The sequence below is a fragment of the Oncorhynchus mykiss genome, chromosome 25 (genome assembly GCF_057628025.1).
Source record: "Oncorhynchus mykiss isolate SJ-2025 chromosome 25, ASM5762802v1, whole genome shotgun sequence".
Lineage (NCBI taxonomy): Eukaryota > Metazoa > Chordata > Actinopteri > Salmoniformes > Salmonidae > Oncorhynchus > Oncorhynchus mykiss.
In genome coordinates this window covers 18,307,961-18,551,720 of record NC_143046.1, presented here as the reverse complement: position 1 = coordinate 18,551,720, position 243,760 = coordinate 18,307,961, and the positions used below count along the sequence as shown (strand labels likewise).

At 41.8% G+C, this 243,760-nt stretch overlaps 7 protein-coding genes across 27 annotated transcripts; 3 read left to right on the top strand and 4 right to left on the bottom strand.

Annotated features, from left to right (window-relative positions):
* Window positions 1-429: 429 nt before the first annotated feature.
* Window positions 430-9,109, bottom strand: pdgfrl (platelet-derived growth factor receptor-like). Its single transcript, XM_021583492.3, has 6 exons — window positions 8,810-9,109; window positions 7,127-7,406; window positions 6,741-6,892; window positions 6,281-6,574; window positions 5,204-5,340; window positions 430-1,313 (listed from the first exon to the last, which is right to left on the bottom strand). Exons 1-6 carry the CDS (start codon window positions 8,865-8,867, stop codon window positions 1,125-1,127), a joined length of 1,110 nt encoding a protein of 369 aa, XP_021439167.1. The 5' UTR covers window positions 8,868-9,109; the 3' UTR covers window positions 430-1,124.
* A 109-nt stretch (window positions 9,110-9,218) lies between these two features.
* Window positions 9,219-65,694, bottom strand: slc7a2 (solute carrier family 7 member 2). 4 transcript variants are annotated; one of them, XM_090220304.1, is made up of 12 exons: window positions 65,605-65,694; window positions 36,929-37,312; window positions 36,623-36,778; window positions 35,086-35,251; window positions 32,604-32,740; window positions 32,202-32,424; window positions 27,841-27,977; window positions 26,232-26,334; window positions 12,843-13,054; window positions 12,527-12,693; window positions 12,219-12,327; window positions 9,219-12,070 (listed from the first exon to the last, which is right to left on the bottom strand). In XM_090220304.1, exons 2-12 carry the CDS (start codon window positions 37,296-37,298, stop codon window positions 11,940-11,942), a joined length of 1,911 nt encoding a protein of 636 aa, XP_090076430.1. In that variant the 5' UTR covers window positions 37,299-37,312; window positions 65,605-65,694; the 3' UTR covers window positions 9,219-11,939. The 4 variants fall into 4 exon arrangements, with proteins under 4 accessions (XP_090076430.1, XP_090076429.1, XP_036825757.1 ...); XM_090220303.1 differs by lacking the exon at window positions 27,841-27,977 and adding an exon at window positions 28,300-28,439 and having other exon boundaries at window positions 65,605-65,682; XM_036969862.2 differs by lacking the exon at window positions 65,605-65,694 and adding an exon at window positions 43,079-43,442.
* A 689-nt stretch (window positions 65,695-66,383) lies between these two features.
* Window positions 66,384-110,434, top strand: mtmr7a (myotubularin related protein 7a). 3 transcript variants are annotated; one of them, XM_021583487.3, is made up of 14 exons: window positions 66,384-66,588; window positions 67,099-67,221; window positions 70,328-70,490; window positions 70,897-71,054; window positions 71,697-71,825; window positions 100,596-100,730; window positions 101,058-101,190; window positions 104,138-104,247; window positions 105,344-105,469; window positions 106,226-106,275; window positions 106,404-106,604; window positions 108,615-108,749; window positions 108,942-109,068; window positions 109,224-110,434. In XM_021583487.3, the coding sequence occupies exons 1-14, from the start codon at window positions 66,565-66,567 to the stop codon at window positions 109,575-109,577; spliced, it is 1,968 nt and encodes a 655-aa protein (XP_021439162.3). In that variant the 5' UTR covers window positions 66,384-66,564; the 3' UTR covers window positions 109,578-110,434. The 3 variants fall into 3 exon arrangements, with proteins under 3 accessions (XP_021439162.3, XP_021439164.3, XP_090076428.1); XM_021583489.3 differs by having other exon boundaries at window positions 109,209-110,434; XM_090220302.1 differs by lacking the exon at window positions 71,697-71,825 and having other exon boundaries at window positions 66,390-66,588.
* Window positions 110,435-111,077: 643 nt separating this feature from the next.
* cnot7 (CCR4-NOT transcription complex, subunit 7) lies at window positions 111,078-122,654 on the top strand. 12 transcript variants are annotated; one of them, XM_021583482.3, is made up of 7 exons: window positions 111,078-111,257; window positions 111,899-112,111; window positions 112,228-112,421; window positions 113,741-113,902; window positions 117,300-117,444; window positions 117,623-117,733; window positions 120,134-120,946. In XM_021583482.3, exons 2-7 carry the CDS (start codon window positions 111,995-111,997, stop codon window positions 120,263-120,265), a joined length of 861 nt encoding a protein of 286 aa, XP_021439157.1. In that variant the 5' UTR covers window positions 111,078-111,257; window positions 111,899-111,994; the 3' UTR covers window positions 120,266-120,946. The 12 variants fall into 12 exon arrangements, with proteins under 12 accessions (XP_021439157.1, XP_021439159.1, XP_090076420.1 ...); XM_021583484.3 differs by lacking the exon at window positions 120,134-120,946 and adding an exon at window positions 122,257-122,654 and having other exon boundaries at window positions 111,115-111,257; XM_090220294.1 differs by having other exon boundaries at window positions 111,115-111,257; window positions 118,022-120,946.
* On the bottom strand, window positions 121,061-147,394 carry zdhhc2 (zDHHC palmitoyltransferase 2). 2 transcript variants are annotated; one of them, XM_036970402.2, is made up of 14 exons: window positions 147,024-147,360; window positions 138,068-138,094; window positions 134,871-134,965; window positions 133,501-133,621; window positions 131,133-131,202; window positions 130,995-131,027; window positions 130,570-130,690; window positions 130,295-130,333; window positions 128,545-128,677; window positions 125,196-125,322; window positions 124,394-124,486; window positions 123,740-123,858; window positions 122,703-122,781; window positions 121,061-122,592 (listed from the first exon to the last, which is right to left on the bottom strand). In XM_036970402.2, exons 1-13 carry the CDS (start codon window positions 147,148-147,150, stop codon window positions 122,741-122,743), a joined length of 1,146 nt encoding a protein of 381 aa, XP_036826297.1. In that variant the 5' UTR covers window positions 147,151-147,360; the 3' UTR covers window positions 121,061-122,592; window positions 122,703-122,740. The 2 variants fall into 2 exon arrangements, with proteins under 2 accessions (XP_036826297.1, XP_036826298.1); XM_036970403.2 differs by lacking the exon at window positions 130,295-130,333 and having other exon boundaries at window positions 147,024-147,394.
* A 448-nt stretch (window positions 147,395-147,842) lies between these two features.
* On the bottom strand, window positions 147,843-189,761 carry micu3b (mitochondrial calcium uptake 3b). 4 transcript variants are annotated; one of them, XM_036969585.2, is made up of 15 exons: window positions 188,540-189,267; window positions 186,822-186,969; window positions 181,120-181,151; window positions 180,416-180,494; window positions 178,402-178,449; window positions 178,215-178,297; window positions 178,047-178,118; window positions 173,939-173,980; window positions 169,871-169,963; window positions 169,202-169,293; window positions 168,404-168,575; window positions 162,921-163,029; window positions 161,335-161,489; window positions 157,373-157,450; window positions 147,843-149,638 (listed from the first exon to the last, which is right to left on the bottom strand). In XM_036969585.2, exons 1-14 carry the CDS (start codon window positions 188,774-188,776, stop codon window positions 157,373-157,375), a joined length of 1,440 nt encoding a protein of 479 aa, XP_036825480.1. In that variant the 5' UTR covers window positions 188,777-189,267; the 3' UTR covers window positions 147,843-149,638. The 4 variants fall into 4 exon arrangements, with proteins under 4 accessions (XP_036825480.1, XP_036825482.1, XP_036825481.1 ...); XM_036969587.2 differs by lacking the exon at window positions 169,871-169,963; XM_036969586.2 differs by lacking the exon at window positions 173,939-173,980.
* Window positions 189,275-192,615, top strand: LOC110504706 (fibroblast growth factor 20). The gene is made up of 3 exons (XM_021583480.3): window positions 189,275-190,103; window positions 190,475-190,578; window positions 191,157-192,615. The coding sequence occupies exons 1-3, from the start codon at window positions 189,812-189,814 to the stop codon at window positions 191,400-191,402; spliced, it is 642 nt and encodes a 213-aa protein (XP_021439155.1). The 5' UTR covers window positions 189,275-189,811; the 3' UTR covers window positions 191,403-192,615.
* Window positions 192,616-243,760: the final 51,145 nt, after the last annotated feature.

Below are 243,760 nucleotides of genomic sequence, written 5' to 3'. Positions count from 1 at the left end.
GGGCAGCCAATCAGAATGAGTTTTTCCCACAAAAAAAGGCTTTATTGCAGACATACTCCTCAGTTTCATCAGCTGTCTGGGTGGCTGGTCTCAGACGATCCCGCAGGTGAAGAAGCTGGATGTGGAGGTCCAGGGCTGGTTGGACATGCTACCAAATTAAAACGCTGTTGTAAGTGGCTTAAGGTAGAGAAATTAACATGAAATTCTCTGGCAACAGCTCGGGTGGCGGTTCCTGCACACTCAAAACTTGAGACATCTGTGGTATTGTGTGACAAGTGGCCTTTTGTCCCCAGCACAAGGTGCACCTGTGTAATGAACATGCTCTTTAATCAGTTTCTTGATAAACCACACCTGTCGGGTGGATGGATTATCTTGACAAAGGAGAAATGCAAACATTTGTGCACATAATTTGAGCAAAATAAGATTGTGTGTATGGAACATTTCTGGGATCTTTTATTTCAGCTCATGAAACCAACACTTTAAATGTTCAGTATAGCTCATTCTAAGAGACTGCAACAGCCTAGTACGTTTCTGTTGAGAGAGAGGTGGAAATGCAGTACGTGTGTTATACTGGACTAAAATAAGATCTGGGCCTGCAATTCACATTCCACATACGGAGTCCATTAGGAGTGAGGCAGGGCACACGGTTTCTATTCCTTCCCCTTCACACCAGAGAGAGGGAGCAGAGGCTTCTCTCACATGACGGTTTTCCTTTTAGACTTATCAAATCCCCCAACAAAGCATCCAATATTGTTTCATTGTAAAATGTCTTTCCCCACAGAAGGGAAAGATGTGTGCCCAGGAAGAGCTTCACCATACATACATCATAGAGGAGGTAAATGTATGAAGATATCTTTAATGTCCTCCAAGACATTGAGTAAATGTGCATCTACATAAGCTGGATACATTAATATTTCTAAATGGATATTTACACAGATTTTTACTGGATAACAGCTAGTCAAACTGACACTGGTTGAGTATACTAGCTCAACTAGTATACTTCCTGTGCTAGCCTTATTGGTCAATACACCTCAGCAAAGTGGCAAACATATAGTTGAAATCTACACAAGCTGCAAGAGGCCTAATGTGGAATGTTGCCTATACAGGTTAAGTGTTATTTGTGGCTAGTTAGAGTGGACACTGGTGGCCACAGCGGTCTCCCCAAGCTTGTTCTTGGCTCTGCATATGTATCTTCCAAAGTCGATGGTCTCCAGGTCATCAACGGCTATGACGCTCTGAGAGATGCGGGTGGTGTGTCCCATTCCTCTGTTGATCAGCCTCCACGAATCACGCACACTAACAGGACGGAGGTTCTGAACAGAGCACAGAAAGAGAGGACTAGCTCATACTATAGCTCCCAAAGGAGCTTGATTTGAGCCATTTTCCAGGAGAACGGTAACAAGGGAGGGTGAAATGGAGTGTGGAATGATTTGTATGATTTTTTTAAATGTTCCTTTAACTAGAAAGTCACAATTAAAGCAGCTATCTGCCGTTGAAACAAAGTGGACCCCCACCCGTCTCTAAAAAGCTTAGGGATGAGACTGTAGAAATGTAACCACTCAAATGTATAGACTGAGCTATGACCATCCATGACATCAAAATGATATTTTTAACCAGGGGCGCAACTTTGCTTATAGAAGTGGTGTGGGACGACATAAATACCAAGTGCATTCGGAAAGTATTCAGACCCCTGGACTTTTTCCACATTTTGTTACTTTACAGCCTTATTCTAGAATGGATTAAATAAATAAAAATGTCAATCTACACACAATACCCCGTAATGACAAAGTGGAAACAGGTTTTTACAAATAAATAAAAACAGCGATCCCTTATTTACACAACTATTCATGTCCTTTATCATGAGACTCAAAATTAATCTTAGGTGCATCATGTTTCCATTGATCATTCTTGAGATCTGTGGTAAATTCAATTGATTGGTCATGATTTAGAAAGGCACACACCTGTCTATATAAGGTCCCACAGTTGACAGTGCATGTCAGAGCAAAAACCAAACCATAAGGTCGAAGGAATTGGCTGTAGAGCTCCGAGACAGGATTGAGTCGAGGCACAGATTTGGGAAAGGGTATCAAAAAATGTCTACAGCATTGAAGGTCCCCAAGAACACAGTGGCCGCCCAACATTCTTGAATGGAAGAAGTTTGGAACCACCAAGACTCTTCCTAGAGCTGGCCGCGCGGCCAAACTGAGCAATCGGGGGAGAAGGGCCTTGGTCAGGGAGGTGACCAAGAACCTGATGGTCACTCTGACAGAGCTCCAGAGTTCCTCTGTGGGTGGGAGAACTTCCTGAAGGACAACCATCTCTGCAGCACTCCAACAATCAGGCCTTTATAGTAGAGTGGCCACACGGAAGCCACTCCTCAGTAAAAGGCACATGACAGCCCGCTTGGAGTTTGCCAAAAGTCACCTAAAGGACTCAGACAATGAGATTCTTTGGTCTGATGAAACCAAGATTGAACTCTTTGGCCTGAATGCCAAGCGTCACATCTGGAGGAAACCTGACACCATCACTATGGTGAAGCATGGTGGTGGAAGCATCATGCTATGGGGATGTTTTTCAGCAGCGGGGACTGGGAGGCTAGTCAGGATCAAGGAAAAGATGAATGGAGCAAAGTACAGAGAGCTCTTAATGAAAGCCTGCTCCAGAGTGCTCAGGACCTCAGACTGAGGCGATGGCTGACCTTCCAACAGGACAATGACCCTAAGCACACAGCCAAGACAACGTAGTAGTGGCTTCGGGACAAGTCCCTGAATGCCCTTGTGGCCCAGCCAGAGCCCGGCCTTGAACCCAATCAAACATCTCTGGAGAGACCTGAAAATAGCTGTGCAGCGACGCTCCCCATCCAACCTGACAGAGCTTGAGAGGATCTGCAGAGAGGAATGAGAGAAACTTCCCAAAAACAGGTGTGCCAAACTTGCAGCATCACACCCAAGAAGACTCGAGGCTGTAATTGCTGCGAAAGGTGCTTCAACAAAGTATTGAGTAAAGGGTCTGAATACTTTTAAAAAACTATCACATTTACTTATTTTTTATACACTTGCAAACATTTCTAAAAAACACTTTTCACTTTGTCATAAGGTATTGTGTGTAGATTGATGAGGGAAATAAAGTATTTAATCAATTATATAATATGGTTGAAATGTAACAAAAGGTGGAAAAAGTCAAGGGTTCTGAATATTTTCTGTATGCACATATACACTGTGTGCATATATACACTGCTCAAAAAAATAAAGGGAACACTAAAATAACACATCCTAGATCTGAATGAATGAAATATTCTTATTAAATACTTTTTTCTTTACATAGTTGAATGTGCTGACAACAATCACACATTATCGATGGAAATCAAATTTATCAACCCATGGAGGTCTGGATTTGGAGTCGCACTCAAAATTAAAGTGGAAAACCACACTACAGGCTGATCCAACTTTGATGTAATGTCCTTAAAACAAGTCAAAATGAGGCTCAGTAGTGTGTGGCCTCCACGTGCCTGTATGACCTCCCTACAATGCCTGGGCATGCTCCTGATGAGGTGGCGGATGGTCTCCTGAGGGATCTCCTCCCAGACCTGGACTAAAGCATCCGCCAACTCCTGGACAGTCTGTGGTGCAACGTGGTGTTGGTGGATGGAGCGAGACATGATGTCCCAGATGTGCTCAATTGGATTCAAGTCTGGGGAATGGGCGGGCCAGTCCATAGCATCAATGCCTTCCTCTTGCAGGAACTGCTGACACACTCCAGCCATATGAGGTCTAGCATTGTCTTGCATTGGGAGGAACCCAGGGCCAACCGCACCAGCATATGGTCTCACAAGGGGTCTGAGGATCTCATCTCGGTACCTAATGGCAGTCAGGCTACCTCTGGCGAGCACATAGAGGTCTGTGCGGCCCCCCAAAGAAATACCACCCCACACCATGACTGACCCACCGCCAAACCGGTCATGCTGGAGGATGTTGCAGGCAGCAGAACGTTCTCCACGGCGTCTCCAGACTCTGTCACGTCTGTCACGTGCTCAGTGTGAACCTGCTTTCATCTGTGAAGAGCACAGGGCGCCAGTGGCGAATTTGCCAATCTTGGTGTTCTCTGGCAAATGTCAAACGTCCTGCACGGTGTTGGGCTGTAAGCACAACCCCCACCTGTGGACGTCGGGCCCTCATACCACCCTCATGGAGTCTGTTTCTGACCGTTTGAGCAGACATGCACATTTGTGGCCGGCTGGAGGTCATTTTGCAGGGCTCTGGCAGTGCTCCTTACAAAAAGGCGGAGGTAGCGGTCCTGCTGCTGGGTTGTTGCCCTCCTACGGCCTCCTCCACGTCTCCTGATGTACTGGCCTGTCTCCTGGTAGCGCCTCCATGCTCTGGACACTACGCTGACAGACACAGCAAACCTTCTTGCCACAGCTCGCATTGATGTGCCATCCTGGATGAGCTGCACTACCTGAGCCACTTGTGTGGGTTGTAGACTCCGTCTCATGCTACCACTAGAGTGAAAGCACCGCCAGCATTCAAAAGTGACCAAAACATCAGCCAGGAAGCATAGGAACTGAGAAGTGATCTGTGGTCACCACCTGCAGAACCACTGCTTTATTGGGGGTGTCTTGCTAATTGCCTATAATTTCCACCTGTTGTCTATTCCATTTGCACAACAGCATGTGAAATGTATTGTCAATCAGTGTTGCTTCCTAAGTGGACAGTTTGATTTCACAGCAGTGTGAAGTTGTTTAAGTGTTCCCTTAATTTTTTTGAGCAGTGTATATATCCAGTCGAATAAACACTCCAAACAGCCTACCCGACCATGGTCCTAAGCACACCGTTTCCTTGTTTTGTATCACATTCCAATTATAAAACTGGGGGGGACAAAAATGCAATTTCAGAATGTGGGGGCACATGTCCCCCCGTCCCCATTAAAAGTTGCATCCCTGGTTTTAACAATATTTTGAGGCTATATAGTATTTGTTTACATTTACTTTGTTTGCAAACATTGGAATAAAACAACCTTATACTTTGGGTTCTGAAGGGGTACGACAGTTGAACTAAGCATATGAGTCATAATGGATACATAGCAATTTAAGTCCAAAAATGGATGTAGCAACTGCAGATTTCCCTTTGTCAGGCTACGTCTCACAAGCTGAAGAGATGAAACATCTAGATCAAGCATCTCTGAGAAACAGTGACATCCAGTTTACCTGTCCAGGATAGGTCCATGTGAAGGTGACGTCCATCTCTGGCTCTCCCAGGACAGTACAGGTGATGTTGATGTTGTCTCCTCCCCTCGCAGAGGAAAGGGACGCTTCAATGGTAACGTATGGTGGGCCACTGGGCACTGCCAACAGAGTTAAGGAAGGACAAACCACAGAATTAAATAGGACATTTGTTATAGGATCTGTATGGGACAAACAATTTTATTGACCAGGTGCTGTCACTGACTGTTTTAAGATGGAATACATTTCTAGTGGACAGCAGGGATTGGATTGGAAACATACTTTCTTGGTCGACCTCCACCTAAACCTTAATACTGTTCTCTCCGCCTTCCTGTCAAAACTGAAGTGAGAGATTGAGATCACCAGTTTTTAAGCAATCGGATAGGATTAAATACATAGAAATATAATGAATAGAACTGCTGTATCATTGTCTTGAATGTGGTTCTATTCTTTCTATTTCTATATATTTAATCCTATCAGATAACTTTTTAAAAACTCGGCCCTGAACCACACAGTTTCCATTTCATAAATTCACCACTGATCCATCCCACTTAAAGCAGCCAAAGTGGGTTAATGTTTCCACTGCAGTAGGCACAGGTCCACTTAAACATCGAGCCCTACAGTGGAACAGCCTTTTGATATCACACTCTAAATACACTCTATTCCTGGAAGCTGATGACACACATCAGATCAAGTATGCGTCCCAAATGGCACCCCTTTTCCCTTTAGTGCACTACTTTTGACCAGGGCCCCTAGTAGACAGCAGCAGAGCTGATTCATAACTGTGTAAAATTGTCTCAGATAGAGGTAGACTTCTAATCAACTATTGTGTTAAAAGTTAATTGCCTTTGCCTGTCAGTTATTGCTTTAAGTCATTCAAATTTGATACAGAGATGGGGACTCTGATGCTATAATATAGATTTGCATTTTTTTTTACTTTACTTTTACTAATGTTAACGTGATCACTAGTATTGTGATTTGACAACAAATGTTCCATATTGTGATATATTGAAAACCAATGTTTTTGTTATGTGTGATGGTGCACGGTTGCTAGGTTCCTACCCTCCACGTAAAGCAGCTGGTACTTTGTGGAGATCTGTGGGATGGCTTTGGTCACAGCCTTACAGTAAAACACTCCCTGGTGCTCTGGACTGGGCTTCTGGAGGATGAAGCCCTTGGTTGGGTCGTAGGAGACCAGTGTCCCATCCACTTCCATCTCTTCTGGGGGGACCTCTCTGTGCAGGGACACCTTGGCCAGCGGACTGGTCACACGACATGGGATAACAGCAGTCCTGTCCGGACGCAGGTAGACAATCTCAAAGTGGATGGTGGAGGGGACGAAGAGATCATCCTTGTCTGATTGGAGGGGAAGGGGGGACGAGGGTAGAGATGATTTGAAGTAAAGAATTTGAATATACAATACGAGGGGATTAGTCTGAATGGAGGCGATTTAAATAACATGTTTTGTGTTAGGTTGATGAAGTATAAATAGGTTTTACAGTAGTAAAGGCACCCTGCTCACCTGGGAAGTAGATATAAGTCCTGGAGGTGCGGTCGGGGTCTTTGAGACACTCCGATCCGTCACACAGTGTGACCCAGCAGCTGTACATCCCTGTGTCGGCAGCAGAGGGAGACGTCAGGATAAACTGGCTGTATTTGTCACTCTTCTTGATGCTGCATGGTGGGAGTGAATCAGATGGGGGACATTAACATTATTAATCATTGTTAGGTTACTATCAGCTGGAGGCATGGTGATGAGACAGAACAAGTCATCTGTTAATCAATGGATTCATCCCAAATAGCACCCTATGTCTTATATAGTGCACTACAAAGCCCTATGGGCCCTGGTCAAAATTAGTGCACTAAATATGGAATCAGGTTCCATTTGGGACGCAACCTTCAGGTCACCTGAGTCGGGAGTCATTGAAGGTGTCCAGGTAGATAGGGTAGGACCAGCCGATGTTACTGCCTTTACAACGCAGCTCTATGTTGTTACCAGGGCTGAGGCTCACGCTCTCTCCCAGCCTCAGGAAACGGCCCTTATCCAGGACCTGGGTCAGGATGGACTGCCCTCTTCCTCCTGCCTCCTTCTCCTTCAGTTTGGGGTAGCGAACCTTGGCCCGCTTGCCTCCAGGCCTGATGCGGTTCTCTCCCGCCTCCTTCCTACGATTGACCTGCTGGCAGGCACCTAAACCAACAGAGGGAGGGAGGTTAGAACAGTATTAACAGTGACCCACCCCAGCAGTCCCACTGTGGAATGACACACCTCCACAGAGACAGACACAGATGCTACAAGTTAGCAAGTCTGACATGTTTGAGTTTCCTATTTTCGACTAGCATCTGAACACAGCAAAAGAGACAGTCAGAGTAGTAAGGAACAGTGCAGTGTTCCCATCTAGAAAGCTACTCAATAATATAACTCACGGCTGTAACAACCGCAGAACAGGAAACATGGGACTTTTCCTTGCTGCCACATGTCCAAACCTCAACAACTCCCATCTGTCTGCAGTATATTCTATTTGGTGTGATAAATAGTTTTGTATAAATTATGGATATGTGATTCTGTTATTTGAGTTAGTTTAATTAATGGGATATCGGGTATGTTCCAGACAAAACATATTACAGGTATATTTAGGGGAACAGATTTGTCAACAGCATAATAGTTCTGACTTTTGATGATATTTCAGCTCATTGTTTGTTTAATTTGTTCTGTATTGGACATTTGGAAAGCAGAGATCTCTAAAATGAAAAGCAGTTACGCTGAATAAACACTCATGCTCCGGAGTGGCGCAGCCTCAGTGTTTGAGGTGTCAAATCCAGATTGTATCACAATTATTCATGATTCATTCAGGATTATCTGTGGTAGCATCCACATTATTGTAGAAGTGTTTAGAAACATATTCTTATTTACAATAAAAGTAACTCCAAAATGACACAACTCATTATTTACCATTCATTTCTATTGGGCACAAAATAATCTGAAACACAACGAAAACAAACGGCAAATACATACAACAAATTTCTAGTTACAAGCTTGATATGAAGCCATAGCGTGCGCTGTAAAGCCATAGCGTGCGCAAAAAGTACTGTAATTTCTAAACTGTTCACCCGATATTGATGAAAAAACCCTCAAATTAAAATGGATAGTCTGCACTTTAACATCATAGTTGTATAATTTCAAAGTCCTGGAGTACACAGCCAAAACAAACGAAAGTGTCTCTGTCCCAATACTTTTGGAGCTCACTGTACTTCATAAAATTTACAAAATATGTATTGTTTGTGCAGGCCTTTTGCAGAGTGACCAAACACCACAGAAACTATTCTGTAAAAATTATGTTGCTATTGTGTCCAATCCTAAAATCACTGCTATCACCTTTCAGACTATGCCTTTCCCCCTCACTCCCGTCGCTGTTTAACTAAACGGCAACATCAACTCAGAAGTATGAGATTTTCTAATCCCAAAGGCTGCTCTCCGATTACAGCAAAACAGTGATGGCGGAATCAACGGAAACCGCAGTGTATTCAGACTCAGGAAAACACACAAAGAAGAAGACATGGAGGAGAGACACAGAGGATCAGAAAGTTACTCACCATTTTGGAGCTCCTGCCAGAGTATGGCCAGAGTTAAAAGGACCCAGCAGGGCTTCATGGTGAGCAGACGCGAATGAGACTAGAGGAGCAGTGAGAGGGACCCAGCAGGAGAGATGTCAGACCTGGGTGCTACACTGCCTGGATCTCTGCAGGCTCCAGCAGACCTGTTTAGATTAGATTAATATATCCATCCTCCTCAGTGGAATGAAGGAGAAGAGAAGAAAGGGGAATCTCTCTCTCTCGACCTCTTGCTCTTTCTCTCTCTGTTAAGATACATGCTCTGATGCCCTCTGGTGGGCTGGTCCGAACCCATATTTACAGTTTATAAAGGCGATTTAATGAAGAACACACAACCCTATTTGGGTTTTATTGAGAGAACCACAGATAAATCTGGATGTCCAGACCCAAATTCTAAACCAAGAAGGTTTTTATTACCAATTATTAATACCAACCATTTACAACAGACAGACAAGCAGTTATATATCCTCCCCTCACTGAGTTACTGCAATGTCTGACAATGTGCAGAACACTCTCAGAATAGACTCTTGCATAAACTGATCTTATTAAAAAATACATTTATTGACAATAGTACAGTTAGTATAAACAATGGAAAACCATGTCACTACATAATGGGTACATTTACAGAGGATCATTCTGTTGATATATTTATAAGCTACAACACTAGCTACATATGCCTGAACCCTGATCTAGGTCCCCTGGGACATAATGTGCTCTGCTCTTTTGTTCCACGTTTAATTAACCTAACTCAACTTAAATCGATCAAGTGAAATCAAATGTAAAAAATAATAATAATAATAATAATAATAATGCTTTTGCAGTAAATTATCATGACATGATATAGCATAACCTCAGCCACTTATCTTTCAAGAAGATCAAATGAAAATGTACATCAAAATCATCTAAACTAAGATTGTTCAGGAATTCTCAATACCGGAGGTTGAGGTTGAACTCTGAGATCATCATCATACCACAGGTCTAAGAGCTCTATCAGTGGATTAACTGCAACTGAACACCCTAAAATACTTCCCTAATTAGGGTTGTACAAATCTGGTAACTTCCCCAAAACTCCTAGGTATTTCAGAAATCCTAATTGGAGGATTTCCTGCTTATTCCCCCTTGATTCCAGGAATCTTCCAACAGGCATTTCTGGAAAACCTGGGAATTTGGGAAAAATTACATGATTTTTGTCTCTGCTACTCCAAGAGAAGAATGTTAAAATATCTCTCTCACTGCTCATCCATATCAAACCCCATAAATTGGTTGTGAAACCAAGATAGAGTTACAAAGTAGACGACATAAACTTTTTGGACACAAAACGAGAGGAGGAGAGGGGAGGGGCACCTTTAAATACTGATCAAGCTCCGACTTGGAGTAGAATGTTAATGCAAAAAAGCATGGACCATTTAAACACTGAAAGACCAGTGTAACTTAAATCTGTTGAATAATGTCATTAACTGTCACTTTCCCTGGGACATTATCCTGCAAAACATGTATGGTACATCTTATATGTGATGCTAAGAAACTATTCAGAAAACAGTGAAGGGACTAGCATCAAATGAGAAGGGCGACTCTAGGTGGCCTGTAGAGCATATTTTGTCAAGAAATGGCAAATTTCAAGACAGTCCAGTCCACCGTCTAGCAATAACAGACAAAACATCTCCCAAAGGACTTAAGAAGATATGTAACACTTGCACACAAAAAAATACAGCAATGCAGAAACGGTCTTTTGTACGGAATGTGATATCAAACACCGAACAAGCAATTCTCTTATTCACTCCACTTCCATTTCATACAATCTTCACGACACGATTGTAAAAACGATTATGACGGCAACACATCCAAGTAATCAGAATAGAACATTTATAAAGACTAGTTAAACTTGTGTTCGATTAGATCACCAACAACACCTGTCGCAAGAACATTAAGACAAGAAGTCAAATAGAGCACAAACTTAATCATTAGTACCATTATGGAAAACACACATCAGATGAACATTTCAGAAATACCATTCAACAGATAAACATTTCAGAAATACCATTCACCAACAGTTATATCATATTTGTGATTGTAATAAATTGATATGCACACATAAAATGATGCATGTGCATATATATATGCCAAGAATGAAATGAATATTCTGTGTGTGCATGTTAGTATGTCTGTTTACGTTTGTACAGAATGTACATTCAGAATGTGGCCACTATTTAGAAGCAAATGAATGGTTTAGTGTACATGTCATTAATCCTGGATAGAGTTAGTTTTAGAGTTAGTTTTTTCAGCAAGATTAGAAAATTGTCTGTGCTTCACTAACAGGGTATTAATATTAGCATAGTGTGACCTACTGACCTTTCTACACGAAGACAATAGATTCCAACAGCAAACTTCCTGAATAAGCTGACTTACAGAAAAAGACATAGAAAGTTAGGCCAAAACCAAATACCAAGCCTTTCCACAGTTAGTCCATGACTGTAATTGTAATAGGAAATGCAAAACCTGTAATTTCCTGTCTTCTGTCTCTTCTTGTTGACTGTTGGAGATGCTTCCACACCTTTCTGACCAATCAGCCTTTCCTACTTGGTCACATCGTCATGGAGACGGACATCGATTTGATTTGATAATGAGCCCACCTCACTGCTCCAAGGCACATGACCATTAATACAGTATACTGCAGCTCCACTGGGAGAATGGCATGTGACTGAGGCACAGATGGCATGTAGCTGTATAAACAGATGTAGGATCTTAATTTGACCAGTATTGCCACAGCAAAATAATCCTGCAGTAACAGGATTTAAACATTTAGTCCATAATATTGCTTGATCGGTGGTTAGTTTATTAGCTGGCCAAAATTAGACTACATGAAAAGTGCAATACTGTTAATATAACCATGTGTTAGTGTGGGATTTCAGGGAATTTATGTAAATCAAGAAGCTCATCTGCATTTCCTGCGGTTCAGGAAAATCGTCAGCAATAAAAGAGTGATCATATTAAGATCCTACATCTGTAGTGTATTTAGGGATAGCTGCTGTGTGCTTGTAGTGTGTCTGTGTCTTGGCTGGGGCAGGGGCCACCAGGTGACCTTCTAGAGTCTGTGTGGATCCCTGATCTTTCTTTAACACTGGCTGGTCTTCTCTGGACCCTTGTTCTTCTTCTCCTGCTTGGCACGGCTGCTGAGGGAGTCCTGGAGCCTGCGCTGGCGCTCCACACTGTGCCACATTCCGTAGCCAAAGTAGATTAGGAAACCTGGAGGGAGGAAGACAGGGAGACCGAGAAGGCCTGGTTACAAAAGGGTTCCCCCTCTGCAGGCCTGGGACGAGCCAGCAGGTGGACATCTAGATAGATTCACCGCAATGTGTTTGAGGCTTCAGATATGTTGGAGGGCGGCACCTACCCACAGCCATCCATATGGAGAAGCGTATCCAGGTGTCTCCACTCAGCTGGACCATGAGGTAAACATTGACAAATATACTCAGGATGGGAAGAAATGGGATGAGTGGAACCTGTATGAATAGACAACAGAGAGTCTAACCATCAGTAACACAGCTTATTGTATCCTCCAACTGCAACCTGAGAGTCTGAAACTGACATGGTATAAAATCATTGTACATCATTTTTTGAAAACTGAGGGGTCATGGTAGTAGTAGGCAGTAGACAGTAGGCTGATTCTGCCTAAAAAAATATAGTAATCTGTATAGGTACCATGAAGGAGACCTTCCTGCTGGTTTGAGGCTGTTGACAGATGAGAACCACACAGCCAATGAAGACCACCAGGGATAGGGCCAGACAACACAGGATCCAGGTCTCCATGCGAATGATGGCATATCCATGGTAGGTGGTCAGAGCACTGATCACACACACCACCAACACTGTGGACAGACAATACACAGACTTAAATAATTATCTAAGGCAATGAGTTGTCCACCACTGGTGAGACAACATCAGATACAAACAACATTGTGAACATTTCAAATGGCCATCATGGAGTTTAAGAATAGATCAGGGATGCAATGCAAACCTAAGAGGCAGACCGCCATGTTGACCACAGAGGAGGACTGTTCTGTGGGTACGAGGGGAGGTTTGAGCACCGTCTGCAGGGTGGAACCTCCTTCCTTCAGCATGTTGATGTGGGACTCAGACTCCGTCAGCTCCGACTCCCCTTCTGGTGATGTCAGGCAATCCTTCTCCCTGTTACAGCCCGGCTTTCCATAGAGCAGGTCCGGCTGGTACCTGAAAGACACGACAGACACTTATTTTGTCTTATTTAGTTTCACAACCAAAAGACAGGAACATTAGTGGTTTGGCATCGTATTTGGTAGGTTTGCTATTAAATCTCTTAGATGTAAAGGCCCTTGTTTAAGGGACCTGCGTAGTTCTGGTATCGGTTCCGACTGACATTTTCACTTAGAAATTGATCTATGGACACCATAGATCGAAATGGCTTGCATTGAGTGGTAGCCCTGATTCTCACTGACACAGGAGTATGTCCACAGACAGAAGGGGAAACCCAGACACGTCACCGGGGCTATAAAGCTGAAGCATTCATTTAGAATGTTTTCTCACCACCATTTATGATAATGAGAGGAAGTCCGGTTGCAGGTAGTGGATTAGGATGGAACCAAGTGAAACTGGCCCAATATTCTGGTAATTTTCTCATCGATGAAACAGCTGATCTCAATAAATGTTTCTGTTCCCAAAACTACAATCTGTTACAACCACAGTGCACTAAGTTTTATAGACTTGACACTTTACCAAAGTAAAAAAAAATGGCATTGTTTAGAAGGAGGAAAGGGTGATACCTAGTCAGTTGTACACCTGAATGCATTCCACTGAAATGTGCCTTCCGCATTTAACCTGAATTAGAGAGGAGCCAAGGGCTGCTTTAATCAACATCCACAGAACAGTGCCTTGCTCAGGGGCAGAACAGCTGTTTTTTATCTTGTCGGCTTGGAAATTCGATCCAGCAATCTTTCGGTTACTGGCCCAAAACTCCTACCCACCAGGCTACCTGCCACCGAGCACAAGGCCAAATTGAGTTTGTGCACATGCACAGTTCACAGTGGAGGCGTTCTCTAATGGAAATATGCAAATACATGCTATAATGCGCTAATAGGATCTCGCTAGCTCGTTGCTTGGCTCTGCCCACCTCCTTGCTTGTTCTGCACACCTCCTTGCTTGTTCTGCCCACTATGACTAATTTGCTCCCACTGTAAACGTCAAAGATGAACTATCTTGGGTTAGTTATGAATACACTATATCCCGAAAAGTATTTGGACACCTGTTTGTCGAACACATAATTCCAAAATCATGGGCATTAATATGGAGTTGGTCCCCCCTTTGCTGCTATAACAGCCTCCACTCTTCTGGGATGGCTTTCCGCTACATGTTGGAACATTGCTGCAGGGACTTGCTTCCATTCAGTAATGAGCATTAGTGAGGTTGGGCACTGATGTTGGGCAATTAGGCCTGGCTCGCAGTCGGCATTCCAGTTCATCCCAAAGGTGTTCGATGGAGTTGAGGTCAGGGCTCTGTGCAGGCCAGTCAAGGTCTTCCACACCAATCTCGATAAACCATTTCTGTATGGACCTCGCTTTGTGCACAGAGGAATTGTTATGCTGAAACAGGAAAGGGCCTTTCCCAAACTGTTGCCACAAAGTTGGAAGTACAGAATCATCTAGAATGTCTTTGTATGCTGTAGCGTTAAGATTCCCGGAACTAAAGGGCCTAGCCAGAACCATGAAAAACAGCCCCAGACCATTATTCCTCCTCCACCAAACATTACAGTTGGCACTATGCATTCGGCAGGTAGCGTTCTCCTGGCATCCGCTAAAACCAGATTAGTCTATCGGACTGCCAGATGGTGAAGCGTGATTCAATTTCAATAGGTGAACAACAAGTGGATACCTAGCTAATAATTACTCACAATGATTCCTAAATCATTGCTAAGAATAATGAAAATCACTGCAGTTTCAGGCTTGTTGTATTGGTGATAGCTAGGTACCAAGCTAAAGCTAGCTAGCTACCCCAGAAGTTGAGGTCCAACAAATTATGCTTTATTATCAACACGGTAATGTAAACACATTGTTCATGGCCAGTGTTTGCTTGTTTGCAGACTTTTTTGTACAGCTTTGACAGTACTACTGACAGTAGTGGTGTCGCTTGGCTTGCACCTGCAAATTCAGAACACATACATTTTATAATAGATCTATGTTATTTGACGTGTCAAAATAAAACGTACTCAATGCGTCAAATAGTGTTATTTGACGTGTATCTTTTTTGATATGCAAAGACCCAAACGGCGCTCCATAGTGAAACACATTACGTTCCTACAGGTGGGCATTGTTTTGTCCTCTCCTCCTTGTGTCGCATGGTGGGCCCCTAGAGTCAACATGTGACACTGATACTTGAGTGCATTGCTTCCTGAGTACATGCTGATATTTACTCAAACGTTCTAAACATACTTGATTCATCTGGCTTTGTCATAATTTGGATGTTGTTCAGAAGTACTTCCTGAAAGGAATTTAGGCTATGTTGACCAAGAAACACGCTGTTCTGTTTCTGTTTGGAGTCAAAGGGTTATTTCCCTGGAAGATATTCATCTGAACTTCATAGCCTACAACTCTAAACAGGATGGTGTGTTTCTTGAATCTGGATTTGAATGCAACGAAAGGTTGAGTAAACATCAGCTTGAACTGAAGAAGTCATTTCACTACTTCCACACAAAGGAAGCATTCAGAACGATTACAACATAGCTCTGATTCAATAACACAAGCTGCATATTACTCTAACAGGGTAATGATATTTGCTTTATTTTCCCCACAAGCACGGCTACCTACACTGCGGCTGTGTCAATTGTATCAAGTTCATATTCAAGTCGTTCTTGAATTGCAATGGGATTTGGGCATGGCATTTCGAGAGAAAAAAAGATGTTCATTATTCTAGATGTTGATTTAAATGTATTTGGGTACATCTTCCCATTCTAAATCCACTAATATTGCAGCGTAGTGACTTTAAATCATTTTTACCATTATGATAACATTGTGCCACCAGTAGGAGTATTAACACCAATTACACATTTTAGGAAATTGAGGATTTTCTTAAATGGAGACCACATATGCTAAAATCTTAGGACCCTTTAAATTAATTTACTAAAGTGATTTGGTTAATCATGTTGCTCACAATGTGATTGTCCTTCATTTAAATTGAGTAACACAAATTACACTGTTTATTTAGACACCAAAATATCAGTGGAATCCTAAAATGTATGACATACTAAAAGGGTTTGATTAGCTAATCATTTTCTTTAATATAGACCCTTCCACAGATAGCAATGTGCCACTGGAGAGAATGCTCAATGTCTGTTTATATCTTTGTAATGAGTGATATTCAAGGTGGTAACGACAATAACATTAAATTAAGAGACATATTTGTAAATATATATATATATATATATATATATATATATATTTATATATATATTTGAATAGCCTTTGTTCTTGTTTAAAAAATAAAATAATTGTGTCACCTTTATTTAACCAGGTAGGCTTGTTGAGAACAAGTTCTCATTTGCAACTGCGACCTGGCTAAGATAAAGCAAAGCAGTTCGACACATACAACAACACAGAGTTACACATGGAATAAACAAATGTACAATCAATAATACAGTAGAAAAACATATATACAGCGTGTGCAAATGAGGTAGGATAAGAGAGGTAAGGCAATAAATAGGCCATGGTGGTAAAGTAATTACAATATAGCAATTAAACACTGGAATGGCAGTATGTGCAGAAGATGAATGTGCAAGTTGAGATACTGGGGTGCAAAGGAGCAAGATAAATAAATAAATACAGTATGGGATGAGGTAGATTGGATGGGCTATTTACAGATGAGCTATGTACAGGTGCAGTGATCTCTGAGCTGCTCTGACAGCTGGTGCTTAAAGCTAGTGAGGGAGGTAAGAATCTCCAGCTTCAGAGATTTTTGCAGTTCGTTCCAGTCATTGGCAGCAGAGAACTGGAAGGAGAGGCGGCCAAAGGAAGAATTGGCTTTGGGGGTGACCAGTGAGATATACCTGCTGGAGCGTGTGCTACGGGTGGGTGCTGCTATGGTGACCAGTGAGCTGAGATAAGGCGGGGCTTTACCTAGCTTCTTGTAACTAGGGGGCAGTATTTTCATTTTTGGAAAAATAACGTTCCCAAAGTAAACGGGCTATTTTGTCAGGACAAGATGCTAGAATATGCATATAATTGACAGCTTAGGATAGAAAACACTCTAAAGTTTCCAAAACAGTAAAAATATTGTCTGTGAGTACAACAAAACTGATATTGCAGGCGAAAGCCTGAGAAAAATCCAATCCGGAAGTGACTCATGTTTTGAAAGCTCTGCGTTCCGATGCATCCCTATTGAGCAGTGAATGGGCTATCAACCAGATTCCTTTTTCTACGTATTCCCCAAGGTATCGACAGCATTTTGACGTAGTTTCACGCATTTATGTTGAATAATGAGCGTAAGCGACTATATTGCGTAAGTGGTCACCTGATGGCTCTCAGAGTGATTCTTGCGTAAAATATAGGGGTAGCCATTTTTCCTCTCGGTCCTACTGAAAAGCTAATTGTCCCGATGGATATATTATCGAATAGATATTTGAAAAACACCTTGAGGATTGATTATAAACAACTTTTGCCATGTTTCTGTCGATAGGAGCTAATTTTGAATATTTTTCGGCGTTTTCGTGACAGCAATTTCCGGTCGATTTCTCAGCCAAACGTGAAGAACAAACTGAGCTATTTCGCCTACAAAAATAATCTGCTATCTAACTAAAATAATCTAACAAATTAAAAATAATTTGCTATCTAACTGGGAGTCTCGTGAGTGAAAACATCCGAAGCTCATCAAAGGTAAACTATTTAATTTGATTGCTTTTCTGGTTTTCGTGACCAAATTGCCTACTGCTAGCTGGACATAATGCTATGCTAGGCTATTGATAAACTTACACAAATGCTTGTCTTGCTTTGGCTGTTTTTCAAAATCTGAGATGACAGGGTGATTAACAAAAGGCTAAACTGTGTTTCAATATATTTCACTTCTGATTTCATGAATAGGAATATTTTCTAGTAATATTTATGTCCGTTGCGTTATGCTAATTAGTGTCAGATGATGACAACGATCCCAGACCCGGGAAGGGTAGTTACAATAGGCCAGCAGAGACTTGTAGATGACCTGGAGCCAGTGGGTTTAGCGACGAGTATGAAGCAAGGGCCAGTCAACGAGATCATACAGATCGCAGTGGTGGGTAGTATATGGGGCTTTGGTGACAAAACGGATGGCACTGTGATAGACTGCATCCAATTTGTTGAGTAGAGTGTTGGAGGCTATTTTGTAAATGGCATCGCCGAAGTCGAGGATCGGTAGCATGGTTAGTTTTACGAGGGTATGTTTGGCAGCATGAGTGAAGAATGCTTTGTTGCAAAATAGGAAGCTGATTCTAGATTTTTGGATAGGCGATGTTTAATGTGAGTCTGGAAGGAGAGTTTACAGTCTAACCAGACACCTAGATATTTGTAGTTGTCCACATAATCTAAGTCAGAACCGTCCAGAGTAGTGATGCTGGACGGGCGGGCAGGTGCGGGCAGCGATCGGTTGAAAGCATGCATTTAGTTTTACTAGCATTTAAGAGCAGTTGGAGGCCACGGAAGGAGAGTTGTATGGCATTGAAGCTCATTTGGGGGTTAGTTAACACAGTGTCCAACGAAGGGCCAGAGGTATACAGAATGGTGTCGTCTGCGTAGAGGTGGATCAAAGAATCACCAGCAGCGAGAGCGACATCATTGATGTATACAGAGAAGAGAGTCGGCCTGAGAATTGAACCCTGTGGCACCCCCATAGAGACTGCCAGAGGTCCGGACAACAGGCCCTCCGATTTGACATACTGAACTCTATCGGAGAAGTAGTTGGTGAACCAAGCGAGGCAATCATTTGAGAAACCAAGGCTGTTGAGTCTGTCAATAAGAATGTTGTGATTGACAGAGTCGAAAGCCTTAGCCAGGTCGATGAATAGGCTGCACAGTAATGTCTCTTATCGATGGTGGTTATGATATCGTTTAGGACCTTGAGCGTGGCTGAGGTGCACCCATGACCAGCCCTGAAACCAGATTGCATAGCGGAGAAGGTACGGTGAGATTCAAAATGGTCAGTAATCTGTTTGTTAACTTTGCTTTCAAAGACCTTAGAAAGGCAGGGTAGAATAGATACTGTATACTGCAGGTCTGTAGCAGTTTGGGTCTAGTGTGTCTCCCCCTTTGAAAAGGGGGATGACCGCGGCAGCTTTCCAATCTTTTGGAATCTCGGACGATACGAAAGAGAGGTTAACAGGCTAGTAATAGGGGTTGAAATAATTTTGGCAGATAATTTTAGAAAGAGAGCGTTCAAATTGTCTAGCCCGGCTGATTTGTAGGGGTCCAGATTTTGCAGCTCTTTCAGAATATCAGCTATCTGGATTTGGGTGAAGGAGAAGTCGGGGAGGTTTAGGCGAGTTGCTGTGGGGAACGCAGGGCTGTTGACCGGGTTAGGGGTTGTTATGTTTGTTCCTTATATAATGACAAACCGGGGCGTAGGTTTAACTACTTTTAATGAACACATACTTCAGCTAGAAAACTCCATGTTTAGCCATGCAAGGCATTCCTTAACCATCTGCCTAGCCTGCTGGGTAACGTAGTCTAAATGTTATTAACACATAACAACACATCTTCTTTCCTTTAAAATAAAACTACTTGTCTATGTAACTACACATGTCACATCACATTTGTTTACTCAACCTGCATAACATGCCATTTTCAATAACACACATTTCTTTCCCCCAAAAAAATTTCTTAAAAAGATAAATATATTTTTTCAACTAAATATAGTCTGTCCAACAATACTCTATTGTGGTTCTATTTCTTTTCACATAAACCAAACATTCAGTGCCCCTTTTTTACATTTTTAGCAATTCTCAATAAGCCTTTCAGGGGCTCGGACAGTCCTTTTTGGTCGTTCTGCTGAAGTGCTTCCTGAAACAGTTGGACAGCATTCATTGTCAGTCAGGGTGTTCTGACTGAATTGTCCATTTGTAAAGGTATTTGACGCTTCAGCAGTATCCTCCTGATGATCCTCAGTCCCTTGAGTGAATGGCTGCAGCCTTAGATCCACTCTGTTTCATCTCAGTTGTGATCCATGCTCTGTTTGGATCTCATAGGATCTCGGTGCAACTTCTCTCTGCACACACCCTTGCTGCATCCAGGTTCCTGTAGTGATGTCTCTGAGTCGTACATGATCTCCTGGTTTCAGTTCAGGTAAGTGTCTTGCACTTTTGTCATGTCGCTGTTTTTGTTTGTCTTTCTGTTTTTCCTTTGCGAGTTTGACTTTGTGAGCACCTCTGGGTGTTAGCAAGTCCTCATGGATGGGTAGGTTGGTTCTGATGCGACGTCCCATCAACATTTGTGCAGGTGAAAGTCCGTTCTGCAGCGGTGCGCTGCGGGAGATCATCAGATTTTTTAGGAAATGCTTCTTTCCATCATGTGCCTTTTTCATCAGACCTTTGACAATTTTGACTGAACTCTCTGCTAAGCCGTTGGACCTTGGGTAGTTGGGGTGTTGTGTCGGAATCCCCAGTCGTTAGCGAACGATCGGAATTCGGAACTTGAGAACTGCGGGCCATTGTCCGAGTACAGTTCAGACGCAACCCCATGTCTTGCAAACACTGATTTCAGGTAGGTGATTACAGCTTTGCTGGAGGCAGTTGGCAGTGTTGCTACTTCAGGGTAGTTTGAGTGGTAGTCGGTAACAACAATGTGACTTTTGCCATTGCAGTCAAAAAGGTCAACTCCAACTTTGTAGTAGGGTCTGTTGGGTACTGGATGAGGCATTAGCGGCTCAGCTTGCTGCTTTGGTCTGTAGGTCAAACACAGTTCACATGAATCAGTGGTCTGGCTGATTTCCTGGTTCATCCTTGGCCAGTACATTACTTCTCGTGCTCGTCGTTTGCATTTTTCCTCAACCAAGTGGCCCTCATGTATTTTCTGTAGCATTTCTTTGCGTAGTGTCATGGGAATGACAATCTTGTTGCCTTTGAACACTATGTCATCCACAATGGTGAGTTCTGCTCTGCACACCCAGTAATCCTGTATTCTCCTTGGACAGTTGTTTTTCTGTGCGGGCCATCCTATCAGTGTTGTTTCTTTCAACTGTGTAACTGTTTGGTCAACTGCTGTCTCTCTTTTGATCTGCTCCATTCTCTCAGAAGACACAGGAAGGGACGCTACGATCATGTCGATGTAGGCCTGAATCTCAGTGTTTTTCTGTGTGACGAAGCTCTCCTTCTTGTCGACTGCTCGAGAAAGAGTGTCGGCGGCAAACATGAACTTTCCCGGGGTACATATCATCTTCACATCATACTTTTGCAGTCTGATCAACATTCTCTGTATTCTCATTGGACAATCATTCAGGCATACAGAATGTGTTTGCCAGTGGTTCTTTCTCTATTTGTGCATACCTTGTCTCTGCGCCTGTCAAGGCTCTGGACGCATAAGCGACGGGTTGTGATGTGTCATCATACTGTTGCAGAAGAACTGCTCCCAGGCCAAACTGTGACGCGTCTGCAGAAATCCTTGTGCTTTGCTCTGGATCATAGAACCTGAGCACTGGTTCTTCTGTGATTGTCTTCTACCCTGGGGCGGAAGGGTAGCCTAGTGGTTAGAGCGTTGGACTAGTAACCGGAAGGTTGCAAGTTCAAACCCCCAAGCTGACGAGGTACAAATCTGTCGTTCTGCCCCTGAACAGGCAGTTAACCCACTGTTCCTAGGCTGTCATTGAAAATAAGAATTTGTTCTTAACTGACTTACATAGTTAAATAAAGGTAAAATAAATACGAAGGTTTTTGAAGCAGTTTTCCAGTTCATGGGACCATTCCAGTTCATTTTTCTGTTCCAGTAGACATCTGAGTGGAGCGGACTGTGTTGACAGTTGAGGTATGAACTTTGCAAGGTAGGTGATCATGCCCATGAAGCGTCTCACATCGTCCTTGTTCTTCCTCGGGTCTGGTTTGATTCCGTCCTCAGAAAGTACATCTCCCACGAAGGTAAGTGTTTTCACACCAAACTCGCATTTGTCCTTGTTTAGTTTTAGGTTGACTTTCCGTGTCAGGTCCAGCACTTGTCTCACTCTCGCATCGTGTTCTTCTTTTGTGGACCCCCAGACGATGATGTCATCCATCATAGTCTCTACTCCTGGAATGTGCTCGAAGATCATGTGGATTGTCTTGTGGTAAACCTCTGGCGCTAAGAGAATCCCATATGGTTGACGAAGAAATCTGTACCTGCCCTCAGGTGTGTTGAATGTGCATAGCCTTGAGCTTGCATCATCTAGCTTCATTTGCCAGAATCCTGATGAGGCATCAAGCTTACTGAACCACTTTACTCCAGCAAACTGCGACATTATTTCTTCTCTGGTTGGCAACTTGAAATGCTCTCTCTTGATTGCTTTGTTGAGATCTCTCGGGTCTAGACATAACCTGAGATCGCCGTTCTTTTTCACCACAATAACCAGTGAGCTTACCCAGTCTGTAGGCTCATCCATTTTTGTGATGACGTCCATCTTTTCCATGTGTCCGAGTTCCTCTTTGAGCTTTTTCCTCAGTGCAAATGGAACTTTCCTGCATGCATGCACAACTGGAGTCATCAGTACATATTTTGTGTTCTCCTGGTAAACATCCAAGACCCTCAAACACATCCTCATACTCAGCCAGTATTGATGCTTGGTCATTTACAGTCTGTGATGTCTCTACATACACTCTTTTCAACAAATTAAGCTTTTCACATGCATAGAATAGGATGTACACTCTTTTCCACAATCAGCAGCTGTGCTCTGAACAGTTTTCCTTTGTGCTGTAAAGATACTATGCAGCTACCTTTGACTGGTACGTTCTCCCCAGTATAACCAGTAACCTTCATTTTCACCGGGTGTATTTTGCTCTTCACCTTCAGTGTTTTGTAGTCATCCAGAGACAACAGGTTTACCTGTGCTCCAGTATCAAGCTTCAATGTTATTATAGTTTCATTCACAGTCAATGACACAATCCATTCAGCTTTTACTGCATTGAATATTTCCACAGAATCAACAAAGAATTCTTCAATCTCCCCCTTGACTGTTATTATTATTATTTTTCCCACAGTTGTTACATGATTTGCCATATGCAGGGCATTTTTTTGGCTTGTGGATAAATCCACATTTTCCACATGTAGAGTTTTGATTTATCTCTTTTGCTTGTTTTTGTTTTGAAAGGTGTTGTGTGTGGTGCTCCTCTCTTTTTATTGCATACACTGACGTCTCTCTCCTGCACAGCTCTTTAGCTTGTGTTCCGGTGGTTTCAGCTGCTCGACACATATTCACTGCTTTATCCAAAGTTAAATCTTGCTCACGCAGCAATCTTTCCTCGAGTCCATTATCAAGTATGCCACAGACTATCCTGTCTTTCACTAGTGAGTCTTACAGATTCTCAAATTCACAAGTTTTGCTCAGTGTGTTCAGCTCAGCCAAATACTGGTCAAAACTGACTCCCTGTTTCTGATCATGAGAGAAAAACTTGTATCTCTCAAACGTGATGTTCTGGCTTGGTACACAGTACTCCTCAAATGTATCCATTAGCACAGTCAATGTCAAGTTTGCCTCGTCTTGCTGAAAGCTATTGTAAATGTCCAATGCATCCTCTCCAATAACATGCAGAAAAATGGAAGCTTTCAATTTGTCATAATTTCCCCCTGCACCACTGGCTGCTAGGTAGATATTGAATCTCTGCTTGAAACGTTTCCAATTGTCAGCTAAATTGCTTGTTAACTGCATAGGAGTAGGAGGACTAAGCCTATCCATGACGGAGAACAGGAACAGTGTCAATTTCTCTTACTTCATTCAGTATGTTGCTCATCAACTTGCTTGTCAACAGATTCCAATACAGTCTTGCTCTCGCTGCTGTCACTCTCACTGCTGCAGCTCGTTGTCCTCGCTCTCGCTGCTGTCACTCTCACTGCTGCAGCTCGTTGTCCTCGCTCTCGCTGCTGTCAATCTCACTGCTGCAGCTCGTTGTCCTCGCTCTCGCTGCTGTCACTCTCGCTGCTGTCACTCTCACTGCTGCAGCTCGTTGTCCTCGCTCTCGCTTCTGTCACTCTCGCTGCTGCAGCTCGTTGTCCTCGCTCTCGCTGCTGTCACTCTCGCTGCTGCAGCTCGTTGTCCTCGCTCTCGCTGCTGTCACTCTCGCTGCTGCAGCTCGTTGTCCTCGCTCTCACTGCTGTCACTCTCACTGCTGCAGCTCGTTGTCCTCGCTCTCGCTGCTGTCACTCTCGCTGCTGTGGCTTGTTGTCCTCGCTCTTGCAAGCTAGCATCTTCGACTACTCACGTCACTTGACTTGTGGTAGAATGTTTCATTTTCGTCGCGGAAATTTGCAGAGTTACTCCTTTCTTTTCTCTGTCTTGTCATAGCGACTACCAATCTGACACCATGTTATGTTTGTTCCTTATATAAGGATAAACCGGGGCGTAGGTTTAACTACTTTTAATGAATATATACTTCAGCTAGAAAACTCCCTGTTTAGCCATGCAAGGCATTCCTTAACCATCTGCCTAGCCTGCTGGGTAACGTAGTCTAAATGTTATTAACACATAACAACACAGGGGTAGCCAGGTGGAAAGCATGGCCAGCCGTAGAAAAATGCTTATTGAAATTCTCAATTATTGTGTATTTCTTCGGTAGTGACAGTGTTTCCTAGCCTCAGTGCAGTGGGCAGTTGGGAGGAGGTGCTCTTATTCTCCATGGACTTTACAATGTTCCAGAACTTTTTTGAGTTTGTACTACAGGATGCAAATTTCTGTTTGAAAAAGCTAGCCTTAGCTTTCCTAACTGCCTGTGTATATTGGTTCCTAACTTCCCTAAAAAGTTGCATATCACGGGGGCTATTCGATGCTAATGCAGAACCCCACAGGATGTTTTTGTGCTGGTCAAGGGCAGACAGGTCTGGAGTGAACCAAGGGCCATATTTATTCCTAGTTCTACATTTTTTTTGAATGGAGCATGCTTATTTAAGATGGTGAGGAAGGCACTTTTAAAGAATAACCAGGCATCCTCTACTGATGGGATGAAGTCAATGTCATCCCAGGATACCCCGGCCAGGTCAATTATAAAGGCCTGTTCACAGAAGTGTTTTAGGGAGCGTTTGACAGTGATGAGCGGTGGTCGTTTGACCGTAGACCCATTACAGATGCAGGCAATGAGACAGTGATCACTGAGATCTTGGTTGACAACAGCAGAGGTGTATCTGGAGGGTGAGTTAGTTAGGATGATATCTATGAGGGTGCCCGTGTTTACGGATTTGGGGTTGTACCTGGTAGGTTCATTGATAATTTGTGTGAGATTGAGGGCATCAAGCTTAGATTGTAGGATGGCCGGGGTGTTAAGCATGTCCCAGTTTAGGTCACCTAGCAGCACGAGCTCAGAAGATAGATGGGGGACAATCAATTCACATATGGTGTCCAGGGCACAGCTGGGGGCAGAGGGTGGTCAAGCGGCAACGGTGAGAGGCTTGTTTCTGGAAAGGTGCATTTTTAGAAGTAGAAGCTCGAATTGTTTTGGTACAGACCTGGATAGTAAGATAGCACTCTGCAGGCTATCTTTGCAGTAGACTGCAACGGCGCCCCCTTTGGCAGTTCTATCTTGGCGGAAAATGTTCTATTTAGGGATGGAAATGTGAAATTTTTGGTGGTTTTCCTAAGCCAGGATTCAGACACAGCTAAGACATCCGGGTTGGCAGAATGTGATAAAGCAGTGAATAAAGCAAACTTATGGGGGAGGCTTCTAATGTTAACATGCATGAAACCAAGGTTTGTACGGTTACAGTATTATTATCATTGGTTATTGATCGATGCAATATAATACATACTTTTGTTTATTTTCTAGCATTCAAAATTTTAGTTAGAAATCTTTAAATCCCCAAAACTCTCATTACTACTGGGACAAGCCAATTTGCTTGCCCTTAGTACTTTAAACAATGCATTAAGGTAAAGTTTGGAATTACTTGCATTGTGTTTCATAACTAATAAACAGTTCAGTATAGACAAAAACATGTATAATGTGCAACTATTTGTAAAACTATGTGCAACTATGGTTGCAAAGTCAAAAGACGCTAATGCCAACGCAATTCAAGAATGACCTATTTAGTATATTTGGCCTTTGTAGGAATCACACCCACAAAGTTGGTGTTTCCAGCACCATGCTCCCACCAACTAACCCACTGGAGAACATATGTTTTTAATTAGATAGAAATGAAGCATAATAGTTCGGTTAATAGCTGCAACAACCCTGGGGATGTGTCCAACCATCACTCACCTGAGAATGAGAACACAAGCAGCAACAAGGGAGTAGGCCAGGAGTGTTCCAATAGACATCATGTCTACTAAGGCTTTTAGGTCAAACAGGAAAGCCATGATTGCTGAGGAATGGGGATGAGACAGACACAAGTCAGATACAAACGTTCATTGTTCATACTTATTCATGACTAATAATGATTACATTAAGAGTTAAATGAACCAAAATACAACACAACCACAACCCCACTCATTACATCTTTATACAGCATATTACAGAGAATTACACAGTCATTAATAAAGCAGGTTTCTAATCTATTGTCCCAATGGACAGTAGAAAGTGTTTTGGTGATGCACCGCACAGTCAATGATTGCTATTACAGACAGTCACAGACACAGGTGTTTAGGGTATATGATGCAGGTGCCTTCAACCAAAAACTCTCTCAGGGTTCAAATGAAAACTAAGACTGGATCGCAAACGGCAACCTAGTCTGGGGAGTTGGTGTGAGATAGTCTGGGGAGTTGGCTCAGCTCCCTCTCTTGTATCTTAGCACCTGACCACAGTAAGGGACTGATCACCCCTGCATGGTTCAAACATAGACCAGCGGTATGTCAGGAGGCGCTGCTCACAACAAACCCCAACCCCTACTATTCCTCTACCAGGCACTGTGTACTCTACTGGGTCTACACGCTGGTACCAGCTGCTCTCTGTGCCCGTCCCAAGACCCACCCCCACCTTAACATGTACTTAGCACCCTTTGTAAAATAGTTATTCTGACCTCTATGGGACTTCCTGGATGAATAAATATTACATAATAAATATAGAAAAAACACCTGCTGGCATCAAAGTCCCTCAACCCTGCACCCTGCAGTCAGCCATCTCACTGGGAGAAACCCTGCAGACAGCACTATATGTCTTAACCTTATAGCCTGATAACCTTATAGCCTGATAACATGATACACTTAAAGCCCGATAACCTTATAGCCTGATAACATGATACACTTAAAGCCCGATAACCTTATAGCCCGATAACATTATAGACTGATAACCTTATAGCCTGATAACCTTTAACCTTATAGCCTGATAACCTTATAGCCTTAGCCCTAGTCTCAGTGAGCAGAGTAGAGACACACACCTATGGACTATACTGAACCTGGAGAAGCTTTCATCTATTAAATGATTCTGCTGACTGTAGGGCTACAGCACTAATCTGGTCCTCTATAGGTCTGCTGACTGCAGAGCTACAGCACGACTCTGGTCCTCTAGGGTTGGATTTTGTCTTCTGATCAGAGAATAATAGGTCTGGTTGGGTAACCAGCTGTGTAGCTTCTCTGATAAATTAATTGATCAGTTAGGAGCAACAGAGGGCTTCAAAAGCCTAGAGGACTGGAGCTGCGTACCCCTGCTCTACTGATAATTAGGCCTACTACTATGCCTAACTGAATGGATGGGACAAGTCCATCAAGAGAGTTTGATTGATGTGAGAGGGATTTTCCATCATGCTTCCACCACCAGCAGCACATCATTGGCATGCATTAATCACCAGCAGAATTAGATGCAATTAACCCAACGATGACACAACGTAACCACAGCAGACGAGATGCCACACAAGGCCTCCTCAGGAGCTTACCCGCGGTAGTGCCCGCCGCCATGGTGGCAGCCACAGGCGACTGGCGCTTACTCACTTGGGAAAGAAATTTGAACAGTAAGCCATCTCGTGCCATGGCAAAGAGAATGCGGGGCAGAGGGAACATGGAGCCCAACAGGCTAAGGAGAGAGAGGGGTCAGGGTTCAAACACAAGACACTTTGAGAAGGAATGGACACCTGCACAACTGTGAAAGTGTTCGTCTGTACCAAGCCCACAAAACTCTGACCAAATAGAATAGAAACTTCAACAGATGTTTTGATTAATTATGATTGGTCAAAACATGGGTTCGGGGGACATTTTGGTGAATTTTGACAAAGTCACCGGACTTGTTACTCTCCTTTTGGGAAAGGATAATTTTATCTGCATAATATCCTTTCACAGTTGATTGGTGGATACAGTTTCAGCAGCAGTGATGTCAAAGCACTTTCCCCAGCTCTCACCTGCAACTACACCGGAGCTCATTGTGGCAATAAGCGGGGTCTTCGTCTTAGGATTGATTCGGGCTAAGGCTTTGAAAAGCACCCCATCCTCTGCCATAGCATAGATTACACGTGGCATAGGGAAAATGGAACCCAGCAGACTGCATGGAACAGCAGAGACATGCACAAGGACAAACACGTTATGCACAAGGACAAACAGGAAAGTAATTTCACCAAAGCTAAAGAGCATAATCACAGAGACAGTGTATTTCTTGTCTTATGGCCCCATTCTTCCAACTTTTGCTGACAGAATCCCCACTATCACCTTTCCTGAAGCTCTCTGAAGGTTATTGCAAATAGGACATTGCTCAGGTGTTATTTTGCAGCCTTTAAAAGGCCTGAAGGAAGACCCAGAGGACCCAGAAGACCCAGAGGAGAGGAGAGTTATTGATGTATTAATGGGCAATACTCTTAATGCCAACATGTACAGTGCCTTGCGAAAGTATTCGGCCCCCTTGAACTTTGCGACCTTTTGCCACATTTCAGGCTTCAAACATAAAGATCAAAACTGTATTTTTTTGTGAAGAATCAACAACAAGTGGGACACAATCATGAAGTGGAACGACATTTATTGGATATTTCAAACTTTTTTAACAAATCAAAAACTGAAAAATTGGGCGTGCAAAATTATTCAGCCCCCTTAAGTTAATACTTTGTAGCTCCACCTTTTGCTGCGATTACAGCTGTAAGTCACTTGGGGTATGTCTCTATCAGTTTTGCACATCGAGAGACTGACATTTTTTCCCATTCCTCCTTGCAAAACAGCTCGAGCTCAGTGAGGTTGGATGGAGAGCATTTGTGAACAGCAGTTTTCAGTTCTTTCCACAGATTCTCGATTGGATTCAGGTCTGGACTTTGACTTGGCCATTCTAACACCTGGATATGTTTATTTTTGAACCATTCCATTGTAGATTTTGCTTTATGTTTTGGATCATTGTCTTGTTGGAAGACAAATCTCCGTCCCAGTCTCAGGTCTTTTGCAGACTCCATCAGGTTTTCTTCCAGAATGGTCCTGTATTTGGCTCCATCCATCTTCCCATCAATTTTAACCATCTTCCCTGTCCCTGCTGAAGAAAAGCAGGCCCAAACCATGATGCTGCCACCACCATGTTTGACAGTGGGGATGGTGTGTTCAGGGTGATGAGCCGTGTTGCTTTTACGCCAAACATAACGTTTTGCATTGTTGCCAAAAAGTTCAATTTTGTTTTTATCTGACCAGAGCACCTTCTTCCACATGTTTGGTGTGTCTCCCAGGTGGCTTGTGGCAAACTTTAAACAACACTTTTTATGGATATCTTTAAGAAATGGCTTTCTTCTTGCCACTCTTCCATAAAGGCCAGATTTGTGCAATATACGACTGATTGTTGTCCTATGGACAGTCTCCCACCTCAGCTGTAGATCTCTGCAGTTCATCCAGAGTGATCATGGGCCTCTTGGCTGCATCTCTGATCAGTCTTCTCCTTGTATGAGCTGAAAGTTTAGAGGGACGGCCAGGTCTTGGTAGATTTGCAGTGGTCTGATACTCCTTCCATTTCAATATTATCGCTTGCACAGTGCTCCTTGGGATGTTTAAGGCTTGGGAAGTCTTTTTGTATCCAAATCCGGCTTTAAACTTCTTCACAACAGTATCTCGGACCTACCTGGTGTGTTCCTTGTTCTTCATGATGCTCTCTGCGCTTTTAACGGACCTCTGAGACTATCACAGTGCAGGTGCATTTATACAGAGACTTGATTACACACAGGTGGATTGTATTTATCATCATTAGTCATTTAGGTCAACATTGGATCATTCAGAGATCCTCACTGAACTTCTGGAGAGAGTTTGCTGCACTGAAAGTAAAGGGTCTGAATAATTTTGCACGGCCACTTTTTCAGTTTTTGATTTGTTAAAAAAGTTTGAAAAATCCAATAAATGTCGTTCCACTTCATGATTGTGTCCCACTTGTTGTTGATTCTTCACAAAAAAATACAGTTTTAAATCTTTATGTTTGAAGCCTGAAATGTGGCAAAAGGTTGCAAAGTTCAAAGGGGCCGAATACTTCATATCAAGGTTCCCAACAGGATGGCCGGCAGGTTATTTTATTTGTCCCCCCCCAAGTTTTCAGAGCAAAAAAAATACAAATAATTGTTGGACATAAGACTATAAAATCACCAGGAAATTAGAAAACAATAGAAATCTGTTCCCATATATTCCCACGCATAAATAGAGAGGCATCTGTGATCGTATCCCAATGTAATCAAGGTTTGAAATTATTCTGTTTTGGTCAAGTACTATACAGTGCATTCGGAAAGTATTCAGACCCCTTGACTTTTTCCACGTGTTGTTATATTACAGCCTTATTCTAAAATGGATCAAATATGGATGAAATTTCCCTCATCCATCTACACACAATACCCCATAATGACAAAATGAAAACAGGTTTGTAGATATTTTTGCAAATGTATTAAAAATAAAAATCAGAGATACCTTATTTACATAAGTGTTCAGACCCTTTGCTATGAGACTCAACATTGATCTCAGGTGCATCCTGTTTCCATTGATCATCCTTGAGATGTTCCTACAACTTGATTGGAGAACACCTGTGGTAAATTCAATTGATTGGACATGATTTAGAAAGGCACACACCCGTCTATATAGTCCCACAGTTGACAGTGGATTTCAGAGCCAAAACCAAGCAGGTCAAAGGTCAAAGGTCAAAGGAATTGTCCGTTGAGCTCCAAGACAGGATTGTGTTGAGGCACACATCTGGGGAAGGGTACTAAAACATGTTTGCAGCATTGAAGGTCCCCAAGAACACAGTGGCCTCCAGCATTCTTAAATGGAAGAACTTTAGAACCACCAAGACTCTTCTTAGAGCTGGCCACCTGGACCAAACTGACCAATCGGGGGAGAAGGGTCTTGGTCAGGCAGGTGACCAAGAACCCGATGGTCACTCTGGCAGAGCTCCATAAATCCTCTGTGAAGATGGGAGAACCTTCCAGAAGGACAACCATCTCTGCAGTACTCCACCAATCAGGCCTTTACGGGAGAGTGGCCAGACGGAAGCCACTCCTCAGTAAAAGGCAAATGATAGCCCGCTAGGAGTGTGCCAAAAGGCACCTAAAGACTCTCAGACCATGAGAAACAAGATTCTCTGGTCAGATAAAACCAAGATTAAACTCTTTGGCCTGAATGCCAAGCATCTCATCAGGAGGAAACCTGTGGTATTGTGTGTAGATTGATGAGAACATGTAAAATAAAAAAATAAAAAAGTAGAATATGGCTGTAACGTAACAAAATGTGGAAAAAGGGAAGCGGTCTGAATACTTTCCGAATACACTATATTGCACAATAATTACTTAAGTAGAGTTGTCAGAGATTGATGTATTGATTGATGTGTGTTACAGTATGAGGCTCTATAGTGGGAAGCCCAGGACCCAGGAAGGAACTCAGTGAACCAAAGGATAAGAAAGACAGAAACATGTCAAACAGCCAATATCATCAACCCAGAGATATAGCACATCAAGCCAGGCAGTTCTCTCAAAACAATGACCGCAGCTTGGCAAGTAGGACAATTAGCCATGAGAATCAATCCAACACATAGACAGTCATTGTAGATTTCACATTATTTTGAGCTGGATAGGCTAATTGCCTTGATAATAATACTCAATGTTATAGATTTGTTTGAACTCTTTTAAAAATAATTTTCCCCAAATGAAACCCAGAGAAATCTAGTTAAAACACCAAAACAATTAAAAACCTGTTATTCCATGTATTACTTTGTCTTTATTGAGTCTCATCACATTTGACCTAACGGAAAGCTACACGGTAAGCATCCTGTGAATAGCATCACATTCAAGCATGCACAGGACATGTCCATTACCTGGTTGACAGGGCACACAGTGACCCCACAGCCACCAGATATTTAGCTGGGCCCCAGCCCACATATTCAAAGGCCATGGGCAAGGGGCTCTTCTCATCCAGTAGGTAGTAGGGCATCATGAGGGTGAGGGCAGCAGACACACCGAAGTAGGCCAGAAAGCACACCGTCAGAGACACCACGATGCCGATGGGAATGGCTTTTTGAGGGTTCCTTACCTCCTCACCTGGTGTACACACGCATACACAGAGACAGGTCAAATTTAGATTTAGATCCCCCAGTGGTTTAGGTTGACCTCTGGGATTATTTGACTCTGCAAACCAGGTACCTTGTTGATCCATGATAGTGCATGTTTTGAGATGGAATGATCTACATTGATGTTGGGTATTGTCTTAAAAGACACACCTGTTGTTGCGATGCAGTCAAATCCGACAAAGGCATAGAAGCAGGTGGCAGCTCCAGCCAGGGTCCCACTGAAGCCAAATGGCATGAACCCTCCTGCACCATAATCACTGGTCACATTAGCAGTCACAGACAGGTTACTGGAATACAGAAGGGGGGTAAACAGAGGGGCACACTGAAACGTTACTGACACATTTCAGTGTTAATAATGTTAGTAGTGGGACATATGGTGATTGATTGTGAGCATATTCAAGTATAGATTATTATAATGCATAAAAGGATGCGTGCCTACAGAAAGTATTCACACCCCTGGACTTTCTCCACATTTTGTTGTTACAGTCAGAATTTTAAAATGATTAAATTGAGATTTTTTGTTTCTGGCTTACACAACAATACCTCATAATGTCAGTGGAATTATATTTTTCAAAATGTTTACAAAATCTGAAATGTCTTGTCAATAAGTATTCAACCCCTTTGTTATGGCAAGCTGAAATAAGTTCAGGGGTAAACATGTGCTTAAAAAGTCACATAATATGTTGCATGGACTCTGTGTGCAATAATAGTGTTTTACATAATTTTTGAATGAATACCTCATCTCTGTACCCCATACATCCACTTATCTGTAAGGTCCCTCAGTCAAGCAGTGAATTTCAAACACAGATTCAACCACAAAGACCAGGGAAAGGGCACCTATTGGTAGATGGGTAAAAATAACATTAAAAAAAGCAGACGTTGAATGTCCCTTTGAGAAAGGTGAAGTTATTAATTACACTTAGGATGGTGCATAAATACACCCAGTCACTAAAAAGATAAAGGAGTCCTTCCTAACTCAGTTCCCAGAGAGGAAGGAAACCACTCAGGGATTTCACCATGAGGCCAATGATGACTTTAAAACAGTTATAGAGTTTAATGGCAAGCCTAAATAGGAGAGGAGAAATAGGAGAAAACTGAGGATGCATCAACAACATTGTAGTTACTCCACAATACTAACCTAAATGACAGAGTGAAAAGAAGGAAGCCTGTACAGAATATAAAAATTCCAAAACATACATCCTTTTTGCAACAAGGCACTAAAGTATCCCAATGAAGGAAGCTAAGCAGGGTTGGTCCTGGTCAGTCCCTGGACGGGAGACCAGATGCTGCTGGAAGTGGTGTTGGAGGGCCAGTAGGAGGCACTCTTTCCTCTGGTCTAAAACAAATATCATAATGCCCCAGGGCAGTGATTGGGGACATTGCCCTGTGTAAGGTGCCGTCTTTCGGATGTGACGTTAAACGGATGTCCTGACTCTCTGTGGTCACTAAAGATCCCATGGCACTTATCATAAGAGTAAGGCTGTTAACCCTGGTGTCCTGGCTAAATTCCCAATCTGCCACTCATACCATCATGGCCACCTAATCATCCCCAGCTTCCAATTGTCTCATTCTTATCCCCTCCTCTCCCCTGTAACTATTCCCCAGGTCGCTGCTGTAAATGAGAATGTGTTCTCAGTCAACTTACCTGGTAAAATAAGGGTTAAATATAAAAATATTTAAATAATTAATACTGAATACAAAGTGTCATGTTAAGGGCAAACCCAATACAACACATTACTGAGTGTCACTTTCCATATTTTCAAGCATATCATAGCTGTATCATGTTATGGGTAATCTTTAAGGACTGGGGAGTTTTTAAAGATAAAAAAATGAATGGAATGGAGCTAATCACAGGCAAAATCCTAGAGGAAAACCTGGTTCAGTCTGCATTCCACCAGACACTGGGAGATGAATTCACCTTCAACACAAGGGCAAATCTACACTGGAGTGGCTTACCAAGAAGACAGTGAATGTTCCTGAGTGGCCGAGTTACAGTTTTGATTTATATCTGTTTGAAAATCTATGGTATAACCTGAAGATTTTTGTCTAGCAATGATCAACAACCAATTTGACAGAGCTTGAATAATTTTGGAAAATAATATTGGCCAAATGTTGCACAATCCAGGTGTGGAAAGCTCTTAGAGACTTACCCAGAAAGAATCAGCCTGTAATCACTGCCAAAGGGGATTCTAACATGTATTGGCTCAGGGTGTTGAATACTTATGTAATCAAGATATATTAGTGTTTTATTTTTCATATATATATATATATATATATTTTTTTTATTTTTTTTAATTTTTTACCAATGTTAGAGTTTTGGCTTCCATTTTGTAGATCGTTGACAAAAAAATACAATTAAATTCATTTAAATCCCACTTTGTAACACAACAAAATGTGGAAAAGTCAAGGGGTGTGAATACTTTTTGAAGGCACTGTACATGCATATTGTATTTATTGAGATAGGACAGTGAAGAGGAGACAGGAAAGTAGGAGAGATTTTGAGTCATAAGAGCATGGGTTGGCTCTGGAATACCCATGCTGACTCTGGAATACATGTGCCAGGGTCTGCAGCCAAACAGGCCACATCGATAAGAAATCTTGTGAAACGAGGAGACCCACCTCCAATCCTTACCGTTTAACAATGGTGACATTGATGAGAGTTTCTTCAGAGATTTTCCAGTTGAGTGGGTCTCCCTTCACGAAGCCAGAGACGATGACAAACAAGAGCACCAGCACGTTGACAGCAGTGAAGACCTTGTTCACCCAGGCTGACTCCTTCACTCCAAACGACAGGAGGCCTGAGGGAGGAAACAACAAATAAGAATATGGAGTCCAACATACTCCGCATCAGGGACTCAACTTACTGAATATTGTCACGTGCAGGGTTGGGGAGTAAATGATTACTTGTAATCAGCTACATGTAATCGATTACAAAAAACCTGTAACTGTAATCAGTTACGTCACCAGCTAAAATATTGTAATCAGATCACAGATACTTTTGGAAAAATAGATTATTAATTCTTTGATTACTTTTAAATTCAGAAAGGATGTTTGCGAAAAAATACATTGACAAGTTTAAGTTTGTTCCACCTGAGCGAGTCTGACCACAGATCAGAGACCACTACGATGACACATATTTGGATCCTTTTTGTCTTCTTCTCATGCATCTTAAGGGGAAAGTAATCCAAAAGTAACTGAAAGTAATCACATTACATGACAGAGTTTGGGTAATCCAAAAGTAACGTTACTGATTACAATTTTGGACATGTAGCTGTAACGGATTGCATTTAGAAAATAACCTATCCATGATATGTGAAGAATGTTACACACCTCCAGCCCATGTATTGAAGAAAGGTGAAATATTTATCTTACATCTTGTTAAATACCTATCACCTATGATCTGAGATGATGTTTTATGTATTACATGTCTGGTAATTTTGTCAGGTGATCCAAACCAAAAGGTCTATTATTATCATATCCTAACCCTAGGAAACTAACACAACTACTCTCAGTATCTAAGACCTTTAGAACAGCAAACATTGCATCGCTATGGAGGTTTGCCTTCCGGAACATTGGAGTAATCCAATCACTGCATTTGAGAGTTTTTGGCTCAGCACATGATGACTTTTAACTGTTTCTGATTGTTTCACAGAAAAGTCTTGTTGACGTCTACACACAGTGTCCCTCTGAAAGTGCTGAACTCTCTAGCCATGTCAAGCTTCTGTGTAATGTGTAACAGTAGCTACAGAGGGCTTGTCAGTTCTCCTGAACAGAGAGGAGCACTGCCTGGGTAGTTCTGACACCGACAAGGCAGACATTCAGGGAAAGAGGGCTCTCCACCATGTGAGTACTACCACTCACCAAACAACGTTCTGCCATTCCTTATTACATTGAAAATGTGGACCAAAAAATTGCTGCTTATACAAATGCCCATTGATATGGAAAAAATACCCATTCCAATTTCTGTTGATATACAGATCTGACAGTCAGGGGATCAGATGTAGTGTGCATCCCAAATGGCAACCTATTCCCTATATAGTGCACTACTTTTGACCAGGGCCCTTTGGCCCTAAAGTAGTGCACTACAAAGAGAATAGGGTGCCATTTGGGACAAAGAGGTAGAGTTCTAAACAGGAGCTCAGTTATCCACAGTTGCTACAGTTCTTTACCTGACAGAAGTAGAATGAGACAGACTGCAAAGAAGTCTGGGTAATGAGCCAGGCCTGGAGAGTTCATGCTGAAGTAGGTCTTGCAGAACGTCTCAATGTGTCCTCCAATCAGCTCATCAAATGTCCCGCTCCAAGCCCTGGCCACGCTGGAGGTGCCTGTGAGAGGGGAATATAGAGTAGAAATGTTCCGTTAGAGTAGAAATGTTTATGTTCCGTTAGCAGTCAAACTCAGCATAGTATATGTTACCTTCAAAATAAAAGTTAATGCGGGCAGTATAGTATTTTAGACCGCTATAACAAACTCACCTATCACATAGGAGAGGATGAGGTTCCAGCCAGTGATGAAGGCCCACAGCTCTCCAACTGTTACATAGCTGTACAGGTAGGCTGAGCCAGTCTTGGGCACACGGGCTCCAAACTCAGCATAGCAGAGGCCCGCCATGACAGAGGCCAGGGCAGCGATGAGGAAGGAGACCACAATGCTGGGGCCTGAATTTCCCTTGGCCACCTCTCCAGCCAGAACATAGACCCCAGCCCCCAGGGTGCTACCCACGCCCAGGGCGATGAGATCCACGGTACCCAGGCAGCGGCACAGCTTGGAGTCCTCCAGACTGTTGAGATCCACCACCTTCCTCCTCACCAGGGAGCGGCCGAACGACAACACATGACCCATCATCCCGCCAGCAAGGACTGGGGGAGGGTAGAACATGGTTTAGTGTGTGTGTGTGTGTGTGTGTGTGTGTGTGTGTGTGTGTGTGTGTGTGTGTGTGTGTGTGTGTGTGTGTGTGTGTGTGTGTGTAACTGTGGGTGTGTAACTGTGGGTGTGTAACTGCGTGTGTGTGTGTGTGTGTGTGTGTGTGTGTGTGTGTGTGTGTGTGTGTGTGTGTGTGTGTGTGTGTGTGTGTGTGTGTGTGTGTGTGTGTGTGTGTTTGTAACTGTGGGTGTAACTGTGGGTGTGTAACTGCGTGTGTGTGTGTGTAACTGTGGGTGTGTAACTGTGTGTGTGTGTGTGTGTGTGTGTGTGTGTGTGTGTGTGTGTGTGTGTGTGTGTGTGTGTGTGTGTGTGTGTAACTGTGGGTGTGTAACTGTGGGTGTGTAAGTGCGTGTGTGTGTGTGTGTGCTGTGTGTGTGTGTGTGTGTGTGTGTGTGTGTGTGTGTGTGTGTTTGTAACTGTGGGTGTAACTGTGGGTGTGTAACTGCGTGTGTGTGTGTGTAACTGTGGGTGTGTAACTGTGTGTGTGTGTGTGTGTGTGTGTGTGTGTGTGTGTGTGTGTGTGTGTGTGTGTGTGTGTGTGTGTGTGTAACTGTGGGTGTGTAACTGTGGGTGTGTAACTGTGGGTGTGTAACTGCGTGTGTGCGTGCGTGTGTCTGTGTGTGTGTGTGTAACTATGGGTGTGTAACTGTGGGTGTGTAACTGTGGGTGTGTAACTGCGTGTGTGTAACTGCGTGTGTGTATAGTGCGGCACACACTATACGGTTTGATACAGAACACAGACAAAGCTGAGGAAATGCATTTTCTTTATTATAGTACGGGTGGAGATAGGGACATGTCTCATCAAAGCTACAACTCAGGGGGGGTGGGGATCAAGCTAGTTGAGATAACACCATGGTTACTATTGACGTTCTTGCTGTATATATTTGGATAGGGGCTCATTTTAGCATTCAGGAGGCAAATCCATTGTGAAGACTGAAGTCTTCCAGCAGGCCAGTTTGTTTTGGCACGGGGCTTCCTCTGAGTTTGAGCAGCCCTTTCTAAAAAGTCCCTTCATAAATCCTATAGAAGAGCAGACCTTCCTAAAAAGTCCCCTCATGAATCCTAAAAAAAACACCTCAAGCTGCAATTAAAAACGAGTACCAGATTTTGACAGCTGAAAGCCGTTAAGAGCAAACCATTGATTAATCATGTCATATGTGTGTCAGAAGATGAGAGTATTGGCCAACACTTTGCTGTCACTATATAGCAGATCCTCATTGTAACCTCATTATAACCCTTTGTCTGGGGGTACAGTGCATGCAGACCTATACTTGGGGTCAGAAATGGCACCCTATTCCCTTCATAGTGCACTACTTTTGACCAGGGACCATCAAAGGTAGTGCACTATAGAGGGAATATGGTGCCATTTGGGACTTAGACCTAAAGACTCAAATGGCTGAACAGGGGGCCTGAGGGTACTCATATGATACAATAGGGCAATTACTTTGGCTCTGGTTACTAATTGCTGTACCGTACATCTATAAAGAGAAAATGCAGAAGTTCAAACGCATAACCTCGCTGGGCTTTAACGCAACACTGTCTCTTTGTATTACTTTGATTGTGGGGGAGCTTCGCAACAAAATCTTTCAACAATGTATTTATATGCAGGTTTTTCATTTGATGTATTTGTCTATGTCTAGGAAGTGGAAAAAACAACTGTTTGTACCCACTGCTCTTTAATGAATTGTTTCAGCTTGGGGCTGAAGTTAAATCTTCTTATTTTCAACCAGCACGGTTGAAAATAAGAAGATTTAACTTCAGTCCCAAGCTGAAACAACAACAATTTAGCATTTGTGTTTTTCTCGTTGTGTTTTAATGAACACTGACTACCATCTCACTGTGTTTTGAAAGAACACTGACTACCATCTCACTGTGTTTTTAATGAACACTGACTACAATCCCACTGTGTTTTTAATGAACACTGACTACCATCTCACTGTGTTTTAATGAACACTGACTACCATCTCACTGTGTTTTTAATGAACTCTGACTACCATCTCACTGTGTTTTTAATGAACACTGACTACCATCTCACTGTGTTTTTAATGAACTCTGACTACCATCTCATTGTGTTTTTAATGAACACTGACTAACATCTCACTGTGTTTTTAATGAACACTGACTAACATCTCACTGTTTTTAGTGAACACTGACTACCATCTCACTGTGTTTTTAATGAACACTGACTACCATCTCACTGTGTTTTGAAAGAACACTGACTACCATCTCACTGTGTTTTTAATGAACACTGACTACCATCTCACTGTGTTTTTAATGAACACTGACTACCATCTCACTGTGTTTTGAAAGAACACTGACTACCATCTCACTGTGTTTTTAATGAACACTGACTACCATCTCAATGTGTTTTTAATGAACACTGACTACCATCTCACTGTGTTTTGAAAGAACACTGACTACCATCTCACTGTGTTTTTAATGAACACTGACTACCATCTCAATGTGTTTTTAATGAACACTGACTACCATCTCACTGTGTTTTGAAAGAACACTGACTACCATCTCACTGTGTTTTTAATGAACACTGACTACCATCTCACTGTGTTTTTAATGAACACTGACTACCATCTCACTGTGTTTTGAAAGAACACTGACTACCATCTCAATGTGTTTTTAATGAACACTGACTACCATATCACTGTGTTTTGAAAGAACACTGTCTACCATCTCACTGTGTTTTTAAAGAACACTGACTACCATCTCACTGTGTTTTTAATGAACACTGACTACCATCTCACTGTGTTTTGAAAGAACACTGACTACCATCTCACTGTGTTTTTAATGAACACTGACTACCATCTCACTGTGTTTTTAATGAACACTGACTACCATCTCACTGTGTTTTTAATGAACACTGACTACCATCTCACTGTTTTTAGTGAACACTGACTACCATCTCGCTGTGTTTTTAATGAACACTGACTACCATCTCACTGTGTTTTTAATGAACACTGACTACCATCTCACTGTGTTTTTAATGAACACTGACTACCATCTCACTGTGTTTTGAAAGAACACTGACTACCATCTCACTGTGTTTTTAATGAACACTGACTACCATCTCACTGTTTTTAGTGAACACTGACTACCATCTCGCTGTGTTTTTAATGAACACTGACTACCATCTCACTGTGTTTTTAATGAACACTGACTACCATCTCACTGTGTTTTTAATGAACACTGACTACCATCTCACTGTTTTTAGTGAACACTGACTACCATCTCGCTGTGTTTTTAATGAACACTGACTACCATCTCACTGTGTTTTTAATGAACACTGACTACCATCTCACTGTGTTTTTAATGAACACTGACTACCATCTCACTGTGTTTTTAGTGAACACTGACTACCATCTCAGTGTGTTTTAATGAACACTGACTACCATCTCACTGTGTTTTTAATGAACACTGACTGCCATCTCACTGTGTTTTGAAAGAACACTGACTACCATCTCAATGTGTTTTGAAAGAACACTGACTACCATCTCAGTGTGTTTTTAAAGAACACTGACTACCATCTCACTGTGTTTTGAAAGAACACTGACTACCATCTCACTGTGTTTTTAATGAACACTGACTACCATATCACTGTGTTTTGAAAGAACACTGACTACCATCTCACTGTGTTTTTAAAGAACACTGACTACCATCTCACTGTGTTTTTAATGAACACTGACTACCATCTCACTGTGTTTTGAAAGAACACTGACTACCATCTCACTGTGTTTTTAATGAACACTGACTACCATCTCACTGTGTTTTTAATGAACACTGACTACCATCTCACTGTGTTTTTAGTGAACACTGACTACCATCTCAGTGTGTTTTAATGAACACTGACTACCATCTCACTGTGTTTTTAATGAACACTGACTGCCATCTCACTGTGTTTTGAAAGAACACTGACTACCATCTCACTGTGTTTTGAAAGAACACTGACTACCATCTCATTGTGTTTTTAAAGAACACTGACTACCATCTCACTGTGTTTTGAAAGAACACTGACTACCATCTCACTGTGTTTTTAATGAACACTGACTACCATATCACTGTGTTTTGAAAGAACACTGACTACCATCTCACTGTGTTTTTAAAGAACACTGACTACCATCTCGCTGTGTTTTTAATGAACACTGACTACCATCTCACTGTGTTTTTAATGAACACTGACTACCATCTCAATGTGTTTTGAAAGAACACTGACTACCATCTCAGTGTGTTTTTAAAGAACACTGACTACCATCTCACTGTGTTTTGAAAGAACACTGACTACCATCTCACTGTGTTTTTAATGAACACTGACTACCATATCACTGTGTTTTGAAAGAACACTGACTACCATCTCACTGTGTTTTTAAAGAACACTGACTACCATCTCACTGTGTTTTTAATGAACACTGACTACCATCTCACTGTGTTTTGAAAGAACACTGACTACCATCTCACTGTGTTTTTAATGAACACTGACTACCATCTCACTGTGTTTTTAATGAACACTGACTACCATCTCACTGTGTTTTTAGTGAACACTGACTACCATCTCAGTGTGTTTTAATGAACACTGACTACCATCTCACTGTGTTTTTAATGAACACTGACTGCCATCTCACTGTGTTTTGAAAGAACACTGACTACCATCTCACTGTGTTTTGAAAGAACACTGACTACCATCTCATTGTGTTTTTAAAGAACACTGACTACCATCTCACTGTGTTTTGAAAGAACACTGACTACCATCTCACTGTGTTTTTAATGAACACTGACTACCATATCACTGTGTTTTGAAAGAACACTGACTACCATCTCACTGTGTTTTTAAAGAACACTGACTACCATCTCGCTGTGTTTTTAATGAACACTGACTACCATCTCACTGTGTTTTTAATGAACACTGACTACCATCTCAGTGTGTTTTAATGAACACTGACTACCATCTCACTGTGTTTTTAATGAACACTGACTGCCATCTCACTGTGTTTTGAAAGAACACTGACCACCATCTCACTGTGTTTTTAATGAACACTGACTACCATCTCACTGTGTTTTGAAAGAACACTGACTACCATCTCACTGTGTTTTTAATGAACACTGACTACCATCTCACTGTGTTTTGAAAGAACACTGACTACCATCTCACTGTGTTTTGAAAGAACACTGACTACCATCTCAGTGTGTTTTTAAAGAACACTGACTACCATCTCAGTGTGTTTTTAAAGAACACTGACTACCATCTCAATGTATTTTTGTTTAACACAGTGTTGCCCATTAAAGTGTGTCCTTTTCATCCCAGAGAAATGCTATGCTCCATCTGACAATACATTAACATACCAATCTGACCTCTTTTATGGCCAATTCAGAATACAGTTGAGTTGCACTAAACAGAGGGAGGTCCTCATAATGCCTTACCAAATCCCTTTGATAGAGGCTGCTATGTATTGCTAACACTTGAAGCACTACCGTTATAAAAGCTGACATTGTAAGTAGTTATTACAACTTTTTAAGCCAATATTACAACTTTTTAAGCAGTTATTACAACTATGAGCTAACATTACAACGCATACACATATAATATCAAGTAGGCACAGAAGTCGATAAGTTGAATCAATAGATGGATATATAGATAGATAGAATGCATGTTATGTCTATAAGTATATGCAGACTCCTCATAACACACCACTTACCTGTCAAGAAGACAAAGACGAATATATGGTATTCAAGTTTCAACTTTGTTAAATATGGAGACACTCAAAGGTCCTGTGCACCTCACGCGGACAAGACAGAAAACTTCCCTAGATTCCTCTCCAACAGGAAGTCACAGGGAAGCAGGCCACACAGGGAGCTCATGGACTACAGACATAGACCAGGCTCTATGTAAAGTTCACTATCTCTGTCTGTTCACAGCTCATGTTCTCTGACATGTAAACCAGTGTAGAGTACTAGGCTATTTTTACTCCTCCCCTCGCTCCATCCCCAAAATATCTTTCTTCATAAGTACTTCCCCTGCTATGCCCCTGGCCCGAGCTACAGAACCATCTCCACTACAGTATAGTGACCCCCCCGAGTAGGGAGGGAACAGGGGAGGAGGAAGGGGTGGGTAATAGGGTAATGAGGGCGAGAGAGGGTATCTGGTCCACGATTGTGTTCAGAGGGAGGCAATAATGTACCACAAGTCCAGATCTTCAGGTCAACAGCCCACAGACCATGAGGGAGGGAGGGAGGGAGGGAGGCATCTTTCTCTCTCCCCTTTTTTACTTACAAAATGTTATTTCTAATGCACACACATGCCAGACTGAACCCAGCTGCCTGGGTACTTACTGACCACTGATAAATGGTTAGGCATCTAACGTTGACAAACATTGAAACAGACACATCTGTTTGCTCAGTGCAGCCTAGGGGAGTGCTGCTAAAAGCATGGGTGCTGATTGGTCAATGGGGTGGAGGAGCTGCTAGTGCCAGAGGTATAGAGTCCTTTTAATGGAAGACAGTTACGCAATGTTCCCTTCGCAACTAGAGTCACAGCCATCAAAGTATTGAATCAATACTACCATAGAGAGCCATTTACATACTGTACTGTAAAATACAACAAGCCCAAAACACATTCATATACTTGATTTATAGTTGAAAATATCACATATTTGCTGTCAAGTCAAACATTCTTTATATTTGCTAAGTTAACAAATTTTTTATGGTTGCAATTTGCATGTCAATTTCAAATGTGGTGCATCACCAGCTGAACCCAGCAGCAGACTTCAGTGGGAAGGTCACAGCTGACAGTCCAGAGATATCTCTCTCTCTCCCTCTCTCTCTCTCTCTCTCTCTCTCTCTCTCTCTCTCTCTCTCTCTCTCTCTCCCTCTCTTTCAGTTTGACTCTATGACTCCAACCATTCAGGACCTACTCTCTCAGTCTGACTCTATGACTCCAACCATTCAAGCACTGCTCTCTCAGTTTGACTCTATGACTCCAACCATTCAGGCACTACTCTCTCAGTTTAACTCTATGACTCCAACCATTCAGGCACTACTCTCTCAGTTTAACTCTATGACTCCAACCATTCAGGCACTACTCTCTCAGTTTGACTCTATGACTCCAACCATTCAGGCACTACTTTCTCAGTTTGACTCTATGACTCCAACCATTCAGGCACTACTCTTTTTGTTTGACTCTATGACTCCAACCATTCAGGCACTACTCTCTCAGTTTGACTCTATGACTCCAACCATTCAGGCACTACTCTTTTTGTTTGACTCTATGACTCCAACCATTCAGGCACTACTCTCTCAGTTTGACTCTATGACTCCAACCATTCAGGCACTACTTTCTCAGTTTGACTCTATGACTCCAACCATTCAGGCACTACTCTCTCAGTTTGACTCTATGACTCCAACCATTCAGGCACTACTCTCTCAGTTTGACTCTATGACTCCAACCATTCAGGCACTACTCTCTCTCAGTCTGACTCTATGACTCCAACCATTCAGGCACTACTCTCTCAGTTTGACTCTATGACTCCAACCATTCAGGCACTACTCTCTCAGTTTGACTCTATGACTCCAACCATTCAGGCACTACTCTTTTTGTTTGACTCTATGACTCCAACCATTCAGGCACTACTCTCTCAGTTTGACTCTATGACTCCAACCATTCAGGCACTACTCTCTCAGTTTGACTCTATGACTCCAACCATTCAGGCACTACTCTCTCTCAGTCTGACTCTATGACTCCAACCATTCAGGCACTACTCTCTCAGTTTGACTCTATGACTCCAACCATTCAGGCACTACTCTTTTTGTTTGACTCTATGACTCCAACCATTCAGGCACTACTCTTTTTGTTTAACTCTATGACTCCAACCATTCAGGCACTACTTTCTCAGTTTGACTCTATGACTCCAACCATTCAGGCACTACTCTTTTTGTTTGACTCTATGACTCCAACCATTCAGGCACTACTCTTTTTGTTTAACTCTATGACTCCAACCATTCAGGCACTACTCTCTCAGTTTGACTCTATGACTCCAACCATTCAGGCACTACTTTCTCAGTTTGACTCTATGACTCCAACCATTCAGGCACTACTCTCTCAGTTTGACTCTATGACTCCAACCATTCAGGCACTACTCTCTCAGTTTGACTCTATGACTCCAACCATTCAGGCACTACTCTCTCTCAGTCTGACTCTATGACTCCAACCATTCAGGCACTACTCTCTCAGTTTGACTCTATGACTCCAACCATTCAGGCACTACTCTCTCAGTTTGACTCTATGACTCCAACCATTCAGGCACTACTCTTTTTGTTTGACTCTATGACTCCAACCATTCAGGCACTACTCTCTCAGTTTGACTCTATGACTCCAACCATTCAGGCACTACTCTTTTTGTTTGACTCTATGACTCCAACCATTCAGGCACTACTCTAACTACTATAGCCAATCACTCTCAGAAGAACTGAACAAAGGCCCGAATCAAGACACGTTGAAGGCATCGTAAGAGCACATTCTATAGAGAATGGAGGTGGAAGAATAGGCTACTCCTGACCCCTATAAGTTAACACAGTCATGTGAGGTCACATCCATGGTCACATTCATCTGTAATGCTCTTTAGACATGATACAAGGCTGTTCTATGTCATTATGTCCAGCAATAGTTTTAATGCAACCAATGTTACCATGGCACAGATGGAAAGAACAAAGTGGGTCACTCCCCCGGTTTATATGTTGACACAGACTAATTGTGTAAAGCCTATTGAATACATTTGTCCGTGGACGATAACTGATTGACCCAGCTACACAACCGTGGACATGGTCAACAGAATGAAGACTGTTTGTCGTGTAGGCAATGGGCAGCTTGCTCCACTTAACAGTGCTGTCACCAGGAAATGTTGGAGTGAATGATTAGTGATGATAAGATAGGGAACGGCTCCGAGTAGAAGCATTAAGCATTGGGATACACCAATAGCACCAAAATAGATTATCGTATGGTCCAATGACAGCACTACACAGAGGCAAGCACTGACATGTATGTAGACTATACACTTTCCATCAACGTTTTATTTCAGATTAGTCCACTGTTGATACAGTCTCCAAAATGTTTTGCATGTCAGAAGTCAAGTTTTCAAGATATTGGACTTTCAAGAAGCAAAGTGTCACATGCCGCATCATCATGATGATGCAAACTTTTCAGTTGATTTTCCCTTTAAAAAAAATGTAAAGGATTAAAGTGCCTCAAATGGACAAATAAGAGATGGGCGAGTAGGCAAAGGGCCCAATTGTTCACCGCTGGTCTGAAGTTTTTGGAAGCCTGATGAAAACAGCTAGAGGACAGGTTAAGGCTGTTAAAATGACACGTCAGAGCACCACACATACAACAGGAGTCCTACGTCGTACCCTAATAGAACAGCCTTTCTGAAAATGGAATAGCCAGATTAGAGATCTAGACTTGAATCAGCTTTTGCTGCACTTGTATTTAAATTTATTTTTATTTTTTTTGCATCCAGACAGATTAGTTCCAAGACCTTGTTCAGCCTCACCAAAGAGATTGAGCAAAATAAGGGCCCTTTCTAACATCAACTTTTATTTGTGAGTCAAGAGTCATTCTCAAAGGATTTTCAACATTGAAAAAAAAAAAAAGGCTATGCATGCAAAATAATATAATTAAAGATAACTGATGTAGGTAGATGGTAGGCTTGTCATCCAGGTGATATAGGCCTAACTGATGTAGGTAGATGGTAGGCCTGTCATCCAGGTGATATAGGCCTAACTGATGTAGGTAGATGGTAGGCTTGTCATCCAGGTGATATAGGCCTAACTGATGTAGGTAGATGGTAGGCCTGTCATCCAGGTGATATAGGCCTAACTGATGTAGGTAGATGGTAGGCCTGTCATCCAGGTGATATAAGCCTAACTGATGTAGGTAGATGGTAGGCCTGTCATCCAGGTGATATAGGCCTAACTGATGTAGGTAGATGGTAGGCCTGTCATCCAGGTGATATAGGCCTAACTGATGTAGGTAGATGGTAGGCCTGTCATCCAGGTGATATAGGCCTAACTGATGTAGGTAGATGGTAGGCTTGTCATCCAGGTGATATAAGCCTAACTGATGTAGGTAGATGGTAGGCCTGTCATCCAGGTGATATAGGCCTAACTGATGTAGGTAGATGGTAGGCTTGTCATCCAGGTGATATAAGCCTAACTGATGTAGGTAGATGGTAGGCCTGTCATCCAGGTGATATAGGCCTAACTGATGTAGGTAGATGGTAGGCTTGTCATCCAGGTGATATAAGCCTAACTGATGTAGGTAGATGGTAGGCTTGTCATCCAGGTGATATAGGCCTAACTGATGTAGGTAGATGGTAGGCCTGTCATCCAGGTGATATAGGCCTAACTGATGTAGGTAGATGGTAGGCCTGTCATCCAGGTGATATAGGCCTAACTGATGTAGGTAGATGGTAGGCCTGTCATCCAGGTGATATAGGCCTAACTGATGTAGGTAGATGGTAGGCTTGTCATCCAGGTGATATAGGCCTAACTGATGTAGGTAGATGGTAGGCTTGTCATCCAGGTGATATAAGCCTAACTGATGTAGGTAGATGGTAGGCCTGTCATCCAGGTGATATAGGCCTAACTGATGTAGGTAGATGGTAGGCCTGTCATCCAGGTGATATAGGCCTAACTGATGTAGGTAGATGGTAGGCCTGTCATCCAGGTGATATAGGCCTAACTGATGTAGGTAGATGGTAGGCCTGTCATCCAGGTGATATAGGCCTAACTGATGTAGGTAGATGGTAGGCCTGTCATCCAGGTGATATAGGCCTAACTGATGTAGGTAGATGGTAGGCTTGTCATCCAGGTGATATAGGCCTAACTGATGTAGGTAGATGGTAGGCTTGTCATCCAGGTGATATAAGCCTAACTGATGTAGGTAGATGGTAGGCCTGTCATCCAGGTGATATAGGCCTAACTGATGTAGGTAGATGGTAGGCTTGTCATCCAGGTGATATAAGCCTAACTGATGTAGGTAGATGGTAGGCCTGTCATCCAGGTGATATAGGCCTAACTGATGTAGGTAGATGGTAGGCTTGTCATCCAGGTGATATAAGCCTAACTGATGTAGGTAGATGGTAGGCTTGTCATCCAGGTGATATAGGCCTAACTGATGTAGGTAGATGGTAGGCCTGTCATCCAGGTGATATAGGCCTAACTGATGTAGGTAGATGGTAGGCCTGTCATCCAGGTGATATAGGCCTAACTGATGTAGGTAGATGGTAGGCATGTCATCCAGGTGATATAGGCCTAACTGATGTAGGTAGATGGTAGGCTTGTCATCCAGGTGATATAGGCCTAACTGATGTAGGTAGATGGTAGGCTTGTCATCCAGGTGATATAAGCCTAACTGATGTAGGTAGATGGTAGGCCTGTCATCCAGGTGATATAGGCCTAACTGATGTAGGTAGATGGTAGGCCTGTCATCCAGGTGATATAGGCCTAACTGATGTAGGTAGATGGTAGGCCTGTCATCCAGGTGATATAGGCCTAACTGATGTAGGTAGATGGTAGGCCTGTCATCCAGGTGATATAGGCCTAACTGATGTAGGTAGATGGTAGGCCTGTCATCCAGGTGATATAGGCCTAACTGATGTAGGTAGATGGTAGGCTTGTCATCCAGGTGATATAGGCCTAACTGATGTAGGTAGATGGTAGGCTTGTCATCCAGGTGATATAAGCCTAACTGATGTAGGTAGATGGTAGGCCTGTCATCCAGGTGATATAAGCCTAACTGATGTAGGTAGATGGTAGGCTTGTCATCCAGGTGATATAGGCCTAACTGATGTAGGTAGATGGTAGGCTTGTCATCCAGGTGATATAAGCCTAACTGATGTAGGTAGATGGTAGGCTTGTCATCCAGGTGATATAAGCCTAACTGATGTAGGTAGATGGTAGGCCTGTCATCCAGGTGATATAGGCCTAACTGATGTAGGTAGATGGTAGGCTTGTCATCCAGGTGATATAGGCCTAACTGATGTAGGTAGATGGTAGGCTTGTCATCCAGGTGATATAAGCCTAACTGATGTAGGTAGATGGTAGGCCTGTCATCCAGGTGATATAAGCCTAACTGATGTAGGTAGATGGTAGGCCTGTCATCCAGGTGATATAGGCCTAACTGATGTAGGTAGATGGTAGGCTTGTCATCCAGGTGATATAAGCCTAACTGATGTAGGTAGATGGTAGGCCTGTCATCCAGGTGATATAAGCCTAACTGATGTAGGTAGATGGTAGGCCTGTCATTCATCAGATACCCCTTCGCCTTTGCTACAATTCTTAGAAAAAAAAGTAAGCAGCAACAACACAAATCCTCTTTATATTGCTTTTTAAGAACTGTCTAGGCAATAATCTCAAAGGCCTAGAGACATCACCTGTGTACACACTTTTAGTTCCCTTTAATGCTGCCTTTATTAGACAGCAGGACACTGCATTGTTTTTGGCCGTCATATAGTACAGTGTCTATTGATGAGAATCTCCCCAAGGTCATTTATTTTGTATTATATTGCAGTTTAGAAAGAACCCCCCCACTATTTAGAAATATTACGGTTTAGAAAGAATGACCCCCTCTGAAGAAGCGTGTTGATACTAAAGCACTCACCATCACGTACTTCCAGTTCCAGCATGTTTCCCTTTTCCCATAATATTCATTGCCAAAAAGGATTTGAAAACGATGTATAAAAATAGCCACATAAACATCCAGATTTAGAAAGCATCTATCAGATCCTCATAAAAGCTAAGCAATTAGGTTGAAGGGTATGCATTCCTAGCAGGCTATCTTTGTTGATTTGTGTTTGCATAAGACTATAAAAAGAAGATACTTCAATGAATGACACAACTGGGACTATTTGATATGCCAATACAGAGAGCATGCAGTGGGATATCTGTGAGGTTTTTATGAGTTATTAAGTCACCTCATCAAACCGTATCTGATCACTCTGTTGGTGCAAATCTTGAAAAAAAGGGTTTTGCTAAACAATCTGTTGTCAGAGCAGGCAAACATCTTTACAGCAAGTTGGCAAAAGAAGTACACCATTATCTCCTCTAATTCCTCATTTCAACATTATTCAGGTACTATAACCTGCCCAGGGACTGTGGTTGAAAATTAGCCGGCTGGCTAAAACTGGTACTTTTACTGAAACGTTGATTAAACTTCTTGGTGACAGGGGTCAGTATTTTCACGTCCGGATGAAATGCATGCGCAAATTCAACTGCCTGCTACTCATTCCCAGAAGATAAGATATGCATATTATTATTGGATTGGATAGTATTGGATAGAAAACACTCTGAAGTTTCTAAAACTGTTTGAATCATGTCTGTGAGTATAACATAACTTAAGTCAGTCATACTCTGGACCCAGTTTTGTCCCATTGAATAAATGTTGTGGATCTTAATGTTTTTCCTCATAATCGTGGACTATCGGACCACCGTTTTATTACGTCTGCAATTGCAACAAATAATCTGCTCAAACCCCAACCAAGGAGCATCAAAAGTCGTGCTATAAATTCACAGACAACACAAAGATTCCTTGATGCCCTTCCAGACTCCCTCTGCCTACCCAAGGACATCATAGGACAAAAATCAGTTAACCACCTAACTGAGGAACTCAATTTAACCTTGCGCAATACCCTAGATGCAGTTGCACCCCTAAAAACTAAAAACATTTATCATAAGAAACTAGCTCCATGGTACAAAGAAAATACCCGAGCTCTGAAGCAAGCTTCCAGAAAATTGGAACAGAAATGGCGCCACACCAAACTAGAAGTCGTCCAACTAGCTTGGAAAGACAGTACCGTGCAGTATTGAAGAGCCCTCACCACTGCTCGATCATCCTATTTTTCCAACTTAATTGAGGAAAAGAAGAACAATCCAAAATGTATTTTTGATACTGTCGCAAAGCTAACAAAAAAGCAGCATTCCCCAAGTAAGGATGGCTTTCACTTCAGCATTAATAAATTCATGAACTTCTTTGAGGAAAATATCATAATTATTAGAAAGCAAATTACGGACTCCTCTTTAAATCTGCGTATTCCTTCAAAGCTCAGTTGTCCTGAGTCTGCACAACTCTGCCAGGACCTAGGATCAAGAGAGACACTCAAGTGTTTTAGTACTATATCTCTTGACACAATGCTGAAAATAATCATGGCCTCTAAACCTTCAAGCTGCATACTGGACCCTATTCCAACTAAACTACTGAAAGAGCTGCTTCCTGTGCTTGGCCCTCCTATGTTGAACATAATAAATGGCTCTCTATCCACCGGATGTGTACCAAACTCACTAAAAGTGGCAGTAATAAAGCCTCTCTTGAAAAAGCCAAACCTTGACCCAGAAAATATAAAGAACTATCGGCCTATATCGAATCTTCCATTCCAGTCAACATTTTTAGAAAAAGCTGTTGCGCAGCAACTCACTGCCTTCCTGAAGACAAACAATGTATACAAAATGCTTCCGTCTGGTTTTAGACCCCATCATAGCGCTGAGACTGCACTTGTGAAGGTGGTAAATTACCTTTTAATGGCATCAGACGGAGGCTCTGCATCTGTCCTCGTGCTCCTAGACCTTAGTGCTGCTTTTGATACCATCAATCACATTCTTTTGGAGAGATTGGAAACCCAAATTGGTCTACACAGACAAGTTCTGGCCTGGTTTAGATCTTATCTGTCAGAAAGACATCAGTTTGTCTCTGTGAATGGTTTGTCCTTTGACAACTGTAAATTTCGGTGTTCCTCAAGGTTCCGTTTTAGGACCACTATTGTTTTCACTATATATTTTACCTCTTGGGGATGTCATTCGAAAACCTAATGCTAACTTTCACTGCTATGCGGATGACACACAGCTGTACATTTCAATGAAACATGGTGAAGCCCCAAAATTGCCCTCGCTAGAATCCTGTGTTTCAGACATAAGGAAGTGGATGGCTGCAAACTTTCTACTTTTAAACTAGGACCAAATTGAGATGCTTGTTCTAGGTCCCAAGAAACAAAGAGATCTTCTGTTGAATCTGACAATTAATATTGATGGTTGTACAGTCGTGTCAAATAAAACCGTGAAGGACCTCGGCGTTACTCTGAACCCTGATCTCTCTTTTGACGAACATATCAATGCTGTTTCAAGGACAGCTTTTTTCCATCTACGTAACATTGCAAAAATCAGAAACTTTCTGTCCAAAAATGATGCAGAAAAATTAATCCATGCTTTTGTTACTTCTAGATTAGACTACTGCAATGCTCTACTTTCCGGCTACCCGGATAAAGCACTAAATAAACTTCAGTTAGTGCTAAATACGGCTGCTAGAATCCTGACTAGAACCAAAAAATGTGATCATATTACCCCAGTGCTACCCTCCCTACACTGGCTTCCTGTTAAGGCAAGGGCTGATTTCAAGGATTTACTGCTAACCTACAAAGCATGGTCCTGCCGTACATACCTACACATACGCTACGGTCACAAGACGCAGGCCTCCTAATTGTCCCTAGAATTTCTAAGCAAACAGCTGGAGGCAGAGCTTTCTCCTATAGAGCTCCATTTTTCTGGAATGGTCTGCCTACCCATGTGAGAGACGCAGACTCGGTCTCAACCTTTAAGTCTTTACTGAAGACTCATCTCTTCAGTGGGTCATATGATTGAGTGTAGTCTGGCCCAGAAGTGTGAAGGTAAACGGAAAGGCTCTGGAGCAACGAACCGCCCTTGCTGTCTCTGCCTGGCCGGTTCCCCTCTCTCCACTGGGATTCTCTGCCTCTAACCCTATTACAGGGGCTGAGTCACTGGCTTACTGGTGCTTTTTCATGCCGTCCCTGGGAGGGGTGCATCAGTTGAGTGGATTGAGTCACTGACGTGATCTTCCTGTCTGGGTTGGCGCCCCGTCTTGGGTTGTGCCGTGGCGGAGATCTTTGTGGGCTGTACTCGGCCTTGTCTCGGGATGGTAAGTTAGTGGTTGAAGATATGCCTGTGGTGTGGGGGCTGTGCTTTGGCAAAGTGGGTGGGGTTATATCCTTCCTGTTTGGCCCTGTCCGGGGGTATCATCGGATGGGTCCACAGTGTCTCCTGACCCCTCCTGTCTCTGCCTTCAGTATTTATGCTGCAGTAGTTTATGTGTCGGGGGCTAGGGTCAGTCTGTTATATCTGGAGTACTTCTCCTGTCTTATCCGGTGTCCTGTGTGAATTTAAGTATGCTCTCTCTAATTCTCTCTTTCTCTCGGAGGACCTGAGCCCTAGGACCATGCCTCAGGACTCCTTGCTGTCCCCAGTCCACCTGGCCATGCTCCTGCTCCAGTTTCAACTGTTCTGCCTGCGGCTATGGAATCCTGACCTGTTCACCGGATGTGCTTCCTGTCCCAGACCTGCTGTTTTCAACTCTCTAGAGACAGCAGGAGTGGTAGAGATACTCTTAATGATCGGCTATGAAAAGCCAACTGACATTTACTCCTGAGGTGCTGACTTGCTGCACCCTCGACAACTACTGTGATTATTATTATTTGACCATGCTGGTCATTTATGAACATTTGAACATCTTGGCCATGTTCTGTTATAATCTCCACCCGGCCTGGTTCCTCTCAAGGTTTCTTCCTAGGTTTTGGCCTTTCTTGGGAGTTTTTCCTAGCCACCGTGCTTCTACACCTGCATTGCTTGCTGTTTGGGATTTTAGGCTGGGTTTCTGTACAGCACTTTGAGATATCAGCTGATGTACGAAGGGCTATATAAATACATTTTATTTGATTGGATTTATGTAGCAGGTGAAACCCCGAGGATAAACCATTCAGATATTTTGTTGTTGTTGAGGTCACTCTCTTTTCAATGTTATTTCATAGGGAATCCAGATTTCTAAGGGACCTTCTTGCAGTTCCTAGCACTTCCATTGGATGTCACCAGTCTTTAGAAATTGGTTGAGGTTTTTCCTTTGTGTAATGAAGAAGTAGCCCTGTTCAAAACGAGGGTCACTTCAAGTGTACTGTTTGTTAAAGGGGCGTGACCAGAAAGGTAGCATCAGTTTGTTTTCTTCCTGTATTGAACACAGATCATCCCGTCTTCAATTTTATCAATTATTTAATTGATAAAATACCTAAAGTTGTATTACAAAAGAAGTTTGAAATGTTTTGTCAAAGTTTACAGGTAACTTTTGAGATATTTTGTAGTCACGTTGCGCAAGTTGGAACCGGTGTTTTTCTGGATCAAACGCGCCAAATAAATTGACATTTTGGATATATATCGACGGAATTAATCGAACAAAAGGACCATTTGTGATGTTTATGGGACATATTGGAGTGCCAACAGAAAAAGCTTGTCAAATGTAAGGCATGATTTATATCTTTTTTTCTGCGTTTTGTGTCGCGCCTGCATGGTTGAAATATGTTTTCTCGCTTTGTTTACGGAGGTGCTACTCTCAGATAACAGCATTGTTTGATTTCGCCTAAAAGCCTTTTTGAAATCTGAAATGTTATCTGGATTCACAACACGTGTAGCTTTAATTTGGGATCTTACATATGTGATTTTATGAAAGTTTGATTTTTATAGTAATTTATTTGAATTTGCCACTCTGCGTTTTCTCTGGCTTTTGGCCAGGTGGGACGCGTCCCATATATCCCAGAGAGGCTAATGTGCACTGTCCCTGTACAGATAAAATAAACTAAAACTCAAACACTAACACACACACACACACACACACACACACACACACACACACACACACACACACACACACACACACACACACACACACACACACACACACATACACACATACACACACACACACACACACACACACACACACACACACACACCACAACTGCTGCTACCAGACTCTTATAATGATTGCTAAATACTGCACATTTAAACACTTGCCTCCCATTCCCCCCTTTCCAAAACACGTGTAAATATTGGACAATAAATTGTGCCTCCTGTATTATATTTATCCTAAACATTTTATTATATTCTACTGAGACATTTAATTTATGTTCGTCTTCTTATCTTTTATTATTTCTTATTGTTGTTGCATTGTCGAGAAGGATGATGGTTGTCACATAGTATGTGGGGTTGGTTTTTTACTATCAACTACATTATAACCATATTGTTCCGGGACATTGCCACTTCCACTGTACAATAAATCCCAACTCCTTTGTGCTGTTGCTATAGAGACATCCTTTCCCAGTAAACACCAACATTTTTGGCTGACATATCAAAATGTATTAGGAATATGCAGTGTGGAGAGCGTTTGCATATTGGGAAGACATCGCAGAGTAATCAGAATAGAATGTTGACGCCTGGCCGACATATAAAAGATGTAGAACTGTAGAATTTAGAATGTAGGTACATCTTTAATACATCTGTGAGACGTCTTGCCAATTAGCAAACAGAGTCTAAACTGGATCTTCCCAATGTATTCTGTATATGTTCGTTGGGCAGAGGTATCTGTGCTATCTGGGTTTGTTGACTCTCTCTCACACACATATGTTTTCTGTCACACACCCACACATGTACACAAACACATACATGAACACAAACACACACATGTACACAAACACACACATGTTCACCAACACACACATGTGCACAAACACACACATGTACACAAACACACACATGTACACAAACACACACGTTCACCAACACACACATGTGCACAAACACACACATGTACACAAACACATACATGAACACAAACACACACATGTTCACCAACACACACATGTACACAAACACACACATGTACACAAACACACACATGTTTACCAACACACACATGTGCACAAACACACACATGTACACAAACACACACATGCACACACCAATTTACTCCAAATGTAATATGTTATTCTCAAGGCATAAAATGCTGAATTTTATTAGGAAGATGGTTTGATCAAAGAAAGACTATTTCTAAGACTGTTTGCTATACTGCCTCACTTCCTTTTACAACAGGGAGAAGCTACCAACAAACACTGTGACAATCAACCCCATACTGTGTGACATCTAACCCCATGATGGGGCTGGTTGTAACAAGTGGACAGAGTGTGTTTGATGGCCCAGCTAACTGGATGTTCATCCATGATTTGGCCCCGTAGTGGAATGGGCTCATTCCATTAAACGTACCTGTCATCCCAGCTCCCGTCGGACCCTGGCTTTCATTCGACAACATTTTTGGTGGCCCACCATGGTTCCTGACATCTCCGCATTCGTCGCAGCCTGCACTGTGTGCACAGAACAAGACTCAGCGGCAAGCTCTGGCTGGCCTCCTTCAACCACTTCCTGTTACTCACTTTGTCACTGTTCTCCCCCCGTCAGATGGCAACACCCCCATCCTTACGGTTGTGGATAGGTTTTCCAAAGCCGCATATTTTATTCCCCTTCCCAAGTTGCCCTCAGCCAAGGAGATGGCCCCGCTTATGGTGCAACACGTCTTCCGGATCCATGGAGATGGTCTCCGATTGTGGTCCTCAGTTCTCGTCCAGGTTCTGGAAGGCATTCTGCACCCTGATTGGGTCATCGGCCAGCCTGTCCTCCAGGTTTCATCCCCAATCTAACGGCCAGTCGGAGCGAGCCAATCAGGACCTGGAGATGACTCTTTGTTGCCTAGTCTCTGCCAACCCCACCACCTGGAGCCAGCAACTCATGTGGGTAGAGTACGCCCGCAACACCCTTCTCTGCTCAGCCATTGGTCTCTCGCCCTTCAAGTGTTCCTTGGGTTACCAACCTCCGCTCTTCCCTGAGCAAGAGGAAGCAGTCAGCATACCCTTGGCCCAGATGTTAGTCTGCTGTTCTGAAGACCACCTTCCGGTATCGGCGACAGGCGGACCACCACCGGACTCCAGCTCCCCTCTATTGTCTCAGGCAGAGGGTATGGCTCTCCACTCAGGATCTGCCCCTAAGGGTGGAGTCCTGTAAACATTTCTCCAGCGTTATCGGCCCTTTCCCCAGTGTGGTGCAAGGACAACAACCTCTCCCTCAATGTGAGCAAGACAAAGGATCTGATCATGGACTACAGGAAAAGGCGGGTCAAACAGGCCCCCATTAACATCGACGGGGCTGTCGTGGAGCGGGTCGAGAGTTTCAAATTCCTTGGTGTCACCATCAAACTATTATGGTCCAAACACACCAAGACAGTCGTGAAGAGGGCACGACAACACCTTTTCCCCCTCAGAAGATTGAAAAGATTTGGCATGGGTCCCCAGAACCTCAAAGTTCTACAGCTGCACAATCGAGAGCATCCTGACCGGTTGCATCACTGCCTGGTATGATAACTGCTCGGAATCTAACCGTAAGGCGCTACAGAGTGCGTATGGCCCAGTACATTACTGTGGCCAAGCTTCCTGCCATCCAGGACCTACATACTAGGAGGTGTCAGAGGAAAGCCCAAAAAATATCAAAGATTCCAGTCACCCAAGTCATAGACTGTTTTCTCTGCTATCGCACGGCAAGCTGCAAAACATGGACCTGTACAAATCAGCTGGGCTAGACAATCTGGACCCTCTCTTTCTAAAATTATCCGCCGCCATTGTTGCAATCCCTATTACCAGTCTGTTCAACCTCTCTTTCATATCATCCAAGATCCCCAAAGACTGGAAAGCTGCCACGGTCATCCTCCTCTTCAAAGGAGGTGACACTCTAGACCCAAACTGTTATAGACCTATATCCATCCTGCCCTGCCTTTCTAAAGTCTTCGAAAGCCAAGTTAATAAACAGATCACTGACCATTTTGAATCCCACTGTACCTTCTCAGCTGTGCAATCCAGTTTCCGAGCTGGTCATGGGTGCACCTCAGCCAGGCTCAAGGTACTAAACGATATCATAACCGCCATCGATAAAAGACAGCACTGTGCAGCCGTCTTCATCGACCTGGCCAAGGCTTTCGACTCTGTCAATCACCGTATTCTTATCGGCAGACTCAACATCCTTGGTGCTGCCAATGCCTGGAACGAATTGCAAAAGTCTCTGAACCTGGAGACTTATATTTCTCTTACTAACTTTAAACATCAGCTATCTGAGCAGCTAACCTATCGCTGCAGCTGTACATAGCCCATCTGTAAATATCCCACCCATTCTACCTACCTCATCCCCATATAGTTTTTATTTACTTTATCCGCTCTTTTGCACACCAGTATTTCTACTTGCACATCACCATCTGCTCATTGATCACTCAGTGTTAAATGTAGCTAAATTGTAATTACTTGGCTACTATGGCCAATTTATTGCCTTACCTCCTCACGCCATTTGCACACACTGTATATAGAATTTATTTTTTTCTATTGTGTTATTGACTGTACGCTTGTTTATTCCATGTGTAACTCTGTGTTGTTGTTTGTGTCGCACTGCTTTGCTTTATCTTGGCCAAGTGGCAATTGTTAATGAGAACCTGTTCTCAACTAGCTTACTTACTCCTCTCCCACAGGAGAGGAGAGGGGGGGCTGGGACGGTTTTATGACACCTCACCTCAATCGTAAATTGTAAGTAGCAGACGACTCCTTTTGGTCTCTAGTATCAAGATTGAGATGACATTTTGCAGCCCGAAAACTCTAACGTCCAAAGAGTAAACTTTGGAACAATATTTCTAAGATAGGAACGGTCAGTGGGGATCAAATTGCTTTCATTTTGTGATGAGATTAAACACTGTATGAACCAAATACTATAACTTAGGAAGGAAACCCCCCTTCGGCTGTTAAGTTTCCATCCAATATGATGTTAATACAATATGAATAACCATGAAACTATTTTTGTTAAAATACGAATGTGATTTTAGTTTTCTAACAAGGACATAGTTTTCATGTCCGTTGCACATTAACTAAGCCACTCCCTGACTGAGGTCAGAAGAATGTGTCAGTGTGATGGAACTGCCCTTTTCAACCAGAATGCTTAAAAGGTTTCGTTAAGAATTAACATAGGAGACCAGCAAACAGCAAGCAGACAATCACTGGTGAATCATTGAAGCCACAGCGAACTAAGAAGGACATTGTGATCTCTGGTGGACAACCAGAGCCTTACACCCATCGAGCCAATCCCCATAGAACGCTTGAATGGTTTCAACAGAGAGACGACGAACAAAGACATCTACGCGTAAATACATTGCATTTCTTACCCAAACGGGCGGCGGTTCATGTGTAAGGTATATGGTTACTGTGAGCGTAGTTTCCAAATGTACGATAAATGTCCCTTTTTCGCTATCTCTCTATTTTCCCCACCCCCTTTTCCATCTCTGTGTAACAAGCTGTCATATCTTGTCAGTCCACTAGGGACTTTTGTCTCATGTAAGTGTGTATGTGTATTCTGTGTTATTATTTATTTAGTTAGTAAATAAATAATTAAATCAATTTGTGTAGTACTGAATAATCACAAAAGGTTGGGGTTCGTGCATATTCAAGAAGTCTGCGACGTTCAGAATGAGACTGATTTGAGGTAATGATTAATAAGTGACAGTAATCGATATACAACTTATATACAGTTGAAGTCGGACATTTACATACACCTTAGCCAAATACATTTCACAATTCCTAACATTGAATCCTAGGAAAAATTCCCTGTTTTAGGTCAGTTAGGATCACCACTTAATTTTAAGAATGTGAAAAGTTGAGAGAATGATTTCTTTCAGCTTTTCTTTCTTTCATCACATTCTCAGTGGGTCAGAAGTTTACATACACTCAATTAGTATTTGGTAGCATTGCCTTTAAATTGTTTAACTTGGGTCAAACGTTTTGGGTAGCCTTCCACAAGCTTCCCACAATAAGTTGGGTGAATTTTGGCCCATTCCTCCTGACAGAGCTGGTGTAAGTGAGTCAGATTTATAGGCCTCTTTGCTCACACATGCCTTTTCAGTTCTGCCAACACATTTTCTGTAGGATTGAGGTCAGGGCTTTGTGATGGCCACTCCAAAACCTTGACTTTGTTGTCCTTAAGCCATTTTGCCACAACTTTGGAAATATGCTTGGGGTCATTGTCCATTTGGAAGAACCATTTGCGACCAAGCTTTAACTTCCTGACTGATGTCTGGAGATGTTGCTTCAATATATCCACATAATTTTCCCCCTCATGATGCCATCTATTTTTTGAAGTGCACCTGTTCCTTCTGCAGCAAAGCACCCCCACAACATGATGCTGCCACCCCCGTGCTTCTCGGTTGGGTTGGTGTTCTTCGGCTTGCAAGCCTCTCCCTTTTTCCTCCAAACATAACGATGGTCATTATGGCCAAACAGTTCTATTTTTGTTTAATCAGACCAGAGGACATTTCTCCAAAAAGTACGATCTTTGTCCCCATGTGCAGTTGCAAACCGTAGTCAGACTTTTTATGGATGTTTTGGAGCAGTGGATTTTTCCTTGCTGAGCTGCCTTTCAGGTTATGTCAATATAGGACTCGTTTTAATGTGGATATAGATACTTTTGTACCTGTTTCCTCCCGCATCTTCACAAGGTCCTTTGCTGTTGTTCTGGGATTGATTTGCACTTTTCGCACCAAAGCATGTTCATCTCTAGGAGACAGACCACGTCTCCTTTCTGAGTGGTGTGATGGCTGCATGGTCCCATGGTGTTTACACTTGCGTACTATTGTTTGTACAAATGAACGTGGTAACTTCAGGTGTTTGTAAATTGCTCCCAAGGATGAACCAGACTTGTGGAGGTCTACAATTGGTTTTCTGAGGTCTTGGCTGATTTATTTAGATTTTACCATGATCTCAAACAAAGAGGCACAGAGTTTGAAGTTAGGCCTTGAAAAACATCCACAGGTACACCTCCAATTAACTCAAATGGTGTCAATTCGCCTATCAGAAGCTTCTAAAGCCATGACATCATTTTATGGAATTTTCCAAGCTGTTTAAAGGCACAGTCAATTTAGTGTATGGGTCAAGATCGTTTAGAGATGGATTGGACCAAGGTGCAGTGTGGTGGGCGTACATTTGACTTTTATTTAAATGACACCGAAAAAACAACAAAATACATAAACGAATGTAAAGCTACATGCAGTGCAGAAAGCAACTACTCACAAACAAGATCACACAAACTAAAGGTGGAAAAAAGGCTGCCTAAGTATGATCAGCAATCAGAGACAACGATAGACAGCTGCCTCTGATTGGGAACCATACTCGACCAACAAAGAAATAGAAAAACTAGATTGCCCACAAAAAAATCGCACCCCGACCTAACCAAATAGAGAAATCAAAAGGGCGTGACAGTATGTAAACTTCTGACGCACTGGAATTGTGATACAGTGAATTATAAGTGAAATAATCTGTCTGTAAACAATTGTTGGAAAAATGACATGGGTCATGCACAAAGTAGATGTCCTAACCGACTTTCCAAAACTATAGAATGTTAACAAGAAATTTGTGGAGTGGTTGAAAAATGAGTTTTAATGACTCCAACCTATGTGTATGTAAACTTCCGACTTCAGCTGTATCTTTAGAGCTTAATTCGGGAGAAGGTAACTCTATAAACAACTTATTCCGTGCTGCCCCAAATTCCAAATTAGTTAATTGTTACATGATTAATTTAATTGAGTAGCAATTAAACATTGTTAGTGGATTGAATAAATAAAAGTCATCAGATTACGTCCCAACACAATAAAATAAAGAAAATACTGCATAACTCTAATTTTTAATACCATTAGGCCTATGAAAGTGAACCAACACAAAACTCCACCATGCAAACCAAACAATGGAATCTAAACGTTTGACATATCTACCACTGATTTCTGTACTCGTAAATCAAACCAAATCAAAGTTGATTTATTATTACACAGATTTGCTGATGTTACAGCAGATGCAGCAAAATGATTATGCTTCTAGCTCCAACAGTAAGTAATATCTAACAATACAATAACAATACACACAATACAAAAGTTTTAAAATACCAGTGACTAACCAGGGCCCAGATTTTTCTTATGCAAAAACTTAAGAAGCTTATGCAAAAACTTAACACGCTTATTCTTATGCAAAAAATTAGAAGTTCGTAAGTGCAATTCCTCAACATCTTGAGATTTCATGATTTTCTTATGAACTTCTCAAATATCTTCTTGTGAATCTTATTAAGTTGTTTGTTGCTAGGCAACCCGTTTAACAAGCTATCTCGCTAGAAATGGAAATCATGTTAGCATATTTCTGACTGAGATTACTGTTCTAAAACATGTTCTGGGTTTACAATAATCAATATTGAAACTTTCAGATGAAGTTTGTGTGAATTAAACATGTTAAATTGCTTTTATGAGCTTATTCTCTCACTGCCCAGAGTTTAAAACAAGGGTTTAGCTATCATGGAATTAAGAACAAATCTAATAACTTTATTTTCTAGAATCACATTTTTTCTTAACTCTATGCTTACGGAGAAAGAAATGATAAATAGCGCAAGAACATTTCCAATAACCTTTTTGAGGAATGTCAACTTTGTTAACTTTAGTCATAAGTCGATAGTTAAGGACAAAATGGTAGTTAAGAAGAAATGTCTTAAGAATGTTTTGTGAATCTGGGCCCAGGTTTCCATCCAACTGTTTTAAGTGAGTAAAGTACATTTCGGATAAGACAGGCCTGATGGAAACAGAACATTTGTTGGTTAACTTTCCAAATGTCGACAAAACTAATTCTGCTAGACAAGATGGGATCCTTTTGTGTCAGTAAAAGTAATTATGCGAGAAATATTGATATAATAACAATCATATCGAAGTAAGAGTCACAAGATGACATGTGTGGTCCTCCCACTACGACTCTGTCGGGAAAGTGAGCAGTTTATTAGGCTACAGATGAAATCAATTATGATCTTGCACTTTTATCCAGAATAGTCTCATCATGTAGGCCATAAACGCACTGTATCTGCAAGCTGTTGGCTAGAGCGTACGTGCCAATACCAGTGGGCACACTCGCTATATAACATTTTAAAAAATTGAAAATGTGATGGAACCCCATTTGTATTTTTTATTCGGTTACATGGGAATTTAATCACAAAAGGTATTGTTATGTGCACTACGTCATCATGCACACAATTTTATCAGCAACAACTCAATTTGATGGAAACATTTCTGGTGAGAAAAGGCACATGTTTTTATGCAGATTTTAAATTATTCACATGAAAATCTGTCGCCAATTGGATGGAAACCTAGCTACTGTAATGAATTCCTCTCAAATGTAGGCTATACCACAGGTATTGGAGAAAGAACAACATAGATAGTATCAAAGAATAAATTAGTATCAAAGAATAACATAGATGAATCAAATAATCATTTGGATAGTATCAAAGAATAACATAGATAGGCACTACTGTATGTTGTCTGTTTTACTTCCAGTCAGTGTTAGTGGTTGAGAGGTGTTTATTTGTATGAGTATGGCCCAAGCTGTTTGATTCCTGAATGCATGACCAGATATCAGTAGGAGGGCTGCCAAGCATCAGTAAGTCAATCACTTCTGCTTAGTTTAACTGAACTGTTTTATTGATCCTCTAGCTCTTTGATGTCCTGCAACAGATGGTCTTGCATCAAGAGTAAAACAGCATAAGGATATGTCCATTCATTAAATCTTGGCAAAACTTTTCAACTCTCGGGAAAAACTTTTAATGAATGGAGCTCAAAAGCGCAGGGTTGGGGTCAATTCCATTCCAATTCCAATTCTCTGCAATGCTTTTCAATTATGAAAATTTTGAATTTGAATTGGAGTTTGGTTCACTTTTTGAGTTGACTGGAATTTAAATGGAATTGACCCTAACACTGCAAAATACTTTACTCTATCCATGGTAACTAATAAATATATCCCATAACATATTATACAAAGTGTCAAATGGATGGCTACATTTCAGCTATCAGGCATCCAGGCCCATGTGATGCAGTAGCCAACTATCAGATTGACTGAATCTCATAACAAATTAATTGAACTTGGCCTGGACATTCTCATACATGAGATCCCATTGAGTACAGCTATAGGACCAGTGTTGTGGAGTAGTGAGTTACATGTGGTTCAACTAGTAATGTAATTAGATTTTTGCTGCAGCTTGGTGGCAGTTGAACTAAATTCAAATCTTGGTAGTGTTTTCAGTAGTTAATTACTGTTTTGCCATATAGCGATGTAACTAACTACTTGAACTACACACTACTTTCTTTTGAGAAAATAAAATATGGATGAAGTAGACAACAATTTCCTTTAGTTTTCAGCATCAGACCGGCCTAATTCTCATTTGAAACATAGTTTTTGTGTTTAATAGGCCAAATTACACATTCTCTTCACATCTGACTCCAGTGATCTACCCTTTTCTATTCTATGACATTTCAGATTTTCATATGATAATTTTTCACAAAGTAGTTTGGATTTTTCAGCGTAACTTTAGTTAATTAAACTATACATTTTTTAATGGTAGCTTTAGTTTAGCTCAACTTCTTCCAGTGTGAAGTAATTGGTAGCTTGGTAAACTATATTTTCAGAGTAGCTTCCCCAACACTGTATAGGGCACACATGTAGGCTACACATGCAGAACTGATCATTTTCAAAATGGTCAACCTATACTTATATAATCTAAGGTGTGTCAACTGTCTCTCTCTGGTTTGGGGGTTGGGGTGCAACACTAAAAATTAAGATACATTTTTCCTGAACTTGTGCTCTTATTTAAAGTTAATGAAACATCACGTTTCTGAGTGAAGTGTTTATTTATGCCAATGTAACTGCACAGCACACAATTGGCATAAGTGCAGCAAAGCTTGAAAATAAAACTAATGTAGAAAATGTGCAATGAAGCCAGCAAACTGCAAGGTACTGTATTATGTCCATACACTATCAAACAGTTCTGTAACCATAGGCTATAATGCATTGATCTTTAACATATGGTGGTACATAGGCTACACATTTTAGAATAGATAACTGTACATCACTGCCAAATTGTTTCCATACAAGCGTGCATAGAGACAGTTATAGCAGTTATTAGCCTACAACTGTGTAATGTGCATTTTTAAGAAACATTCTGAGTAATTAAATATAGCCTACTAAATTAATGTACTCTAGTTTAAATACACATGAGATGTGGAACCACATAATTCATTATTCAAGAAATTATCCAAACTATCCAAAGCTTCAAGATGCCACTCCCTGATAAAATACTCTTACACTCTCCATATAGCTTTGAAATTACTTGCAATAGTGTACCTTCCATTTATATATTTTAGTTTTAAGTTAGATGTTAGTTTAGTTAAAAGTTAGATGTTAGTGTGCTGCCAGACACTTACTTTTAGCGATTCCAGGCTGGACAGAAATGTCCAATCGGGACAGCAGCTCTTATTGGAGAATGTAGCACACCCCCAACCACGTGCTGCTCTGACGTCCACCGAAGAAGAAAAGGTGGACTTTTAGAATACGTTTTTTTAAATATTTACATATGCAGGAACCAGGAGGGGAGGGCACAGGGCATCATGTATTGTTGTGAGAGCTCAGTTATCAGCGACATACAGGTATGTAAAAGTCAGTGAACAGTCAGGTGAACAAAAAATAGATGGGCCTTCTGATGGAAACGTCAATTTAAAGCGGCAATCAGTAGTTGGAACAATAACAAATCACTCCTGTTGTGGTAAAAAGCTGAGGGATGGGGCTGGAGAAATGAAACCACTCTCAAATGTATAGACACCTATGGATGCAAGGACTGACCATCCATGATAGCACAATTATAGTTTTAACCATCTTTTGATGGTATGTAGTGTTTGTTTACATGTACTTTGTTTACAAACATTGGAGTAGCATAAACTTTTATTGTGGGTTATGACAGTTTTAGTAAGCTCATGAGGCATTTATTTATAAGTTATATTCTTCAAGAATCAATGGGTACAAATCATTAATTTATGTCCAAAAATGAATGTAGCAATTACAGATTCACCCATTAAACCTGGGCATACCTAACAACAGGTTTACATTAACATTACAATAGCCTACAATTTATTCCAAGTCGATTGTGATTATAGCCTTATTTTAATTCGTTGAAACTTTTTGTTGCGATATATGAAATGATGGGCTTTAGGACCACGCAGAGCAATATTCATAGGCTGCACCGCTGGAGGAAGAAGACCATGGCTGAGTATCGCTGAGTATTTAATGCGTAAAATGCGACAGGAAATAATACTAATCCGCCAATTTAGTGTAGTGTAATATTGTTGCCTGTTCAGTTGCAGTCATCTTGGCTGTTATGTTCCACAGTGATGGAGCACATCCGACTGCCTAAGGTAAACCGTATTCCGCACTAATGACTAATGCAATTGTCAATTTATTTCACCCGGCCTCGATGTTTCAGATTTACACTTTGTATTTGCCTCCTAGCCCATAGCAACTGTTATAAATACATATTGTTTTACATTAAATATCAGTAAGACTGGAACCACTGTAAAAGACATGATTTGTTATAATAAGGGAAAGGGGACTGTCAAATGTGGCCACGTATGCTGTAGTTGCCGTTCACCCCACAGTGTTACTTACCTATGCTGCTGACTGGCCAACATTTTATCAGTGTGTAATAAAAATTTAATATTGCATGTAATCTGATATTTTATTGATCATGAGAAACTAAAATGTCGTCGCCTATGTCGGCAAACCACATATACTTTATTTCTTTACAGTGTTCAAAACAATACTTATTGTAGTCCTATTATATATTACATATTAAAGAGATAGGCCTATGTTATGCATGTTCCATTTCTCCATAGTGTGTTTCTTTTACTCCATCGGTCCTGTCCCAGGTTGAGAATGTCAGACTGATTGACAAAATCTCCTCCAGAAGAGCCTCGGTGGGCACTTTGTACCTGACAGCCACTCACACCATCTTTGTGGAGAATGAGACTGAGATCCGTACAGAAACATGGGTAGGCAGCTCCAGTCTGATACGATATTTGATATAACCTTCTGCAACAATACGTAATGAAATGTGGAAGCCATATTTATAATTTATAATAAATATATGCAACACATTTTCCACCAACAGATTTCTGTGCCAATGCACCACACAACCAATAAAAAAAAACGTATTGACATGTTTTGCGTTTTCAACACCACAATAAATAGGTTGTTAATCTAGACAAACAAAAAACACATCCCTCCCTACCCTGTAGGTCTATCCAGTATGGAAGGCTTGGTTTGACAATCTCTGACTGTCATTCAACTTTTTGGTGTTTTATAACAGATGTCTCTTTCCATTCACCAAATTGCCTCTGCACAGTTTGGATTGATTGATTTATTTTATTTGTCAGTTTAAAAAATACATACAGTACCAGTCAAAAGTTTGGACACACCTACTCATTCCAGGGTTTCTCTTTATTGTTACTATTTACTACCATGTAGAATAATAGTGAAGACATCAAAACTATGAAATAACACATGTGGAATCATGTAATAACCAAAAAAGTGTTAAACAAATGAAAATATATTTTATATTTGAGATTCTTCAAAGTAGCCACCCTTTGCCTTGATGACAGCTTTGCACACTCTTGGCATTCTCTCAACCACCTTCATGAGTTAGTCACCTGGAATGCATTTCGATTTACAGGTGTGCCTTGTTAAACGTTCATCTGTGGAATTTCTTTCCTATTAATGCATTTGAGCCAATCAGTTGTGTTGTGACAAGGTAGGGGTGGTATACAGAATATAGCTCTATTTGGTTAGAGACCAAGTCCATATTATGGCAAGAACAGCTCAAATAAGCAAAGAGAAACGACAGTCCATCATGACATTAAGTCATGAAGGTCAGTCAATTCGGAAAATATCAAGAACTTTTAAAGTTTCTTCAAGTGCAGTAGCAAAAACCATCAAGCGCTATGATGAAACTGGCTCTCATTAGAACTGCCACAGGAATGAAAGACCCAGAATTACCTCTGCTGCAGAGGATAAGTTCATTAGAGTTCACTGCACCTCAGATTGCAACCCAAATAAATGCTTCACAGAGTTCAAGTAACAGGCGCATCTCAACATCAACTATTCAGAGGAGACTGCGTAAATAAGGCTTTATGGTCAAATTGCTGCAAAGATACCACTACACAAGGACACCAATAATAATAAGAGACTTGCTTGTGCCAAGAAACATAGCAATTGACATTAGATCCGCAGAAATCTCTCCTTTGGTCTGATGAGTCCAAATTTGAGATTTTTGGTTCCAACCACCGTGTCTTTGTGAGACGCAGAGTAGGTGCACAGACAATCTCGGCATCTGTGGTTCCCACCGTGAAGCATGGAGGAAGAGGTGTGATGGTGTGGGGGTGCTTTGCTGATGACACTGTCAGTGATTTATTTAGAATTTAAAGCACACTTAGCCAGCATGGCTACCACAGCATACGCCATCCCATTTGGTTTACGCTTAGTGGGACTATCATTTATTTTTCAACAGGACAATAACTCAAAACACCCCTCCAGGCTGTGTAAGGACTATTTGAACAGGAAGGAGAGTGATGGAGTGCTGCATCAGATGACCTGGCCTCCACTATCACCCGACCTCAACCCAATTGAGAGGGTTTGGGATGAGTTGGACCGCAGAGTGAAGGAAAAGCAGCCAACAAGTGCTCAGCATATGTGGGAACTCCTTCAAAACTGTTGGAAAAGCATTCCTCGTGAAGCTGGTTGAGAGAATACCAAGAGTGTGCAAAGCTGTCATCAAGGCAAAGGGTGGCTACTTTGAAGAATCTCAAATAAAAAATATAACACTATGCGGCCTCACAACCGCAGACCCAGCTTCTTCACCTGCGGGATCGCCTGAGACCAGCTACCCGGACAGCTGATGAAACTGATGAGTATTTATGTCTGTAAAAACTCATTCTGACTAGCTGGGCCTGACTCCCCAATGTTCTTACTGAAGTCTAGCCAACAGGTTGCGGATACAGTGCAGGTATAGCCTACTACATGATGAGGTTATTATGGACTCAAGTGTGATATTATTTGTCAAATGGCAGCCAAGCATCAATCATCATGTCACCAGAATAAGAACATCAACATTTATTGAAAGGAGCATCAACCGCATGACTGTGCACTTTCACCACCCTGTGAAGTTCATCATAACTTGTTGCTTCTGTAGCCTTATAAACTGCTGACCAATAAAAACCACACTACCCTCCCCTGTGACCAATAAAAACCACACTACCCTCCCCTGTGACCAATAAAAACCACACTACCCTCCCCTGTGACCGATAAAAACCACACTACCCTCCCCTGTGACCAATAAAAACCACACTACCCTCACCTGTGCCCAATAAAAACACACTACCCTCCCCTGTGCCCAATAAAAAAACACACTACCCTCCCCTGTGACCAATAAAAACCACACTACCCTCCCCTGTGACCAATAAAACCATACTACCCTCCCCTGTGACCAATAAAAACCACACAACCCTCCCCTGTGACCAATAAAAACCATACTACCCTCCCCTGTGACCAATAAAAACATACTACCCTCCCATTGACCAATAAAAAAACACACAACCCTCCCCAAAGCAAAAAAAAAGCTTGACAACCCTTCCCTATTTTGGACCACCCCTCCCCTCCAGTAAATTGTGATCTGTCCCTTACAGAGCTTGTTTACAGAAAACAGACAGAAGACAGAGTGGACTATCTGTGCTAAGTAGCTATCTGTGTCTTCGAACACCTGTGTGTAAACGGAAGACGTACACCATAAATATGTTGTCACTGAAAAATACTGTTGGCTGTAACTGAGTTAAAATCGGTTCGAGTGTATATTTTGCATTTGTGCAATTATCTTGATGTGATATGAAAGTAGAGGGCTTTATGTTTCTAGAACCATACTACAATTGAGAATCGATTCACGATTAGAAGGAGTATTTGGCTGTTTTGGCTTCCAGAGCCACTTTGCCCTTTAAACAGAACATCTAAGGTCCTTGGACTATAAGTCCAGTATTGGGCAATATTGTGCCTTGAAAATATGAAAGGGGTTACTGAGCCTTGTGTTCTCTGCTGTCTTCACCCCTCTAGGTTCTGCACAGTTTAGTGTGCAGTGTGGAGAAACAAGCTACAACCACCACAGGAAGTCCTCTGCTCGTCCACTGTAAGAACTACCAGGCCCTCCGATTTATCATCCCCCAGGAAAGGGACTGCCATGATGTGCACGTCTCCCTGCTGCGCCTCTCCCGACCAGGTGCACGCTGACATGGACATTACCATAACGCTATCTTGTTTTGTTCCATATCGATATCTTGTTTTGTTCAATAGCGATATTTAGTTTTGTTCAATAACAATAACTTGTTTTGTTCCATAATGATATCTTGTTTTGTTCAATAGCGATATCTTGTTTTGTTCAATAACAATAACTTGTTTTGTTCCATAATGATATCTTGTTGTGTTCCATAACAATAACTTGTTTTGTTCCATAACGATATCTTGTTTTATTCCATAACCACATATTGTTTTGTTCCATAAATAAATATTGTGGTGTTGTATTACATGACGTCAGTGCTACATGAACTGCTGATCATACCCCCCTCTCTACCTGAAAGAACCTTGCTATGTCAGTGTTGTTATTACTGTTGTGTTTTGTCTTGCAGAGCGATATGAGGAGCTGTACTGCTTTTCCTTTCATTCTAACAGTGACAAGGAGGTGAGAGGACAGGCCTGGGACTTTCTCAGCCTCAAGGATGAGTACAGTAGAATGGGCGTTCCCAACCACCTCTGGATTCTATCCCCAGTTAACCGCGACTACAAGGTCTGTACCCAAGATGCACATATTACCCTACAAGGAGACCAATTGGCCATTTTTTTTAGGAACTCGTTGGTGTCTCAACTTCCTGTTGCGAGTTAGAATAGTAGAATACACAAGGTGAATTTTCAAAATTTGGTTGTGCATCAACAATTTTTGTCTTCTTATGTCAGTCACTGACAGTCACTCAATTAGCTCAGGTCAGTTAGCATTTGTTAGATTGATAAGTTAGTTTAGCCAGCTATCGAAACGTAGTATATATATATCATAGTAGAATTACGGACTGGGTAGTCCACATTGATTTTGTAGGTCACTCTCACTCAGATATCATATTAAAGATGCACTCTCAAACTTTTGTATAATTTCAGCCAGTAGTTTTCAAAGTGGTGCTCACGAGCCAAAACGGGTCCCTGTTTTTTGTGTGCTATGTCATCCAATTGCTGTCCAACAAAATTTTGCTTAGGACATCCAAAAGGTTAGGGACGGCTCTATTTGCACCCACGAGCCACTGCGGCCCATCAGAGTTCAGATGTTTTGTGGCCCCCATCCCCATCAAAGTTGCCCATCTCTTACCTAGATAGTATTTTGACTATGTACAAACTGTATCACTGCATGAATGGTGATTTTTTTTTTGTCATTTTCCAACAGGTGAGTGACACTTATCCTGCTGAGCTGTATGTGCCAAAATCAGCCACCCACCCAGTCATTGTTGGGAGTTCCAAATTCCGAAGCCGAGGTCGATTTCCCACGTTGTCATACTACTGCAAAGAAAACCATGTGAGTCTTGACAGATCTCTCAAAACAACAGGCCATGTATATTTTTATATTCTCTCTCTCATATATATATATATATACTGTATATAAATACATAGTCTCAACGTCAACAGTGAAGAGGCGACTCCGGGATGCTGGCCTTCTAGGCAGAGTTCCTCTGGCCATTGCCTGTGTTCTTTTGCCCATCTTAATCTTTTCTTCTTATTGGCCAGTCTGAGATATGGCTTTTTCCTTGCAACTCTGCCTATAAGGCCATCATCCCGGAGTCGCCTCTTCGCTGTTGACATTGAGACTGGTACTATTTAATGAAGCTGTCAGTTGAGGACTTGTGAGGCGTCTGTTTGTCAAACTAGACACTCTAATGTACTTGTCCTCTTGCTCAGTTGTGCACCGGGGCCTCCCACTCTTCTTTCTATTCTGGTTAGGGACAGTTTGCGCTGTTCTGTGAAGGGAGTACTACACAGCGTTGTACGAGATCTTCAGTTTCTTGGCAATGTCTTGCATGGAATAGCCTTCATTTCCCAGAACAAGAATATACTGACGAGTTTCAGAAGAAAGTGCTTTATTTCTGGCCCTTTTGAGCCTGTAATCGAACCCACAAATGCTGATGCTCCAGATACTTAGCTAGTCTAAAGAAGGCCAGTTTTATTGCTTCTTTATTCAGAACAACCGTTTTCAGCTGTGCTAATATAATTGCAAAAGGGTTTTCTAATGATCAATTAGCCTTCTAAAATTATAAACTTGGATTAGCTAAAACAACGTGCCATTGGAACACAGGAGTGATGGTTGCTGATAATTGGCCTCTGTACGCCTATGTAGATATTCCATTAAAAATCAGCCGTTTCCAGCTTCAATAGTCATTTACAACATCTACACTGTATTTCTGATCAATTTGATGTTATTTTAATGGACAAAAAATGGGCTTTTCTTTCAAAAACAAGGACATTTCTAAGTGACCCCAAACTTTTGAACGGTAGTGTATATTTATACAAAATTCTGTGATGTGCTGCTGGAATATTCCTATTTTATTTTTGTTGAACTCTATTTAACGAGGAAATGTCAGGTGTGGCTCAGTTGGTAGTGCATGGTGCTTGCAACACCAGGGTTGTGTGTTCGATTCCCAGGGGGGACCATGACAGAAAAGTATGAAAATATATGCACTCACTACTGTAAGTCGCTCTTGATAACAGTGTCTGCTAAAATGGCTAAATTGTTAATTTGACCCTTGAGGTTACAATCTCCATGCTGTTGATAACTCTTGTACATCAGAAGTACTTAGTAATTCCAAGTCATGTTATTTCATTGGAGACCTTGTTCAGGTCAGGCTCGTAGCAGTATATATGGCTGTGATAAGGTTCAGGCCAGGCTCCCAGCAGTACAGTTGAAGTCGGAAGTTTACATACACTTAGGTTGGAGTCATTAAAACTAGTTTTTCAACCACTCCACAAATTTCTTGATAAGAAACTATAGTTTTGGCATGTCGGTTAGGACTTCTACTTTGTGCATGACCCAAGTAATTTTTCCAACAACTGTTTACAGGCAGATTATTTCACTTGTAATTCACTGTTCCAGTGGGTCAGAAGTTTACATACACTAAGTTGACTGTGCCTTTAACTTCTCATGGCTGCAGTATTGAGTAGCTTGGATGAAAGGTGCCCAGAGTAAACGGCCTGCTCCTCAGTCCCAGTTACTAATATATGCATAGTATTATTAGTATTGGATAGACAACACTCTGAAGTTTCTAAAACTGTTTGAATGATGTCTGTGAGTATAACGGAACTCATATGGCAGGCAACAACCTGAGTAGAAATCCGAACAGGAAGTGGGAAATCTGAGGTTGGTAGATTTTCAACCCAGCCCCTATTGAATACACAGTTATGTTATGTTGCACTTCCCAAGGCTTCCACTAGATGTCAACCGTCTTTAGAAACTTGTTTGAGGATTCTACTGTGAAGTGGGACCGAATGAGAAGGGAATGAGTAAGGTCTGCCATGAGCTGACCATGCTCTGACCATGCACGTTCACATGAGAGGGAGCTCTGTTCCATCGCACTTCTGAAGACAATGGAATTCTCCGGTTGGAACATTATTGACGTTTTATGTTAAAAACATCCTAAAGATTGATTCCATACATCATTTGACATGTTTCTACGGACAGGAACGGAACTTTTTGACATTTCGTATGCAACTAGGGAACGCGCTTCATGACTTTGGATTTGTTTACCAAACGTGCTAACAAAAGTAGCTCTTTGGACATAAATGATGGACATTATCGAACTAAATCAAACATTTAATGTGGAACTGGGATTCCTGGGAGTGCATTCTGATGAAGATAACCAAAGGTAAGTGAATATTTATAATGCTATTTCTGACTTCTGTTGACTACTCAATATGGCGGATATCTTTTTGGCTGCTTTGTTGTTTGAAAGCTGTACTCAGATTATTAACTGGTTTGCTTTTTCCGTTAAATTGAAAAATAATCTGACACAGCGGTTGCATTAAGGAGAAATGTATCTATATTCCCATGTCTAACAATTGTATTTTCATCAACATTTATAATGAGTATTTCTGTAAATAGATGTGGCTCTCTGCACAATCACCGCATGTTTTAGAACTACTGAACGTAACACGCCAATGTAAAATGAGATTTTTTTGATATAAATATGCACTTTATCAAACAAAACATGAAGTCCTATGATTGTCATCTGATGAAGATCATCAAAGGTTAGTGATTAATTTTATCTCTATTTGTGCTTTTTGTGACTCCTCTCTTTGGCTGGAAAAATGGCTGAATTTTTCTGTGACTAGGTGGTGACCTAACATAATCGTTTGTGGTGCTTTCGCTGTAAAGAATATTTGAAATCGGACACGTTGGTGGGATTAACAACAAAATGACCATTAAAATGGAATAAAATACCTGTATGTTTGAGGAGTTTTAATTATGAGATTTCTGTTGTTTGAATTTGGCGCTCTGCACTTTCACTGGCTGTTGTCATGTCAATCCCGTTAACTGGATTGCAGCCCTAAGAAGTTTTAAACAGCTTGGAAAATTCCAGAAAATGATGTCATGGCTTTAGAAGCTTCTGGTAGGATAATTGACATCATTTGAGTCAATTGGAGGTGTACCTGTGGATGCATTTCAAGGCCTACCTTCAAACTCAGTGCCTCTTTGCTTGACATCATGGAAAAATCTAAAGAAATCAGCCAAAACCTCAGAAAACAAATTGTAGACCTCCACAAGTCTGGTTCATCCTTGGGAGCAATTTCCACACACCTGAAGGTACCACGTTCATCTATGGTCTACGGTTTGCAACTGCACATGGGCACAAATATTGTGCTTTTTGGAGAAATGTCCTCTGGTCTGATTAAACAAAAATAAAACTGTTTGGCCATAATGACCATTGTTATGTTTGGAGGAAAAAGGGAGAGGTTTGCAAGCCGAAGAAAACCTTCCCAACCGTGAAGCACTGGGGTGGCAGCATCATGTTGTGGGGGTGCTTCGCTGCAGAAGGAACAGGTGCACTTCAAACAAAATATGTCGTCATGAGGTAGGAAAATTATGTGGATATATTGAAACAACAGTCTCTATAAGACATCAGTCAGGAAGTTAAAGCTTGGTCGCAAATGGGTCTTCCAAATGTACAATGACCCCGAGCATACTTCCAAAGTTGTAGCAAAATGGTTTAAGGACAACAAAGTCAAGGTATTGGAGTGGCCATCACAAAGCCCTCACCTCAATCCTATAGAACATTTGTGGGCAGAACTGAAAAAGCGTGTGCGAGCAAGGAGGCCTACAAACCTGACTCAGTTACACCAGCTCTGTCAGGAGGAATGGGCCAACTTCACCCAACTTATTGTGGGAAGCTTGTGGAAGACTACCTGAAACGTTTGACCCAAGTTAAACAATTTAAAGGCAATGCTACCAAATACTAATTGAGTGTATGTAAACTTCTGACCCACTGGGAATGTGATGAAAGAAATAAAAGCTGAAATAAATCATTCTCTCTACTATTATTCTGACATTTCACATTCTTAAAATAAAGTGGTGATCCTAACTGACCTAAGACAGGGAATTTTTCCTAGGATTCCATGTCAGGAATTGTGAAAAACTGAGTTTAAATGTATTTGGCTAAGGTGTATGTAAACTTCTGACTTAAACTTTATACAGAAATTTCACACAGGTGGGCTTTATTTAACTAATTATATGACTTCCGAAGGTAATTAGTTGCACCAGATCTTATTTAGGGGCTTCTTAGCAAAGGGGGTGAATACATATGCACGCACTACTTTTCCATTTTTTTTAATTTTATGAAACAAGTTATTTTTTTATTTCACTTCACCAATTTGGACTATTTCGTGTATGTCCATTACATGATCTCCAAATAAAAATCTATATAAATTACAGGTTGTAATGCATCAAAATAGTAAAAAAGCCAAGGGGGGTGAATACTTTTGCAAGGCACTGTATGGCTGTGATAAGTTTCAGATCAGGTCAGGTCAGGCTGTGATTTGTATTTGTTATGGATCAAAAGCAGCAGCTACTCTTCCTGGGGTCCAGCAAAATTAAGGCAGTTTAAACAATTTTAAAATGTGTCACGAATCCCGCCGAAGATGGTGCCTCTTCCTGTTCGGGCGGCGCTCGGCGGTCGTCGTCACCGGCCTACTAGCTGCCACCGATTCCCTTTTCTGTTTCATTTAGTTTTGTCTGATTAGTTGCACCTGTTTCGTGTTTAGGTTTTGGTTGTGGGCTATTTAAACCCGGTAGGCCCGTCGGCTTTTGTGTGGGCTTGTTTTTCAGTTTATGGTGTGAATATTTTGTGGATTCCATTTTTCCGAACAGTTTCGTCCTGTTTGTTGGACTGGGTCTTTATGCGCCCTTGTGTGTGTGGCGTGACCGTCTCTCTGTTTTTTGGAAATAAAAGATCCACATCTTTGAACTACCCTGCTCTCTGTGCCTGACTCCTCCACCCACTACCTCTAGAAGCCGTTACAGAAGCCCGCACCAACCATGGAGTCAGCAGGAGCAGCGACCACCCCTCTTCCATCGATGGAGGAGCGCGTCCTCCATCACACAACCATCCTCCATCAGATTGGTTTGGCGATGGACCTGATGATGGAGAGGATGGAGCGATGGGAGAGGAGTGGTCTCCCGACATCCACCCCAGCTCCCCCACAGACGACACAACCCACTCCTCCAACGTCATTGTCTGGTCCCAGCGCGTTAGGTCTCGCGCCCCCAAGGGAGTACGATGGAGCGGCAGCTGGGTGCCAGGTTTTTTTGCTCCAGCTTGAGCTCTACCTGGCTACCGTTCGTCCAACTAACTTGGGTGAGGAGAGTGTGAGCCTCCTTGTCTCCTGTTTGACGGGTAGAACCCTGGAATGGGCCAACGCGGTCTGGAACGGCCCAGACTCGGTTCGGGACCACTACCCGGAGTTCACCCGCCGTTTTCGGGCCGTGTTCGACCACCCTCCGGAGGGCAGAGCGGCGGGTGTGCGACTGTTTCACCTCAGACTGGAGACGAGGAGCGCGCAAGACTTCGCCTTGGAGTTCTGGACCTTGGCTGCTGATCCGGGGTGGAATGACAGGGCCCTGAGGGACCACTACTGATGCAGCCTCCGGGAGGATGTCCGCAGGGAGCTAGCTTGTCGGGACACCACACTCTCCCTCGACAAGCTTATAGAGATGTCGATCCGACTGGACAACCTGCTAGCTGCCCGCGGGCGTTCAGAGGGGGTCCTGTCAGTTCCACCTCCCAGCCCTCCCACTCCAACTCCGATGGAGTTGGGAGGAGCTGCATCTAGGGGGGACCGGGGGAGGAGACTCCTCCTGCACCTACTGCGGCCAGAGAGGACACATTTTGGACCGGTGCTGGAGGAGTCCGTCTGGGAGTTGAGATGGCAGGCGGAACACTTCCTGGCCACCCCAGGTGAGTAGGCACCAAATTCACCCAGAGCTCCCTGTTGGTCACATGTTTTTTTGTTTTTTTCCCCCTGCGTTTTTTCCCTCTCTCCAGCATTAGGCGCTAGTCGATTCAGGCGCAGCTGGGAGTTTTATGGATCGCGGACTTGCCCGTAAGTTGGGGATTCCGTTGGTGCAGATAGACCCACCTTTCCCCGTGCACTCCTTAGATAGCCGACCGTTAGGGTCAGGGCTGGTCAGGAAGGCCACGATTCCGCTGGACATGGTAACGCAGGGGGATCATAGGGAGCGGATCAGTTTCTACCTTATTGATTCACCTGCGTTTCCAGTGGCGTTGGGGATTCCCTGGCTGGCTATTCACAATCCCCTCATTTCCTGGAGACGGGGCTCTTCAGGGGTGGTCAGAGGAGTGTTTAGGTAGGTGTATAGGAGTTTCCATCGGTGCCACGTCGGTAGAGAGTCCAGACCAGGTTTCCACTGTGCGCATTTCCCCAGAATATGCCGATTTGGCTATCGCTTTTTGTAAAAAAAAAGGCGACTAAATTACCACCCCATCGACGGGGGGATTGCGTGATAAACCTCCTGGAGAACGCTGCACTTCCCAGGAGTCACGTGTACCCATTGTCACAGGAGGAGACGTTGGCTATGGAGACATATGTCACGGAATCTCTGAGACAGGGGTACATTCGGCCCTCCATGTTACCCGTCTCCTCGAGTTTCTTTTTTGTGAAAAAAAAGGAGGGAGGACTGCGTCCGTGCATTGATTATCGAGGTCTATTTTCGATCACAGTGGGATTTAGTTATCCGTTACATCTCATCGCTACGGCGGTGGAATCATTCCACGGAGCGTGTTTTTTCACAAAACTGGACCTCAGGAGCGCATATAATCTGGTGGCCACTATGAGTACCTCGTCATGCCGTATGGGTTAAAGAATGCTCCAGCCGTCTTTCAATCCTTTGTAGATGAGATTCTCAGGGACCTGCATGGGCAGGGTGTGGTGGTATACATTGATGACATCTTGATCTATTCTGCCACATTTTGCCGCGCATGTCTCCCTGGTACGCAAGGTACTTGGGCGACTGCTGGAGCATGACCTATACGTCAAGGCTGAGAAATGTGTGTTCTCCAAACGAGCCGTTTCCTTCCTCGGTTATCGCATTTCCACCTCGGGGGTGGTGATGGAGTGTGACAGCGTTAACGACGTGCGTAATTGGCCGAGTCCGGCCACTATAAAGGAGGTGCAGTGGTTTTTAGGGTTTGCCAATTACTACCGGAGGTTTATCCGGGGTTTTGGCCAAGTGGCGGCGCCTATTACCTCACTCCTGAATGGGAGGCCGGTGCGTTTACGGTGGTCGGCCGAGGCAGATGGAGCTTTCAACCAGTTGAAGGTGCTGTTTACTGACGCGCCCGTGTTGGCGCATCCGGACCCTTCGTTAGCGTTCATAGTGGAGGTGGATGCGTCCGAGGCTGGGGTTGGAGCCGTGCTGTCACAGCGCTCGGGCACGCTACCGAAGCTCCGCCCCAGCGCTTTGTTTTCTGAGAAGCGGGGTCCGGCAGAGCGGAACTATGATGGGGGGGCCCGGGAGTTGCTAGCTATGGTAAATGCCCTGAAGGTGTGGAGACACTGGCTTGAGGGGGCTAAGCACTTTTTCCTCACCTGGACTGACCACCGCAATCTGGAGTATATATCCGGGCGGCGAGGAGACTGAATCCGCGTCAGGCTAGGTGGGCCATGTTCTTTACCCAATTTAGATTTACGATCTCTTATAGACCAGGTTCCCTCAACACTAAGGCCGACGCGCTGTCCCGTCTCTATGACACTGAGGACCAGTCCATCGATCCTACACCCATCCTTCCAGCTTCTAGGCTGGTGGCTCCGGTGGTATGGGAGGTATGGGAGGTGGACGCGGACATCGAGCGGGCGTTGCGGTTGGAACCTGCGCCTTCACAGTGTCCGACCGGTCTCAGGTACGTGCCGCTTGGTGTCCGTGATCAATTGATTCGGTGGGCTCACACACTACATTCTTCAGGTCATCCTGGGATTGGGAGGATGGTGCGGGGTCTTAGGGGGAAATACTGGTGGCCCACCTCAGCCAAGGATGTAAGGCTCTATGTCTCCTCCTGTTCGGTGTGCGTCCAGAGTAAGGCTCCTAGGCACCTGCCTAGAGGGAAGTTACAGCCCCTCCCAGTTCCACAATGGCACTGGTCTCATCTATCGGTGGACTTTCTTACTGATCTTCCCCCATCTCGGTGGAACACTACCATTCTGTTCGTTGTGGATCGGTTCTATAAGTCCTGCCGTCTCCTCACATTGCCCTACGGCCCTACAGACTGCGGAGGCTCTATTTACCCACGTCTTCCGGCACTACGGTGTGCCGGAGGACATCGTATCTAATCGAGGTCCCCAGTTCACGTCCCGTGTTTGGAGGGCGTTTATGGAGCGTCTGGGGGTCTCGGTCAGCCTGACCTCTGGTTATCACCCGAGAGTAATGGGCAGGGGGAGAGAGTGAACCAGGAAGTGGGTAGGTTTCTGCGGTCGTATTGCAAGGACCGGCCAGGAGAATGGGCAAGGTACGTCCCATGGGCGGAGTTGGCCCAGAACTCACTTCGTCACTCCTCCACGAACATGTCGCCATTCCAATGCGTGCTGGGCTACCAGCCGGTCCTGGCTCCGTGGCATCAGAGTCGGACCGAAGCTCCTGCGGTGGAGGAGTGGGTACAGCGCTCTAGGGAGACCTAGCGGGCAGTCCAGGACGCTCTCAAGCTTGCCGGTGGACGGCAGAAGAAGAGCGCTGACCACCACCGCAGTGAGGCCCCTGTGTTCGCACCAGGGGACAGAGTCTGGCTCTCGACCCGAGACCTGCCCCTCCGCCTGCCCTGCCGGAAGCTGGGGCCGCAGTGTGTGGGGCCATTTAAAGTCCTGAGGAGGATAAACGAGGTGTGTTATAGATTACAACTTCCCTCTTACTATCGCATTAACCCCTCGTTTCATGTGTCTCTCCTCAGGCCGGTGGTAGCTGGTCCCCTACAAGAAGGTGAGTTGCCGGAGGTCCCTCCGCCCCCTCTGGACATCGAGGGGTCCCCGGCGTACACAGTACGAGCTATTCTGGACTCGAGACGCCGGGTGAGGGGCCTGCAGTACCTCGTGGACTGGGAGGGGTGCGGTCCGGAGGAGAGGTGCTGGGTACCGGTGGGGGACATTTTCCCTCTTGAAGGACTTCCACCGCCTCCACCCGGATCGCCCTGCACCTCGCCCTCCGGTTCGCCCTCGAGGCCGGGGTTGGCGCGCTGCGGGAGCCGAAGATGGTGCCTCTTCCTGTTCGGGCGGCGCTCGGCGCTCGTCGTCGCCGGCCTACTAGCTGCCACCGATTCCTTTTTCTGTTTCATTTAGTTGTGTCTGATTAGTTGCACCTGTTTCGTGTTTAGGTTTTGGGCTATTTAAACCCAGTAGGCCCGCCGGCTTTTGTGCGGGCTTGTTTTTCTGTTTATGGTGTGTGAATATTTTGTGGATTCCATTTTTCCGAACAGTTTCGTCCTGTTTGTTGGACTGGGTATTTATGCGCCCTTGTGTGTGTGGCGTGACCGTCTCTCTGTTTTTTGGAAATAAAAGACTACCCGGCTCTCTGCACCTGACTCCTCCACCCACTACCTCTAGAAGCCGTTACAAAATGTTACAATACATTCACAGATTTCACAACACACTGTGTGCCCTCTGGCCCCTACTCCACCCCTACTCCACCACTACCACATATCTACAGTACTAAATCCATGTGTATGTATAGTGCGTATGTTATTGTGTGTGTGTGTATGCATGTGTCTGTGCCAATGTGTGTGTTGCTTCACAGTCCCCGCTGTTCCATAAGGTGTTTTTTTAAATCTGTTTTTTTAAATCCAATTTTACTGCTTTCGTCAGTTACTTGATGTGGAATAGAGTTCCATGTAGTCATGGCTCTATGTAGTACTGTGTGCCTCCCATAGTCTGTTCTGGGCTTGGGGACTGTGAAGAGACCTCTTGTGGCATGTCTTGTGGGGTATGCATGGGTGTCCAAGCGGTGCATTCAACATGTCAATACCTCTCATAAATAAAAGTAGTGATGAAGTTAATCTCTCCTCCACTTTCAGCCAGGAGAGATTGACATGCGTATTATTAATATTAGCTCTCTGTACATCCAAGGGCCAGCCGTGCTGCCCTGTTCTGAGCCCATTGCAAAAAAGTCCTTTTTGTGGCACTTGACCACACAACTGAACAGTAGTCAAGGTGCGACAATACTAAGGCCTGTAGGACCTGCCTTGTTGATAGTGTTGTTAAGAAGGCAGAGCATCTCTTTATTATAGACAGACTTCTCCCCATTTTAGCTACTACTGCATCAATATGTTTTGACCATGACAGTTTACAATCTAGTGTTAATCCAAGTAGTTTAGTCATCTCAACTTGCTCAATTTCCACATTTTTTATTACAAGATTTAGTTGAGGTTTAGGTTGTAGTGAGTGTTTTGTTCCAAATACAATGCTTTCAGTTTTAGAAATATTTAGGGCTAATTTATTCCTTGCCACCCACTCTTAAACCAACTGCAGCTCTTTGTTGAGTGTTGCAGTCATTTCAGTCGCTGTAGCAGCTGATGTGTATAGTGTTGAGTCATCCGCATACATATAAACTCTGGCTTTACTCAGTCAGTGGCATGTCGTTAGTAAAAATTTTAAAAAAGCAAGGTGCAAGCAAAAGTAAAAAAAGCAAGGTGCCTAAACAGCTACCCTGGGGAATTCTTGATTCTAACTGGATTGTATTTGATAGGCTTCCATTAAAGAACACCCTCCGTGTTCTGTTAGACAAGTAACTCTTTAAGATTCAGGTCAGGCTCCTAGCAGTGTATATGGCTATGATAAGCTTCAGGCCAGGCTCCTAGCAGTATATATGGCTGTGATAAGTTTCAGGTCAGGCTCCTAGCAGTGTACATTGCTGTGATAAGGTTCAGGCCAGGCTCCTAGCAGTATATATGGCTGTGATACGGTTCAGGTCAGGCTCCTAGCAGTATATATGGCTGTGATAAGGTTCAGGTCAGGCTCCTAGCAGTTTACATGGCTATGATAAGCTTCAGGCCAGGCTCCTAGCAGTATACATGGCTGTGATAAGGTTCAGGCCAGGCTCCTTGCAGCTCCTTGCAGTATCTAGTTCAGACAGGGCTGGGCTTTTCTGGCACAGGCTTCACTTCCCAAGGAAACCCAGGGCTCCCCTGTGATGAACAAATCTTTTCTTTTCAATGCACTTCTATGAAGTACGGTATGAGTGCATGTGTGTCCCAAATAGCACCCTATTCCCTATATAGCACACTACCTTTGACCAGGGCCCAATATGGTGATATTTGGAATGCAGCCCATGTGTGACCCACCCTAGAGACCAGAGTCAGAGGAGAGTGAATTAGACATACAACCGGCTTCAAACTCTGCACAGGACTGATGACTACTACATCTGTGTGCCTGTGTATGTACTGTAGAACAGTGAGGACCTGTCACGATCGTCGTACGAAGCGGACCAAAATGCAGCGTGGTATGTGTTCATGATGATATTTGAATTAAAGAAAGCACTGAACACTGAATACAAAACAATAAACAAAAAACGCCCCCCCCCCCCCCCCCCTAAGGTGCGGACTCCGGCCGCAAAACCTGAACCTATAGGGGAGGGTCTGGGTGGGCATCTGTCCGCGGTGGCGGCTCTGGCGCTGGACGTGGCCCCCTTAGTAGCGTCCTTTGAGCGGCGACCTTCACCGCCGACCTAGGACTGGCAACTCTACTAAAGCAGCTCGGGACTGAGGGGCAGCTCGGGACTGAGGGGCAGCTCCAGACTGAGGGGTAGCTCAGGACTGAAGGGTAGCTCAGGACTGAAGGGTAGCTCAGGACTGAAGGGTAGCTCAGGACTGGCTGACGGCTCTGGCAGCTCCTGGCTGGCGGCTCTGGCAGCTCCTGGCTGACTGACGGCTCTGGCAGCTCCTGGCTGACTGACGGCTCTGGCAGGTCCTGGCTGACTGACAGTTCTGGCAGCTCCTGGCTGACTGATGGCTTTGGCAGCTCCTGGCTGACTGACGGCTCTGGCAGCTCCTGGCTGACTGACGGCTCAGGACAGACTGGCAGCTCTAACAGCTCAGGACAGGCGGAAGACTCTAGCAGCTCTGGACAGACAGGAGACTCCAGCAGCTCTGGACAGACGGGAGACTCTAGCAGCTCTGGACAGATGGGAGACTCTAGCAGCTCTGGACAGACGGAAGGCTCTGGCAGCGCTGGACAGTTGGGAGACCTTGTAGGCAGAAGACGGAGAGACAGCCTGGTGCGGGGGGCTGCCACCGGAGGGCTGGTGCGTGGAGGTGGCACTGGATAGACCGGGCCGTGCAGGGGCACTGGAGCTCTTGAGCACCGAGCCTGCCCAACCTTACCTGGTTGAATGCTCCCCGTAGCCCGACCAGTGCGGCGGGGTGGAATAGGCCGCACTGGGCTGTGCTGGCGAACCGGGGACACAATGCGTAAGGCTGGTGCCATGTACGCCGGCCCAAGGAGACGCACTGGAGACCAGATGCGTAGAGCTTCATGGCACCTGGCTTGATGCCCACTCTAGACCGGCCGATACAAGGAGCTGGAATGTGCCGCACCGGGCTATGCACCCGCACCGGGGACACCGTGCGCTCCACAGCATAACACAGTGCCTGCCCGGTCCCTCTCGCTCTCCGGTAAGCACGGGGAGTTGGCGCAGGTCTCCTACCTGGCTTCGCCACACTCCCCGTGTGCCCCCTCCCAAGACATTTTTGGGGCTGACTATCGGGCTTCCAACCGCGCCGCCGTGCTGCCTCCTCATACCAGCGCCTCTCTGCCTTTGCTGCCTCAAGCTCTGCTTTGGGGCGGCGATATTCCCCTCCTTTTCCGTCCAACTTGTCCTCCCATGTCCATGAGTCTTGTGATGCTGGCTGCTGCTGCTGCTGCTGCTGCCCGTTACCACGCCGCTTGGTCCGGTTGTGGTGGGTGATTCTGTCACGATTGTCGTACGAAGCGGACCAAAATGCAGCGTGGTATATGTTCATGATGATATTTGAATTAAAGAAAGCACTGAACACTGAAAACAAAACAATAAACGAAAAACGACCGTGAAGCTATATACCAAAATGTGCTGACACAAGCAACTAACATAGACACATACAAAGCAAACTATGGTCAGGGTGTGACAGGACCAGTCTCTATATAAAGTTCATATTGCAGTAGAACAGTAGGGACCAGTCTCTAAATAAAGCTCATATTGCAGCAGAACAGTGAGGACCAGTCTCAATATAAAGTTCATAATGTAGTAGAACAGTGAGGACCAGTCTCTATTTCAAGTTAATATTACAGTTGAACAGTGAGGACCAGTCTCTATATAAAGCTCATATTGCAGTACAACAGTGAGGACCAGTCTCTAAATAAAGTTCATGTTGCAGTAGAACAGTGAGGACCAGTCTCTATATAAAGTTCATATTGCAGTAGAACAGTGAGGAGTCTCTATATAACGTTCATGTTGCAGTAGAACAGTGACGACCAGTCTCTATATAAAGTTCATAATGTAGTAGAACAGTGAGGACCAGTCTCTATTTCAAGTTAATATTACAGTTGAACATTGAGGACCAGTCTCTATATAAAGTTCATATTGCAGTGGAACAGTGAGGACCAGTCTCTTTATAAAGTTCATATTGCAGTAGAACATTCAGGACTAGTCTCTATGTAATGCTCATATTGCAGTAGAACAGTGAGGACCAGTCTCTATGTAAAGTTCATATTGCAGTAGAACAGTGAGGACAAGTCTCTACATAAAGTTCATATTGCAGTAGAACAGTGAGGACCAGCCTCTATATATAAAGTTCATATTGCAGTTGAACAGTGAGGACCAGTCTCTTTATAACGCTCATATTGCATTAGAACGGTGAGGACCAGTCTCTATATAAAGCTCATATTGCAGTTGAACAGTGAGTACCAGTCTCTATATAAAGTTAATATTGCAGTGGAACGGTAGGGACCAGTCTCAAAATAAAGTTCATATTGCAGTAGAACAGTGAGGACCAGTCTCTTTATAAAGTTCATATTGCAGTAGAACAGTGAGGACCAGTCTCTATGTAAAGTTCATATTGCAGTAGAACAGTGAGGACAGGTCTCTACATAAAGTTCATATTGCAGTTGAACAGTGAGGACCAGTCTCTATATAAAGCTCATATTGCAGTAGAACAGTTAGGACCAGTCTCTATATAAAGTTAATATTGCAGTAGAACGGTAGGGACCAGTCTCTATATAAAGTTCATATTGCAGTAAAACAGTGAGGACCAGTCTCTATTTCAAGTTATATTACAGTTGAACAGTGCGGACCAATCTCTATATAAAGTTCATATTGCAGTAGAACATTCAGGACTAGTCTCTATGTAATGCTCATATTGCAGTAGAACAGTGAGGAGCAGTATTCTATATAAAGCTCATTTTGCAGTAGAACAGTAGGGACCAGTGTCTATTTAAAGGTCATATTGCAGTAGAACTGTGAGGACCAGTCTCTATTTCAAGTTATATTACAGTTGAACAGTGAGGACCAGTCTCTACATAAAGCTCATATTGTAGTAGAACAGTGAGGTCCAGTCTCTATATAAAGTTCAAATTGCAGTAGAACAGTGAGGACCAGTCTCTATATAAAGCTCATATTGCATTAGCACAGTGAGGACCAGTCTCTAAATAAAGTTCTTATTGCAGTAGAACATTCAGGACTAGTCTCTATGTAATGCTCATATTGCAGTAGAACAGTGAGGACCAGTCTCTAAATAAAGTTCATATTGCAGTAGAACAGTAGGGACCAGTCTCTAAATAAAGTTCATATTGCAGTAGAACAGTGAGGACCAGTCTCTACATAAAGCTCATATTGTAGTAGAACAGTGAGGACCAGTCTCTATATAAAGTTCAAATTGCAGTAGAACAGTGAGGACCAGTCTCTTTATAAAGTTCATATTGCAGTGGAACAGTGAGGACCAGTCTCTTTATAAAGTTCATATTGCAGTAGAACAGTGAGGACCAGTCTCTTTATAAAGTTCATATTGCAGTGGAACAGTGAGGACCAGTCTCTTTATAAAGTTCATATTGCAGTGGAACAGTGAGGACCAGTCTCTTTATAAAGTTCAAATTGCAGTAGAACAGTGAGGACCAGTCTCTTTATAAAGTTCATATTGCAGTGGAACAGTGAGGACCAGTCTCTTTATAAAGTTCATATTGCAGTAGAACATTCAGGACTAGTCTCTATGTAATGCTCATATTGCAGTAGAACAGTGAGGACCCGTCTCTATATAAAGTTCATATTGCAGTAGAACAGTGGGGACTAGTCTCTTTTTAAAGCTCATATTGCAGTAGAACAGTGAGGACCAGTCTCTAAATAAAGTTCATATTACAGTAGAACAGTAGGGACCAGTGTCTATTTAAAGGTCATATTGCAGTAGAACTGTGAGGACCAGTCTCTATTTCAAGTTATATTACAGTTGAACAGTGAGGACCAATCTCTATATAAAGTTCATATTGCAGTAGAACAGTGAGGACCAGTCTCTATGTAAAGTTCATATTGCAGTAGAACAGTGAGGACCAGTCTCTATATAAAGCTCATATTGCAGTAGCACAGTGAGGACCAGTCTCTAAATAAAGTTCATATTGCAGGAGAACAGTAGGGACCAGTCTCTATATTAAGTTCATATTGCAGTGGAACAGTGAGGACCAGTCTCTTTATAAAGTTCATATTGCAGTAGAACATTCAGGACTAGTCTCTATGTAATGCTCATATTGCAGTAGAACAGTGAGGACCCGTCTCTATATAAAGTTCATATTGCAGTAGAACAGTGGGGACTAGTCTCTTTTTAAAGCTCATATTGCAGTAGAACAGTGAGGACCAGTCTCTAAATAAAGTTCATATTGCAGTAGAACAGTAGGGACCAGTCTCTAAATAAAGTTCATATTGCAGTAGAACAGTGAGGACCAGTCTCTACATAAAGCTCATATTGTAGTAGAACAGTGAGGACCAGTCTCTATATAAAGTTCAAATTGCAGTAGAACAGTGAGGACCAGTCTCTTTATAAAGTTCATATTGCAGTGGAACAGTGAGGACCAGTCTCTTTATAAAGTTCATATTGCAGTAGAACAGTGAGGACTAGTCTCTTTTTAAAGCTCATATTGCAGTAGAACAGTGAAGACCAGTCTCTATATAAAGTTCATATTGCAGTGGAACAGTGAGGACAAGTCTCTTTATAAAGTTCATATTGCAGTAGAACAGTGAGGACTAGTCTCGTTTTAAAGCTCATATTGCAGTAGAACAGTGAAGACTAGTCTCCATATAAAGTTCAGATTGCAGTAGAACAGTGAGGACCAGTCTCTAAATAAAGTTCATATTGCAGTAGAACAGTAGGGACCAGTCTCTATATAAAGTTAATATTGCAGTAGAACAGTGAGGACCAGTTTCTATATAACGTTCATATTGCAGTGGAACAGTTTGGACCAGACTCTATATAAAGCTCATTTTGCAGTGGAACATTGAGGACCAGTCTCTTTATAAAGTTCATATTGCAGTAGAACAGTGAGGTAAAGTCTCTTTATAAAGTTCATATTGCAGTGGAACAGTGAGGACCAGTCTCTTTATAAAGTTCATATTGCAGTAGAACAGTGAGGACTAGTCTCTATATAAAGCTCATTTTGCAGTAGAACAGTGAGGTAAAGTCTCTTTATAAAGTTCATATTGCAGTGGAACAGTGAGGACCAGTCTCTTTATAAAGTTCATATTGCAGTAGAACAGTGAGGACTAGTCTAGTTTTAAAGCTCATATTGCAGTAGAACAGTGAGGACCAGTCTCTATATAAAGTTCAGATTGCAGTAGAACGGTAGGGACCAGTCTCTATATAAAGTTCATATTGCAGTAGAACAGTGAGGACCAGTCTCTAAATAAAGTTCATATTGCAGTAGAACAGTAGGGACCAGTCTCTATATAAAGTTAATATTGCAGTAGAACAGTGAGGACCAGTTTCTATATAACGTTCATATTGCAGTGGAACGGTTTGGACCAGACTCTATTTTAAGTTCATATTGCAGTAGAACAGTTGGGACAAGTCTCTATATAAAGTTCATATTGCAGTCGAACACTGAGGAGCAGTATTCTATATAAAGCTCATTTTGCAGTAGAACAGTAGGGACCAGTGTCTATTTAAAGGTCATATTGCAGTAGAACAGTGAGGACCAGTCTCTATATAAAGTTCATATTGCATTAGAACAGTGAGGACCAGTCTCTATATAAAGCTCATATTGCAGTTGAACAGTGAGTACCAGTCTCTATATAAAGTTCATATTGCAGTGGAACGGTAGGGACCAGTCTCAAAATAAAGTTCATATTGCAGTAGAACAGTGAGGGCCAGTCTCTTTATAACGCTCATATTGCAGTAGAACAGTTAGGACCAGTCTCTATATAAAGTTCATATTGCAGTAGAACGGTAGGGACCAGTCTCTATATAAAGTTAATATTGCAGTAAAACAGTGAGGACCAGTCTCTATTTCAAGTTATATTACAGTTGAACAGTGAGAACAAGTCTCTATATAAAGTTTACATTGCAGTAGAACAGTGAGGACCAGTCTCTATATAAAGTTCAGATTGCAGTAGAACGGTAGGGACCAGTCTCTATATAAAGTTCATATTGCAGTAGAACAGTGAGGACCAGTCTCTAAATAAAGTTAATATTCCAGTAGAACAGTGATGACCAGTTTCTATATAACGTTCATATTGCAGTGTAACGGTTTGGACCAGACTCTATTTTAAGTTCATATTGCATTGGAACAGTGAGGACCAGTCTCTACATAAAGCTCATATTGTAGTACAACAGTGAGGACCAGTCTCTATGTAAAGTTCATATTGCAGTAGAACAGTTGGGACAAGTCTCTATATAAAGTTCATATTGCAGTCGAACACTGAGGAGCAGTATTCTAAATAAAGCTCATTTTGCAGTAGAACAGTAGGGACCAGTCTCTATATAAAGTTCATATTGCAATAGAACAGTGAGGACCAGTCTCTTTATGATGCTGATATTGCAGTAGAACAGTGAGGACCAGTCTCTATATAAAGTTCATATTGCAGTGGAACAGTAGGGACCAGTCTCTTTATAAAGTTCATATTGCATTGGAACAGTGAGGACCAGTCTCTATTTCAAGTTATATTACAGTTGAACAGTGCGGACCAATCTCTATATAAAGTTCAGATTGCAGTAGAACAGTGAGGACCGGTCTCTATGTAAAGTTCATATTGCAGTAGAACAGTGAGGACCAGTCTCTATATAAAGTTCATATTCCAGTAGAACAGTGAGGACTAGTCTCTTTTTAAAGCTCATATTGCAGTAGAACAGTGAAGACCAGTCTCTATATAAAGTTCATATTGCAGTAGAACAGTGAGGACCAGTCTCTAAATAAAGTGCATATTGCAGTAGAACAGTAGGGACCAGTCTCTATTTTAAGTTCATATTGCAGTAGAACAGTGATGACCAGTCTCTACATAAAGCTCATATTGTAGTAGAGCAGTGAAGACCTGTCTCTATGTAAAGTTCATATTGCAGTAGAACAGTTGGGACAAGTCTCTATATAAAGTTCATATTGCAGTCGAACACTGAGGAGCAGTATTCTATATAAAGCTCATTTTGCAGTAGAACAGTAGGGACCAGTCTCTATATAAAGTTCATATTGCAATAGAACAGTGAGGAACAGTCTCTTTATGATGCTCATATTGCAGTAGAACAGTGAGGACCAGTCTCTATATAAAGTTTATATTGCATTGGAACAGTGAGGACCAGTCTCTATTTAAAGGTCATATTGCAGTAGAACAGTGAGGACCAGTCTCTAAAGAATGTTCATATTGCAGTCGAACAGTGAGGACCAGTCTCTAAATAAAGTTAATATTGCAGTAGAACAGTGAGGACCAGTCTCTATATAAAGTTCATATTGCAGTAGAACAGTGAGGACTAGTCTCTTTTTAAAGCTCATATTGCAGTAGAACAGTGAGGACAGAGTCTCTTTCTAAAGTTCAAATTGCAGTTGAACAGTGAGGACCAGTCTCTATATAAAGTTCATATTGCATTAGAACAGTGAGGACCAGTCTCTATATAAAGTTCATATTGCATTAGAACAGTGAGGACCAGTCTCTATATAAAGTTCATATTGCAGTGGAACGGTAGGGACCAGTCTCAAAATAAAGTTCATATTGCAGTAGAACAGTGATGGCCAGTCTCTTTATAACGCTCATATTGCAGTAGAACAGTTAGGACCAGTCTCTATATAAAGTTCATATTGCAGTAGAACGGTAGGGACCAGTCTCTATATAAAGTTAATATTGCAGTAAAACAGTGAGGACCAGTCTCTATTTCAAGTTATATTACAGTTGAACAGTGCGGACCAATCTCTATATAAAGTTCATATTGCAGTAGAACAGTGAGGACCAGTCTCTATGTAAAGTTCATATTGCAGTAGAACAGTGAGGACCAGTCTCTATATAAAGCTCATATTGCAGTAGAACGGTGAGGACCAGCCTCTATATTAAGTTCATATTGCAGTGGAACAGTGAGGACCAGTCTCTTTATATAGTTCATATTGCAGTAGAACATTCAGGACTAGTCTCTATGTAATGCTCATATTGCAATAGAACAGTGAGGACCAGTCTCTATATAAAGTTCATATTGCAGTAGAACAGTGAGAACAAGTCTCTATATAAAGTTCATATTGCAATAGAACAGTGAGGACCAGTCTCTTTATGATGCTCATATTGCAGTAGAACAGTGAGGACCAGTCTCTATATAAAGTTAATATTGCAGTGGAACAGTAGGGACCAGTCTCTTTATAAAGTTCATATTGCATTGGAACAGTGAGGACCAGTCTCTATTTAAAGGTCATATTGCAGTAGAACTGTGAGGACCAGTCTCTATATAAAGTTCATATTGCAGTCGAACACTGAGGAGCAGTATTCTAAATAAAGCTCATTTTGCAGTAGAACAGTAGGGACCAGTCTCTATATAAAGTTCATATTGCAATAGAACAGTGAGGACCAGTCTCTTTATGATGCTGATATTGCAGTAGAACAGTGAGGACCAGTCTCTATATAAAGTTCATATTGCAGTGGAACAGTAGGGACCAGTCTCTTTATAAAGTTCATATTGCATTGGAACAGTGAGGACCAGTCTCTATTTCAAGTTATATTACAGTTGAACAGTGCGGACCAATCTCTATATAAAGTTCATATTGCAGTAGAACAGTGAGGACCGGTCTCTATGTAAAGTTCATATTGCAGTAGAACAGTGAGGACCAGTCTCTATATAAAGTTCATATTCCAGTAGAACAGTGAGGACTAGTCTCTTTTTAAAGCTCATATTGCAGTAGAACAGTGAAGACCAGTCTCTATATAAAGTTCATATTGCAGTAGAACAGTGAGGACCAGTCTCTAAATAAAGTGCATATTGCAGTAGAACAGTAGGGACCAGTCTCTATTTTAAGTTCATATTGCAGTAGAACAGTGATGACCCGTCTCTACATAAAGCTCATATTGTAGTAGAGCAGTGAAGACCTGTCTCTATGTAAAGTTCATATTGCAGTAGAACAGTTGGGACAAGTCTCTATATAAAGTTCATATTGCAGTCGAACACTGAGGAGCAGTATTCTATATAAAGCTCATTTTGCAGTAGAACAGTAGGGACCAGTCTCTATATAAAGTTCATATTGCAATAGAACAGTGAGGAACAGTCTCTTTATGATGCTCATATTGCAGTAGAACAGTGAGGACCAGTCTCTATATAAAGTTTATATTGCATTGGAACAGTGAGGACCAGTCTCTATATAAAGTTCATATTGCAGTAGAACGGTAGGGACCAGTCTCTATATAAAGTTAATATTGCAGTAAAACAGTGAGGACCAGTCTCTATTTCAAGTTATATTACAGTTGAACAGTGCGGACCAATCTCTATATAAAGTTCATATTGCAGTAGAACAGTGAGGACCAGTCTCTATGTAAAGTTCATATTGCAGTAGAACAGTGAGGACCAGTCTCTATATAAAGCTCATATTGCAGTAGAACGGTGAGGACCAGCCTCTATATTAAGTTCATATTGCAGTGGAACAGTGAGGACCAGTCTCTTTATATAGTTCATATTGCAGTAGAACATTCAGGACTAGTCTCTATGTAATGCTCATATTGCAATAGAACAGTGAGGACCAGTCTCTATATAAAGTTCATATTGCAGTAGAACAGTGAGAACAAGTCTCTATATAAAGTTCATATTGCAATAGAACAGTGAGGACCAGTCTCTTTATGATGCTCATATTGCAGTAGAACAGTGAGGACCAGTCTCTATATAAAGTTAATATTGCAGTGGAACAGTAGGGACCAGTCTCTTTATAAAGTGCATATTGCATTGGAACAGTGAGGACCAGTCTCTATTTAAAGGTCATATTGCAGTAGAACTGTGAGGACCAGTCTCTATTTCAAGTTATATTACAGTTGAACAGTGCGGACCAATCTCTATATAAAGTTCATATTGCAGTAGAACAGTGAGGACCAGTCTCTAAATAAAGTTCATATTGCAGTAGAACAGTAGGGACCAGTCTCTATTTTAAGTTCATATTGCAGTAGAACAGTGATGACCAGTCTCTAAAGAATGTTCATATTGCAGTCGAACAGTGAGGACCAGTCTCTAAATAAAGTTAATATTGCAGTAGAACAGTGAGGACCAGTCTCTATAAAAAGGTCATATTGCAGTAGAACAGTGAAGACCAGTCTCTATTTTAAGTTCATATTGCAATAGAACAGTGAGGACCAGTCTTTATATAAAGTTCAAATTGCAGTAGAACAGTGAGGACCAGTCTCTATATAAAGTTCATATTGCAGTAGAACGGTAGGGACCAATCTCTATATAAAGTTCATATTGCAGTAGAACAGTGAGGACTGTCTCTAAATAAAGTTCATATTGCAGTAGAACAGTGAGGACCAGTCTCTAAATAAAGTGCATATTGCAGTAGAACAGTAGGGACCAGTCTCTATTTTAAGTTCATATTGCAGTAGAACAGTGATGACCAGTCTCTACATAAAGCTCATATTGTAGTAGAGCAGTGAAGACCTGTCTCTATGTAAAGTTCATATTGCAGTAGAACAGTTGGGACAAGTCTCTATATAAAGTTCATATTGCAGTCGAACACTGAGGAGCAGTATTCTATATAAAGCTCATTTTGCAGTAGAACAGTAGGGACCAGTCTCTATATAAAGTTCATATTGCAATAGAACAGTGAGGAACAGTCTCTTTATGATGCTCATATTGCAGTAGAACAGTGAGGACCAGTCTCTATATAAAGTTTATATTGCATTGGAACAGTGAGGACCAGTCTCTATTTAAAGGTCATATTGCAGTAGAACAGTGAGGACCAGTCTCTAAAGAATGTTCATATTGCAGTCGAACAGTGAGGACCAGTCTCTAAATAAAGTTAATATTGCAGTAGAACAGTGAGGACCAGTCTCTATATAAAGTTCATATTGCAGTAGAACAGTGAGGACTAGTCTCTTTTTAAAGCTCATATTGCAGTAGAACAGTGAGGACAGAGTCTCTTTCTAAAGTTCAAATTGCAGTTGAACAGTGAGGACCAGTCTCTATATAAAGTTCATATTGCATTAGAACAGTGAGGACCAGTCTCTATATAAAGTTCATATTGCATTAGAACAGTGAGGACCAGTCTCTATATAAAGTTCATATTGCAGTGGAACGGTAGGGACCAGTCTCAAAATAAAGTTCATATTGCAGTAGAACAGTGATGGCCAGTCTCTTTATAACGCTCATATTGCAGTAGAACAGTTAGGACCAGTCTCTATATAAAGTTCATATTGCAGTAGAACGGTAGGGACCAGTCTCTATATAAAGTTAATATTGCAGTAAAACAGTGAGGACCAGTCTCTATTTCAAGTTATATTACAGTTGAACAGTGCGGACCAATCTCTATATAAAGTTCATATTGCAGTAGAACAGTGAGGACCAGTCTCTATGTAAAGTTCATATTGCAGTAGAACAGTGAGGACCAGTCTCTATATAAAGCTCATATTGCAGTAGAACGGTGAGGACCAGCCTCTATATTAAGTTCATATTGCAGTGGAACAGTGAGGACCAGTCTCTTTATATAGTTCATATTGCAGTAGAACATTCAGGACTAGTCTCTATGTAATGCTCATATTGCAATAGAACAGTGAGGACCAGTCTCTATATAAAGTTCATATTGCAGTAGAACAGTGAGAACAAGTCTCTATATAAAGTTCATATTGCAATAGAACAGTGAGGACCAGTCTCTTTATGATGCTCATATTGCAGTAGAACAGTGAGGACCAGTCTCTATATAAAGTTAATATTGCAGTGGAACAGTAGGGACCAGTCTCTTTATAAAGTTCATATTGCATTGGAACAGTGAGGACCAGTCTCTATTTAAAGGTCATATTGCAGTAGAACTGTGAGGACCAGTCTCTATATAAAGTTCATATTGCAGTCGAACACTGAGGAGCAGTATTCTAAATAAAGCTCATTTTGCAGTAGAACAGTAGGGACCAGTCTCTATATAAAGTTCATATTGCAATAGAACAGTGAGGACCAGTCTCTTTATGATGCTGATATTGCAGTAGAACAGTGAGGACCAGTCTCTATATAAAGTTCATATTGCAGTGGAACAGTAGGGACCAGTCTCTTTATAAAGTTCATATTGCATTGGAACAGTGAGGACCAGTCTCTATTTCAAGTTATATTACAGTTGAACAGTGCGGACCAATCTCTATATAAAGTTCATATTGCAGTAGAACAGTGAGGACCGGTCTCTATGTAAAGTTCATATTGCAGTAGAACAGTGAGGACCAGTCTCTATATAAAGTTCATATTCCAGTAGAACAGTGAGGACTAGTCTCTTTTTAAAGCTCATATTGCAGTAGAACAGTGAAGACCAGTCTCTATATAAAGTTCATATTGCAGTAGAACAGTGAGGACCAGTCTCTAAATAAAGTGCATATTGCAGTAGAACAGTAGGGACCAGTCTCTATTTTAAGTTCATATTGCAGTAGAACAGTGATGACCCGTCTCTACATAAAGCTCATATTGTAGTAGAGCAGTGAAGACCTGTCTCTATGTAAAGTTCATATTGCAGTAGAACAGTTGGGACAAGTCTCTATATAAAGTTCATATTGCAGTCGAACACTGAGGAGCAGTATTCTATATAAAGCTCATTTTGCAGTAGAACAGTAGGGACCAGTCTCTATATAAAGTTCATATTGCAATAGAACAGTGAGGAACAGTCTCTTTATGATGCTCATATTGCAGTAGAACAGTGAGGACCAGTCTCTATATAAAGTTTATATTGCATTGGAACAGTGAGGACCAGTCTCTATATAAAGTTCATATTGCAGTAGAACGGTAGGGACCAGTCTCTATATAAAGTTAATATTGCAGTAAAACAGTGAGGACCAGTCTCTATTTCAAGTTATATTACAGTTGAACAGTGCGGACCAATCTCTATATAAAGTTCATATTGCAGTAGAACAGTGAGGACCAGTCTCTATGTAAAGTTCATATTGCAGTAGAACAGTGAGGACCAGTCTCTATATAAAGCTCATATTGCAGTAGAACGGTGAGGACCAGCCTCTATATTAAGTTCATATTGCAGTGGAACAGTGAGGACCAGTCTCTTTATATAGTTCATATTGCAGTAGAACATTCAGGACTAGTCTCTATGTAATGCTCATATTGCAATAGAACAGTGAGGACCAGTCTCTATATAAAGTTCATATTGCAGTAGAACAGTGAGAACAAGTCTCTATATAAAGTTCATATTGCAATAGAACAGTGAGGACCAGTCTCTTTATGATGCTCATATTGCAGTAGAACAGTGAGGACCAGTCTCTATATAAAGTTAATATTGCAGTGGAACAGTAGGGACCAGTCTCTTTATAAAGTGCATATTGCATTGGAACAGTGAGGACCAGTCTCTATTTAAAGGTCATATTGCAGTAGAACTGTGAGGACCAGTCTCTATTTCAAGTTATATTACAGTTGAACAGTGCGGACCAATCTCTATATAAAGTTCATATTGCAGTAGAACAGTGAGGACCAGTCTCTAAATAAAGTTCATATTGCAGTAGAACAGTAGGGACCAGTCTCTATTTTAAGTTCATATTGCAGTAGAACAGTGATGACCAGTCTCTAAAGAATGTTCATATTGCAGTCGAACAGTGAGGACCAGTCTCTAAATAAAGTTAATATTGCAGTAGAACAGTGAGGACCAGTCTCTATAAAAAGGTCATATTGCAGTAGAACAGTGAAGACCAGTCTCTATTTTAAGTTCATATTGCAATAGAACAGTGAGGACCAGTCTTTATATAAAGTTCAAATTGCAGTAGAACAGTGAGGACCAGTCTCTATATAAAGTTCATATTGCAGTAGAACGGTAGGGACCAATCTCTATATAAAGTTCATATTGCAGTAGAACAGTGAGGACTGTCTCTAAATAAAGTTCATATTGCAGTAGAACAGTAGGGACCAGTCTCTATATAAAGTTCATATTGCAGTAGAAGAGTGATGACCCGTCTCTATATAAAGCTCATATTGCAGTTGAACAGTGAGTACCAGTCTCTATATAAAGTTCATATTGCAGTGGAACGGTAGGGACCAGTCTCAAAATAAAGTTCATATTGCAGTAGAACAGTGAGGGCCAGTCTCTTTATAACGCTCATATTGCAGTAGAACAGTTAGGACCAGTCTCTATATAAAGTTCATATTGCAGTAGAACGGTAGGGACCAGTCTCTATATAAAGTTTACATTGCAGTAGAACAGTGAGGACCCGTCTCTATATAAAGTGCATATTGCAGTAGAACAGTGAGGACTAGTCTCTTTTTAAAGCTCATATTGCAGTAGAACAGTGAGGACAGAGTCTCTTTCTAAAGTTCAAATTGCAGTTGAACAGTGAGGACCAGTCTCTATAAAAAGGTCATATTGCAGTAGAACAGTGAAGACCAGTCTCTATATGAAGTTCATATTGCAATAGAACAGTGAGGACCAGTCTCTATATAAAGTTCAGATTGCAGTAGAACGGTAGGGACCAGTCTCTATATAAAGTTCATATTGCAGTAGAACAGTGAGGACCAGTCTCTAAATAAAGTTCATATTGCAGTAGAACAGTAGGGACCAGTCTCTATATAAAGTTAATATTGCAGTAGAACAGTGATGACCAGTTTCTATATAACGTTCATATTGCAGTGGAACGGTTTGGACCAGACTATTTTAAGTTCATATTGCATTGGAACAGTGAGGACCAGTCTCTACATAAAGCTCATATTGTAGTACAACAGTGAGGACCAGTCTCTATGTAAAGTTCATATTGCAGTAGAACAGTTGGGACAAGTCTCTATATAAAGTTCATATTGCAGTCGAACACTGAGGAGCAGTATTCTATATAAAGCTCATTTTGCAGTAGAACAGTAGGGACCAGTCTCTATATAAAGTTCATATTGCAATAGAACAGTGAGGACCAGTCTCTTTATGATGCTCATATTGCAGTAGAACAGTGAGGACCAGTCTCTATATAAAGTTCATATTGCAGTGGAACAGTAGGGACCAGTCTCTTTATAAAGTTCATATTGCATTGGAACAGTGAGGACCAGTCTCTATTTAAAGGTCATATTGCAGTAGAACTGTGAGGACCAGTTTCTATTTCAAGTTATATTACAGTTGAACAGTGCGGACCAATCTCTATATAACGTTCATATTGCAGTGGAACGGTTTGGACCAGTCTCTATTTTAAGTTCATATTGCATTAGAACAGTGAGGACCAGTCTCTTTATGATGCTCATATTGCAGTAGAACAGTGAGGACCAGTCTCTTTATAAAGTTCATATTGCATTGGAACAGTGAGGACCAGTCTCTATTTAAAGGTCATATTGCAGTAGAACAGTGAGGACCAGTCTCTAAAGAATGTTCATATTGCAGTCGAACAGTGAGGACCAGTCTCTAAATAAAGTTCATATTGCAGTAGAACAGTGAGGACCAGTCTCTATATAAAGCTCATATCGCAGTAAAACAGTAAGGACCAGTCTCTATATAAATTTCATATTTCAGTAGTACAGTCGGGACCAGTCTCTATATAAAGTTCATATTGCAGTAGAACAGTGAGGACTAGTCTCTTTTTAAAGCTCATATTGCAGTAGAACAGTGAGGACAGAGTCTCTTTCTAAAGTTCAAATTGCAGTAGAACAGTGATGACCAGTCTCTACATAAAGCTCATATTTTAATAGAACAGTGAGGACCAGTCTCTATGTAAAGTTCATGTTGCAGTAGAACAGTTGGGACCAGTCTCTATATAAAGTTCATATTGCAATAGAACAGTGAGGACCATTCTCTTTATGATGCTCATATTGCAGTAGAACAGTGAGGACCAGTCTCTATATAAAGTTCATATTGCAGTGGAACAGTAGGGACCAGTCTCTTTATAAAGTTCATATTGCATTGGAACAGTGAGGACCAGTCTCTATTTAAAGGTCATATTGCAGTAGAACAGTGAGGACCAGTCTCTAAAGAATGTTCATATTGCAGTCGAACAGTGAGGACCAGTCTCTAAATAAAGTTCATATTGCAGTAGAACAGTGAGGACCAGTCTCTATATAAAGCTCATACCGCAGTAAAACAGTAAGGACCAGTCTCTATATAAATTTCATATTTCAGTAGTATAGTCGGGACCAGTCTCTATATAAATTTCATATTGCGTTGGATCAGTGTGGACCAGTCTCTATATAAAGTTCATATTGCAATAGAACAGTGAGGACCAGTCTCTATATAAAGTTCATATTGCAATAGAACAGTGAGGACCAGTCTCTATATAAAGTTCATATTGCAGTGGAACGGTAGGGACCAGTCTCTTTATAAAGTTCATATTGCATTGGAACAGTGAGGACCAGTCTCTATATACAGCTCATATTTTAGTAGAACAGTGAGGACCAGTGTCTATATAAAATTAATATTGCAGTAGATCAGTGAGGGTCAGTCTCTATATAAACTTCATATTATTGTTGAACAGTGAGGACCAGTCTCTATATAAAGTTCATATTGCAGTAGAACAGTGCAGACCAGTCTCTATTTAAAGTTCATATTGCATTGGAACAGTGATGACCAGTCTCTATTTAAAGGTCATATTGGAGTAGAACAATGAGGACCAGTCTCTAAAGAATGTTCATATTGCAGTCGAACAGTGAGGACCAGTCTCTAAATAATGTTCATATTGCAGTAGAACAGTGAGGACCAGTCTCTATATAAAGCTCATATCGCAGTAAAACAGTAAGGACCAGTCTCTATATAAATGTCATATTTCAGTAGTACAGTCGGGACCAGTCTCTATATAAAGTTCATATTGCAGTAGAACAGTGTGGACCAGTCTCTATATAAAGTTCATATTGCAGCCTGGGTTAGAGTGTTTTATGTGTGAGGTCAGGTTCCCAGGGTTCAGTGTTCAGATGTGGCTCTGTTCTCCCTGCTGCTCTGTATGTATGATCTGTGGGGGACAAGTCACTCTGGGAACCACACTGGGGTCGCTGGCCCAATCTCCCCCACGCCTCATACAAAAATATGAAATTGTGCAGTTGCTGTATTACGCCAAGACATAATCACTATGGTAAATGTAGGTTTCTGTCCTAGAAATATGCATCAGCAGTGTGAATATGTCATTATTCTGACTGTATAGTACAACAGGGCTACTGTATAGTATATTGCCTTGTTTTTAGAGTAAGGTCTCTCCCTTCTACCCCCTCTCCAGGCTGCCATCTGTCGTAGCAGTCAGCCCCTGTCTGGCTTCAGTGCCCGCTGCCTGGAGGATGAGCAGATGCTGGAGGCCATTGTGAGGTCCAACCCCCGTAGTGACTTCATGTATGTGGTGGACACCAGGCCCAAGGTGAGCCCCTGGCCACAGGGCCAATGGAAGTCCTTCAACAACGTCTATTCTGTATGTTCAGGTGGAGCTTTGTTTTTCAATGCAGCATTTTGCCAGCTGGGCCCTGGGGCCAGGGGCTCATCTTGGGCCTGGTGTCAGCTGGTCAAGCTCACATTAAATGCCTGGCTTCATGCCGTTCAGAACATGCACAACATGTACAAAAACAGTGGCAACCTTCATCCTAACTTTAACATGCTGAAGGAAGCATTGCTCCATCTAGTTTTTAAAAGTCATGTCTCTCTGAGGATTTCTCTTTGATTAAACCGTATGTACTGTATGTCTTTCCAGCTTAATGCAATAGCAAACCGAGCAGCAGGGAAAGGCTATGAAAACGAAGACAACTACTCCAACATCAAGTTTCAGTTCATAGGCATTGAGAACATCCATGTGATGAGGAACAGCCTCCAGAAAATGCTAGAAGGTATGAATCGGGTCAACTCCCACAGTGTTGGAGGCCTGTAGCAGATCATCTTACATTGCATCCATATGAATACTCTACAGTCGGCCAGCTAGCTATCACTCTGTGGCTCACTAGACCTCGTTCAGCCATAAAAGCCAATCTCGGTGTTGTTCAGTACATCACTGAGAGCTTGATTTCAGAGAATGCCAAAGTAATATTCACTCACAGCCACAGGTTTGTTTTGTCTACTTTCTCTCAACTTTATTAAAACCCAATACAGTTACAGACTGGATTAGTCTTGATCCCTCGAATGTGATCCCACTTCATTCTCTTTAAGTGGAATCAATATACCAGGTCCCCTGCCACCCCTGTGGCTTTAATATGCAGCGATGCAGACTGCTCTGCTCTGCAATCAGGACTTAGGTTGACCCATAGGAGCGTTTCTGGGCAATGTGCAGGGCCAGGAAGACATTGAATACATCTGGATTTCATCTGCAAACTATTTTTGTTTCCTGGAGTGGCCGATTTGGGACCTTTTTCCCCTTAAGAGGGAGACGGAGGGCGTGAGAATTATGTGATTTAGCGTATGAAAAATAATATCTGGCGTTGTGATAACTCTTGCCCCCTGGAAACACAAGGGAGTCTACGGGTTCTGAAGAATGCAAGAGAGAGGCTTTGTCCTGCAACAGATTGCATGGCAATGCAGTAGATAGCTATGTCAGTTCAATTTTTTTTTTCATTATTCTTCAGAGAACAATAGTTTCCCGGAAATTAGCCCATGCTGTAAAACCAAGGTTGACTGAACCTGTTCACCTGCAGGCTCCAGCTGCCTCTTGCAGAGTCACATGTCAGGTGGGCTCACGGGTCAGCACACTAATGTTGTCTGGAAGTACAGTACTCAGGGTCACACACACACGTCAACACTTCTGTCAACCCACCCCTCTGTGTACCTCTGTCAACTCTTAATAGCCGTCTGGAGAGATGGATGTTTTTGTAGGGAGTTGGCATATCTACAAATGATTATTGAAAATATCTGTGTTTATTTGAAAACTCTCCTTCGTTAACCAAGCTGTCAACACTGGAGAAACTCTGGAAACATTATTTTGTCACTTTGTCACAACTGACAAATTATTGATCTTAAACTTTCAGATTAAAAATGCATATACACTGTATGTTTTCAAGGAAAACAAATCACGTAATGCATTAAGCTGTATGCTGCAGAATTGAGTCTACATTTAGTTGCCTGTCTTCTGTCTCAATATTTAAAGCGATGTCCCGTGTCAAATGGCCTGTGTCAATATTGACTCAAGAGTCCCCAACATCATATTGGGAAGAAAACATACAGTACCAGTCAAAAGTTTGGACATACCTACTCATTCCAGGGTTTTTCTTTGTTTTTACTTTTTTCTACATTGTAGAATAATAGTGAAGACATCAAAACTATGAAATAACACATATGGAATCATGTAATAACCAAAGAAGTGTTAAACAAATCAAAATATATTTTATATTTGAGATTATTCAAACCAGCTTCATGATGTAGTCACCTGGAATGCATTTCAAATTAACAGGTGTGCCTTGTTAAAAGTTAATTTGTGGAATTTCTTTCCTTAATGCATTTAAGCCAATCAGTTGTGTTGTGACAAGGTAGGGGTGGTATACAGAATATAGCCCTATTTGGTAAAAGACCAAGTCCATATTATGGCAAGAACAGCTCAAATAAGCAAAGAGAAACGACAGTCCATTATTACTTTATGACTTGAAGGTCAGTCGATCTGGAACATTTCAAGAACTTTGAAAGTTTCTTCAAGTGCAGTCGCAAAAACCATCAAGCTCTATGATGAAACTGGCTCTCATTAGGACCGCCACAGGAAAGGAAGACCCAGAGTTACCTCTGCTGCAGAGGATAAGTTCATTAGAGTTACCAGCCTCAGAAATTGCAGCCCAAATAAATGCTTCACAGAGTTCAAGTAACAGACACATCTCAACATCAACTGTTCAGAGGAGACTGTGTGAGTCAGGCCTTCAAAGAAACCACTACTAAAGGACACCAATAAGAAGAAGAGACTTGCTCCGGCCAAGAAACACAAACAATTGACATTAGACCGGTGGAAATCTGTCCTTTGGCCTGATGAGTCCAAATTGGAGATGTTTGGTTTCAGCCTCTGTGTCTTTGTGAGACGCAGAGTAGGTGAACGGATGATCTCCGCATGTGTGGTTCCCACCGTGAAGCATGGAGGAGGAGGTGTGATGGTGTGGGGGTGCTTTGCTGGTGACACTGTCAGTGATTTATTTAGAATTCAAGGCACACTTAGCCAGCATGGCTACCACAGCATTCTGCAGCGATACGCCATCCCATCAGGTTTGCGCTTCGTGGGACTATCTTTTGTTTTTCAACAGAACAATGACCCAAAACACATCTCCAGGCTGTGTAAGGGCTGTTAGACCAAGAAGGAGAGTGATAGAGTGCTGCATCAGATGACCTGGCCTCCACAATCATCCAACCTCAACCCAATTGAGATGGTTTGAGATGAGTCGGACCGCAGCCGACAAGTGCTCAGCATATGTGGGAACTCCTTCAAGTCTCTTGGAAAAACATTCCTCATGAAGCTGGTTGATAGAATGCCAAGAGTGTACAAAGCTGTCATCAAGGCAAAGGGTAGCTAATTTGAAAAATCTCAAATGTATTTTGATTTGTTTAATACTTTTTTGGTTACTACATGATTGTTATTTCATAGTTTTGATGTCTTCACTATTATTCTACAATATAGGAAATAGTCAAAATAAAGAAAAACCTTGAATTTCAAAGTTTTCCAGATATCCCAGTTAGAAGATTCCTGGAATCAGGAAGGAATAAGCAGAAAATCTTTGAATCCTCCAATCATGATTTCTGGAAAACCGGGGAATTATGGGGAATTTGTAACCGTATCCGTGTCTACCACTGACCCCGGTGTGTTTTCCCCTGCAGTGAGTGAGGCATGGTCCCCCTCCATGTCAGAGTTCCTGGAGGGTCTGGAAAGCTCAGGCTGGCTAAAACACATCAAAGCTGTCCTGGATGCTGGCATCTTCATCGCCAAGGTTAGTCTGTCTGGACGATAATCCCCTCTGTCTGTCTCAGTGCTACACTTAACCCTCCTGTTGTGTTCTTTTCATGTTAATTCATTCAGTGTTCCCGGTCCAAAATGACCAACCCATTATAGCTGATTGTAAATCCATAATAATGCACATATTACCACCTAATGTTGTGTCAGATCTTTTTATCAACTTAAGTTCTTGTGAACAGTTTTTTTGTATCTTCTATTTGCTATTTATGGCCTGTAGGCCTCATTGACCTGAGCTCATACAACTCGTTTTGAGTTTTAAAAAAGCACAGTGTATGGATTATTTTGACTATAACAAATACTCAGATGAAACACATTGTGCTATTTATCACAGACTACTTTGTGTCAAAGTTTAACAAGGACTCTCTCCTCCTCACCAGTGTCATGATCAAAGATATGATCAAGAGCCTCACATACACTATATCATTTGGTCATTGTGCTGCCACAGAATTAATTGTGAGCATGGCCTCAAAAAAGCTTTATATACCAGAGCTGTGAGAAAAGTTCTAAATAATATTGAAACAATGTTGCGATTGTTTGTGAGAATGCCAACAGGTGTGGTTCCTGTGGGGGAAAGATTATATTGGGGAAAGGTTCCCGTAGGGGTTGCCATGGAAGTGAAGAAGGGGTGTGAGGTGTGTGTGTGTGTGTGTGTGTGTGTGTGTGTGTGTGTGTGTGTGCCCTCAAACACACATGCATGTGGGGGTCTGGGAGAGGAAGTGCATCCATCTGATGAATGGGCATATGCCTGAACTCAATTTTATACACTAATTGTAGTCTCACCCATTCATTTCTAATTACCGGTCATTTTTGACTGGGAACACCACAGGTGTACAAATGTTAAATAAAACACCCAAAATGTAATGAAAATCATCAAAGTGTATTTTGTGTGTTCAGATGCCCTGTGTGGACAAAGTCATGGAACCTTATAAAAAATCAGATTAAATTATCTACATTTTTCAGAGAGAAAACGTGTAAATCAGTCCAATTTGACCGGAACACAGCAGGAGGGTTAAGTTATTGTTTCTCAGACTCTCTCTCGTGTCTGCGTGCGTGCATGCATGCATGTGTAGGCCGTTGCAGAGGATGGCGTCAGTGTCTTGGTCCACTGCTCAGACGGTTGGGATCGTACTGCTCAGGTGTGCTCTGTGGCCTCCGTGCTCCTGGACCCCTACTACAGGACTCTCAAAGGACTCATGGTACATCCCCTACTGTCTCTCTGAGCAGGGTATCTGCATATTCACTAGTGTACATCTTGAACCTATAGTCAGTTTATAGTGTATGGGTTCATGTATGTCATATTCATAGAAATAATTACCCTAACTATTATTTCATACAGACAGCTCTTAACACATGATCAGCAGGTTTGTAATGATTCATGTTTAAAACCTCCTCTACCTAGTAGCCACTAGCGCTCAATACGTGTTTGAATAGATGGCACTTCATTTGAAATGAAGAACATTCCTTTTCCCTTCGTTTCTGGCTATGTTTTAGTTTTTCACATTTTTATTGACATGTAAGCACATTGATGTTGACATACTGTTAAATTACGGTGTGATTGTAGTTGATCATGTCCTCTTGGACGGTAATGTAAGTAGGTCCGTGCTGTGCTTATGGTTCTGGATTCTTTGATCATGAGGATTTGCTCTGTCTGACTGGGTTTCTGCCAAAAGGCATCTCCATGGAAAAAAGTTACTGTGACAGGAAGCCTGACTTCTTACAATCATCTTGAGACTTAGTAGAAAACCACCCCACACATTGGGTGAGGAAGTTCAAGCTTTCTCATGGTGCCAACTGTCTCTCTCTCTGTAATATTTGTACTCTTTACTGTCCAAGTGTAAGCTGTGAAACAAAGATGAAAGTGATGAAACAGGTTTAGACCCAAGTTATATACAAATAACACCTTCTGGCATCCTCATGCATAAGTAAATCATATTTTATTCCCCTGTATTCAGGTTCTCATTGAAAGAGACTGGGTTTCCTTTGGACACAAGTTCTCTCACAGGTGTGAACTATTGTGTTTTCTTGCAGATATAATTATTTCCTTTAGCAACAAAATCAAAAGTTGTACACTATATAGGGAATAGGGTGCCATTTGGGAAGCAGGCTGCCCATGTTGCCCTCTCCCCTCAGATACAACCACCTGGATGGAGACCCCAAGGAGGTGTCCCCGGTCATAGACCAGTTCCTGGAGTGTGTGTGGCAGCTGTCGGAGCAGTTCCCCTGTGCCTTCGAGTACAACGAGAGGTTCCTCATCACCATCCACAACCACATCTACTCCTGCCAGTACGGAAACTTCATAGGCAATAACCAGAAGGAGAGGACGGAGCTTAGGTAATAACCAGAAGGAGAGGGTGGAGCTTAGGTAATAACCAGAAGGAGACGGCGGAGCTTAGGTAATAACCAGAAGGAGAGGTCGGAGGTAATAACCAGAAGGAGAGGGCGGAGGTTAGGTAATAACCAGAAGGAGAGGGCGGAGGTAATAACCAGAAGGAGAGGGCGGAGGTTAGGTAATAACCAGAAGGAGAGGGCGGAGGTTAGGTAATAACCAGAAGGAGACGGCGGAGCATAGATAATAAGTCTGTCAATTTGCCGTTCCTTGTCTTGAATTTTTGAAACTGACTGTGACTTCACACATAACTAATCTAAACTATTTACTGAAATGTTAAGGCTTTTTTGCTTATTATTTCAGATATAATAGTGTTCAAATTCACCTAACATGAGACACAGATTTAAACAAATAGGCCTACTGGGCTAGCCAATACAAGCGACGTGAACAGCTTCAGTCAGACCAGACAAAAGAGAGCAGGAATTCACACACACATTATTTCTTTCTCAGTCAGAATAATTTTGGAATTATACATTTTGTGTTGAGCTGTAGTTGGTCGGTGCCGTTTTTTTGAGAATGACCTTATTTCTATTACAGCATATTGGATGACTGTCATTCATATTATATTCACCCAGTTCAATGTAACAGCGGTAGGTTTAGGCTACTACATGATACTCTAATTTTCCCTATCCCCGTCATGAGGTTGCTACAACCTAGCCTATGAATGAAGGTTTACAACATAGTGCACAAATCGAGAGAAATTTGAGTAATCCATGTAACAGATATTGACACATTCAATACCGTCTTGCACACTCTTGCCTGCATCTAGCTGATCTAGGGTGTAATCATTAGTCCAACAGTTACAAACAAGTGTTTATATTAGACAAATGTAGGTATGTTTATCCTTGTTTGGTTCCGTTTAACTACTATACCGTTGTCACCATATTAGCTAACGTCAAGTAAACATAGCTACTAGAACTAACGCGTTAGTAAACCTGCTACAATCATGCAGTACAGTGTACAGTTACAGCAGCAAGCAGTTTAGCAATTACACTGGCGTGCCCAGGTGGCAATACATTAATAAAGCCAAAAGCTTAACTTGACTTAGAAGAGTTCCAGTATTGGATAGCCATAGGTAACATAGAATCCTTCTCTGTTTGAGCCGGAGTAAGTGAAAGTGAATTTGTTTTCAGAAATATAGCTAAACTCTTTGAAAAAAGGGTTCCATAAAAGTTATTCGGCTGTCCCCATAGGAGAACCATTTTTGGTTCCAGGTATAACTCTTTTGGGTGCTAGCTAGCTGTAGCTTATGCTTTCAGTACTAGATTCATTCTCTGATCCTTTTGGGTGGACAACATGTCAGTTCATGCTGCAAAAACTCTGATAGGTTGGAGGATGTACTCCGGAAGTTGTCATAATTACTGTGTAAGTCTAAGGAAGGGGGTGAGAACCACGAGCCTCCTTGGTTTTGTATTGAAGTCAATATACCCAGAGGACGGAAACTAGCTGTCCTCTGGCTACACCATGGTGCCACACTACAGAGTGCTGTTGAGACTGCTGTAGACCTTCATTGCGAAACAGTGTTTTTTTAATCAATTATTTGGTGGCATGTATAGTTTTATCTAAAAAGGATTACTTTTGTAATGTTTCGCTATTTTTATTTTAATCAAATTTACTGAGGAGTATGGTCCTCCCCTTTCTCTTCAGAGAAGCCTCCAACTGGTTGACAAACTGGTTGACATGTGTGGTGTGTTTTGTGTTGAGCTGTAGTTGACATGTGTGATGTGTGTGGCTGTAGTTGACATGTGTGATATGTATGGCTGTAGTTGACATGTGTGGCTGTAATTGACATGTGATGTTTGTGGCTGTAGTTGACATGTGTGATGTGTGTGGCTGTAGTTGACATGTGTGATGTGTGTGTCTGTAGTTGACATGTGTGATGTGTGTGTCTGTAGTTGACATGTGTGATGTTTGTGTCTATAGTTGACATGTGAGATGTGTTTTTGTGTTGTCAGGCATCAGGAGAAGACCCATTCTCTGTGGACCTACTTGTGGGAGAACAGGGCTGACCACATCAACCCCCTGTACAGACCTGACCACAGCCAGACTCAGGGGGTTCTGCGCCCAGTTACCGCCCCCTACTGTTTTAAGTAGGTTGTGCATATTTAAGGACAAGTAGTATTTTTCCACTATTTTTCTCAACTGTATTGAATATGTATAAACTGTGTGTGTGTGTGTGTGTGTGTGTGTGTGTGTGTGTGTGTGTGTGTGTGTGTGTGTGTGTGTGTGTGTGTGTGTGTGTGTGTGTGTGTGTGTGTGTGTGTGTGTGTGTGTGTGTGTAGGTTCTGGAGGGCCTTATACAACCGTTTTGACAGAGGCATGCATCCTCGCCAGTCTGTGATAGACTACCTGATGGCCATCAGAGAGGAGACACAGCAGCTGGAGGAGCAGCTTGTCTCCCACGAGGAGGTAAGGCAGGACAGGAGGGCTGATGATATAGGCTATCTCCCAAATCACACTCTATTCCCTATATCGTGCACTACTTTTGACCAGGACCATTTGATTGAAGTCGCTGTTCTTGTCTTAGTTTTTTTTCTAATATTATGTAGTGTTATCCACCCTAGAAAATAGCCATGTTGGAGAAGGAGCAGGGGAAGAGCATCCAGACAAAAACTAACACGTTGGATAGGAGCCACGCTGTGTGGGCCTCTCCCCCCTCAGAGAGCTGCCTGGGTTTGGCCAACACCCCAGGGGACTACAGCGGACTGGGAGACTTCCTCAGTTCATCACCCTGCCAGCAGGTGGGGCCAGAGAGCAGTCTTCTGATCCTCCCCCGACCAGGGGAGCGCCGCAAACCGTCTGACCCAGACCTCTCCACCAACAGTGATGACCAGGAGTCGGGCATAGCAGACCTCAGCTCCCCGCCAAGTGAGGACAGTGCCAAGGACCCTGATGAGGCTGCCTACTCTGCTGCCTGAGCAGTAGTGACATTAATGTTGTCAGAGGGAAGAGAGGTGCACTTTAATGGGCAATTGCGCAATGGGTATTATAAACTGACTAACTGTTGGGAATGATTAGTCAGTGAAATGACAAGTGTATCTGATCTGTATGTGTGTTATTTGTGTAGAGTTTTTACTTTTCATGTGGTTTATGGTATTCCATACTTAAGAAGAAATGAATGGATTTCGTCAGAGGCTTTACAACTAAATAAAATATTTAATGTTATATATTTATGCAAATGTGTAATATGATAATAATATATTTAAAAATTCAATTTGGACTAAAAATCTTTCAAGTGCACTGTAAACCAAAACATGATATCAAATGCCAAATTTGTCATTATACTCATGCAGTAAACCTCTCCTAATTTAGTGTAACCAAAGCCAGTCCATCTGGTTCACTGGGCTCATTGTGCATGCTGTAACTCACGAAGCTACTGAACCAACCCAGCAGGCTGTAGCATGTGGAGATATTGGCATGCTAGTACTAGGGGATGGACACACAGGGAGGAGAGTAGCTTTGTGCATCTCACCCAACAGAATGATCACAATTCTGTTCAAACAGCTTAGGTTTCACTGTCAAAGCACAGGTACTGAATGTCTTGTGGAATAATATCTACTGCTATTGTAAGCATTGCATGTTGTTTTATTTGTATAAAGAATACACATAATATGTCCTATCTATATCCTATTTCAAAGGAATATTACAACATAAATATTTATTTTTATTTAATTAATTTGTAAATTAATTGATTTGATTGTGTTAAAAGTTCACTAGAAAAGACCACTAAAGCGATAAGAGGACTTGTGCATTAAATAAAGATTGAACATTCTTGGGATTAAGACTTTTGCCTTACCTTATAAACAAAAAGTATATTTATGAAAGTTGATTCAACATTCAAGTTTTTGATGGATATTTTCTGCTTGCTTATGCTGCATTCATAACTAAGTGGGAAGGTGGTATTTACCCATACGCATGGGAAAAATCCACCTGAATACCCCTCCAACTCAATTACTGAGCTCTGACTTCTCCCACATGCTGTACCAGGGTTGCCTACTCCTTGTATACATCATCCAACTAAATGCTTAGTTAGTATAATGGGGATCCTGTTTTCTGGAAACAAAGCCTGCAGTACCGTGAACGGCCTTCAGCTTGAAATCGTCAATACGAAGGTTGAGTCGTTCTCCCCTGGTAGTTATGGCCCTGTTCTGTATAGATATTTTTGCCCACTCCCACAATGTACATTTTTTCAACCTGCCCACTAGGAGGCGGCCAGACAAATGTTGGGGTGTAGTCTGCCAATAAACCTAGAAGAAGACGTAGAGACGAAAAGGAACCAGGGGTGTATTACATTAGTCCAAACAGTTGCAAACTAAAACGAGACGTTCTATTGGACAAATTCAGGTAAGTCCCGCCCATTTCGTTCCGTTTGCTTCCGTTTAACAAACGTTTCGGAACAGAATCGGCGTAATGAATACGCCCCCGTCCTAGGACTCCAAAGGCCAACGTGCATACATTCGTGACGTCACTGCGTGCGTGATGACGTTGTAATGGAGGTTCAGAGGTGGCAGCTGTGGGTTGATATCAATGACTGTCGGTATTTGGAATATAAAACTGTTTAAAAGTTAGTTAAAAGGCCCTGACCGTTTTTAAACAAGGTAATTGCGAGTTTTTTAACTGTTCACTTGTAATTGCACAACCCTTATTTAGCGAATGCTAAGTCGGGAAGGTTGAAATTCAAGCCCTATTAGGAGTTGGTTAGCTAGCTAAGTTAACGTTAGCTAGATTTGCTAGCCAGCCACATATTTTAGCCAGCTGGCTAACGGTAGCTGACAGGTGCTAGGGTTGGGCATTATAAGAGGCGATGAAACACTATGATATCATTGTATCTGAAGAGAAACGCATCCTGTCCCCACTCTAAGGTTAGCAGACTGCTAGCTAATTAGCTAGTGAACTGCTAGCTAACTAGCTAGTGGGACAGGTAAGTTAGCTCAGTTCGATAACTAGATGGGTGCCTGTCATCACAGCCTGCTAAAAAAGTAGCTAGCCAGTTATTTGCCCCAATAACATCAAAGCATAGTCAAGTCCTCCTAACAGCAAGATTGTTAGGCACAGCATTAGCTATCTAGCTTAGGCAGTATGTTACACAGTATATTAGCTAGCTAACGTTAGATGTCTGTAATTCTCCTGTCAAATCTAGTTAACGTTAGCTAGATGTTTTAATGTAACCATCGAGTATGTGGCAAGAAATCTCACAGGGTTATTGTGTAACCGGACATTGTTTGTTGTTTATCTCCAGGTCAAACAAATAAAGAAGGACCACAATTCCATGGTCATTTTCTCGATTGAGAGTTTGTTTGTTTGTTTTTGATGCCTTGCTTGTAGAGCTGGCACTATGCCCGCGGCTACTGTGGATCATAGCCAAAGAATATGTGAGGTTTGGGCTGACAACCTGGATGAAGAACTCAAAAGGATCCGCCAGGTCATTCGAAAATACAACTACATTGCCATGGTAAGTTATGAAGAGTTCTGATTAAAGGCATCTTGGTTGACACTGACAGATATTTGCTGAACATTGTGCTGCTGCTCCATTTCTGCCTTCTCTATTGCTTTGTGTTCTGTTCATAGGACACAGAGTTTCCAGGTGTAGTTGCGAGACCGATTGGAGAGTTCAGAAGCAATGCTGACTACCAGTACCAGTTACTGCGATGTAATGTAGACTTGCTAAAGATTATCCAGCTGGGCCTTACCTTTATGAATGAACAGGGTGAATATCCACCGGGAACTTCAACATGGCAGTTCAATTTTAAGTTTAACCTCACGTAAGCGTTCCCCTTTCTATGTCTATCAATGTTCAACTAATTATCATGTCTTGTATCAAGACTTGACTTGCCCATGTTAGAGAACTCAGCTATATGACCTGCCTCTTGTACAGCACCTACAGAACAGGGGAAGTTTCATAGCAACGGCTCTTTGGAGGCACTAGGAGAAAAGGAATAACCTTTTTGTTTTTACCATGAAAGGTTTTAAAGATGATTGTAATGTTTATATGTATTGTACGGTACTTTCTTGAGGAATTACATTTTTATAACTTGAGATTTCTGCATTAAAGTAACTACAAAAAGGAAGTCCATTTGATGTAGTCTGTTATTGAGGTGATATTATTGTAGTATGGAGTTTGACTAGTTTACATGTCTGGACTGATGGGCAAAGGCACAAAAAAACCTGCTCATATGATGTATGAAACCAAGGCAAGAACAGGCTTATGTTCAGTGTTGATACTGCACACAATCAGGAGAGTCACGCTCATGACTACTTCTGGGCCAGGCCATTTGAAGGTTCAATGTCAGCAAGCCACATTGAACGCCCTGGACCAGAGCTAGTTCAGGACCTCCATACAGGAGTGAACGTTGTCATACTGAAGCTGCACTGCCTGCACACCATTCAGGTAAAGGACAATGTGACCAATATTGTTTTGAAACCATGTGGCCAAGACTTTCACTTGAGCCACCAAATAGGCTGCACCTGTCACATGAGCTGCTTACTTTCTCAACGAGCTAATTGACTTGCTTTTCTCCTAGTGCCTCAAGTCATTTTTCAAATGTTTATATTGACATATTTCATAAATGCTTTTGAGCATATCACAGGTACTGTTTTATTTTCATGTTTGTTTTAGTGAGGCACTGAAGACAGTGTTTTGAGTATTTTGTTGTTTACATGTAACTTGTTTCTATTGTGGAAGTAAAACCTAAAGGCTTATCAGCAGTCTCAGACATTGAAGAAAATATATATATATATAGTTGGACTGCATCCACTTACACAGCAACAACAACTTTGTCATGCTTAGTGTACCCCTTGTTCTTATAGCCATTACATTCATTGATATAAATCAGGGGTTCTTAAACTTTTTTGGCTCTTGACACAAAATATATACATTTACTATCTTCCTGTGACCCATATCTTGTTCCAACTACCCAAATTAAGAAGAAATTGTGTTAATATAGATATATTCTCATTACTCGCGACCCACCTCTCACATGCCCAGGAGCCACTTTGGGTCCCAACCCACAGTTTAAGAAACCCTGTTATAAATGTTTAGCCTAGGTGTGAGTGTGACAGGTGTCTCCCTTTCCGTCGTCAGGGAGGACATGTATGCACAGGACTCCATCGAGCTCTTGACAACATCAGGCATCCAGTTCAAGAAGCATGAGGAGGAGGGGATCGAGACATTGTACTTGGCTGAACTGCTCATGACCTCAGGGGTGGTGCTCTGTGAGGGCGTCAAGTGGCTTTCTTTCCACAGGTAGGCCATTTTAAAATAAAATCAAACTTTATTTGTCATGCGCCGAATACAACAAGTGTAGACCTTAAAGTGAAATGCTTACTTACAAGCCCTTAACCAACAGTGCAGTTCAGGAATAGTAAAACAATATTTGCCAAATTAACTAAAGTAAAAAATAATAAAAAGGAACATGAACATAACAATAACGAGGCTATATTACAAGGGGTACCGGTACCCAGTCAGTGTGTGGGGGTAGATGTTAGTTGAGGTAATTTGTGCATGTAGGTAGGGGTGAAGTGACTGCATAGATAATAAATAGTGATTAGCTGCAGTGCACAAAACAAATGGAGAGGGGGGGTGTCAATGTAAATAGTCTGGTGGCCATTTAATTGTTCAGCAGTCTTATGGCTTGAGGGTAGAAGCTGTTAAGGAGCCTTTTGGTCCTAGACTTGACGCTCCGGTACCGCTTGCCATGCAGTAGCAGAGAAAAGTCTATGACTTGGGTGACTGGAGTCTCTGACAATTTTATGGGCTTTCCTCTGACACCGCTTATTATATAGGTCCTGGATGGCAGGAAGCTTGGCCCCAGTGATGTACTGGGTCGTACACACTACCCTCTGTAATGCCTTAGTCAGATGCCAAGCAGTTGCCATAGCCATACCAGGCGGTGATGCAACTGGTCAGGATGCTCTCGATGGTGCAGCTGGATAACTTTTTGAGGATCTGGGGACCCATGCCAAATCTTTTCAGTCTCCTGAGGGAGAAAATGTTTTTTCGTGTTCTCTTCAGGACTGTCTTGGTGTGTTTGGACCATGATAGTTCGTTGGTGATGTTGACACCAAGGAACTTGAAACTCTCGACCCGCTCCACTACAGCCCCGTCGATGTTAATGGGGGCCTGTTCAGCCTGCCTTTTCCTGTAGTCCACGATTTGTCTTGCTCACATTGAGGGAGAGGTTGTTGTCCTGGCACCACAATGGCAGTTCTCTGACCTCCCTTTAGGGTGTCTCATTTTTGTCAGTGATCAGGCCTTCCACTGTTGTGTCGTCAAGAAACTTAATGATGGTGTTGGAGTCGTGTTTGGCCATGGCGGGCGTGGGTGAACAGGGAGTACAGGAGGGGACTAAGTACACACCTCTGAGGGGCCCCAGTGTTGAAGATCAGCGTGGCAGACGTGTTGTTGCCTACCCTTACCACCTGGGGGCGTCCCGTCAGGAAGTCCAGGATCCAGTTTCAGAGGAAAGTGTTTAGTCCCAGGGTCCTTACTTTAATGATGAGCTTGTGGGCACTATGGTGTTGAATGCTGAGCTGTAGTCAAGGAACAGCATTCGCACATAGGTGTTCCTTTGTCCAGGTGGGAAAGGGCAGTGTGGATTGCGATTGTGTCATCTGTGGATCTGTTGGGGTGGAATGCGAATTGCAGTGGGTCTAGGATATCTGGGAGGATGCTATTGATGTGAGCCATGACCAGCCTTTCAAAGCACTTCATTGCTACCAACGTGAGTGCTATGGGGCGGTAATCATTTAGGCAGGTTACCTTCACTTCCTTGGGCACAGGGACTATGGTGGTCTGCTTGAAACATGTAGGTATTACAGATTCGGTCAGGGAGAGGTTGATAATGACAGTGAAAACGCTTGCCAGTTGTTCCGTGCATATTTTGAGTACACGTTCTGGTAATCCATCTGGCCCTATGGCTTTGTGAATGTTGTTTAAAGGTCTTGCTCACATCTGCTACCGAGAGTGTTATCACAGTCATCCAGAATAGCTGGTGCTCTCGTGCATGCTTCAGTGTTTCTTGCCTGAAGCGAGGATAAAAGCCATTTAGCTCGTCTGCTAGGTTCGCATCACTGGGCAGCTCGCGTCTGGGTTTCCCTTTTGTAGTCCGTAATAGTTTTCAAGCTCTGCCACATCCGACGAGTGTCAAAGCCGGTGTAGTGGGATTCAATCTTAGTCCTGTATTGACGCTTTGCTTGTTTGATGGTTCGTCTGAGGGCATAGCAGGATTTCTTGTAAGCGTGTCCAGCTCCTTGAAAGCGGCAGCTCTAGCCTTTAGCTCGATGTGGATGTTGCCTGTAATCCATGGTTTCTGGTTGGGATATGTACGTACGGTCACTGTGGGGATGACGTCGTCGATGCACTTATTGATGAAGCCGATGATTGAGGTGGTATACTCCTCAATGCCGATGATTGAGGTGGTATACTCCTCAATGCCGATGATTGAGGTGGTATACTCCTCAATGCCATTGGATGAATCCTGGAACATATTCCAGTCTGTCCTAGCAAAACAGTCCTCGCTTCATCTGACCACTTCCGTATTGAGCGAGTCACTGGTACTTCCGGCTTTTGTTTTTGCTTGTAAGCTGGAGGGCGGGGGAGGACTTTTTATACATCTCTGTGGGTGGCGTAAAGGTGGTCTAGAGTTGTTGTTTCTTTTCCTTTGTTTGCACATGTGACATGCTGGTAAAAATGTGGTAAAACTGGTTTAATTTTTCCTGCATTAAAGTCCCCGGCCACTAGGAGCGCCGCTTCTGGATGAGCATTTTCCTGTTTGCTTATGGCCTTATAGAGTTTGTTGAGTGAGCTATTACTGCTGGTATCGGTTAGTGGTGGTACAAAGATTGCTACGAATAATATAGATGAGGTCTCTCTTGGTAAATAGTGTGGTCGTCAGCTTATCACAAGGTACTCTACCTCAGGCGAGCAATACCTCGAGACTTCTTTAATATTAGACATTGCGCACCTGCTGTTATTTGACAAAAAGGCACACACACCCCTCGTCTTACCAGACGTAGTAGCCTCTTCTCTGTTCTGCCGGTGCATGGAATATTATGCCAGCTCTATATTATCCGTGTCTTCGTTCAGCCACGACGAAACATAAGAGATTTGTTTATGTCCCGTTGGTAGGATAATCGTAGGTCATCAATTTTATTTTCCAATGATTGCATGTTTGCAAATAGAACGGATGGCAGTGGGAGTTTAGTCGCTCGCCTACAGATTCTCAGAAGGCAGCCCGACCTGCGCCCTCTTTTCCTCCTTCTTTTCTTCACACAAATGATGACATTTGGGCCTGTTCCCGGGAAAGCGGAATATCCTTCTTGTCGGACTCATTAAAGGAAAAAGCTTCTTCCAGTTCGTGGTGCGTAATCGCTGTTCTGATGTCCAGAAGTTATTTTCGGTCATAAGAGACGGTAGCAGCAACATTATGTACAAAATAAGTTAAAACAACGCAAAAACTAACAAAATAGCACAGTTGGTTAGGAGCATGTAAAACTTCAGGCTTCCTTTTCGGCGCCATCTTATCAGATCCAGATTCTAACCACACATGTATGTTATTTGTCACATCTGGTGCAAACTTGACCATTGTTAAAATCAATCATCTTAGACCTAAGAAGCATTTGGTTTATTTTTCTGTTTGCAGTGGCTATGACTTTGGCTATCTGATCAAGATTCTGTCCAACTCTAACCTGCCCGAAGAGGAAGTGGACTTCTTTGAGATCCTTCGCCTGTTCTTCCCCATCATATATGATGTCAAGTACCTCATGAAGAGCTGCAAAAACCTCAAGGTAACTTCAGCACATCATAACAGTTAAAGAAAGTATTACTCAACTTTGTATTCAATGAGTTTTCAGAGAGCTAACTAGGCCACAAGTCTTAATCGATAGCCTTTAAATGCATTATAGACATGGCCAGATGGCTATATTAGCAGAATCTGTGAGTGACAGGGCTGAGTTTGATTGACAGGGTGGGCTACAGGAAGTGGCAGAACAGCTGGAGCTGGAGAGGATTGGCCCCCAGCACCAAGCTGGCTCAGACTCACTACTGACAGGCATGGCATTCTTCAAGATGAGAGAGGTACTCTGTCCATGTGTGTGTCCCAAATGGAACCCTATTCAATATACAGTACCAGTCAAAGGTTATGACACACCACTTACTCATTCAAGGGTTTAAATTTATTTTTTATTATTTTCTACATTGTAGAATAATAGTGAAGATATCACATCTATGAAATAACACATATGGAGTCATGTAGTAACCAAAAAAGAAAGTGTTAAACAAATCAAAATATATTTTAGATTATTCAAAGTAGCCACCATTTGCCTTGATGACAGCTTTGCACACTCTTGTCATTCTCTCAACCAGCTTCATGAGGAATGCTTTTCCAACAGTCTTGAAGGAGTTCCCACATATGCTGAGCACTTGTTGGCTGCTTTTCCTTCACTCTGCGGTCCAACTCATCACAAACCATCTCAATTGGGTCGAGGTCGGGTGATTGTGGAGGCCAGGTCATCTGATGCAGCAATCCATCACTCTCCTCCTTGGTCTAATAGCTCTTACACAGCCTGGAGGTGTGTTGGGTCATTGTCCTGTTGAAAAACAAATGATAGTCCCACTAAGCGCAAACTAGATGGGATGGCGTATCGCTGCATAATGCTGTGGTAGCCATGCTGGTTAAGTGTGCCTTGAATTATACATAATTCATTGACAAGGTCACCAGCAAAGCACCATCACACCTCCATGCTCCACGGTGGGAACCACACATGCGGAGTACATCCGTTCACCTACTCTGTGTCTCACAAAGACACGGCGGTTGGAACCAAAAATCTCCAATTTGGACTCATCAGACCAAAGGACAGATTTCCACCGGCCTAATGTCCATTGCTCGTGTTTCTTGGCCCAAGCATGTCTCTTCTTCTTATTGATATTCTTAAGTACAGTGGCTTGCGAATGTATTCACCTCCCCTAGGCATTTTTACTATTTTGTTGCCTAACAACCTGGAATTAAAATATTTACACATCACAACAAGAGACAACACATACATAGAGACCTAAGAAAATAACAACAACATGGTACCAACATTATTGGGCAAGAAGGGAGGGACCACTTTGTAGAATCTCGAATATAAAATATATTTTGATAACACTTTTTTTACTAAATGAAATGTGTTATTTCTTAGTTTTAAAATAACACATTTCTAGGCAGCCTAGTCAGCATTCAACTGATACCTTTCGCATTTAACCCAACCCCTTTGAATCAGAGAGGTGCCGTAATTGAGATCGACGTCGTCGGCGCTCGAGGAAAAGTGGGTTAACTGAGGGGCAGAACAACAGATTTGTACCTTGTCAGCTCGGGGATTCGATCCAGCAACCTTTTGGTTACTGGCCCAACACTCTAACCACTAGGCTACCTGCCGCCCCATTTTTACAATGTAGAAAATAGTAACAATAAAGGAAAACCTTTGAATAAGTTTGTGTGTCCAAACTTTTGAATGGTACTGTATAGTTCACTACCTCTGACCAGAGCCCTGTGGGCCCAGATCAAAAGTAGTGCCCTATAAAGGGAATAGGGTTGGTACTGAGATGTTTGTGTGAATGGATCATAGAACAGGGAGATGACTCACAACTTGCATTTCTTCAAAGAGCCACCAGATGGTATTAAAGAGATAAACACATACTACTTTCACTAACCACATTTCCATCCACAGTTTTTATGGGAGTAAAGTCATACTGTATTTTTTTTAAATCCTGACAGCTGTGATGGAAACAGGAAGTTTCAGTACAATTTTATAAATTCTGACAGATCATTTGTTCGTTTGACATGGTAAGATCTTTTTGTGTCAGTAAAATTTATTATGCGAGAAGTGGTGGTGGAAACGCCTTTATGGGCAAATATTAATATATTAACCATCATATCAATGTAAACTTGGAGTCACGCGATGTGTGTGGTCCTCCCACTACAACTCGGGAAAGCATGCAGTTCATTAGGCTATAGATGAAATAACACAGGGTGGTGAAAATGCACGGTGATCTTGATGCTCTTTCCAATAAATATCTAGGGTCTGATTCTGGTAACGTGATGCTTGACTGCCTTTTGACAAATAAAAATATTCTCGTTCTTATCCATAATAAGCCACTGTATTTGCGAGCAGTTGGCTTGAGCGCAGGTGCCAAGACCAAAGTAGGCACATTTAACACAACAGTTGTGATTACTATTGGTAGAGTTGAAAATCGATGGACACACATTAAACGTTTTATTTTTATTCGGTACATGAAAACTCAAGCGAAAAAGTGCATTATATGTGCACAATGTTTTAGTTTTTTTGCAACAAGTCTGTTTGGTGAAACACCACTGATGGTAAAATGGGCATATTGTCTTTGAATATTCTAAAATCTGCAATCTGTCGCCAATTGGGTGGAAACCTAGCTACAAACTAGTATACTTTTTATTGTATCTGACATCACATATTTTTTTAGATGTTCTTTGAGGATCATATCGACGATGCGAAGTACTGTGGTCACTTGTACGGGCTGGGTTCAGGCTCTGCATACGTCCAGAACGGCACAGGGAACGCCTACGAGGAGGAAGCCAATAAACAGCTGTCATGACATCATCACTGGGATCTTTCTGGATGGTCTGCTCTAGTCAATTACTACGACGACTGGAATAATGGAAGAACAAAAGCATTTTATATATATATATATATATATATATATATATACCATTTCGGAAGCTCTTTGTCATAAGCGCTTCTTACTTTAGATGGTTGGTGAATTTGGTGGTTCAATAGTTCCAGATGTACCCAAGGTGTGTGTTTGTGCTTAAAATCCTGTTTTTTCTATGAAAGCAGTTTAGAGGGGCTGGTTGGTTCATTTAGATTTCACATGAAGCGCTTGAAGAGAAACAAGGGATTTTAGTTTTTCAAACTTTTTCTGTAGAAATTTTGCACTTTAAAGCTCCTAACCAGATCCATGATTTTATATGAAAAGCTACGTTTTTCTGGTATGCTCCTCGTTGTTGCCTTCTCTAAGTTACATTTTTTTCACTTAACATCTGTCTTTATTATGAAAATAAGTTGTTTTTTTTTCACCAAACTTAGCCTTAATAGTAGCTACATTTTTTTTAATGTTATTTTAATATTTAATTTATTGTACTGGTTGGTTCTTTTCATGTGACGAGACCCCCCCTCCCCTCCATATGTAAAGAAAAAAAAGAACAAAAATGCAATATACGAGAGATTGTTTTTAAAGCTTTTGTAAATAAAGGCTTCAAACTTTTCTAACATATAAGAACTTGATTTGAGTGAGTTTGAAATCTGTTTAAGAGTCATATTTTAAATGATATACCTTATAGGCTATTGAGACCTATATGGGAGAAAGGTACAAGAACAGTCAATAGCAATATAAACAGGCTGAACATGGCATCATTGTATTTATCTGATAAGGCATCACAGTACAGTACATAGCCTCACATGTTCATAAAGGTATTTTTCTCCATTCATGCACAGAGTATTAAAAAAATATAGATTGACATGGTTTTGCATACATTTGAGCCATTTACCAAAATGAAAACCGATGCAAACTGATGCTGATGACTCATTTCCAAACAGAAAATGTAATTTAAAAGGACCAAAGGAGTACAATCAGAACAGAACCCTCACAAGGAATGAAACAGCTGGAGCAATCACTGTATTATTCCACTGCACTTCCATATTTGAATGGAGTTGAATTGAGAATGCAGCAAACATTCTGAAACCGAGGCTTGGATTTGAAGACCATAGGCCAGTGTGTCAGGCCTCTGGAGAAAAACAGGATCTTTGGCTGGCAGTTTGACAATAAATAGCACTACAGGAACACTTGACATGGCAAGCACACTGACATAAAAAATAAGACTGATTTGTGATGTCTAAGAGCCAATGGTATCCTCACCAATGCCAGAGGAACACAGGAATCCTTTCAAATCAAAGAATATCAATATAGCCCTTATTCAAATGATTATTATGCAACAGTGATTTTACCGCGTTTCCAAGAGAGAGAAACTGGTATAATACATGAAACTATTTACGTTCTTATGTTTAGTTAGCATCCTGAGTATGAAGCATGCATCAGTTAATTGAAGGATTTTTTTTTTTTTTAAATCACAACAGGTTGTTAATCTCTTCAATACTTCTTTCATGTTCAGTGCCATAAAAAGCCTAACACTGCATATCTCATCCAATAATCACACACACAAAGCATATTTTACTCTTAATATGTCTATACAATCATAGAATCAACATTCACTATCATACATCTTTGCGTGTTGGTTTAGGATTAAGTATTGGCAAATTCTAAAATTACATTAAAATGGAATATTTATACTGTTTCTGTCAATAATCACAAATACAAGTTAGTCATTCTAGTTTAGACATTACACAAGTAAAAATAGACGAATTTGAAGACGAAGTCCAAGATAATCAAATCATACAACAATACTTCAAGGGTCCTTTACTAAAATAATATAGATGTACTGAACACATACACATGTAGCTTCTTAGACCAACCACCTGTTATACAAAGTGAAAATAAAACACTTCTCATTCTATTCTTATGCTTTTCAGATCCAAACTTGAAAAAACACGGCAAGTAATTGGAATGCAACTTCAATCTTCCGAGGCCACAACTTGATCTCATACTCAATATTCAGCCTTCAGGAAACCAGTTTCCACCATGTTAAATGATTTCTTTAGAAACAACAATAACAATGCTTCGTTGGATTCAAATGTTACATCGTCTGTTTCCAATGATACTGGTGAGAGCAAAAACAACAGTAAACTAAGCCCTTCTAAGCAGCAATTAACTACAGCAGTGTGTTATGGTAAGAAAGATGACTGGTTATGGTGATATCACAACTGCACATTCTCATAGGCACGCTGAACACTGGGATCACCATAGACCTGTTGAAGGAAATAAGCATTATGTGATTCATTAGAAATAAACCATATCGTTTTTACCTCAAGCTTTGTGGATAATATTTTTAAAATATTGAGATCAATTTTCAACTCACCTATGATTCCACTTACAAGTCTTCATTCCTCACCATTGTTATGTTTCATTCTCTATGGCCATTGCTGGGTTACTTGTGCCTGAAACACAGCATGCATACAGTTAATTAAGTTATTGGAGAATGGTCCTAGAATAATGATTTGTAGACAACATTTAAAAGTAAAAAAAACAGTGGACATAAGTCTGGGGTTAGAGTCATGGCAAGGGTTACGGTTGAAACGGGATGTGGACATGAAGCTAAGGTTAGGGTTGAACCGGGATCTGGACATGAAGCTAGAGCTAGGGTTGAACCGAGATCTGGACATGAAGCTAGCGTTAGGGTTGAACTGGGATCTGGACATGAAGCTAGCGTTAGGGTTGAACCGGGATCTGGACATGAAGCTAGCGTTAGGGTTGAACCGGGATCTGGACATGAAGCTAGCGTTAGGGTTGAACCGGGATCTGGACATGAAGCTAGTATTAGGGTTGAACCGGGATCTGGACATGAAGCTAGCGTTAGGATTGAACCAGGATCTGGACATGAAGCTGAGTTTAGAGTTGAACCGGGATCTGGACATGAAGCTAAGGTTAGGGTTGAACCGGGATCTGGACATGAAGCTAAAGTTAGGGTTGAACCGGGATGTGGACATGATGCTAGAGTTAGTTTGAACCAGGATGTGGACATGAAGCTAGAGTTAGGGTTGAACCAGGATGTGGACATGAAGCTAGAGTTAAGGTTGAACCAGGATGTGGACATGAAGCTAGAGTTAGGGTTGAACCAGGATGTGGACATGAAGCTAGAGTTAGCTTGAACCAGGATGTGGACATGAGGCTAGAGTTAGGGTTGAACCAGGATCTGGACATGAAGCTAGAGTTAGGGTTGAACCAGGATGTGGACATGAAGCTAGAGTTAGGGTTGAACCAGGATGTGGACATGAAGCTAGTGTTAGGGTTGAACCAGGATTTGGACATGAAGCTAGTGTTAGGGTTGAACCGGGATCTGGACATGAAGATAAGGTTAGGGTTTGCCCGCCTCCCATCAGATATTTGAGCCCTCACCCCGTCTCTCTTTGTCCTCTGCTCCCCCGTTCTCTGTCCAGGAGGGGGCGCTGTTCAACAGTCGACTTTGGGACTCCCTCAGTGGTTTGGCTGGGAACTGGTGGCTCTCTCCAACAACGCTGCACAACACAGGACAAACCATTAGGCAGGATCAGTACATGAATGGATTTCAATGGACTATTAGCAAAATAACTGTTAGAAAAGTACTCTAAAGTACTCTCTCACATCTGTATCCAAAAACCATCTTTATGGAAAAGGACCAAATGTATGAAGAGTGGAGGCAGGACAGTGATTTCCTATGAGGGATGAATACTTAAGTCTTGTTGGGAGGGGGTTTGTATCCATGAGATTAATACTTATGTATTAGGGGGGGGGGGTTGTCCAGGAGAATAAAACACGTCTTGTTGGGAGGAGGGTTGTGTCCAGGAGATTAAAACATGTCTTGTTGGGAGGGGGGTTGTGTCCAGGAGATGAATACTTACGTCTTGTTGGGAGGGGGGTTGTGTCCAGGAGATGAATACTTACGTCTTGTTGGGAGGGGGGTTGTGTCCAGGAGATGAATACTTACGCCTTGTTGGGAGGGGGGTTGTGTCCAGGAGATGAATACTTACGTCTTGTTGGGAGGGGGGTTGTGTCCAGGAGATGAATACTTACGCCTTGTTGGGAGGGGGGTTGTGTCCAGGAGAGGTGGGCTGCTCAGGATCCTGATTCACCAGACAGGTTGGGAAGGAGCACCCATCACCCAGACTAAGCACAAAACACAATCCTGTGTTTAAAAGTCTTCCTCTTCATCCTCCTAATAACTAACAACTAACTAACCTCCTCTCACGCTTAGAAACATTATCCCCTCATTGCCCCCATAGTTCACCATTGAGTTCAAGTTCTTCCTTCTCCCCTCCTCTCTGTCACTGTCAGCCCCAAAGTATAGTCCAGAGCCTTGCCAGACCTTTCTGTTTAGCTGAGAATGTCAGTGTTTTCACGGTGGGTTCAGTCAAGAGTCGATAGCATGATATTTATTTGCGAGCAGCATACCACCCTGCATCACACTGCTGGCTTGCCTCTGAAGCTAAACAGGGTTGGTCCTGGATGGGAGACCAGATGCTGCTGGAAGTGGTGTGGAGGGGCAGTAGGGGGTACTCTTCCCTCTGGTCTAAGGAAATCCCAATGCCCCAGGGCAGTGATTGGGGACATTTCCCTGCATAGGGTGCCATTTTTTCTGATGGGATTTTAAAACGGGTGTCCTGACTCTGATCACTAAAGATCACATGGCACTTATCGTAAAAGTAGACATGTTAACCCCGGTGTCCTGGCTAAATTCCCAATCTGGCCCTAATACCATCATGGCCACCTAATCATCCACAGCTTCCAATTGGCTCATTCTTACCCAGGTCGATGCTGTAATAGGTCATATGTTCTCAGTTAACTTATCTGGTAAAATAAGGGAATAAGTATATACCTGGAGTACACAGGAAATGGCCAGTATCTCATTTCATCACCGAAGACCTGGCGGAAGTTCTTACTGAGGCCCAGACTGAAGCCATTCTTATCTGCCCCATGACGGAAAGCTGGCGCGCGGACAGCCTCTGAACAACAGAGTAGAATATGATCAGTGTTGAACCAAAACTGAGGAGAGATTTAGTTTTGCATCATTTATAGAGAACATATGCAATCTAGATGTTTCATAGTTCAAAGGAAACTGAGAGAGGAACGTCATTGTTTTGTGGGCACTTACGCAACTCCTGAACCAATAGCAACACCTTCATGGATAAAAGACATTTTGAGACATCAGTTGTCAAATCTCTTAATGGGGAAGAGATTGCTGAAAGAGTTTGATATTCTCAAAGGGTGGGGATATTTGCTGTTTAAAAGCCTGCCACAACTGTAGACTAACACCCTTGACTCCATCTCACTGAACTGCCCTTGGTACAGCAAAAATGAAGATCAGCCATTTGTAATTTACTTTATGTAATGACAATGAGCCAACGAGCCTGAGAACCCTGCTCTCTGAGTACAGATCTATGCCTTCAGGTCTGCTGGCTGTGCTGTGTTACTAGATGTGACTGGCCTTGTCCTCTAAAGGCCTGTCCAGCAGGGCTACCTTTCCAGCAGGTCTACCTGTCCAGCAGGGCTACCTGTCCAGCAGGGCTACCTTTCCAGCAGGTCTACCTGTCCAGCAGGGCTACCTGTCCAGCAGGGCTACCTTTCCAGCAGGGCTACCTGTCCAGTGTCTGTTACTAAGCCTCTTACTGTGAGCCTGTTGTTCACCCCATGAATAATCCACTCACTCAGATCGTAGAGACAAAAAAGTGCACCACTGTGCACACAGAGCTGGGCCATATGGACAAAAATCCATATCACGATAAATTTACAAAATGATCAGGATAACGATACATTGAACGTTGCGTTTATAAAATGAGTGTGCACCACTTTTATATTACCCTTAAAACTACTACTACTGCTACTACTACTACTACTACTGGTACTACTGCTACTACTACAGGTACTACTGCTACTACTACTACTACTACTACTACTGGTACTACTGCTACTACTACTACTACTACTACTACTGGTACTACTGCTACTACTACTGCTACTACTACTACTACTACTACTACTGGTACTACTGCTACTACTACCGGTACTACTGCTACTGCTACTGCTACTGCTACTACTACTGGTACTACTGCTACTGCTACTACTACTACTACTACTACTGGTACTACTGCTACTGCTACTACTACTACTACTACTACTACTGCTACTACTACTACTACTACTACTACTACTACTGGTACTACTGCTACTACTATCGGTACTACTGCTACTGGTACTACTACTACTACTACTACTACTACTACAGCTCCTACCACTACTGCTCCTACTACTACTACTGCTACTACTACTGGTACTGCTACTACTACTACTACTACTACTACTACTGGTACTACTGCTACTACTACCGGTACTACTGCTACTGGTACTACTGCTACTACTACTACTACTACTACTGGTACTACTGCTACTACTACCGGTACTACTGCTACTGGTACTACTACTACTACTACTACTACTACTACAGCTCCTACCACTACTGCTCCTACTACTACTACTACTACTACTACTACTGGTACTACTGCTACTACTATCGGTACTACTGCTACTGGTACTACTACTACTACTACTACAGCTCCTACCACTACTGCTCCTACTACTACTACTACTACTGCTACTACTACTGGTACTGCTACTACTACTACTACTACTACTACTACTGGTACTACTGCTACTACTACCGGTACTACTGCTACTACTACTACTACTACTACTACTGTTACTACTGCTACTACTACCGGTACTACTGCTACTGGTACTACTACTACTACTACTACTACTACTACTACAGCTCCTACTACTACTGCTACTACTACTACTACTGCTACTACTACTACTACTACTATTACTACTGTTACTACTACTGCTACTACTACTGCTACTACTGCTGCTACTACTGGTACAACTGCTACTACTACTCCTACTACTACTGCAACTGGTACTACTACTACTGCTACTACTACTACTGCTACTACTACTGCTACTATGGCTACTACTACTGGTACAACTGCTACTACTACTACTACTCCTACTACTACTGCAACTGGTACTACTACTACTGCTCCTACTACTACTGCTCCTACTGCTACTACTACCGGTACTACTGCTACTGGTACAACTACTACTACTACTACTACTACTGCTCCTACTACTACTGCTACTACTGGTACTACTACTGGTACAACTGCTACTACTACTACTACTCCTACTACTACTGCAACTGGTACTACTACTACTGCTCCTACTACTACTGCTCCTACTACTACTGCTCCTACTGCTACTACTACCGGTACTACTGCTACTGGTACAACTACTACTACTACTACTACTACTGCTCCTACTACTACTGCTACTACTGGTACTACTGCTACTACTACTGGTACTGCTACTACTACTACTGGTATTACTGCTACTGGTACTACTACTACTACTACTGGTACTACTAATACTAATACTGGTACTATTGCTACTTCTACTACTACTACTACTGGTACTACTGCTACTAGTACTACTGCTACTACTGCTACTGCACTAAGACTGCTACTACTGCTACTGCACTAAGACTGCTACTACTACTACTACTACTTATACTGCTTCTATTATCACTACTACTACTACTAGTACTACTACTTATACTGCTTATATTATCACTACTACTACTACTACTACTACTGCTGCTACTTCTACTGCTACTTTTAATACTACTGCTACTACTACTTGGAATGTTGTAGTTATCAATTGTCCCATTAGAAATAGCCCATAGTAGCAGACTAATTTCATGTCAAACTTCACATTCCTCTAGTAAAAGCTTATTGTTGTTATTATTATTATTTAATATCAGTAATATGTCCTTGATAAATGATTGGTTCGGTCAGTATCGATAATTTCCGGTTTATCGTCCCAGCTCTAGCACTCATAATAAGAGACTGCTCTCTCTGTCTGTCTGTCTGTCTGATAATGGCCATAACGAGCCTTAATGGCCACAAAGAGCCTTATCAAATCATACCACAGATGAGTGACTCAATCTGTGTTTTTATTTGATGTGGAGAAGAATAGAATAAGGTCCCTATCCCAGGCCTGTTCTTGGAAACTCCGTCAGAGCACCCATGTTAGGTCTGTTTCTATTCTGTTTAGTGAGACACCAGGGAAATGCTCACAACAACACACAGATACACCATGCCAGCTCTTACCCAGAGTGGATCTGTTCTTGCAGACCAGCCAGCAGTGGTAGACGAACAGTGAGGCCAGACTGACAGAGAACATGGAAGCAGCGAAGAACAGGAACATGATGTGGAACTTAGCCTGGGTGTCAGGCAGACCATTCTGAGGGAGTGGTTCCAAACAAACACAATGTATTAGTCTTGCAGTTGTCATGACATTGGCCTGGGGGGTAGGTTTATGACAGTCATAAATACCTCTTTCCCCCTTTTTCCTCTCTCTACCCTACTGATGTTACATTTGCAAACCCTTGGTTAACATAGAGATTCTGGGAACATCAGAAGGTGGGGGGAAATGAACAATATTCTGGTAATCCGACCAATGGAACATATGCGGTGGTACTTAATGAATATGATGTCAGTTCGGTTGTCATCTGAGACATTCTCATCAATGATAAGATTACATAAACTCTACCATGGAAAGTCTACACATCAGAGTTATCGGATTCACATGGAATTGTTGTTCAATTTAAATGCTTGAATATTAAATTATTCGTGATGGGATGAAATGTGATTTTAGCTTCTAAAATGTGAGATTTGGGTTTTCATAAGATAGGGCTCTGCTCAATCAGTGAAAGGTCCCTGTGAAGGGACATGGGCTATAAAACTTTTCAAACACGCCCTCCTCTCCCTTCCTATATAAAGCCTTGACGACAATATAACCTCCTGTTCCGAGGACGTGAGGACAACGGTCCGATGTCAGAATGGTTCAGATAATAACTACAGAACGAAGCCAACATCAGCGTGAGCTTTGGTTGCGAATTGTATGAACTTTGAACTCTTATTCACTACAGAAGTGATACCTCCTAGCCGTTGAGTTAGGAACAGCAAACGAGGGTTAGGAAGGAACAGACAGAGTATCCCGTCTATCACACAACGACGTTACGACAACGTATCCAATTGACCACCAGAGACATTCTTCAAAGGACTCGGTTGGGCAACACGGCCTTCCATCTACCACCAACCTACCGAAGCACAGCTCAGAGTAAATATGTATTGCATTTTCCTTTTCCAAATGGGCAGTAATTTAGAATGCATAAGATACTGTATTTACAATAGCACAGCTTCTTCCCTTTGTTCCTCAGTCTTCCCGCTCTTTCACTCAAACCCAGCCCGTTTTCTTTTGTGAAACAAGCTGTCATATCTGTTCCGCCCGCAAGGGACGTTTTCCTTTATGATGTAATTTGTAATCAAGTTATGATTTAATTATGTGTATATGTAATTCTGTGTGATTAGTTAGGTATTTAGTAAATAAATAATTAAACCCAATTTTCTATTGCTGATTCAACTTGTTAGCCAGGGTTCGTGCAGATAACCAAGAATTTACAACTTTCAGATGAGACTGAATTAAGATGACGATTGATATTGACTGCTATTGATGTAAAATATTACTAGGTCTTTTATAGTTTATTCGGAAGATAACAGCTCTATAAATATTATTTTGTGGTGCCCGACTCTCTAGTCAATTACATTTACATGATTAGCTCAATCAGGTAATATTAATTACGGATAAATTATTTTATAGAATAGCATGTCATATCACTTAATCCGGCATAGCCAAAGACACGATACAGTACCTGTATGTGTGCATTAGGCATAACCTGTAAGTAAAGTCTGCCAGCTAGTTGGGTGTTAGCATAGTTCACTACGAAACTAGTCTAGGGGGAGCTTAACCAATCAGTGATCATCGTCCTCAAATCCAATGCCGCTGATTGGCTCATACCAGGTATTCTAACAGACGGTCGTGTGTTCTACCTTCAGCCTTGCAGAGAAATCAGAATACCAAGATCAGAACATGAAACAGTTATTTTCAGTTATACACCAAGCATCATCTTTCATACTGTATTATTTAGTCATTAAAAATAATAGTTTTCTCTAATGAGCATGGATATAGAGATATATAGATATAACAGACATTAGAAATGTAATCATTCCACTGGTTTAGATTGTACAGAATGTCAATTATTAAAAAATTCACCATGAAAATATTTTACTCACGGTCCAGAATTTAATGAAGTACTGTAGATCTGTAGCAGTGATGAAAATGCAATATAATAAGGAGTATGCCAGGAACAGCATGAAAAACTTATAGTTGGAGAATCCCACACAGTTATTCACCCTGTCACATTCCAAAACAAGAAGGCAATGCTCCAAGTCAATATCACACCATATGGGAAAACCCTACCGTTTGACAGCAACATACAGATGGTAAAAATGGCCCCCAAACAGAAACGGACAAGGCTGAAATATCATCTACATCGTAGACATCAGTTAAGCCTTTGACGACAACGATGATGATCAATGTACCAAACGAGATTTAAAAACTGTTACAAATCAAACGGAAAATATTGTTCCATTTCCTTTGAATAATTAATCAAATATCACTTTGATTACGTATGAAATGGTACAGTAGCAATACAGACCAGGGGCAATGGTGATCCATCTTTAGGATGCATCTGTAAAACAACAGTAAGGAAACTCAGTAACAGCTACAATTTTCCTCAACACAGTTTCAGCAGGGTTCTTATGAACAGTGCATAGGGCCATGAGCAGAGTCATACTTATCACAGACTGAACAATGGTGACATCGATCAGGCTTGACCAGCTGGCAGCGATCACAGAAACGAATAGCTGAGGAATAAGAGAGACAGCGTCAGCACGGTCAGTCAGACACCATCACCACCCTATCTACACCACTGACCAATAACAAATTAATCGTCCGCCTATCTACCCCCCTGACCAATAACAAATTAATCATTAGCCTATCTACCCCACTTTTATTGAACCTTTATTTAACTAGGCAATTCAGTTAAGAACTAATTCTTATTTTACAATGACAGACATGATTTGGAAAGGCACACACCTGTCTATATTAGGTCCCACACTTGACAGTGCATGTCAGAGCAAAAACCAAGCCATGAGGTTGAAGCAATTGTCCGTAGAGCCTCGAGACAGGATTGTGTGGAGGCAAAGGTCTGGGGAAGGGTACCAAAAAATGTCTGCGGCATTGAAGGTCCCCAAGAACACAGTGGCCTCCATTATTCTTAAATGGAAGAAGTTTGGAACCACCAAGACTCTTCCTAGAGCTGGCCGTCTGGACCAAACTGAGCAATCGGAGGAGAAGGGCCTTGGTCGGGGAGGTGACCAAGAACCCGATGATTACTCTGACAGAGCTCCAGAGTTCCTCTGTGGAGACGGGAGAACCTTCCAGAAGGACAACCATATCTGCAGCACTCCACCAATCAGGCCTTTATGGTAGAGAGGCCAGACGGAAGCCACTCCTCAGTAAAAGGCACATGACAGCCAAAAGACACCTAAAGACTCTCAGACTATGAGAAACAAGACTCTCTGGTCTGTTGAAACCAAGATTGAACTATTCGGCCTGAATGCCAAGCGACACGTCTAGAGGAAACCTGGCACCAAACTTCCCTACGGTGAAGCATGGTGGTGGCAGCATCATGCTGTGGGGATGTTTTTCAGTGGCAGGGACTGGGAGACTAGTCAGGATCGAGGCAAAGTTGAACAGAGCAATGCACAGAGAGATCCTTAATGAAAACCTGCTCCAGAGCGCTCAGGACCTCAGACAGAGGCAAAGTTTCACCTTCCAACAGGACAACGACCCTAAGCACACAGCAAAGACAACGCAGGAGTAGCTTCGGGCCAAGTCTCTGAATGTCTTTGAGGGGCCCAGCCAGAGCCCGGACTTGAACCCGATCGAACATCTCTGGAGAGACCTGAAAATAGCTGTGCAGCAGCGCTCCCCATCCAACGTGACAGACCTTGAAAGAATCTACAGAGAAGAATGGGAGAAACTCTCCAAATACAGGTGTGGCAAGCTTGTAACGTAGTACCCAAGAAGACTCAAGGCTGTAATCGCTGCCAAAGGTGCTTCAACAAAGTACCGAGTTAAGGGTCTGAATATTTATGTAAATGTAGTATTTATGGGGGGTTCTATTTATAAATTAGCAAAAATGTCAAATGCTTTGTCATTATGGGGTATTGTGTGTAGATGGATGAGGGGGGATTTTAATCAATTTTAGAATAAAGCTGTGACCTAACAAAATGTGGTAAAGGTCAAAGGGTCTGAATACTTTCTGAAGGCACTGTATATTCTGGGGACATTCTTGCAACATCAGGCGAATGTTATTTACAAACAAGGGGAGAAAATAAGGCGGTCCGGTACGGCGTACCGGAAAGATAAATAGTGGAGGTATGCCGTACCGGTAAAACATGGGCCTATCACAATAACTAAAACAAAATGTCAAGAAAACTGTAGGCTATTACATCCCTTTTTATCATTACCTCATGACAGAGGCATGACAAATAAGCAAATAGATTTGAAAATGGGTGGTATAGCCTACACTCCAAAATGCGATGTGGTTAGACGAGAACACCAAACTTTTGCCAAGGCAGAGATGAGCGGCCGACAACGAGGCCCACGCAGACAGCAATGGATGCATAAATTCTGTGGTGTTTAGTGTAACAGATGTCTCTTTCCATTCACCACTGTTATGAGGCTGGAAATATGTTGTGCGTGGATGAACATGCTCGGGTAGCCTAGTAAAGGAGCCCTTTGAAGTGATGGTTTGACAATCAGATAAAAACATCATGACTGGTTGTGTTTATGCCACAATAAAAGGTTATACATTTTAAAAGTTAAATGACAAATCTTTGACTAGGTCCAGAGAGATCCTATTGAATTAATAGGGATTATTTTTGTAATTGGGCCTATAAAAAACGTTGATGCAGGTCCCGCACCAGGGAGAAATTAATTATACTTTCACTCTTGAGTCAATGTATAATCATCAAAACAACTGGACAGTTTTTGTGTTATTAGAGTATATGGTGCAACCACTTTTGGTTTATTGGGTTGGTAAAAGTCAGCCCACAGGGCAGACTTTTTGTTTTAGCTTGTGTTCTGTAGAGTACCTCCAGACATGGTGCGGGTGTAGATGGGTAAATCCTTGGCTATCCTTCTAAGAATCTCCTGCTGAGACTCTCCACGGTCCTCACGCTCCAACAGCTCCTTGTCTGAGTAGGACAGGTGGAACTACAGAGAGGATGGAGGAACAGAATAAGAAACATCCTGTGCCTCAACAGATGTAGGATCTTCATTTGATCACCCTGTTGCAGGGGGTTTAAAAAGCCCTGGTACATATGAGGTTTAAAAAGTATTCTGAAATTTGTAACTTCCACACTTGATTTTCCCCTACAAAAATGTCCATTCATTATAATCAACTTATTATTTCACATTTTCTGTTGCTGCAGGATTTTTTTCCTACTGCAGCAAACTGGCTCAAATTACGATCCTAAACTCTAGAATATTGCAGGCCTACATCCATTACTAATGAGATGCACTTCCCATTAGAGGTCTTATTATAATGCTGTGATCTACTGTAAAAGCTGTGTAGCTCTGAGTGCTGGAGGACTGCAGTACAGTACTGTTGTGTGTCACAAGGCTGATCCAGCTAAGTCATGTGCACTTCTATCTTTGCCCTTTCCTTCTGAGCAGCTAGATTGTTTGCAGAGCCACAGCAGCGCTGCTACATTATTACATTGAGGCACTCAGGCGTTTTATGATTGAAGGCTGAGGACTAATAACTTCAACAATAACAAACACCATGTGCCCGGTGCCACAGATATCACCACCCACTGAATCATCTAACAAATACACCTTACAGTATGAAGGAAAACATTGTTATTGAGTGACCTGAATGTTAAGCTATTGCCCCTTGAATGAACCAGAGCAATCAGTACTGGAAGGAGAATTTTTGAGTGTCGTCTAAAACGCATGGATTCAACAACAACAAGCGCTGAATCTGAGTGGTCAGGAGCAGAGATAATAGAGTGCTCCTTCAGGCAGTCGGAGAAGAATGTAATATCACTGTAAATATCTCTCTCAATATAATTTTAAATAGAAGGAGAGACTGGAGCCTAGTTCTGTACCTCTCCCTGTACCTCATCATCCAGACTAGCCTAGTTCTGTACCTCTCCCTGTACCTCATCATCCAGACTAGCCTAGTTCTGTACCTCATCATCCACACCAGCCTAGTTCTGTACCTCATCATCCAGACTAGCCTAGTTCTGTACCTCATCCAGACTAGCCTATTTGATCAAATACACACACACACACACACACACACACACACACACACACACACACACACACACACACACACACACACACACACACACACACACACACACACACACACACACACACACACACACACACACACACACACACACACACACACACACACACACACACACACACACACACACACACACACACTCACCTCTTTCAGGGGGTTCATGGGCTTGGTGAAGATGGTCTGCCAGTAGGCCCAGGTAAACAAGATGAAGACAACATGATAGGCCAGCAGATAAACAACTGGAAATAGAAAGACATACAGCTCACTGTGCAGCCAAGTAATCTGTCTGCTAGAGGCTAGATCTCTGAAAGATTCCCTGTTTACCATGAACTTAAAGTCAATAGTTGGACAGAGCACATTTGACATTGAACAGAGCACATTTGTCTTAAGAACCACCAAAGGAGAACGTGTCAAGGCTTTGGGACAGCCTGACTTAGCGACCTCCTGACTAACTGCCCTTAGATAAGGTTCTGGCAGAGCTATGATTTTTTATTCTGCTATGATGAAACTTGTAGCGATGATTAGACTAGCTACAGTGAATGTCTCTATTGGGTCCCAGCCTGTGTAGATAAGGGACTTGCAGAAAATCATATAATGTGGACTATGCATAGATAATATGTGTGTATAAATACCTAGGTGTCTGGCTATACTGTAAACTCTCCTTCCAGACTCATATTAAATATCTCCAATCCAAAATCAAATCTAGAATCGGCTTTCTATTTTGCAACAAAGCCTCCTTCACTCATGCCACCAAACTTACCCTAGTAAAACTGACTATCCTACCGATCTTCGACTTCGGCGATGTCATCTACAAAATAGCTTCCAACACTCTACTCAGCAAACTGGATGCAGTCTATCACAGTGCCATCCGTTTTGTTACCAAATCAACTTATACCAACCACCACTGCGACCTGTATGCTCTAGTCGGCTGGCCCTCGCTACATATTTGTCGCCAGACCCACTAGTTCCAGGTCATCTATAAGTCTATGCTAGGTAAAGCTCCGCCTTATCTCAGTTCACTGGTCACGATAACAACATCCACCCGTAGCACACGTTCCAGCAGGTATATCTCACTGATCATCCCCAAAGCCAACACCTAATTTGGCCGCCTTTCCTTCCAGTTCTCTGCTGCCAGTGACTGGAACGAATTGCAAAAATCGTTTTGCAAAAATCGTTTAAAACCCTTTAAGAGACCTACCTCCTCTCCCCAAAATGGTACTAATATCATTGAAGTCTTACTAATGGATACCGTTGGTTCATGACTGCCCATAGATAAGCCTCAAACTCTGGGTTATTCATCTGGCATGGTATCAGTGTTCATCATATCACACTACTACTGTCAGGTATGTGTTCATCATAGGGGAGAGTGGGGTAAGTTGAGACATTTTTACATTCAGCATCACTCTGTCAAGGGAAATATAGTATTTCTAACAAAGATATCTACATATATTTCAGGATGTTGCGTATCCCTTGAAATAATCAGAATTCATGTAAACATTACAGTTTTGAAAACATAGCTTGTCCAAAAAAAGTGGTCTCTTGGGACAACTTACTCTGGGTATGGGGTAAGTTGACCCGCGAGACAGTGTAAGTTAAGCTGCCTACACATTTCTGTACTGAATTAAATATTACCACTACCTTTTTAAAACCATATCTATTTTTATTTCCCAAATACAATTCAACACAAACACAATCGCCCCCATTCACATCGACAGGGCTGTAGTGGAGCAGAGTTATTTTGTGTCCACATCACCAACAAACTATCATGGTCCAAACACACCAAAACAGTAGTGAAGAGGGCACGACAACGCCTATTCCTCCTCAGGAGACTGAAAAGATTTGGCATGGGTCCTCAGATCATCAAAACGTTATACAGTTGCACCATCGAGAGCATCCTGACTGGTTGCATCACCACCTGGTATGAAAACTGGTTAGCATCAAACCCTGTACATCACTGGGGCCAAGCTTCAGCCACCCTGGTCATAGACTGTTCTCTCTGCTACCACACAGCAAGCGTGACCGGAGCACCAAGTCTAGGTCCAAAAGGCTCCTTAACAGCTTCTACCCCCAAGAATGCTGAACAGTTAATCAATTGGCTACCCGGACTATTTGCATTGACCCCCCCCCATTTATTTATTTTTTACACTGCTGCTACTCGGTGTTAATTATCTATGCATAGTCACTTTACCCCAGCCTACATGTACATACCTCAATTACCATCGACTAACCTGTACCCCCGCACATTAACTTGGTCCCTGTATATAGCCTCCACATTGACTTGGAACCGGTACCCCCTGTATATAGCCTCCACATTGACTTGGTACCGGTACCCCCTGTATATAGCCTCCACATTGACTCTGTACCGGTACCCCCTGTATATAGCCTCCACAATGACTATGTACCGGTACCCCCTGTATATAGCCTCCACATTGACTTGGTACCGGTACCCCCTGTATATAGCCTCCACATTGACTTGGAACCGGTACCCCCTGTATATAGCCTCCACAATGACTTGGTACCGGTACCCCCTGTATATAGCCTCCACATTGACTCTGTACTGGTACCCCCTGTATATAGCCTCCACATTGACTCTGTACCAGTACCCCCTGTATATAGCCTCCACATTGACTCTGTACCAGTACCCCCTGTATATAACCTCGTTATTGTTATTTTATTGTGTTACTTTATTATTATTATTTATTTTTTACTTTAGTTTAATTAGTAAATATTTCCTTCAATCTTATTTCTCTTTAAACTGCATTGTTGGTTAAGTGCTTGTAAAGTAAGCATTTTGCGGTATTCGGCGTATGTGGCAAATAACATTTAATTTTATATTTTTGTGTTTTAATCATTTAAAGCATCTTTTAACACAGGTTTAACGCCAAACAACTTTTAACATAGGCCAGGCCCTGTTGTTACCTCATATCCCAGCGATAATGCCTTGCATTACGCCTGAGACGAAAACACTTACATTTGCTCAACTTGCAATTGTCTTTACCATTGGCTCAACTTACCCCATGGGTTATCTATATTGGTTTAGATACAAGCATCATGAAACTTCTAACCCAGTAAATTCATTTGACGTGGTGAAAATCTTTTTTTGGACCTAACTTGCTTACCACTTTTTCCATGTGGTTTCTTCCTTCACAGACTGCATGCAATGAGGACCTCTTCTTAAATATTTGGTCAAATTATACATTTTGTGTATGGTTTCCTAGAAATAAAGGTGGCTCAACTTACCCCTTTGTCTCAACTTGCCCCACTCTCCCCTATCATACTGCTACTGGCAGGTATTAATGTTCATTATACTGTAGAAGAATATATATGGGTCAGGGACTTACTCTTCTGTCCAATGTTGTCGATCGATTCTGAAAAGAGAAGATGAGAAATGTGCAGTCATGTCTCTGTGTTGTTTGCCGTATTATGGACAAATAAAGAAATGGAAATGCTTTGAACATTCTTCAGTATAATGTGTCATCATAATGTGTAGATTGTGCTGAAAACAAAGGATTATTTTCTCCTTGGTGTACTTGGCATCAATATCCTTGGCACACAAATGACCGTTTAATAACAATAAATAAACTGAGGATGATGCAGACATCCAGCAAGTGCACTGAATCCCTATAAGTGCCATCTGACACATCAAACTCCCACAACTTACAGAAACATAATCACGACCTGATCCAATCATAAATTACTCTCCTTCTTTTACCTTTTGATACAGTAAAGCATTGCTGTGCATTAACACAAAAGCAGTGGCAACAACAGTAGCATCGTGCCTGGTGCAGTCTGGCGTGAATGCTGACTGGCAGCTGCTCCACCTGCGGCAGGGCAGGCCTGAGACAAAGCAGCTGACCACATGACAGGATCAGCACCCCAGTCCTCAACATACTGATTCAGCTCAGCTAATATACATGAGTAGCACCCTACTACACACACCTACTAATACACCTATACACATGAATAGCACCAAGACACAACTAATACCAGGGGTTGGAACCGGTTCAGGGAACAGAACCAAAAACCGGAAAATTAATAAATATTTAAAGGAATAGAATCAGAACTGGGAACGAAAGTGATCTATACTGTTCCAGAACAGAGCCTTTATTTTCAAAGCATGAGAACCGGTTATCAACATTATTTTACGTACCCGGGGAATTTTTTCAAAAAAGAAAAAACACCTATGCAAAGCTCTCCCTCTGTCAATCAGAAACTTCTTCCAATGTCTGCCTGCAAGCTGAAAATCTTGTCAGCGTGTGTGCATGTTTAGGCAACCTGCCCCTCCCCCCTCCGAAGCATAGTAGCCTAATGACCTTAAAAGCTGGATTCAGAAATTACCGTTCACATGGTCCCCAGCGGTTGACAGATCCTTTGTGGACCTGAAGTGTCGGTTCACTACAGCCCCCATCCTCATCCATCCGGACCCGTCCCGTCAGTTTGTGGTTGAGGTCAATGCTTCTGACGTTGAAGTGGGGGCTATCCTGTCCCAGCGATCTGTCCAGGACCAAAAGCCCCATCCCTGTTCCTTCCTGTCCCATCATCTCAACTCTGCAGAAAGAAACTATGACGTGGGTAACCGAGAACTCCTGGCGGTCAAGATGGCACTGGAGGAGTGGAGACTGGCTGGAGGGAGCAGAACATCCGTTTTTGGTTTGGACCGACCACAAGAATTTGGAATATCTCTGCACAGCCAAGAGCCTTAACTCCAGGCAGGCCCGGTGGGCTCTGTTATTCACCAGGTTGTACTTCACCATTTCCCATCGCCCAGGGTCCTAGAATGTTAAACCTGATGCCCTCTCTCACCTGTACAGTCCCGCTGCCACATCCTCTGACTCGGAGACCATCCTCCCTACCTCATGCCTTGCGGCTGCTGTGGGCTGGGGTATTGAGACCCTGGTCTGCAAGGCACAACGTTCCCAGCATGCCCCTGGAGGTGGCCCGGCTAACCTGTTGTTCGTCCCTAAATCAGTCCGGTCCCGGGTCCTGGAATGGGCTCATTCCTCCAGGCGGGTTCCGGATGACCCTGGCTTTCCCCCGACAACGTTTCTGGTGGCCCACAATGGTTCCTGACGCATCTGCCTTCGTTGCCGCATGCACCGTTTGTGCTCAGAATAAGACTCCACGGCAAGCCCCTTCCGGCCTCCTTCAGCCACTACCTGTCCCTCATCGTCCCTGGTCCCATATCTCCCTGGACTTTGTCACTGGGCTCCCTCCGTCTGATGGCAACACCATCATTCTGACGGTAGTGAATTGGTTTTCCAAGGCCGCCCATTTCATCCCTCTCCCCAAACGACCCTCTGCCAAAGAGACGGCCCAGCTAATGGTGCAGCACGTCTTCAGGATCCACGGACTCCCGGTGGACATGGTCTCCGACTGGATTCCTCAGTTCTTGTCTCAGTTCTGGAAGGCGTTCTGCACCCTTATTGGGTCATCGGCCAGCCTGTCCTCCGGATTCCATCCCCAATCCAACGGCCAGTCGGAGTGGGCAAACCAAGACCTGGAAACAACCTTAAGATGCCTCGTCTCGACCAACCCCACTACCTGGAGCCGACAACTGGTTTGCGTGGAGTATGCCCGGGAACACTCTTCCCTGTTTGGCCACGGGACTCTCCCCTTACGAGTGCTCCATCGGATATCAACCTCCGCTATTCCCAGAACAAGAGCAGGAAGTCAACATACCCTCGGCCCAGATGTTCTTCCGCCACTGTCGGCGTACCTGGAAATGAGACTGGGCGGCGCATCTCAAGACCAACTCCAGGTATAGTCGACATGTGGATCGCCGCCGGACTCCAGCTCCTCGCTATTGCATTGGGCAGAGGGTACGGCTATCCACACGGGACCTGCCCCTTCGGGTGAAGTCCCGCAAACTTTCCACCCATTTCATTGGCCCTTTCCCAATCTCTAGAGTCCTTAGTTCCACTGCTGTTCGTCTTTTGTTACCCTGTACTCTCCGTATTCACCCTACATTCCATGTGTCTACGATTAAGCCCGTGTCTCACAGCCCTATTTTCTGAAACTCTCCCACAGAAAATATTGTGCACCTGGAGAAGTGGCATCTTGCCTGACTGTAGGTTACGCTCATTGCGTAGAGTCACAAATTCAACAGAAAAGTTTAAGCGAAGCCTGTAAGAATCTTTGATACCCTAGCGGTGCTCATCCTGTTGGTAGGCGCAAATGATGTGTAGGCCCACGGCAGCTACAGCTGTATGTCTAGGCCTTCAGCAGCTATGGCTTTATGTGTAGGCCTACGGCAGCTACGGCTGCATTTTGTATTATGTGTAGGTTTACGGCTGCAACAGCTGCATTTTGTATTATGTCTAGGCCTATGGCTGCATTTTGTATTTTGTGTAGGTCCATAGGCAGCTACGGCTGCATTTTGTATACACTTGTATGTCATAATGGGGCGCATATCTTTCTTGTGCCATTATACAAAACAATGGTTGTTGATGTGTAAGGCTACATTTAAAATAAATGTTTGTACATTTCAACAGCAGTAGGACCAATCTACCTTATTTTATTAGGGCTCTACTAGTTGTGCCCACCCATGGATTTAAAATGTAACCTCAGGTATGTTATCCTGGAGCCGGACCTGCTTTCTCATTCTCTCCCCACCCGCAAAATGTCAGTTGCATCTTGCACGTGTCTTTCCATCACACATGTAAACAACTCACTGAGCTATAGCTTGCCCACTTCATAGCAATTAGCTCAATCCTCATTGCTATACGCACTGCATGATTGGTGGAGTGGAAAGTAAAAAAAAAAAAAAGTTATGTTTAGAACGAAAATAATGTAGGTTCCAACCCCTGCTTAATACACACCAACAGCACCAGTGCACACCTAATACACATCAACAGCATTAACACACACCTAATACACATCGACAGCATTAACACACACCTAAATACACATCAACAGCATTAACACACACCTAATACACATAAACAGCATTAGCACACACCTAATACACATCAACAGCATTAACACACACCTAAAAAACAATATGAACAGCCCCGAAAAGACAGGACCAGCTCCCTAATTGAGACACAGCATCCTACACATAACTAATAAAATAAATACCCAACACATAGTTCCCCAAGAGCTCATCATCCTTGTTAAAACAAAAAAGCCCTTGAAGGAGCACACCCAGGGATGGATATTAAGCTAGCTAGCTAGCCTGAGGCTAGTACTGTTCAACCGGGCTAGTAGAAAACGTACCAAACTAGCCTGCCGCCTAGAGAAATGTTGTCTTTTCAAATATCGCATGGCACACATTTTTGACCCGGGCTAGTAAAAATGGTAGTCTACTAGGCTGGCTGGCCAGTGCCCAAAATCCTTAAATTCCATCCCTGAGCACACAGGCTCAGAGCACACTGCAGTCTGCACAACATACAGTCAGAGCCGAGGAAAGGTGATCTGAGCAACTGAAACTGGCTCTGTGTGCGTGTGCGTGCGTTACGTGCGTGCGTCCTGCTATTGCAACAGAGCCCAGGTCTGCGACACAAGGACTTCACAGGTGAACTAGCTGTCTCTCATCCATCCAGTGCTGGATAGCCATAGCTAGCTAACATAGCATCCCTCTCTGTTTGAGTCAGGTGTTTGAGTAGGTTAAACTAGCTCGCTACATTCACTAGCTAAGTGAAAGTTTAAAAAAAAATACAACTAAATCTCAATCTGTCTCTCTCTCTCTTTTGCTTCTCCTTAATTTAGGAATAAATTAAGTTGTTCAAAACTATTGTCTTTCTCTCTCTTTGAGTCAACTACTCACCACATGTTATGCACTGTAGTGCTAGCTAGCTGTAGCTTATGCTATCAGTACTACACTATATATACAAAAGTATGTGGACACCACTTCAAATTAGTGGATTTGGCTATTTCAGCCACACCCGTTGCTGGGAGATGTATAAAATTGAGTACACAGCCATACAAACTCCTTAGACAAACATTGGCAATAGAATGGTGAAGAGCTCAGTGACTTTCAACATGGCACCATCATAGGATGCCACCTTCCAAACAAGTCAGTTCGTCAAATTTCTGCCCTGCTAGAGCTGCCCTGGTCAACTGTAAGTGCTGTTAATCTGAAGTGGAAATGCCTAGGAGCAACAACGGCTCAGCTGCGAAGTGGTAGGTCGCGAAATCTCACAGGACAGGACCACCGAGTGCTGAAGCGCGTATCGCTTAAAAATCGTCTGTCCTCAGTTGGAACACTCACTATCGAGTTCCAAACTGTCTCTGGAAGCAACGTCAGAACAAGAATTGATCACCATGTGCATTGCCAAGTGGTGTAAAGCTCACCGCCATTGGACTCTGGAGCAGTGGAAATGCATTCTCTGGAGTGATGAATCTGGCTGTCCAACGGAGGATTCTGTATTTGGCGGATGCCAGGAGAACACCACCTGCCCGAATGCATAGTGCCAACTGTAAAGTTTGGTAGAGGAGGAATAATGGTCTGGGGCTGTTTTTCATGGTTTGGGCTAGGCCCCCCTTAGTAAAGGGGAATCTTAACGCTACAGTATACAATGACATTCTACATGATTCTGTGCTTCCAACTTTGTGGCAACAGTTTAGGGAAGGCCCTTTCCTGCCCCCGTACACAAAGCGAGGTCCATGCAGAAATGGTTTGTCGAGATCAGTGTGGAAGAAATTGACTGGCCTCCACAGAGCCCTGACCTCAACCCCATCAAACACCTTTGTGATGAATTGGAATGCCAACTGCGAGCCAGGCCTAATCGCCCAACCTCACTAATGCTCTTGTGGCTGAATGGAAGCAAGTCCCCGCAGCAATGTTCCAACATCTAGTGGAACGCCTTCCCAGAAGAGTGGAGGCTATTATAGCAGCACAGGGGGGACCAACTCCATATTAATACCCATGTTTTGGAACAATATTTTCGACAAGCAGGTTTCCACATACTTTTGCTCATGTAGTGTAGATTTATTATCTGATACTTTGATTGGGTGGACAACATGTCAGTTCATGCTGCAAGAGGTCTAATAGGTTGGAGGATATCCTCCAGAAGTTGTCAGAATTATTGTGTAAGTCTACAGAAGTGGGTGAGAACCATGAGCCTCCTAGGTTTTATATTGAAGTCAATGTACCCAGAGGAGGACGGAAACTACTGTAGACCTTCATTGCAAAACAGTGTGTTTTAATCAATTATTTGTTGACGTGAATATATTTAGTATAGTTTTATCTAAAAAAGGATAACTTCACTATTTTTATCTTTATGAAATTCACTGAGGAGGATGGTCCACCCCTTCCTCCTCTGATGAGCCTCCACTGTCACAGATATGTGACTAACATTTTGTCAACTTTAAAGACCCTGCTGCCATTTATTAAAGATAATTTTAAGGAAATCTGGGTCAGACAGAGATTGCATGCGAGTCAGACAATGGGATTAACAAAGGGATCAGCTGACGATACCCTCCAACAGTTATCTCTAGACCTCATCACACCACATGCTGGCCGCAGGCAACAACACTTCTAGTCATATCTTACTGGTTTCATTGCAGATAGAAGAAAACTACAAATATATATAAAAAAGTAATTTTACAGTCAATGCAAATATCAAACTATCATATTAGTTGTATGCGCTAAAAGCATTGATAATAACAGATTAATCAATTAAATCTACTTAACAACATCCGCTGAGAACTTTACTTGAGCCCCTGTGTTTCTTGGTCAGGCCACATGGTTAGGAATAACTCTATAGGGACGGTCAGAGATTTTCAGCCTTTCTTACCTCTGGGGTAGAGAAGGGTTTTGAAAAAGTGGTTGACTCTGTTACTGGCCATAATATTGTGTTCTAAGACAAACGGGGAAGGTTTACCTGTTTTAGATAGTGTTTAGAACAGCAGGAAGGAAACAGGAGGTGTGTCTCTAGAGTCAGGGAGGGTCAACCTGACTGGGCTGGCTGGGAGGGTCAACCTGTCTGGGCTGATGACTGGGCTGGCTGGGAGGGTCAACCTGACTGGGATAATGACTGGGCTGGCTGGGAGGGTCAAAACTGGGCTGATGACTGGGCTGGCTGGGAGGGTCAACCTGACTGGGATAATGCCTGGGCTGGCTGGGAGGATCAACCTGACTGGGATGATGACTGGGCTGGCTGGGAGGGTCAACCTGTCTGGGCTGATGACTGGGCTGGCTGGGAGGGTCAACCTGACTGGGATAATGACTGGGCTGGCTGGGAGGGTCAAAACTGGGCTGATGACTGGGCTGGCTGGGAGGGTCAACTTGACTGGGATAATGCCTGGGCTGGCTGGGAGGATCAACCTGACTGGGATGATGACTGGGCTGGCTGGGAGGGTCAACCTGACTAGGCTGATGACTGGGCTGGCTAAGAGGGGAACTCAAAGTGATGACAGCAACACTCTCACCTGAGACACTGTAGGGCAGTGGTGTAGAATTAGGGCAGCAACACTCTCACCTGAGACCATAGAATTAGGAATTAGAGTACTAGAATGGAAATTAACCTTCTTAAAATGGGATAAAGGTCAGCCATCTTGGTAAGGGAGTTGGTCAACCATTGTTTGCCAGTGATGTGATAAGATATTGTGTAAAATAAGGAATTTGAGGAGTTTATCTGCACTATATGTTAGCTAGCTAGCCAGACAGTTTTAGAGGAATGATTCCATTCATTTTCCAAATTAACTACTAATATGCCAACATTCCATTCAAACAATGCAGTCAATCCACAGCCATGCTCTGACTGAAATCAGTTGATGATATGACTTAGACAAGTTGTAAATGCAACAAGTACTGATATTGTATTATATGATAACACTCACAGCTTTATAAGAAAACCAAAAGGGAGACATTTATGGTCTGTTTACAGATACTGTATTTTAGGGCTATTTGTACAGAAAGAAAAAAAAATTGTGCAGAATGCCAAAGACATGGTTAAAACAGGTCATTATTCACCCTTTGTGGAATATTAGCTCAAAGTCAGCTGACATGGTTGTTGTTAAATCCAAAAGACTAAACTAAAAACAATGTGCGTGTCAAACAGAAAATGAATTGATTGGACAATAGACTGATGATAGTACAAGCATAGCAACATTCAAAAACGATACTTTGCAACCACTGCTCTTTGAATCCAGACTAGTTTGTGTGTGATGCTTCTTGGTAAATGCGGAGTCCATTTGCAGAGGAGGTGGAGACCTGACATACTGCCAAATAGAGCAAGGATTGGGTTGGCCCTGGTTTATTCTGACACACACAGAGCTCCTCACCTCAGGAATCAGTATCCCTATTCAGGCCAATTCATATGTTGTGTAATATTATGCTCTTTTACATTAGAATTTAACCAAATGTAACATTGGCAGTCTAAAAAACAGCCTTGAAAGCTATGGGAGGGGGAACTAAATGTCCGAAATGGCACCCTATAGGGGACTACTATAGGGGACTACTTTTGACCAGGGCCCTTAGACTACACTTGTAAATCAAGTGCTGATCACGTCGAAGTGTTGTGGTGAATATGCGACACATGAACACATGTAAGGAATGTTGTCAGAGCTGTATGAAGTAGTAGTACGTACATATAATCCCTCCATACAAGCACAGGATAGTAAAGTCACATACATATATATATGGCTCTGGTCCAGGCCGTCAATCTTTAAACCCATCCTTGTGAGGGGATTTTTGACCTGGAGAGGAACTCAAATGGAGGGGGTTTGAATTTTCATGGTTATAAAAATGTAAAAGCGGACCAAAACTTGGATGTCTTACAGACACACTACAAGTTGATATACATCCTTCAATTTCCTCAGGGATTGTTTTTTGTATAGTTGTTTGGATTATAATAAATGACTATACATATATGAGAGATTCTTTGAGATAATCAAACACATTGCCAATATTATTGAATAATATAAAACTCAGCCCATGTATAAACAACCAATATTTACATTTCTACTGTCATTCATTTATTATGATCATACAGTATATGCTCCCCATATTGTTTAACACATGTGCAACTAATGTCACCTATTTCAGTTATAGCTGTGACTCAACAGTTTTTATGGGAGACTTCCAGAAACCAACATATTCATGAACATATGTCCAGAATAACTGTCTTTGGAATTATGATACAAATTGGTACTGTCAACTACAAGCACCTGCATAAACAAATAGTTCTGCATCTAAAATCAGACAGGACCAAAATGAGTGAATGCTGAAATGAGACGCAGCACAGGAGCAGGGAAAAACACATGGTCACATCGGTTATAAGGGCACTGCAAGGCATCCACAGCATCCTATAAGCGTGAAAACCCATACTGTGCCGACAGTAGAGTTATCCTTACCTATGCAGAGCTGTACAACATACGCGTAGTAAGACCAAGCCACTATGAGGGTGATAAAAATAACTGGAATCCAATACAAAACTGTCTGACAGCTCCGTTTGATACTACGCGAGCCCGACGGCGCCATATTCTATTTAGACACCATTTGTTTGACATTAAGTTTTTGTCTGTCTGTTCCTTCTGTCTGTGTCTGTCACTCCATTACTGCCTGTAAATCGCGTATGATCGACAGCCAGGACGTAGCACTTCTGTTCTGCTGCCTCCACCTCGTTTCGCAGAGCGCGGCAGCGCGACGTCTCTCGTTCCTCTCTGCGCTGCAAAATAGTCAGCACCACCCCTTTTCACCAAGTTGCCATGACGTTCGTAGGATGCTGCAAATACATTTTTATTCTTTGGAATGATACAATTGACCCTCTGACCATTGATGCAGAGAAGAGAATGTTAATCACCATTTAAGTTGTTTTTAATGTTGTCTTGCCATAGATCTAACGTTGGTGAAAGTAGGCCTACATTATATGATGGAGAAAACAATTATCAGACCTTATGCTTCATTAAATGTGCCTTTTTGTAGAATAGGCCTATTTGATTGTATTTTTATGTCAATAAGTAAAACAGGGCTGTCCATGCATATGCCGTGCATATGCTGGTAATAATATATAGCCACTCTGTTTCAAATGTCTGAGGAATGTGTGACACACAGCTGGTAATTAGCTAACTTGTGTGAAAACACCAACCAAATATTTCCTTTGAGGTCAGGGGTTGTTCGTGTGTGTGCGTGCGTGCGTGAAATCCAGAACAAAAATGACACAAAGCTATTGATTGTTCTTAACATCTTTATTTACCAAGTCAATGTAACAGCCTGTGTAATCCATTTGATCATCTAAACAAAGTTCTGTAGAGAGAGCTGTCATTCACATGACTTCCAAACATCATTCAAAATAGGTAAACTAAGAGGAAATGTAGGATATTCACATTACTAATGTATTATGTTATACCATGCAAAGAAGTAGGCGAATTAGACAAATCCACTTATTTGATTTAATATGTAACATACAAGATTATATTGTTAGACATTGGAACTAGCAAACCAAGGGCTATGTTCAATCTGTTTCGCTGGAGCATTGCAGATAGCATGCTAAACACGTAAAGGCCATTTCCTATTGAGCCGACATCTGCAGCGTTTACAATGAATGCAGTCTCTGCTAATACAGGAACATTGCCTTAAATTCCAACCACGCTGTAATGCTGAATTTCTGTGATACAGATTTAATAGAGACCCAAGTCTCTATTCAAGCAGGAAATCCACCACATCAGACCAGAACTACAGTCTCTAGAAAACATCACTGAAATGCATATACACTATATTTGACATTTTAAAATATATATGTCACGATGGTACACAGTAGAATAAGATTTTCCTGGGTAACCCATTGGGAAATAAACATAGGTACGCCTCTGAACAGTAATCTCATGTTATTTAAACATTGTATTTTGCCTTTAGTAAAAACAATTACCACAAATTCATAAAGTCCTCATTGTATAGAATCCCTGTCAGTAGTCTGAATAAGCCTAGTGTGAATAGTGTGTATAGTTAATATACACACTGAATTTCTCCATTACATCAGAGTAAACTCTTGATTATAATAATTATTAACGGAGTTAGCTGCCTCTATTTACACAATGAACCCCAGAGATAAAAGCCCAATCTGAAAGGTGTTAGCTAGCTGGCACTGAGTTATTTGAGAATGAGCTGCAGAAGGCAGCCGTGTGAACAGAACACAAGAGGGAGGCTGTACTCCCCTGCGTAAGCTGATCTGTGCAGTGGGCTGCAGACAGGCTTGGAGAAAGTATGTCAGCAATGCATAGAGGCAGATTAGCAGGTTTAGGACTGGGAGGGAACCACACTGAACAATACTACACACACTGTCAGAGCTACAGCCTGCCAGCAACAAAACAACCAAATGGTTTTTTCCTTTTCAAAGACTTACAGTGATAAACAAACTAATTAATAACAAATGAATACGGTAAAATGGTGAATGATGAACCAATAATATATTCACCCTGGGTGAATAAATCTGTTGCAACAATAGGTTGGAGTTTCCAGTGACCCGATCAGCTCGTGTGACTTGTAGAAGACCAGGAAGGTGTTACACCAGTCCTGATCCATAGCATTCCCCTGATTTCATTTTTTTTTAACAATCTGGTAGAAAAATAAAATACCATCAATGCAACTTAACATCACAGTACTACATATTGTTTATTTCAGACTGAAAGCTGAACAACAAGCTTAAGACTTCAGGTATTTAAAATGGCTTACTCTTAGGGTCATCAGAGAAATCCTTTGTCAGAGAAATCCTCCTTCTCACATCAATCTCAACTTGAAAACAACTCGAGTAGCATCCAACTAGGCCTAGGTGGGGAGAATCCTATTTCATTTCATTTCCACTTTTTAGACGACTATGCAGAGACTGACACATTAGTCTATCCTTCTCTCATCTTCACATTGATAGTAAAATGAACTGCACTGTTGTTTTGAATGATCTTCATGGATCAGGGGAAGTCTATCCAGGTAGAGGGGGGTGCAGACTGAGAGTGCAGGACATTCAGCTGGTGATCTGCAAAAGGAAAATAATGATTAGAGAATACATTGAGGAACATAGCACACACAGCATCTAACACTATCAACCTGTTCAGTGGCAACATAAAAATACTGGAGAAAGAAACTGTACTCCTGAGTTAATTATAAACTAACCTCAAGAATCCCTAGATGGCCCAGAGCTTTTCCTGGTCAGATCAGGTGTTCAGGAACTACTCCTGGCCATAATCTCATACCAATGATGTACAGTATATAAACACTAGATGTCTACATTAGTTTTAGCCCACAGTAGTATATTGTATTAGACACCTTGACGCATACTTTTAAATTATACAAAAACATTTTTCTTAAAGCTGGAATCCATAATGGTGAAAATGTCACGTCCATTTGAGATATTACAACAACAAAGAAGCTACTTCAAACAATGACACAGCTTTTCCCCCTCGGACAACATGGAGCATCACTGAACGTCATTGAACATCATTAAACATCATTGAACATCATTGAACATCATTACACATCATTACACATCATTGCACATCATTGCACATCATTGAACATCATTGAACATCATTGAACATCATTACACATCATTACACATCATTGCACATCATTGAACATCATTGCACGCACGATAGAACAGCAGATTATTGTCGTGTCTTTGGCTATGCCGGATTAAGTGATATGACATGCTATTCTATAAAATAATTTCTCCGTAATTAATGTTACCTGATTGAGCAAATCATGTAAATGTAATTAACTAGAGAGTCGGGGCACCACAAAATAATATTTATAGAGCTGTTATCTTCCGAATAAACTCTTAAAGACCTAGTAATAGTTTACATCAATAGCAGTCAATATTAATCGGTCTCAATATTAATCGGTCTCATCATTAATTCAGTCTCATCTGAAAGTTGTAAATTCTTGGTTATCTGCACAAACCCTGGCTAACAAGTTGAATCAGCAATACAAAATTGGGTTTAATTATTTATTTACTAAATACCTAACTAATCACACAGAATTACACATACACATAATTAATCAACTTGATTACAAATGACGTCAAAAAGGAAAATGTCTCTAGCGGGCGGAAAAGATATGACAGCTGGTTACACAAAAGAAAAGGGGCTGGGTTTGAGTGAAAGAGCGGGAAGACTGAGGAACAAAGGGCAAAGCTGTGCTATCGTAAATACAGTATCTTATGCATTCTAAATTACCGCACATTTGTAAAAGGAAAATGCAATAAATATTTACTCTGAGCTGCGCTTCGGTAGGTTGGTGGTAGATGGAAGGCCGTGTTGCCAAACCGAGTCCTTTGTCCTTTGAAGAATGTCTCTGGTGGTCAATTGGATAGTTGTAGTAACGTCGTTGTGTGATAGACGGGATACTCTGTCTGTTCCTTCCTAACCCTCGTTTGCATCTGCATTTGCTAACTCAGCAGCTAGCAGGTATCACTTCTGTAGTGAATAAGAGTTCAAAGTTCAGACCATTCGCAACCAAAGCTCACGCTGATGTTGGCTTCATTCTGTAGTCATTATCTGAACCATTCTGACATCGGACGGTCGTCCTCACATCCTCGGAACAGGAGGTTACATTGTCATCAAGGCTTTATATAGGAAGGGAGAGGAGGGCGTGTTAGAAAAGTTTTATAGCCCATGTCCCTTCACAGGGGCGGACCACTGACTGAGCAGAGCCCTACCTTATGAAAACCCAAATCTCATATTTTAGAAGCTAAAATCACATTTCATCCCATCACAAATAATTTCATATTCAAACATTTAAATTGAACAACAATTCCATGTGAATCCGATAACTCTGATGTGTAGACTTTCCACTGTAGAGTTTGTCATCTTATCATTGATGAGAATGTCTCAGATGACAACCGAACTGACATCATATTCATTTAGTACCACCGAATATGTTCAATTGGTCGGATTACCAGAATATTATTCATTTCCCCCCACCTTCTGATGTTCGCAGAATCTCTATGTTAACCAAGGGTTTGCAAATGCAACATCAGTAGGGTAGAGAGAGGAAAAAAGGGGGGGAAGATGTATTTATGAACCTAACCCCAGGCAAACGTCATGACAGTATGTACGAAACATTTTTTTTACCACAATGCTGGATGCTCCTCTCCTCTGTTTAATCAACAAAACAAAAACAATAACAAATGTGCTGGGGCGAACAGTGGCGCTGTTTCCCATTATGCAGATTTCAGCTTTATTGGTTAGAGTGCTAAAGTTACTGTCATCATTACAAGAGAGAAATACTTAAATGCATGTAATTTTGTGCTTGAAAAATTTGTTTCAAATACTGTAGAAGTCCATTAATGGAGGAACTGCTCCTACTGAGGAGTACCAATATGGAAGATGGTGGCTTCAGAGCCTCTCATTGGCCAACACATTGCATTAGCAATCTAGTGTTTGTATAGCAACATAATTGGGCAAGTTTGTTTTGCATGACCCAGTGCCCTTGGTTGGTGTATATTGTATTTAAGGACCAATGGAACGGTCTAAAATGTGCACATACACTATTTATATACAAACGTATGTGGACACCCCTTCAAATGAGTGGATTTGGCTATTTCAGCCATATCCATTGCTGACAGGTCTATCAAATCGAACACACAACCATGCAATCTCCATAGAAAACATTGGCAGTAGAATGACCTTACTGAAGACCTCAATGACTTTCAACATGGCACCATCATAGGATGCCACCTTTCCAACAAGTCAGTTCGTCAAATTTCTGCCCTGCTAGAGCTGCTGTTATTGTGAAGTGGAAACATCTAGGAGCAACAACGGCTCAGTCGCGAAGTGGTAGGCCACATAAGCTCACAGAACGGGACCGCCGAGTGCTGAAGGGAGTAACGTGTAAAAAATGGTCTGTCCTCGGTTGCAACACTCACTACCGACTTCCAAACTACCTCTGGAAGCAATGTCAAAACAAAAACTGTTTGTCGGTAGCTTCATGAAATGGGTTTCCATGGGCGAGCAGCCGCACACAAACGTAAGGTCACCATGCGCAATGCCATGGAGATGCGTAAAGCTTGCCACCATTGGTCTCTGGAGGAGAGGAAATGCCTTCTCTGGAGTGATGAGTCACGCTTCACCATCTGGCAGTCCGATAGACGAAACTGGGTTGGCCTACATCTCCCAATGCATAGTGCCAACTGTAAAGCTTGGTGGAGGAGGAATAATAGTATGGGGCTGTTTTTCATGGTTCGGGCCAGGCCCCTTACTTCCAGTGAAGGGAAATCTTAAAGCTACAGCATACAATGACATTCTAGATGATTTTGTGATTCCAACTTTATGGAAACAGTTTGGGGAAGTCCCTGTTTCAGCATGACAATGCCCCCGTGCTCAAAGTGAGGACCATGCAGAAATGGTTTGTTGAGATCGTTGTGGAAGAACTTGACTGGCCAAATCAACCCTATCGAACACCTTTGGGATGAATTGGAACGCCGACTGCGAGCCAGGCCTAATTTCCCAAATGGAAGCAAGTCCCCGCAGCATTGTTCCAACATCGAGTAGAAAGCCTTCCCATATATTAATACCCATTATTTTGGAATGAGATGTTCGACGAGCAGATGTCCACATACTTTTGGTCATGTAGTGTACACTCCTCCATGACCTTTGACCCTGATTGGGCTACAGACAAATAGCAGAGATTGAAAAACAATGTATGCAATTCTATGATTATATCCCAAATGGCACCCTATTCTCTATATAATGCACTACTTTTGACCGGAGCCCTATAATGTAGCGCACTATAAAGGGAATAGGATGCCATTTGGAATGCTATGTTCTATACTATGTTCTATAAAATACACTTGGAGACAAGATGTTTTTATCTTTTAGTCCAATGTAAAAACATGCAGATCAGTTTGTACGGTAAATGGACCCAGTGCCAGCCTTGTGTTGTTTCATCACGTTGTTTGAGCAGTATGGTCTGTTTCTTGTGAAACATTCATATGTGTTTAAATCGGACTGCTCATGTATGCAGAGTTAAGCTGGTGTCTGGTAGCAGGTAATCAGGCCTTAATATTACAGTAAAACTCGATGCTGAGGCTGACAAGAGTTTAGTGTGGAACTCTAACACATACCAGGAGCTGACTTAACATACAGTGCCTTGCGAAAGTATTCGGCCCCCTTGAACTTTGCGACCTTTTGCCACATTTCAGGCTTCAAACAATAAAGACATAAAACTGTATTTTTTTGTGAAGAATCAACAACAAGTGGGACACAATCATGAAGGGGAACGACATTTATTGGATATTTCAAACTTTTTTAACAAATCAAAAACTGAAAAATTGGGCGTGCAAAATTATTCAGCCCCTTTACTTTCAGTGCAGCAAACTCTCTCCAGAAGTTCAGTGAGGATCTCTGAATGATCCAATGTTGACCTAAATGACTAATGATGATAAATACAATCCACCTGTGTGTAATCAAGTCTCCGTATAAATGCACCTGCACTGTGATAGTCTCAGAGGTCCGTAAAAAAGCGCAGAGAGCATCATGAAGAACAAGGAACACACCAGGCAGGTCCGAGATACTGTTGTGAAGAAGTTTAAAGCCGGATTTGGATACAAAAAGATTTCCCAAGCTTTAAACATCCCAAGGAGCACTGTGCAAGCGATAATATTGAAATGGAAGGAGTATCAGACCACTGCAAATCTACCAAGACCTGGCCGTCCCTCTAAACTTTCCGCTCATACAAGGAGAAGACTGATCAGAGATGCAGCCAAGAGGCCCATGATCACTCTGGATGAACTGCAGAGATCTACAGCTGAGGTGGGAGACTCTGTCCATAGGACAACAATCAGTCGTATATTGCACAAATCTGGCCTTTATGGAAGAGTGGCAAGAAGAAAGCCATTTCTTAAAGATATCCATAAAAAGTGTCGTTTAAAGTTTGCCACAAGCCACCTGGGAGACACACCAAACATGTGGAAGAAGGTGCTCTGGTCAGATGAAACCAAAATTGAACTTTTTGGCAACAATGCAAGACGTTATGTTTGGCGTAAAAGCAACACAGCTCATCACCCTGAACACACCATCTCCACTGTCAAACATGGTGGTGGCAGCATCATGGTTTGGGCCTGCTTTTCTTCAGCAGGGACAGGGAAGATGGTTAAAATTGATGGGAAGATGGATGGAGCCAAATACAGGACCATTCTGGAAGAAAACCTGATGGAGTCTGCAAAAGACCTGAGGACGGAGATTTGTCTTCCAACAAGACAATGATCCAAAACATAAAGCAAAATCTACAATGGAATGGTTCAAAAATAAACATATCCAGGTGTTAGAATGGCGAAGTCAAAGTCCAGACCTGAATCCAATCGAGAATCTGTGTAAAGAACTGAAAACTGCTGTTCACAAATGCTCTCCATCCAACCTCACTGAGCTCAAGCTGTTTTGCAAGGAGGAATGAGAAAACATTTCAGTCTCTCGATGTGCAAAACTGATAGAGACATACCCCAAGCGACTTACAGCTGTAATCGCAGCAAAAGGTGGCGCTACAAAGTATTAACTTAAGGGGGCTGAATAATTTTGCACGCCCAATTTTTCAGTTTTTGATTTGTTAAAAAAGTTTGAAATATCCAATAAATGTCGTTCCACTTCATGATTGTGTCCCACTTGTTGTTGATTCTTCACAAAAAAATACAGTTTTATATCTTTATGTTTGAAGCCTGAAATGTGGCAAAAGGTCACAAAGTTCAAGGGGGCCGAATACTTTCGCAAGGCACTGTACATCATCCCAGGAGATGACTTAACATACCACATCCCAGGAGCTGACTTAACATACCACATCCCAGGAGCTGACTTAACATACCAGATCCCAGGAGCTGACTTAACATATAAAATCCCAGGAGATTACTTAACATACTACATCCCAGGAGATTATTTAACATACCACAACCCAGGAGCTGACTTAACATACCAAATTGCAGGAGCTGACTTAACATACCAGATCCCAGGAGCTGACTTAACATACTACATCCCAGGAGCTGACTTAACATACCAGATCCCAGGAGCTGACTTAACATACTACATCCCAGGAGATGACTTAACATACCAAATTGCAGGAGCTGACTTAACATAACAGATCCCAGGACCTGACTTAACAAACTACATCCCAGCAGCTGACTTAACATACCAGATCCCAGGAGCTGACTTAACATACCACATCCCAGGAGCTGACTTAACATACCAGATCCCAGGAGCTGACTTAACATACTACATCCCAGGAGATGACTTAACATACCAAATTGCAGGAGCTGACTTAACATACCAGATCCCAGGAGCTGACTTAACATACTACATCCCAGGAGATGACTTAACATACTACATCCCAGGAGCTGACTTAACATACCACATCCCAGGAGCTGACTTAACATTCCAAATCCCAGGAGCTGACAAAACATACTACATCCCAGGAGCTGACTTAACATACCAAATCCCAGGAGCTGACTCAACATACTACATCCCAGGAGATGACTTAACATACTACATCCCAGGAGCTGATTTAACATACCACATCCCAGGAGCTAACTTAACATACCACTTCACTAGTTGAAAAGAGAGATTGTTCTATCTACTTCATAAAAAATTAAGCTCCTTTGAAGAAGGACCTGGAACAAAGACCATCATAATGTGTTATGGTGGCATCTATATCTCCAAATCAAAATAGCATTAACCTTTTGCGTGTAGGGGGCAGTATTTTAATTTTTGAAACTGCCTATTTCTCAGCCCCAGAAACTAGAATATGCATATATTTTGTCATATTAGGATAGAAAACACTCTAAAGTTTCCAAAACTGTAAAAATATTGTCTGTGAGAATAACAGAACTGATATTGCAGGCGAAAGCCTGAGGAAAATCCAATCAGGAAGTGCCTCTTATTTTGAAACCTCTCTGTTCCTATGCAAGCCTATCCTCCATTTAAAGGGATATCAACCAGATTCCTTTTTCTATGGCTTCCCTAAGGTGTCAACAGTCTTTAGACATAGTTTCAGGCTTTTATTTTGAAAAATGAGCGTGAAGGATTACATTGCATAAGTGGATAGGTGTTTTTGCGCAACTGAGGAAAGCCGCCATTGTTCCTCCCGCTGTTATTGAAAAACCTACACACTCGGTTGATATATTATCTAATATATATTTTAAAAACAACATGAGGATTGATTATAAAAAACATTTGACATGTTTCTGTGGACATTATGGATATTATTTGGAATATACATCTGCATTGTCGTGACCGCTCTTTCCTGTGGATTTCCGAACATAACGCGACAAACAAATGTTGGTATTTTGGGTATAAAAATAATCTTTATGGAACAAAAGGAACATTTGTTGTGTAACTGGGAGTCTTGTGAGTGAAAACATCCGAAGATCATCAAAGGTAAACGATTAATTTGATTGCTTTTCTGATTTTCGTGACCAAGCTTCCTGATGCTAAGTGTACATGATGTTATGCTATGCTATCGATAAACTTACACAAACGCTTGGATTGCTTTCGCTGTAAAGCACAATTTCAAAATCTGAGACGACAGGTAGATTAACAAAAGGCTAAACTGTGTTTTGCAATATTGCACATGTGATTTCATGAATATGAATATTTTTTGCTAATATTATTTGACTGTTGCGCTATGCTATTCAGCGGTTGCTGACAAAAATGATCCCGCTAACGGGATGGGTAGCGCCAAGAAGTTAACTATACTTCTATTGTGGATTGAACAAAGTGTCTAGATATACCTATCTGCCTGACGAGATCTCCTTCTTCAGACAGGACTTGAAAGAGGTGAACTTCTTCTTGTCATCCACTCTAAACGCCTGAGAGAGAGAGAGATAAAGAGAGAGAGAGAGAGAGAGATAGAGAAAGAGAAATAGAGAATAATGTAAACAGAAAATGTAAAATACAATGGTCATTATCCGCCACTAGGTGGAGGCAAATCTTCACAAGACTTGGAAGCAGAAATTAGAAGTGGAATTGAGACAGTGAAATCACCTGACTGTCAAAATGTCAGATAAGCGACTCATTTGACCATTAACCATTAACCATGAGCCAATGACCATGAACAAATGATCATGAATAAATGAACAAGAACCAATGAACATGAACCAATGTAAAACAAATAATGAATATGAAAACTGTTCTCATGTATTTGCGACATTGACAAAAATGACTGTTCCCTAAACTATCAACATTAGAAAATGACTGTTCCCTAAACTATCAACATTAGATAGTGACTGTTCCCTAAACTATCAACATTAGAAAATGACTGTTCCCTAAACTATCAACATTAGAAAATGACTGTTCCCTAAACTATCAACATTAGATAGTGACTGTTCCCTAAACTATCAACATTAGATAGTGACTGTATCTAAACTATGAACATTAGGTAGTGACTGTTCCTTAAACTATCAGCATTAGATAGTGACTGTCTAAACTATCAACATTAGATAGTGACTGTCTAAACTATCAACATTAGATAGTGACTGTATCTAAACTATCAACATTAGATAGTGACTGTATCTAAACTATCATTAGATAGTGACTGTGTCTAAACTATCATTAGATAGTGACTGTGTCTAAACTATCAACATTAGATAGTGACTGTGTCTAAACTATCATTAGATAGTGACTGTGTCTAAACTATCAACATTAGATAGTGACTGTGCCTAAACTATCAGATAGTGACCGTGTCTAAACTATAGACATTAGATAGTGACTGTGTCTAAACTATCAACATTAGATAGTGACTGTGACTGAACTATCAACATTAGATAGTGACTGTGTCTAAACTATCAACATTAGGTAGTGACTGTGACTAAACTATCAACATTAGATAGTGACTGTGTCTAAACTATCAACATTAGGTAGTGACTGTGACTAAACTATCAACATTAGATAGTGACTGTGTCTAAACTATCAACATTAGATAGTGACTGTGTCTAAACTATCAACATTAGATAGTGACTGTGACTAAACTATCAACATTAGATAGTGACTGTGTCTAAACTATCAACATTAGATAGTGACTGTGTCTAAACTATCAACATTAGATAGTGACTGTGACTAAACTATCAACATTAGATAGTGACTGTGTCTAAACTATCAACATTAGGTAGTGACTGTGTCTAAACTATCAACATTAGATAGTGACTGTGACTAAACTATCAACATTAGATAGTGACTGTGTCTAAACTATCAACATTAGATAGTGACTGTGTCTAAACTATCAACATTAGATAGTGACTGTGACTAAACTATCAACATTAGATAGTGACTGTGTCTAAACTATCAACATTAGATAGTGACTGTGACTAAACTATCAACATTAGATAGTGACTGTGTCTAAACTATCAACATTAGAAAATGACTGTTCCCTAAACTATCAACATTAGAAAATGACTGTTCCCTAAACTATCAACATTAAATAGTGACTGTTCCCTAAACTATCAACATTAGAAAATGACTGTTCCCTAAACTATCAACATTAGAAAATGACTGTTCCCTAAACTATCAACATTAGAAAATGACTGTTCCCTAAACTATCAACATTAGATAGTGACTGTTCCCTAAACTATCAACATTAGATAGTGACTGTATCTAAACTATGAACATTAGGTAGTGACTGTTCCTTAAACTATCAGCATTAGATAGTGACTGTCTAAACTATCAACATTAGATAGTGACTGTCTAAACTATCAACATTAGATAGTGACTGTATCTAAACTATCAACATTAGATAGTGACTGTTCCCTAAACTATCAACATTAGATAGTGACTGTATCTAAACTATGAACATTAGGTAGTGACTGTTCCTTAAACTATCAGCATTAGATAGTGACTGTCTAAACTATCAACATTAGATAGTGACTGTATCTAAACTATCAACATTAGATAGTGACTGTATCTAAACTATCATTAGATAGTGACTGTGTCTAAACTATCATTAGATAGTGACTGTGTCTAAACTATCAACATTAGATAGTGACTGTGTCTAAACTATCAACATTAGATAGTGACTGTGTGTAAACTATCAACATTAGATAGTGACTGTGTCGAAACTATCAACATTAGATAGTGACTGTGTCTAAACTATCAACATTAGATAGTGACTGTGTGTAAACTATCAACATTAGATAGTGACTGTGTCTAAACTATCAACATTAGGTGGTGACTGTGTCTAAACTATCAACATTAGATAGTGACTGTTCCCTAAACGGTCAACATTAGATAGTGACTGTTCCCTAAACGGTCAACATTAGATAGTGACTGTTCCCTAAACGGTCAACATTAGATAGTGACTGTTCCCTAAACGGTCAACATTAGATAGTGACTGTTCCCTAAACGGTCAACATTAGATAGTGACTGTTCCCTAAACGGTCAACATTAGATAGTGACAGTGTGTAAACAACCATTAGATAGTGACAGTGTGCAAACAACCATTACAACTACAACCATAGTGACTGTGTGTAAACTATCAACATTAGATAGTGACTGTGTCTAAATTATCAACATTTGATAGTTACTCTTCCATAAACTATCAACACTAGATAGTGACTGTGTGTAAACTATCAACATTAGATAGTGACTGTGTCTAAACTATAAACATTAGATAGTGACTGTGTGTAAACAACCATTAGATAGTGACTGTTCCCTAAACGGTCAACATTAGATAGTGACTGTTCCCTAAACGGTCAACATTAGATAGTGACAGTGTGTAAACAACCATTAGATAGTGACTGTGTGTAAACTATCAACATTAGGTGGTGCCTGTGTTGAAACTATCAACCTTAGATAGTTACTGTGTCTAAACTATCAACATTAGATACTGACTGTGTTTAAACGATCAACATTAGATAGTGACTCTTTTTAAACTATCCACATTAGATAGTGACTGCTTCCCAAACAATCAACATTAGGGACCAGTCACTATCTAAACTATCAACATTAGATAGTGACTGTTCCATAAACTATCAACATTAGATAGTGACTCTTTCTAAACTATCAACATTAGATAGTGACTGTTCCATAAACTATCAACATTAGATAGTGACTCTTTCTAAACTATCAACATTAGATAGTGACTGTTCCATAAACTATCAACATTAGATAGTGACTCTTTCTAAACTATCAACATTAGATAGTGACTGTTCCATAAACTATCAACATTAGATAGTGACTCTTTCTAAACTATCAACATTAGATAGTGACTGTGTCTAAACTATCAACATATAAGACATGGTAATTCTAAACATAGCTTATCATAAACATGCATTGCTCTGTTTAGACAGATTCTGTGAACATGATCTATTCATCCCTGTTCCCATTACATATGAAGGACTATACCTCTATCAGCTATCCTGACGGCCTCCACACAACTCTACTCCACCCTTCCTCCCTGCCTCCTCCTTCCCAGCCTGCCTCCTTACCTCCCTGCCTGTCTTACCCTCCTTCCCTCCCTGCCTGTCTTACCCTCCTTACCTCCCTGCCTCCTCCTTCCCAGCCTGCCTCCTTACCTCCCTGCCTGTCTTACACTCCTTCCTTTCCTGCCTGTCTTACACTCCTTCCTTTCCTGCCTGTCTTACCCTCCTTCCTTTCTTGCCTGTCTTACCCTCCTTCCCTCCCTGCCTGTCTTACTCTCCTTCCCACCCTGCCTGTCTTACCCTCCTTCCCTCCCTCCTTGCCTGCCTGCCCCTCTCCTTACCGTGCGGCGGTGCAGCCGGTCCTTCATGACACCAATGAACTCCTTGTAACTGAGCTGTCCGTCACGGTCCTCGTCGAAGATGTGGAACACAGTGTTGACCAGGTGTTCAGTCAGCTTCAGCCCCGTCGTCACATAGACTGCACGGGCCAACTCATCTGAGAGGGACGAGGGGAACAGAATCAGCACACCACTATTTGTGCCACTAAGTTGGACTACCATTGTAGTCTCCGTCCCAGATGGCACCCTTTTCCCTATACCAGGGTCAATGAGGTCAAAAGTAGTGCACTATATAGGGAATATGGTGCCATTTGGGACGCAGTCATAGTGTATAGATGGTGTGTTAACAGTGGAAGAGTGGAACAGTTGAAGAGTGGAACAGTGTAAACAGTGGATGAGTGGAACAGTTGAAGAGTGGAACAGTGTAAACAGTGGACGAGTGGAACAGTGGAACAGTTGAAGAGTGGAACAATGGAACAGTGTAAAAACAGTGTGGTTATTCCTCGTCCATGTATTTCAGTAGTCAAACAAATCAAATAAAGAGTGAAACTAACCTTGGTCAATGGAACGTTTGGAACTAACCTTGGCCAATGGAACGTTTGGAACAAACCTTGGACAATGGAATGATTGCAACAAACCTTGGACAATGGAACGTTTGGAACAAACCTTGGCCAATGGAACGTTTGGAACAAACCTTGGACAATGGAATGATTGGAACAAACCTTGGACAATGGAACGTTTGGAACAAACCTTGGCCAATGGAACGTTTGGAACAAACCTTGGCCAATGGAACGTTTGGAACAAACCTTGGCCAATGGAACGTTTGGAACAAACCTTGGACAATGGAATGATTGGAACAAACCTTGGACAATGGAACGTTTGGAACAAACCTTGGCCAATGGAACGTTTGGAACAAACCTTGGACAATGGAATGATTGGAACAAACCTTGGCCAATGGAACGTTTGGAACAAACCTTGGCCAATGGAATGATTGGAACAAACCTTGGCCAATGGAATGATTGGAACAAACCTTGGACAATTGAATGATTGGAACAAACCTTGGACAATGGAATGATTGGAACAAACCTTGGACAATGGAATGATTGGAACTAACCTTGGTCAATGGAACGATTGGAACAACCTTGGCCAATGGAATGATTGGAACAAACCTTGGCCAATGGAATGATTGGAACTAACCTTGGCCAGTGGAACAATTTGAACAAACCTTGGTCAATGGAACGTTTGGAACAAACCTTGGCCAATGGAATGATTGGAACAAACCTTGGCCAATGGAATGATTGGAACTAACCTTGGCCAATGGAACAATTTGAACAAACCTTGGTCAATGGAACGTTTGGAACAAACCTTGGCCAATGGAATGATTGGAACAAACCTTGGCCAATGGAATGATTGTAATTAACCTTGGCCAATGGAACAATTTGAACTAACCTTGGTCAATGGAACGTTTGGAACAAACCTTGGCCAATGGAATGATTGGAATTAACCTTGGCCAATGGAATGATTGGAACTAACCTTGGCCAATGGAACGTTTGGAACAAACCTTGGCCAATGGAATGATTGGAACAAACCTTGGCCAATGGAACGGTTGGCAAAGTTGTACATTTGCATGGCTATAGCGAAATCCTCCAAGTTGTTCATGAATTGGAAGAAGGATCTGAACTCATCAAAGGTGATTCCCTACAAGATTAAAAAAGTCAAATTCAAATCAAAGTCAAATCCAAGTCAGTCAAATCAATTTAAATCTATTCATTTTAGAAAGCAGACTAAACAGTAATTTATCTCAACTCAAATCAATAAAAACTGAAAAAGATTCTCTATTATATTAAAGTATAAAAGTAAAAAGAGGAGTCAAATCTGAGGCTCAAACGGCGTGAGAGAGACAGGAATGAATTACACATAAAGCAAACGACTGGATGTCCCAACCCAAAAGGCCAGCCAGACAATGCAACAGCACTTCACATGACACATAATCTACTCCACTTAAACCAGAGGGAAGCCTTTAGTGTCCGCGGGACCTTGAAGACATCACACAGATAACAGACACAAAGGCAGGAAAATGACCAAACAGACAGAGTATACATCGCTGGGTTGTTCCCCCCTGGTATGGATACTATGAGTTGATTGTAGCTTTTGGGGAAAAGGTCAGAGTGTTTGTAGAGTTTTCTAAAGCAGATTAACCTAACACTTACATAAACAAAAACAAAAGGGGGCTGAATCCCAAACATCTCAGGGTTGGCAGATGAGTCAAACACAGGCCCTATTGATGTCCACTCAACCATCCCACTGCTACTAGAAACTCCTATAGCTCGCTCCCTCCGGCGCCCTTCCGACACAACCATCCCAATGCTACTAGAAACTCCTATAGCTCGCTCCCTCCCTCAGTGGCCCCTCCAACACAACCAACACACTGAGCCTAACAAATGATGTAACGAGCCATTTGTGACGCTTTGCTATTTTAACAAAGCAAGCTCCATAAACTATCTCTTAGCACAACGACGAGACCCACTTGATTATCAATGGCGATCTAGCAACAAGCTACTCGGCCCGCTGAGAAGCTGCTCACCTCCTTATGTGCGGGTCAGTGTGTCGAATGAAAAACAAACTAAAAACCTAAAATGTGAAAGTTTCACTCAGCAACTAATTCACGGTTGTCTTCACCGCAAGTGAAAAACAACAGAGAAGTTTTCAGACAAGTATTTGGTTAGATAGTATGTCCACATTAATAATTTCAGTAATACCACAGAACAGAAATTACACAATAAGAAATTCCATTCCATCTTGGTGTATCACTATCTATGTTATGGCAAGCTGGTTACCTGAAACCACTCTACACATTATTGCCACTCAGTTTATTGCTAAATAAGTAACATTTAATTTTCTTTTATGTCAAAACTGAAAATAGAAAATAAGATTTAATTGATTGAAAAACATGAGAATGACCAGTTGATTACTGGTTGACTAAATCAATCTCACACTTCCAAACTAAGTAAAGCACACTTGCATGTGTCTGGAACAAAAGGCTATGAGGCTATTTAGGCTGAGTTGCCTTGGGGGCCAGGGGGTGTTGGTGAGTCAAGGGCAAAGGGCTGAGCGGGTGTGTAGGGGGGATCATCTGGTGGGGGTTAAGGGGGAGGGGGGTGTGTGGGGGGGTCGTCTGGAAGGTTAAGGGGGGCAGAGGGGGGGTTTCTGGGAGGTAACAGTAAAGGGGTGGAGGAGGGGGATGGAGGAAGTTTTAGGTGAGGGGGATGGAGGTAGATTGAGGTGATATGGAGGAAGTTTTAGGTGAGGGGGATGGAGGTAGATTGAGGTGATATGGAGGAAGTTTTAGGTGAGGGGGATGGAGGTAGATTGAGGTGATATGGAGGTAGTTTGAGGTGAGGGGGATGGAGGTAGATTGAGGTGATATGGAGGTAGATTGAGGTGAGGGGGATGGAGGTAGATTGAGGTGATATGGAGGTAGTTTTAGGTGAGGGGGATGGAGGTAGATTGAGGTGATATGGAGGTAGTTTTAGGTGAGGGGGATGGAGGTAGATTGAGGTGATATGGAGGTCGTTTGAGGTGAGGGGGATGGAGGTAGATTGAGGTGATATGGAGGTAGTTTTAGGTGAGGGGGATGGAGGTAGATTGAGGTGATATGGAGGTAGTTTTAGGTGAGGGGGATGGAGGTAGATTGAGGTGATATGGAGGTCGTTTGAGGTGAGGGGGATGGAGGTAGATTGAGGTGATATGGAGGTAGCTTGAGGTGAGGTGAGGGGAGTTGGAGGTAGTTTGAGGTGAGCGGAGATGGAGGTAGTTTGAGGTGAGGGGGGATGGAGGTAGTTTTAGGTGAGGGGAGACGGAGGTAGTTTGAGATGAGATGTAGGTAGTTTTAGGTGAGGGGGGATGGAGGTAGTTCAAGGTGAGGGGGGATAGATAGAGGTAGTTTTAGGTGAGGGGGGATGGAGGTAGTGTGAGGTGAGGAGGATGGAGGTAGTTTGAGGTGAGGGGGGATGGAGGTAGTTTAAGGTGAGGGGGGATAGAGGTAGTTTTAGGTGAGGGGAGACGGGGGTAGTTTGAGGTCAGGGGAGATGGAGGTAGTTTGAGATGAGATGTAGGTCGTTTTAGGTGAGGGGGATGGAGGTAGTGTGAGGTGAGCGGGGATGGAGGTAGTTTTAGGTGAGGGGGGATAGATGTAGTTTGAGGTGAGATGGAGGTAGATTGAGGTGAGCGGGGATGGAGGTAGTTTGAGGTGAGGGGGGATGGAGGTAGTTTAAGGTGAGGGGGGATAGAGGTAGTTTTAGGTGAGGGGAGACGGGGGTAGTTTGAGGTCAGGGGAGATGGAGGTAGTTTGAGATGAGATGTAGGTCGTTTTAGGTGAGGGGGATGGAGGTAGTGTGAGGTGAGCGGGGATGGAGGTAGTTTTAGGTGAGGGGGGATAGATGTAGTTTGAGGTGAGATGGAGGTAGATTGAGGTGAGCAGGGATGGAGGTAGTTTTAGGTGAGGGGGGATAGATGTAGTTTGAGGTGAGATGGAGGTAGATTGAGGTGAGATGGAGGTAGATGGAGGTAAATGGCGGTAGTTTGAGGTGAGCGGGGATGGAGTTAGTTTTAGGTGAGGGGGATGGAGGTAGTGTGAGGTGAGCGGGGATGGAGTTAGTTTTAGGTGAGGGGGGATAGATGTAGTTTGAGGTGAGATGGAAGTAGATGGAGGTAAATGGCGGTAGTTTGAGGTGAGCGGGATGGAGGTAGTTTTAGGTGAGGGGGATAGATGTAGTTTGAGGTGAGATGGAGGTAGATTGAGGTGAGGGGGATGGAGGTAGTTTGAGGTGAGATGGAGGTAGATGGAGGTAGTTTGAGGTGAGGGGGGATGTAGGTAGTTTAAGGTGAGGGGAGATGGAGGTAAATGGCGGTAGTTTGAGGTGAGGGGAGATGAAGGGAGTTTTAGGTGAGATGGAGGTAGTTTGAGGTGAGGTGAGATGGAGGTAGTTTGAGGTGAGGGGAGATGGAGGTAGTTTAAGGTGAGGGGAGATGGAGGTAGTTTGAGGTGAGGGGAGATGGAGGTAGTTTGATGTGATATGGAGGTAGTTTAAGGTGAGGGGGATAGAGGTAGTTTGAGGTGAGGGGAGATGGAGGTAGTTTGAGGTGAGATGGAGGTAGTTTGAGGTGAGGGGAGATGGAGGTAGTTTGAGGTGAGGGGAGATGGAGGTAGTTTGAGGTGAGGGGAGATGGAGGTAGTTTGATGTGATATGGAGGTAGTTTAAGGTGAGGGGGATAGAGGTAGTTTGAGGTGAGGGGAGATGGAGGTAGTTTGAGGTGAGATGGAGGTAGTTTGAGGTGAGGGGAGATGGAGGTAGTTTGAGGTGAGATGGAGGTAGTTTGAGGTGAGGGGGGGTGGATGTAGTTTGAGGTGAGATGGAGGTAGTTTGAGGTGAGGGGAGATAGAGGTAGTTTGAGGTGAGGGGAGATGGAGGTAGTTTGAGGTGAGATGGATGTAGTTTGAGGTGAGGGGAGATTAAGGTAGTTTTAGGTGAGGGGGGGTGGATGTAGTTTGAGGTGAGATGGAGGTAGTTTGAGGTGAGGGGAGATGGAGGTAGTTTGAGGTGAGGGGGGATGGAGGTAGTTTGATGTGATATGGAGGTAGTTTAAGGTGAGGGGGATAGAGGTAGTTTGAGGTGAGGGGGGGTGGATGTAGTTTGAGGTGAGATGGAGGTAGTTTGAGGTGAGGGGAGATAGAGGTAGTTTGAGGTGAGGGGAGATGGAGGTAGTTTGAGGTGAGAGGGATGTAGTTTGAGGTGAGGGGAGATTAAGGTAGTTTTAGGTGAGGGGGGGTGGATGTAGTTTGAGGTGAGATGGAGGTAGTTTGAGGTGAGGGGAGATAGAGGTAGTTTGAGGTGAGGGGAGATGGAGGTAGTTTGAGGTGGGAGATAGAGGTAGATGGAGTAGTTTGAGGTGAGGGGAGATTAAGGTAGTTTTAGGTGAGGGGGATGGATGTAGTTTGAGGTGAGATGGAGGTAGTTTGAGGTGAGGGGAGATTAAGGTAGTTTTAGGTGAGGGGGATGGATGTAGTTTGAGGTGAGATGGAGGTAGTTTGAGGTGAGGGGAGATGGAGGTAGTTTGAGGTGAGGGGAGATGGAGGTAGATGGAGTAGTTTGAGCTGAGGGGAGATTAAGGTAGTTTTAGGTGAGGGGGATGGATGTAGTTTGAGGTGAGATGGAGGTAGCTGGAGGTAGTTTGAGGTGAGGGGAAATGGAGGTAGTTTGAGGTGAGGGGGGATAGAGGTAGTTTGAGGTGAAGAGGGATGGAGGTAGTTTGAGGTGAAGAGGGATGGAGGTAATTTGAGTTGAGGGGAGATGGAGGTGGTTTGAGGTGAGGGGATATTGAGGTAGTTTGAGGGGATATGGAGGTAGATGGAGGTTGTTTAAGGTGAGGGGGAATGGAGGTAGTTTGAGGTGAGGGGGGATGGAGGTAGTTTGATGTGATATGGAGGTAGTTTAAGGTGAGGGGGATAGAGGTAGTTTGAGGTGAGGGGAGATAGAGGTAGTTTGAGGTAAGGGGAAATGGAGGTAGTTTGAGGTGAGATGGAGGTAGTTTGAGGTGAGAGGAGATGGAGGTAGTTTGAGGTGAGAGGAGATGGAGGTAGTTTGAGGTGGGAAATAGAGGTAGATGGAGTAGTTTGAGGTGAGGGGGGATCGAGGTAGTTTGAGGTGAAGGGGGTGTGGAGGTCATTTGAGGTGAGGGGAGATGGAGTTAATTTGAGGTGAGGGGGGATGGAGGTAGTTTGAGGTGAAGGGGGATGGAGGTAGTTTGAGGTGAGGGGGGATGGAGGTAGTTTGAGGTGAAGGGGGATGGAGGTAGTTTGAGGTGAGGGGGGATGGAGGTAGTTTGAGGTGAGGGGGGATGGAGGTAGTTTGAGGTGAAGGGGGATGGAGGTCATTTGAGGTGAGGGGAGATGGAGTTAATTTGAGGTGAGGGGGGATGGAGGATGGAGGTAGTTTGAGGTGAGGGGGAGCCTTAGGGTGTTTGAGTGTGTTAGCATAAGGCAAAGACTACATTGCAAGCGCTCCACAATCACCTTCTCATCTGTAATGCTCTTGCGCACATTGTCCAGGTAACCTGCAATGTCGTCTACGTTGGTGAAACGCAACAGGATGTGGGCAAAGTCCTCCTCACTGATGATAGGCAGGCCTTTGGAATAGGACAGGAACTCAATCTCAAGCACCTCTGTCTGCAAGTTGTCCATGAATCTGGGGAGGGATGGAGAGGGAGACAGAGAGGGGTGGAGAGGGAAACAGAGAAGGGTGGAGAGGGAGACAGAGAAGGGTGGAGAGGGAGAAAGAGAGGGAGACAGGGAGGAGAGGGAGGCAGAGAGGAGTGAAGAGGGAGATGGAGAGGGAGACAGCGAGGTGATGAGGGAGACAGAGTTGGAGAGGGAGACAGTGGGGAGTGAAGAGGGAGACGGAGAGCAGTGGGAGACAGCGAGGTGAAGAGGGAGACAGAGAGATGGAGAGGGAGACAGCGAGGTGAAGAGAGAGACAGAGAGATGGAGAGGGAGACAGAGAAGTGAAGAGAGAGATAGAGGCACTGGTAATAGGTAATGCCACCACCAACTCACATACAGTACAGAGAGAGGGGACACTGGACTGGGTACCTGACTATAGCTACCACAATGAGTTAGGATGAGTATGATTAATTCAAATGTGCAAATATTTCTATAATTAGTAGAAATTACAATTGTGTATTGTACATTATATACAGCGCATTCGGAAAGTATTGAGACCCTTACTCAGTACTTTGTTGTACATTATATATATATATCTGACACTGCAAATGCAAGATGTAAGTTGGAGTTTTTGTACATTTCCCTACTTGCCTGTAAAAATCATCAAAGCCCAACTCTGCCTTTCCCTTTTTCCCGAAGAAATGAACCAGCAGGGTCGTGTCGGTCATATTTTCATCTATATTCTGGGAGGGAAAACACATTTGTGATTCAGTCTGACTTCCATTCCTCATAAAGAAAAGGACCACTTATGGCCGACCACGAGGACCATTTATCTACAAGGACCCAACCATGCAAAATACATTTGACTCACACAAACACACACATGCTTGTACGTAGAAACATGCAGCCAAGTGCCACATAGAGAGCTCTTGAACAACACAAATGCCGACAAATGCTTTTATGCTCCCTTCATTGTCTAATATCAATGTGTAAATGTAGCACACTTCAGTCATTTTACAATTGACTATGTTAATGGTTCATATGTGGCTAGGAAACACAGGGAGACCAACGTTGAACTTCCAGCATTTTCCCTCCTCCTGACAGTTACACATGGTACTGAGCCATATCAGAGTCATCAACCAAACTAGGGCCAACAACATAGTTTATCATCAACAACAAAATAAATCAATATATTGAGCATGATCCATATCATGTGACATTTAAGACACAACATTACACAGACCCAATCAAGAGAACCCGTAAACATCTACAGGTTAAATAGGAAAGGGACACATCTGAAAACAAGACTTGTGTAGCTACCTCCAGGTCAGAAAAGAGAGCTTGGCTTGCCCCCTTTCTCAGAGCATCCCACATGCCCCGGGGCTCTAACTGCTGGGCCTCTTTTCTAAGGACCTGTGATGGTGGTAGAGTAGTGGAGGCAGAGCTGTTAGATGACGACAGAGCACATCTGGCAGATATTAACAGCATTAGCATCAGGCATTAGCATTAAACACACACACAAAAACAGGCAAACAGACTGATGGACAGACAGAAGTAGAGATGGACAGACGGACGGACAGACGGACGGACAGACAGAACTAGAAACAGACAGATGAATAGACAAACAGACCGACCGACAGACAGGCAGACAGAGTATCTTTCAAATAGCCAACTGATTTGAACTGATTGACACTACTGAACTCCTCCTAGCAGTGACAACAGTAAAATAACTCTCTGACATCCAACCACCCAGCCAGGCAGTCTTAGACAGGACATGAGTGCTGAGAAGTCCTCACTGTCGGTATAGTAACCACAGTCTGTGAAAGACCGAAACACCCCATCCATAAAGCTGTGAGCTCTGCTCTGCACTGGAGCATGCAGCCTTCTGGCGAGGAATTCAGCCAAGACAGCTGCATATGTCCGAGACACACAGGGCGTGAAGGGTGAATTCATGACAGGTTTACAGTGTAACTGAATCCATTCAATCTGAATACATCATCGTTTGAACATAGCTGCGAGCTGAATGCAGGTTACGGTGTACTTTTCATCCACACTTGTGAAATGGGATCAGATTGTGATTAAATAAACATTTTGGAATGATATCTCTCTTTGTTCATTGTAGTTGATAGTGGCCCACCCTACCATGTCCCAGAGGGGGAGGCAGGTTACACCCTATCAATGAGAAAATGTTGCCACTCTTGTATAATCATGGGCAATTGAAACCATCCAATACATTTCAAGAATACAATGATTCTTTCAAATGCAACATCCCAAAGTGTTTGTGGAAGCCAGTGTCTTTTTCATCCAAGTGAATGTTATGTCTGGACTAGTGTGACATCAAACAAACAAGGCTGCTTCTCACCAGTGTGACCAACTCTCACTCAGTAAGGTCATGCAACAGTGAATTCCTTTACTCCTGCAGTCCTATTGATATAATAATGGAGAGTCTAGCATTATTACTCTTTGGTAACAGTACTAGTAATACTAGTTATATGAATGATAACATTACATGTACAGTTGAAGTCGGATGTTTACACTCACCTTAGCCAAATACATTTAAACTCAGTTTTTCACAATTCCTGACATTTAATCCAAGGAAAAATTCCCTGTCTTAGGTCCGTTAGGATCACCACTTTATTTTAAGAATGTGAAATGTCAGAATAATAGTAGAGAGAATGATTTATTTCAGCTTTTATTTCTTCACGTCACATTCTCAGTGGGTCAGAAGTTTACATACACTCAATTAGTATTTGGTAGCATTGCCTTTAAATTGTTTAACTTGGGTCAAACGTTTCAGGTAGCCTTCCACACGCTTCCCACAATAAATTGGGTGAATTTTGGCCCATTCCTCCTGACAGAGCTGGTGTAACTGAGTCAGGTTTGTAGGCCTCCTTGCTCGAACACACTTTTTCAGTTCTGCCCACACATTTTCTATGGGATTGAGGTTAGGGCTTTGTGATGGCCACTCCAATACCTTGACTTTGCTGTCCTTAAGCCATTTCGCCACAACTTTGGAAGTATGCTTGGGGTCATTGTCCATTTGGAAGACCCATTTGCGACCAAGCTTTAACTTCCTGACTGATGTCTTGAGATGTTTTGCTTCAATATATCCACATAATTTTCCTCCTCATGATGCCATCTATTTTGTGAAGTGCACCAGTCCCTCCAGCAGCAAAGCACCCCCACAACATGATGCTGCCACCCCCGTGCTTCACGGTTGGGATGGTGTTATTCGGCTTGCAAGCGTCACCCTTTTTCCTCCAAACATAACAATGGTCATTATGGCCAAACAGTTCTATTTTTGTTTCATCAGACCAGTAGACATTTATCCAAAAAGTACGATCTTTGTCCCCATGTGCAGTTGCAAACCGTATTCAGGCTTTTTTATGGTGGTTTTGAAGCAGTGGCCTCTTCCTTGCTGAGCGGCCTTTCAGGTTATGTCGATATAGGACCTGTTTTACTGTGGATATAGATACTTTTGTATCTGTTTCCTCAACAAAAGGTCCTTTGCTATTGTTCTGGGACTGAATTGGACTTTTCGCACCAAAGTACGCTCATCTCTATGAGACAGAACACGTCTCCTTCCTGAGCGGTATGACGGCTGCGTGGTCCCATGGTGTTTATACTTGCGTGCTACTGTTTGTACAGATGAACGTGGTACCTTCAGGAGTTTGGAAATTGCTCCGAAGGATGAACCAAACTTGTGGAGTTCTACATTGATTTTTCTGAGGTCTTGGCTGATTTCTTTTGATTTTCCCATGATGTCAAGCAAAGAGGCGCTGAGTTTGAAGGTAGGCCTTGAAATACATCCACAGGTACACCTCCAATTGACTCAAATTGACTCAAATTTTCTGGAATTTTCCAAGCTGTTTAAAGGCACAGTCAACTTAGTGTATGTAAACTTCTGACCCACTGGAATTGTGATACAGTGAATTATAAGTGAAATCATCTGTCTGTAAACAATTGTTGGAAAAATTACTTGTGTAATTACAAAGTAGATGTCCTAACCGACTTGCCAAAACTATAGTTTGTTAACAAGAAATTTGTGGAGTGATTGAAAAACAAGTTTTAATGACTCCAACCTAAGTGTATGTAAACTTCCGACTTCAGCTGTAGTACTGTTCACCATTCAATCAGGTTTTAGCTCTAGGACTTTCCTTGAAACAAATATTCCCAGTGAAACAGTTTTCCAGGGCCAACTTCTGCCTCCACCCACAGGTGAGCAAAACACTCTGTTGACAAGTGCTGATTTTTTTTACCTCATCCTTTTTGCCCTGGTTCTCGATGTCTCTCATGTCTCGACATCGCCTTGTTCAAAGGCACCACGAACAGCCAACCAGTGAGGGCCAGATCCTCTAACACATGTCCTCAAAATGTGTCTTGCTTCATTTCATAATATTTATTTATCTTATTATTTTTCCATGCCTGGCAGGGGAATGAGACAGTTGAGACAGCTGATAAAACATCTCTTCCTCTGCGCTTCATCGCTCTTCACCAGAGGGAAATTCATGACTTGATCCCAGAGCTAATTACTAAGTCTTTAATGTACCGCTGCTCTCTCTCCATCTCGGCCCATTAAAAGAGTATGAAACGTTTGTAATTAGAATACACGGGTGGGGAAAGCCCAACCGCAGGTTTCAAGACATGCCTGTCATGTAGAGTTTGAAAAGATTTGCCTTTTGAACCATTCTCTGAGAGGATACCTTGAGTGATGCAGAACAAATCAAAACCAAGACACACCTTAACCCAACAGGTCTTAAAACAACCATCTCAAAAGCACTGGTTTTCTTCTTGCTAGCTGCAGCAGCACCCTTTTCTATGTGTCTGTGTTGAGACATTCATTCTAGCAGTACTAGCTCTATAGCTCTCACTGACTGGCACGCCGATCAGCATGGTCAAGCCCACCACAAAAGGTAACCCGAGCCCAAATACCCCTTTTTAAGAAACTGTAAAAATAAAACATGGGGGTCCGGGAGGAATGCTGTCAGTCTTCAGATAAGGGCCTTTTGAAAAGGAACCCATCGCTCAGCCAGCCACTCTGACAGACAGCAGGCCAGTACATAAATCATCTGCTCTGCTGTGGCAGTCCAGCGGCACAGCCAGAGTTTGGACTGGACCCATTACGGCTGCATTGTCCTGGCTACCTCGCAGCTCGCATGACGCTCTGCTAACCTTGCACATGAGAAGGCCAAGATACAGTAATACCATCAATGCATTTAGCATGGAATGGCTTCCGTGGTTTTCATGCCCATTAGCTCACTTGGCTAAGTTACTACAGTAGATTCCTTACATTTTTCATAAGCAAAATAGGCCACATGCAACAGGCTAGCCATGAAGAAAACACATAACAGAAAGTGCAGATATTCTGGTGAGAGGGAGAATACATACTCTCTGTGCACGGGACTCCCGGTTCCCATACAGTTGTAAGTTCTATAAAATGCAGGGGAAAGATGGATGCGGGCATGCAAGATATAGAACCATGTTAGAGACAGGGTAGTGATAGAACCATGTTAGAGAGGGTAGAGGTAGAACCATGTTAATCATAGGGTAGAGATAGAACCATGTTAGAGATAGGCTAGAGATAGAACCATGTTAGAGAGGGTAGAGGTAGAACCATGTTAATCATAGCATAGAGATAGAACCATGTTAGAGATAGGCTAGAGATAGAACCATGTTAGAGATAGGGTAGAGATAGAACCATGTTAGAGATAGGGTAGAGATAGAACCATGTTAGAGATAGGATAGAGATAGAACCATGTTAGAGACAGGGTAGAGATAGAACCATGTTAGAGATAGGGTAGAGATAGAACCATGTTAGAGATAGGATAGAGATAGAACCATGTTAGAGATAGGGTAGAGATAGAACCATGTTAGAGATAGGGTAGAGATAGAACCATGTTAGAGATAGGGTAGAGATAGAACCATGTTAGAGATAGGATAGAGATAGAACCATGTTAGAGATAGGGTAGAGATAGAACAATGTTAGAGATAGGGTTGAGATAGAACCATGTTAGAGAAAGGGTAGAGATAGAACCATGTTAGAGATAGAACCATGTTAGAGATAGGGTAAAGATAGAACCATGTTAGAGATAGAACCATGTTAGAGATAGGGTAGAGATAGAACATTATTAGAGATAGGGTAGAGATAGAACCATGTTAGAGATAGGGTAAAGATAGAACCATGTGAGAGAAAGGGTAGAGATAGAACCATGTTAGAGATAGGGTAGAGATAGAAACATGATAGAGATAGGGTAGAGATATAACAATGTTAGAGATATAACCATGTTAGAGATAGGGTAGAGATAGAACCATGTTAGAGATAGGGTAAAGATAGAACCATGTGAGAGATAGGGTAGAGATAGAAACATGTTAGAGATAGGGTAGAGATAGAAACATGTTAGAGATAGGGTAGAGATATAACAATGTTAGAGATATAACCATGTTAGAGATAGGGTAAAGATAGAACCATGTTAGAGATAGAACCATGTTAGAGATAGGGTAGAGATATAACAATGTTAGAGATATAACCATGTTAGAGATAGGGTAGAGATAGAACCATGTTAGAGATAGGGTAAAGATAGAACCATGTTAGAGATAGAACCATGTTAGAGATAGGGTAGAGATAGAACATTATTAGAGATAGGGTAGAGATAGAACCATGTTAGAGATAGGGTAAAGATAGAACCATGTGAGAGAAAGGGTAGAGATAGAACCATGTTAGAGATAGGGTAGAGATAGAAACATGCTAGAGATAGGGTAGAGATATAACAATGTTAGAGATATAACCATGTTAGAGATAGGGTAGAGATAGAACCATGTTAGAGATAGGGTAAAGATAGAACCATGTGAGAGATAGGGTAGAGATAGAAACATGTTAGAGATAGGGTAGAGATAGAAACATGTTAGAGATAGGGTAGAGATAGAACCATGTTAGAGATAGGGTAGAGATAGGGTAGAGAACCATGGGGCAGCAGGTGGTTAGAGCGTTGGACTTGTAACCGAAAGGTTGCAAGATCGAATCCCCGAGTTGACAAGGTAACCCACTGTTCCTAGGCCGTCATTAAACATAAGAATTTGTTCTTAACTGACTTGCCTAGTAAAATAAAGGTTAAAAAAATAAAGAGATAGGGTAGAGATAGAACCATGTTAGAGATAGAACCATGTTAGGGAAAGGGGAGAGATAGAACCATGTTAGAGATAGGGTAGAGATAGAACCATGTTAGAGATAGGGTAGAGATAGAATCATGTTCGAGATAGGATAGAGATAGAACCATGTTAGAGATAGGGTAGAGATAGAACCATGTTAGAGATATGTGGTAGAGATAGAACCATGTTAAAGAGGCTGGAGATAGAACCATGTTAGAGATAGAACCATGTTAGAGATAGGGTAGAGATTGAACCATGTTAGAACATGCAGGGAAGACTGTCCATTGTTCTATGTTCAAAGGTGTCTTCAACAATACAGGACATTATCACAAAACATTTCATAGTCTATCAATCTAAAGATTTTACATTAATTTTAATGTAAACATTTACAAAAATGTACACTCCTTTCATTGGTTCACTGAATAAGACTAATCCTGTTGTACTGTTGATGTGATAGGACCTCACTCAGATAGTCTGTCTTATCATTGTGATCAAATCCTGGTGTTACATCCACCATACTGTCTATCTACAGCCTACCACATTAACCATGTCTGTCTACAGTCTACCACATCCACCATAATGTCTGTCTACAGTCTACCACATCCACCATACTGTCTGTCTACAGTCTACCACATCCACCATAATGTCTGTCAACAGTCTACCACATCCACCATGCGGTCTGTCTACAGTCTACCACATCCAACATACCGTCTGTCTACAGTCTACCACATCCACCATAATGTCTGTCAACAGTCTACCACATCCACCATAATGTCTGTCACCAGTCTACCACATCCACCATAATGTCTGTCAACAGTCTACCACATCCACCATGCGGTCTGTCTACAGTCTACCACATCCACCATAATGTCTGTCTACAGTCTACCACATCCACCATAATGTCTGTCTACAGTCTACCACATCCACCATAATGTCTGTCTACAGTCTACCACATCCACCATAATGTCTGTCAACAGTCTACCACATCCACCATAATGTATGTCTACAGTCTACCACATCCACCATAATGTCTGTCAACAGTCTACCACATCCACCATAATGTCTGTCTACAGTCTACCACATCCACCATAATGTCTGTCAACAGTCTACCACATCCACCATAATGTCTGTCAACAGTCTACCACATCCACCATGCGGTCTGTCTACAGTCTACCACATCCACCATGCGGTCTGTCTACAGTCTACCACATCCAACATACCGTCTGTCTACAGTCTACCACATCCACCATAATGTCTGTCAACAGTCTACCACATCCACCATGCGGTCTGTCTACAGTCTACCACATCCACCATGCGGTCTGTCTACAGTCTACCACATCCACCATAATGTCTGTCTACAGTCTACCACATCCACCATAATGTCTGTCTACAGTCTACCACATCCACCATAATGTCTGTCTACAGTCTACCACATCCACCATAATGTCTGTCAACAGTCTACCACATCCACCATAATGTCTGTCAACAGTCTACCACATCCACCATAATGTCTGTCTACAGTCTACCACATCCACCATAATGTCTGTCAACAGTCTACCACATCCACCATAATGTCTGTCAACAGTCTACCACATCCACCATGCGGTCTGTCTACAGTCTACCACATCCACCATGCGGTCTGTCTACAGTCTACCACATCCAACATACCGTCTGTCTACAGTCTACCACATCCACCATAATGTCTGTCAACAGTCTACCACATCCACCATGCGGTCTGTCTACAGTCTACCACATCCACCATGCGGTCTGTCTACAGTCTACCACATCCACCATAATGTCTGTCAACAGTCTACCACATCCACCATAATGTCTGTCTACAGTCTACCACATCCACCATAATGTCTGTCAACAGTCTACCACATCCACCATGCGGTCTGTCTACAGTCTACCACATCCACCATAATGTCTGTCTACAGTCTACCACATCCACCATAATGTCTGTCTACAGTCTACCACATCCACCATAATGTCTGTCTACAGTCTACCACATCCACCATAATGTCTGTCAACAGTCTACCACATCCACCATAATGTCTGTCAACAGTCTACCACATCCACCATGCGGTCTGTCTACAGTCTACCACATCCACCATGCGGTCTGTCTACAGTCTACCATATCCAACATACCGTCTGTCTACAGCTCAAACACTTTCTTCCTGACTTCCATACTTCCTGCAGGACAATTTTATTGTTCCAAACTTTAAATGTATAATGGGGAAACATTGCTCTTCGTCATTTCTATCTAACTGAACTTTACAGGAATTAATACCTAGAATAAATGCATGGCCTAAATGCGGAGAATATTCCAGAAATAAATGCCTCTCCTTACCAGCTTGTCAGACCTTGGAGCACCATCATCTGCTTCTTTTCTATCCTTTTTCTTACGGAAGATTTCCTCAAGCTGGTTAGAAGACAGAAGATGTTCCGATGTTATTCAGACTTCCTTCACTAACCAAAGGAACTATCCTTCTCATTTAACCTTAAGATAATTACATACCACCAAGAACTCCCGTTTGTCCACCATTTTGTTTCCATCTGCATCAAACATGTTGAAAGCTATCTTAAAGCCAGCATGAGGTTCTGGGAAAGGACCGAGAAACGAGATAAGACAAGAAACCACGTTCAAACTAACATCTTACGTATGTTTTCTTTTTTAAATAAAATATCTAATCAAACATACTTACTTGTTAAAATGCAGAGCAGGAATAGATACTCTGTGTAACCGATGATGCCTGGAAACAAAAATACAAATGTTTGGCTTTAATCTTGACTGTCATAAATGTATATAGAAAGTTCCTAAAATAATTGAACATTAGTCTAGCAGTTTACTTGAGTTATATAGAGTTTTTCAAAGTCCTTTCCTAACTCTTCACATGCATGAAACACCCCACGAAACAGTGCAACACCTTTAGACAACAGCTAATCTTCTCTTTCATATTGATAACATCTTAGAAAGGTGCCTCTTAATTCATGGTTGGTGTTCTCATCACACAAACAGAGGCTTTACAACGTAAGTGACCTATCTGGACACAACCCCAAACAAAATGAAGCCCCAGTGCTGGCTTCGGTGCGTCCTCTGTTTGGATAACAAGGTTTAAAACATTCTCCAGTGATCTGTCACTGATTGTGGATGCCTGATTCGGCTTCCTGTTCCTTTTTGTGTTCTAGAACTCCCTTTGTTGTGTGACTGCGAGAAGAAGAGAAGAGTAACTGTCAGGGTCCATCTCAGTAGACTGAAGAGGGTTGTCTTGCTGCCTCTGAAAGCATTCCCAAGCGTTTGTTTGCAGGAGAAGACAGTGACTAAAGCACAGACAGCTCTGGGTGTTATGGGAAAAGGATTCAGGTATGGCCTTTGCTCCAGGGAGATTTCCCACCAAAAAAGGACACTTGGGAGGAAAAAATACTATGAATGGACTATGGTAGTGCATCCAATAAAATCCTCTTTCTTTATATTTCTGATACTCCTTGTCATATAAAAGTTCTGCAGATATCTGATGTTTGTCTGCGTTGGGATAGTTGAATGTGGTGGGGAAGTACTGGATGCCAATAGAGAGTTTCTGTTGAAAAGTCCCAATGAAATGGTGCATCCCAACATGAGTCACTGATCTGCTCGAAAACTTCTCTGTTGAAAATGTATAGGGCCTTAAAATGACTAAAGTTCTCTGACTTTTTAAGGGTTAAATAGGTTGGAGGGAAAAAATCTTTAAGATTCCATCCATGTCTCACCAATACCACACACACCTTCACTCAGGGAGAGAGAAACCTTCCCTCCCCTCTCCAACCCTCCCCTTCCCTCCCCAATCCTCAACCCTTCCAACCTCTGAGCTCAAGAAGATGTTGTCAGACAATAGAAATAATTCCTCAGAAACACTTCGTATAGAGTGGCAGAACCGGAGATGTAATCCTACTCCATTCTTAGGATTCATCATGTCCATGGTGATCAGGAGGCAGCCAGTGGGACGTGTCTCAACAGAACCGGGTTCAAACAGCACCTCTCATTCTCAAAGCAAGGCTTTGTTCGCTGATCAATCCAATCCTTTTTTTCTCTGCAAAACCGCCATGTTTAACAGCAGGATTAAAAGCCCCAGATCCCAGCGTTGGCACTTAGCTAAAGCAACAGAGGAGAGAGCAGGGAGAACTTATACACCAAACACAGGGTTTGAAACGCAGGGAGTGATGTTCACTTCTTCAGGGAGCAATGAGAACAGGTTACTTGAACCATGTTTCCATGAAAATAACAACATTGAAGAACATTTACAATTACCTCCTTTCCTCAGCTTGTCAATACTGTAGCGAATCGAGGGAGTGGGAAGCGAACCCGGGTCTCTTGTGTAAAAGGCAAACACTATGCATTGCAGCAATACATTTTACCTACTTGATGGGAATCGTAACGTGGCTCATATTTCAAGGATCGCTACACTATTTTGAAAATACAAGCACATCTCATTCTCAGTACAGGGATGTAGTTTATTATAACTGGTAACGGTATCGCTAATCAATGGTACATCCTATTTAGGGTAGATTTCCTTCACCCTCGTATCTAAGGTTACCTGAGAGCAAATGACAACATCACTGTTTGATGGGAAGATAAGATGGTGTTTACTGCCTGTACTCTGTTCTCGATTGATTTGGTATATGGAACCTGCAAACATTCCACTGGCCATATTCTTGATGATAGAGAGAGTTAAGGAGTCTTACCTCGGTGACGTAGGTTCCTGAATAAATTGGATGATCCTTTAAAAACAGGAGGGGTGTCTGCCAGCATCTGTTCCAACTCCTTCAACAATGGAAGAAAATCAGTGTTTACTCTTTGAAGAATCAGTACACAAACATGAATAATTCATTATTATACACTGAGTGTAAGATTAGGAACACCCTTTTCCATGGTAGATGAAGGGGAGGTGACACTATGAAGAATCATTTTTAAGCCTTGAGACAATTGAGACATGGATTGTGAATGTGTGCCATTCAGAGGGTGAATGGGCAAGACAAAAGATTGAAGTGCCTTTGAACGGGGTAGTAGGTGACAGGTGCACTGGTTTGTGTCAAGAACTGCAATGCTGCTGGGTTTTTCACGCTCAACAGTTTCCTGTGTGTATCAAGAATGGTCCACCACCCAAAGGACATCCAGCCAACTTGACACAACTATGGGAAGCATTGTAGTCAACATGGTCCAGCATCCCTGTGTAACGCTTTCGACACCTTGTAGAGTCCATGCCCCAACAAATTGAGGCTGTTTGGAGGGCAAAAGGGGGTGCAACTCAATATTAGGAAGGTGTTCCTAATTTTTTGTACACTCAGTGTACATCGATTATTCACTTAGAAGAGAAAAGCAGGGTTCTATTTCAAATACATTTTCACACTTGTCAATGCATGCAGTGCTATAATCACAAACCTCCCACCTGTTTTGTTAGAGACTTCCAAATCCTCTTTTCTAAAAAGAAAAAAGAAAGTATTGTTCAGAATAAATTAACTGATCAGTATTATTCATGGTGAAAAAAATTACAATTATTCGCACAACATGCTATGAACAAGCCTATAATGTACTTTATGGTGGAAAAACAAGTGGCTATGTGTAAGAAAGGACAGCTGGACTCAGGGCTGTACTGAAACATGAGTGCCATATCTCCAGGAACGCATTCCAATACCCAATAAAAAGGTCCCTGGCCATAAGATAAGGCGTTGGCTTCATAAAAACACCTGGCTAGGTGATTCACATGGCCCTACCACCCCAGAGGGATGATAACAGTGACAATAACTTTAAGGTCTGTTTCTGATGGAGGAAGCAGTTATGATGACTATTTGCTTTGTAGAGCTCTCCCACCAAATGGAGGTGTCTGGGTGGACAAGCAAATATTAGAGGAAGGGGAAATCCTCAATTTGTGCATTTAATCCCCTGAAAAATTAATTCACATTCACACCAAGGCCTGAAATGTATAAAGATTAGAGTGACCCAGGGGTTTCATAGCACAGTGGTCCAGTAAAAATACACTGAACAAAAATATAAATGCAACATATGTTGGTCCCATGTTTTATGACCTAAAATAACATTTCCCAGACATTTTTCATATGAACAAAAAGCTTATTTCTGTGCAAAAATGTGTTTACATCCCTGTTAGTGAGCATTTCACCTTTCACCATATCAAGAAGCTGATTAAACAGCATGATCAAAATGTGCAGTTTTGTCACACAACACAATGCCACAGATGCCACAGATTGGCAATGCCACAGATGACTCAAGTTTTTAGGGAGCGTGCAATTGGCATGCTGACAGCAGGAATGTCGACCAAAGCTGTTTCCAGAGAATGTAATGTTATTTTCTCTACCATAAGCCGCCTCCAACGTCATTTTAGAGAATTTGGCAGTACGTCCAACCAGCCTCACAACCGCGGACCACGTGTAACCACGCCAGTCCAGAACCTCCACATCTGGCTTCTTCACCTGTGAGATCGTCAGAGACCAGCCTACTGGTGCTGATGAGCTGATGAAACTGAGGAGTGTTTCTGTCGTTTTGTGAGAAAAACTCATTCTGATTGGCTGGGCCTGGCTCCCCAGTGGGTGGGCTTGGCTCCCAAGTGGGTGGGCCTATGCCCTCCCAGGCCCACTAATGACTGCGCCCCTGCCCAGTCATGTCAAATCCATAGATTAGGGCCTAATGAATGTATTTCAATTGACTGATTTCCTTATTTGAATTGTAACTCAGAAATTGTAACTTGCGTATATATATTTGCTCAGCAGAAGATCTTTGCGGTTTTGACTAAAATGTTGATGAAAAAACCCTGAGAAAACTATGTGTAGCAATGCTAGCTATGTCCTGTAAAACAGACACATCAACACAGACTATGAACTCTTTCATTAGACATACATCAGTCTCTAACAATGGGGACCAGAGTTATACTGGTGCCTTTCCCAACAGACATTTTAGCCTCAGTATAGGAATACATTGGGTCAGGGCTTATTTGGCTGGCTGGCTGGCTCATTCTTTGAAGAGAGAAAATCATTAAAATCACTAGAAAAGAGTGACCATTTACCTTGGCAGAATTAAAACCAACACTGTTCTAAGCAAACAGGCAATTTCTCTGAAATACCTGAGATGCTCCTTTTTATCATGGGAACAAGTTTGAAACCACCCACATAGGCTCACACAGTACCATATACAGTGCCTTTAGAAAGTATTCATACCCCTTGACTTATTCCACCTTTTGTTGTGTTACAGCCTGACATCAAAGTGGATTAAATATATTTTTTTCTTTCACCCATCTACACACAATACCCCATAATGACAAAGATTTCTTTGCAAATTTATTGAAAGTGAAACACAGAAATATCTCATTTACAAACGTATTCACGCCCCTGAGTCAAAACTTTTTAGAAGCACCTTTGGCTGTGATTACAGTTGTGTCTTTCTGGGTAAGTCTCTAAGAGCTTTGTACAGCTGGATTGTACAAAATGTGCCTATTATTATTTTTTTAATTCTTCAATCGTCAAGTTGATTGTTGATCATTGCTAGACAGCCATTTTCAAGTCCTGCCATAGATTTTCAAGACAATTTAAATCAAAACTGTAACTACGCCACTCAGGAACATTCAATGTCATCTTGGTAAGCAACTCCAGTGTATATTTGGCTTTGTGTTTTAGGTTATTGTCCTGCTGAAAGGTGAATTTATCTCCCAGTGTCTGTTGGAAAGCAGACTGAAGCCACTGTAGGTTACCACAATACCACATAGGTTACCACAATACCATACAGGCTACGACAATAACATATAGGCTACCACAATACCATATAGGTTACCACAATACCACATAGGTTACCACAATACCATACCGGCTACCACAATACCATATAGGTTACCACAATACCACATAGGTTACCACAATACCATACAGGCTACGACAATAACATATAGGCTACCACAATACCATATAGGTTACCACAATACCACATAGGTTACCACAACACCACATAGGTTACCACAATACCATACCGGCTACCACAATACCATATAGGTTACCACAATACCACATAGGTTACCACAATACCATACAGGCTACGACAATAACATATAGGCTACCACAATACCATATAGGTTACCACAATACCACATAGGTTACCACAATACCATACAGGCTACGACAATACCACATAGGTTACCACAATACCATACCGGCTACCACAATACCATATAGGTTACCACAATACCACATAGGTTACCACAATACCATACCAGCTACCACAATACCATATAGGTTACCACAATACCACATAGGTTACCACAATACCATACCGGCTACCACAATACCATATAGGTTACCACAATACCACATAGGTTACCACAATACCATACAGGCTACGACAATACCACATAGGTTACCACAATACCACATAGGTTACCACAATACCATACCGGCTACCACAATACCATATAGGTTACCACAATACCACATAGGTTACCACAATACCACATAGGTTACCACATTACCATACCGGCTACCACAATACCATATAGGTTACCACAATACCACATAGGTTACCACAATACCATACAGGCTACGACAATAACATATAGGCTACCACAATAACATATAGGTTACGACAATACCACATAGGTTACCATAATACCACATAGGTTACCACAATACCATACCGGCTACCACAATACCATATAGGTTACCACAATACCACATAGGTTACCACAATTCCATACAGGCTACGACAATACCATATAGGCTACCACAATACCATACAGGCTACGACAATACCACATAGGTTACCACAATACCACATAGGTTACCACAATACCATACAGGCTACCACAATACCATATAGGTTACCACAATACCACATAGGTTACCACAATATCATATAGGTTACCACAATACCACATAGGTTACCACAACACCATATAGGTTACCACAATACCACATAGGTTACCACAATACCATATATGTTACCACAACACCATATAGGTTACCACAATACCATATAGGCTACCACAATACCATATAGGTTACCACAATACCACATAGGTTACCACAATACCATACAGGCTACGACAATACCATATAGGTTACCACAACACCATATAGGTTACCACAACACCATATAGGTTACCACAACACCACATAGGTTACCACAACACCATATGGGTTACCAAAATACCATACCGGCTACCACAATACCACATAGGTTACCACAATACCACATAGGTTACCACAATACCATACCGGCTACCACAATACCATATAGGTTACCACAATACCACATAGGTTACCACAATACCACATAGGTTACCACATTACCATACCGGCTACCACAATACCATATAGGTTACCACAATACCACATAGGTTACCACAATACCATACAGGCTACGACAATAACATATAGGCTACCACAATAACATATAGGTCACGACAATACCACATAGGTTACCTTAATACCACATAGGTTACCACAATACCATACCGGCTACCACAATACCATATAGGTTACCACAATACCACATAGGTTACCACAATTCCATACAGGCTACGACAATACCATATAGGTTACGACAATACCACATAGGTTACCATAATACCACATAGGTTACCACAATACCATACCGGCTACCACAATACCATATAGGTTACCACAATACCACATAGGTTACCACAATTCCATACAGGCTACGACAATACCATATAGGCTACCACAATACCATACAGGCTACGACAATACCACATAGGTTACCACAATACCACATAGGTTACCACAACACCATATAGGTTACCACAATACCACATAGGTTACCACAATACCATATATGTTACCACAACACCATATAGGTTACCACAATACCATATAGGCTACCACAATACCATATAGGTTACCACAATACCACATAGGTTACCACAATACCATACAGGCTACGACAATACCATATAGGTTACCACAACACCATATAGGTTACCACAACACCATATAGGTTACCACAACACCACATAGGTTACCACAACACCATATGGGTTACCACAATACCATATAGGCTACCACAATACCATATAGGTTACCACAACACCATATAGGTTACCACAACACCATATAGGTTACCACAATACCACATAGGTTACCACAATACCATACAGGCTCCCACAATTTTAGAAAACGGGATTCTGGCGATATCATTTTAATTGAACAGCAACGCAAAGCAGAAGGTATTTTCATATGAAATACTGTATGTAAACGATGACAATATTCTGTGATGTATAATTGCCCTATATCCCAGACTTTTCCAAACATCCTCAGTCAGGGAAAAAAACGTATCTGATTTTACAACCACAGCATAAAACCATAAAACGTCATTATCCCTATTTCGTAACACATTAGCCATCAGAGAGAGTGAGGAGAGAAGGCTGACGCAATGTGTGCTATTCACATTAGTGCTCCATTTATACCCCTCGTAACATGCCAGGGAAACCAAGACACACCACATCAACAGGCCCCAGAATACATGGCTATGTCCCAAATGGCACCCTATTCCCTACACAGTGCACTATCTATGGAATAGGATGCCATTTGGGAAGGAGACAAGATCTTTATTCAATCCCAATACTGTGAGTTTATATCTGATAATTTAGCATGTGTTTAACAGCTTCTAATGTAGTGACTAAAATCATCATGATTCACAGACATCATGAATGTCTATCACTTGAGACATTCTGTTTTGTCTCCGTCTGTCTGTTTTTCTGTCCGTCAGAGTTTGTTGCTACAGAAATGAGACGTAACAGTGGTGCTGCTAGTAAAGATCTGTATCTACTTGACTCCTAGCCAATCACACAGTTATTTTTATGTCACTCACAAGGCCTTTACATAAAGAGTGTTGGTGTGAGTGTCCAGCAAACAACATTGGCACCTCGGACGCTACCATCATCATCTGTACAGTACAGAATAGAACTGCTGAAGATTGTTATTTAATCAGCACCATATGGCAACATCTTAGTTTGATGACTGTGGTGTGTGTGTGTGTGTGTGTGTGTGTGTGTGTGTGTGTGTGTGTGTGTGTGTGTGTGTGTGTGTGTGTGTGTGTGTGTGTGTGTGCGTGTGTGTGATGGTTAGTACTCACTCTTAGGCTCACCCATGGTGACAGACTCAATGAAGTTCAGTGGGGTCATATAGAGCTGTCCCTCATATTCCACTGAGCTGAACAACCGAAACCTGGCCTCATGGGACGACATGTACACATCCCCATCATCCAGATCAAATGTCTTGGCCTGAAACAAAACACACACATACACACACACACACACACACATATATATATCCAAAATAATTTAATGTTTTTAAGCAAAGTGTGAAAAAAGTTTCAATTAATAGTTTTTAAAAAAACATGTTTTTTCATGGGCAAACATTAGAGTAAGAACACATTCTCATTTACAGCATTGACTTGGAGAATAGTTACAGGGGACATGAGCCAATTTGAAGAACCCATGAGCTAAAAACTAGAACCCATGTTTTACTTCAAAAAATGGGCACCATGTTTTGTCAGGCGTGTACCAGATAACGTTCCTACAAATGTTTAGAAAACAGCGATATCAGGAGGCAGGCCTGCCTGGCCTGGTGAGGACAAAGTGGACGTCTCTCTCTGGTGGCAGAGTGCCAGGCCCACTGGGCACACAGCAAACACCTCAGGGAATGTGTGCCCCCCTTCTTCCCCGCCCTCTCCTCTGCCCCCACACCCCTCCTCCTCTGGGTAAACCCCCACCATCAAATGTCAGCCCCTCCGCCAAGTCCTCGTGTCCAGTTTCCTACGTTCCTGGATTCCTGTGTCTCAAACCCCCAGTCAAGGTTACATCAAGCCATGTCCCGTCACCACCACTCCCACCCTCACCACCCTAGAGTTAGATAAGAGGGTGGGGACAAAGTCTATGCCCCAAATGGCAACCCATTCCCTAGAGCCTGGTCAAAAATAGTGCATTATATAGGGAATAGGGTGCCATTTGGGAAGTATTAAAAAAGGAACACAATGTAAAAGGAGGGTTGCAAACTAGACCGCGGTCAGTGACTTCAGCACGGTTTACTGATTGAACAGTCTAATGAAGGCTTTACAGCAATGATCCCACAGATCATCCTAAAACAAACCTGCCAACTAAACAGAGGGAGTGAGAGCAACGCCTCACTGGGCCTTATTGGTTTCCACTATTATTATTGTCACTGCCTGTCTGTTTGCCTGTACGTGTCCAAGTCTTCTCACTAAATAGCCCTATACAAGCATATTATGACGAGGAAGACTGCCTCCACCTATTCTCACATAGCAATCATGGCACTTGTAAAAAAAAAAAAAAAAGTTCAAAAAAGAGAGAGAATTGTAATTGTTATAAGAGGTCTTAATATGTATTTTATATTTATGTAACGTAATTTTAATCTATATTCACGATATAGACCAGTACAAAACATTTCAGCACCCCATGTCATGGACAGCGCCCTTGTTATAATGGGACAAATAGTCACATTGGTCCATTTAAATTAAATTGCCATGTGTGTTTCTGTCTACACAATGCATCCCTGTTTGATCGTTTTTTATTTATGCCATGGGTTTTTTACTATCACGGAACGTCAACCTTGAATCTTACCCGAAAATAATTGTATTTTCAGCTCTGCCTCGCGTTGTGAGTTGAGTGGGCATGTTAACGTGTAGCTACAGTCACTCACTGGCAGCCTATTGCGTGAATTATTAATATTAGGCTATCTGCTAGGCTATTACATAGACAGATAAATATGATATTTATTATACATGCTTTATATACTAATGCCCCATGCCATGACAAGTAGGCTATACAATACCTTATCTGTAGCAGATACTTCTGGTAATGCGAGAAGTAAACCATTATCGATTTGGTTTGACAGTGTATTTTGGACATTGTAATAACTCGCGAAACCAGCTCCGGTGGCGATACATACTCCAGTTGCAATACGTTTAAATGTCTTAGTTCTCTTCGGTGTTTGTTTCCAAAATACAAATCTCCCTGAGGTAGATGAGAAATTAGTCGATGTGGAAATAAGTCTACGGAAGGCAGCCATGGCTGTTGTTCATTGAAGTGTCATAGCAGAAGATCGCGGCAAGCTGTTCTTTTCCATCGCGAGATAATCCGTGTGACGTTTCACCCCGTTTTACCTGAATGTTTTGCGCTCCCAGTCTTGTAGCGGCTCTCAGTCAAGAATCCAAGTTTCTCTTAGAATTTTTCGGGTTAATATGGCAATGCCTTAAAATAGAGGCATCACATTGCATTGCTTATATAGCTCAATACATAGGCTATTGTATGTGTTGTTTCATGTGTAAGTATTTTGATCACATCACGGTGTTTGTTAGGTTGTGGTAGTTGCTCTTGCTGGTTGGTGCAGTGCAAACTGAAGTAGACTAATGAGTGTGAGAATGCGATAGGACTGTCACTATCGTTGCCATAGGTAAGTAGCAAAGTACAATCAATGGCCAACATATTGCAATGTAACCAAATACATGATCAAACTCTCTCTCTCTCTCTCTCTCTCTCTCGCTCTCTGTCTTATTTTATACCTTAGGAAGAAAAAAATCTCTGCCAAGGCAAGTCTGAACGATAGCCCCGCCCACTAAAAGTCCCCGTCATTTTGCACCTGCCTCACGTCTTTAGGCACTGTGTGCGCAATCCTCCAACAGCTAGCCTACCTTACCTGCAGAGCAGTGGTCTTGTGTCTCTCATAGAAAGAGGGGTTGGATACATTGGTAGCTCTCTGTAAAAGGTTCTGACTTGCTACTGTATATGGTTTTCACAATTTTTCAACCCTTCGTGAGCGGTGGGAACTACCAGAATTGAACAACATTTTCTTAACTCAACTGATGAAGACATCAAGCGGTAGGGTCATAATTTGGAACGAATTACCCAAAGTATACATGTCAAGGGAAAAAGGGACTTATCCGTTTCAGTTCAACAGAGCATTTGCTTAGTAACGGACGCGAACGTAAACATGCAATAGGCAACAGAGTAGCAATCTGGTAACTGTCGACGCGAGAGCGCTCACTCAGGATCTCTCTGTTGAACTTTACTCGCTCCAACTCTGACGAACGGGAGGACTGCTGCGATGGCTGCTCTGGGTGAAGTTGGAAGCTTCTTGCACGGCATTGATGGTGTAGGACACGTCGGGTCCCATTTTCTCCTGACGTCTCTTGGAGAGAGTCCAGCGGTACTGCTGGGTCAGGGTGAACACCTCGTACCTGGTGCCGGGGAAAGCCTGTCCCGGAGCGCCACGGCAGATTTAACACTTTTAAAAGGGATTCTCCGGAGAAGGCAGTTATACTGTAGAACTGGATTTCATCTGGAAATACTTCCTGGTGGCACTGTGCAAGGGACAAGAAAGGACCACAGTAGATTCGGTAATTATCAAGTAATTAGTGTGTTATTACAGATCTCATATTACACATTCATATTTTATGGTTAAAAATGTTACCAAATATTTTATCATTATTATATAATACAAGTTATTGTTATAATAATAATAATAATTTGTATTATTATAATTGTTTATTTGTGTAACAAGATCAGTTTCCTACCATAACATCAGTTGCCAATATTAGCCCTAAAGCAATAGTGCAACTGTTATAATTTGTTCAATAATTATCACTGGAAGTAATGTGAAAGTCCCATAGGGAAAATGTGGCTATACTCTATCCTAGTGTGTCACAATCTGTGATAGAAGCGTTCTCTGGTGAAATACACCTGGAACAACGGATGTATTCTTCTCCAGGTATTTTGGAATTCATAAGCATTGCTGTTGGATTGATAAGCATTCGAGGAGTGGACAGTGCTCTCTACCTGGGGATGAATGACAAGGGAGAGCTCTATGGTTCTGTAAGTATTACACTCATTTACTGTCTCTCTGCTGTTTCTGTAGTCCCACCTCTCATTACATATGTGTTGTAGAAGGGTCTCTGGGTCTTTTGTTGTCCAATATACATTAGAATATACCAGCAGGTGGCATTAATGGGTTTCCTTGACTATTCCTGTCACTCTGCCATAAAGGATCCAGTTCTGCTGTCACTCTTCCATAAATGATCCAGTTCTGCACTAGTTATGGTCTTATCATCGTCCACAATAGGGACTGTGAAATGACACACACACAAATATACGCACACACTCTATCATACTCTAATACACAATCTACACACACAATTGTTTGTATAGCATTGTATTTTACATTTGTGTGACTGTTCTTGTGGATCAGTGTTTTGTTACTTGTCATGTTTGATGATTTTGTGTGGACCCCAGGAAGAATAGCTGTTGCTTTGGCAAAAGCTAATGGGCATTCAAATAAACAAAACAAACCAAGCAGCCTTACCACAAATGTATCCTTGCTCTGGTAAGACCGTTGATTTATTGTCAACGAATCTGACATCATAATCTGATCTGACTTGGTTTCTACCCTGCAGGAGAAGCTGAGCGCTGAGTGTGTCTTCAGGGAGCAGTTTGAGGAGAACTGGTACAACACATACTCCTCCAACCTCTACAAGCACGGAGACAAAGGGACTCGCTACTTTGTGGCGTTAAACAAGGACGGCACGGCTCGGGATGGAACAAAGTCCAGGCGACACCAGAAGTTCACCCACTTCCTGCCCAGGCCCGTGGACCCTGACCGGGTACCGGAGCTGTACAAGGAGATTCTGGGCCACAGCTGAGACTGGCCTGCACCCACCGTCCCAGATCAGATCAGGAATAGCTGTGTATTGAGCTCTAGTCCCTCCTGCTGTGGGAAGCAGGGATGTGTGCAGGCCAGGCAGTGTGACTGGCGGTGTTAAGACAGTGGAGCCAACCAATCCCTTAGCAGCCCCGGCCCCAGCCCCAGTCCCAGCCCTACAGCGGACCCAGCTCCAGCCAGCCAGCAGGGAAGGCCTACACTGGGGATAAAGGTACTAGCCAGGGGCCTCCCCTCAGAATGCACGAGCCAGCTCTCAGCGGTGACCAAGACAGTCTAGAATGTCTGACATTGTCAACATGTACACCAAGGCATGAGGAGGCTGTTTGTTCCAGGGGCCAACTGACCCCCGAGAGTAGCTGTCGTGTGGAATAGGAGAGGAACAGGATCAGAGGAAGCGATGCTGATGCAGGAGGGAGGGTCACTCTTCTGTTTGAGGGCCAATACATTTCAGGAAGTGTCTTTGGACTGAGGATCTAGTTGGAATCATAGAGATAAAACATAGAGATAGAACATAATGATAGAACTGTTCTATTATCTATTGTTAGAATGGCAAAATCTATGGGATTCTATACAGTTAAAGAACCTCGTTTTTTATTTGGGGGGGCTCTGTTCATTCAAGAAGGATTTTGAAGGAATTCACCTGTTTTTCTTCTCGTTTTACATGTGACTAGATCATGCTGAAAGGAGCAGAAATATATTTGCCACAGATATCATTTCAAAATGTATTATTTATTCATTTCTAGATACATATATTTATGTTATATATTTATTTATTTCAGAATATATTTTTGCAGTTAAATATACAGTACTGTATAGAGAAACCACTAGAAATTATATCTATATAGAAATAACATTTCTTTTAATCTGAGGATACCAGTTGTCTCACTTAGCTTGGGCCACATTGTGAGATTGTCTTAAAATAATGTGGGGGGAAAACTGTAATTTGCTGATTTTTTCCCAAAAAGCCCTCTGCTGTACGCATCACATTTAAAGTCTGTGCAGTGTATCCTTATTAAAGTCAGTGAACTAGATTTGTCTTTTTGATATCTGTTTGGAACATTTAATGATGCATTGTAAATGTTTTAACATTTGGGTTCAGAAACTAAGAGGACCACACTGTTTATTACCTCTATGGTTTTCTTGATGAACCAACTGACAAAAAAATAATAAAAAATAAACAAGTTTAACTCACATTTTCTAAAGAGGCGTAATGCATTGGTGTCTATAGTTTTGTCTTTTGAATTTGGTGAGTTCAAATATATAAACCTATTTACGAGATCCATGTTGTTCTTTTTATGATTGTCATTATGTTGAGAGACAAGAGCGAGGTTCCCATGCATGCATAAAAACTTCAAAGTCACTCTGTGGAACTTGCTCACGTAGCGGCCTCACAATGACACGGCCAGGGCCAAATAAAAAATGACCTTTACCGTTGGTCTGTTCAGCGGCTTGGCAGCTGTATAAAACTGGAGGTCAGCGCGATAAGGGCTAAGTAAGCTCTGTTGACAGTTGCAGAATGATAGTCCTGATTAATAGTATTATTGAACAATGAAAGAGAGCCAAGGTGGCCAAGAAATCTCTCCAGCCTCCAGACTGAGTGAAAACCTTTGTGTCCCATTCTTTTTTTGTAATACCTTATCTTTTTTTTTAGTCTGCTGACAGCTTTAACGCAGCAGAACGCGTGTCCACTGAGTTGATGGTTATTTCTTTGTGTGAAATTGTTTCACAGAGAGATTGTTTTACAATATCCATGCAATTTCAGTGATAGCCAAATGATTTTATAGGGGCTTGTCCTCAAAGGAGGAGATATAGCCCTCTTAGTACCTGCATGTCTCTATCCAACTGTATCCAAAACAATATTTAGAACGAAACAGGAATTAGAACGTTATATAAAACATATGATCTTCGGACAATGGCTGAACAGTATATTTATTTCAAAGCCACCATCTTGGTATCTTTGTACAGTTTCCTCAACGGTTGGGAGGATATCTGTGTTGAAGCATGAAAGCTAAAGGCCTGTGATCTCAACATCTCTGTGATGGCAAGCCAACTGCTGTCTTGACATGGGGAGTCTGCTCTGCTGCCAACTCTCAGCCTTGTAGGATATGATGGGACTTTCCCATTAGAACACCTACATAATCAACATCTACCTCTATCTCTTCTCCCCATAATGATATAATGCACCTTGTTCAATGGTGCTCTCTATGTTTATGTGTACATTCCCTGACTATCTACCCCATAAACACATATTCCCTGGCTAGCTACCCCATAAACATGTATTCCCTGGCTATCTACCCCATAAATATGTATTCCCTGGCTCTCTACCCCATAAACATGTATTCCCTGGCTCTCTACCCCATAAACACGTATTCCCTGGCTCTCTACCCCATAAACATGTATTCCCTGGCTCTCTACCCCATAAACATGTATTCCCTGACTATCTACCCCATAAACACATATTCCCTGGCTAGCTACCCCATAAACATGTATTCCCTGGCTCTCTGCCCCATAAATATGTATTCCCTGGCTCTCTACCCCATAAACATGTATTCCCTGGCTCTCTACCCCATAAACATGTATTCCCTGGCTCTCTACCCCATAAACATGTATTCCCTGGCTCTCTACCCCATGAATACGCATTCCCTGGCTCTCTACCCCATAAACATGTATTCCCTGGCTCTCTACCCCATAAACATGTATTCCCTGGCTCTCTACCCCATAAACATGTATTCCCTGGCTCTCTACCCCATAAACATGTATTCCCTGGCTCTCTACCCCATAAACATGTATTCCCTGGCTCTCTACCCCATAAACATGTATTCCCTGGCTATCTACCCCATAAATACGCATTCCCTGGCTATCTACTCCATAAATACGCATTCCCTGGCTATCTACCCCATAAATACGTATTCCCTGGCTATCTACCCCATGAATACGCATTCCCTGGCTATCTACCCCATAAACACGTATTCCCTGGCTATCTTTCCCATGAACACGTATTCCCTGGCTATCTAACCCATAAACATGCATTCCCTGGCTATCTACCCCATAAACACGTATTCCCTGGCTATCTTTCCCATAAACACGTACTCCCTGGCTATCTACCCCATAAACACATATTCCCTGGCTATCTACCCCATAAATACGTATTCCCTGGCTATCTAACCCATAAACATGCATTCCCTGGCTATCTACCCCATAAACACGTATTCCATGGCTATCTTTCCCATAAATACGCATTCCCTGGCTATCTACCCCATAAACACGTATTCCCTGGCTATCTACCCCATAAATACGTATTCCCTGGCTATCTACCCCATAAATACGCATTCCCTGGCTATCTACCCCATAAATACGTATTCCCTGGCTATCTACCCCATAAATACGTATTCCCTGGCTATCTACCCCATAAATACGCATTCCCTGGCTATCTACCCCATAAACACGTATTCCCTGGCTATCTTTCCCATAAACACGTATTCCCTGGCTATCTAACCCATAAACATGCATTCCCTGACTATCTACCCCATAAATACGTATTCCATGGCTATCTTCCCCATAAACACGCATTCCCTGGCTAGCTACCCCATAAATACGAATTCCATGGCTATCTTCCCCATAAAACGGATTCCCTGACTATCTAACCCATAAACACGTACTCCCTGGCTATCTACCCCATAAACACGTATTCCCTGGCTATCTTCCCCATAAACATGTATTCGCTGGTTATCTTCCCCATACACATGTATTCCCTGGCTATCTACCCCATAAACATGTATTCCCTGGCTATCTACCCCATTAACATGTATTCCCTGGCTAGCTACCCCATAAACATGTATTCCCTGGCTATCTACCCCATAAATACGTATTCCCTGGCTATCTACCCCATAAACATGTATTCCCTGGCTATCTACCCCATAAATACGTATTCCATGGCTATCTTCCCCATAAACACGCATTCCCTGGCTATCTACCCCATAAATACGTATTCCATGGCTATCTTCCCCATAAGCACGTATTCCCTGGCTATCTACCCCAAAAATACGTATTCCATGGCTATCTTCCCCATAAACACGCATTCCCTGGCTATCTACCCCATAAATACGTATTCCCTGGCTATCTACCCCATAAATACGTACTCCCTGGCTATCTAACCCATAAACATGTATTCCCTGGCTATCTACCCCATTAACATGTATTCCCTGGCTAGCTACCCCATAAACATGTATTCCCTGGCTATCTACCCCATAAATACGTATTCCCTGGCTATCTACCCCATAAACATGTATTCCCTGGCTATCTACCCCATAAATACGTATTCCATGGCTATCTTCCCCATAAATACGCATTCCCTGGCTATCTACCCCATAAATACGTATTCCATGGCTATCTTCCCCATAAGCACGTATTCCCTGGCTATCTACCCCAAAAATACGTATTCCATGGCTATCTTCCCCATAAACACGCATTCCCTGGCTATCTACCCCATAAATACGTATTCCCTGGCTATCTACCCCATAAATACGTACTCCCTGGCTATCTAACCCATAAACATGCATTCCCTGGCTAGCTACCCCATAAATACGAATCCCATGGCTATCTTCCCCATAAAGCGGATTCCCTGACTATCTAACCCATAAACACGTACTCCCTGGCTATCTACCCCATAAACACGTATTCCCTGGCTATCTTCCCCATAAACATGTATTCGCTGGCTATCTTCCCCATAAACATGTATTCCCTGGCTATCTACCCCATAAACATGTATTCCCTGGCTATCTACCCCATTAACATGTATTCCCTAGCTAGCTACCCCATAAACATGTATTCCCTGGCTATCTACCCCATAAATACGTATTCCCTGGCTATCTACCCCATAAACATGTATTCCCTGGCTATCTACCCCATAAACACATATTCCCTGGCTATCTACTCTTTAAACACATATTCCCTGGCTATCTACCCTTTAAACACATATTCCCTGACTATCTACCCTTTAAACACAGATTCCCTGGCTATCCACCCTTTAAACACATATTCCCTGGCTATCTACCCTTTAAACACATATTCCCTGACTATCCACCCTTTAAACACATATTCCCTGGCTATCTACCCTTTAAACACATATTCCCTGACTATATACCCTTTAAACACATTCCCTGGCTATCTACCCTTTAAACACATATTCACTGACTATCTACCCTTTAAACACATATTCCCTGGCTATATACCCTTTAAACACATATTCCCTGGCTATCTACCCTTTAAACACATATTCCCATACTATCTACCCTTTAAACACATATTCCCTGACTATCTACCCTTTAAACACATATTCCCTGACTATCTACCCTTTAAACACATATTCCCTGACTATCTACCCTTTAAACACATATTCCCTGGCTATCTACCCCATAAACACATATTCCCTGACTATCTACCCTTTAAACACATATTCCCTGGCTATCTACCCTTTAAACACATATTCCCTGACTATATACCCTTTAAACACATATTCCCTGACTATCTACCCTTTAAACACATATTCCCTGACTATCTACCCTTTAAACACATATTCCCTGGCTATCTACCCTTTAAACACGTATTCCCTGGCTATCTACCCTTTAAACACATATTCCCTGGCTATCTACCCTTTAAACACATATTCCCTGACTATCTACCCTTTAAACACATATTCCCTGGCTATCTACCCTTTAAACACATATTCCCTGACTATATACCCTTTAAACACGTATTCCCTGGCTATCTACCCTTTAAACACATATTCCCTGGCTATCTACCCTTTAAACACATATTCCCTGACTATCTACCCTTTAAACACATATTCCCTGGCTATCTACCCTTTAAACACATGTTCCCTGGCTATCTACCCTTTAAACACATATTCCCTGACTATCTACCCTTTAAACACATATTCCCTGACTATCTACCCCTTAAACACATATTCCCTGACTATCTACCCTTTAAACACATATTCCCTGACTATCTACCCTTTAAACACATATTCCCTGACTATCTACCCCTTAAACACATATTCCCTGACTATCTACCCTTTAAACACATATTCCCTGACTATCTACCCCTTAAACACATATTCCCTGACTATCTACCCTTTAAACACATATTCCCTGACTATATACCCTTTAAACACATATTCCCTGACTATCTACCCTTTAAACACATATTCCCTGACTATATACCCTTTAAACACATATTCCCTGACTATCTACCCCTTAAACACATATTCCCTGGCTATCTACCCTTTAAACACATATTCCCTGACTATCTACCCCATAAACACATATTCCCTGACTATATACCCTTTAAACACATATTCCCTTACTATCTACCCTTTAAACACATATTCCCTGGCTATCTACCCTTTAAACACATATTCCCTGACTATATACCCTTTAAACACATATTCCCTGACTATCTACCCTTTAAACACATATTCCCTGACTATCTACCCTTTAAACACATATTCCCTGACTATCCACCCTTTAAACACATATTCCCTGACTATCTACCCTTTAAACACATATTCCCTGACTATCCACCCTTTAAACACATATTCCCTGGCTATCTACCCTTTAAACACATATTCCCTGGCTATCTACCCTTTAAACACATATTCCCTGACTATCTACCCTTTAAACACATATTCCCTGACTATCTACCCTTTAAACACATATTCCCTGACTATCTACCCTTTAAACACATATTCCCTGACTATCCACCCTTTAAACACATATTCCCTGACTATCTACCCTTTAAACACATATTCCCTGACTATCTACCCTTTAAACACATATTCCCTGGCTATCTACCCTTTAAACACATATTCCCTGACTATATACCCTTTAAACACATATTCCCTGACTATCTACCCTTTAAACACATATTCCCTGACTATCTACCCTTTAAACACATATTCCCTGACTATCTACCCTTTAAACACATATTCCCTGACTATCTACCCTTTAAACACATATTCCCTGACTATCTACCCTTTAAACACATATTCCCTGACTATCTACCCTTTAAACACATATTCCCTGACTATCTACCCTTTAAACACATATTCCCTGACTATCCACCCTTTAAACACATATTCCCTGGCTATCTACCCTTTAAACACATATTCCCTGACTATATACCCTTTAAACACATATTCCCTGACTATCTACCCTTTAAACACATATTCCCTGGCTATCTACCCTTTAAACACATATTCCCTGACTATATACCCTTTAAACACATATTCCCTGACTATCTACCCTTTAAACACATATTCCCTGACTATATACCCTTTAAACACATATTCCCTGACTATCTACCCTTTAAACACATATTCCCTGACTATCTACCCTTTAAACACATATTCCCTGACTATCTACCCTTTAAACACATATTCCCTGACTATCTACCCTTTAAACACATATTCCCTGACTATCTACCCTTTAAACACATATTCCCTGGCTATCTACCCTTTAAACACGTATTCCCTGGCTATCTACCCTTTAAACACGTATTCCCTGGCTATCTACCCTTTAAACACATATTCCCTGACTATATACCCTTTAAACACATATTCCCTGACTATCTACCCTTTAAACACATATTCCCTGACTATATACCCTTTAAACACATATTCCCTGACTATCTACCCTTTAAACACATATTCCCTGACTATCTACCCCTTAAACACATATTCCCTGACTATCTACCCTTTAAACACATATTCCCTGACTATCTACCCTTTAAACACATATTCCCTGACTATCTACCCCTTAAACACATATTCCCTGACTATCTACCCTTTAAACACATATTCCCTGACTATCTACCCCTTAAACACATATTCCCTGACTATCTACCCTTTAAACACATATTCCCTGACTATATACCCTTTAAACACATATTCCCTGACTATCTACCCTTTAAACACATATTCCCTGACTATATACCCTTTAAACACATATTCCCTGACTATCTACCCCTTAAACACATATTCCCTGGCTATCTACCCTTTAAACACATATTCCCTGACTATCTACCCCATAAACACATATTCCCTGACTATATACCCTTTAAACACATATTCCCTGACTATCTACCCTTTAAACACATATTCCCTGGCTATCTACCCTTTAAACACATATTCCCTGACTATATACCCTTTAAACACATATTCCCTGGCTATATACCCTTTAAACACATATTCCCTGACTATATACCCTTTAAACACATATTCCCTGGCTATCTACCCTTTAAACACATATTCCCTGACTATCTACCCTTTAAACACATATTCCCTGGCTATCTACCCTTTAAACACATATTCCCTGACTATATACCCTTTAAACACATATTCCCTGACTATCTACCCCATAAACACATATTCCCTGACTATATACCCTTTAAACACATATTCCCTGACTATCTACCCTTTAAACACATATTCCCTGGCTATCTACCCTTTAAACACATATTCCCTGACTATATACCCTTTAAACACATATTCCCTGACTATCTACCCTTTAAACACATATTCCCTGGCTATCTACCCTTTAAACACATATTCCCTGACTATCTACCCCTTAAACACATATTCCCTGGCTATATACCCTTTAAACACATATTCCCTGACTATCTACCCCTTAAACACATATTCCCTGACTATATACCCTTTAAACACATATTCCCTGACTATCTACCCCTTAAACACATATTCCCTGGCTATATACCCTTTAAACACATATTCCCTGACTATCTACCCTTTAAACACATATTCCCTGACTATCTACCCCTTAAACACATATTCCCTGGCTATATACCCTTTAAACACATATTCCCTGACTATCTACCCCTTAAACACATATTCCCTGGCTATCTACCCTTTAAACACATATTCCCTGACTATCTACCCCTTAAACACATATTCCCTGGCTATCTACCCTTTAAACACATATTCCCTGACTATCTACCCCTTAAACACATATTCCCTGGCTATATACCCTTTAAACACATATTCCCTGACTATCTACCCCTTAAACACATATTCCCTGGCTATCTACCCTTTAAACACATATTCCCTGACTATCTACCCCTTAAACACATATTCCCTGGCTATATACCCTTTAAACACATATTCCCTGACTATCTACCCCTTAAACACATATTCCCTGACTATATACCCTTTAAACACATATTCCCTGACTATCTACCCTTTAAACACATATTCCCTGGCTATCTACCCTTTAAACACATATTCCCTGGCTATCCACCCTTTAAACACATATTCCCTGGCTATCTACCCTTTAAACACATATTCCCTGGCTATCTACCCTTTAAACACATATTCCCTGACTATCTACCCTTTAAACACATATTCCCTGACTATCTACCCTTTAAACACATGTTCCCTGGCTATCTACCCTTTAAACACATATTCCCTGACTATCCACCCTTTAAACACATATTCCCTGGCTATCTACCCTTTAAACATATATTCCCTGGCTATATACCCTTTAAACACATATTCCCTGACTATCTACCCTTTAAACACATATTCCCATACTATATACCCTTTAAACACATATTCCCTGACTATCTACCCTTTAAACACATATTCCCTGGCTATCTACCCTTTAAACACATATTCCCTGACTATCTACCCTTTAAACACATATTCCCTGACTATCCACCCTTTAAACACATATTCCCATACTATATACCCTTTAAACACATATTCCCTGACTATCTACCCTTTAAACACATATTCCCTGGCTATCTACCCTTTAAACACATATTCCCTGACTATCTACCCTTTAAACACATATTCCCTGACTATCCACCCTTTAAACACATATTCCCTGGCTATCTACCCCATAAACACATATTCCCTGACTATCTACCCTTTAAACACATATTTCCATACTATATACCCTTTAAACACATATTCCCTGGCTATATACCCTTTAAACACATATTCCCTGGCTATCCACCCTTTAAACACATATTCCCTGACTATCCACCCTTTAAACACATATTCCCTGACTATCTACCCTTTAAACACATATTCCCTGGCTATCTACCCTTTAAACACATATTCCCTGACTATCTACCCTTTAAACACATATTCCCTGACTATCTACCCTTTAAACACATGTTCCCTGGCTATCTACCCTTTAAACACATATTCCCTGACTATCTACCCTTTAAACATATATTCCCTGGCTATATACCCTTTAAACACATATTCCCTGACTATCTACCCTTTAAACACATATTCCCATACTATATACCCTTTAAACACATATTCCCTGACTATCTACCCTTTAAACACATATTCCCTGGCTATCTACCCTTTAAACACATATTCCCTGACTATCTACCCTTTAAACACATATTCCCTGACTATCCACCCTTTAAACACATATTCCCTGACTATCTACCCTTTAAACACATATTTCCATACTATATACCCTTTAAACACATATTCCCTGACTATCCACCCTTTAAACACATATTCCCTGGCTATCTACCCCATAAACACATATTCCCTGACTATCTACCCTTTAAACACATATTTCCATACTATATACCCTTTAAACACATATTCCCTGACTATCCACCCTTTAAACACATATTCCCTGACTATCTACCCTTTAAACACATATTCCCTGGCTATCCACCCTTTAAACACATATTCCCTGGCTCTCTACCCTTTAAACACATATTCCCTGACTATCTACCCTTTAAACACATATTCCCTGACTATCTACCCTTTAAACACATATTCCCTGACTATCTACCCTTTAAACACATATTCCCTGACTATCTACCCTTTAAACACATATTCCCTGACTATCTACCCCTTAAACACATATTCCCTGACTATATACCCCTTAAACACATATTCCCTGACTATATACCCTTTAAACACATATTCCCTGACTATCTACCCTTTAAACACATATTCCCTGACTATCTACCCCTTAAACACATATTCCCTGACTATATACCCTTTAAACACATATTCCCTGACTATCCACCCTTTAAACACATATTCCCTGGCTATCTAACCTTTAAACACATATTCCCTGACTATCTACCCTTTAAACACATATTCCCTGACTATATACCCTTTAAACACATATTCCCTGGCTATCTACCCCTTAAACACATATTCCCTGACTATATACCCTTTAAACACATATTCCCTGACTATCCACCCTTTAAACACATATTCCCTGGCTATCTAACCTTTAAACACATATTCCCTGACTATCTACCCTTTAAACACATATTCCCTGACTATCTACCCTTTAAACACATATTCCCTGACTATCCACCCTTTAAACACATATTCCCTGGCTATCTACTCTTTAAACGCATATTCCCTGACTATCTACCCTTTAAACACATATTCCCTGACTATCCACCCTTTAAACACATATTCCCTGACTATCTACCCCTTAAACACATATTCCCTGACTATATACCCTTTAAACACATATTCCCTGACTATCTACCCTTTAAACACATATTCCCTGACTATCTACCCCTTAAACACATATTCCCTGACTATATACCCTTTAAACACATATTCCCTGACTATCTACCCTTTAAACACATATTCCCTGGCTATCTACCCTTTAAACACATATTCCCTGACTATATACCCTTTAAACACATATTCCCTGACTATATACCCTTTAAACACATATTCCGTGGCTATATACCCGTTAAACACATATTCCCTGACTATATACCCTTTAAACACATATTCCCTGACTATATACCCTTTAAACACATATTCCCTGACTATCTACCCTTTAAACACATATTCCCTGACTATATACCCTTTAAACACATATTCCCTGACTATCTACCCTTTAAACACATATTCCCTGACTATATACCCTTTAAACACATATTCCCTGACTATCTACCCTTTAAACACATATTCCCTGACTATCTACCCTTTAAACACATATTCCCTGACTATATACCCTTTAAACACATATTCCCTGGCTATCTACCCCATAAACACATATTCCCTGACTATATACCCTTTAAACACATATTCCCTGACTATCTACCCTTTAAACACATATTCCCTGACTATATACCCTTTAAACACATATTCCCTGACTATCTACCCTTTAAACACATATTCCCTGGCTATCTACCCCATAAACACATATTCCCTGACTATATACCCTTTAAACACATATTCCCTGACTATCTACCCTTTAAACACATATTCCCTGACTATATACCCTTTAAACACATATTCCCTGACTATCTACCCTTTAAACACATATTCCCTGATTATCTACCCTTTAAACACATATTCCCTGACTATCTACCCTTTAAACACATATTCCCTGACTATATACCCTTTAAACACATATTCCCTGACTATATACCCTTTAAACACATATTCCCTGACTATATACCCTTTAAACACATATTCCCTGACTATCCACCCTTTAAACACATATTCCCTGACTATCTACCCTTTAAACACATATTCCCTGACTATATACCCTTTAAACACATATTCCCTGGCTATCTACCCTTTAAACACATATTCCCTGGCTATCTACCCTTTAAACACATATTCCCTGGCTATCTACCCTTTAAACACATATTCCCTGGCTATCTACCCTTTAAACACATATTCCCTGACTATCTACCCTTTAAACACATATTCCCTGACTATCTACCCTTTAAACACATATTCCCTGACTATCTACCCTTTAAACACATATTCCCTGACTATCCACCCTTTAAACACATATTCCCTGACTATCTACCCTTTAAACACATATTCCCTGGCTATATACCCTTTAAACACATATTCCCTGACTATCTACCCCTTAAACACATATTCCCATACTATATACCCTTTAAACACATATTCCGTGGCTATATACCCGTTAAACACATATTCCCTGACTATATACCCTTTAAACACATATTCCCTGACTATCTACCCTTTAAACACATATTCCCTGGCTATCTACCCTTTAAACACATATTCCCTGACTATATACCCTTTAAACACATATTCCCTGACTATCTACCCTTTAAACACATATTCCCTGACTATATACCCTTTAAACACATATTCCGTGGCTATATACCCGTTAAACACATATTCCCTGACTATATACCCTTTAAACACATATTCCCTGACTATATACCCTTTAAACACATATTCCCTGACTATATACCCTTTAAACACATATTCCCTGGCTATCTACCCTTTAAACACATATTCCCTGGCTATCTACCCTTTAAACACATATTCCCTGACTATCTACCCTTTAAACACATATTCCCTGGCTATCTACCCTTTAAACACATATTCCCTGACTATCTACCCTTTAAACACATATTCCCTGGCTATCTACCCTTTAAACACATATTCCCTGACTATCCACCCTTTAAACACATATTCCCTGGCTATCTACCCTTTAAACACATATTCCCTGGCTATCTACCCTTTAAACACATATTCCCTGACTATCCACCCTTTAAACACATATTCCCTGACTATCTACCCTTTAAACACATATTCCCTGACTATCTACCCCATAAACACATATTCCCTGACTATATACCCTTTAAACACATATTCCCTGGCTATCTACCCTTTAAACACATATTCCCTGACTATCTACCCTTTAAACACATATTCCCTGACTATCTACCCTTTAAACACATATTCCCTGACTATCTACCCTTTAAACACATATTCCCTGACTATCTACCCCTTAAACACATATTCCCTGGCTATCTACCCTTTAAACACATATTCCCTGATTATCTACCCTTTAAACACATATTCCCTGACTATCTACCCCTTAAACACATATTCCCTGACTATCTACCCCTTAAACACATATTCCCTGACTATCTACCCCTTAAACACATATTCCCTGACTATCTACCCTTTAAACACATATTCCCTGACTATCTACCCTTTAAACACATATTCCCTGACTATCTACCCTTTAAACACATATTCCCTGGCTATATACCCTTTAAACACATATTCCCTGACTATCCACCCTTTAAACACATATTCCCTGACTATCTACCCCTTAAACACATATTCCCTGACTATCTACCCCTTAAACACATATTCCCTGACTATCTACCCTTTAAACACATATTCCCTGACTATCTACCCCATAAACACATATTCCCTGACTATATACCCTTTAAACACATATTCCCTGGCTATCCACCCTTTAAACACATATTCCCTGACTATATACCCTTTAAACACATATTCCCTGACTATCCACCCTTTAAACACATATTCCCTGACTATCTACCCTTTAAACACATATTCCCTGACTATCTACCCTTTAAACACATATTCCCTGACTATCTACCCTTTAAACACATATTCCCTGACTATCTACCCTTTAAACACATATTCCCTGACTATATACCCTTTAAACACATATTCCCTGGCTATCTACCCTTTAAACACATATTCCCTGACTATCTACCCTTTAAACACATATTCCCTGACTATATACCCTTTAAACACATATTCCCTGACTATCTACCCTTTAAACACATATTCCCTGACTATATACCCTTTAAACACATATTCCCTGACTATCTACCCTTTAAACACATATTCCCTGACTATCTACCCTTTAAACACATATTCCCTGACTATCTACCCTTTAAACACATATTCCCTGACTATATACCCTTTAAACACATATTCCCTGGCTATCTACCCTTTAAACACATATTCCCTGACTATCTACCCTTTAAACACATATTCCCTGACTATATACCCCTTAAACACATATTCCCTGACTATCTACCCCTTAAACACATATTCCCTGACTATCTACCCTTTAAACACATATTCCCTGACTATCTACCCTTTAAACACATATTCCCTGACTATCTACCCTTTAAACACATATTCCCTGACTATATACCCTTTAAACACATATTCCCTGACTATCTACCCCTTAAACACATATTCCCTGACTATCTACCCTTTAAACACATATTCCCTGACTATCTACCCTTTAAACACATATTCCCTGACTATCTACCCTTTAAACACATATTCCCTGACTATATACCCTTTAAACACATATTCCCTGACTATCTACCCCTTAAACACATATTCCCTGACTATCTACCCTTTAAACACATATTCCCTGACTATCTACCCTTTAAACACATATTCCCTGACTATCTACCCTTTAAACACATATTCCCTGACTATATACCCTTTAAACACATATTCCCTGGCTATCCACCCTTTAAACACATATTCCCTGACTATCTACCCTTTAAACACATATTCCCTGACTCTCCACCCTTTAAACACATATTCCCTGACTATCTACCCTTTAAACACATATTCCCTGACTATATACCCTTTAAACACATATTCCCTGACTCTCCACCCTTTAAACACATATTCCCTGACTATCTACCCTTTAAACACATATTCCCTGACTATCTACCCCATAAACACATATTCCCTGACTATCTACCCTTTAAACACATATTCCCTGACTATCCACCCTTTAAACACGTATTCTGGGTTTAGATGCATTACTAATTGTTACATATTCGGTTTAAAAAGACAAGGGCAATTTTCTTTCTTCATAGTCCTGGCAACTAAAATATTGCTATTTTAAAACAAAACAGATGCGGAATTGGGAACATTACAGTTATAAAATGTATGTTTTATTAAAAAATTGTATTCAACAGTGATCATTGAAGTGTGCTGAAATGTCAGGACTGGCAGCTCCCATTCTTGGGGAGCGTCATCACAGGTTGCTTCCATGTGAAAAGGACCGGCTTAGTCTGTGGTTCCCTCTGTTGGATATTACGTTCCGCATGAGAAACCAAAAGATTCAAAGTAACCTAACATTTAAAAAGTCTGGCACTTAGACATTACCTTTCTGGCCATAGAAAAACACTTTGTATTAATGTAAGTGTTCTCCCTTGACATTTTGAGGGTCGTGTCTCTAAACAGGTTTCCACCCTGACTTGTGATACCTGATGCCCAGAAGTGCTCTTTAGCACTTGTTGGACTTATGTTTTGGAGTCACCCTAGCCTTTAGAGAGATACTTTTGTTGCCCCAGCAGGTGGTCTGTGGCTCCTTAGTGAAAACACTTAAACCCCTCATCCATCCCACTCGGGGGCTCTCTCTCACTTAATGGATGCTTCCTGACTTTCATCACCTCCTCAGCCGCAGCCTCAAAGGCCTCTGCAGGAAGCCCAATCAGGTGTGTGTCTCAGTGTGTGTGTCTCAGTGTGTGTGTGTGTGTGTGTGTGTGTGTGTGTGTGTGTGTGTGTGTGTGTGTGTGTGTGTGTGTGTGTGTGTGTGTGTGTGTGTGTGTGTGTGTGTGTGTGTGTGTGTGTGTGTGTACGTGTTTAACAATGAACAGTAAGCAAACAAAAATTTGACCAACTGGGGACATTTTGTTGGTCAAATACTATTTCTAGGGGGTTTAGGGTTAAGGTTAGAATTAGTGTTAGAGTTAGGAGCTAGGGTTAGATTTAGGGTTAGGAGCTAAGGTTAGATTTAGGGTTAGGAGCTAAGGTTAGATTTAGAGTTAGGAGCTAGGGTTAGTTTTAGGGTTAGGAGCTAGGGTTAGGTTTAGGGTTAGGAGCTAAGGTTAGATTTAGGGTTAGGAGCTAGGGTTAGTTTTAGGGTTAGGAGCTAGGGTTAGGTTTAGGGTTACGGTTATGGTTAGGTTTTTGGGTTATTGCACCTTTGACCGGTCTGGAGAAAGTGGTCTGGAGAAAGTGGGAGGACATTAAAACATGCATACCAGATCAATTAGATGATAGTTAGGGTTAGGGTTAGGGTAATAGTATGGGTTAGGGTTAGGTTTAGGGTTTAGGTAAAATAGGATTTTGAATGGGATGGAATTGTGTGTCCTAACAAGATTAGCCGTACAAGCCTGTGTGTGTGTGTGTGTGTGTGTGTGTGTGTGTGTGTGTGTGTGTGTGTGTGTGTGTGTGTGTGTGTGTGTGTGTGTGTGTGTGTGTGTGTGTGTGTGTGTGTGTGTGTGTGTTGTGTGTGTGTGTGTGTGTGTGTGTGTGTGTGTGTGTGTGTGTGTGTGTGTGTGTGTGTGTGTGAATGAGTCCACGGAGCAGGTATGGAAGTCAGTGATCTTTGTTGCCTTTCTATCTCTGCAGTCAGTCATTCCAGTCAGACAGCGTGTGCAGGTGTTCCCACCGCTCCTCATCTTCTGTCGCCTGTTTGTCAGCTGGGGATATGGGAGGTGAGTTAGCACCAGCATACCTGCCTGCTGGAAATATAGGTAGCTTTGTTGTCTGCCCCAATTATTAGAGAGCATAATTTCTATCTTTAGAAAGGCTGGCCTGATGAACACAGCAGGGGAAGTGCCAAGAGCTTAACTCACCTACTGTTGTAAAGCCATGGTCACTTCTAAGAAGTGGTGTCTGTCTGTCTGTCTGCTTAAGGATGGTGTCTGACTGTCTCTTTGTGTTGTTGAAATCCTACAACTATTGATTTTAGGCTCTTTGGTGTTTGTTGATTCAATAGTAAATTGCCATGCTCACCAAATTATGAGTTACAATGGTGTATGCATGGATTAAGTCTGTGTGCATTGTTTAAGTCTATGTACATGGCAGTCTACCGACATATTAAGACTAGGATAAAAGTATGCTATTATGCACTTGATATTTTTGTTCCTGAATCCCTTAAACTTTTACTGCAGTGGGCTAAATCAGGGTCCCACAGAGTGGTAGTCTTAAACAAATCTACTTTGAAACAAAAGTATACACCTCACACACATGGTTTTGGGCTTAAAAAAAGAAGACACCTGTACCATGTCAGATATAGAGTTGACATGTATTATGTTTTGAGTTTGCATCCCAATATTACACTTTATACATTACAGAAGACTGAAATATAACAAACTGTTTGATTTTCAGCTGTTTAAAAAAAAAAGTGTATTAATATGAAAAATATTATTAACATTTCACCCATGAGGCCACTAGGTCATTGGACTGCAGGAAATGTCTTCTCTGGCGAAGTTGCCTTGATTGTATCTACAATAGAAACCAACACACATCCTGGGGACTAGGAAGAAAATCCCCCAAAATAGCAGAAAGAAAGAAAAAGATTTCATCATCTGAAGATGTTAGACTTCTGTGATAACTCATCCAGGAAGATTGGTGTACTAAAGGTTCATCCCACAACACAAGACATCAAGGTATGCAGTAGAGAATGACCATGTTGTTACACTTCCTATATTGTAACTCCTTTTAAGTACAATTGTTTTCTTTTATGTCATAGCTATCCTTGAGGGTTTTGTGGTCTACTTTCTACAAACTGCAATTAGGCTCTGCATATTTGATTTACTGTCATTTGAGTTCCAGAGATGTCAGCTCCAATGGAAAATATGCTCCTCTGTTTAGATCTCCATGGAAACATCAGGAGAAAAAACTACTTTGCAAAAAACCTCAGAGCACTGCTATTTCCACACCATGCAAATGTTGTCTTTCAGTTTTAACATATAGACCTGGAGCAGGGCCTGCAGTTCTGGTCGTCCCAGCAGGTCACTGACACTGATGTGTCTTAGAGCATTAAAGAAATTATCTGAGACTGGGAGAAGAACTGGGAGAAGAACTGGGAGAAGAACTGGGAGAAGAACTGGGAGAAGAACTGGGAGAAGAACTGGGAGGCCCGAGAAGAAAAACTGTGCTGATACAAAAAACAGACCATCTGTGTCCCAAATGGCACCCTATTCCCTCTATAGTGTCTTACTGTTGCACCCTATCCCCTATATAGTGCCCTACTGTTGCACCCTATTCCCTATATAGTGCCCTACCGTTGCACCCTATTCTGTATATAGTGCCCTAATGTTGCACCCTATTCCCTATATAGTACCCAGGGAGGGCCCTGGTCAAAAGTAGGGCACCATATAGGGAATAGGGTGCTAGGGTACCATTTGGGACATAACAACAGATTGACACCTGGCATCTGCAGCAGGTGCTTGACTCAGATGATACAGTACACAGTAAAACGTCTAGTCACAATAATACCCCATCACTATAAATCCCAAGGAATGACTGCATACATGTCTGGGATTGTTTGAGCTATATGTTATACAGTATATTCTGTGTTTTAGCTTGACGTTATATATGCTGTGTTTTAGCTATACATTATATATTCTGTGTTTTAGATATATGTTATACAGTATATTCTGTGTATTAGCTATACATTATATATTCTGTGTTTTAGCTATATGTTATACAGTATATTCTGTGTTTTAGCTATACATTATATATTCTGTGTTTTAGATATATGTTATACAGTATATTCTGTGTATTAGCTATACATTATATATTCTGTGTTTTAGCTATATGTTATACAGTATATTCTGTGTTTTAGCTATATGTTCTACAGTATATTCTGTGTTTTAGCTATATGTTATACAGTATATTCTGTGTTTTAGCTATATGTTATAGAGTATATTCTGTGTTTTAGCTATACGTTATACAGTATATTCTGTGTTTTAGCTATACGTTATACAGTATATTCTGTGTTTTAGCTATATGTTATACAGTATATTCTGTGTTTTAGCTATACGTTATACAGTATATTCTGTGTTTTAGCTTGACGTTATATATGCTGTGTTTTAGCTATACATTATATATTCTGTGTTTTAGATATATGTTATACAGTATATTCTGTGTTTTAGCTATATGTTATACAGTATATTCTGTGTTTTAGCTTGACGTTATATATGCTGTGTTTTAGCTATACATTATATATTCTGTGTTTTAGCTATGTGTTATACAGTATATTCTGTGTTTTAGCTATACATTATATATTCTGTGTTTTAGATATATGTTATACAGTATATTCTGTGTATTAGCTATACATTATATATTCTGTGTTTTAGCTATATGTTATACAGTATATTCTGTGTTTTAGCTATATGTTCTACAGTATATTCTGTGTTTTAGATATATGTTATACAGTATATTCTGTGTTTTAGCTATATGTTCTACAGTATATTCTGTGTTTTAGCTATACATTATATATTCTGTGTTTTAGCTATATGTTCTACAGTATATTCTGTGTTTTAGCTATATGTTCTACAGTCTATTCTGTGTTTTAGCTATATGTTATACAGTATATTCTGTGTTTTAGCTATATGTTCTACAGTATATTCTGTGTTTTAGATATATGTTATACAGTATATTCTGTGTTTTAGCTATATGTTATACAGTATATTCTGTGTTTTAGCTATATGTTCTACAGTATATTCTGTGTTTTAGCTATATGTTCTACAGTATATTCTGTGTTTTAGCTATATGTTATACAGTATATTCTGTGTTTTAGCTATATGTTCTACAGTATATTCTGTGTTTTAGCTATATGTTATACAGTATATTCTGTGTTTTAGCTATATGTTCTACAGTATATTCTGTGTTTTAGCTATATGTTCTACAGTATATTCTGTGTTTTAGCTATATGTTCTACAGTATATTCTGTGTTTTAGCTATATGTTATACAGTATATTCTGTGTTTTAGCTATATGTTCTACAGTATATTCTGTGTTTTAGCTATATGTTCTACAGTATATTCTGTGTTTTAGATATATGTTATGCATTATATTCTGTGTTTTAGGTATACGTTATATGTTCTGTGTTTTAGCTATATGTTATACAGAATATGCTGTGTTTTAGCTATATGTTATAGAGTATATTCTGTGCTTTAGCTATATGTTATACAGTATATTCTGTGTATTAGCTATACATTATATATTCTGTGTTTTAGCTATATGTTATACAGTATATTCTGTGTTTTAGCTATATGTTCTACAGTATATTCTGTGTTTTAGCTGTATGTTATACAGTATATTCTGTGTTTTAGCTATATGTTCTACAGTATATTCTGTGTTTTAGCTATACATTATATATTCTGTGTTTTAGCTATATGTTATACAGTATATTCTGTGTTTTAGCTATATGTTATACAGTATATTCTGTGTTTTAGCTATATGTTATACAGTATATTCTGTGTTTTAGCTATATGTTATACAGTATATTCTGTGTTTTAGCTATATGTTATACAGTATATTCTGTGTTTTAGCTATATGTTATAGAGTATATTCTGTGCTTTAGCTATATGTTATAGAGTATATTCTGTGCTTTAGCTATATGTTATACAGTATATTCTGTGTATTAGCTATACATTATATATTCTGTGTTTTAGCTATATGTTATACAGTATATTCTGTGTTTTAGCTATATGTTCTACAGTATATTCTGTGTTTTAGCTGTATGTTATACAGTATATTCTGTGTTTTAGCTATATGTTCTACAGTATATTCTGTGTTTTAGCTATACATTATATATTCTGTGTTTTAGCTATATGTTATACAGTATATTCTGTGTTTTAGCTATATGTTATACAGTATATTCTGTGTTTTAGCTATATGTTATACAGTATATTCTGTGTTTTAGCTATATGTTATACAGTATATTCTGTGTTTTAGCTATATGTTATACAGTATATTCTGTGTTTTAGCTATATGTTATAGAGTATATTCTGTGCTTTAGCTATACATTATATATTCTGTGTTTTAGCTATATGTTATAGAGTATATTCTGTGTTTTAGCTATACATTATATATTCTGTGTTTTAGCTATATGTTATAGAGTATATTCTGTGCTTTAGCTATATGTTATACAGTATATTCTGTGTTTTAGCTATATGTTATAGAGTATATTCTGTGCTTTAGCTATATGTTATACAGTATATTCTGTGTTTTAGCTATATGTTATACAGTATATTCTGTGTTTTAGCTATATGTTATAGAGTATATTCTGTGCTTTAGCTATACATTATATATTCTGTGTTTTAGCTATATGTTATAGAGTATATTCTGTGTTTTAGCTATACATTATATATTCTGTGTTTTAGCTATATGTTATAGAGTATATTCTGTGTTTTAGCTATACATTATATATTCTGTGTTTTAGCTATATGTTATACAGTATATTCTGTGTTTTAGCTATATGTTATACAGTATATTCTGTGTTTTAGCTATATGTTATACAGTATATTCTGTGTTTTAGCTATATGTTATACAGTATATTCTGTGTTTTAGCTATATGTTATACAGTATATTCTGTGTTTTAGCTATATGTTATACAGTATATTCTGTGTTTTAGCTATATGTTATACAGTATATTCTGTGTTTTAGCTATATGTTATACAGTATATTCTGTGTTTTAGCTATATGTTATACAGTATATTCTGTGTTTTAGCTATATGTTATAGAGTATATTCTGTGTTTTAGCTATACATTATATATTCTGTGTTTTAGCTATACGTTATACAGTATATTCTGTGCTTTAGCTATATGTTATACAGTATATTCTGTGTTTTAGCTATATGTTATACAGTATATTCTGTGTTTTAGCTATATGTTATACAGTATATTCTGTGTTTTAGCTATATGTTATACAGTATATTCTGTGCTTTAGCTATACATTATATATTCTGTGTTTTAGCTATATGTTATACAGTATATTCTGTGTTTTAGCTATATGTTATACAGTATATTCTGTGTTTTAGCTATATGTTCTACAGTATATTCTGTGCTTTAGCTATACATTATATATTCTGTGTTTTAGCTATACGTTATACAGTATATTCTGTGTTTTAGCTATATGTTATACAGTATATTCTGTGTTTTAGCTATATGTTATACAGTATATTCTGTGTTTTAGCTATATGTTATACAGTATATTCTGTGTTTTAGCTATATGTTATACAGTATATTCTGTGTTTTAGCTATATGTTATACAGTATATTCTGTGCTTTAGCTATACATTATATATTCTGTGTTTTAGCTATATGTTATACAGTATATTCTGTGTTTTAGCTATATGTTATACAGTATATTCTGTGTTTTAGCTATATGTTATACAGTATATTCTGTGTTTTAGCTATATGTTATACAGTATATTCTGTGCTTTAGCTATACGTTATATATGCTGTGTTTTAGCTATATGTTCTACAGTATATTCTGTGTTTTAGCTATACGTTATACAGTATATTCTGTGCTTTAGCTATACGTTATATATGCTGTGTTTTAGCTATATGTTATACAGTATATTCTGTGTTTTAGCTATACGTTATACAGTATATTCTGTGCTTTAGCTATACGTTATATATGCTGTGTTTTAGCTATATGTTATGCAGTATTTTCTGTGTTTTAGCTATATGTTTTATATTCTGTGTTTTAGTTATACGTTATATATGCTATGTTTTAGCTATACCTTATACAGTATATTCTGTGAAATACCTATTTTTTCTTACCCAGTCTCAACCCACATCTCTGCTTGTCTGATCCCAGTTGTGATCTACAGTTTTTTTTATCTCGCTGCATCCTCCCCCCCCACAACAAACCTTTGTAGCCTTTCCCCACAGTCAGTCCGTCCTCCACCTCAACCCTGCATAGCATTTCCCTACTGTCAGTTTCCCCACCCACCATGACCCTTCATAGCCTTTCCCCACAGTAAGTGTCCCCCCACACCAAAACCTTTCATATCCCCCCCCCCCCCCTCCCCACCACCATTTCCACCTCACATCTGCTGACCAAACCTGTCTTTATGTCCCATGTGGACACCTCGGCCGCCCCTGTGCCCGGCCCATGTGTCCACATTACAAAGCCACAAATTAGGTCTTGACATTTGGGCGCTATAATTGCCCCCTGAAAAGCATGAGGCATCAATTAGGCTCTCAGCACCATGACAGGTTATCCCTACAGGACATAATCGCCCTACCGGACTCCCAGACTGGAGTACCTTGTCAGGGCACACACACACACACTCAGACCACACTGTTATGGCTCTCTCATGCCCCAGCGTAAATCATTCACTTAGCTGCAGGGATTTAGAAAAAGAGACATTACTCCACTCAATAATGAATTGTGGGACATAGCTAGCACCTTTTTACCCCAAAACTAAAATGCAATCAGATTGAATGTGGTAGTCAGTATCAGATAAATATTTGTTCAGTACTGTAGTTGGACTTCCGCAATCAGTCTGACACAACCAGTAGTCGATAAGATACATCATCATTATGAATCGATTGATTTGTAATGATAATTTATACATGAGGGTAGAGGAGGGAGTTGGACTGGGGGCTTGGTGGTAGGTCTCTGGGTGCAGCAGTAGTAATAGCTGCATAGATCCCTTAGGGGTGGACTGGCCACAGGGCAATTCTGGCAAATGCCAGATGGGTTGGTTCATCTTTAGCCCAGTGGGCCTGTCGAAATTTGTGGTTTTGCGCAAAATTATAATTATTTGTCTAATAATGGGGGCCTCAAGGGGGAAAAAAATACCAGTGTGGGGGCCTTGAGTGAAAAAGGGAGCAGGGGTGTTAGAAATGCCCGGGCCAATTTTTGGTCCCAATCCATCCCTGGATCCCTTTGATTCTCTGGCTGTGGAGCTGCCTGACAGTTCTGTCTCCCACAGGGATCACATATTTTAAGGTCACAACAAAGGTCAATTGGTTAATTTCCATAGTTTCCACTTTAAACATTCTTCTGGGTTTTGTAAGTAATTCAATCAGCAGCAACAACACTGGTTAACAGCCCAGCATTACCAACAGTCATTAAGGATGGATGCAGCGCAGCGTACACATCCTGGAGAATTGGTTTAGGATGCAAAACACTCTGCAGGATGCTGAAATTAGACCCATGTAATGATAATGTTTTTTCTAATACTCATGACTTTGACTTGGGGAGCATGCATTGTGGATAGAATGTTTCGTCTTGGGGGGTAAATCTGAGTATAGGCTATGCTTATTCTTTCTTTATAAAACAGACACATTACTTCCTGCTTTTCTTTATAAAACAGACACATTACTTCCTGCTTTTCTTTATAAAACAGACACATTACTTCCTGCTTTTCTTTATAAAACAGACACATTACTTCCTGCTTTTCTTTATAAAACAGACACATTACTTCCTGCTTTTCTTTATAAAACAGACACATTACTTCCTGCTTTTCTTTATAAAACAGACACATTACTTCCTGCTTTTCTTTATAAAACAGACACATTACTTCATGCTTTTCTTTATAAAACAGACACATTACTTCCTGCTTTTCTTTATAAAACAGACACATTACTTCCTGCTTTTCTTTATAAAACAGACACATTACTTCATGCTTTTCTTTATAAAACAGACACATTACTTCCTGCTTTTCTTTATAAAACAGACACATTACTTCCTGCTTTTCTTTATAAAACAGACACATTACTTCATGCTTTTCTTTATAAAACAGACACATTACTTCCTGCTTTTCTTTATAAAACTGACACATTACTTCATGCTTTTCTTTATAAAACTGACACATTACTTCATGCTTTTCTTTATAAAACAGACACATTACTTCCTGCTTTTCTTTATAAAACAGACACATTACTTCCTGCTTTTCTTTATAAAACAGACACATTACTTCATGCTTTTCTTTATAAAACTGACACATTACTTCATGCTTTTCTTTATAAAACAGACACATTACTTCCTGCTTTTCTTTATAAAACAGACACATTACTTCATGCTTTTCTTTATAAAACAGACACATTACTTCCTGCTTTTCTTTATAAAACAGACACATTACTTCCTGCTTTTCTTTATAAAACAGACACATTACTTCATGCTTTTCTTTATGAAACAGACACATTACTTCCTGCTTTGGATAAGTATGAAAACACACATCATACAGACTAAAAAAAGATTTTCAATTAAAATAAAGTACTCATAAGATAATTTTGGCATAAGATATCAAAGACTCATTCACTTCAGGAGTTGATTCTTTAATTAAAGAGAGAGAACACATTCTAATGCGTAGAGGAGTCTGTTCTACTGAAGCAAATGGCCTCACCTATATCTAAAGTCAAGCTTTCACATGAACACATGTATGTATATATTGATACATCATATGTATGGGCCCAAAATAAACAGTTTCATGGCAAAACCCAATACAAAATATATATTTTTTTTTTGTCTATTTGTAGAAGGCATGAGATTAGATAGACTGTACTCTACACTCAATACCTGCTGGTGAAAGTGGAAATGTGCTTTGTTGTTCCTAAGTCAGGCGGAAAATTGCTAACCCATTTGTCATTGTGTGCCAAGATGTGGTCAGTCAATGGATTCCTTCATGACAAGCTTACGGAATCGAATGTTTTTCCACGGCCTCACCCCTTCACACCTGCACCTCCAGGTAAAATAACAAAACGAGGGGAAGACAGAGAGAAAAGAGGGCTTAGAGAGAGGGAGAGAATTAAAGACAGAGGAAGGGGAAAACGATAGGCAATAAGAATTTCCTGTGTAATCCTGCATGTTCATAGCATCCAAACCAATAAATCAGAAAACCACTGATTAATTAACTTTGCCGATGACCACAAACCATTATTATACAGTAGGCTTATGAGGATGGAATTGTATGTTGTTTTCTGCGTTAAAACAGGAATTAGTTGATTTGACAATAAAATAATTAGATGCACAACTTGTAGTTCTTTTCGTGTTTACTGTGATGGGATGCATTGAGTTTTCAACAAACAACTCTAGTGATTGACTTGCTAATCCTCTTGAGTGGGTTTCTTCCTTCAGAGGGGATTCTATGACTTCTATAAAACACACTGTGTTCGACATAAAGACATGGATTCTGGAGGAACTTTTCTTCTGAATTTGGATGACAACAATGTGCAAGAGTCTGCAGAAAACAAAGTTACCACAGCAAATGTACAGGTAACTGCCAAAATAAAGGAAATAGCAACATAAAGTGTCTTAATAGGGCGTTGGGCCTCCACGAGCCAGAACAGCTTCAATGCACCTTGGCATAGATTCTACAAGTGTCTGGAACTCTAGTGGAAGGAAGGCAACACCATTCTTCCACGAGAAATTCCATCATTTGGTGTTTTGTTGACGGTGGTGGAAAACGCTCTCTCAGGCGACACTCTAGAATCTCCCATAAGTGTTCAGTTGGTTGATATCTGGCGACTGAGACGGCCATGGTATATGGTTTACATTGTTTTCATGCTCATCAAACCATTCAGTGACCACTCATGCCCTGTGGATGGGGGCATTGTCATCCTATGGGGGTATAGCCATGGTAGCTCAGGAACCACACCTGTGTGGAAGCGCCTGCTTTTAATATACTTTGTATGCTTTATTTATTCATGTGTTTCCTTTATTTTGGCAGTTAACTGTAGCTCTCTCTGTAGAGGATCAATGAAAATAAATTAAAAAGACATTGTTTTAACTGTTTTTCTACCATTCGTTCTGGCTGCTATTGACCGAATTGGACAGAGAATGAGTAGCTGTCGCTGCTGGGCTCAAACATGGTTAGAGTCATGTACAAGACAAATTGTTGAAATAATCATCCCCTAGCCACAGTATTGGTCTTTTGATTAGTAATGATTTCATCACCAGAATGTAACTCAATCATGCCAAACTTCACAACCACAAGACTCTCTCTGCCTCAAATGTCAGAAGGTCATATTAGGGTCATTCTTAACCTGAGTGGCATTTGGGCATGGCTTTTTTATGTATTTGGGTACACCTTCCCATTCTAAATAAACTACAATGGCAGCTTAATGACTTGAGATCATTTTTACCATTATGATAACACTGTTGTGTAACCAAACAAAAACATGAATGACGTGTAAATATTTGTAATATTAAAGTGTTTTTCATGATTGCGAAGGTGAGGGACGCAAATACCACCGTAATTATAGAAAATTCTAAACAGGGTGGTTCGAACCCTGAATGCTGATTGGCTGACAGCCGTGGTATATGAGACCGTATACCACGGGTATGACAAAACATACATTTTTACTGCTCTAATTATGTTGGTAACCAGTTTGTAATAGCAATAAGGCACAATAAGGTTACCAGTACATTATGTAGTGGGGTTACCAATACCTAATGTAATGGGGTTACCAATACCTAATGTGTTGGGGTTACCAGTACCTAATGTAATGGGGTTTGCAGTACATAATGTAGTGGGGTTACCAGTACCTAATGTAATGGGGTTTGCAGTACATAATGTAGTGGGGTTACCAGTACCTAATGTAATGGGGTTAGCAGTACATAATGTTTGTTACAAGTACTGTGTGTGTTACAAGTACCTAATGTAGTGGGGTTACCATTACCTAATGTGTGTTACAAGTACCTAATGTAGTGGGGTTAGCAGTACCTAATGTAGTGGTGTTACTAGTACATAATGTAGTGGTGTTACCAATACCTAATGTAGTGGGGTTACCCCTAATGTAGTAGGGTTACCAATACCTAATGTAGTGGTGTTACCAGTACCTAATGTAGTGGGGTTACCAATACCTAATGTAGTGGGGTTACCCCTAATGTAGTAGGGTTACCAATACCTAATGTAGTGGTGTTACCAGTACCTAATGTAGTGGGGTTACCAATACCTAATGTAGTGGGGTTACCAGTACCTAATGTGTTGGGGTTACCAATACCTAATGTAGTGGGGTTACCAGTACCTAATGTAGTGGGGTTACCCCTAATGTAGTAGGGTTACCAATACCTAATGTAGTGGGGTTACCAGTACCTAATGTAGTAGGGTTACCAGTACCTAATGTAGTGGGGTTACCAATACCTAATGTAGTGGTGTTACCAGTACCTAATGTAGTGGGGTTACCAATACCTAATGTAGTGGGGTTACCAGTACCTAATGTGTTGGGGTTACCAGTACCTAATGTAGTAGGGTTACCAGTACCTAATGTAGTGGGGTTACCAATACCTAATGTAGTGGTGTTACCAGTACCTAATGTAGTGGGGTTACCAATACCTAATGTAGTGGGGTTACCAGTACCTAATGTGTTGGGGTTACCAATACCTAATGTAGTGGTGTTACCAGTACCTAATGTAGTGGGGTTACCAGTACCTAATGTAGTGGGGTTACCCCTAATGTAGTAGGGTTACCAATACCTAATGTAGTGGGGTTACCAGTACCTAATGTAGTAGGGTTACCAGTACCTAATGTAGTGGGGTTACCAATACCTAATGTAGTGGTGTTACCAGTACCTAATGTAGTGGGGTTACCAATACCTAATGTAGTGGGGTTACCAGTACCTAATGTGTTGGGGTTACCAATACCTAATGTAGTGGGGTTACCAATACCTAATGTAGTGTTGTTACCAGTACCTAATGTGTTGGGGTTACCAGTACCTAATGTGTTGGGGTTACCAATACCTAATGTAGTGAGGTTACCAGTACCTAATGTGTTGGGGTTACCAATACCTAATGTAGTGAGGTTACCAGTACCTAATGTAATGGGGTTACCAATACCTAATGTAGTGAGGTTACCAATACCTAATGTAGTGGGGTTACCAATACCTAATGTAGTGAGGTTACCAATACCTAATGTAGTGCTGTTACCAGTACCTAATGTGTTGGGGTTACCAGTACCTAATGTAATGGGGTTACCAGTACATAATGTAGTGGTGTTACCAGTACCTAATGTGTTGGGGTTAGCAGTACCTAATGTAATGGGGTTACCAATACCTAATGTAGTGCTGTTACCAGTACCTAATGTAATGGGGTTACCAGTACATAATGTAGTGGTGTTACCAGTACCTAATGTGTTGGGGTTACCAGTACCTAATGTAATGGGGTTACCAATACCTAATGTAGTGCTGTTACCAGTACCTAATGTGTTGGGGTTAGCAGTACCTAATGTAATGGGGTTAGCAGTACATAATGTAGTGGTGTTACCAGTACCTAATGTAATGGGGTTACCAGTACATAATGTAGTGGGGTTACCAGTACCTAATGTAATGGGGTTAGCAGTACATAATGTAGTGGGGTTACCAGTACCTAATGTAGTGGGGTTACCAATACCTAATGTAGTGGGGTTACCAGTACCTAATGTAGTGGGGTTAGCAGTACATAATGTAGTGGGGTTACCAGTACATAATGTAGTGGGGTTACCAGTACATAATGTAGTGGAGTTACCAGTACCTAATGTAATGGGGTTACCAGTACATAATGTAGTGGAGTTACCAGTACATAATGAAGTGGAGTTACCAGTACATAATGTAGTGGGGTTACCAGTACATAATGTAGTGGAGTTACCAGTACATAATGAAGTGGTGTTACTAGTACATAATGTAGTGGAGTTACCAGTACCTAATGTAGTGAGGTTACCAATACCTAATGTAGTGGGGTTACCAGTACCTAATGTAGTGGGGTTACCAATACCTAATGTAGTGGTGTTACCAATACCTAATGTAGTGGTGTTACCAGTACCTAATGTAGTGGGGTTACCAGTATCTAATGTAGTTGTGTTACCAGTACCTAATGTAGTGGTGTTACCAATACCTAACGTAGTGGGGTTACCAATACCTAATTTAGTGGTGTTACCAGTACGTGATATATTGGGGTTAGCCATTCTTAATGTAGTGGGATTACCTGTACCTGATATATTGGGGTTACAAATACCTAATGTACTGGGGTTACCAATGTAGTGGGATTTACCAGTTCCTATTGTGGGGTTACCAGTACATAATGTAGTGGTTTAGCAGCACAGCTCCAATCGTCATTTACAGTAATAACCTCATGTGCTTCTGAAACAAGCACATCACTCCAGAGAATAATATATAAATTAACTGGGGCATTCATACAGCCAGTAGTAGACTCCGCCTTTAAATAATAGGCCAAGGGGGAGAGGAACCATTAATTTTAAATGGTCACCAAATCCAAAAGCATATCGGATAACAGAACATCAAAGCGCTTTGGAAAACAATGTAAGAGCTATAGGGCGTTTCTCAATCTTCTAGTTTCTAATGAAATATTTTTAAGACATTTGTTTATATAACCTCTGTAGTAATGATCAGGATTGTATAACCTCTGTAGTAATGATCAGGATTGTATAACCTCTGTAGTAATGATCAGGATTGTATAACCTCTGTAGTAATGATCAGGATTGTATAACCTCTGTAGTAATGATCAGGATTGTATAACCTCTGTAGTAATGATCAGGATTGTATAACCTCTGTAGTAATGATCAGGATTGTATAACCTCTGTAGTAATGATAAGGATAGTATAACCTCTCTAGTAATGATCAGGATTGTATAACCTCTGTAGTAAGGACCAGTATTGTATAACCTATCTACAGGAGTAATGATAAGGATAGTATAACCTCTCTAGTAATGATCAGGATTGTATAACATCTCTAGTAATGATCAGGGTGTATAATCTCTTTAGTAGTGATCAGGATTGGATAACCTCTCTAGTAATGATCATTATGTTTAACCTCTCTAGTAATGATCATTATGTTTAACCTCTCCAGTAATGAAACAGGATGTTTCTCCTTGTCACGTTTGTCATAGTGAGGAGACCAAAGCGCAGCGTGATTAGAATACATTCTTCTTTTAATGAAGGAAGAACACGAAGAACACTTACACAAACGTGACGCTATGAACACCGAGTGCAGACACAGGCAACTACACATAGACAATAACCCACAAAATACCCAATGAATTTGGCTACCTAAATATGGTCCCCAATCAGAAACAACGATAAACAGCTGCCTCTGATTGAGAACCAATCTAGGCAACCATAGACAAATAAACCCCTAGACATACAAACCCCCCTAGACAACACAAAAACTAAACAAACCACCCTTGTCACACCCTGACCTAACCAAAGAATAAAGAAAACAAAGATGACTAAGGTCAGGGCGTGACACTCCTCTACGATGAGTCTGGATTTATCTCCCTCCCGTACAATTTCTAGAACGCGAACACACTATCACATTTCTGATTGGTCCCATGGACCGATGGGTTGGTCCAGAGCCAGACTCCATGATGACATCAACTTTGATACTTTGAATGGTTAGATTGGTTACAGACAATCCCATCGCTGATGAATTTGTTTTGTACAACGCCCCTCATTTTAAAGTCACGCAAACGACTTATAGTATGGCCTCAAAGCTCATCACTAAGCTAAGGACCCTGGGACTAAACACCTCCCTCTGCAACTGGATCCTGGACTTACTGACGGGTCGCCCATAGGTGGTAAGGGTAGGCAACAACACATCTGCTACACTGATCCTCAACACGGGGGCCCCTCAGGGGTGCATGCTTAGTCCCCTCCTGTACTCCCTGTTCACCCATGACTGCGTGGTCAAGCATGACTCCAACACCATCATTAAGTTTGCAGATGACACAACGGTGGTAGGCCTGATCACCGACAACAATGAGACAGCCTATAGGGTGGAGGTCAGAGACCTGGAAATGTGTTGCCAGGACAACAACCTCTCCCTCAACATGATCAAGACAAAGGAGATGCTTGTGGACTACAGGAAAAGAAGGGCCAAGCACATGCCCCCATTCTCATCGACTGGGCTGTATTGGAGCAGGTTGAGAGCTTCAAGTTCCTTGGTGTCCACATCACCAACAAACTATCATGGTCCAAACACATCAAGACAGTCGTGAAGAGGGCACAACAATGCATATTCCCCCTCAGGAGACTGAAAAGATTTGGCATGGGTCCTCAGAGCCTCAAAAAGTTATACAGCTGCACCATCGAGAGCATCCTGACTGGTTGCATCACCACCTGGTATGGCAACTGCTCGGCCTCCGACCGCAAGGCGCTACAGAGGGTAGTCCGTACAGCCCAGTACATCACTGGGACCAAGCTTCCTGCCATCCAGGACCTCTATACCAGGCGGTGAAGGAGAATGTCCCTAAAAATTGTCGAAGACTCCAGCCACCCTAGTCATAGACTGTTCTCTCTGCTACCGCATGGCAAGTGGTACCGAAGTGTCAAGTCTAGGTCCAAGAGGCTTCTAAACAGCTTATACCCCCAAGCCATAAGACTGTTGAACAGCTAATCAAATGATTACCCAGACTATTTGCATTGACCCCCCCTTTTTATGCTGATGCTACTGACTGTTTGTTATCTATTATCTATGCATAGTCACCTTACCCCTACCTACATGTACACAATACCTCAATTACCTCAACTAACCTGTACCCACGCACATTGACTCGGTACCGGTACCAAATCAAATCAAAGGTATTTATATAGCCCTTCTTACATCAGCTGATATCTCAAAGTGCTGTACAGAAACCCAGCCTAAAATCCCAAACAGCAAGCAATGCAGGTGTAGAAGCACAGTGGCTAGGAAAAACTCCCTAGAAAGGCCAAAACCTAGGAAGAAACCTAGAGAGGAACCAGGCTATGAGGGGTGGCCAGTCCTCTTCTAGCTGTGTCGGGTGGAGATTATAACAGAACATGGCCAAGATGTTCAAATGTTCATAAATTACCAACATGGTCAAATAATAATAATCACAGTAGTTGTCGAGGGTGCAACAAGTCAGCACCTCAGGAGTAAATGTCAGTTGGCTTTTCATAGCCAATCATTAAGAGTATCTCTACCACTCCTGCTGTCTCTAGAGAGTTGAAAACAGCAGGTCTGGGACAGGTAGCACATCCGGTGAACAGGTCAGGGTTCCATAGCCGCAGGCATAACAGTTGAAACTGGAGCAGCAGCACGGCCAAGTGGACTGGCAAGGAGTCATCATGCCAGGTAGTCCTGAGGCATAGTCCTAGGGCTCAGGTCCTCCGAGAGAGAGAAAGAAAGAAAGAAAGAGAGAGAGAAAGAGAGAATTAGAGAGAGCATACTTCAATTCACACAGGACACCGGAAAAGACAGGAGAAATACTCCAGATATAACAGACTGACCCTAGCCCCCCGTCATATAAACTACTGCAGCATAAATACTGGAGGCTGAGACAGGAGAGGGCAGGAGACACTGTGGCCCCATCCGATGATACCCCCGGACAGGGCCAACCAGGCAGGATATAACTCCACCCACTTTGCCAAAGCACAGACCCCACACCACTAGAGGGATATCTTCAACCACCAACTTACCATCCTGAGACAAGGCCGAGTATAGCCCACAAAGATCTCCGCCACGGCACAACCCAAGGGGGGGCGCCAACTCCCTGTATGTAGCCTCTTATTTTTTAACTCTTATTTTTCCTAAAACTGCATTGTTGGTTATGGGCTTGTAAGTAAACATTTAACGGTAATGTCTAAACCTGTTGTATTAGGCGCATGTGACAAATACAATTTGATTTGATTTGATTATAGACTGCATGTAGTGATCAATAGAGCAGAGGAATTCAGGGTGACTAATAAGGCAACTTTCACACGTCATCCTCACAAACCTAAACACACGTCTCCAAACTAATTTATCATTAAATTAATCCCAGACTACAGCAGACACCCAATTTTCTAATTAATTGATGTGACTTCCCCTCCTACTCCCTTATCCACAGCCGAAGGGAGTATGATTTACTTTGAAGGTTTACTTTGTTGACAAATTAAAATGGCAAGAGATCAAACGGACTAACTACAGCTTATCAATGGAACACTTTTTCCTTGTCACTGTCATTCTGCCAAGTATGACATTTTTGTTAACAGCACAGAAGTGTGTCTGGGTATTTACAGAAAGGGAGAACAAGGTTGTTCCATTAGAGACATTATATTACAGAGGGTTTATGTCACGTTCTGACCTTTATTTCCTTTGTTTTGTCATTATTTAGTATGGTCAGGGCGTGAGTTGGGGTGGGCAGTCTATGTTTGTTTTTCTATGATTTGGGTATTTCTATGTTTCGGCCTAGTATGGTTCTCAATCAGAGGCAGGTGTCATTAGTTGTCTCTGATTGAGAATCATACTTAGGTAGCCTGGGTTTCACTGTGTGTTTGTGGGTGATTGTTCCTGTCTTTGTGGCACCAGATAGGACTGTTTCGTTTTTTTTTTTTTCACGTTTCGTAGATTGTTGTATTTTCATCTTTATTAAAGATGTACAAAACTAACCACGCTGCATTTTGGTCCGCCTCTCTTTCACCAGAAGAAAACCGTCACAGTTTAAATGAGATGTAACATTGAATACTGGCAGACTATGGTGAGATCCTGCTTCAACTAGACTACTACACTAAAGCTGCACTGCACACACTATGAAATGAGACCGGCAGTAGAAAAAAAGGTCTTCAAAACATAACGATGAAAGATACTGTTAGTTATATTCTAAACTTTATTCAGGAAAAAATAGATATAGACGTTGCAATAAATCATGCCATGTTAGCAACTCAAAGGCAGTATCCGACCCTTGTGTGGTTGGATGCTATGAACTCCCTAAGATTTCTACACCTCATCAAAAGGCACTGATACAGAGGTTAATCAGCGGAGCACAGTGACCTTTATTTTGCCAAAGCCTCCATGCTCGCAGATATTAAAGGCAACACAAACCACCACAACAAGATGCTGCAGAAAGTGATCAGATACAGTGCCTGTCACGCCCTGGCCATAGAGAGGCTTTTTATTCTCTATTTTGGTTAGGCCAGGGTGTGACTAGGTTGGGCGTTCTATGTTTTTGTATTTCTTTGTTTTTGGCCGGGTATGGTTCTCAATCAGGGACAGCTAGCTGTCTGTCGTTGTCTCTGATTGACAACCATACTTAGGTAGCTCTTGCCCACATGGGTTTTGTGGGTAGTTGTTTTCTGTTTTGTGTTTCTGCACCTGACAGCACTGTTTCGTTTTCGTTCATTCTCTTTGTTATTTTATTTTGTGTTCAGTTTAATAAAAATAACATGAACACTTACCACGCTGCACTTTGGTCCTCTTCTCCTTCTCCCGACGATAATCGTTACAGTGCCTGCGGATAATATTCGGACCCCTCAACTTTTTCCATATTTTGATACATTACAGCCTTCTTTTTTTTCATCTTTATTTAACCAGGTAGGCCAGTTGAGAACAAGTTCTAAAATGGATTTAAACAAGTTCTAAAATGGTTTGTTTTTTAAAATCCTCATCAATCTACACACAACACCCCATAATGACAAAGTGAAAACTGTTTATTTTTTATTTTTGCTAATTATTAATGAAAAGACAAACTGAAATATAACATTTACATAAGTATGCAGACCCTTTACTCAGTACTTTGTTGAAGCACCTTTGGCAGCGATTAGAGCATGAAGTCTTCTTGGGTATGACGCTACAAGCTTGGCACATCTGACTTGGGGAGTTTCTCCCATTCTTCTCTGCAGATCTTCTCAAGCTTTGTCAGGTTGGATGGGGAACGTCGCTGCACAGCTGTTTTCAGGTCTCTCCAGAGATGTTCAATGGGGTTCAAGTCCAGGCTCTGGCTGGGCCACTCAAAGACAGTCATGAAGCCACTCCTGTGTTGTCTTGGCTGTGTGCTTAGGGTTATTGTCCTGTTGAAAGTCAACCTTCGCCCTAGTCTGAGGTTCTGAGCTCTCTGGAACAGGTTTTAATCAAGGATCTCTCTGTGCTTCTCTCCGTTCATCGTTGCCTCGATCCTGACTAGTCTCCCAGTCCCTACCGCTGAAAAACATCCCCACAGCATGATGCTGCCACCACTAATGCTTCACCATAGGGATGGTGCCAGGTTTCCTCCAGATGTGATGCTTGGCATTCAGGCTAAGTTGTTCAATCTTAGAATTCCTCACAATCAAATGTCAACCACATTATCTACTAAGGGAATTCTCTTCGATTATAATCACAGCCGTATATATTCCCCCCAAGCAGACACATCGATGGCCCTGAACTAACTTTATTTGACTCTATGCAAACTGGAAACCCCATATCCTGAGGCTGCATTCATTGTAGCTGGGGATTTTAACAAGGCTAATCTGAAAACAAGACTCCCTAAATTGTATCAGCATATCGATTGCGCAACCAGCCCCGTCGCGGACCAGGATGTCTTGCTCCCAGACAGACTAAATAACTTTTTTGCCCGCTTTGAGGACAATACAGTGCCACTGACACGGCCCGCTACCAAAACCTGTGGACTCTCCTTCACTGCAGCCGACGTGAGTAACACATTTAAACGTGTTAACCCTCGCAAGAATGCAGGCCCAGACGGCATCCCCAGCCGCGTCCTCAGAGCATGCGCAGACCAGCTGGCTGGTGTGTTTACGGACATATTCAATCCCAGTCCCAGTCTGCTGTTCCCACATGCTTCAAGAGGGCCACCATTGTCCCTGTTCCCAAGAAATCTTAGGTAACTGAGCTAAACGACTACCGCCCCGTAGCACTCACTTCCGTCATCATGAAGTGCTTTGAGAGACTAGTCAAGGACCATATCACCTCCACCCTACCTGACACCCTAGACCCACTCCAATTTGCTTACCGCCCAAATAGGTCCACAGACGACGCAATCGCAACCACACTGCACACTGCCCTAACCCATCTGGACAAGATGAATACCTATGTGTGAATGCTGTTCATCGACTACAGCTCAGCATTTGACACCATAGTACCCTCCAAACTCATCACCAAGCTCGAGACCCTGGGTCTCGAGCCCGCCCTGTGCAACTGGGTACTGGACTTCCTGACGGGCCGCCCCAAGGTGGTGAGGGTAGGTAACAACATCTCCACCCTGCTGATCCTCAACACTGGGACCCCACAAGGGTACGTTCGGAGCCCTCTCCTGCACTCCCTGTTCACCCACGACTGCGTGGCCATGCACGCCTCCAACTCAATCATCAAGTTTGCGGACAACACTACAGTGGTAGGCTTGATTACCAACAACGGCGAGACAGCCTACAGGGAGGAGGTGAGGGCCCTCGGAGTGGGGTGTCAGGAAAATAACCTCACACTCAACTTCAACAAAACAAAGGAGATTATTGTGGACTTCAGGAAACAGCAGAGGGAGCACCCCCCTAACCACATCGACGGGACAGTAGTGGAGAGGGTAGTAAGTTTTAAGTTCCTCGGCGTACACATCACGGACAAACTGAATTGGTCCACCCACACAGACAGTGTCGTGAAGAAGGCGCAGCAGCGCCTTTTCAACCTCAGGAGGCTGAAGAAATTTGGCTTGTCACCAAAAGCACTCATAAACTTCTACAGATGCATAATCGAAAGCCTCCTGTCGGGCTGCATCACCGCCTGGTACGGCAACTGCTCCGCCCACAACCGTAAGGCTCTCCAGAGGGTAGTGAGGTCTGCACAATGCATCACCGGGGGCAAACTACCTGCCCTCCAGGACACCTACACCACCCGATATCACAGGAAGGCCATAAAGATCATCAAGGACAACAACCACCCGAGCCACTGCCTGTTCACCACGCTATCATCCAGAAGGCGAGGTCAGTAGAGGTGCATCAAAGCAGGGACCGAGAGACTGAAAAACAGCTTCTATCTCAAGGCCATCAGACTGTTACAGCCACCACTAACATTGAGTGGCTGCTGCCAACACACGGACTCAACTCCAGCCACTTTAATAATGGAATTGATGGAAATTGATGTAAAAAATGTATCACTAGCCACTTTAAACAATGCTACTTAATATAATGTGTACATACCCTACATTACTCATCTCCTATGTATATGTATATACTGTACTCTATATGATTGTCACGCCCTGGCCTTAGTTATCTTTGTTTTCTTTATTATTTTGGTTAGGTCAGGGTGTGACATGGGGGATTTATGTGTTTTGTCTAGCCTAGGGGTTTTGTATGTTTATGGGGCTGTTTCCTTTCTAGGTAGTTTGTATGTCTATGGTTGCCTAGATTGGTTCTCAATTAGAGGCAGCTGTCTATCGTTGTCTCTGATTGGGAACCGTATTTAGGCAGCCGTATTCTGTGGGTACTTTGTGGGTGGTTGTCTTCTGTCTTTGTGTCTATGCACCAGATAGGACTGTTTCGGTTTTCACATTGTTGTTTTGTATTTTGTAGTGTTCTCGTTTATCGTCTATATTAAACATGTTGAACACTGACCATGCTGCATTTTGGTCCTCCTCTCCTTCAACGGAAGAAAACCGTTACAATCATCTACTGCATCTTTATGTAATACATGTATCACTAGCCACTTTAAACTATGCAACTTTGTTTACATACCCTACATTACTCATCTCATATGTATATACTGTACTCTATACCATCTAGTCCATCTTGACTATGCCGTTCTGTACTATCACTCATTCATAATCTTTATGTACATATTCTTTATCCCTTTACACTTGTGTGTATAAGGTAGTAGTTTTGGAATTGTTAGGTTAGATTACTCGTTGGTTATTACTGCATTGTCGGAACTAGAAGCACAAGCATTTCGCTACACTCGCATTAACATCTGCTAACCATGTGTATGTAACATATACATTTGATTTGATTTGAATCTTGGTTTTATCAAACCAGAGAATCTTGTTTCTCATGGTCTGAGAGTCTTTAAGTGCCTTTTGGCAAACTCCAAGAGGGCTGTCATGTGCCTTTTACTGAGGAGTGGCTTCCATCTGGCCACTCTACCATAAAGGCCTAATTGGTGGAGTGCTGCAGAGAATGGTTGTCCTTCTGAAAGGTTCTCCCATCTCCACAGAGGAACTTTAGAACTCTGTCAGAGTGACTATAGTGTTCTTGGTCACCTCCCTGACCAAGACCATTCTCCCCCGATTGGTCAGTTTGGGCAGGCGACCAGCTCTAGGAAGAGTCTTGGTGGTTCCAAACTTCTTCTATTTAAGAATGATGTAGGACACTGTGTTCTTGGGGATCTTCAATGCTGCAGACATTTTTTGGTACCTTTCCCCAGATCTGTGCTTCGACACAATCCTGCTTCGGAGGTCTACGGACAATTCCTTCGACCTCATGGCTTGGTTTTTAATCTGACATGCACTGTCAACCGTGAGACCTCATATAGACAGGTGTGTGCCTTTCCAAATCATGTCCAATCAATTGAATTTACCACAGGTAGACTCCAATCAAGTTGTAGAAACATCTCAAGGATGCACCGAACTCAATTTCACGTCTCATAACAAAGGGTCTGAATACTTATGTAAATAAGGTATTTCTGTTTTTTATTTGTAATAAATATATAAAAATTCCCCAAAATGTGTTTTTGCTTTGTCATGTTATGAGGTATTGTGTGTAGACTGCAGAGGATTTTTAAAAAATGTAATCTATTTAGCATAAGGCTGTAACATCACAAAATGTGGGGTCTGAATACTTTCCGAAGGCACAGTATATGGGTTAAATCCCAAATGGAACACTATTCCCTATATAGAGCACTACATTTGACCAGGGCACATAAGGCTCTGGTCAAAGTCAGTGCAATATACACTGAGTGTACAAAACATTAGGAACACCTTCTTAATATTGAGTTGCACCCCCCTTAGAACAGCCTCAATTTGTTTGGGCATGGACTCTACAAGGTGTCGAAAGCGTTCCACAGGGATGCTGGCCCATGTTGACTCCAATGCTTTCCCAGTTGTGTCAAGTTGGCTGGAGGTCCTTTGAGTGGTGGACCATTCTTAATACACGTGGGAAACTGTTGAGCTTGAAAAACCTAGCTGCGTTGCAGTTCTTGACACTCAAACCACTGCGCCTGATACCTACTACCATACCCTGTTCAAAGGCACTTAAATTGTTTGTTTTGCCCATTCACTCTCTAAATGGCACACATACACATTACATGTCTCAATTGTCTCTAGGCTTAAAAATGATTCTTTAACCTGTCTCCTTCACTTCATCTACACTGATTGAAGTGGATTTAGCAGGTGAAATCAATAAGGGATCATAGCTTTCACCTGGATTCACCTGACCAGTCTACGTCATGGAAAGAGTCTATGTCATTTTCCTAATGTTTTGTACACTCAGTGTATATCGTACACTCTTATAAAAAAGGTGCTATCTAGAACCTAAAAGGGTTCTTAGGCTGAAGAACCGTTTTGATTCCAGGTAGAACCCCTTTGAAGAACACTTTTTGGTTGCAGGTATAACCTTTTTGGGTTCAATATAGAACCCATTCCACATAGAGCTCTGAATGGAACCAAAAAGGGTCCTACTTGCAACCAAAATGGTTCTCCTATGGGGACAGCCTTAATATCTCACAGTTGAAGGAATCTGGAGGGAGGAAGAGATACTGATTTGGCAGTCAAAGCTGTCTCTGGCTTTAAACTACACTGGACAAGGCAAGAAAGGTCTTAGAAAAGCAGGATTACAGCAGGAGTACAGTATTTACTGCATGATATGTTTTTTTCCTACAAACTTTTCATTTGAGACCATTAGACGACAACAGTGATTGTTGTGAAAATAAAGGCAGCAAGGCCGCGGTAGAAGTCTGAAGTGGTAGAAGTCTGGAAGCAGTCTATTATGGTAGATGTCTATTATAATGACATCATCTTACTCTGAATAGGGACTGCAAATCAAAGCCCATTCAATTGGTTAAGATACAGTTACCTTTTAATAGCCTTCCTTATAGATCCAGTGGAGATAAAGGCTTGAATCCCAAATGGCACCATATTCCCTACATAATGCACTACTTTTAACCAGATCCCTATGGAACCTGGTCAAAAGTAGTGCACTACATGGGGAATAGGGTGCCATTTGGGATGCATTCAAAGTGATTGATCAAGGCAATTGATCAAAGCATACTGGCTGGTATGTAGAAGAATGCTTGCTGCAGTGTTTCCGGATGGAATCTAGCTGGGGGGTTAATATGATCCTCCCGATGGAGTCAAGCTGGGGGGTTAATATGATCCTCCTTATGAAGTCTATCCGGGTGGTTAATATAATCCTCCTGATTAAGTCTGTCTGAGGGTTTAATTTGATCCTCCTGATGGAGTCTATGTTGGGGGGTTAGTATTATCTTACAGATTGATTCTAGCTTTGGGTTTGATATGATCCTCCTATTGGAGTCTAGCTGGGGGATTAATATGATCCACATAATAGTGTCTAGCTGAGGGGTTAATATGATCCTCCTGATGGAGTCGAGCTTGAGGTTTAATATGATCCTCCTGATGGAGAAAGCTGGGGGGTTAATATGATCCTCCCTATTGAGACTAGCTTGGGGGTTAATAGGATCCTCCTAATGGAGTCTAGCTGGATAGTTAATATGAACCTCCTGAATGAGACTAGCTGGGGTTTTAATGTGATCATCCTGATTAAAACCAGCTGTGGGTTTCATTTGATTATCCTGGTGGTAATTAGCTGGACGGTAAAATGATCCTGCTGATGGAGGATAGCTGGGGGGTATATTTGATCCTCCTGATTGAGACCAGCTGGGGGGTTAATATGATCCTCCTGATTGGAGTTTAGCGGGGGGTTTAATAATATCCTCCTGGTTGAGACTAGTCGGGGGTTTCATTTGAGTATCCTGGTGGAGACAAGCTGGGGGTAAATATGATCCTCCTGATGGCATCTAGCTGGGGGGTTAGACTCCATCCGTTTGAGACTAGCCAGGGGTTAAATGGATCATCCTGTTTGAGACTAGCCAGGGGTTAAATTGATCATCCTGGTGGTAACGAGCTGAGGGGTTAATATGATCCTCCTGATGGAGCCTAGCTGGGGCGTTAATGTGATCCTCCTGACAGAGACTAGCTGGGGGGTTGTGATCCTGTGATCCTCCAGCAAGCTGGGGGGTTAATATGATCCTCCTGATGGAGTCTAGCTGGGGGTTTGATATGATCCTCCTGATGGAGTTTGGCAGGGGGGTTAATATGATCCTCCTGATGGAGACTAGCTAAGGGGTAAATATGATCCTGCTTTTGGAGTCCAGCTGGGGGGTTAATATGATCCACATGATGGTGTCTACCTGAGGGATTAATATGATAATTACGATGGAGTCTAGCTTGGGGTTTAAAATGATCCTCCTGATGGAGTCTAGCTGGGGGGTATATATGATCCTCCTGATGGAATCTAGCTTGGGGTTTAATATGATCCTCTTGATGGAGTCTAGCTTTGGGTTTAATATGATCCTCCTATTGGAATCTAGCTGGGGGTTAATATGATCAACATAATGGTGTCTAGCTGAGGGGTTATTATGATCCTCCTGAAGGAGTCGAGCTTGAGGTGTAAAATGATCCTTCTGATGGAGCAAGTTGGGGGGTTAATATGATCTTCCTGATGGAGAATAGCTGGGGGGTTAATTTTATCCTCCTGGTGGAGTCTAGCTGGGGGATAATATGATCCTCCAGGTGGATACTAGCTAGGGGGTAAATATGATCCTCCTGATGTAGTCTAGTGGGGGGGGGGGTTAATATGGTCCTCCTGATGGAGCCTAGCTGAGCGGTTAATATGATCCTCCTGATTGAGACTCAAAAGGGGCATTAATGTGATCCTCCTGATGGAGTCTAGCTGGGGGTTTAATATGATCTTCCTGATGGAGACTAGCTGGGGGGTTAATTTTATCCTCCTGATGGAATATATCTGGGGGTTAATATGATCCTCCTGGTGGAGTCTAGCTGGGGGTTAGTAAGATCCTCCTGGTGGAGTCTTGCTGGAGGGTTAATATGATCCTCCTGATGGAGTCTAGCTGGGGGGATAATATGATCCTCCAGATGGATACTAGCTGGGGGGTTGATACGATCCTCCTGATGGAGTCTAGATGGGGAGTTAATGTGATCCTCCTGATTACTTTGATCCTCCTGGAGGAGACTAGCTGGGGGTTAACATGATCCTCCTGATTGGAGTTTAGCGGGGGGGGGGTTAATATTATCCTCCTGATTGACACTAGTCAGGGGTTTCATTTGAGTATCCTGGTGGAGACAAGCTGGGGGTTAATATGATCCTCCTGATGGCGTCTAGCTGGGGGGTTAATATGATCCTCCTGTTTGAGACTACCTCTGGGGATAATATGATCCTCCTGATGAAGTCTAGCTGGGGCGTTAACATGATCCTCCTGATGCAGTCTAGCTGGGGGGTTAATATGATCCTCCTGATGGAGACTAGCTGGGGGTTTAATATGATCCTCCTGATGGAGAATAGCTGGGTGGTTAATGTTATCCTCCTGACGGAGACTAGCTGTGGGGTTTAATATGATACTCCTGATGGAGTCTAGCAGGTGGGTTAATATGATCCTCCTGATGGAATCTAGCTGGGGGGTTAATATGATCCACATGTTGGTGTCTAGCTGAGAGGTTAATATGATCCTCCTGGTGGAGACTAGCTGGGGGTTAAATTTGATCATTCTGTTGGAAATTACCTGAGGGGTTAATATGATCCTCCTGATGGAGTCTAGCTGGGGGGTTAATATGATCCTCCTGATGGAGACAATACTGGGGTGTTAATATGATCCTCCTGATGGACACTAGCTGGGGGTTTAATATGATCCTCCTGATGGAGACTAGCTGGGGGGTTAATATGATACTCCTGATGGAATCTAGCAGGGGGTTAATATGATCCTCCTGGTGGAGTCTAAATGGGGGGGTTAATATGAACCTCCTGATGGAGTCAGGCTGGGGGGTTAAATTGAACCTCCTGATGGAGTCTAGCTGGGGGGTTAATATGATCCTCCTGATGGAGACTAGCCGGGGGGTTGATACGATCCTCCTGATGGAGTCTGGATGGGGAGTTAATATGATCTTCCTGATGAAGTTTGGCAGGGGGGTTAATATGATCCTCCTGATGGAGTCTAGCTGGCGGGTTAATGTGATCCTCCTGATGGAGCTAGCTGGCGGGGGGGGGGGTACTTTGATCCTCCTGGTGGATATAAGCTGTGGGTTTGATATGATCCTCCATAATGGAGTCTAGCTGGGGGTTTAAAATGATCCTCCTGATTGAGACTAGCTAGGGGTTTAATTTGATCATCCTGGAGGAGACTAGCTGGGGGTTAATATGATACTCCTGATTGGAGTTTAGCGGGGGGGTTAATATTATCCTCCTGATTGAGACTAGTCGGGGGTTTCATTTGAGTATCCTGGTGGTAACTAGCTGGGGGGTTAATATGATCAACCTGATGGAGACTAGCTGAGTGTTAAAAATATCCTCTTGATGGAGACTCGCTGGGGGGTTAATATGATCATCCTGATGGAGTCTAGCAGGGGGTTAATATGATCCTCCTGATGGAGTCTAGCTGAGGGGTTAATATGATCCTCCTGATGGAGCCTAGCTGAGGGGTTAATATGATCCTCCTGATGGAGACTAGCTGGGTCGTTAATGTGATCCTCCTGACGGAGACTAGATGGGTGTTTAATATGATCCTCCTGATGGGGACTAGCTGGCGGGTTAATTGTATCTTCCTGATGGAGCCTGGCTGGGGGTTAATATGATCCTCCAGGTGGAGTCTAGCTGGGGGATAATGTGATCCTCCTGGTGGAGTCTAGCTGGGGGGTTAATATGATCCTCCTGATGGAGTTTGGCAGGGGGGTTAATATGATCATCCTGATGGAGTCTAGCTTGGGGTCTCATATGATCCTCCAGATGGATCCTAGCTGGGGGTTTGATATGATCCTCCTGATGGACTCTAGCTTGGGGTCTCATATGATCCTCCTTTTGGAGTCCAGCTGGGGGGTTAATATGATCCACATGATGGTGTCTACCTGAGGGGTTAATATGATAATCCTGATGGAGCCTAGCTTGGGGTTTAATATGATCCTCTTGATGGAGTCTAGCTTGGGATTTAATATGATCATCCTATTGGAATCTAGCTGGGGTGTTAATATGATCCTCCTGAAGGAGTCGAGCTTGAGGTGTAAAATAATCCTTCTGATGGAGCAAGCTGGGTGGTTAATATTATCCTCCTTATTGAGACTCACTGGGGGGTTAATATGATCCTCCTGATGAAGTCTATCTGAGGGTTGAATATGATCCTCCTGATGGAGTCTATTTGTGGGGTTAACATGATCCCCCTGATGGAGTCTGTCTGGGGGGGGGTAATTTAGTCCTCCTGATGGAGACTAGCTGGGGGTTTGATATGATCCTCCTGATGGAGTCTAGCTGAGGCGTTAACATGATCCTCCTGATGGAGTCTAGCTGGGGGTTTAATATGATCCTCCTGATGGAGACTAGCTGGGGGGTTAATATGATACTCCTGATGGAATCTAGCAGGGGGTTAATATGATCCTCCTGATTGAGTCTAGCTGGGGGGTTTAGGAGATCCTCCTGATTGAGACTAGCTGGGGGGATAATATGATCCTCCTGATGAAGTCTAGCTGGGGCGTTAACATGATCCTCCTGATGGAGAATAGCTGGGTGGTTAATGTTATCCTCCTGATGGAGACTAGCTGTGGGGTTAATATGATACTCCTGAAGGAATCTAGCTGGGGGGTTAATATGATCCACATGATGGTGTCTAGCTGAGAGGTTAATATGATCCTCCTGATGGAGACTAGCTGGGGGGTTAATATGATACTCCTGATGGAATCTAGCAGGGGGTTAATATGATCCTCCTGGTGGAGTCTAAATGGGGGGGTTAATATGAACCTCCTGATGGACTCAGGCTGGGGGGTTAAATTGAACCTCCTGATGGAGTCTAGCTGGGGGGTTAATATGATCCTCCTGATGGAGACTAGTTGAGGGTTTGATATGATCGTCCTGTTGCAGACTAGCTGGGGGTTAACATGGTAATCCTGATGGAGACTAGCTGGGGGTTTAGTATGATCCTCCTGATGGATTCTAGCTTGGGGTTTGATATGATCCTCCTGATGGAAACTTTCTGGGGGTTTAATGTGATCATCTGGCTCAGGTTTGAACTATCTCTGTCTGTTTCCAAATGGCATCCCTTAGCTCTGGTTAAAAGTAGTGCATTATATAGAGATTGGAATACAAACTCTGAGCAATGTATGCATGTCTCCATATCACATTGCACACATTTTTTTCAATTTAATTCATGGTAATTATTTGGGTTTTATTAGTGTAGGCCTAATAACAGTAGCGAGACTCCACAAGTTTAGCCTAAATCAATGCCGGAACCTTGTTAAGCTACAGCGTTCAAAAATAGTGCTGGGTTTCAGAGGGCATCCTGGTCAACCATTGTAATGTAAAAGGAGAAGCTCTTTCTTCTCAGGGTTTGTTCTCTCTATCCACGTCATTCTCTGTATTTGACTCAGTTATTATACCAACTCCTAGCAGGTGCCTGTTTTATTGCCTACATTCTAATCTGTGAGGGAATCGCAAATGAGTGCCAGCAAGCAAGGTCATCTTCCCACTATTATGAAATTGGAACCACATTTCTCATAAACTAGATGGACAGAGCAGTGCTCGATTGGGGACAGAAGAAAGAAATGTATTCATATTCTCTAAAATTGGACTCAAAAGTGAGATTAGCATCAAATATCACACCAAAGGCCCTTAGCACCAAAGGGAGGCCCCAGGTTTGGCAGACATCACTTGCTTCTTTAGCTAGAGCTTTTGTTTTGTCTTTGTTGCAATTTCAGAGAGATCCAACAGTGGGACTGGAGACAGAATGTACCTTTCACTGTGTCATTGTCTCATGGATTACACTGATGTGAATGAAAAATGACAGAATACATTATTATTGTTATTTTTTTGTATTTTAGGGTGAAGGTGGAGTCATGCGTCCTCCGAAACATGACCCGCCTAACCACGCTCCTTAACACCCGCCAGCATAACCCAGAAGCCAGCCGCACCAATGTGTTGGAGGAAACACCATTCAACTGGCGACCAGGGTCAGCCTGCAGGCACCCAGCCCGCCACAAGGAGTCGCTAGAGTGCGATGAGCCAAGTAAAGCCCCACCGGTCAAACCCTCCCCTAACCCGGACGACGCTGGGCCAATTGTGCACCGTCCTATGGAATGAACCCAGGTCTGAAGTAACGCCTCTAGCACTGTAATGCAGTGTCTTAGACCGCTGCACCACTTGGGAGGCCCCAACATAATATATTGTCATTTATGATATACACTGAACAAAAATGCAAACGCAATATGTGTTTATGATATACACTGAACAAAAATGCAAACGCAATATGTGTTGGTCCCATATTTCATGACCTGAAATAAAAGATCCCAGAAATGTTCCATAAGCACAAAAAGCTTATTTCTCTCAAGTTTTGTGCACAAATTTGTTTACATACCTGTTAGTGAGGATTTCTCCTTTGCCAAGATAATCCATCCACCTGACAGGTGTGGCATATCAAGAAGCTGATTAAACGGCATGATACTTACACAGGTGCACCTTGTGCTGGGGACAATAAAAGGCCACTTTAAAATGAACAGTTTTGTCACACAACACAATGCCACAGATGTATCAAGTTTTGAGGGAGCATGCAATTGGCATGCTAACAATAAGAATGTCCACCAGAGCTGTTGCAGATAACTGAATGTTAATTTCTCTACCATAAGCCGCCTCCAACATCGTTTTAGAGAATTTGGTAGTACGTCCAACCGGCCTGACAACCACAGACCACATGTACTGTGTCATGTGGCAAGCGGTTTGCTGATGTCAACGTTGTGAACAGAGTGCCACATGACGGAGGTGGGGTTATGGTATGGGCAGGCATAAGCTACGGACAACGAACACAATTGCATTTTATCGATGGCAATTTGAATGCACAGAGATACCGTGACGAGATCCTGAGGCCCATTGTCGTGTCCTTCATCCGCTGCTATCACCTCATGTTTCATCATGATATTACACGGCCCCTTGTAACAAGGATCTGTACACAATTCCTGGAAGCTGAAAATGTCCCAGTTCTTCCATGGCTTGCATAGTCACCAGACATGTCACCCATTGAGCACGTTTGGGAAGCTCTGGATCGACGTGTATGACAGCTTGTTTCAGATCCCGCCAATATCCAGCAACTTCACACAGCCAGTTGCCAGTGGGACAACATTACACTGGCCACAATCAACAGCCTGATCAACTCAATGGGAAAGAGATGTGTTGCACTGCATGAGGCAAATGGTGGTCATGCCCCTATCTTTTTTGAAGCAATCTGTGACCAACAGATGTATATCTCTATTTCCAGTCATGTGAAATCCATAGATTAGGGCCTAATAAATGTATTTAATTTGACTGATTTCCTTACAAATCATTGAAATTGTTGCAAAATACTTGAAGGAGCAATGAACATTCGTAAAAGTTTACTTGGAGTCTTCTTGTTCTTATTTGAAAGCACTGTGAGTTACGACTATTGCTGTGGCTGAGGGATTCACAAACTGAGGTTATCTTTATACTGGTATGCAATGCAGCAGAATGGGTTCAGCCCCCCCCCCCCACCCACCCCCCCCCACCCTCAGATAGAGATGCTCCTTACCTGCTTGGGCAGATCAAAGTAGATCTCAGTGCACATTAGGAAAATACAGGGACTCATTTTGAGTGCTCAAAGTGCCGCAGAGATGCTTAGCTATGCATTCCCCCTGTCAGAAGCAAACAAAGACATTTCTCTCTGGGAGGAGAGAGGCTTTTCTATAACATGCCTCACCTGTGGTGACCAATCACAATAGTAGACACAATCCCAAGCCCTGAGGGGGCGAGAGAAGGGTTTATGTTGTCACTGCTGGAGGCTTTACAATCTCCTGTTGTACATCTCACAGCTAATGTTTATTTTCACAGGCACCACAACCTCATTCCTTTAGGTTGACATATAAAGGTGCTGTGTGGAATCATAACTCACACAAACAAACACAGGTGTATGTAATGTATAGTATGGTGGAATGGCAGGCCTTGCTATACATTGTTATTTAGAGGTATCTGTTGTCAGTGTGTTATCATGTTTGTTGTTATCCTATGAACAGGAATGTTCTCTCCTGTCTCTTCATTGACTGACACACACATACCCAAAAACTCCCATATACTACTGCACAATGTGATTTTTCATATTTAATAAAGTTATCATATTTAGAGTGAGGGTTCACTCCTACTCACAGCTTACTATGCATATAAAACTGTCAAAGGTTGGGTAAGAAATAAAACCACATAGAAAATGAAAGCTGTAGAAGTAAAAAACTTAAATAAAAAAATGGAAGAAGCTCTGTAACAGGAAACGGTTGTGCCTTGCTCATGGGGAAAGGTAGTGGTAGCCGACTAGCCGTGCTAAAAGAGGACATATTGTGTTCCATTATCCGCCATGGTTCGTGCACCTGAGAGCGGAACAATGTCAGACTTATCGGTCCAAACAAAAGATGCCTTCATTGAAGGGCATCTCTGAGGGAGATGACAGCTGCAATACTGGCCTCTATGTACGGGGATAGCTAACATACTAGGTTAGAGGAAATAGCCCTTTCATTCTGACAGTGATGTCCACTGTTATTTTGGACAGATAACGTAAGATTAGCCTACTTTGGAGAAATGCTATAAAGGTTAGAGGGTATTAATACTGGGCTCACCATTGCAGTCTGTAGAAGGGATTAATCAGGATAGGTTCCAAGACTTCATACCAAATGGCACCCTATTCCCTTTATAGTGCACTACTTTTGACCAGGGTCCATCAACTGGATCAGATTAATGGGGAAACAAATCTAGAAATAGCTTGGAGCTCAGATAGATTTTTCTTAAGCATTTGTTTCGTACAAAGTACACACACCACATACAGTTGTGGGATCTTAATTTGACCAGCTTTGTTGCAGGAGTAAAATAATTTTACAGCAGGGTTAAACTTTAAAAAATATAAGTGATCACTTCTAATGGGAAATTCATTTTGATAGGCTATGGTTTAGGTGTAGCCTAAGGCTGCATTCATTCAGCAGGGTCATTCTGCTTTCAACAGCAAGAAAGAAAATGTGTTTCTCTCTTGTCTGAAAAAACAGAAACATCCTTAATGTAGACCTGTAGATCTCTGACTAGATATAGAGAGCTGTTGTTGCTACCAACTCTCCAGTCCTGTCAGGCTTTCCCTGCTGTAATATCGTGGTGCAGCAGAGAAGAAGAAGAAGAAGAAGAAGAAGAAGAAGAATAAAAGGGTAAACAATACAGCACAAAGGTTGATGACAGGACTCTTTCATGTTACTGTTCATGAGACACGATCAACCAGATCCATAGATGGGCCAGGCAAGATGACACCAGGCCCCCTTCCTTACAGCACAGTTTTATCTAGTTCAACCAAATGGCACCCAATTCACTATGGGTCCTGGTCAAAAGTAGTGCACTATATACAGAATAGGGTGCCATTTGGTACGTAACCAGAGAGATGAGCCCACATGGCCCAGGCTTGACTGTTGTGGAGAGATCAGAGCTTGGTAGTCCTTCCGTCAGGTCGTCCCCAGAGAGAAAAGGAGAGACTGAATAACATATGATGAGTTTTGCCTTTGAGGTCTTTGTTTGCAGATTGGTTCACAACTATGGAGGGATAAAAGATCAGGGAGAAAGAACCTCATAACCACACACGATGTCTTGCGCAATACATCACCTGAGACTGTGTGTGTGTGTGTTTCCTATGGAAGAAGCCGTCTTTGAACGTATTATAGTAATGCAGACTCCATAACCGTCAAAGCCTCCTTTGAGAGAACAAGAGGGAACTAAATAGAGTGACCTGCCAGTCAAAGTACAGACAGCGTGATATTGACGTGATAAAACAGCATTTCTCCCCTGAGCCACAAATGTCCTCAAAAAGGACCTGAATGATGCACAGATTATAGAAAACATAGAGATAATTTGTTGTCCATTGTTGCTGTCACGATATTGGGATTAAAACATAAAAACAACTATTAATTCATATGTTACTCTTAAAAAGGGCTCTTGGAACATACAGTACCAGTCAAAAGTTTGGACACACCTACTCATTCAAGGGTTTTTCTTTATTTTTACTACATTGTAGAATAATGAGGAAGACATCTGTGAAAAACTGTGAAATAACATATATGGAATCAAGTAGTAAGTAGCAAACAAATCAAAATATATTTTAGATTTTAGATTCTTCAAAGTAGCCACCCTTTGCCTTGATGACAGCTTTGTACACTCTTGGCATTCTCTCAACCAGCTTCACATGGAATGCTTTTCCAACAGTCTTGAAGGAGTTCCCACATATGCTGAGCACTTGTTGGCAGCTTTTCCTTCAATCTGCGGTTCAACTCATCCCAAACCATCTCAATTGGGTTGAGGTCGAGTGATTCTAGAGGCCAGGTCATCTGATGCAGCATTCCATCACTCTCCTTCAAATAGCTCAAAAACAAAATCTAAATGGTTTGTCCTCTGGGTTCCGCCTGCTAAATAAGTTCTGTTATACTCACAGACATGATTCAAACAGTTTTAGAAACTTCAAAGTGTTTCCCATGCATATCTTATCTTCTGGGGAGGAGTAGCAGGCAGGTGATATTGGGCATGCATTTCATCCGGACGTGAAAATACTGCCCCCTGTCACCAAGAAGTTAAAAAGGCAGAGCAGTGCTTTATTATGGACATACTTCTCCCCATCTTAGCTACTCTTGTATCAACATGTTTTGACCATGATAGTTGGTACAATCCACAGTAACTCCAAGCAGTTTAGTCACTTAAATTTGTTCAATTTCCACATTATTTATTATACAATTTAGTTAAGGTTTAGGGTTTAGTGAACGATTTGT

What these genes read in the sequence shown, in the direction of transcription:
- pdgfrl (XM_021583492.3), bottom strand. Translation starts at nt 8,867, where the DNA reads ATGAAGCCCTGCTGGGTCCTTTTAACTCTGGCCATACTCTGGCAGGAG. An exon ending in CTGGCAGGAGCTCCAAAATG is followed by an intron (nt 7,407 to 8,809) that starts GTGAGTAACTTT and finishes CTGTTGGTTTAG; the next exon opens with GTGCCTGCCAGCAGGTCAAT. An exon ending in CATGGACCTATCCTGGACAG is followed by an intron (nt 1,314 to 5,203) that starts GTAAACTGGATG and finishes TGCTCTGTTCAG; the next exon opens with AACCTCCGTCCTGTTAGTGT.
- slc7a2 (XM_090220303.1), bottom strand. Translation starts at nt 37,298, where the DNA reads ATGATGGGTCATGTGTTGTCGTTCGGCCGCTCCCTGGTGAGGAGGAAG. An exon ending in TCTCATTCTACTTCTGTCAG is followed by an intron (nt 35,252 to 36,622) that starts GTAAAGAACTGT and finishes TTCCTCCCTCAG; the next exon opens with GCCTCCTGTCGTTTGGAGTG. An exon ending in TGACTGCATCGCAACAACAG is followed by an intron (nt 32,425 to 32,603) that starts GTGTGTCTTTTA and finishes TGTGTACACCAG; the next exon opens with GTGAGGAGGTAAGGAACCCT.
- mtmr7a (XM_021583487.3), top strand. Translation starts at nt 66,565, where the DNA reads ATGGAGCACATCCGACTGCCTAAG. An exon ending in AGCACATCCGACTGCCTAAG is followed by an intron (nt 66,589 to 67,098) that starts GTAAACCGTATT and finishes GTCCTGTCCCAG; the next exon opens with GTTGAGAATGTCAGACTGAT. An exon ending in ACCGCCCCCTACTGTTTTAA is followed by an intron (nt 108,750 to 108,941) that starts GTAGGTTGTGCA and finishes GTGTGTGTGTAG; the next exon opens with GTTCTGGAGGGCCTTATACA.
- cnot7 (XM_090220294.1), top strand. Translation starts at nt 111,995, where the DNA reads ATGCCCGCGGCTACTGTGGATCATAGCCAAAGAATATGTGAGGTTTGG. An exon ending in AAGTGGCTTTCTTTCCACAG is followed by an intron (nt 113,903 to 117,299) that starts GTAGGCCATTTT and finishes TTCTGTTTGCAG; the next exon opens with TGGCTATGACTTTGGCTATC. An exon ending in AGAGCTGCAAAAACCTCAAG is followed by an intron (nt 117,445 to 117,622) that starts GTAACTTCAGCA and finishes TTTGATTGACAG; the next exon opens with GGTGGGCTACAGGAAGTGGC.
- zdhhc2 (XM_036970402.2), bottom strand. Translation starts at nt 147,150, where the DNA reads ATGGCGCCGTCGGGCTCGCGTAGTATCAAACGGAGCTGTCAGACAGTT. An exon ending in CACCCGCACCATGTCTGGAG is followed by an intron (nt 131,203 to 133,500) that starts GTACTCTACAGA and finishes CTTATTCCTCAG; the next exon opens with CTATTCGTTTCTGTGATCGC. An exon ending in ACCGTCTGTTAGAATACCTG is followed by an intron (nt 128,678 to 130,294) that starts GTATGAGCCAAT and finishes CCACTCCCTCAG; the next exon opens with AATGGTCTGCCTGACACCCA.
- micu3b (XM_036969585.2), bottom strand. Translation starts at nt 188,776, where the DNA reads ATGGCTGCCTTCCGTAGACTTATTTCCACATCGACTAATTTCTCATCT. An exon ending in CACCATGGGTGAGCCTAAGA is followed by an intron (nt 181,152 to 186,821) that starts GTGAGTACTAAC and finishes TTTTCTTTTTAG; the next exon opens with AAAAGAGGATTTGGAAGTCT. An exon ending in GGAAGTCTCTAACAAAACAG is followed by an intron (nt 180,495 to 181,119) that starts GTGGGAGGTTTG and finishes CCATTGTTGAAG; the next exon opens with GAGTTGGAACAGATGCTGGC.
- LOC110504706 (XM_021583480.3), top strand. Translation starts at nt 189,812, where the DNA reads ATGGCTGCTCTGGGTGAAGTTGGAAGCTTCTTGCACGGCATTGATGGT. An exon ending in AAAGGACCACAGTAGATTCG is followed by an intron (nt 190,104 to 190,474) that starts GTAATTATCAAG and finishes ATTCTTCTCCAG; the next exon opens with GTATTTTGGAATTCATAAGC. An exon ending in AGGGAGAGCTCTATGGTTCT is followed by an intron (nt 190,579 to 191,156) that starts GTAAGTATTACA and finishes TCTACCCTGCAG; the next exon opens with GAGAAGCTGAGCGCTGAGTG.